At 41.8% G+C, this 288,358-nt stretch overlaps 2 protein-coding genes across 3 annotated transcripts; one reads left to right on the top strand and one right to left on the bottom strand.

Annotated features, from left to right (window-relative positions):
• Positions 1-47,683: 47,683 nt before the first annotated feature.
• On the bottom strand, positions 47,684-102,811 carry cerk (ceramide kinase). The gene is made up of 13 exons (XM_061714590.1): positions 102,537-102,811; positions 83,954-84,085; positions 81,051-81,173; positions 79,984-80,109; positions 79,277-79,343; positions 76,068-76,213; positions 67,800-67,874; positions 67,487-67,639; positions 65,429-65,534; positions 64,976-65,049; positions 57,187-57,392; positions 52,561-52,775; positions 47,684-48,225 (listed from the first exon to the last, which is right to left on the bottom strand). The coding sequence occupies exons 1-13, from the start codon at positions 102,673-102,675 to the stop codon at positions 48,162-48,164; spliced, it is 1,626 nt and encodes a 541-aa protein (XP_061570574.1). The 5' UTR covers positions 102,676-102,811; the 3' UTR covers positions 47,684-48,161.
• Positions 102,812-106,116: 3,305 nt separating this feature from the next.
• tbc1d22a (TBC1 domain family, member 22a) lies at positions 106,117-253,834 on the top strand. 2 transcript variants are annotated; one of them, XM_061714509.1, is made up of 14 exons: positions 106,117-106,312; positions 106,842-106,898; positions 114,565-114,748; positions 115,073-115,316; positions 118,791-118,973; positions 141,354-141,424; positions 153,383-153,511; positions 157,286-157,351; positions 161,779-161,893; positions 181,602-181,708; positions 200,157-200,232; positions 208,460-208,587; positions 228,393-228,488; positions 251,795-253,834. In XM_061714509.1, exons 1-14 carry the CDS (start codon positions 106,251-106,253, stop codon positions 251,921-251,923), a joined length of 1,647 nt encoding a protein of 548 aa, XP_061570493.1. In that variant the 5' UTR covers positions 106,117-106,250; the 3' UTR covers positions 251,924-253,834. The 2 variants fall into 2 exon arrangements, with proteins under 2 accessions (XP_061570493.1, XP_061570494.1); XM_061714510.1 differs by lacking the exon at positions 157,286-157,351 and adding an exon at positions 156,724-156,786.
• Positions 253,835-288,358: the final 34,524 nt, after the last annotated feature.

Genomic DNA, 288,358 nt, shown 5'->3' with positions numbered 1-288,358 from the left:
TATCATTTTATTTCATTTTATTTGTTATTTATGTTTTAATTGTGTCTTGCTGCTTTTAATGTTGATGTAAACCACTTTGCCTAACATTGGCTGCTTTAAATAGAGCTTAAACATCTTTGTTTTTAAATACCACAAAGACACAGTACAGCAGCTCATGTTTCAACAAATAAAATAATCTGAATGTGCATGCTTTTTATTGTTTTAATGTGTCTCATGGATGGCTGCCATGTGAAGTGTTTACGTGAGTCACTTGCCAGGCAGCTGCAGACGCCTCACCCCGCCACGGTCTCCACGGTCTCCACGCTCGGCCTCATCATACGCTGGTTTCTGGGTCTAGCCATTTGGCCCCCGTCCTGTCCCTGGATACTGGAGCATGTTAGTGACAATTGCCACAGGAGTGGAAAGGGGACATCGGATGCACCTGCTCAATGGCGCACATACTATTACACACACCACAGCCCTCTTCAGAGAGTTTTTTTAGTGTGTGTGTGTGTTTGATGGTTTTGCAGTCACGCGTGGTGCATCTCAGGATCACTGAGACTTGACTGCTGGGCCCCCAACCAACTGGCTACCCATATGGATAGAGAGAGAGTTGCAGCCCCACACTCATCAACTCTCCTTCCTCTATTCCCCGTTACCTCAACCCCTTTCACCACACTCCCCTTCTGCCCCGGCCTCCCTTCTTGCCACAGCACTCCTGCTGACTGGCTCATTCTTTTTTTAATGAATTGCCGGGCTTCACCTGCAACGGAGTGGAAATTCCCCCCTCGTCGTCCCCCGTGTGTCGCACTGGCTTTTCTCCTGGATGGAGATTCAGAGGGACGGCCAGGAGCGCGATGCATGGAAATTGTTTAAAACATTTTCAAAAGCTGTTGGACGTCTTTGATCGAGGCTGCAATGCCCACTTCCAGATATTTTGTACAATGTGCCGCCTATTCGGAGTCAAAATATCCCATTGTTGATCGACAAAAACACTATGATTGCTTGTCTGACAGGCGATATGATTGAGGCATCTAATAGCTCCAAAGCAACACTGTAATCTTACTTAATACTTATATTGGCAAAAACCTCCAAAGTTGTGTTTACCACCATCGTTCTAGAGAAACTCTCACCTCTGCCAAAGAGGACAAACGATGCCACAAAGTGACTAGAGGTCATATCCTGACACAAACTATTACCCGACTGAATCTCTGAATCTGAACTGAATCTTATTTTATATTTCAAAGATGTTTTATTTTTCCCTTTTCTGTCCACTGAGAAGTTACAACATATCAATTACATCGTAATTATATTGGTTGATAAAAAGCTGACGCGCATCCTTCAAAGAGCTTAATATCACCTAATTGTTGACATCTCCTTGGTATGTTTTAAACACTGAAACTCTCATTTTAACCACTGTGATTTTTAACATCAGAACTGATCTCTTTTTTTGAATTGCTTATCTGTGATTGATTACGGCATAAGTCCTAACGTTTCCAATTTTCATCCTGTTTGTGGACTGCTTGGCGCCACAGATCCATCCTACTATCCTTCTGTCAAATAAACAAAAATGCAAAACAATAATTTCTTCATTATTTGATGACCAAAACTACCCTGCTTGGGTTTCCTTCTTACCCCACGACAGATTGATTTTAAAGCACTTGTTTTCATCCACATGGGGATGTGCTCCCAAGGGGTAGGTTTTTTCTACAGGGTATTACCTGCTGTTATCATCGGAGTGTCTGCTATCTGTGTTTATGAAATAATATTATGAATTAAAGCTGCAAGCAGCGATGAACGGGCCCTCGCGCGTGCAATTTTCATCAATAAAGGTCAAGGACTCAAAACTAAGTCCGATGAAACCACCCATGACTCTTTATGTCAAACCATTCAAAAGTTATTGCAGAAAAGAGGAACTATCAAATATTGACCAATCAGAAGAAGAGGCGGGGATAATTTGCACCAATTAAGGTGAAAGACTCAAAACCGAGTCCGATGACACCACCCACGAGTCTTTATGTCAAAACATTCAAAAGTTATGGCAGAAAGTAGGAACTATCAAATATGGACCAATCAGATGAAGGGGGGCGCGCTTTTTGGCGTCTATCGTCGCCACAGTAACGCTTTTGACTGAGAAAAGTAATGCGCATCGTCGCAGGATGGAGACGCACATTTTGATGTATAACACACCTGGGTGCACCTTACGGTTCGGGCGAAGAAGCGGCCGAAGGAATGGCATAAATTGCGGCAAAATTACGCGATTAATTCAAAATGACCGACTTCCTGTTCGGTTTCGGCCATGGCGCCAAGAGACTTTTCTTTAAGTTGCAACATGATACAGGTGTGTAGCGATTTTCGTGCATGTACGTCAAACCGTATTATGGGGCTATAGGCACAAAGTTTTCTAGGGGGCGCTGTTGAGCCATTAGGCCACGGCCATTAATGCAAACCATTAAATATCAAATTTTTTGCCAGGCCTGGCTTGCATGCAAAATTTGGTGACTTTTGGGACACGTTTATGGGGGCAAAAAGGCCCTCATTTCGTCAGAAGAAAAGCGAGGAAAATAAAAACGAGGAAAATAAAAACGAGAACTCCTACAGATACAATAGGGCCTTCGCACTGTCAGTGCTCGGGCCCTAATTAATGTCCGCCCATTAGTTCCAATAATATGCAATAAGTTGATATAGAAAAAAGTTTGATTTCTCGGGTTTTCTTGAGTTGTAGTTTGATAAAAAATGTGTCACTGTGAGCCAGCTCGCCAGCATTGGCATTGACATCTACATAAAAAGAAAGGTTGCTGATCTCTCCTCTTGTGCTGCACAGTCGTGTTTACAGCTATCCACAATTAGCACTTTGATCCGTAGCATTTTTTTCCTCCCGCTATGCTGGGGTTTTCTCCCAAACACAGGCTCACTCAACAGGCACATGAGTTAGTTTATTTCACTCTTTTGGAAAAGAACAACAGTCGTCACTGAGAAACACATTTTCTGTGGGTTGCAGGTCTTTCTTTCTCGTGTCCCAGCAGGCTGCTGCATCAATAGAAAAAGAAACTAATTAGAGATCTGCTCCAGCTGTGTTAAATTAGTTTCTCCTGGCACTGCTCGCTGAACCACTAGCCCACAATTCCTCATTCAGCCGTGACCACTATGACTGCAACAAACAAGAAAAAGTAAGTGATCCCCTTGGCATGAGCTGGTTTTCTGGATTAATGTTATATTAAATGTAATTTGACCTTCTATGTTAAGATAACAGATAAACTAGTGCTTTACCAGGTTACATACAAACAACTGTAATTTCTTCTTTATTTATTAAACACATCCATTAAACAATGACAGTTCTAGTTGTTGTATATGTGTAATGTTTAGGAGCAAAATAAAGACGCTAAAATACTGAGACTAGAGTACTAGGATTGTCTGCTTTGACTTCACCTATTTCTTGGATCATTTCTCAAACCAGCGTTCCATTTGTAAAAGAAAGATCAAAGAAATGATGGAGAAAATTCCAACTTTGATTCATTTAGAGAAGAAAGTTCTGTATTTGGTTTTCACAAAGCAGCAGAGCAACAACCAGACTGGCATCAACAAAAGACATTCATGATGGTTTGCTGAGGAGGAGGATTTCTGGGGAATAACTGTAGTCAGTTTTGCTGTAAAAATGTAATGATCTAAGGTGTTATTAGCAATTCTTCCACATCTTGGTTGTTTGATTAATTGTGCTTGGATGTTCCTGTAGAAGTCTTTGGATAAAGTCCACCTCAATTCATTCTTTATCGATGGAATTGCCTGTAAATGAAAGGGATACGAGACGGCTAGAGATCATTTTTGTGAAGTGGATGGGTAACGCTGTCCGGGCAACTTCAGTACAAGCAACACTTTGAACATTTTTTATATATCTGATAAAGTCAAATGATGCCTGCATTTGTTGTCTACAAACAGAAAGGATTAAAACATCATTTTCTTACCTCAACTATTAGACCCCCATAGGATGACCTCACAATTGCATGGATATAAATCTGTGAACCTACAATGCTTGTAAAGTTCACAAACTCCATTTAAAATCTCTAATAGGACAAATGCCAGTATTTAGGTCATATCTAAGCAGAAAAATAGGAAATTCATCATGTTTTATAACCTTTCAAGCACCGCTGGGGAACCTGGTGTTAGACCAAATAATATAGAACAATTAAAAAACACTTTCCTCCTCATCTTTCACTCCTACTGATTTCTCTGCCCTCTTTATAACAAAAATAACATTTAGCATGAGTCCCTCAGCAGTGCCTGCTTCATACTTCACCATCACATCACCCCGAACCTATTCCCAGGCTACACTCAGACGGCTTTGGCACAATGCTATTACTGAGGCCAGCCCATAGGAAATAGACTGAGAGGAGAGCTTATTGATTGTCTCTGTGTGAGAGCTGGTTGATTTTCTCTCTCACCTGTATCACCTCTCTCTGTTGCACTCCCTCTTCATGTCAGCTGCTTTACCTCTTCTGTCTCTCCCCTGCATTAAAATCCAAGGTGAAGAACCCACAGTCATCCACAAATACAACGCAGCTGCAGGGGTTCGTCTCTTCAAGTCCACACATTTAATCTCCCTGTGTATAGAACCACTGCAGAACAAAACCCAATAACGGTTATCGTTATTAGATTTGATCCAAAATGCGAGGATGCATTCGTGTGTAGAAGGACGCAAAGCTTGAAAGAGTGAGGGAGGAAAATCGAAGCCATCAGGCCACGAGGACATTTTACTGCATAGTGCACTTGCTGCACCTTTTTTTTTTTCCTTTTAAAGAGAAGCTTTTTGACTTAAACTGTGTAAACAGAGTTAATTTATTATCTGCCCTTTTAGTATCTGATTCTAGTTCAGCGCTTAGCAACACACTGCAGTTTGATTTACAAGAGGCCATTTAATATTCATGCATACCTCGGAGACATCAGACTCAGTCCCGGGACACAGCTGAAGATGTATCATCTCCGCAATCGCTTCCTGTTTTTTTCAACGTCAAAAATAAACCTCTTTGACCTTAGTCTGAAACTGCTGTCTTTCGTTGCTCGGCGTCACTTTTTCATTGTCATTCTGTATTAGGCAACACTTTTCTCTGCCTTTTAGCCTCCTTGTGTTTCCATCCCGAGTGGATTCAGAGCCTCTCAGTCATAAATACAGTATAGCATGGCTGATAAGGGTGAGATGGAGGGGGCTCTTCTACATCTCCTGCAAGCATTCTGCCATATGCCCTGACTTTTAATGACCTGCCATCTCCCTTAGGGGGATGGAGACGGAGAGATTAGAAACGGAGAACATCCAATATTTCTGGATGTCAACAAAACTAAATAACAAAGTCCTTGAAGAGCCTCAAAACGAATGTATGTCAACATTAACAAACGCTGCTGTGAATGCAAGATTTCGATGGAAAGTGTGTCTGTTAGTCTACAAGGGGAGATATGATATTTCTTCATTTGTATGTGTCTTGGAACCGTGTATTTCCGTATCCTTTTGTAGATTTATCGCTATATTGGGCTCCCTGTGGCATGTATGTAAGCTTCTCCCTGATATGTATAGGTCTCAAAGGTGAAGCATGCTCGAGATTGGCTGGTGGCTTGCAGGACAAATCCCACATCGCTTGTTTGCACATGCACAAGACGTAACCTTTTCCATGACGGATCTTTATCCACCCTCACAACCAGAGATGCACGGAGCGGGAGAGCGTGTAAACGCGAATACACTCGTAGGACATGGGGAGGTGATGCTCTCCCGTTAGCTGTGCGTGTGCAGATATCTGCATGTTTGTGTGGACGTTGGACCCCGGGTCTTGTGTGGTTCGTGTCCCTGTGTAAATGCTGTCCGGCCATGCAGAGGAGCCGAAGTGAATGATTGCCTTGTTTCTGCAGAGGACAAGAAGTAGCGGCTGGCTCTCTTAATGGAACTCTCCAGCTGTCAGATTTCAAATTGTTGGTCCTTTTTTTTTTTCTCCCCCCACCAGTGATAAGAGCCGAGCTCAGAGTCGGCCTCAGGCTACCTGAAGGAGTGCAATCGACACAGTACAGTGTACAAACACCACAACACTCTTAATTATACTATACAATGCAAAGTTGTCAGTAACCAAGATAACGGCAGAGAAACAAATTGTCTTGCAACTTTACACTACCTACGTCTGAGGTAAAGCAAATGCAGCACGATGTGGAGATGGGTAGAGATAAATCTGGAAATGGGGTTATGGTTTGACTTCATTTAAATTATGAAAATGTGCTTTTCTTTGGCCCTCAATCTGACAAGCTGTCATCCTATCTGCACATCAGAATTCCTCTCTTACTGTCTACTGCAGGTATGAGAGACACTCATAAACAACCCCATTAAGCCAAAGCTGCACTCTTAAAACTTCCTTTTTAAAAAATAAAAATAAAATCTGGTCTTTGTCATCTTTTTTTTTAATGAGAAGGGAACATGGTTGGATGTTTACGTCAAACATCTAGAACACAATATAACACGCCAGTATGATATTGCTCCTGCAGATGAATTACTTGCTGCAGATTAAGTGGCTTAAAAGCAAAGAACAGCCATTGTGTGATGTTCTTCCTGGACACTGCAGGAGTACGTTTGCATCTTATCTGCTCTTTTAGATTAGATTCTAAGTTACTGCTATCACACTTGTAATAATTAAGCAACCCATCAGAGTTACTGATCTCAATGACACTTCTTAGTCCATCCCATCAGAGGCGTGGGAGACATACGAGGGAAGGAGTGGAGAGATGTTTTGGGAAAATCTGCGTAACCGTGCATGCAGTGCACTGTAAAGTATACTTCCCACCAGTGCTGCGGTTGTTGTTAGCAGGTAGTGCACCAGTGGAAGTTAAGCCACGGCATAATTAAAGGCAAGTCATGTGACCTCGTTTCTGCTCCAGCTAGTTTCTTTCTGAGCATCACGTAACAAAACTGGAAAAGTAAGAACACCTGAGTCTAAAACTTTCATATTTCCTTCAAGTGATTTGAAGTCAATATTCAAACAATATCAGTTTTATCTCTGTGATTGTGTAGGCTCGTTAGAACACCGAGTTCTTATTGAACCTCCAGTTTAAAATCCAGAGATTTCTGTCTATCTTGTCAAAAGTTTATTTCTAAAAACAGTTGAGGTGGAAACGGTCCCTTTCCCTGATACCTTTTGTTCTTAGAAAAAGTTTTAAACCACTGAGATGAGTTTTAACTCCATCTTTACAGTTCACGAGTGGGACTTGTCTCCACGGCAACCAAGACAACAGAGACATTATATGTCTCAAACATGCTTTTCACTTTCTGGTATGGCCCTGGTGATTATCTAGAGGAGCTGCATAAAACCTTAGGAAATCACGCAGTAGTTGTTCTCTAAGCGTGCACTCAGACATGTTCTCAGAAGGTTTTGATGTGCTCACCGTTGCTGACATCTCATACGATCATCTTTGCATTCACACTGACTGAGCTCCCTTTATTCCCCTTTCTTCTGAGTGAGCGCCGTGGAATGATGAGAATGACAGACACTTAGACGAGGGCAGCAGATGACTTTTTGATTGTGTGTGTGGAGCAGGAAGGCGTCGGCCGAGATGGATATTTGATTGGCTAATGCGTCAAGGTGGGTTTCAACGAAGGGCACCCCGTTCTGGCCCCGCTCCCTCCTCCTCCTCTCCCTCTGCCTCTCGTTTCCTCTCAGCCTTGACTGAACGAGACCACCCATTGGGGACGTCCCTGATCAATGCAGTCATTATCTGTGCTGCACACACTCTCGCAGTCGCGGGGGACAAATGAGGGAGAGATGTGCTATGACTAGGTCAGAGCGGTGGCAAATGTAAATGTGTCCGGTGAAATATGCTGGCGACTGTCGCACCATTAGCCAGGCTGCGGAGCGAGCCGACTCTCTGGCCTCAGGTACAATAACAAATTCTCACTGCTCTTTTTTTTTTTTTTCCCCTCTCTGTGTCCTCTCCCTATGCTGCTTTCTTTACTTCTCTCTTTTTACTTGCTTCTGATACAAAGCCATAATAATCTCCACCAACAGATACTTGCGTGCACCTGTACGCATGCACCGCGCTACCCTGTTTGTTTGTCACACATCTGGGTTTCCGTATCTGTTCCCGCCTGCCGGTGTCTATGTGAAGCCGCTGCAAACTCAGTCCCAGTGGACCAGCAGCGATCTGAGTGGAACAGTGTAATGATTCCCGTCTGTTAGCTCTGCGCCACCTGTACGTGCGGCAGTGTTTGCCGACACAACATGTTTGTTTGCTGTTTGTAATGGCTTCACCCCACGGCAGTTCACTGCGAGCAGGGAGTGAGAAGACAGGGGGGTGGTGGAGAAAAAGAAGCGGTATGTTGCAGTGGAGGAGGAAGACACAAATTAAAAAAGCATGAGAAGTTTAAAAATGGAAAAGGAGCAGTGAGATGTGCAGTGGGGATCCTGATGGGGGCACTGGAGGACCTGCTGTGGTTTAGTTCCCCCAGACCGCTTTGCTGCTGGAAGCAACGTTAGTTGCCAACAAGTCCCATCCTGTGTTTGCAAGTATTGAATGAATACGTTCACAGGAAATACAAATGAAATCTGATACATATTTCGTTATACTGTCTGGAGGTAGTTGTGCTTGAATGTGGAGCAAAGAACAAATATTGGTACAGTATTTGACCACATGCAGGATAAAAAAGGGTGAAATTCTGCAGGTTAAAGATTGTCTGTGATTATCGTGACAATCAAAACGTGACAATCAAAGAAAATGTCTCCCATGTAAATGAAAGCTAATAGACACCAGCTGTGGGCTTGTTACTCAAAAAAAAAAAAAAACCCTCATTAGTCACCCCCCCCCCCCCCCCCCCCCCCCCTTAAATACTTGAATCTAAAAGGTTACTGCCTTCTATGAAGCACATCTGTGGAGAGGTGGGAGACAAGGACAAAAATGATCATCACATTCATTTGAGAAGACATCCACCCGTGACCGTAACTGGTCATCTGAGGGTGCAGATGAGCCGACGTCTTCCTCCTCACAGTCGGAACAAGCTGCAACCTCCTGCTTTGAAAAATGACTCTAATGAGGACGTGTCACTGGAGTCGCTGCTGCAGCTGCGGGTGGACACTGAGATGGGGCCAGCGGGCATTGGTGCAGCTCTGGGAGCGTTTATTCAACATGCCGAAAGTTGTTTGACACTTCCACGCAGAGATCGAGGTACCAAGATGCTACAGATCCCGTCTCATAGTGATATCCTGAAGGTACAATCCAGTCGTGGCCAGACGCTTCAAGAAGTATTTGTTTTCACAAAGTCTGCTGCTTCAGTGTTTTTAGATCTTTCTGTCAAATGTTACTATGGTATATCGATGTACAATTACAAGCATGCTGTCTGCTGTCATAGGGCAACATCCTGACTGATGGCAGCTTATTCTTGCAAAATGTATGCTTGGAGTTTGTCCGAATTTGTGGGTTTTTGATTGGGATTACGGTCTGGGGGAATTTCCTGGCCATTGACTCAACATTTCAATGTTTTTTTTTCACCCAAGCCACTTAGTTATCCCTTTTGTTTTACAGCAAGGGGCTCCATCATGATGGAAAAGCTATTGTTCATGACCAAACGGTTCTTGGATGGTTGGGAGATGTTCCTCTCATAGGATGTTTTGGTACCAGTCTTTATCCATGGCTGGGTTCATAGTCCAGTCCCCAGGAGGAGAAGAAGCCCCACACACGAATGGTGTCTGGATGCTTTACTGTTGGCGTGACACAGTACTGATAGTACCGCTCACCTTTTCTGCTCTGGGCAAGCTTTCTTTCAGGGTGCCTCAAAAAATCAGAAAGGGGATTCATCAGAGAAAATGACATTACTCCGGTGCTCGACAGTCCAATCCCTGTACGTTTTGCAAAATATCAGTTGGTCCCTGATGGTTTTCCTGGAGAGAAAAGGCTTTGTTGCTGCTCTTCTTGACACCAGGCCATCCTCCAGAAGTCTTCGCCTCGCTGCCAGCAGTTGAATCAACTTTAGGAGACGGTCCTGGCACTTGCTGAACTTTCTGGGGCGCCCTGAAGCCTTCTTCAATACAGTTGAACCTCTCTCCTTGGCAGTCCTGACAATACGATAAATGTTTGATTATTGCAATCATACCAGCAGCAACATCCTTTCCTGTGAAGCCTTTTTTGTGCAAAAGCAATGATGATTGTGGGCATTTCCTTGCAGGTGGCCATGGTCAACCGAGGAAGAACAATGATTTCAAGCATCATCCTCCATTTAAAGCTTCCACTCTGTTATTCGAACTAAATCAGCATGACATATTGATTTCCAGTCTTGTCCTCGTCAACACTCTCACCCGTGTTAACGAGAGAACCACTGAAATGATGCTGGCTGGTCCTTTTGTGGCTGAAATGCAGTGGAAATGGGTTATTTTGGGATTATGTTCATTTTCATGCCAAATAGGGACTTTGCAATTCATCTGATCACTCTTCATAACATTCTGGAGTAAATGCAAATTACTGTCATAGCAACGGAGGGAGCAGACTTTGTGAAAATGAATATTAGTGTCAGTCTAAAAACTTTTGGTCATGGCTGCAGTCCCTCCACAGTGTGTGCTTCCATGTTGGGCTGAAGACGGCCCCTCACTGGCTGCGTCACCATTAAAAATATAAATTTATATAGTCTCCCCGTCTCCCTAGTCCCTGTCGCTACTGGCTTTAGAGGAGCTACAGCGGCTTCAGAGGGGAGATGACGGCCTCCCTCAGCTGATGGAGGCTCCCCCAGGTTGCAGCAGGATTCGCCAAGTAGCGTGCGCGCTAAGTTGAGTGACAAAGTTTGTAATGCAACAGGTTTAGTCAGTTTCTGCCTCCAACTACTGACACAGCAGATTTTTTCCTCTTCTTCTGCTGTCTTCAGCTTGCTCGCCACTTGGCCAGGCATTCTGAGTGTGGGCCTGATGCTGCTGTCTCACGGCCCACTGGGTCGCCACTTAGCGTCGTAATAACTGACTGAATTCATCCTTTGCATGGAATTTGCATGTAAAAGAAATGTAACAGATTTGAAATTAAGTATTACACCCTTCACACAGCAAGGCGTGGTGGGATAAAAGGAGGCGGAACAATCTGACTCTGTGAAAGGGGCTCTTGATTCTGATGTTTCAGTAGAAACATCTGGATCATCAAATCCATACTTCAGAAACCTCTGGATGACATCACTTAAAGGTTCACTAAATTCTCTTCAAACAATCTACAGGTCCGCATCAACAGGCTTGTACACTCTAAACAGCTTTTCAAAGTTTGACCCTTTATCGTGGTCGTTTGTTGTGGTGAAAACTCGACTAATGTACTGAACCTCCATCTGAAGACGGTTAGCAGTCCAGATTAGCAGGTCTAGAGACGGGCCATGGGTGTACACTGCCTCCAATAAATTGTTCCCATCGCACGCATCCCATTCGTTATCAATGGAAAGCAAGGAGGTGTGTTTATCGCCTATGCAAGGGATCTTGGGAAGGCAGGGCGTCCAGGCAGCGTGTCAAAAAAGTTGAGTATTACTCAACTTTATGCAAATGATGGTATTTGCAGCTGTATGCAGCGTGAGGGCATTGACCAATCACAGTTCACACCACTCTCTGTGCCATATATTTTTCTTTAGCTGTGTGGTTGAATTAATTTTTTTAAATTATCCATCACGTCAAAATATTGACTGATTTGTAAGTACAGGGGGAGTGATGTGATTGCACCACGGCAGCTATGAGGCCTTATTTCTGGATAGAGCTTTGGTACTCTCATTTTTTCCATATTTGATTTTACATTTATTCATCCATCCAAGCAGATCTGAGCTAAATTCTTATCTTAGACTTAAGATAACCTCCATGAAGTCCACAATGTCAAAGTAGCAACACACTGCTAGTACCATGGGATTGCTCTAAGATGCACACATCCCTTATAAGTGACTGCTTAAACGTAGCTCGCCACATTTCTCTCCAGGTTTTTAAGTTCTGCTGTGTTTCGTATTATAATTTACAACTTGGCGGTGATTCTCCAACCTTGGCCGGACCTGCAGATGTTTTTCACTGGCCCTCTGACCTCTTCTTAACCTGATAGACTGCAGCGGTGGCAGGTCACCCACTAAGCCAAGATAATACTGTTAGGGGATGAAGAGCCGGCAAAATTGCAGCTGCTGCTATAGGTGCACAGCTTGAGACTCAGAACACGGCGTCTGTTACTGCACTCATGAAGTTGTCAGTGTGCTTCCAAGACGGTACTCACTTAATGGCAACCCAGCAAGCACTAGCTTTGAACAAAGTTGAATTCCAGCTGTGTAAAAGTGAATAAATATGCCTTTTTCTTTCCTAGGCTGCTTCCGTCACTTTATGCAGGTACAATCAAATGAATTCTCCCCATCACCCCCCCGCTGTGGCATTTCCCACTTACAATTTGGAATATAGCCACTTTGAACTCTTAAAAGACACTCTTTTTGTGTTTCGACGCGTTACGTGACTTCTGGAACTAGTTTGGCTCAAGCGTACTTTTGATGTGACCCAGCATTTGCTGGATTAATGATCAATCTTTGTTCGAGGCCAATAATTTACAAATCCTTATGAGGTCTGAGCTTTGTTGTAACTTGGAAATAAGTCAATTTAAAATGCAATATTTTTTCTAGCATCAGCTTCAGCACATCGGCATTTGTTTGTCCATTACTGAATACTTCTTTGCAAAGTGTTGGACTACCGTCCATATGATTATGAATTCATGACATATGTGAGTGGGTGAACATTTCTCTTGGACCAGTAAACCTAAAGACCTAAACTTTCATGATCCCTGCCTCATGGTGAGTTTACGACACCTCCAGCGTGGTCTGGAGAACGGAAAGACCCCATGGACACCAGGATTTGCATATGTGACCCTCTTGGTGATAAGGCACCACACTTTGATTGGACAAGGACCCCAAGCTGCAGGAAGGGGTATCAACTTCCTGTATGCAGCTATAAAAGAGGAGACCCCCCTCTCTCCACTCTCTTCTCTCTTTTCTGCTTCTTCCTTCTCACCCACAGGTCTCTGTAACACCAGGGAGCCAGCCAAGGGCCGGCTTTCTCCTTCGTGAACGAAGGAGCGTCCGTTTTGCAGCGCTGCACGAGCGACCCACGCAGTTCCGAGCCCAGAAAGCCGAACTAGGGACCCTGCATTGCCTCGACGTGAACGCGACGCCGATCCGAAGTTGAAGGAAGCCAAGTGCTGTTCCCAGCTGCCATCCCCTCATCTGCAGCAAGGACACAGGAGGGAGTGATAACCGCTTTATCAGGATCCCCTGCTGAGCGTAAACACCCAGCTGTTCCCCGAGGAACGCTGACCGACCACCCCTTTTTTCCTTCAACTGCAAAGATTCACGTGAGAGGCTGTTTTTGGTGTCTGGGCAGAGAAAACTTTAAGAGTTAGTTTACCCTTGTGAGCTGGACTGCTGATCCCGTCATAGTTGTGTTTATTAACTTAAGTGTTTTTGTTTATCTTCTTATTGGTCTACTGCTGCATCCACATTGCTGGATCGTTATGACATGCTTCTCGACAACCGAAAACAAGGCCCTTCTAAATTTCCCGGTTGAATGACCAGAGCGCACGTGTGAAGTTTAGTTTCACCGTGGGGCATTTCTGGGTGGGAAAGAGCAGAAGGTCTTGGGTTTCTGGTAGTGAGAAATTATTTAAAAGTGTCTATTATTTTACTTTTCTTCTGCATCTCTCCCTCTCTTCCTCTCGTACTAACCCCCCCCCCCCACACACACACACACACAGACGCTCCCCTCGGTCGTAAATTCCCGAGCCATTCTGAGATCACACACACACACACACACACACACACACATGCAGACACGCACACACACACACACACGCACACGCACACACACACTAGTCACACCCCACACGGATGACTGGAACTTTTGCATTGTATAATTTCTGTCCCTGTTTACGTAGTGTGCCATCAGAATTATTTGGGGTGTTGCGTTTATCATCTTTTGACACCCGTATGTAAATAAATTCTGATTGATTTCTGAGTGGTTTCTGTTGTTTCATGCAGTCTGGTCACAATTGATTTGTTTGACAGAGCCTAGTGCTCGAATCTCACCCTTCAATTACTGTATTAGGCATGAACCTTAATTTCTGAGACTGATATTCTGCTGTAAAAGTTATCATTTCCCTGCTTAAGGAACAGGGTGGTGCCCCGAGGATTTTATTTATCATATTGGTCATTCAATTTGATAAATAGTCGACTTTATTAATTATTAATAATTCTTGAATAAAATTATTAATAACCCTTCGATAACTGGACAGCCAAGCTAACTGAGTTGCACAACATAAATGGTGCCCCGTGTGAGGCTCTAATAACGACATTGTGACTGAATTTGTATGAAATAACAGAATATTAATTTTGATCGGGAAAGAAAATATTTTTATTTTTCTTCCCCTCTCATTATCTGATTCCTACGGTTATTTTAAAACCTGTTAATGGCAACCTCGCTTCACTAAGGGTTGGTCGCTTTAAGTTCTTTAGGTTTATTAACTTGAACTTTTATTTTTATCATTACTTTTATTAATCTGTTTGATTAATTTTCCTCTGCAACCTTACTTCACTGAAGCTAATGCTACTGCTTCACTGAAGTTAATGGTTGGCTTTGTGTCAAGTTCTTTAAATTCTATTAATAGAACTTTGTCGGGATTACCCCATGTGAGTTATTCTTTCAGATTAATTTCTATCGTGTTTGCTAAATTGAATCTTTAATTTGGGTGGCATTTCAATTTTAATCCACTTTATTGATTCTCTTTTGTTTTTTTTTTTGTGCTTCCAAGGTTATCTCAATTCTGTTTATGATAACCAAGACCCCAACTGCTTTGAGGCACATATCAGAGTTGGATCAGTCTCTCATGCTTCATTTATTGTCTCATTCCTCCTAATCTGGGTGATAACGTGAATCTACTTCATTACTGAGTGTTAATCTCTTGGCAGAGAGTTCGCAAGCGAAACACTGGTGTCCGGTTCGTGAACTGCGTGTGGTGTACAAGGCAGGAAACTCATCGCATTTGGACGCAGAGCCAGCAGAGGTGACCAGAGGTTGACTAGAAGGACCATCAGGCAAGTTCCGTTTGAATAGGAAGCTTTTCGCCAGGTACCCTACAGTCCCGGGTCCCCTGGCCAGACGCGCGATGACTAGCCCAGGTAACCATGAAGGGGGGGCCGAGGCTTCCCCCAGCGTCACTTTTACCGACACTCAAGAAGTAATTGCACGTGTTATGGAAATACCCAGAGATGAGCTGAGCATAATAAATGACTATGACCTCCAGACCTGCGAAGGGAGGATAGCAGAGCTCACTAGCTTCGCCAAGAAACCGTATAAAAAAGCCTGTGTAGCCAACGTCCTGGGTAAACTGACGTTGCTATGGCAACGTAAGGCAGAACTCCAGGCTTGGGAAAACAAACACAGGTGGCGACAAAAATACGAGGGGGAAGTGTTGGCGCACTGCGAGGCGCAGGAAGAGATTGAACGCTTGAAAAGCCTGTTAAGAAAGGCTCAAGCACGAATCCGAGAAACTAGTCGATGCGCCTCAGAGGAGGTGAATAACGTCCATAATTATGAACGTAACGCTGGTGATAGGATACAGGAATGATCTCTTTAATTAAAAGTTCTTCCAGAGAAGCATTCTTCTCCGATGTGCTTAGTTGCAAAACCCAGCTCCAGTCACATAAGTTCAGCCACGTGGAGGAACGCCATGAAAAGTCATGGCTGCTCCGTGAGCAAGCACTTAGCCTCCGGGAGAAGGCATTAAGCCTCAATGAGCAGTCGCTTAGTCTCCGCCAGCAGTCGCTGGACCTCCGTGAGCGGTCACTGGACTCCTGTAACGGGTCCACTCGAAGCTCCGAGAAAATGGAGCCGCACTGGGTTGAAAACAAGCATGTGAACCGCGAGCCAAGGCTCGAATCAGAAATTAAAGTAGATCAACTCTCCAGTGTCCCGATCATTAACAATTTGCAGCAGTGTGATGAAAGGCGTGACCAATCTCACACTGACCCACGGCCAGCAGGGGGCCAGAGAAAGGATCCAGCAGTTAACCTGCTTATCCCGTCTGAGCCCAGGGGGACAGCCAGTAGCCCAAACGCTACTGACACCGTTCCAGACCTTATCACCTGGGACGAAATGAAAGTGCAGCCACCGAGGTGCAAAATGAGGAAAGGGGGGTCAGACTTAAAGCGTGCCCCCCCGTTCACCCTCAGGCCCACTGCTCCGCGTGTTCAAGATGAGGTGCTGAACCCGAAATGCGGCCAGCCTCATAATCTGAAGGCCGTAAATCCAAAATTCCGGGAACCTTTCCCTGATGGACAAAAACTTGTGTCAGGTGGGTTAAACCCCCACTTTGACCTACCTGTTCCACAACAGACAAGAACTAATTATTCTTCTCGGCACGGGGACCGGTTGTATCAGGAACGTTCTGGTGGACCAGACGACCCTGACCCGCCACATAGACAAGGCTTGCGTCTCCGTGACCTTGAGTCCCTGGCCAGTGACATAGAACACTTTGACCCGGATGATCCAGGGTCAAATATTGAGAATTATCTCGATGAGGTTCAGGATTGCCTCCGAGATTTACCTCATGCATCCTCTAGCGAGAAGGTAAAACTTCTTTGGAAAACCACAGCCAGGAGCGTTCGTGTTTTCATAAGATCCCTTCCAGCTAAAACCAGAGACTGCTATGAAGCACTCCGTCAGGCTTTGCTAGAGGAGTATTTTTCTGAAACCGACTGGGCTTCAGCTACTCTGGCTGCTTCCTCAATTAAGCACCAGGAGTCAGAAACCCCCAAAGATTATTACTGGCGTCTGAGAGCTGCGTTTTTCCAGGGACGCAACACTCCCGGTTTGGAGAATGATCGTCATTTTAAGTCTCTATTCCTACATAACCTCCATGAAAGCGTGCGATGTAAGGTAACTCTTTACTGCAGCGGGAGGCGAGATCTCAAAATGCGAGAAATCCGCGGGTACGCTGAGCTGGCGTGGGAAACACAGAGACGTCCCACGGTAGATTCTGAGAACGGTCCACAGAGTGACCGAGAGGTGTTCCACCCCGGTGCTGACGCCAGGGCGCCGCCCAAGAGACGGCGCAGACGTCGTGGATCAGCAGGCCGGGGGGGTGCCATATACACCCTGTTGGCCAGAGCACTGAACGAGCTGCATGACTCGTCTGCAGCTGACTGACAACTTCTGACCCAGAAGCGCAAATCCCCCACCCCTGAAAAAGGGGGGGGCAGGGACCTTGGAGTGTTAGGGAAGTAAAACTCAGACCTACACTCACAATTTTATTTCATTTGTTCTGTTTTTGTTTTTCCGGGTCTAGCAATTAATCACAGAATGACTAAATTGTTAGGGAACAATACTTTCTTCTTCCGTTACCCGAGGTCGGTTCTGTTACAGGACGGACCCCCTCCGATCCGTTTCCTTCCTCAGCACCGCTCTGCCAAGGGATTAACACGTAGTGAACACCCGCTGGGTCCGGTCTGCTTTTGGCAGTTACGTATCGAGGGTCCGTAACCTAACTAACCTCCCTTCTTTTTATCTTTATCTACCTCATTCTGCTAGTAATGACACTGAACTGCATAATCGAATCCCTTATCGTTTCTATATGTTTTATGTTTTATGTTTATTGTTATGTTTTATACCCTAGTCTCGTATAGCATAGCGTATTTCCGTCTGCCCAGACGCGCCTCACCTCTGCCCAGACAAAGCCTCAAGCGCTATGCTAACCTCTGAACTTTTAAGTACTGTGCCCCTCTGCCAACCAGGACTGCATCACATGGACTGTTGCACCGTTGGTAGATTTGACAACCAGACCCTGCATTCCCGCCGTCAAATCTAAGGGGGGATGTTGGACTACCGTCCATATGATTATGAATTCATGACATATGTGAGTGGGTGAACATTTCTCTTGGACCAGTAAACCTAAAGACCTAAACTTTCATGATCCCTGCCTCATGGTGAGTTTACGACACCTCCAGCGTGGTCTGGAGAACGGAAAGACCCCATGGACACCAGGATTTGCATATGTGACCCTCTTGGTGATAAGGCACCACACTTTGATTGGACAAGGACCCCAAGCTGCAGGAAGGGGTATCAACTTCCTGTATGCAGCTATAAAAGAGGAGACCCCCCTCTCTCCACTCTCTTCTCTCTTTTCTGCTTCTTCCTTCTCACCCACAGGTCTCTGTAACACCAGGGAGCCAGCCAAGGGCCGGCTTTCTCCTTCGTGAACGAAGGAGCGTCCGTTTTGCAGCGCTGCACGAGCGACCCACGCAGTTCCGAGCCCAGAAAGCCGAACTAGGGACCCTGCATTGCCTCGACCAGAACGCGACGCCGATCCGAAGTTGAAGGAAGCCAAGTGCTGTGCCCAGCTGCCATCCCCTCATCTGCAGCAAGGACACAGGAGGGAGTGATAACCGCTTTATCAGGATCCCCTGCTGAGCGTAAACACCCAGCTGTTCCCCGAGGAACGCTGACCGACCACCCCTTTTTTCCTTCAACTGCAAAGATTCACGTGAGAGGCTGTTTTTGGTGTCTGGGCAGAGAAAACTTTAAGAGTTAGTTTACGCTGTGAGCTGGACTGCTGATCCCGTCATAGTTGTGTTTATTAACTTAAGTGTTTTTGTTTATCTTCTTATTGGTCTACTGCTGCATCCACATTGCTGGATCGTTATGACATGCTTCTCGACAACCGAAAACAAGGCCCTTCTAAATTTCCCGGTTGAATGACCAGAGCGCACGTGTGAAGTTTAGTTTCACCGTGGGGCATTTCTGGGTGGGAAAGAGCAGAAGGTCTTGGGTTTCTGGTAGTGAGAAATTATTTAAAAGTGTCTATTATTTTACTTTTCTTCTGCATCTCTCCCTCTCTTCCTCTCGTACTAACCCCCCCCCCCACACACACACACACACACAGACGCTCCCCTCGGTCGTAAATTCCCGAGCCATTCTGAGATCACACACACACACACACACACACACACACACACATGCAGACACGCACACACACACACACACGCACACGCACACACACACTAGTCACACCCCACACGGATGACTGGAACTTTTGCATTGTATAATTTCTGTCCCTGTTTACGTAGTGTGCCATCAGAATTATTTGGGGTGTTGCGTTTATCATCTTTTGACACCCGTATGTAAATAAATTCTGATTGATTTCTGAGTGGTTTCTGTTGTTTCATGCAGTCTGGTCACAATTGATTTGTTTGACAGAGCCTAGTGCTCGAATCTCACCCTTCAATTACTGTATTAGGCATGAACCTTAATTTCTGAGACTGATATTCTGCTGTAAAAGTTATCATTTCCCTGCTTAAGGAACAGGGTGGTGCCCCGAGGATTTTATTTATCATATTGGTCATTCAATTTGATAAATAGTCGACTTTATTAATTATTAATAATTCTTGAATAAAATTATTAATAACCCTTCGATAACTGGACAGCCAAGCTAACTGAGTTGCACAACAAAAGCAATATCTTTAATCATTTATTTGCATCATGGTGATATAAAAGTATTGTAGATCAGTCTGGGATGACAGTTATTTCCCTCCATTTGGCTTACATTGACGCTCCTGGACTGACTGCACAAACCGACATGATTCTCATGAGATTTAAAGGATCGTGAACACAAGAAGATCCATCTTGTCAGGGTTGTAACTATCAATTTGGGGCTGAGATGCTAAACTTAGGAAAAATCAATACCCGACTGTGGTCGCTAATGTATCATGTTTCCGTGTGGTACCATTTGTGACTGGTTAAAGTTTCATTGTGAGTCAAATAGCTGTTTCATCCAGTCACTAAGTATTTCATGAGTACGTCATTTTTCCAAGTTATTCTGATGGAAGAACTCCAACAAGGTTCTTTGAAACAAACCATGTGCACAATCATGTCTGAAAACCCACCCAATTTCAGAATTTATGTATGTATGTATGTATGTATTTTTAGCCTTTTGGCTAAAAAGTCTTTTCCACAAACACAGTGACGCATTATATTATATTATATTATACCTTTTTATATATATAATATATATATATATATATATATATATATATATGTGTGTTTGTGGAAAAGACTTTTTAGCCACAAGGCATTCTGAAATTTAAATAACTAGAGAAAACAGACGGAAAAAACCTACAAGAATCAGACTTCTGCACACAAGTGTTGCTGCAACAGCTGATGAGAGGGTGTCAGAAGAGGTGGGTTGTCCTCTGCTCATGCCAACAAACCACAAATAAAGTTCTTTCCACTTGTTACACAAGAAAGTCAGGTGTTTTTGGAGGTTAGATGCTGCTTTGATACAGCCCTTCAACATAAATGGATAGCAAGTCTGCTATGACAGTGGTGCTTATCAATGCGTTACATACTGTAGGCGACGTGCTGCCTGCCTGTCACTCTCCGGAGCGTTGTAGAGAAATGCAGGCATCATGGGGCGTATTAGGGGCTCGGGAGAAGCGCAGTCCCAAATACCATTTCAAGGGCTCTGGAGCTTGGCAGAAGATTACGACAAATATTCAAAGCTTCCTTTTCGGGGGTCGTGTGGGGAGGGAAAGAGTGCATCACACTGCACGAATGGTTACGCGTGTGACCAAACTAATGTGTGTGAGACTAACTAAGCAGTGTGCAAGAGAAGGAAGGAAAATAACTTCTATCGCAGTGAAAAAAAATGTTTTCTACGAATGAGTGTGATGAGGATGGAGCTTATTTGTCAACTTGTCACTAAACCGAAAGTGTAGCATCCAGCTGAGGTCTCAGACACGCTGTCATTCCTCGGCTTCATCGCTATGTTCCAACATTTTCCACATCCCTTGATGCTGACTATTGCACAGATGGCTGCTGTTCATGGAAGGCTCAGGGTCAGGTTATCAGAGTTGTGGGAACATTGATGCTCATTGCAGCTAAAATAAACTGAATCAACCAGTGAATAACAGCACTGCAGCTGACTGTTTGTGGAAGCTAAATACAACATACCGTATTTTCTGGACGATAAGCCGCTACTTTTTTCATAGGTTTTCAACCATGCGGCTTATACAAAGGTACGGCTATTCTGTGGATTTTTCTTCCACCACTCGGGGCGCTCTAACCGGAATTAGAATCAAAACTAAGACAAAATTAAAGCTGCAAGCAGCGATGAACGGGCCCTCGCACTCACGGCCACCGCCCCCATAAGCATATCAGAAATGACACCACCCACGACTTCCTATGTCAAACCATTCAATTCAATTCAATTCAATTTTATTTATATAGCGTCTAATACAACAGAGTTGTCTCTAGACGCTTTACAGAGACCCATACCCAGAACATGACCCCCGAGCAGATATTACATAAACAATGGCAGGTAAAAAACTCCCCTAGTGGGAGAAAAACCTTAAGCCAAACAGTGGCAAGGAAAAACTCCCCTTTAGGAGGGAAGAAACCTTGAGCAGGACCAGGCTCATCAGGGGGGACCCTCCTGCCGAGGGCCAGACTGGTGGGTCAGGGACGGCAACAGCACAGCAGGCAGGTGGAAGCAGCAACGGGATGACCGGGGGTGGGGACCGCAGGCCAGCACACAGCTCCCGAAGCTCCGGCCCAATCAGCAAGTCCCAGGTTGGGGTGCAGGGTCAGGAAAAGACTTGTGCTCCGTAATGCAAGCTACAAGCCACCCATGGCCACCTGCAGGACAAAAGAGAGAAAAGGGAGGAGAAGGGGGGGGCAGCAACGGGATGACCAGGGTTGGGGACCGCAGGCCAGCACACAGCTCCCGAAGCTCCGGCCCAATCAGCAAGTCCCAGGTTGGGGTGCAGGGTCAGGGAAAGACTTGTGCTCCGTAATGCAAGCTACAAGCCACCCACGACCACCTGCAGGTTCCGGTGTCCGGCAAAGGATGCTGCAACATGGACAAAAGAGAGAAAAGGGAGGAGAAGGGGGGGCCAGCACAAGAAACTACAGGAGCGACTCTGACACACTAAAGTTTACACTACCTAGAGATTTACCAACACCAGCTAGAGGTTTACTAAACACTAACTATAGGCTTTACTAAACAGAAAGGTTTTAAGTTTAGTTTTAAAGGTGGAGGTGGAGTCAGCCTCCTTAACCCAGATTGGAAGTTGGTTCCAAAGTAATGGTGCCTGATAGCAGAACGCCCGCCCTCCAAATCTACATTTAGATACTCTAGGAACTACGAGTAAACCTGCACTCTGAGAACGGAGAGCTCTGACAGGAACATAAGGCACTATCAGGTCTTGCAAATAATGCGGAGCTAAGCCGTTTTGGGCTTTATACGCAAGTAATAAAATTTTAAATTGGATTCTGAATTTTACGGGTAGCCAATGGAGCGACGCTAACACTGGAGAGACGTGGTCTCTCCTGCTAATTCCTGTCAGTACTCGTGCTGCTGCATTTTGGATCAGCTGGAGCCTATTCAGCAAATTACTTGGACATCCTGCTAACAACACATTACAGTAATCTAGTCTAGAAGATACAAACGCATGAACTAGTTTTTCTGCATCACTCTGTGAGAGGATTTTCCTAATCTTTGCAATATTACGGAGATGGAAAAAGGCTATTTTACAAACCTGATTGACATATGGTTTAAACGACAAATCCTGATCGAAAATAACACCAAGATTTCTCACAGTTGCACTGGAAGCCATCGCAACACCATCTAATCCCTTCCTAAGATGCTCTGGACCAAGAATGATAACCTCTGTTTTATCTGAATTTAGAAGCAGGAAATTTCTGGACATCCAGTCCTTGATGTCCCTAAGACATGCCTGAAGTTTAACTAACGGTTCTGTTTCATCCGGCTTCATAGACAAATAGAGCTGCGTATCATCAGCATAACAATGAAAGTGTATGCCGTGATTCTGGATTATACTTCCCAACGGCTGCATGTATAAACTGAACAAGATTGGCCCTAGCACTGAACCCTGCGGAACACCATAACAGACCCTTGACTGTTCTGAAGAAACCTCATGTACATGAACAAACTGGAACCTGTCGGATAGATATGATTTAAACCAACATAGAGCTGTCCCTTTAATCCCAACAACATGCTCTAACCTGTGCAGTAAAATGCCATGATCTATAGTGTCAAAAGCAGCACTGAGGTCCAGTAGAACCAGTATGGACACTAATCCCTTATCTGAGGCCATAAGGAGGTCATTCGTGACTCGAACAAGTGCTGTCTCTGTGCTATGATGCATTCTGAACCCTGACTGAAAGACTTCAAACAGATCATTTCTATACAAATAGTCACATAACTGGCTTGAAACTGCCTTTTCCAGAATTTTAGACACAAATGGAAGGTTGGAAATTGGTCTATAATTAGCTAAGGTGTCTGGGTCAAGAGAAGGTTTTTTAAGTAAAGGTTTAATTACTGCGACTTTGAAAACCTGTGGTACATATCCTAAACTTAGGGATAGGTTAATTTGGTCCAGTATTGTCGTACCAATAAGAGAAAAAACATGTTTGAATAGACGAGTCGGGATGGGGTCTAACATACATGTGGTTGACTTAGCTCTATTAACGAGTGAAGTCAGCTCAGGGAGGTCTATAGGATCAAAACAGTCTAGAGACAAGTCAGAGCCTAGGGAAGTCGCTAAAGCTGAAGAAACACCTACAACCGGCTGGTTGATTTCTTCTCTAATTCTCGCGATTTTACTGTTGAAGAAGCCCATAAAGTCCTCACTACTGAGAGCTGCAGGAATGCACGGCTCAACAGAGTTGTGACTCTTTGTCAGCCTGGCTACAGTGCTGAACAGAAAACGTGGGTTACTTTTGTTATCCTCTATCAGCGTTGAATAATAAGCTGTTCTGGCTTTGCGAATGGCTTTTTTATATACTATTAGAATATCTTTCCATTCACGATGAGAGTCTACAGACCTACAAGAGTACCACTTCCTTTCCATTTTACGCACGTTTTGTTTCAACATGCGGATATCTGAATTGTACCAGGGAGTTAAGCTCCTGTGGCTAGAAACCCTCCTTTTCAAAGGAGCAACTTCATCTAAAGCTGAATGCAACAAATCAGCAGTGTTACTAGCAAGGAAATCAACATCTGCAGAGGTAGAACCCAGGTCACTGGCCTCGACTACATCACTATTTCGCACTGTCGTAAGATAAGCAATGGCCTCCCTAAATTTAACAATAACTTCATCAGACAAACATCTGCTAAAATAATACCTCCTATTTTGCACTTCAACATCAACAAAATTAAATTCAAACGTTATTAAGTAATGGTCGGATAAAAGGGAGTTTACAGGTGACACCAACAGACCATCAGTTTCAACACCGTAGGTGAGAACGAGATCGAGAGTATGATTAAAACAGTGCGTCGGTTTATCCACTTTTTGTGAGATACCCATTGATTCTAGAAGAGAATCGAAGGCTAATTTAAGATTATCGCTTTCAACATCCATATGAATGTTAAAATCACCCACTATGATGAATTTATCTGTGCTGATCAATAATCAAGAAAGGAAATCTGAAAATTCAGACAAAAACTCCAGATACGCACCAGCAGGGGGCCGGTACACTACCACTAACACAACTGGCTTCTCTGATTTCCGGCTCGGAAATTTCAGACCAAGCATGAGGCTTTCAAATGTATTATAGTTGCACTTGGGTTCAATTTTTGTTTGGAGACCGGAGTTATAAATTGCTGCGACTCCTCCGCCTCGGCCCGTGCTTCTAGGAATGTGATGATTAAAGTAGCCGGGCGGAGTTGATTCATTCAAACTAACATACTCTTCCTCCTGTAACCATGTTTCTGTTAAGCAGAAAATATCACTCCTGCTCTCTGTAATTATATCATTTACTAACAGAGACTTAGAGCTTAATGATCGTATATTTAGTAGTCCGCATCTAATTTTTCGGTCTGTAATTGGTACCAAATGTGCATTGGTTTTAATTTTTACAAGGTTATCTTGGTTAACGCCTCTATAACGCTGCACCTGGTGAACTTTTGGAGGGCGGGGAACTGCAACCACTTCTATTTTGCTAGGCACCTGGCCAGAGTCGCCAATATCATGTAATCCTACAGTTTTAGAGTCGCTAATTACATAATGCAATCCTACAGTTTTGTTGGCAGGCGTTGGTCCTTGAGAAGCAACAGATGTGTCGCTGAGCCCTTTAAGACTACCCTTCCTCCGAACCGTCACCCAGCTGCCCTGCCTGGCCGGCTGCCGGGGAGCTGCAGGGGAGCGGTTACGCTCAGCTGCTACGGGCCGGTCCGCAGAGGATTCTATCGGACTATGGTCTAGTTGGCCAAACCGGACCTCTAACTGACTAAGCCTCGCCTCCAGCCCTGTTAAACTACAGCTCTGCATCCTGGCCTGGACCCTGCATTGTCAGGGGGAGTGTCTAATAACATTGGCCAGATTTCTAGACATAAGAGCTGCACCATCCCGGGTGTTACCCAATCAGCCTCCCAATAATTCAAAAGTTATAGCAGAAAAAAGGGACAACCAATCAGAAGAAGGGGCGGGGCTAAGTCAGGCCAATGAAGGTCAAGGACTCCATACAGAATCTGATGACACCACCCACAACTTCCTATGTAAAACCATTCCAAAGTTATAGCAGAAAAAAGGGACAACCAATCAGAAGAAGGGGCTGGGCTAATTAAGGCCAACGAAGCTCAAAGACTCCATACAGAGTCCCATGACACCACCCACAACTTCCTATGTCAAACCATTCAAAAGTTATGGCAGAGAAAAGTATTCTAGGAGGCGCTGTTGAGCCGTTAGGCCACGCCCATTAATGCAAACCATGAAATATCAAATTTATCGCCAAGTCTGTCTTGCATGCCAAATTTGGTGACTTTTGGAGAACTATCAAATATGGACCAATCAGATTTCAAAATGGCTGACTTCCTGTTCGGTTTCGGCCATGGCTCCAAGAGACTTTTCTTTAAGTTGTGCCATGATACAGGTGTGTAGCGATTTTCGTGCATGTACGTCAAACCGTATTGTAGGGCTTGAGGCACAAAGTTTTCCGGGGGGCGCTGTTGAGCCATTTTGCCACGCCCATTAATGCAAACCATGAAAGATCAAATTTATCGCCAGGCCTGGCTTGCGTGCCAATTTTGGTGCCTTTTGGGAAACTATCAAATATGGACCAATCAGATGAAGGGGAGGCGTGCTTTTTGGCGTCTAGCGTCGCCACGGTAACACTTTTGAAAGAGAAAAGTAATGCGTGTAGTCGCAGGATAGAGACGCACATTTTGATGTATAACACATCTGGGTTCACGATACGGTTTGGGCCGTATTAATTCTCGAAGGAATGGCATATATTGCTCCAAAATTACGTGATTAATTCAGAATGTTCAAAATGGCCGACTTCCTGTACGGTTTCGGCCATGGCGCCAAGAGACTTTTCTTTAAGTTGCGACATGATACAGGTGTGTACCGATTTTCGTTCATGTACGTCACACCGTATTCTGGGGCTTGAGGCGCAAAGTTTTTTCGGTCTGAACCAACCAGATGAAGGGTGGGCGCGCTTTTTGGCGTATAGCGTCGCCACGGTAACGCTTTTGAAAGAGAAAAGTAATGCGTGTTGTCGCAGGATGAAGACGCACATTTTGATGTATAACACACTTGGGGGCACGTTATGGTTTGGGCCGTATTAACTGCCGAAGGAATGGCATAAATTGCGCCAAAGTGACACGATTAATTCAAAATGGCCGACTTCCTGTTCGGTTTCTCGACATGACGCCCAGAGACTTTTCTTTAAGTTGTCCCATGATACAGGTGTGTACCGATTTTCGTGCATGTACGACAAACCGCATTGTGGGGCTTGAGGCACAAAGTTTTCAAGGGGGCGCTGTTGAGCCCTTTTACCACGCCCATTAATGCAAACCCTTAAATATCAAATTTTTCGCCAGGCCTGACTTGCATGCAAAATTTGGTGACTTTTTGGGCACGTTTAGGGGGGCAAAAAGGCCTTCCTTTTGTCAGAACAATAAGAAGAAGAAGAAGAATTAAAGCTGCAAGCAGCGATGAACGGGCCCTCGCACTCACGGCCACCGCCCCCAATAAGCATATTAGAAATGACACCACCCACGACTTCCTATGTCAAACCATTCCGAAGTTATAGCAGAAAAAAGGGACAACCAATCAGAAGAAGGGGCGGGGCTAATTCAGGCCAACGAAGCTTAAGGACTCATTACAGAGTCCCATGACACCACCCACAACTTCCTATGTCAAACCATTAAAAAGTTATAGCAGAAAAAAGGGACAACCAATCAGAAGAAGGGGCGGGGCTAATTCAGGCCAATGAAGTTCAAGGACTCCATAAAGAATCTGATGACACCACCCACGACTCTCTATGTCAAACCATTCCAAAGTTATAGCAGAAAATCGGGACAACCAATCAGAAGAAGGGGCGGGGCTAATTAAGGCCAACAAAGCTTAAGGACTCATTACAGAATCCCATGACACCACCCACAACTTCCTATGTCAAACCATTCAAAAGTTATGGCAGAGAAAAGTATTCTAGGGGGCGCTGTTGAGCCGTTAGGCCACGCCCATTAATGCAAACCATGAAATATCAAATTTATCGCCAAGTCTGTCTTGCATGCAAAATTTGGTGACTTTTGGAGAACTATCAAATATGGACCAATCAGATTTCAAAATGGCCGACTTCCTGTTCGGTTTCGGCCATTGCTCCAAGAGACTTTACTTTAAGTTGTGCCATGATACAGGTGTGTAGCGATTTTAGTGCATGTACGTCAAACCGTATTGTGGGGCTTGAGGCACAAAGTTTTCCGGGGGGCGCTGTTGAGTCATTTTTCCACGCCCATTAATGCAAACCATGTAATATCAAATTTATCGCCAGGCCTGGCTCTCATGCCAAATTTGGTGACTTTTGGGGAACTATCAAATATGGACCAATCAGATGAAGGGGGGGTGCGCTTGTTGGCGTCTAGCGTCGCCACGGTAACACTTTTGAAAGAGAAAAGTAATGCGTGTAGTCGCAGGATGGAGACGCACATTTTGATGTATAACACATCTGGGTTCACGATGCGGTTCGGGCCGTATTATTTCTCGAAGGAATGGCATATATTGCTCCAAAATTATGCGATTAATTCAGAATGTTCAAAATGGCCGACTTCCTGTTCGGTTTCGGCCAAGGCGCCAAGAGACTTTTCTTTAAGTTGCGACATGATACAGGTGTGTACCGATTTTCGTACATGTACGTCAAACCGTATTATGGGGCTTGAGGCGCAAAGTTTTTTCTGTCTGAACCAATCAGATGAAGGGTGGGCGCGCTTTTTGGCGTCTAGCGTCGCCACGGTAACGCTTTTGAAAGAGAAAAGTAATGCGTGGAGTCGGAGGATGGAGACGCACATTTTGATGTATAACACACCTGGGTGCACCTTACGGCTCGGGCCGTATTAACTGCCGAAGGAATGGCATAAATTTCGCCAAAATGACACGACTAATTCAAAATGGCCGACTTCCTGTTCGGTTTCGGGCATGACGCCAAGAGACTTTTCTTTAAGTTGGGCCATGATACAGGTGTGTACCGATTTTCGTGCATGTACGTCAAATCGTATCGTGGGGCTTGAGGCACAAAATTTTCAAGGGGGCGCTGTTGAGCCATTTTGCCACGCCCATGAATGCAAACCATTAAATATCAAATTTTTCGCCAGGCCTGGCTGGCGTGCAAAATTTGGTGACTTTTTGGGCATGTTTAGGGGGGCAAAAAGGCCTTCCTTTTGTCAGAACAATAAGAAGAAGAAGAATAATTCCTGCAAATACAATAGGGCCTTCGCACTGCAAGTGCTCGGGCCCTAATTAAAGCTGCAAGCAGCGATGAACGGGCCCTCGCACTCACGGCCACCGCCCCCCATAAGCATATCAGAAATGACACCACCCACGACTCTCTATGTCAAACCATTCAAAAGTTATGGCAGAAAAAAGGGACAACCAATCAGAAGAAGGGGCGGGGCTAATTCAGGCCAATGAAGGTCAAGGACTCCATACAGAATCTGATGCCACCACCCACGACTCTCTATGTCAAACCATTCCAAAGTTATAGCAGAAAATCGGGACAGCCAATCAGAAGAAGGGGCGGGGCTAATTAAGGCCAACGAAGCTTAAGAACTCATTACAGAGTCCCATGATACCACCCACGTCTTCCTATGTCAAACCATTAAAAAGTTATAGCAGAAAAAAGGGACAACCAATCAGAATAAGGGGCGGGGCTAATTCACGCCAATGAAGGTCAAGGACTCCATAAAGAATCTGATGACACCAGCCACCACTCTCTATGTCAAACCATTCCAAAGTTATAGCAGAAAATCGGGACAACCAATCAGAAGAAGGGGCGGGGCTAATTAAGGCCAACGAAGCTCAAGGACTCCATACAGAGTCCCATGACACCACCCACAACTTCCTATGTCAAACCATTCAAAAGTTATGGCAGAGAAGAGTATTCTAGGGGGCGCTGTTGAGCCGTTAGGCCACGCCCATTAATGCAAACCATGAAATATCAAATTTATCGCCAAGTCTGTCTTGCATGTAAAATTTGGTGACTTTTGGAGAACTATTAAATATGGACCAATCAGATTTCAAAATGGCCGACTTCCTGTTCGGTTTCGGCCATGGCTCCAAGAGACTTTTCTTTAAGTTGTGCCATGATACAGGTGTGTAGCGATTTTCGTGCATGTACATCAAACCGTATTGTGGGGCTTGAGGCACAAAGTTTTCCGGGGGGCGCTGTTGAGCCATTTTGCCACGCCCATTAATGCAAACCATGAAATATCAAATTTATCACCAGGCCTGGCTTGCGTGCCAAATTTGGTGCCTTTTGGGGAACTATCAAATATGGACCAATCAGATGAAGGGGGGGTGCGCTTGTTGGCGTCTAGCATCGCCACGGTAACACTTTTGAAAGAGAAAAGTAATGCGTGTAGTCGCAGGATGGAGACGCACATTTTGATGTATAACACATCTGGGTCCACGATACGGTTCGGGCCGTATTAATTCTCGAAGGAATGGCATAAATTGCTCCAAAATTACGCGATTAATTCAGAATGTTCAAAATGGCCGACTTCCTGTTCGGTTTCGGCCACGGTGCCAAGAGACTTTTCTTTAAGTTGTGTACTGATACAGGTGTGTACCGATTTTCGTTCATGTACGTCAAACCGTATTATGGGGCTTGAGGCGCAAAGTTTTTTCTGTCTGAACCAATCAGATGAAGGGTGGGCACGCTTTTTGGTGTCTAGCGTCGCCACGGTAACGCTTTTGAAAGAGAAAAGTAATGCGTGGTGTCGGAGGACGGAGACGCACATTTTGATGTATAACACACTTGGGGGCACGTTACGGTTCGGGCCGTATTAACTGCCGAAGGAAGGCATAAATTTCGCCAAAATGACACGATTAATTCAAAATGGCCGACTTCCTGTTCGGTTTCTCGACATGACGCCCAGAGACTTTTCTTTAAGTTGCGCCATGATACAGGTCTGTACCGATTTTCGTGCATGTACGACAAACCGCATTGTGGGGCTTGAGGCACAAAGTTTTCAAGGGGGCGCTGTTGAGCCATTTTGCCACGCCCATTAATGCAAACCATTAAATATCAAATTTTTCGCCAGGCCTGACTTGCATGCAAAATTTGGTGACTTTTTGGGCACGTTTAGGGGGGCAAAAAGGCCTTCCTTTTGTCAGAACAATAAGAAGAAGAAGAAGAAGAAGAAGAAGAAGAAGAAGAATTAAAGCTGCAAGCAGCGATGAACGGGCCCTCGCACTCACGGCCACCGCCCCCCATAAGCATATCAGAAATGACACCACCCACGACTTCCTATGTCAAACCATTCAAAAGTTATAGCAGAAAAAAGGGACAACCAATCAGAAGAAGGGGCGGGGCTAATTAAGGCCAACGAAGCTCAAGGACTCCATACAGAATCTGATGACACCACCCACGACTCTCTATGTCAAACCATTCAAAAGTTATAGCAGAAAATCGGGACAACCAATCAGAAGAAGGGGCGGGGCTAATTAAGGCCAACGAAGCTCAAAGACTCCATACAGAGTCCCATGACACCACCCACAACTTCCTATGTCAAACCATTCAAAAGTTATGGCAGAGAAAAGTATTCTAGGGGGCGCTGTTGAGCCGTTAGGCCACGCCCATTAATGCAAACCATGAAATATCTAATTTATCGCCAAGTCTGTCTTGCATGCCAAATTTGGTGACTTTTGGAGAACTATCAAATATGGACCAATCAGATTTCAAAATGGCCGACTTCCTGTTCGGTTTCGGCCATGGCTCCAAGAGACTTTTCTTTAAGTTGTGCCATGATACAGGTGTGTAGCGATTTTCGTGCATGTACGTCAAACCGTATTGTAGGGCTTGAGGCACAAAGTTTTCCGGGGGGCGCTGTTGAGCCATTTTCCCACGCCCATTAATGCAAACCATGAAATATCAAATTTATCGCCAGGCCTGGCTTGCGTGCCAATTTTGGTGCCTTTTGGGGAACTATCAAATATGGACCAATCAGATGAAGGGGGGGCGTGCTTTTTGGCGTCTAGCGTCGCCACGGTAACACTTTTGAAAGAGAAAAGTAATGCGTGTAGTCGCAGGATGGAGACGCACATTTTGATGTATAACACATCTGGGTTCACGATACGGTTCGGGCCGTATTAATTCTCGAAGGAATGGCATATATTGCTCCAAAATTACGTGATTAATTCAGAATGTTCAAAATGGCCGACTTCCTGTACGGTTTCGGCCATGGCGCCAAGAGACTTTTCTTTTAGTTAAGACATGATACAGGAGTGTACCGATTTTCGTTCATGTACGTCACACCGTATTCTGGGGCTTGAGGCGCAAAGTTTTTTCGGTCTGAACCAACCAGATGAAGGGTGGGCACGCTTTTTGGCGTCTAGCGTCGCCACGGTAACGCTTTTGAAAGAGAAAAGTAATGCGTGTTGTCGCAGGATGAAGACGCACATTTTGATGTATAACACACTTGGGGGCACGTTATGGTTTGGGCCGTATTAACTGCCGAAGGAATGGCATAAATTGCGCCAAAGTGACACGATTAATTCAAAATGGCCGACTTCCTGTTCGGTTTCTCGACATGACGCCCAGAGACTTTTCTTTAAGTTGTCCCATGATACAGGTGTGTACCGATTTTCGTGCATGTACGACAAACCGCATTGTGGGGCTTGAGGCACAAAGTTTTCAAGGGGGCGCTGTTGAGCCATTTTACCACGCCCATTAATGCAAACCCTTAAATATCAAATTTTTCGCCAGGCCTGACTTGCATGCAAAATTTGGTGACTTTTTGGGCACGTTTAGGGGGGCAAAAAGGCCTTCCTTTTGTCAGAACAATAAGAAGAAGAAGAATAATTCCTGCAATTACAATAGGGCCTTCGCACTGCAAGTGCTCGGGCCCTAATAATTCCTGCAATTACAATAGGGCCTTCGCACTGCAAGTGCTCGGGCCCTAATAATTCCTGCAATTACAATAGGGCCTTCGCACTGCAAGTGCTCGGGCCCTAATAAATGCAAAGAAGAATACACTACGTCTTCTTTAGCAGATAGAAGTAGGTAGAAACAGATTTCAAACAGATAAATAGATAAATAAATACCGGTTATCTTCTCTTGGTTCTGTCCCGTTTTAATCAGCAAAGTTGCTGCCGTGTTAAAAGACACTGTTAGGAAAGTATCTATTTAGGTACATGCATGTACATCATTTACAGTTCAAAATGGTTCTGTACATGTAGTAAATATCTAATCTAACAACATAAATATCTGCGGCTTGCATATCTTTTTTTTTTTTTTAAATAGAGCGGATGCGGCTTGTATGCAGGTTATAGTCCAGAAAATACGGTAAATATATGAATATTAAGATACCTAAATTGAAAAACAGATGTACTGTACACTTTGGGAACAAATACCCACATATTCAAGTATTCGGGTCCAGCTCTACTTGTAAGAGATCATGGCTCGGACAGTGTGCTGTTGAAGCAGTATTTCAGGATGTGTTCTTGGCTGTGTAGCTACAGTTTGATTGATTGATGCTCACGCTGAAACCTGAAAAGCTGAACTGCTCAACTTCTAACAGAAGGGTTTGTATTGCTTCTACACCAATGCAGCACACCCACAATTCAGTGTGGCAGTTCTTGACCATCACCCCACGCAAAGTCAATAGACGTCGATGCTGTTGATGCTACCAGGGTGACCGCTGCAGGAGGAGGAAAAGCTGCTGGGTCGGCCAGTCCATGTCCTACAATCAGTCATGATTTAGGTTTAGATTGTTTTTTCAGTGGCTTGAAAAATATTCAGGTTCAATTTTCAATTCAATTTTATTTATATAGCGTCTATTACACCAGAAGTTGTCTCTAGGCGCTTTCCAGAGACCAGAACATGACCCCCGAGCAATTAATACATAAACATAACATAAACAGTGGCAGGTAAAAAACTCCCCTAGTTGGAGAAAACCTTAAGGTGAGAAAAGTGGCAAGAAAAACTCCCCTTTAGGAGGGAAGAAACCAGGACCAGGACCTGGATCATGAGGGGGGAACCTCCTGCCGGAGGCCAGCTGGTAGTTGCTCTTAACCATTTACCATAAAAAAATAGATCTTTTCATGACCTTTCTGCAATTTTTAGGAATACTTTAAAACATACATGAATTAAGAAATGGCATCTTTATTTCAATGTCACAAATAGATCTGTTTTAAAATCCTGGATAATCACATTACAGAATGCATTCCCTTCCATGAAGCCCGCCCTCTCTTTTCAGTTTTGGCAGAGCAGGACAGAGATGGTTGGATGCATAGTAAAGTAGGAAGCCCCCATAGTCCTCTCCCTGGGGGTAAATCAGAAGGTCTCAGTATCTGTTCTCACCCCCAGCACATCTTTGCACCAACATATTGGCCAGTTTTTCTCTGAGACGCCACTGAGATAAGATATCTACCCCCGGGGAGATGGCTGTATGCACGCTCACATACAGAAACACACACTCAGACACTCACACTCATTCACCAATGTCAGTGGAAGCCCTCGTAGAGAGTGATAGTTTTTGTTTGTCCATGTCCTGCTGCGTTCTCCCCTGGAGCAGAGCTGGCACCGGAGCACCGCGCCTCAATCATCCAGAGTCATAAACAGAAAACTGTGGCGTCAAGCGGATAAGGAAAAAGGAGGATGGTTGGAGGAGGGAGAGGCGTAGACACAGGAGAAAATGACTTAAACAAAATAGCCCTCGGGGGTTTGGAGGCTTGGGTCGCCGGGGCGATTGGAGGCGGCAGAGAGGAGGTATCAGGAAGAATTTTCTGGAGGACAGAGTGCCTCACAGCAGCAGCCGCTTCAGTCACACTGGCTGAGGTGCATTAATATTGGATCGAGCTGGACCTTTTCTCCAAACAAACTGAGACAGCAAGAAGGAAAACATCATCCAGTGCTGCAAGAAGGCAAACTACACAAACCATGCCATATTCACAGGACGGTAAAATGGAGGGCAATAATGGTGCATGGTATAAAGACTTACAGTTTAAACATCACATGTAAACCATGCAAATGGAAATGTCTCACAAGCTGTGAGATTCCTCCTCCTGCCCTTGTGCTAAACATCGATAAACACTGCCACTTACAAATTTGCCATCCATTATGGCGTAAAAACTGAGTCAAAACAGCATCAAGCCTGACATACACCTGCTTATCGTGTGTTTAGCGAGAAAAAGTTAGATTTAATCTCCCTTGTAGGTGCCTTCATCAGCAAGGGACAGCCCTGCGTCAGACACGCCCACCATCAAGCATTGCCTTAACCCTGAACACTTGGAGCACCGCAGTGCATTTCACAAGTCCAAGAAGCGATGATCTTTCTACTCCATTACAGACAAAACAAAACTCCAGAACCAGACTTGTACATCGTTATTACACATTGCAAAAACAGCCCCATATAAAAAGCCAAACATCCCATAAATCTGTTCAAAATTGTCCTGTTTTGCCAATGGGGTAAGAAAACCTTTCTTGACTCTCGATTCTTAAAACTAGCAAAATTGTATAAAATAGTCTTAATTTTCTTGAAGCAAGGCTTTTTCTTTCTTTAACTTTCTTAGAAATTACTTTTTGCAGCACATCAGACAATGAAGGCTGCTAGAGTGGTTCATTTTAGAAGTCAAAAAGCATGTTTCACGTGTCAACACCAGTCCTTTTTAAGAGGGTAATTACCCATAAGACTCTCACAGTAATCTTCATGAACAAATACATATTTTTTTGTCCGTTTATGTCAACTCGTAATCTCACAAATTCACTTGAACAGACAGTAGTGGGAAGAGCTTGGCCTCTAGAACGCTGCCAGTGAGACCCGCGGTCGGACCGGAGTGTCAGGAGCAGTGGAAAGTTCAAACTCAGTTTGCGATTTCTTTTAGCTTTGGTGTTAGCAAATTCTCATCACCATTTAGATAGCTTTCTTAATTTAAGAATAATCTTCTAATAGCACTTTATATAATGTCAAATCTCCTGATGAGGAAATCTGACGAGTGACTCCTTCAGGTTCTTCAATTCATCACCCGGTTTGCCTTATTTTTGAAGCACCTCACATTCTCACACAAGACAAAACAGTTGCAGAGGCCTTCTGGTTAATGGAGTCATTTAGAGGAGAGTGGTGGGTTGTGCATGGTACTTCTCAGCTAGCACGCTGAGGCCTGCAGGAGAGGACGAGACAGCGAGTAACATTAAAGGGTGTAATTACTTCAAGCACCATTAGGAATGCAATAACGTCTTGTGCTTAGCAGAAAAGCCGGGTCCAACACGCTCACATGAATGTGTTTGTGCGTCCTGCTTTGTGTGTGCCCACGCAAACAGGTCCCATTCAAGTGATTAGCGAGTAATGAGTAGATTGTTCCGACAACAGACTCCCTGTTTGCTAACAATGCACCAGCTGAGGTAATGACTTGTCACTACAAAGCACTCTGCACTACCCTAGACGGAGGCCGAAGTGCCACTTTGGCTTCAGCAGGAGGCCAACACTTTGCTTCATGATCCAACTTTACAGTGAGAATAGTGTTTGGAGTCTGTAGGAAAGTTACTTTTGTAACTAAACGTAAATATTGATATATATGGCATTATTGACTTTTAATAGTAATCTGAGTTAATTTCAGTTCAATTCAATTTTGTATAGCATCACCAATTTAGGGCTGTCCTCATTCATTGTCTGCAATAAAGGAAAATGTTCGCAATGTCTGGTCATTAAAGTCCAAATATTGCACAGGAAGTCAGTGAACACAACTCATTGCACTGCAGGCAAAACATTGGCACCCCTGGTGCATATTAGACTGAGCCTTCTCAGAAATGAATGCATGGTGGGTTAAATTATAAATCGCAGCGTTGCTTTGTGAAGATTATTACAATTTGAAAGCATAAAAGGACGCTGGGTACCGCCTTGCTAATTGTTGCATTAATGCTGATTCAAGTGCTTCTTGCTGTGAGTGGTGGATTGAATTCAAAATTAACATATTCAGGGGGAGATGGATTGGGGTATAACGAATATAATCCTGGGTAATTATTTGTTTTTGAGATTTTTTTCCTCATAGCTGAAAAACTTGTTAGAAAAATTGGCAGAAATTATACATTGACGACAAAGGCTTCAACTCAAGTTAATACAAATAAATCATGGGCTTTTATAGAAGCCTATAAAAAATATATATTAAACTCTTCATCATTATTATTTTGTTCTGTTATTGATTTCTAGAGCGGATCTAAAATCTGTCTCCAGGATGGAATGGGATGAATAATAAATGCAGGCAAAAGCCCAGCCTACAGCTAACCCTGAAATGTTGGCCTTCATCATAGAAATGCGTTTTTATTGGATGGGAGAATTTGTAGGACTTGGTCAGCATCCTTAGAATAGATATAGCTGCTCAGATAAAGATGGTTGACAGTAGTTTTGTGATGGATGAACTTGAAATGTGGCATTGTAGATGTAAGAGTAGGGCTACGCACCAGTGGAGAGAAACACATTTCTTTCAGTGACTCAATGTTAACTATCTCATAGCGACTATATATGCATGTACTTAGGAAATTAGGTACTATGGATACGTTTTATGCAGCACCCAGGTGATTAGAGGACTTTGCACCTTCTGGGAGAACTATTGTTACAGGACTAAGATGTTTGGTGGATTGGTTTTTGTGCAGAGGTATTGTGTAAAAAATTACTGCTACCACCATCTTGCATTTCTCCTGGCAGTTTCATCAAATTTTTCCACAGATGGACTACTGGACACATCTCTGCAACACTGATCTCAGTGAAACTAAATCTGTGGCCTACTAGACGCATGTTTATAACCGGCTTTATAACTTTCTTGCTAACTCTAACTTGCTTTGAAGCTCTTTTGTAATGATCCTTCATTTATGCATCATTCTTTAGCATCAATTACCTCCTGGTTAACTACAAAGCTAACTACAAAATAAAGCATAATGAGTCTGGAACATGCCCACCTTATTTCAGTCACTGTTGGATATTTTAGCCTAGTTGACTTAACCTGTGCTGATGCTAATTAATATTACATCAAATCAAATTCTTATTAAATCTGTTTGAAAAGAAATCGTTATTTCATGTGATAAGCGGTTAAAACAAGTGCGCTTCCTGAGCTGAAATGAGGACTGGCAGAGCTCCACTGGGACCTGTGGTCATTTTTGTAGCTAAATCAGAAATGGCCGCTCATTTAGCTGAGTCAGTTAGCACAAGCTGCCTGCCCTTAGCTAAGCTTCCTCCTAGACGTGTCCGGACCAGCCCACAGGCAGTCACAACAGTCTTGTAGTAAAATTAACAACACAACAACGTGTATTCGTTAGAATATGAAAGACTATGCTGTGTTAGGTATTTATTCACAAATTAAAAGCTATGCTCAGAAGTGCTAAGAATCTAAAATGACCACAGCTAACCATTGGCTGTGCCATCTGCTAAATCAAAGATCTACACCACAAATTACAAACAAAGTTTTTTTTGTTTGTTTTATATTATATTATCTGGTGTGGTACAGAAAAAAGAAAAAACTCCCTTCTCTGTAAAGTTATCTTGTCGGCTTCAACCCACAAGTTGTAATGTTGGTTGAAGATGGCGCCAATGTGTTCAGCCTGCCGTCTCTCGCTGTCAACGCTGTTTGTGTTTGTGCCGTTTTTGTCTATAATCACTAATGTCAGTTCACTGCTTGCGTATGACTGCCAAATACTGTTGGATCCTCGCCCCACTGCCAGGAATTTGGTGAAAATCGACTACGATCGTGGTGCTGATGCAACGTGTCAGCCGATCGGCTGCTGCTGACAGTCCCTAAAACAAGGCTGGAGCTCAGAGGTGACAGAGCATTTGCCGCTGCTGCTCCCAAGCTTTGCAGCAAGGTACCCTTGACTGTTAGACAGGCCTCCTCTCTCCCTGTTTTTAAATCTCTTTTCAAAACACACTTTCATTCCTCGGCTTTTAACACACTGTGATCTTATCTTGTATGGCACCTTAAAATGCAGTTGCTGTGAACATTATTTTCTTAACTTACTTTTGTCTTAATATATAGCCCTTTGGCTACTCCTATGGTTTTTTAAAAACGTGCTATACAAAAGAATTAATTGATTGAATGATTGGTGAATGAGTTCCTAGGTGATCATTGTCCACAGAGGAGCAAATGACTCAAAACTTCAGGATGACCCACACAACTTTAAAGGGGACCTATTATGAAAAACACGTTTTTTCTTGTTTTAACATATATAAAGTGGTCTCCCCTCACCCTGCCAGCACAGGGGAGACAAAATACCCTGAATTTCTGCAAGCTCTCTGACCCCCGCCTTACAGAGTCCCCCAGTGTCACGTGGTTTTTTTTGAGCCGATTAAAATCTGCTCCCGTCGTTACGTAACGACAGGAGCAGATTTCCATAGGTTCAGCCTCCGCTGCTGAAACCACGCCCACAACCAGCTCTCTCCGCTGCTGGAGCGGTCCTTTCATTGAGCCAGTCGGACGCGGCGCCGTGGCGGAGCGGATCCGGGTTAAATCATCCAGGTTCCCGGGTGGTTTGGGAGCTGGGTCCTCGGGGGTCTGTCCCAGGCTGGACCAGCTTCACCCTCCGAGATTTTCAGGCAAATCTGTCGGTTTGATCACCGCTAACGGGCGATGCGCCGCGGATGCGCTCCGGAGCCGATCTGTGCGCCGGGCGCCCGTCGCGCAGCATCCGCCGGGCAGATCCGGCTGAAATTCCGCTGGTCGGTCCCCGGGAGTCCCTGCTACCAGTCCAGGCCGGTTCCTGCGGTCCCGGTCGGTCGGAACCGGTCAGATTCCCCCGTTAAAGCCGCGGTGATGCGCGCTGCTCCAGCAGCACTGCTCCCGGTGTGGCAGCGTTCAGCATCCGCCGGGTAGATCCGGCTTAAATAGTGCATAAATGTTATTTATATACAACTCATATTTTATTTTTTTAACAATAAAGTTTCCATTTGTGAAAATTCAGTGTTGTGATCATTTACAGGCTCGGGCTGCTCTGGCAGAGCGAGGTTTATGCTCCTCCCCTCCTACACGTCATTCAGGGAGCCAATCAGCACAGAGCCTCATTATCATACCCCCCCCTTCCCTAAAAATGAGGCGCAGAAAAAGAGGTTAGAAGCGGTAAAACTAGGGACAGGGCCCACAGGCTGGATTTATGATTTATGTAGAAAAAACAAGCTTTAGATTGTTTTTAAGACATTCAAGGCCTGTTTAAAATATACATTAAATGCCATAATAGGTCACCTTTAAACTCTTGTCTTAAGTTTTCCAATATACTGCTTGTTTGAATCCCCAGAAAATTTTCCAATATACTGCTTGTTTGAATCCCCAGAAAATAACACTTCACAGTAGTAGAAAAACATTTTCACCTACACATTTTTATAAAATACTGCATTAGCGCATTTCCTTTTCACAATTCTTCTTTGCTTAATTTCAAGTGGAATGGATACACACCTATAGAGATGTCAATTGCCTCAAACCTACCAAAAAAGCTTAAAATTTGTAAAATGACTCTAGAAATTCAAAATATCTATAACAAGGCTTAAAAAGTACCCAAAACAACAACAATTTTGATTTGATATAATCAAATTATAGAAACTGAAAATCGATGAGTCAGCAACAAAAGATGCAAAATGACTGTGGCGTGACGTCCCACACCACCACTATAGTAATTTAAACCATACTCATTTCATTTAATTTTTGTCCTCAACGTGTCCTCCACATCCACCTCCTCCTGCTGATCTGATTCCCCTTCTTCCTAATGCCTCTCTTGTGTTATGACCCTTCATGCCAAAGGGGTTCCACCCTTTTGATAAAAGCCCTGCCTGGCCTGGTTGTGAAAGTTAACTTGACTTCCAGTGTACTGAGCCTTTTCAATTAGCTTTATTTGGACTGATAATCTGTGATCCGGCCCCCCTCTGCAAGAAAAACACCAACATTTTTAAGTGCACAGTCAATATGCACTACCATAACCTGCAACATTATAAAATGTTGCTCATGTGGTCAGAAGTTTTTTTTTAAACTGTAGGGATGTAAGGAATAAAGCATAAATGTTATGAGGCGAATTACAACTCAATTTTCAACAACTTCCTAGCTGTTACGTTACTTCAGCATTCCTCTCTGTGGTACCGTAGTGGTGGAGTTGATCTTGAGTGTAATTTCTGTCCAAACTACATCAGTATGAAAGCTGTAAGTCAGATCTCAAAGGATACACAGAAGGATACAGAGAAGGATGGACTGCAGTGTGTCTCACCTAAAAACAGCTCTTATAAAACAAAATATAAAAAGGTTTCTGAAAAAATGGTTGAAAATGGAGCCATGGGACTGACTGTCTGTTGTCGTTTAATCGAAGGAGGCTACAGATATGTCATCAAGACCAAAGGGAATTATGTTACATAGTAAAATAAGAGCATCGTACTGCATGTGTCCTCTAAAGCCTGCTGTCCAGTACATCAGCACATTGAATCGTGTCTGGAGAGCTGTGTGGGTGAGAGATAAGAGGCCAGTAGAGAGTCCTGACTGAGAATATGGACTCATTGATCGAAATATCTCACAGGGACCCAGGGAGATCAATGCAGAAAGAGGTGGACAGCAGTCCTGCCGCTGCTGTATCATTGCCCACGTGATCTATGAACTCTGTTTCCAGATGTTGTCTCTCTCTCACTCACACCACTTTCACACCAGCTACCTAATCAGCCTCAGTCTCACACACAGGAACCTCTTTGTTTGGCTCCTGTTAGCCGAACCTGTTTTGGAAACACTAATTTCCCAGAATTGGCTCCTTCACTTCTTGATGTCGTACAACAACCCTGTTAAGGCAGGCATGTCTGCCACTGCAGCACCCTTTTTTCTAATCTCACCTCTCTTTCCCCCTGCAATGTCAGTGGCCAGGATGTGGCACCTGTGTGTGTGTGTGAATGAGAAACAGGACAAAGGTAACAGTAAACAATACTGGTGTTGTTGGCCTACTTCAAGGGTATTCCCATGATCACTGGTCATGATTAGGTCCAGGTTTATAGATTCAATGGTGAAGGTTTAGGGGCAGGGAATGCTGTGGGACGATGGGAATTCCCCAGTACGATACTGAGGAAAACAGGCGTGGATGTGTTAAGCCGAGGACACACCAACCCGACGTCGCCCGCTGTTGGCCGACTGCTGTGTCGCCTCGCGTCGCCTGTGTCGGGCTCAAAAAGAGGCACTAGACACACCGCAAAGACGACACCCAACGGCCAACTAGCACGTACGTTCTGCGCATGCGTGAGAGGTAATTCCCCTCCATACCAGCAGGCAGCGGTAGTCTGTATTCACTCAAAAACAAGGGAAAACCGGAAGCTCTGTGAAGCCGTAAACAAAACAAATAGAAAGAATAAAGAATTGGCACTGGCGTTGTCAGCCCTCGGCCTTCAGCTTGTGTCATTCGCCGTTTGTTTGCTTTCGTCACTTCCGTTTATCTTGTCGTGCACTGAACAGCCAATCACAGAGTGAGCTGTTTGACCGATGTCGAATCGGCTGAAAAGCTGCCGACGGGCGGCCGACCTGTGGCGACGTGCGGGACACACCGGGGAAATTAGGCCAACAGACGCGCACCGACGCTCATCGACGGCCCGACGGCCGACAGTCGGCTTGGTGTGTCAGGGCCTTTAAAGTGAGAGTCTGCGAATGTGAGTATGAAGAGTATGCCGCAGTGCTATCATCTCTTTTCAGTGTACCATTTTTGGGGGGAGGGGTAAATGCTCTGAATTAAGGACACCCGACTGTCGTTTGTGTGTTTGCACGCGTATGAAAGATGGCGTTGGTGCTGCTGTTTTGGTTTGGACTCCCCCCGTGTCTCAGTTGGATGTGGAAATGAGATGGTGCCTCACCGTGGGCCTCCGACATCCAGATGGAGAATAAATCAATAAGGAGAAGTAAAGCAGGAAAATGAATGGAGAGGCTGACGGGAAAAGGGAAAACAATTTGGTTGCCACTGTGGAAGGGAGAGGCCAGAGAATCCCACTTGTCTTTGTGCCATACTGCTGCTCATATTGATGTAATATAGGCAGCACCACTTTGTGAACTGTCAGTCTCGCAGACGCATCGCACATCGCTTAATATCTGCTTAGAAGTGCTGACAGGCATCTTTAAACAGCAGTGATCGTGAGTTGACTTAAGTCTTGATGGATGAAGGGATGCAAACTGAGGCCACTAGGGACTTCATGTTTCTCACATAAAAGTACAACAAAAAGTACATGACATCTGTGAAAATGTAAAACTTTAAAACCCAATTATTTCTTTTTTAATCATAATTTCATCAGGTTTTATGACCAGCTTGGAGGCGGAGGGGGATGTCCCTCCAGATAACCCTCCCAAAGATTGTATTTCTGTCCCGTCTCTATTCTCTGATGTATTCTATTATATAACGAATTATTTTCAGAAATCTTCCGTCAGACTAATCAGCAGGACTGAATCTGTTTAATGACTCCATAATGACTTGTGGGGAAAGATTCAGGGACATACATCTCATGACAGTAGTTGATATTTCTTGAATAGGAGTCTGCGAAGGCCAGAGAAGATTTTGAGCCAAAAATAAAAATAGGATAAAATGAAAATCTGGCTTAATGTGCCGGAACAGTCATCTTTTATATAAATTGTGTGGGTGGACACAGTCTGTCAATGTGGCCTGGAAACTTTGGACCGTCACTTCCTTTTCAATCACTCACATGGATGAGAAAAACATAGCAGGTGCTGCCTTTAATTATGACTTTTAATCTATTTTTGGCTGGAATTACACATCCAGCACAACCCACCGTTAGAACATTGCAATTTGTGGAGTTATTATGTATCACTATGGTTACAAGTGGATGATGAGGTACCAGATATCCATCACCATCTCATTACAGTGCCAGACAGTAAACAGAAAATGGAGCCAGAGTGTGCAGACTTAGTACAGCACGAAGCACAGTTGTGTTTGAGAGGAGGCCGTGACATCACTTGTTCTTTAAAGAAAGATTTCTCTCATTTCAGAGCCAATTAAATCACTCCCCCAGAAACGTAGGCAAGAACAAGTGAGGCTGAAAAAGTCAGAAAACCTTGACCTTTGTGTGTGTGGAGGTGTGAATGTCTGAGAGGAAGAGAAAGGCAGAGAAGAAAATATCCCTGCTGCCAGATGCCCAATGAAGATCAATCAGAGGAAAAAAACATTTATGTAGAAATGTCATTTAATGTACCCTTGGTTCACAGCTTACCGAGAGCGTATTCACTGTTCACATAAGAAGTGTAAGCAGATGAATGTCAATGTATAGCTTCGTTGAATGCTTTAGTGGGTTCCAGGGTCTTTGGTTCTTCAGATTTTTATTCCACACAATCATCTATAATCACACACGCAGTGATGGGAACCTAAAGCAGGTAACTCTAGCTGTGATCGACACAGGTTACTGGGAGAAACTCGTAAAAGGTGATTTTCTGTTACCCAGGCACTTGCTTGGGGAGTAAATTGGGACCCCGTTTACACATAGCCGGGTATTTACAAAAACGGATATTTCCCCCTCTACGTTTTGAAAAATTCCATCGTTTACACGAGATCGTTTTCAAAATCTCTTTGTTTACACGAACCCACATAAATATGCTGTTAAGGTTGCTATGAGCAGCCAAACCTGCAGGGGGCAGTGTAACGAGAAGAATAAAGTCATGCTAGCCAATCAGAGTCCTGGAAAAAAACGTCAACAAATGACACGTGTGAAGCCTGAATAATATGGTTCTGCGTTAAATCGACGGCGTAGCCTACGTACGGTGCGCGTCGCCGCGTACGCTATGCCGTAGGCTCTGCGTTGGTGTAACGCGGAACCATAAATCAGCCTGGACTGCCAGTTACTTCCAAGACGGAACGAGAGTCTTTCGTTTGGAGTGACAGAGAAGTGGAGTTACTTTTAAGTGTGACTTTAGAATATAAAACAGGTAAAATACAAGAAAATATTGATGGTGGCCAAACAAATTGTAAACACAGGTCGCACACATGATGCTGGTGACGTTTCTGTTGCATAATGTGACGTTCTGAAGCCCAAATCTCCGTTTTCCTCTGTTTAGACGCAAACGTGAAAACGGAGTTTTTGAAAATCTCCACTTTGGCCGGAGTTTTCAGAAATGATCGTTTTTGGTGGACTTTGAGCTCCGTTTTCGTGTAAACGCATGAAAACGCCTCCGTTTTTGCTCCGTGTAAACGGGGCTCAATCTGCAACCTATAACTCTTTTGATTTGATCTTAAATTGTGGTTTTATTATTATTATTATTAATTATTATTATTATTATCATCATTAACAACAACAGTAATGGATTAGATTTAGATTTTAGTGGCTTCATTTTTTGAATACTTGCGGTGCAGCATTTTTTGTAACTTTGACCAGAAATCAAGGTTATTTTCAGATTGCAGCCGAAATCCTATTTTTAGGCTTCTTCAATCAGACTGTGAGCTCTCTGACAAACAGCTCATATTGCAGCTGATCAGCTGTCATTCACATGTCCTTGCTGACGGTACCCGATCCACATGGTTGCCGCGGTGGCCTCCACACACAGATCTGATGTAAACATACCAAAGTGGTGGGCTGTGAACTGCCTCGTATGGTTATGGTGAAGATTTTCTTCAAGTTACAGGGAACCAGCAAGGATGGGGGAGGGTTCCAGTGTAACGCTGCTTTATTTCAGCACATATCCACGGACTGTAACTGGTTCACATCTACCATGTAAAAAACCAGGGGTCAAAACAGAACAAAGGTCGTTTTCATGCTCTGATCTGGTCACCCTTTACACTTGTGTTGCATTGCAATTAATGCGACCCCCCCCCCCCCTCTATTTAAAATCCTATTCAAGTGATCAGACTGTTTAAATTGAGGTGCATCTGGGAACATTTCAGGGAAAATTGTGTTCCATTTTCTTTTTATTAGTTGTTCAGACAGTCGAATCTATCTCAATACCATCCACATACTGTAGCACATCTGCCAGTGAAGAGTTTTACTTCATTAAATTTGCTACCTGAGCCGAATTATGAGTCCTTTGGTCGTACATCCATCATACAGTGTAGGAGTCACTTTGGCTCAGTGTTACATAATTATCGATTCTATAAGTGTTAAAATAAGACCACAAAAAATGGACACAGACACACTTTGTGTTGAATTTAACACTCTCAGCGTTAATCTAACACCAGTGATTTTGCTAGAATCGGATTTAACTGACTGCTTACATGGACCACAATAATCAGATTGTTGACCTCTATCTAATTAAGACCATATTTCAATTAAGGTGTTTACATGCCTTCGTAATGTGACTATGAGGGGAAACTCCACCTGCCTTAATGTGATAATTACTTACTGCGATCATGAGCTCCGTTCGATTAAGCTTGCTGTTTACAGAACTAATTTCCTCATCAGAGTGTTGTCTAACCCTGACTATAATCGGAGTACTGTCGTAAGTGTAAACGTAGTCACTGCAAACGTAAACTAAGGACCTGGAATTGGAAAATCTTCTGACTTCATTGAGAAGGATTTCAACATTTATTGCAGCTTGGTTGTGCAAAAGCTTCAAAAAATCTAAATGATAAGTTCAATATTTTCTTAGATAAAAGTTTACGTCCTTCAAAATTCAATTGGACTTTTTACATTTTATTCTTTTATATCCTGGTTTTGTGTCCAACTCACGCTGTGCAAGAACATCACATTGAGAGCCGAAGGTCAACTACTGACAACCGGAGTTTATAATGAGCGGGGTAGAGGATTCAAAGAGAACTTCAGGCTTTTATGTCCTGAAAAAGTCAAGGGTTGGTGTGTATATGAAGGTGTGTGAGATAGAAAGATACCAAATAACAGAACATACACACAGAGATACTGAATTTTCATGCAAAGCTACCGTTGCAGTTGGTTGAAATTTATTGGCTCGTCACATTTCATTTCACTTTTCACATATACGGCCACACTTCTCTTAAAATCAAACATGCAGTCCAATCACTGTCGAAGTAGCATAAAATAACCACTGATTGTTTCTTCTCTGATAACTTTGCTCCCGTGACATCAAGACCAGCTTGACCTACAACTTTAAAGAGCTAAATGAGGCTAATTTCAGAGCAGAGGGACAGATTATCTCTAATAACATTAACAAAGCAGAATCGTGGCTAATTCCCAGGTGGCGTTTAAACCGTGTGAAGTTTCTCCAACCAGAGAGGAGCAGAGCTCGGAGCCACAGGTGCAGCACAGCAGTGCTGAGATGCTCCGGATCACTTAGCAACCACTTTGCCTTATCACCCAGCAGCCACCAGGGTCCAGTTAGTGTATTAGCAGGGCATTCAGCTCTTTTCATTAGCGCCCCTGGCTCATATCTGCATTCACCTGGGTCACATGTTTTTATCTTTTTTTTCTTACAAATAAGGTCGGATTGCTTCCATGTGTATGTGCCTCTTTTTTTCTTTTAAATAAAAAAATACTTTTCAGTCTATCGGTGCGCTTCACATAGATTTTGCCTCGTCTCTCTTACAAAGCTGTTTTTCCGCTGGACGGTACAGAAAGAAATCTTTTTTATGTTTTCCTTTATTGTTGCGTGAAAACCTTCTGGAATCTCTGGGAATAAATTCAGCTTTGTTCGGGCCGTTGGAAGTCCTCTCTAACTGAATATCTTCATTCCACAAAAGGGTGACATAAAACATTGCTGTGTAGCATTTCGTATCTTATTTGCTTCCAGCTGCTGGATGCAACTTTGCCAAATGGTCTAAATGTGGCTCAATTCATGCAAACTTTCCTTTGCGACATTAGTCTGGTCTCCTCCCACCCCCAGCAAGTTCGACCGCTGCAAAATGCATCAAACAAATTGCAACGGAGACGGGGTGGGGTCCATGTGATTAGTCATTATATATATGTAACATATACTTTATTTTGTTGTTATATCTGAGCTACATACAGAAAGGTAACAAAAGGAAACTCAAATAAATGACCTATACTGCCACCTAGTGGTTGGTAGTCTAATTACAGAGTGACAACAAACTAACGCAGAAGTATAAAATGCCAGCAACAGCATAGGCACCATGTGTATCTGCTACGCAGGAGTATGAATCAGGCTTATGAGCCATGACTCAAAGCAACAAAGATTGTAGCAGAATTGCTAATAAAACCTCTGATAAAGAAGAGGGAGGAAGCCCTGTGGATGACCCAGGACATGCTGGAGAGATGATATCTATTGGCTGTCCTGGGAACGCTGCGGTGTTCCCCCGGAAGAGAAGGACGCCTGGGCCTCTCCGACCTCAGATCAGCTGAAGTTCATGGATGGATGGAGGATTGAGAAGTCTTTCCTTCAAAACTGATGCCAGTTACTCAGCAGCATTCCTCGGTTCTGCTGAGTGGTTTTATGCCTACGAAATGCCATCCAGAGGCAGTTTCGTCTGCATCCACTGGTGCTGGACCCTGGAAATTAAATTCCAGAAGAACCAGACTAATTGTTTGTGTTGAACAGGAAAACATTTAGGACGGCCGGTCGGGCGAGTCCAAACAGTGCTAAAAGGGATTGTTGACCTTTGAGATCCTCAATAAGTTGAAATGATGTGCTGTAACGTTCCTTTGGAGAGGATTAGCTGCAGGCTTTTGGGATTTAAACTGATGGAATGCGTGTTTTTCTTTCCAAGTTCCAGTCGGTTTTCGTGCCCGGCTTCCTCTCCACTGACACGGAGCTCAACTCGAGGACCCGCAATACACGAGGGCCCTCAAACACACTGCTGCTGCTCCTCGATGCCGCGGGCGAACAGCCTGATTAACTGGCACTGGACACTGGAGAGAGAGAGAGCACACACACACACATAATGCATCATTTAGCCTGAATAACAAACCATAAAGTTAATGGTTATACTCATTTCAGTGAGAATTTACTGTCCATGTAGCAGATGTAAAAGCAGTGAAACGGCCCCTCAGTGGGCAGACTTGACACTCAGACTTGAGGGGCTTTGTGGTCTCTAACGTACAAAGACCTTTTAAAAGCCACTTATACGGCAACGGATGTTTTAATGTATAAGCACAGAAGAAGATGCATTTATCAGCTACAATCGTTGGGGCACTGTATCTTATATTGCCACGGTTACATTTATCTTCTAAATGACACCTGCATTTCTACCTGCAGTCTTTAGAAAACAGTTATTATAATAAAGAGATGAAATAAAGAGACAAAGAGTTCAATAAGCCAAAAGGGACTTGCGCTTGATTTAAACTTTTGTCCCTGTCGTGCTTTTGAATTTCACTCCTTCCAAAAGGTGTAACTCTCACCTCTTTCCCTCTTTTTATTCGTACTTTCTGTTTCGCTTGGGCTATTACCATTAATTATCCCAACTGCACGCTGCTCGGCTCACTCCAGGAACGATTAGCGGCGAGGAAGAGGCAATAAACGGACGGACCTCTGCTTTAATTAAAGGGGAGTAGCCTTTTAACACGGGGAGGACCGTTAAATTAGCAACATTACAGCGCCATGCATCATTGGCGAAGCACAATGGAGCGTGAAATAAATGATGCGTCGGGCGGCGCGGCGTGAGCTGTGCGGAGATCCGATCTGTTGTAGGGGAAAGCCGAAGTGCGGACGGGATAATGGACGGAGTAATGAGAGGGTTAATTCTATCGAGCTGCTGAGATTGTGCAGCGGGGGACGGTGAAGGAGTCTCCTGACGAGAGACTATTGGACACTTGCAGAGCTAATGATGGGGCTGCTCTTCCTGCGTGGAGCCATACGGGGGGACCTCTTCATTACCAGGTAGCTCCTATCATAAAGGTACCGTATTTTCTGGACTATAAGCCGCTACTTTTTTCCTAGGTTTTGAACCATGCGGCTTATACAAAGGTGCGGCTATTCTGTGGATTTTTCTTCCACTGCTAGGGGGAGTGCTAACCGGAATCAGAATAAAAACTAAGAAAAAATAAATGCAAAGAAGAATACGCTACTTCTTCTTTAGCAGATAGAAGTAGGTAGAAGCAGATTTCAAACAGATAAATAGATAAATAAATACCGGTTATTTTCTCTTGGTTCTGTCCCGTTTTAATCAGCAAAGTTGCTGCCGTGTTAAAAGACACTGTTAGGAAAGATCTATTTAGGTACAAACATGTACATCATTTACACTTCAAAATCGTTCTGTACATGTAGTAAATATCTAATCTAACAACATAAATATCTGCGACTTGCATATCTTTTTTATTAAATAAAAGTGGGTGCGGCTTATATACAGGTGCGGCTTGTATATCTTTTTTTAATTATTTTTTTAAAAATAGAGCGGGTGCGGCTTATATACAGGTGCGGCTTATAGTCCAGAAAATACGGTAGTTATCCCTCTCTCTCTACTAACAACTTACATACTAACCAAAGTAAAAACGTCCAAATTTGGCTTTAGGCCTTAAAATCTGTGTAAAGTAGTTGCACGTTAGTGAGATGCATGATCCAATTCATACCAATCGAGCATCATTTTTAAATTTCATGCAGATTTCATGAAGAAAAGGCTAGTTAAGGAGCCCAGCAGATCTTGGGTTTGGTGCAATCCCACATCCTGAGCAAACACTGACGTTATAAAATGATATCTAACACGGTAAATATGCCACGTAGCTTCACATCGAGTATTCACATCCGGCTTTACGTCAAGTAGGCGTAAATCTGAAAAAGATAACTCTGATCCCTTTGTTGAATTTGCAAGGAGTCATGAGATTGTGAACTTTTCGTAAGAGCTTAAAAGTCCTGCCCCGCTGGAGTCGGAGCCTCACGCAGGATCTGGCTCTACTCTGGTGGGTCCTCTTTGTAAAAAGAGCCACATCAATCGGGAGCGCTGTGAGAATATTTCCCCATGTAAAAATGAAACAGATCAACTGATCGCGAGGGATAAAGGGATTAGTTATGTTAATGTTGCCTCGTGTCTGGGTTTCACACCTGCGTCGTATTAGTCAGCACGCTCCCCAGTTTAAACTGTGTGTTGGCTCTCCTTGTTTTCTGGAAGATTAGTTAGAGTCGTTCTCCTCGTCCAGCCCACGTTCAGCTCTTTGGGATTCAGATTTGGTTAGTTATTTTATTTTCTTTGTCTACAGCAGCTCGTTTCCTGCTGCTGACATCACTTGGATTTCTCATCTGAGGGGTTTTAAGATCACGGGTCTCTTGGACTGATCTGATAGCTGTGTCCTTGAGGAGTAGGAACAGGAACGAGAGATTATTGTTCATTATTTCACCATCTAAAGCCATAAAAGCTGGATTGGTTGTTGATTCTAAACTGACTAAAATCACAATATATAAAATTAAAGCTGCAAGCAGCGATGAACGGGCCCTCGCACTCATGGCCACTGTCACCCATAAGCATATCAGAAATGACACCACCCACGACTCTCTATGTCAAACCATTCAAAAGCTATGGCAGAGAAAAGTTTTCTAGGGGGCGCTGTTGAGCCATGTTGCCACGCCCATTAATGCAAACCATGAAATATCCAATTTATCACCAGGCCTGGCTTGCGTGCAAAATTTGGTGACTTTTGGGGAACTATCAAATATGGACCAATCAGATGAAGGGGGGGGCGCTTTTTGGCGTCTATCATCGTCACGGTAACGCTTTTGAAAGAGAAAAGTAATGCGCGTCGTCGCAGGATGGAGACACACATTTTGATGTATAACACACCTGGGTGCACATTACGGTTCGGGCTCTGAAGCGGCTGAAGAAATGACGACGATTAATTCAAAATGTTAAAAATGGCCGACTTCCTGTTCGGTTTCGGCCATGGCGCCAAGAGACTTTCCTTTAAGTTGCGACATGATACAGGTGTGTACCGATTTTCGTGCATGTACGTCAAACCGTATTATGGGGCTTGAGGCACAAAGTTTTTTCCATCTGAACCAATCAGATGAAGGGTGGGTGCGCTTTTTGGTGTCTAGCGTCGCCACGGTAACGCTTTTGAAAGAGAAAAGTAATGCGCGTTGTCGCAGGATGCGGACTCACATTTTGATGTATAACACACCTGGGTGCACGTTACGGTTCGGACACGTTTAGGGAGGCAAAAAGGCCTTCCTTTCGTCAGAAGAAAGAAAGAATTAAAAGCAGACCACATTCTGGGTCAAGACACGGTGGTGGCGGTGTTATGGTAGGGGCATCCATGGCTGCCAGAGAACCGATCCCACTGGTGTTTATTGATGATTTGACTACTGGCAGGAGTAGAGAGGTGAATTCTGAGGTCTACAGCGCCATAGTTCCCCCTCACGTTCAGTGGGAAAGCTGGGAAAGCATCTCAAGACGTTCATGTTCATCAATAGGCCGCCGCTCGGCCTCAACACGACAGAGGATGATTTTCAGTCACTGAATAACAAACTGAGGGCAGAGAGACCCTGAGCACCCCCAGGGAGTTATATCTACAATCACGTCAACGCTCCCTGAAATTGCACTTTACTTGAGATATCTGTAATTCCTAACGTCATTCGGATTCATTTTCTGAGGAACATAAATGTTTGACCAGAATTTCATGACAATTAGATGTTTCAAAGTAAAACAGAGGACTAAAAAAAACAAAAAAAGTCCAAGTTCTCGCATGGGGATAACAAATGCCTGCAGCAGGCGTCGTGGCAGTCAGCTGGGTTGTTCTTCAGCAGCCTGTGAATACGGAGCTGTCAGGCTCACAGATAATAATCTGTTTCCACCCAGACTGTGAGACAGGGAACATTTAGGGTGATTTAAGCAAAGATCACAGCTTAATACCCAAAAGGACAGTCTTTACTGCAAATATCTGACTGTAGCGATGTAAGAAGATTGAGATGTCAAAGTATCTCAATGCTTCTTCCATTACATTGATTCTGGTGTATTACACACTCCCGTTCAAAGCCATTTGCCAGTCCTCATCTGCGCTGAGAGTGATTCAGCTTGTCTCCATCGCCACGAAAAGTCTTTCTTTTGTAAGATGGTGCATAAAAGTGAAACATGCTTCTCTTTAGCAGCCAAACTATCTCGGTTTGGAAGTAGTTACAAGTTTGTCACTTTCTTTGTATTTCCATGTGACTTTTATTGTCTGTAGTTGAGCAACTTCCGCCCTGAGTGTCAAGCGAAATCATTTGGATTATGTTTCAGGAAGGAGGCACTAGTCGCATTGGGATTCCCCGCTCTTACGTACCTGACCTGGATGGCGGCGTGATGCAAGATCTCGCCGTCGCAGTTCCAGCTGCTGTGGCCGTCGCCGTGGTTGCAGGGTGTCGGGGCGGAGCATATGGGGGCGAAGCGGGTTTTCTCCGGACGCTCGCTCAGGTCCTCCAACGAAGACGGGCGGGGCCGCAACGGCTGGAAATGAAACTTCCTCACGCGGTGGACTTCCACGAAGGAGTGATCGAACTGGGGAAAGAAGGCGGGGATTGGTGAGAAACGGATGAAAGAAGAGGAGAGATGGCTGCTGAGCCTCATCGTGACGTAAAGAGGACAACATGCACAGCTTTATTCTCACTTTATAAGAGTTAAATAAATAAAGACTACCGTATTTTCCGCACTATAAGGCACACCTAAAAGCCTTTAATTTTCTCAAAAACCGGCAGTGCGCCTTATAATTCAGTGCGCCTTATATGTGATAATTACAGTAATTTCTGTTACTGTAGTCAGGGGGATTGTGGGTAATGTAGTTGGTGTCGCCAAAGTAATGGCGCTAAAAACGTCAGGAATCGTCACAGACGTTCAAGACAACAGCAGCGACGCTGACTCGCATAATGGAGACTTTGACGAGACGGAGCAAAGCTGGTTTTTATTTTGTTAATAAAGTTTGACATACGGTACTTTTCTTCTTATTTTTTTTTTTGCATTTGCTGTAGGATTTTGTAGCATTTCCTGTAGCGCAGCTCCATCAGGTAGATACGTAACTCAACCCCAGCCACTATAGTACGGTATTTTACCATATATTTAGTGCGCCTTATAAAACGTTTTTAAATACGTCATTCACTGAAGGTGCGCCTTATAATGCAGAAAATACGGTAAATTTCAACACCAAATCCACGTTCTCCTATCTGGATTCTCAACTTTGTCCCAGCAGCACAAACGTTTTTTTTATCTTTAGTGACCTTCCCATGGAAGCAGAATGAGTTTAAAGTCACCTGCTGTTTTATAAAACGTATTTCATTGTGAAAATAATGATTAAAAACATCTCAACCAGAAACTAGAGGAGGGGAGCCAGGGAGAGGTGAGATGGCACGAGGGTGAATAAAAGCTGTGTTAACCACAGAGAGGAGAAAGGGCCATGACAAGAAATTATTTTGTCAACCCCCTGTTTCATCTCCGAGTGAGAGGTTCGGCTCTGTCCACTGCACTATTTTCTTCAACTTCACAGGGTGCTGCTTTCTCTCTCTCCTCCGTTGTTCTTTGCCCACCTCTCCCTCCCTCTCTTTCTTCCCCGGCTCCCCTTCTTGTCCTCTCTCGCCCTGAAAATGGAGTGACAGCCATTTATTTCACATCAGGCCCACTTTATGACTGGAGCCACTTTGCATTCATGCTGGACGCTCTGCCTAAAAGGCTTTCTGACAAGGCCATGAATACGCTTAGTGGCTTCTCACTCCTTGTCTCTCTCTGCTTGGTTGAGCTGAGATGCTGATATTAACCCAGCTTTGATACAAAGTCCCGCTCCTCTTACTCACACTAGCACTTATGGACCTTTCGGCGATCCTGGCGCCGAGACAAAGACCCCCTGAAGCCGAGGACGGCCACTGACGGTGTAAGCGCCGCAATCTTTCAACATCGGTTCATAAAACGGGTTAATGAGAAATGTAATTTATCTGACAGAGAGCGGCCAAATGAAACGTAAACTATACTAACCTGCATGGGTTAACTTGGGGATGAAAAAAAGAAAACTCCAATTTAGATGCATGTTGTGTATATTGTTTACAAAACACAAAGGATCCCCACATTTGCATTGATCAAACTACGTCCAATAAAACTTGTACAGTTGGATTTTTTAACCCTTTAATGCCTGACGTATGAGGTAATACACAAATTGCATAGTTGAAGTGTTTATTATAAAATTAAGTCAAAAACGCCTCCAATTTTGTCTTAAACAACTTTTAAATAGTAATTTTTCATATTATTATAAATACTTTGGGTAATGTTTATGTATTTCTTTTATTTTCTTTTTTTGTTTAGCCTTAAACTTCTTTTTCCTTTTAAGACTATTGGGGTCGTACAAAGGTCGCCGAAATGTGTGACTCAAATGTGATACATCTGGCTTTATTGGGTTGAAAATGTAAAACATCCTGCTGGATGGTGTCAGAACTACAACAAGCAGAGCTCGAGGTCAAAGAGGGACGTGACCGAGGTCCCACGTTCTCCAGACGGAGAGTGAATGTCTCTTGTTTGTCTCAGTTTAAAGAAAACTTCATCAAAGAGGAGACAGGAAAATGTCCGCCCGTTGTGTATTTGAGGCCGGTGTCATGGGGACAACAGTCTGAGCAGTGACCCCCAGATGTCTCTTCCGAGGTCTCATTCTGACGGGACATGTCCAAAACAATTGGCTGATCTGATGAAACGTAAAATTAGAAAACTAGTAATCTCTCCAGAGGACAGGAGTCTGGAATCAATCTTGATCCGAGAAGTACATTTGAAGCCATCGTGAGCGAAAGCAAAAGAATAGATGTGAAAGTGGAAGGAGTAAAGGCTTATCTGCTTCTGGAGCTGTAGACTCGGTGTGTGGAAGAGATGTCAAAACAAATACTGGGATTATACGTTACTCAAGAAGCCAGTAGACTGAAATTATTACTATACAGTAATCCCTCGCTATAACGCGGTTCACCTTTCACGGTCTCGCTGCTTCACGGATTTGCATTGTGCATTATGTTCTGCATTCTGATTGGCTAAACAGTCTCCCCACTTCTTCACTTCCTGTGTGTCAATAACGTTGGTCGCTATAGCTTGAGTTATGGTTCTGCGTCAAAACGTGCCTACGGCGTGTGGTACGTTGACCACGTTGACCACACGCCGTCAGTGACGGCGTCACTGACGTGCACCTCCCAAAAATTGTAACTACGCGTCGAGGCGACGCAGACCGAGAGGGCTGTGATTGGTTTGCTTGGTAGCAATGCATTTCCGGTTTCCGGTTTGAAGCAGTCGTGAACTTTCAGCGCTCTTTTCTTCGTGTATGTGTGATTTTTTTTGTTTTGTTTTTTTGCACAATAGTTGTCCTTATCCCTTTGATTCACTGTGACCGGAAAAAGTCGGATAAACCATTCAGGAAAAGATTGCGAATTAGCGGTCACGGGGGGTACTGCACCGCGGCGAAATGGAGTGACGGCGAAGTCCGAAGGGTTCACGACGGCGTCACGGTGACGGCGTGTGCTCTGCATTGGTTTGACGCAGAACCTTAATTCAGGCTTTAGCAACAATGCTGAGAATGGCCAATGAACTTTTTCATTTTCTCCCGTTCAAATCCAATTACTCGGGTCGCGGTGGGGCGGGGCTGTTCTCCGCAATTTGAAGCCGTGTATAATATTTGTTAAAAAAAAATAAAGGTCACCACTTCACAGATTTCACCTATCACGGTTTGTTTTTTGAACGTAAGCCCCGCAAAAAACGAGGGATTACTGTACTGAAATTGCAAAAAATATGTACCTAACATTCCCAGAGAGTTCCACCGGTACAGGACATACCAGACCTATTGCAAGGGGGCGAGGACGGCCTTCGTGCTCTGAATGAGTAGCGTCCAAGAGCCTCTGCTCGACACAGCCGAGACGGCTGCTGAGTTGCTAACGACACTTTGGATCAACAGGTTTTTACTGTAATTCTGACGGCAGCCATTCACCAGCATACCTACTCCACTCCTCCAGGAGGAAGCTGCATCAATCACGCAGAACAGTGTGCTCATCAGCTGACGTTTCATGTAATCGTTACATCGTGGACGGTGTGGCGTAAAGCGTAAGTACGGGAGTATAAAGCCCTTTTATTAATGACTTTGTTTTAAATTTGTCTGAAACTGACAAATGTCAGCAGGTGAAAGCACCCTAAGATATAATAACCACAAGCGCGGAGCATGACACACTGGGGAAGTGCTCGTACGTCATCCGAAGCCTCCCTGAAGCAGCAGCAGCAGGACGAGGAAAAGTCAATCAGTTCCCCGTAACGGCGAGAGCCTCAGCAATTTTTTAAATCGAGTTTCTTTGGCCTAAAATACTTTAAAGGTGATATCTTAATCTAATGGAAAGCTAAAGTGGAAAGGATGTCGTTGCCTCTCCCCCCTGGATGTCGGTGTGAAGACACAAGCACAGCGTGCACCTCTGCAGCTTTACAAAGGCAACTGGATGACGCTTCCTGGGGCAATAATTACTAATCGCCAGACTGTCCCCGGTGGTACCTGCGCTGTCTGGTGAGGTCATTAGTCTGGCCGTGTTCCTGCGTGGCGTATCCCTGATGTAGCGATTACCGGCGCCTCTCCCGATCAGGACGGAGGTTATTTATGATACGTGGGAAGGCACAAGGGCTGAGGTGTTTGAACTGAAGTGAACCATGGGAAGGAAATTGAGCTGAGTCAGGAAAGGCAGGTGCCAGCACAGCAGGAGAGGAAACTCTGCCTCCTGCTTCCTCGTTCGGGAGCTCTGAAGTCACTCAACGATGAACGCCACATTTGGCAGAGAAGTGAGCGAGGGGAATAGTTTTAAAAGCAAAAAAGTTTTTTTTTGTTTCGCTTTTTTCAGCCGTTGAATAAAAACATGACTCATACACAATGATTTTAAGAGCATTAAGGGAAAAAAAACCCAGAAATGAAAGCGTGCGCCCCTACCTGGTCCTGCTTGTTGGTGTGTCGGAGCAGGTGTCTGAGGAAGTCCAGACGGGAACACTGTTTGACCAGGATGAGGTCGGTGGTGCCGTCGGCGAGGTGGGCGGAGGGCGACAGGCCTTTGGGGCTCCGCGGACACGCACAGCTCATGCTGGCCGCGTTGATGGCGAGGAACTTGCCTCGGATCACGTTCCAGCCGCCGCCGCGATCTGAAACACAGGAGTACGGCCACACTTGCATATCAATACAGCCGACAGATTCAGCCCTCAGGTGTCTTTCCCTGTTCACACCTGAAATCATCTTTTGGAGAATGCCGACGCTCATGAGCATCATGAGCACGTGTAGCAGGCGTTATTAAAGTCTGCATAATGTCACTGGCCCTTTCTGCAGGCCAGTCTCTGCAGAAATGAAGCCTCCAAATGCCTTGAAACTACAGAAATACCCAAGATGCATCATTCAAAAGTATACGGAAATCAGTTTTGCTTAAACAAATCCGGAATCCCAAGATGTCTGCAAAGATGATGGTGTTTATCTGGCTAATTCTGCACTTAAAGGCCATTGTTCATTAAAAGAACGTCATTGTTCACAGAGCAGTGCATCAAAGCCAGATTGGAGGTTGGGAACATTTGGGAGATACTTTTGGAAGTCCTGTCCTGGTGGAAGTCAGGTGAAGGAAAGACAAAGCCTTCAGTACCATGTTAGTGCTCTAAGACCGTGCAGTTTGAAAGGTTTAACAATTTGCTGTAAAGAATTGGGCCAAGATTCCTCCAGGGACTCGTCCCAACTTAGTCAGGAACAGCCACGAGAGACGACTCCTTGTCAGTCACAAAGGCTACCCCGCTGGTTATTAATTATCAACGCGCCAATAATTTTGGCCTCCTTGTTTCAGTTGGACAACAGGTTTTCAGTAATTAAGGAGAAAATAATAACTCTGCCTCAACTGCCCGTCAAAGTGGCTTTAGCTTAATGATCGACTCTAATAAACTTTTAAAGCTTTTTACATTATTTAGATTAATCTGTGAGCAAAAAAAAAAAAAAAAAAAATCAAAAGAAACGATTGAGGTATTGAAATTTTAAAATCGTGTTTAAATTTACATCAAATAGTCCGTCTCCCTTTTGAATACATTTATCAGTGTGGGGTTTTTAGTTATTTTTTAGGAGCACTAGTATTGGAAATTATATTTCATCTACATTCAGACCAAAACAAATTCAGATCAAATACCATCCATCCGTCCATCTTTCCCTCCATCCATCCCTTCATCCATCCATCCATCCATCCGTCCGTCCATCCATCCATCCATCCATCCATCCATCTTTCCATCCGTCCTTCCCTCCCTCCATCCATCCATCCATCCATCTGTACGTCCGTCCATCCATCCATCCTTCCGTCCATCCATCCATCCATCCATCCATCTGTAAATCTGTCCGTCCGTCCATCCATCCCTTCATCTTTACATCATCCATCCATCCATCCTTCCGTCCATCCATCCATCCATCTGTACATCTGTCCGTCTGTCCATCCATCCATCCTTCCGTCCATCAGTCCTTCCATCCATCCATCCATCCATCCATCCATCCATCTTTCCATCCATCCATCCTTCCCTCCATCCATCCTTCCCTCCATCCATCCATCCATCCATCCATCCATCCTTCCATCCATCCATCCATCCATCCATCTTTCCATCCGTCCTTCCCTCCCTCCATCCATCCATCCATCCATCCATCCATCCATCCATCCATCCATCCATCCATCCATCCATCCATCCATCCATCCATCCATCCATCCATCCATCCATCCATCCATCCCTCAGCTGGAGTCAGTTCTGGGGGAGGGGCTTGTTGCCTAGCGCCTGGTGGCCAGGCCTGCACCCATGGGCCCCTGCTGGGCTCAGCATGATTAAGCAGCACGGGTCCGGCCTGCTGTGAGCTGACCACCGGTAGGAGTGGGTATGTTGGTCAGAGATACGGCAGCAGCCAGAGGCGTAGGCCTCGGCGAGCTGATCTTCGGCTTCAGAAACTGGCAAATTAAACCTTACCTTCAAAACTGTTTAAAAACATCATTTCACTTTCCTTTTTGAAATTTTCAGCCGAATTGACTTTTACCTGCACCGGCTGATGCAATTCTCCGTGTTCTGCAAGTCTCAGGCTGCTCAGGCGTACGTACGTGCCGGGGATAAGATATAAGTACATGATTCCTCATTACTGTTCAGCTGTGTGTTGGGCTCGTCCACAAGTGTCCGTGTGCAGCTGAAACAAATAATCAGCGCGCCAGCAGGGCGGCGGTTCTGAAATGATGCTGTGTATCTTTGCAAGTGCTTTATGAATCCTGGGGTTAGCGCCCAAGCTCGTCACACAACAGCAGTCACGCTGATGAAGGTCCATTAAGATCCAGATGTCTTTGCAGCAATTCTCCGAGCGGCTTCGCCCTCGTGATTGAGCAGAGGTAGAATGTTTCACGCTGACACTTAAGCACTGTCTTCTGTTGCAAAAAACAATCATACTTGATCAAAGAGGATTTTTCAGAGAAGCCCTACAGATGCAGATGTGGACATGTTGGTGCCTTTTCTTAAATATTTAAATTGATTTATGAATAATTACCCTACAACCTTCTGTGAAATAAACTGAAACTAATGTTTTTTCCAGTATTTATTTTTATGTCAGGTGATTTGAGACTGAGGAAGAGCTTCCAGCAGAGTTAGTTTGACTCCATTATGCCTCGATAGTCCTAAGATTAGGTTGTACTGTAAGCAGATTCAAGTCAAAGTCACACTTTTCTTTCAAAAAATTTAGTGAACATAGAGCTGATGTGGATGTCTCGTGTAGGGCTGTGCGATTAATCGATTTTAAATCGTAATCGCGATTATGTAATTAGAACGATGTTAAAACGTGAAACTCGTAAAATCGATTTTTCATTTTTTTTTTTTTACCTTGTCTGCACACATATTAATGATTGATACCATATTAATGATTGATGGAAATACCTCTCAATACCTGCGACAAGTGCCCCATCGGAGAGGCTCTTTAGTGTAGGAGGGGGCGTTGTAACATGCCACCGAGCATCCCTCAAGCCAGATGCCGTAGACCGGCTCGTGTTCCTTGCAAAAAACTTGCAAATGTGAATAGCAAATGTAATGACTGCCATTACACACCTCTACCTCCTTCATGGGTTGCATTATTATTTAGCATGCAAAGACCCAGTTTAGTTTAATTAGAAAATGTCTTGTTTTATTTAATTGGAAATATAACTTACTGTATGTTTGCAAGTGCTGATTTGCTGATTTTTTTTTTCAGAGATAAAACTTTATATTTTATTATATTTTTTAAAACTTTTTTTCAACTTATTTTACAGAGCTTTGCACTTTATTCATTCATTTTTGGTTTAATAAGAGCAAAGTTTGCACTTAAAGCCCAATGGGGCAAATGTTCAATAAAAAAACTGCATATTTGAAATCATTTCTTTGCCTTTTGTCGAGAAAATCAAGATTTTATTTTTGGGCAAAATCGAACAGCCCTAGTCTCGTGTATGGATGTCTTCGTCTACCGTGCACACTATCCTTCTGGTCAACTTTGCCTTGTATTTCCTCTTGCAGCATCATCCCGGGAGGCTGGCTACAGTCCTGCAAGCTTCATAGTCACATGAACATAAACCTTGGAGATGCTCTTGCAGCTGTTACCTTTAACGTGCCTGTCTATAACTTGCTTTCTGAGCTCCTTAGACAACTCTCTCACTTGTCATATTAATAATAATCTTGTTATACCCGGGAGCCCCCAGTACAGGGGGCAAATGTCATTTAAGAACATAAGCCTGAGATTGAGCCGGGCGTAAAGGGTTGGGAGGTTAAAGGCAGGGTAAGCAGTCAGAAAGCTAACGGGAGAGTTTATTAAGGGGGCGTGTTTTCTCACAGATCTCCATGAGACATGGCTGAAATGCAGTGATTTATGCGTCTCGGCCTCAGTAAAGCTGCATTGGTGCCCAAAGGTGTCAAAAGTATTCACATTCATTTCTCAGGTAGAAGTATAGATACTAGAGTTTAAAAATACTCCTGTAGAAGTTGAAGTATCATCTCAAGTTTTTTACTCGAATAAAAGTATAAAAGTACTGGTTTCAAAGCTACTTAAAGTATAAAAGTAAAAGTAATGTAAGGGGGAAAAAGCCATTAAGGACAAGAGCCATTGAAAATGAATGAATCTTAGTATAATGCAAATATATTAAAGAACCATATATGTGTACTATTGAGCATTAACATGTGTTTCAGAGAGCAGGAGATATGATGACTAGTTGACTATAAGTATTGTAATGGTGCAAAAAGTCAAACTTCATGTTCATGTTATCATTTATCCTAACCTTTATTGGAATGTACATCCAAGTTTAGTTGCAGGAATCTGAGGGAACGGATGTAAGAACAAAACTGGACAAGAACATCTGAAACAACCACAACCAAATTCACTCTATCCGGATGGAGCAATTTAACTGGATAGTTTTTTTTAAAGGCCGAAATGAAATAGAGTAACAAGGCTGTTTTTAAAATGTAAGGAGTAAAAAGTACAGATAATTGCGTGAAAATGTAAGGAGTAAAAGTAAAAAGTCGTCTGAAAAATAATTACTCCAGTGAAGTATAGATAACCAAAATGTCTACTTAAGTAAGGTAATGAAGTATTTGTACTTGGTTACTTGACACCTCTGATGGTACCAAAGAAATGTGTCTATGTCTATAGGAGACTGAGTGAGCTTGCTATAATTAAAGGCACACGTGGCCGCCACATCTCCAGCGACAGATGTGCTAGCTGCGCATCGCGTCCTCGCCTCGCTGTTCCTGGAAGACCAGCGTCTGTTTACATCACCACGGCCAATCAAAGACAGTGCCGCCACCCACGGGACTGCCACTACCACTCACCAGGGGGATAGTCGGGGGAGTAAGGAACAAAAAAAGTGATCACAGGCGTCCAAACGAGCACCCGCCTGTATTCTGAGCACCTCAGAGGGAGAACGATGTGATCTCAGCCAGCGAGACGAGGCGCTACCTTTCCACCTCAATTTACAAGAGATGACAATGCGAGCCAGTGTGATAACAAGCCCGCCGAGGCTACATAAACGCAACAATATCCTAATTGGGAAGCAGTGATTAAAGTTACACTAAAAAAAAAACAGAAAAGAAAACCCCAAAACAAAACAACTAGAAACGACACCACCAACTGTGGACCGTCGGCTCTGCATTGCTAATGCTTCCAAATGAGTATTCGCCTTCGCCAAAGACACTCATTTGCAGAGAGAGAAAGAGAGAGGGAGCGTCTTGCCTCATTGATTCAGCAGTTGTCTACGATTTCCCTCAGCAGAGAAGAAGACACACAAACACAAAACAAACGGCGGCGATGGCATGAGGCAAACCCCTAACCAGAGTCGGCACAGCTGAGTTTTTTCCTGATTAGTCAGAGTCTGTCTCACACAAACACACACATACACGCACACGCAGACACACACAGGTTACGCTCGTTTTGTTTTTCATAGACACAAATAAAACAGACAAAAGCACTGCAGGAACCCAGAGTCCCTGAAAGCAAGGCGAAGATAGAAAATCTGAGATTTACCATCAGGACATTAATTAAAGAAGTAGAAAAAACAAACACACACACCCACACAACGGCTCAAAGTACACACAGAAAATGCTCCAGCGCACAGCCGAGCAGGAGGCAGTACGTCATGTGCCACCGGGGGCTCGTGCTGCAGTGTCTGCGGCCTGAGAGGACTGCAGATAATAAAGCGTGCGTGCAGCGGGTCTGAGGGAGCGGGAGCTGGTGGTTTTCCAGCCGCAGGGCAAGGGAGCGGACGGACTCCCATCTCCACGGGGGACAAGCGGGCTCGTCAAGCGGGGGCTGGGTGCTGGAGATTTGGGGACAAATATCGATGGGCAAAGAAGGCTCCGGCGGGCGGCAACAGAGATCAGCGCCGTGTCACTAAAATCAGATTATAGATCCTCATCAATACTTCATCAAGGATCTCATCTAGAACGCTACCTTGCTGTGGGAGCAAAATAACAGAGATAATTTTGACAAGAAGATGGTGGTGTTATTAATTTTGTCTAGCTCAGGTGCTTAATCTTCGTCTCAAAAAAGTAAACCCAGCCAAATTTATTGTTTTTTGCCTCTATTCTCAAATTAAACTCTTTAAAAATACACATTTCTTCAAATTTCTGAATCGTTGCAGTGGGTTCAGAATAAAAACATGAGGATGAAGATGAGGTTGACGAATGAGAAATGTCCTTTTCCTTGTTTCTAAAGGGGCACAAAGACATGTTTACTAGTTTTTGGTCCCTCCATCATCCTCCTGCAGGCGTTTTATGATACATGATTCACCCCTGGATCCCGTGAGGAGCCAAAGTGCCACGTTTGTCTCTCCCCCCGCGGATTTGCTCTGATCTCAGCATGATCTCACCCGCAGACTGTATAAGAAGAACTGGACAAAGCTCCGCGTGTGACATCAGCATGGCTTTACTGAAGAGTCAGTTTGAAGCCTCCAGCTCATGCTGGTTAATCGAAACATGGGCCAAAGGGTAGAAACAGAGGTGTCAAAAGTATTCACATTCATTACTCAGGTAGAAGTATAGATACTAGAGTTTAAAAATACTCCTGTAGAAGTTGAAGTATCAACTCAAGTTTTTTACTCAAGTAAAAGTATAAAAGTACTGGTTTCAAAACTACTTAAAGTATAAAAGTAAAAGTAATGTAAGGGGGGATAAAGCCATTAAGGACAAAAGCCATTGAAAATGAATGCATCTTAGTATAATGCAAATATATTAAAGAACCATATATGTGTACTATTGAGCATTAACATGCGTTTCAGAGAGCAGAAGATATGATGACTAGTTGCCTATAAGTATTGTAATGGTGCAAAAAGTCAAACTTCAGAGGCTTGTTATCATTTATCCTAACCTTTATTGGAATGTACATCCAAGTTTAGTTGCAGGAATCTGAGGGCAACGGATGTAAGAACAAAACTGGACAAGAACATCTGAAACAATAACTACCAAATTCACTCTATCCAGATGGAGCAATTTAACTGGATAGTTTTTTTTAAAGGCCGAAATGAAATAGAGTAACGAGGCTGTTTTTAAAATCTAAGGAGTAAAAAGTAAAAAGTCGTCTGAAAAATAATTACTCCAGTGAAGTATAGATAACCAAAATTTCTACTTAAGTAAGGTAACAAAGTATTTGTACTTCGTTACTTGACACCTCTGGGTAGAAATAGAAAGAGTTACCACAGGTCGGCTACTCTGGCTTGGCTTAGCTCATGCTAATGTATGACGCTAATTAAAGTTATCTTAATATCAATCTGACTGATTGTGTTCATCCATCCAGACGTCACAATCACAACACCTGAAGTGAGCTGAGACATGGCCTAGTGGAGCGTAAGATAATTTTATCTGATGCGGTGCATATAAATGTATCCTGTACCGTAGCCGATCCTTCTATCAATTATCTACGCCAACTCATTCCTAATCACGGCCACGGTGTCTGCTGGAAACTGGAGCATCCGCTGCCCTCGCTCAGTCGCTCCTTGATCATTTACGAGATGTCAACCGTAGCCTTGTGACCTTGTTTCATCTCTTTTGATGTGTGATGTAATGTTGTTAAGCCATACATGACCAGGACTTGGGTCCGAGGTTGCTTTGGGTTGTTTTTTCCGGAGACAACGCTTCCTAAAACCAATCCAGAATTCTTTGACGTTTAAAAAAAACAAACTCCTTTTGTGGTGCGTTAAGTAGGTACAGCTTAAATAATAAATCCAAACTCTTACCTTTAATCTCCTTCTTTTCTGAAGTTTCACTGGACTTGTCCTTCGATGAGCGCTTGTGTTGACAGAGGCGGCACCTGAAATACCGGCAAGACTTTGAATTACAGTCAAATTATCAGCGTGTCGGATGTTCAAGACTCTTACAAGCTCACTAGAAAGGAAAACTTTAAATCGATCTTAACTGAGCAGAATATGGTTTTTAGCTTTTAACATAACAGCAGAGCTTAAAAGCTCTTTTAGCACACGTTAATATCACATTTGATGGTAAAATAAGTAGTAAAATCATAGAAAAATGCTCTTCAGTTCCTAACACGGCTTTGATCATGTGTGCCTCTAAGTCAAAGGCTTTTTAGGAACAAAGTGGTCTTTGAGTCAGCAATAACTTAGCGTCCTTGCAACATAAAGTATGCCATTGATGCTCTGCTAAGCTAAGACATTGTAAAAGGCTTGGTTTACCCTGATCGGCACTGCAGCTTGTCCCTCGGGTGGCCCACGCCGTCCTCGGCGGGGAGGAAAGAGACGGTGCCTTCGTAGCGGTTGTGAAGGAGGAACGTCTTCGCCCCTGCACCGAACAAGAGCAATCACGTACACGTTTGAGTTTATTTACTTAATATGCCAAAAGGAAAAAGAAGTGCAAAGGTCACATCTGCATAACTAATTGATGAGACCAGCAGTCTGGTGTGTTTGTCAGCAGATTAAGAAGCTTAATATAAACGCAAACAGTGGCTAATGCAGCTCCAGTTTGAAATCAGTGACACATTTCAACCCAATTCCTTCTCGTGTTTATTTTTAATACAATGCAATTACCAACGATAACTACAATCATAACCTCGTTTTTTTATTAGATGACCCATTAAAGCATCAAAACATCTGCTTTGCTAAAGTGGACGATAACGTCCGAGTTCTACCTCTTAAAGAAGTTCTGTGTTTTAAAGCAAATATTTGAACTTTCAGGTGTGATTGCAAGTGAAATGCTGTAAAATGATCCCCCGCTTTAATATCCCTCTAACATGAATAAATAATACTTTCTGTCCAAAAAGATGAAGGATGAAGATATTTGTTTAAAAAATGTGTTCAGGTTATCATTGATCGATACTCACTCTAAGTTTAGTAATATGCTGATTTATGTAGCACATTTCTGAACATATGTCACAAGTAGCTCCATAAAATCACCAGATGAAACTATTACTAAATAAGGTAATCACAATCAGGAAACTCCATCAGTCCCTTGACGGGCAATTTCTTTGCAGCAGCTCAGTCGGGTAAAAACACCTCAGTTCACACGTACCCGCAGTGCGAATGCCACTCAAGAACAAAAGTAGAAATGTGGGGTATAAATCAGGAGAGTTGAGTGCAATAGAAATAATAAAATTAAGAGCACAAATCAATAAATCGCTGCGATGCTCGAGAATTACCAGTTAATATAGCTCAAAATGATCACAGAGGGGATAAGTGTCCTGGAATACCGATTAGTTTTTGTTTTGGCCATCTGGTAACGTCGACCTGAAGGTCTTGGAGTAAAATTAGAAGATGAAATGTGCTTCTGATTCAAACATATCGCTTCCTGATGACCTGACTCTCCCAGAGCGACACCAGGTCTCTGCTGAACACCAACGACAAGACGACTGAATTAAACCAAAACACACAATAATATATCATAAAATGTTAGGCCAGTCTTTGTGGCAAATGATAAAAAACTCGGTTCCAAGTGAAAGTGTGTTTTAGGGCGAAAGTGATAGACTGCTGAACTTGTCCAAAGTTTAGGGGTCTTGACTGAAAAAAGGCTCTTTGACCTCTGCTTTTCAGCCCGGTCAGCAAACATTAGTCTTCTGCCTCGGGACCGGAGTCTACGCTCAGGCGCAGAGGTCAGGTAAATAACGAGGTGAGAGGCCACGACCCGTTTGAGAAGTCTACTGTAGGAAATCAATGAAGAACTGGAAATCGGCTGTAAAACACGCTGGGAGTGGATGCGAGGAGGCCCAGGCAGGTGAGATGCTCCCACGTCTCCGGGTTCCTGCTGGAGTCTGGCAGCTTAGTTATTCGGTTGTTCGGTGAGGATGAGTAAGAAATTCCACAACTATCTTTGTTACTATCAAACCAAACGCAGATGTTCTTCACACAACCCTTCATGTTAAAATAAACAACAATAGAGGTTGTCTGTGACTGATTGTTTCCTGCTGCTGAGCAGGTCCCAGTTTAATTTAGTCTGATTTAATATCTTGCATCCAGGGATCGGCGCCTTTCCTTTTAAACGCATCATGACTGCCGGTATTTATGGCAAACCCAGTTGGGAGATAAATGGTGGTGGTGAAGCTGCTGCTCTCAACACAGGATTTCAACAACCTGAGGCTGTTTATAAGATTTATATTTTTAATCCTCCAAAGTCTGGACCCCGAGTCGGACCATCGAGTTGCAGAACCGACCGCCCCGGTTAAAACACATAAAGACAAAAAGGAAATGAGAGGTCGGTATCCATTTCAGGGCAATGAGTCCTGACAATGGCGGCTCACGTACCTGAGAGGTCGTACCTGGCCGGACCGAGCCATCGTTTTCTCTCACTGTCTGCCAGTACATCTCCATAGAAACCGTATCCAAGCAGTGAGACGGAGTATCTGAGAAAGATGTCATCGTGGTGAACTGAAGACACGTCCATTGGCTGGGAATCACCTGTGAGGACAGTTTAAAAAAACTTGTGTACGCAAAAAGACGAAGATCACACTAAAAGCTGTCATTATAATCGCTCAACACTGATACGATCAGACCAGAGCACTGGGATGAAGAACAAGCGAGGGAAGCTTTCCTTGGCGTTCCAGTGACTTCCACTCACCCACAATGATGTGCAGAGCAGAAGTAACCGGATCATTCGTTCCCACTGTGGCAAAGCAGATACAATCAGTTGACCCTGTATGAACAGAAACACATGAAGGGATGGTTAGGCACAGGTACGCCGGTGCCGGCGTGATAAATGGGACAAAGTGGACGGCACATTTTCCGCCCCACAGTGTGCTTTAGACAGCACAGGGTGCAGGAAGTGGTGCTGAAAACATTCTGCAAGATGGGCCATAAAGCAGTGATGATACTTTAAGGAGACATTAACCGTTTTTATTTCCAAGTTGATGCAGTTTCCTGAGGCGTTAATGATATATCAGCGGAGATCCTTTAGTCAGAATAACAGTGATACAATAGAAGGGAAGGAAGCTTTTCTTTTGTTGTACAAAATGGAGAAGCTGAATGACACTTCTCTAATCTGGGACTGTGATGTCACCCTGTCCTGGAAATGTGCACAGCTACTGAATAACGCATCTCAAGAACCAACCCAAACAAAGCATCCCAGCTGAACATCTGAGCTTCCTTAATATTTGAATTTTTTTTTTAAAGTCATTTGAATAACCAAATATATTGCTTTTCTAACTTTACATAAGGCAAAGCTAGACTGATGAGGTTCCAAAATAGTCACATGGAGTTGGAAATTAGTGAGAAATGACTGTACTTTCCAAAATAAACAGATTTTTAAATATATTTCAGGAGAACATTTCCATGAATTCTAAGATATTCAGAGACTTTTTAACTTTTGGCACTGAGCATGATAAATATATCAACACCACTTATGAAACTTAGATTGAAAAAAGGTTTTTGAAAACAGTTTTACCGAAAAATACACCACACAGATAAAACTGTATCCAGCACAGTGGTACTTTGAGCTAAAAGCTAACATCGAATATTAGTCTCATGCATAAAAATTAAAGCTATATTTCTCTCTTTTCTTTTTTACTTTGGAGAAGTGGGGTTATGTGAAGTACAACCGGGTATTTACTGTCATAGCTGGAGTAGATAGCGGGTGCGGCGCTCTCGGTTTGGAGAATCAAGGAAGAGATTTGTGTCAGAACTGTCAGAACACAAAAGTTAGTCGCCGTATAGAAATCTACTTTATCGCGTTCATTTGAACCGCTGTAATATTTTGGAAGATTGTGTTGTTTTAGAGTGAGAATTAGCTCCTCTACGACCCTCATTCTGAGTAGCCGCTTAGCCTAGCTTCCCTTCAGACTGCATGCATGAATCTTCAAACTGAGAGCGCAGTCACCGCTGTCAACTACAAACACCAAGTACTTTACTCAGCCCCCCCTTTAAAAGCCTCTCTATGAAGCAATATCTCAGCCTATCACAAAAAACTTCAGGTGTAAGACACAACCAAGTGCACAGTACCGGGACAAAGTGGTAATAAAAGACATGTCAGAACCGTCCCCACTCGTTTACACAGCCTTGACCCTTATTTTTGTTTGGTCAACGCAGCAGATATAGTGTAGATGCATGCTTGAAAATGTGTGTTGCTTTTTGGCGACATGCGGTGTCTGAATCGACATGTATCGGAGAGCATCTTAACAATAAAACATCTTTATCATCTTCATGAAACGCAGCACCCATTAGTAAGAGGTTACTAAACTGTTTAGCATAGGATTTCGTTAGAGACTGGTTAAGTAGCTTTATGAAGCATGAAAAATGGCCCCTACCTTTATTTGCGATTGGCAGAAAGACTCACGTGTCCGTGTCAGGGCCACCAAAGCTGCTATTGCAAAATGCTTTTTGATGTGCGATTTATGTGAATGACATTTTTATTCAAAACGGTGAAAGTCGCCAAAAGCAACGCGAGTCTGCAGGCAGGATATGCCCCCATAGGGCTTTAAATCATATAAATCATACAGCTTGCAGTCACTGAATCAAACATAAATCCCTCTGCAGAGTAAAGTATTCCTGAGTCAGATTTGAGGCCATCTGTCTGGTAGCTAAATCTGGGTCACGCAACAGGACCGTGATGCAATAACACCTGACAAATGTATAACACTCAGTGTGACGGAAAAAGTTACAGTGCCTCTGTCAAAGTCTAGACTTTAACCTGCTTGGAATGCGAGCTGAGAGCTGCACATAAACGACTGCCTGCAAAACTCAATAAACTGGAGCAATGTGATGTGAGACTACTAAGGCCATGTAGATAATGATTCATTCATAATTTTGCTCCTGGAGGTGGCTCCACAAGCTAATGAGTTATGGAGTGCACTTAAGTTGATCACACACCACTTTCTGCAGTTTGGCTCAGTTGTTTTATTAAATATTAACAATGTGATGGGTCATGTGTTTTCCTTTACCTGAGGATGCTTTATTTCTCTTTTTCTTTTTAAACTCCTCACATTACACGACTGTCTCAGAAAATTAGAATATTGTGATAAAGTCCTTTATTTTCTGTAATGCAAAAATTTAATACATTCTGGATTCATTACAAATCAACTGAAATATTGCAAGCCTTTTATTATTTTAATATTGCTGATCATGGCTTACAGCTTAAGAAAACTTAAATATCCTATGTCAAAAGATTTGAGAATATTCTTGGAATCTTAATCTTAAACTGTAAGCCATAATCAGCAATATTAAATTAATAAAAGGCTTGCAGTATTTCAGTTGATTTGTAATGAATCCAGAATGTATGACATTTTAGTTTTTTTAATTGCATTACCGAAAATAAAGACATTTATCACAATATTCTAATTTTCTGAGACAGTCCTGTACATTTCCTGTAAATGCTGCTCAGGTATGTTGCAGCCCCCGGTGCATCAGCACTTGTTTGGCCCTTTGACCCATTTGGATAACAGCCGTTCACATTTTGACACCGTTTTCACCCCAGATGCCGTAGACAGAGAGTGAATCGGAAACTTGATATTATCCGCTCTGTAAATCTACGATTACGGCCACAAGACTGTTTTTAAAATGAAGAATCTCCGGTGAAAGATTCTCCAGATCTGAATGTAAAACACCTCAACTTTAATGCGCGTGTAATCGGAGGAGACTGCTGCCAGACTCCAGATGAAGATGATGCAACCGATATTGTCGTTTTGAGTTTATCTATCGCTCGTAAATGAAATCAGTCATAAGAGGTCAGAATTAAGTGTCTTTCAAAGCTGCAACCAAGAAAGGCAAATGTAGCTGAATGATTCTATTAGGCAGAAGCGAGGAGACGTTACAGTCATAAAGTTAACTAATCGGATGGCTCCCGGCTCTGGGCTATCATCAGCTCTACTTCAGCCAACAAATGAAGGATAAGAGGCATCGCCTGCCTTGTGAGAAATGTTGGGTTTGATATTAAATCTTTCAACTTGAGAGGTAATAAGGCTCTATCTCTCTTTCTGCGCCCCCGTGGTGTAATTTCAGACCTATCTGCCCAACTTTGATCATCTTCAAGTGGTAATGTGGAGCTACTGCCACTGATAAAAGACAGGGAGAGTGAGCGGGAGGGGAGAGCGGAGAGAGGAATCTATGCGATGTTTTGAGCCGGCTCACAGAAGCGTGACAGGCGAGATCAGGCCTGTCATTCAGCGGCGGACACACTGATGAGTATGAAGATGAGCTCCGTCTCTCGCCTTCCCTGACTTTCTATGAATATCACTTATCTGGCCTTTGCTTCCTTTCCTCTAAGCTTCATAATCACATCTGAACACTTTGCAATTGCTCCTGACAGCCCTACAGGGCCCGCGTTTTCTTTTTTCTTTCTTTCTTTTTTTTTTTGCCGAGGCTAAAAACGGTGACATTATGCAACCGTTTGATTCCTCTGAAGCCGCTCGGTACGAGCCAGCTCACTTTGAACGGATGTAACTGGTGCACAGAGATGTTCACTGATGTTCAGCCCTCAGATGCTCTATGTTTTATTCCCCTTAAGTTACTCAAGCACAGTAGCCTGCTGGCATATTCAGAGGAAAGAACTGTCACAGGGCATATCCTCAGCAGAGGCGCTCCAGATTTTCATCTGCAATTCCCCGAGAACGGTTTTGCCAGTCAGATCATCTTGTCCATTCGATCGTCTTTATCACTGGGACAACAATGGACTCCCAATGCTTTTTAGCTCTGCCCCCTAAAAAGATATTTTCTGCTCTTTGAATCCTCGGCGCATGAATGAATTCATGGCGGCACTGGCGACGGCGTCTTCCAGCGGCAGCATTAAACCCCTTTGAACCAGACGGCAGATCTTTGATCAACATGCAACATGATCTATTCTGAGTGTGTTGGGATTTGCTGACATTCCTTCCCAGATTCCAAGAGCTAAAACAATGCAGCGACTACGTGTCCAAGTCTGAAACAAGGCCACTAATGAGCTCTTGCTTCTTTTTTTTTTTTTAAAGCCTGGCTCAGCGGATTGTGGCAGATTACCACATCATTAGATGAGTGGCGGCGACATTGATTCTTTTATTGATCATTTTATGAATCACGCTCACATGGCAGAAGCAGAGATTTGCACATAAACAAAACCTTCAACCCGCGTTTTTCTGCATCTAAGCCACACTGTGTTTTGCAGCGAGACTTTTTGTCACCAGTGATTAAACGCTACACTTTTCAACTGTCTCACAATAAAGTTCAATTAGTGTGCTAAAGACTCACTGAACAGTATTTATCAAAGCAAATAAAGGGCCATAAATTCATGGACAACAAATTACATATAAAGGAGATCTATAATAAAATGATTCGAGCAAAGCTGGCAGCTAAAAACCTGAGAGGCAATCAGATGTATAATCAGCTCCTACAGACCTATAGACTTTAAAAAAAACTGACCAGGAAAGAGTTTCATGGAAGTGTCAATATTACCTTCGCTGGATTATTTTCATGTAATAAATATCTTGAAGTGTTTTCTCCTTTGCATCAGTTTTTTTCTTTTAACACAAGCATAGCAACAGTAAGTCATTACTTCAAACATGTTCAAATGTCCTAAGCAGTTGGTGGCCACATGTTTCTGCTGGAGAACAAAAAGATGATGAAAACAGGAAGAAAAACATGTGCTGTTAAAAATACCAATGAAGCCGGTAGCTTCTGTTTTAAGAGAAAAAAAGTGGTTCTTTATATTGCTGTATTCATCACCTTTGAAAATCAATCAGTTCAGACCTCGCATTAACATGCGTCCTGAAAATTCCAATCACAAGTCAACTTGTGTACCCAGATGCATCTTGGGTGATCGGATCTGCCCTTCCCGCTCTGTATGCAAATAAGCAAGCACGTCATTTTTGCTTGCCAACAACAAATGTGTTACTTTTAATCTTGCAAATGCAGTTCCTTCATGTAACTAAGCATAGTTCACGCATAGTTCAGCCCCGCCCCATCCGTATTCAACCAAGAAGATATACAATACAAATCATGGTGTGTACAGTACAAGCATAAAGAAGAAAAAGGTTTGAGAAGGAGAATGAGGTTGTTTGCTCGCAGAATTAAATGAGTCGTTGTTTAAGCTAATGACTTTAGATTATGAGATATCCCTCGCTGACTTTCCACTCAGACGATGACGAGAATGTGGACACCAGTGTCCCAGAGCAGCTTCAATCCTGAGTGATCAGATCTGCATCGGAATCTGCATTAGACCTTGCATTAGTTATGACCGGATTTCCTAGCATGCATTTCAATACAAGGTCTGAGCGGGGTCTTTGATGAATTGGCGTCCGCAGAGACGCACGTTCCAAACAGTCCACAAGGTTGATGACATCATACAAATCTAGCCTTTTAGCCCTTTTTCAAGTAAATATGCTTTCGCATAAGGACTACACAAGAGTTAGCCAGATTGTTTGGACTGCGACCACCTCATTTTTGGGGTCTTGACCTGGTTGTGTTGCTCTGCAAAACCACAGGAAGTGGAGAGCTAATTCATGTTCATTTTGAATGGATTAAACCTTTCAGGTGCGCAAATGCTCTCAGTCTTTGCAAAACTGACACATTTACCCGAATTTAGATCACGAAGAAGTTTCTCACTGCATTTTTCTCTCCACCCTCTCTGAGTGCTTTGTCTTTAAGCCAACTGCTCTGACGTGAACATACCACATACTAAAACTGAATTAAACTGAACAAGTACGCACATTAGTTTGGCTTAACATAAACTACAGCACAAACATTTATCGTTATGTACAAAATGAAATAAAAATTGCAGCCACGTCAAAAAGAAGGATCACTAGATTTACTTTTTTAAATGTGCGACCTGAGTCATTATCAGAGAAGTACAGTTTTAGTCCAGTTTGGTACAAAAAGTGTCAAACTCAATATTTCGAGACATTATGTACTATACAGGTGAGAATGCAAATGTCTGTATCCAGAAAAATGACAAAATCGGAGGCCAAGCTTGGGTACAATGGGCTGGGGATGTTTCTTGATAGGAAGACAGAGGAAAATACTTTTAAAGAGGACTGATTTAACACAGCAACACCTACAAAAATGTCTAATTAAATTTAGAAACTTCTATCAATATGCGATGCAGCTTCAGTCTTCAAAGATACTCAGAGAATTGCACAATATGGTTGTGAATTACAATTTCACAGAAAGGCTATGTGAGAACTAAGGTTTTTGAGTTATTTCATGAATAGATACAAAGAGCAATCAAAAAGCCACCTCTGAGAGGAACATCTCTGAGAGAAGGTTGGCCAAGGCCGCTTTAAAGAGGAAGCAATCTGATATGATCAAAACAAATCAAACCACTTCCAAACCTGCTTTTAACTCATAAAATCCTTGAAATAAAATAGCACTACTCATGGAAAAAAAACCAAAACAGTGAAAAACCCATTTATAACAAATCTTTCAGCCCTGTGGCCTTGATGTCTCGCTGACAGCAAGTACATAACTGCACTAATAAAATTTTAATAAAAAAAATGTTTTGGTTATACAAGTGCACACAGAAATCATGTTAATAGCTTATAAAAGCCACTAAGAAGGTCACATTTCATTCGCTGCTAATATCTTAAGTTTAGAGGAACCCCATACTGGTATTCATGCATTGTAATTCTTTCTCGGAGAAAATTATAGACATTTCAAAATGTCACCGGCATATTTCCTTTTATGATACTTGGAATGATCGTGCAGGCCTCCTGCAGCACAATCCTCCTTTAACTGTTGCCATAGAAACACTCTGTAACTAAGAAATCTGGGATTGACGAGTCTGAAGTTCTTCAGTTCTGGTGGACTTTATGGTTTTTGTTAAATATATCCTGCAAGAAGTCACTGGCGGCTGTTATTTCTGAGATATATACATACATACACACACACACTATATAGCAAAAACCCCCCATGAGGACGTATAGAGCTGCCGTAATGACCAAATCACAATACTTTGCCGTTGAGTGGGGACGGTCCGGCACGTGTTGTAATACCATTTAGTTCCACCAGAGGTGCACTTCATACTGAACTCTATTTTGATATGTTGCCCTGTGCTCAGGGAACAAGCTCGTACAAAGAGCAGCTTTGACAAATGTAAAGAGGTGTCTGGCAAGTTTTTCTTGTATCAGTGAATGTAAAGGCAACGTTGTAGAAAGTACGTCTCAGTGCCTTTTCTTGGAGAATATTCTTCTAAAGTTTATTCACAGATGTCAAGAAAAATACTCTGAACTATAAAATAAGGACATAACTTGGAGATGGTATTTTTCCTCTGATGCATTTGTAGCTGTGATGCATGTGTTAGTATAATAAAGTGGGATTTCTGATAAACCCACCACATACCAAAGCTACTAAAGTTCCATTATAAACATATAATTATTATTGGTGTCATACTTTGGTAAAAGCAGCCAAGGGAGATACAGGGAATGCAACATAGCGTGTAGTTGGTGGGGATAAAGCTGAGGGAAGTTGGATAATTTCCCTCCGATCTGGGTTTGTGGTTTCACAGCGCCCAATAAATCTGAGGAGCTCCATGGACTTTTCAGATTAGGACAAATGTGCATCATGCTTGGATATTTGAGTTGGTTGACACTCCACAATTATATGCCCTCAAACACAGAAGTACTGTTGTTCATAAAATAACATAAAATTAAAGTTGGTAACAAGCAACTGATCTAAACCCTGCTAGCTGTGCCCTTTTCAGTTACCCATCATTCACGTGTGGCGCTGACTCGGGCTCATCCCTCTGAAACTATTCATCTTCTCCCTAAATGCATTTTTACAATATGCTTTCCTAAATGTCAAGATTTAAATCTCTATAAAGCTCTTAACGAAATTAGAGTGTTTCACAAATACCATTAAATCATCAATGACCAAACACTTCTTTCAAGGTCGCCTACAAACGCTGGAAACGTGTGCGTGTGACGTCACTGACCTGCGGGAATGATCCCTATGCGTACGGAGCACGGTACCAACTCTGCGTCCGACTGGTTCTGGTCCACATGGTGGTCGGTTTGGGTCCTGGTAACCAACCCGTGCAGGATCTCACTGAACATCCCATCTCCGCCCACACACACCACCCTGGAGAGGTAAAGGGAATCAGCAACGGACCTTGTAATACGATCAATTTAGTTACATGTTCGCGCGTTTGCAGCAAAAACACGTAATCATGAAAGAAACAACTACATAGCAAAAACACTTTGAGAATAATGAGACGGAGCAGCTGTGAAAACCTACAATAAATAAGAATATCACACTGCCACCGAGCATTATGGCTTCTTGGGTCTAACTCAGAACCAACGTAAATGTATCTATAAATTATGAACTGCAGAGTAAAAGCATAATGGGCTCTAATGGTGTTTCTGGTGCTACAGATGTCTGATAAATAGGAGTTGAAACGACACGCACCAGGGGAAAGAAAAGCCTCTCGTGTTTGTTTTCTCACCCTTGATTTCTCACTTTTCTCATATGGTTTGAGCTGAAAACACAGCCTTGATTTATGTAGGTAATTTGCAGAGTCTGATGTATTCTCGTTATTGTAAGTGATGCTGAAGAGTAAAGGGAGCTGGAAGTGATACAGTCCCCACCTCCCGACTGAAGCTCCGAATATTTCTTGTACTCTCCCATCAAAGATTCGGGCCAGCTCTAAAGGTCTTTCAGAAATCAGATGAAGGCGTGCTCTGCTTCACAAGCTTTCATGATAGAATCTGGCTGTCTCTTCCTGCCAATTCGTGAATGTTTTGTAAAATATTCCACATGTAAATTTAGCAGCAAGACCTTCGCTTTGAGGCTTTTTCTTGTTTTCGTTCGCGTAAAGGATTGAAATTGCGTGTGATTTAAATCACAATATTCTGAGTTTGCTTTTCTGAAGGCTTCCAATTCAAATTTTGTTGGGGCTTTAAAATCTTGTCTCTTGCGGAGAAAACCTTTCTTTAAGTTTAAACATAAAAAGGAGTCCTGTCGTGAGAACAATGTGATGTTGGGCTCAGTTGCAGAAGAATTACTGAAATGTGTGTTTTATGATGCTCCGTTTATATTGAACAAAGGCTAGCAAAGCCGTTCACCCGTGAGCCACTTTTTGCTCCCTAACCACTAAATGATTACAGAACTCATAAGAAATGCAGGTAAGTGGCATTTCTTATTTTCTTCTTTGACATGGAGAATAAGTCTAGTTCCTCTGGAGTCAGCTTTGATTTGAAGGGGGACAGCACCAATGGATGCTAAGAAAGTGCCTTTCGATAGCCATACAACCAATCAGAGGAACACAGCATGTGTCGTTAGCGCAGCGACAACCAGGTTAGCATCAGCGAAAGAGACCCAGTGACATACAGTGGAGCTGGAAGGCCGTTTTCGCAACAAAAACTTCTGGGATGTTATGAGCAATTCAGCTGCACTATTTAAACACTCCAGTATGAGTAAATCAAATGGCTTTTTTAGATTAAACCCCATTTGGATCTCTGGATGATGAGTGCATGTTCAAAACACGCTGGTCGGTGTAAATCAAGGCGTGTTATTGCCTCTCCGGTGCCTGAAGCCCGGTTGAGGGGAGGGAAGACGACTCGGAGGTCTTTTAGAGGTACCATGTAACTTGACGGCCCGCTTTCTGTTTTCCATGGCAGATTATGATTCTGTAATATGTCGATTTATGACGTCCACGGATGAGGAGCCCGCAGACATCCTCTCCTTGTTACCTACAAATCCCTCCCACGACCCGCCACCCCATGTCAGTTCTGTCTACAATACCCCTAACGCGCGATTAAAAGTACCCTTGGAGGCGAGTTATTGGAGGGGCCAGCTCAACACGCCACCCCGTGTCAGTTAAATAAAAAAAGCAAAAGCGCTGTAAGATAGAGAATGGGCTGAATGAACAAGCCTGGGGTGTCGACTGGTTCTGCTAGCCTGTAATGTTAATTAATTTTACATTAGCAGACATCTTCATTTCAAGCTTCGCTAACAAAACGACAGCACTGAAATGAAGATTAGCAGCTCGGCTGGGGCCCCTGGCACTCCACCTGCTGCGTCACCTGTAGGACGTCAGCAGACAACGCAAGCTTACTCCCATTAGGAAGAATCCTGATATTCTCCTCTCTGGCTCTGGCTCTTGCAGGCCTGATTGACTACAATGGTTTTGACCGCACTAGTGGCAGGAGAAAGGACCACGGGTCCCAGCAGGGCTCTGCTAGTCTGCTAGAATGACTGTAAAATTATATGATTAGCATTATAGGTTGGCATAATCTAAATCAGCCAAGCTAAATGGCTAGCTGCAGCGAAGAGAACGTTGGCTTATTCTGGCAAACTTTCTGGTCTATTTGTTGAAAAATGGCATTGTTCAGTATGAGGTAAAAGGAGAGGGAATTGTAGCGACATGCAGCGCCACTGGAAGTCACATGGCTCCAGTTTATGCAGAACTTTCCCTGATACATTCCCTAAAGCTAACCACTTGAGAGTGAAGATCACATGGTTCCAGTTTAGACTGCAGGTCAGTGGAGCTCCATCCTCTACACACTCTGCAGCCAGGTACGCTTGGGAAAAAGAGGAGCCAAAACCACTTCATAAGGGTGATGTCAGAGGGGGTTTGGCCACTTCTTCTTATACCGTCTATGTTTTCAACCAAAAACAAGCAGTTCCAAGATAAACTTTTTTTTTTAAGTTTTAATTTTGCCTGCAATGTGCTGGGAAAGGCTCCAGCAGATCCCCGCGACCCTGCATAGTATTAAACCAGTTTAAAAGATGGATGGATGGATAGAACTAACGTGTGCTGTAAAGGAACATTAACTTTGAAATGTTCCTTTACACTCTAAACTAGCACTGGAAACCACTTTGGTGGAAAAGGCTTTTAATAGTAAATGTTCTACACCTATAATGCACATTTCTAACGGTTTTGGGTTCTATAAAGTGTTTTTCATGTATTCCTCAGTCTCACAATCACCCAAACATTGTTATCCATGTAGAATAAGTACATATTGCTTTGTTTCAACTATCATACTCTGAACATATCTTGGTATAGAACACGGGTCACTGCTGGCCTGCTGAGCTATCCCCAATTTTTAGTCTTTTAAATGAAAAAACGGGAGTAAACCAAACATCACAGTGAAAACCCAGTTTGAAAGCTGAAAGTAGCAGCTGCCTCTCTGAAGTACTCACCCGTCATATTCGTCCAGCTCGGCCTCTGCTTTCAAGTGGTCTCTGGCATGATTGGCGCGCTCTGTAACTGTGGAAACCAATTAAATGCTGAGCATTAGCACGAATGAAATGAAAAGGAATGTGCAAACTAAGTGGGTTATTTGTGACTTGATTGATAAGACTGACATTATATTACAGGCTTTTTGAAATAAAGGTGATGGACAGGCACTACACTTCTGAAACATTTCTTTGGAACCTACAGTACTGATTAATGATTAATGGAAGATAAATGTTAAGGAAAAGCAAGGGCGCAGGTAGAAGTGGTTTAGTTCAGACATTACACGTATATGAACCTTGAGATCAAAACAAAAAGCACTACATGTACACAGTAAATGCGTTTACTGGGCATATACAGTAATGTACAGTAATATGAATAGTCACTACAGGAAGTTCAGAGTGAATTACTCTGATGGAGCATCAGCACTCCAGACTTCATGTAGCTGCAGCAAACACTTATTGAATAACAGATTTGGTCGTATACACAAGCTTATCAAGTCTACCAGCCTCCATTAGGGCGGGGGCTTGATTAATGGGACGATAGACAAAATGATATCCTCTCGAGCCTCTTCAGTCCCTGCGAGATGCCACAGTGGCAGCAGATGGATACGGTGGCCTTCGAGACCCATTCCTTATGTAAATGCTCTGGAAAGCTACTAATAGAGACCCACCGATCACATTGGTGAAGATGCCGGCTCGTCGGAACATGGGAGCCACCTTCTGCTCGTAAATGTGCTTCCCGCGCTGCTTTCCCCCGTATGGATTGATGTACACCAGCAGGCTCTTCGGCCGGTTGGCTGCAGAGTGAAAGACCGTCATTAGATGTGTGCGGTGTTTGACTTTTCGTCTTTAAAGAGCAATACACCTGACAAGTTTGATTCAGTTTTTATTAACAAGCATTCTATTTAAAAATGTGAATTACTAGTCCCCCAAAACACAGCGCTTGAAAAAGTAAACGTGTCCAACGAGGGAGGGAAGGGAGTAAAGCAGCTCAAGGGTACTGCAGCACGAGGAGATAAACCTACAAAAGTGCTGCCATACGATGCGAAGTGGCTGGTTTTGATCTGCGGTGGAAAACTGTGGAGATACAGCACAAGCTCAGACTGAAAATGGTCAAAAGGGATTAAGTGTTGAACGAGCGCAAAGAAGAATAAGTTGGATGTATCAGTGGATGATGTTGAGGTGCACCGTGGAGGTACCTAACACTATTAAAGACATGCAGACTTCATCTTAACAATAAATGCAGTTCATTTTCTCCAATCTATTGATCCCGTCTACCAGAATGGGGCCAAGAGGAACATTTCAAATGGCTTAAACCCTCTTGACATTCTTTTCTCTACATGTTTAAGACGCTAATTCCTGCAGAAGCAAACCATGTGATCTACTTGCAAGCATTTTACCTTTAGAGTGTTGCACTCACTTTGTGCCAAATTGCTCCATAAGTTTAATGTTTAACTTTTTAATGTCTGTGAAAACCGTGAGTGGGACACACACAAATCCGCGGACTACTAAGCACTGAGTCAGAAACTCGTCCGCTGATGAGAAAACGGGAACTACTGTAGACACTTTTTACAGATCTGCGTAAACACACACTGGCATGTGGGAACCCTTTTGCCAAAGAACTGAGCAGATGATGTCATTTACGATTCATAGCCCATTAAATCATTTTGTCTGAACTGCAAGAGCACGTATAAGTATAGAAGTACATCTGACAGAGAACGTCGCTAGAAGTACTGACTGAGTAATGACAGCTGCTCATTTGTAACGTGGATCCAGCGCTGGCAGAGTCCCTGGTCTGCACAGTGAAAGGTGACGTCGCTGCACCTCCACTGGTGTTGGCTCGTCCTCCTCACGTAGGAAACTGCAAAAAAAAGAAAACATAAAGATGAATAAATCAGAGGCTTCCCTCTTCTGATCTGATCTAAAACTACCTTTTATATACATGTTGTGACCCCCACGTTAGTAAATATTTCTACCTTTTTTTGTCCATTCCTACTATTTTTCAAAGCCTACGCTCAAGGTTTCTTGGCTTTGTCACGGATCAGTATTATTACTAATTATCCTCACACTGAACCCTTGTTTTATGCTGACCAGCTCAGTCTGATACGTGAACAAGCAGGAAATGAAGACACGAGGGAAATGCGGAGGAAGTCGTTATGTCAAAAAGGTTTTTACAAAAAAAGATGTAAAGATACATAATATCCCACTATGAACATTACTGAAATATTAACCTTAAAGAGCAGGGAAAAAAATCTCTCTATGTGTGCGTTTTGACTTTAAAAAGCTTAGTGAGTGATTCTGCCGTCATATGATCAGACTAAGCATTTTCTTTTTATGAGAGAAAAGTTAACTTTGAAGGGAGAGCTTGAATCTAAATCACTTAGAGCAGCTCGAGCTGCACTGAGGTCGGCGGGGAGGAATTCAGGTCTGCTGTAAAGTCATCTCCTGATGGGTTACATAATCAGATGACGGCGCAGGCCTTTGAAGCTCTCACAGACCGTGGCAACGCAGTCGTGTCAGGCTCCACGCACCCTAATGCTGCTAAAGGTTCACATTAGTGGGCTAATTTTCAACATCTGCGATAAATAATGTAAATCCGATCAAGCTCGGATATAATCTGATGGCTCCACGTCAAGCATTAGCCCTAAAGTCACCAGCACGTTGCCATCTAAGCGCCAGCCAGCTAAGCCACGACAGACTTGTCTTGTTAATGCATATCTGCGACTGCAGAGGGGTCCGTAGTTGGATAAATAAAGACGTACACTGATACAAATATTGTGCCTGATCTACTTAAAAAAAATAAGTCAACTTTTTGCATGAGATTATTATGTAGATCAAGAAAGACTAGTCTTTGAACAAACTACTTAATTTTTTGTATGTAAATAATACATTTTGCAAGTACAGTCAACTTAATTGTGTTAAGTTTACTTTATTTAGTTTATGTACTTTATGTAGTTTATACAAAGACTAGTCTTTCATGATCTACATAATCATGCAAAAAAGTTGCCTTCATTTTTTTAAAGTAGAAAAAGCAAGATATTTTTTACTGTGCTGTTCCACTTAAACAAATAAAGCATGTTTCATCTAAACGTTGGTCAATCTGCCCAATAGATTAAAATTGTTAAAGGAAAGGTAAATACAACAGGATCATTGCTTGTTGTTTGTGTGTAAATGAAAAGATTGCCTGGGATTACAGAAATACTGCTTTTTAAGGAAAAAATGCAGATTAAGTTAAAAACTAGATGTATTCATGTAAAGCAACAAACTTCATTTATCAATTGTTAATATCACAGATTTAAATATGTTATATTTACATGTGCTTAGATTTATTTTTTTCAGTGTAGCTGTACTGTGATACTAGGTGGCATTTGAACAAATGTTTATCTTAAAAGGGCAGTTTAGCCATTTAAAAATCTTAGCAAATGCATACGCGGACCCGGAACTGAATGTTTAAACTTGACCTGAGGAGTAGGGCTGGGGATCGATTCAAATGTCAAGAATCGATTCGATTCCGATTCTTAAGATTCAGAATCGATTATCAAGATTTGATTTGATCCCGAACAATGCTGTAAAAAACAAAAATGTGTGGAATACCTTTTGAAAAGTTGATTCGATTCTGATATTGATTTGGGTTAGTGTTATTAAAACAGTTTTTTGAGCTGTTTAGTTATGCATTATTATGACTATATGGCTGTAAGGACCAATCAGCTCCCAGAATGCTGATAAAACTGCTTTCAGAAACATCATGTGGGGCAGAATTACCAAACAGATCCAGGGCAGCAAACAGAGTCGTATGAAATCGGTTTTATTTTTTCCCACATTCTGTTTTAATTTTTTTTCCATGTTGGTCTATTTCGGTTTTTAATTTTTGAGAATTTGGTTTTTAGTATTTTATGCAAATGTAACCCCAAGACAGTATATAAAGTAATGAAATATAGACAATGTATGCAATTATAACTGAAAACTTTAATGTTTTCATACCTTTAAACATATTTAAAGGCAGGAACATGGCACCAGTTATTCTCCTGTCCAACAAAACATTACTTTCAGGGCATAACCAAAATAATACCAAAAGTTGTAATGTAATGATGAAAAAAAAAAAAAAAAAAGAGACATACCAATCGATTTTTAGGAATTAATATGAGAATCGATTTAGAATTGAAAAATGTATTTTTTCAACACAGGCCTACTGAGGAGAATTAAAGTTACCTTCCTGCAGGGGCGTCGTTTGCTGCATGTGGATATGTATTCTGACAGATTCCAGTCTTTTATAATTTGCGTCCAACAGAACAATCATCTCACCTCCCAGGAGACCTTGGTCGTCCACTTGGCTTCAAACACCGATGGATGGTGTGATCTGACACTGATAAACCCTATTGTGATCTGACACTGATAAACCCTGACCTTGATGTTGTGGAAGCTGTCCTGGGCCCTTTGGTTACAAATCATATTATCCGTCTCTTTTCATTTAAATATGAGAGGTCATCATGACTGATTGCTCATATAGGGTAATAGATTGAGGCATGCTCAAGGATCATCTAATGGATTAAGAATCGCTCAGTCTTAGTCTGGAAAACTTGTGGGACCCAAGCAGCATGTTGCATAGGGCCCTCACACAGTAAGAAATCATCATTTTTGTACCTGTAAAAGCATGTGGATATTGCGGGGAGCTGTGCTTTGTCTTTTTCTGATGCCTCCTGGACTTGGTGTCATCTTCATCTTCCGTCTTGTGGACAGCCACTATCTCACACACCTGAACAGCCTGGCTGCGTGCTGGAAGCAAAAGAAATGAATAATTAGCCAAATGCGAGTGACAGTGACGTATTTTCCCAGAAAATTGGCACGCGTCCTGGAAATCACAAACACCTTGTTAAAGAAGTTAAAAATTAAAGGGCAATCCAGCACTTTGTGCCAAGTGAATAACATGTGTCGTACAACCGAGCCCACACTGAGTAATCGTGGAACATTTCCCTACTAACAATGCATCAGATCACTTTGTTGGTTTTATGTCTGACAGCTTTCATCGTTTGTTGCTTTTGGTTTCATTGCCTTCATTTAATACACTTCCAGATGTGGCAAGCAGCTGTTTTTGGTGAAAACGCTCTGATTAATGAGTGAATGCTTCTGCCCAGCAGCTGATGAATGAAGAAGGGATTCCTCTCGGGAGCCGACGGTGACCAGGACGGTCCAGAAGTTCCACAGAATGCTAATGTCGGTCCGCTCCGAGTCTCTACGGTGCATAGATCGTATATACATATGTGGGTATCCACCACTTCCTGAAAAGTAAGACGACAGGTGCCCCAATGGGCAAAACCACTGGGAATTTACTGGAAATTAATGAGAAAGAAAAGCCAAAAGTCAAAAGGCGCCTTATCCTAAATTCCCTTTTTTTTAAAAGCTGACACAGTTTCCTGAGGTCTTAATGAAAGTGTGGCACTCTTTGGCCAAAACACCTGATGCATGTTTCTTTCTTGTCTTGGTATTTCATGGGTCGAGTCAGCCAGTTGACTTGGTTCCCCTCCTTTCTTCTGCAAAGTGTTTGTGTTTCTTTTCAAATAAATGTTACAGATTTGCCGAACGCACTTCTTAGATACAGCAAATGAAGGATGGTATAAATTTGGGTGGATGAAAAGGAGGAGGGTTAATCTTTCTCTAATTAGGGCCTGTCATAGTACTGTACCTCACATACATGTTTTGGATCTTGATGGGCCTGAAATAATGTTGCATGTACCCTGTAGGTCTTGATGGTCAATTCCAGTTTAATGCTGCTATTCAATATTTTTTATTTTATTTCGTTCTTTTAAGAGTTGTTTACATCACTTACATATAAATGAGGCCTGAAATTGAAACTGAATATCTATTTGATCTGTGCTGCATAGCAGAAAAAGAAATCAGAGCACATTTGCACTTGAACACTCCAGTGTAAATGCAGCCAACATAATGGGGTTGTGTTTTTATCAGGTTAGTTATCAATTTATTTTTAATCAGGGACCCAAAACTATGCTCTCAATCCCAAATTAAATGTTTCTGTTTATGACAACATCCATAAAATGATGTCATTTTTGCTACGATGGGCTAACAACCTGTCTGGAGCGCCACTTACTTACTGACAGATGAATTAGGCTCCAGCAGGCCTAATATATACATATATAAGAATATATGAATTCATGAATGGCCCTTTTTATTTTATTTTAGATTTTGACACTAGTAAATGTAAAGCAATGCCCTCAACCCACCAGTCTTCAACCCTAAATGTACTCTATACAAGAAAGTATTACAAGTATTAAAACTTAAGAGGGTAACAGCCAAATGCTGACACGCAATATCTGCCATCCGAACCCCGACTAGGAGACTTCAAAGATGCTATTTTCTGTGTGCAGAGTCAACGCTAACATGCTAATCAATTCACTGTGCCGTGTGTTTTACTTCAGTGTTCCATTTTAAACTAAAGCTCGGTATATTCAGCTGGTGAGGTCCTGTGCGCTAAAGTGAGCAGAGAGCAGCCGTCTGGGGTTCCTTTCACACAAAGTGAACTGAATGGAAATAACAAGGTCAGATCCCAGAAGACCTTGTGAGTGTTTATAGATAATGCATCTTTTTGTTCATATTTCCCACAGGAACAGGATTCAGCCCGCTTGTTTAAAAAGACTGGGGTGGAAAGAATGCACGGTATCTGAATGGTCTGAGCGTTGACGGGATTTGCTGGGCACGGTGCGACCTGGTACCTCGAGCTCGTGACTGTGAGCACTATGCTGCTGACTTTAAGAGCTTCTACATGACATTAAGCAGGTTAAATCAGTCATTATTTATTGTCTGGAAAGACAGTATATGGTTGGGGGAGGGGTTAGAAACATTACATTTATTTAAGATTTGTGGGAAGGATACAAAGAGCATGAGAAACTCAGATCATCATGACAAATCTTCAAGTGCAGTTCAACCTGGGAAAAGTTCATTCTACCCGCTGTTACAGTAAATAGAACACATTTATATTTAAATCCAGAAATGTTGATAATCCAGGTACAATAAATAGCTACAAACAGAATTAATTCAAAAGTGAACTTTTGCACATCCTGCACAGGCCTCCGCGTTTCTCCTGCACATTTATTCAGCTGATACAGGGAAATGGATGGGAGGGAGCCACGGCATATTATTTCTCTCCTGGGAGTGCGAGAGAATAGGTTTTCATTTCTTTCTCAAATAAAGATGATGGGCCGAGCAAGCATGAATAACTTTATGGCCATCAATATTCATATTTTGATACTTATAGGCATGTAAGGCAACGACTCCATTTCACCAATAAAGTATAAGGAGTTTCCAACTCCAGCACTGAAAAAATATCATCAAGAGCTACACCTACTTAATGTTTGTGTTGCATTAAAATACATAATGAATTAGAAAATCCACTTTTACTAGTGCGTTGTGCTCATAAGGAGGCTTAATCGCTCTCCTTTGCATTAATTCTTCACTGCTGACTTCAGTTTCTTATAGAAGGATTTAGAGACACCCGTGGACTTTTTAAGGAGTTTATAACTTCCCAGATCATCATGACATCAAACTTCCATTTAACTTCTTTTAAAGTAGCAAACAAGTCGACCCCAGACTTCAAAGTATAGAGCTTTCCTGATGCTCCTGAGGCTATTACTATTCTTTTGCATAAACTATTAATTCCCACTCCTGTCCACGATGGCTGTGAATTTTGTACAACGTACTCCAGCCATCTTTATCGTTTTCCTATGTAGCATCCATGTTAGCTAAAATAACAAATATCAGACCACCTTAGACCTTTCCACTGTAATGTCAGTGTGCCTTTGTTGAAAAATGGCTCACATGGAGCAAAGAGCTTTAGGAGCACATGTTGTGAGTATCTGATAAGGAAATTGAGGAAGTTTATTGGGTGTCCAGTTGGTTTCAGTATATGCGTGTGCATCAGGTTGTGGCAAGTAGAGATAGCGGAGACTCATCTACAGTACTTTTGCCGTTGTTTTCTCTTGTGCAGCTTGCTACACTGATAGTAACATGTATCACTGAGATTTATTGACAAAACCGACAGGCCGCATGCAGGACGATGTTCGAACCTGTCAAAAATGCCCAGCAAGCATAGACAGATAAATCAAAGCAGATTAGCTTTGGTGAAAAGCTGCATTTTGATAGCGACAACAACATGAAATCGAGATTTTAACAGTTGAAGGTTTGAGATAACGCATCACAAAATTCTGCATTTGCTGTTTAAACTTCTGGCACTACCAAGCTGTGCTGGAGAACTGGGTGGATATTGTCGAAATAAGTTTATTTGCATCAAATTTAAAATTATGAAAAATGCACCACGCCTTCTAGACTATTAAGCAAATGGTGTCCGGAGTGTTTCTCTGGAAAACTTGTTCAAAGTTAGTCCAAACAACAATATCCAGTGTGTTGGTTAAGGAGCAGGAAATAATAGCCGATGTTCCCGCTTTCTAACACTGCTCCAATAACCCTGCCACACACACACTCAGAGAGGCATAAACACATAATCCCCTCACCACACACACACACACACACACACACACACACACACAAAACTGAGACCCACACACAAACTCCCTACTTTTTAGCTCAGTGCAGTCCCTAAGCTTCACGTTAAGCCGTCTGCCATACAAGGCAGATCCTCTCTGTACTGCGCTGACATACTTTTCTTTGTGCTTGAAAAGAATCTTGGCACTGGCGGTGAGCCAGTGAGTGCCGCTGATTCACACCACAGGCCTCAGTGCGTCGCAGTGAGCCCAAGCGGTCCGCTATCTGCAAAAAGTCAGCTTTACAGGAACTGAAGGAAAAGGTTATATTTTGGAAGGCCTCGAACTTGTTCGGCCTATGGAGGAGCATTTGAATGCTTGTTTTGGTGCTGAAAAAGCAGCGCGGACGCTTGAGAACTCAGATAAGGCCGACTGGTATCATTAAGGATAACATGAGGTCTAGCTTGCATTTCCGCAATTATTTCAGAGTAATTACACAGCTCTACATCCTGGGCAACACTTATTGCTTCCCTAGTTTGACTTTAGGGCTGCAGCTAACAACTATGAATCCCACTATGCTGCTTATGTAAGTCATTTCCACAGTCATCCCTTTTAATAATTGTGCTGCCTTTGGTCCTTTTTAAAACGTTAAGCATGCTATTGTTTATTCGCTGCTAAAGAAGTCTAATTTGGACCCTGCATCTTTAATTAACTACAATCCAATCTCCAAACAGTCTTTTTCTTCAAAGCTTCTAGATTCTAGAAAGTCTTCTGTGCACAGTTTATATATATACAGTATATATATATAAAATGTATATAATAAACAGGATTTTTAAGTTTCAATCATCCATTCATCTGCTAAACAGATTTTTACAGCGATGTTGGAAACAATGTTTACAGTGACAATAAAAGGATTCTATTCTATTCAGAGTACTTCACAGCACAGAGGCACCACTTGTCCCAGTGACTAATAACCTACTGCAGGATGAAGACATAGAAGATTTGAATTCATTTAGATTGAAGTTCTGCCTTCAATATGGTAGTTTAAAATCTTGAGTTGGACTATAGAGTTCAGATCCGTGTTTACAATATTCATATCTCTTTAATAGAAAGTTTGACAGTACTCAGTACATCTTTATGTTCCAAACCAGCTCCAGCAGCCCAGAGTTATCACATCAAGGCCCACACCTTTGGCTACTGCCCAAAATGTATTACACCTGACCCATATAGCCCCCACTGCAGGTGGTAAGCCTACATGAAGGAAAATGTATGTGGCTTGTTCAGGCTGAGCCCAGCAGGATTCCATTGGGCAAAGATCACCAAACACTTGCGACGAGCCCTTCCCCAGGTCCGGGTATTCCTTGTCCAGGTGAGGGATCCTAAGCTCTTGCCTTTTCAGTATCTATACGAGTCAATCAGATTGCCCTTGCTCTGGCCTATCTCCCATGCCCAGGTTGGCTTGGGAGATTGGGGCAACTGCCACAGACAACATTGCTCCTGAGATCACTGGGGCATGCCTACCCCTCCGTCATGATTCAAGAATGGTAATTGGTACCTTGGGGTCATGTTCGCGAGTTGGGAAAGAATGGACTGGAAATCAACTGACAGATCGGTGCAGCCTCTGCAGGAATGCAGATTCTGCATTTTGTTCAGCCTATTGTTACGAAGCGAGACCTGAGCGAAAAGGCAAGATACCGTGTTGCTACCCTGACCAATAGTCTGAGTAGTAAACAAAACAAGGGGTTTGAAAATACATGCATCTGAAATGAATCATCTCTACAGGATGTTTAGAAGAGTGAAAGAAGCCAAAAGAGGTGGTTAAAATCTGTTTAAGATGCCTCTTAGAAGCCTCTGTGGTGAGATGTTTAGGGCCTGTCCAGCTGGAAGAAGGCAAACATGGAGACACTGGTGAGAATTACTCCAATTGTGGATAAGGGTATTTCATAAAATAAATGAGATCATGGCTAATGCTGAGCATCCTCTTCACAATACAGTAATTCACCAGCAGAATGTCTTTAGTCAGAGGCTTTTTCTTTTAAAACTGCTACAACACAGACCACCACAGAAGATCCTTCCTGCCCACAACAATACGCCTCTACAATAAACCTCTGAAGAGACTTAAATCATTAAATAATCACAACCACAACAATGAATTTCCTTCAGGGATTAATAAAGCATGTTTGAATTGAATTTTTAAATGTAATTGCCCAGGGAATGCCTTGTTATCCCAGAAGAGCTGGAGGAAGTAGCATTTGAGTGGAAGGTCTGAGCTTCTCTGCTTAGGGCTGCTCCCCCGATGACCCAAACCCCTTATAAGTGGAGGTTAATGGATGGGTGGAGAGTAATTAAGCTCAGCTTGGTGGTGGTGTACCCTCTGTTGTTATCGATTTAGATGCTGCCTCTTTGCTGGCTTATTCAAGACCATAGTGTACATTGCCATCGCTAGGAAAATGACAAAAAAAATGGAAAAAACCCAAAAGCCTCCCAAATATGTGTGATCTGCAAAATTCTTTCACTCCTGTTGCTTCTAAACTTGGCAAGTCATCTTGTTTTTAATATCTTAAATGGAGACTTCTAAAATGTTGTATGGTTTAATGTATTCACACTACCATAAATTACTGTACGCAGTTTTAGTCAGGGCTCCCTTTATCATCTCATTTGGTTCCAAATGCTTCATCAAGACTAATTATCAAGACTAAAAAGCACACGCTCATCCCCCCATGCTTGCCTCCCTGCACTGACAACCTGTTAGATTTTCTTAAAAGGCCTTTAAAATCTTATTGCTCGCCTTCAAAGCCTTAAACAGCTTTAAAAAGATCTAAAGACTTACTGACTGATCCCTTTCATAGTGCCCACAGGTAGTGCCTCGCTAACAATTCCCAAGTCACAGTTTACGACAAAATGAGACTAAATCTTTTTCATACAAACCCTCTAACTCTCACCTCATGAACAGAGGCCCACTGTTCCTCAAATCACTTCCTCAAACCTTTCTCTGCAGCACTGCTTTATATATTTATGAGGCATTTAAAAATGGTCGCAGTCTTCTGAACATCCATCTAACTAAACTCATTATCATTTCCTGTAAAACACTCTGTAAGGCTGTTAGGGAAAGTGTTACACTAATTGTATTAATAGTATCACTATTTTGACAAGCTGTGCACAGAGATCACCAGGGATATGCATATAAAATAAAATATATTTGATCTCATATGAGTCAAAATCCCTTTTTGTCACCTCTTAAATGGAGAGTGCAAACATCAATCCTAAGATAGGAGATTCAAAGTTCCTCAATTAAACAAATGAGCCTGAGGAAGGCTTTTATAAATTACTAAAGGTAATGTCAAATGAAATTGTGTGTGTGTACAGTTAACTGTTTGGTTACTGTAATTGCTTTTATGAGCTAACTGGGGTAAATGTTAATGATGTTTGGAGATTATTGCACATGGTGAATTGAGTGTATTGAAACACTGCTTTTCTACTTTGATGACTCAAAAAAGCTTTTACTCTACAAGCCTAACCACACTCAACCTTCAAACACATTCATACAGACTTTTTAAAGAGTCTAAGCAGTTTTTTTTGCATTGCATAGAATCACACAACAATGAACGCATCAGAGGAAAAGTGTGGATCAGCATCTCTCCCAAGGACGCGCTGACATATGAAAGAGGTGTTGACATTTTTGACGAAACAGACGACAGGTTCTGCAAGATTAATTTCAGTGCTAACGCTTCAACGCTAACGGTAATGGTCCTGCGTCTGCTTTACATTTGTGTTTCTTGCAGCTTTGCAAACAAACCCATCGCCTAGTTGCAGTGTGTTATCAAAGCACAGTCTAGCACGCTGTGTGCAGTTCTCTCACTGTATGCTCGTGCTGTCTTTTAGTTTTTTTCTGGCAACATTATAAAAATGAAATAAAAAAGGGCTAAAAATAATAATATAAATTGCCCCGTGCATCTATTTCTATTATGTTTTCTTTGCTCTATATATTACTGTTTATTCTTCTAGTGATGCAACCGGTTGTTATTGTCATTTTTACATTTCAAACTAAATGGAATTCAATTAATGTTCTACCTAAGTGCTGCATCTTCTCAGGGAGTAACAAGCTCTCAGTCCTTAGGAGAATTGCTGGCAAGCCCATTTGTATTGGTTAGTAAATGTAAGGATATAGTAGCATTCATGGTAGCATGTGCATTCATAGTATATTTACTACTGTACCAGAACTGCTGCTTGAAGTAGGTTCGTATCTTTAGCCTTTTTGTACGTATTGTTTTCTGCAGTCACATCAAACACTACCTTTGGCCTGAGTAGTCTCTGCCATATTTAAAAAAAACAAATAAATGGAGCCGATATTATTCCCCTGTGATCCATCACATGAAGTAGATCATGTTTAAGACACGTTAAAATGAATGTGTCATAAACAGCAACATTAGACTCAGGATCTACAGACTGACTTTTATTTGTCTAAGGCCTGCTAACTGGCCATTAAATGTTCCAATCTGTGGTGTGATCGCTTAACGTGGGTCAATTCAGCACATTTTACAATAAAACTGGGCCTGCTGTCTGAGGCTGAACTGCAAACAGAGGACATGGATAGATTTGCCAATAAAATCTCCAGTGAAGTGTTTTCTGTCAGGTTGGTGTATGTACGTGTGACCTCTCGAGCTAGACTCTTGTACAGTAAAACATGACTCACGGTTTATTGTTGGTCTTTATGTTTGCATGAAAGCACAAAGCTGTAGGATCAATCTCAAAACAGGCAGACCCTGCAGAAGAGGAAGCTCCACTCTACAGCCAAGTCACATCAAGTTTATTTCATATAGTACATTTTTGACAACCTCTGTTGACGAAAGTGCTTTACAGGCTGATAAATCAAAAATAAGTCCCCAAATCTACAATAAAGTATGCAAATATATCTAATAAAGCCAAAAACTAGCAGCAATGAAAAGAGGTATAAAAACTTGGCTTAAAAAGGATGTCTTGTAGCGGATCTTTGCAGCATTTTTCACCAAAACATCTCACAAACATGTTATCAACACTGCAGGAAACTGTGTCACGTTCTATATAAAGGCCCATTAAACAGCCTGGGTAGCTCTTTCCTATTTTCTGAGATTTGTTTGACTTCGTTCAAACTGTGTCCATGTGTCTTTTTGTATCTCCACTTATCTGTGAAACCTTGAATCTTATCCATAGTGTTTTTAAAACATCTTTTTTTAAATATTCATTGGCATTTCTCCATCTGTGTAAACTCCTTTGAATTAAATAGTACAAATTTTACTTCATTATAGGGAGTTTAATTTAATTTAGATCAAATCTTTTGAAGCAGAAATGGAGTCCAGACTTTGGCTTCATGTATGCTACATGTAGGTTGATCCAGCTGAATGTTTACAACACAGGAATGTGTAAAAGGATGAGGATACAAATACTGTATCTGCTTTTAGTTCGGTCTTCTTCCCATGAGAGGCTTAAATTAGCTGCCTTGGGAATTAGGTCAAGCTCAACGAGACAATCTCATGAAACGAGTACAAGCGGACACGTTTACAATGGCTTACTAACACCGCTGTGATCTGGAGCTCTGGAGCTCACGTTCAGGGAAAGGCTTTGTTTTGCTTTGCCCTGAGTGTGAATATAATCTCCGGCTCTGGCAAATTCAGAGCCTTTCCCAAAACATCCGAGCCCTCCGGGCTCAGGGAGCCACTGGTTTCCACCGACACCATGTGAGATGGATTAACATCTGCACTGTAATGAGCTCTGTAACGTAAGAGGAGGATCAGCTCGCGGAGTTTTGCTTCCAGTACAAATGTAGGAAGCTGTGGTGTATCAGCAGCTGTGTACCAAGAGACCCGGTGGGTCATTCCCAAGCGCCTTGGGTCCACGGATCCTTGAGCAAGACGCTGAACCCCACTGAACCCCCAGCCCTGTTGGGCCAATGGATGTAGGGGTGTATAAATGGGTGAATTGTGCTGTAAAAGGGCTTAGAGGTGGCCACAACACTGGAAAAGCCCTGTTTGAATGCAATCTATTCACATCGGTTTCTCACTGTTCACAGGCTCTTATCCATTTGTACAGAAAGTGATGCCTGATGCCTGACCCTACCTACTGTAACTAAGTGGGATCTTTCTTTCTTTTATTACTCTTTTATACCAATCCAGGAACAAATCATTAAATATAAAGGCCACTCAAGTGACCTTTCTTCTGCTTTGAAGACTATAAAGTCAGCATTCATTCATCTGAGAGTATAAAGATCTTTATATTAACATAATGGAGCGTAAGAGGTCAGTTAGATTCATCTGTTTTGGTAGAAATACTATCTGTCCTGTAATTCGAGAGCTATGAAGAAGAGCTTTGACACACAAGTTCAGTAAAAGTCGACCAGAAATGAACTCGTTGGTGGACAAAAGGTTCATATCTGAATACGTCACGATGCAGATTTATTACCAAACCATAAAGCGCACCAACACTTCAGCCAGTAAAGTATTATTTTCTCGAAACTTCACTTATCAGACGCAAGTACAAAGGAAATAGATTTCAGTGTCTTCACTCACCCACCTTATATTAAGAAACCAATCAAGAATTTGAGGCCATTAAAGAAATGCACAAATGCTGCAGTTGTGCCTCCTTAGATATCTGGAAAGGCATTATTAAGGCCGAGGCATTTAGTGGGACTTTAGAGAGACATATATTAGCATAAAGATGGTGTCTTATATCAGGAGGTCAGTGGTTATTTTAGGAGGATAATCCCAGACCTCATTCTGTGTGACTAATAACAGTGATCTTGAGCAAGAGTGGCCACCGTTTTAACATCGACCGTATAAAAAGGACTGGACAAAGCAGCCTGTGATGTCTCCCACTGTGGTCCTGAGGGCTGCTTTCATCTCTTCGTCTCCCTGCACAGTGCTGTATTGTAAGGGACGGACACTGCAGAACCCACGTAATCCAACAATGGGCAAATGGGTGTTACAAGCAGGTCTGGAAGCTTTTTAGATTACTTACTACTGTTAAATCTCATCAAATCATCTGTTCAAACATTTTCATTTCTGATGTCGGTTCCAAACAACATCTAAAACGATTGCAGTAAAAGCTGATCTGAGGACTAGTGAAGTTCCACTGGGATCTGCAGGTTTACCAGCCGGTAGCAACCGGTAGCCAAATGTGGCCGAGCCATATCAGCTACCTGTTGGCTTCTGGTCCGGTCGGTCAACTTGTAAGAGCCTGAAATGACCTGATGCAAAGGTTGCTCAACTGGAAGACCCAGCTCCTTCAAGAGGTAGCAGGCGAGCTAAAGGTGGAAAATGCTGGTCAGCTCTGGCTCGCTCAAGCAGGAGTGAGAACTGCTGCTTCAGGCTGTTTCGCTAAGCTTCACCTTCAAACCCTTGCAGGCCAACCCAAAACAGGTCGCAGTGATCTCTTATTACAGTCAACTGCACAACAACCCATCGTATTTTTTTTAAAGGAGACTGACTAGTCTCTGTTAGGTATTTATTCACAGTTCAGAAATCAACTTCACTGAAGCTGCTACGAAGCTAAAATGAGAGGAGCTGATTCACAGCTAGGGTCTCCAACTCCCTGAAAAATAAATAAGGGACACCTCATCTGCAGGGCCGGCCAACCCAATTGCCTTCACCCTTCCTGGCGTGGTGAATATTTTTAGCTTTTGTGAGTGAAACGACTTTTTAACTATTTGACTCGAACCTGAATTGAACTACATGCATGTTTCTGAATGCCATGAACACATGGAAAACAAATAATTATCCAGCAATACACTTTAATAGAAAATAACAAAATTAACTGAATAAAATAAGTATCTTTCTTACACGGAAACCTGTCCTGCTTAACTTAAAACTGTATACATTAATATAAAACAATAGATAGAAAGCAGAACATCCATCCTGTAATACTGCACATATTTAGTGCAATAACAGAAATTTGCAGGCTGCGAATCACAGCTTGTAAATCCAAAGACGACATTGCTAATTATGCACACATTTGTGGCTCTATATAATGTTAGCAGATGTGGTACATATAAATTCACACCTGTGTAGTTGTCAAGGACGTAAAAGCTAGTTATAGGGATCCAACGCCTTTTTTGAACCAGCTTGTAAGTATGTTTATTTCTGTTGCAAAGTTGGCGAATTTAATATGCCGGTCGATGGATATTGACTCTAGGAACCACTAGCTCCTAGTGAGTCAAGCAAGGAACTGCAACTTTCTTCATTTCCTGGCTTGCCCCTGACTAGCAAGCCACATGTTGCCTTTGGGCTTTTTTCCAATAAAGATTCATCAAATCTCAGACAGAAACATTCATGCCACGTATGCCACACCTTCTCAATATTAAACACTGGCCGGTGAGCTGCATTACGCACCGAAATGAAAACCCTGAGGACATCCTTTTTTGCAAGTCAAAGTTTCTACTGTCAGTGTTTGGAAATTACATTCCCATAGCAACACATCATTACAGCATGTGGTGAACTACTGCGGTAACCACAACAGCGCACACAGAGCTGGACCTGGAACTCCAACAACTCAGTCAGCTGATGTCACACAGAAGTGAAACCTGAATATTTGGGGGTTTTGGATGTTGCAGAGACAAAGCAGAACCTTTCTGATGAATCGTGGGGTCCATTTGTCACTACCGTTTGACATTTCCTAATAAAAATGCAGTTAGGTAATAAAACAATGGGCAGATTAATCAAAAATGATTTTAAAAAATGGAGACGGCTACACAGCAGCTCCCTTTTGGACTCTCAACCTCTCTCAAAAGGTCAGCTCTGAGAAGACTTCTTGCTGTGGGTGAAAGGTAGAAATTTCGTGTTTAAATCCACCAAAGTTGAACAAACCACACCGTTTGTGTCCGTACAAGCACACAAGTTCAAAGTAATTTAATCCTGCTCATTTTGCTTTCCCTGAAACAGGGCGGCATCCCATCGGACAAGATTCCACCGCTGATGCGGCGCTTACACAGCGCTTCACATCAGTGTAAGATCTGCATTCCTCATCACACCCTCGGGGCTTGAACTGACCCAACGGCGGACACTCTGTCATCAGCTCAAAGGCCAAACAAAGTGACGTGCAAGACAGATTTACGTCAGCTGCGACCGCTTCGATCTTAATGTGTCATGTCTCATGAAGTCCTCTGCTGGCTCCGGACACTTTGTGTTTATGTTTGTGCGAACATTATCTCTGAGAACACAGCGCCCAGCTCCTTCTGACAGCAACAAGCTGTCATCCTCATATTCTGCTTTTGTTCTCTGCACACCTCCCTGTACGCAGTGGATCCGTTTGTAATTCCTTTACTGTTACTGCGGTTTTGGCTCTGACATGCTGTTGCGAGACAAGCTGCCGAAAGCTTAAGGAAAAGCTTGGGTTTGTTACTTTTTCTCACAGTGTTTTTTTAGTGTCAATCTCGTTCTGTTTTAAAGTACTGAACATTATGCTTATTAAATGACATTTAACGTGAGTGCAATGCATGAGAGAAGATTTAACTGAGGGTGAGAGACTGATAAAACGTTGTTGCTTTTAAAAAGCCTGTCTCTGCTGTGTATTAAAATTGCAGGATTACATTTCAAACCACAAAACATACCAGCATGCAGGTGTAATTAACTTGAGGGGTCCTGTTCTTATTACCCAAGACCCAGGTAAATAATCGCAATCAATGCACCAAAAGGTCCCGTAATGCAGTCAGTGATGCAGCATAAAACCTGCAGAGTTTACCCAATCTCCAGCTGTCGTTTCCTGGCAGTGTTCATTTCTCCGTAGCTCTTTCCCTCCCTTTGCAGCTGTCTCTCAGCACACAGACAGGCCTGTGCATTGAGCACCGGCTTTAGATTACAAAGCACAGATCTGCCTGGGTACACATGGCAGTGAGCTGTCAAACAAGACATGTGGATTTCTCCCAGGCACAATGGTGTTTGTTGAGCCAATACTTAGGCAAACAGATGGGGAAAAGAGAACAACCAAGGTGGAAGGTATAGCAGGAGGGCGGCGGGGAACAGCCACAAAACCGCTATATTCACGTTGCCAAGAGTTCCAGTGTGTATAGTTGTCCATTTAAATCCTACTGTAGTACTGGTTTACTTTTCTATGTAAACTTACAGTGACAGTGTTGTGCAGCCTGCTCAGATCTCTGGGCCGGTAATAAAGCAGCTGACTACTGAGCATTCATCTAAATTAAGTGGAGTGCAATGACTTTTTTATTTTCAATTTACAGGTATAGACACACATTAAAACATAGGCCTATGTGCTTTTCAGTTTCACATATGTTACTATGAGTATCAACTTCACCCCCCCCCCATCGAGTGTGTAGGCTACTAGTAAAAAAAAGGAAACGTAGCTAACTAGCATAGCTTCATGTAGTGAAAAGTGAGGCATTTGATTTCCATTTCTCTCTTGTGCAGGTTGAAACTGCAACTTAACTAACATTCATCAAGTAAAACTACATTAAAATACTATAGCATCCGCTATACAGAGCTAGCAGCTTGGTTTAGCGTGCTAAAATGCTAAAACTCTTCTAGAGTGAGCTAATATGCTTAAAAATGCATGCAAACGATGTAAACCATTAAAACGTAAAAAGTAACATTAACATGTTACTGTTGACATAGATAATAGTAAACTATTAGCCCGGCTGTGCCTTGGTACTGGTTTTAGACATTTTGTAGACCAGTTCTCACAAAATGATTTGGCTTTGTATGTTTTAAACTTTCCAAATGTAGGTTTTAATACAAGCATGAAGTAAAGTCAGTAATGATGATGTCTTGAGGCTGATTTTACACTGACTGCCAGCCAAACAACGCACTGATTTTAAAATTTTAGGACCGATGTTTAGAGATTTTAATGGCCAATTGCCACAAAGTGTATATGTGACCTTTGAACCCTTTATTCCCCAGCTCGCACACTTTGGTCCTCAGGTCAGAACTTTTTATCAGTCTCAAGAATTCGTTATGAAACTAGAGGAGATCATGTATTTGACTTCCTTTGTACCTTCATAAGTGTTGTTTTCTGAAAAAAAAAAAAAAAAACTGTTAAAGACACTTTTATTCTAGGTGGCTTTTAGTTTCACTCCATTTTTTTTCTTTTTTAAATAAAAAAATAATATAAATATTAAGCTTTTAGTTGACTGGGCAACTTGACTTTTTTATTTTAACTGACCACTTTGTGATTTTTTTCTGCAAATAAAAGCACCATAGAAATGATTGATTGGCTGATATCCTATTTCTTCCTATTTTTAAGTATTTTTTTTACTATTTACTCTCCCTGATTTATATTGCTGATGCTTGTCAAGTATAAGGGAAAGTGATATAAGCGCTAAGAGCATCTGAGGACACACTGCTCACTCAACGTAATGATTCAAAGCTCTTGAAAGCACATTTATTCTAGTTTGTTTGTTTCTCCATGCTGCTTGGGCATCAGACAAGGTGCTTTGGGTATTACACGTATACAGGATCAATCTCAGTAACTGGCTTTTGTTTGCTTACTTTAGTCTTCACAGCAAACCGCTGTCATTCCTGGCTAGAATTCCCTGCATATTCCTGTTGACACGTCTAAACGACTGATGCTCTTGTCTGGCCAAGTCGGCCTAAGATATCAAGCGGGTGACATCCACTTAAGGTGCACAAACCAAAATACGGAGGCAAGACTGATGCATGTCATCCCTTGCAGTGTTTTGACACGTGCGTGTCAGTTAGATGCAACTATAGCTATTGCCAGATATAAAAATAATAACAATTAAAATTATGTCTGTCAAAGTGAAGTCAGGCTGCATGATATTCTCATATGATTATTTTTTTCTATTTTTTGTTGCTGTAGCAACGGCCTGGATTTTTCTGGCTATGGAATAGCCACGCTTTTCCATATTTCTCTGACATCTAATCAATGTTAAGACATTTACAGAAGCTACATAATTATAACGTTCATATGCTTTAATCTAAACAAGAATGAGGACATAATAGGAGCTTAAAGTGGACGTATTGTTTGTCTAGTGATTGTGAATCATCACGTGAAGAGAAGACGTGCGAGTCCACAGCTTTAAAGCTGAGGTAAACACAGACACACAAAGAGAAAGTGGAATGTTTGTGAAGTTAACATGGAAAACATGAAGTGCAGAGACAAAAGGACATCTTGCTACGGAGAGTACCCAAGCGTCAGAGGCTTTCCTGTTGCGAGCAGTTAGAGTAAATAAACTTGACTACTCGTGTTAATCAAAATCTGCTTAAAGACCAGAACAAAGAGATTTGTATTATTAGCCATTAAACCTTAAGTTCAGTTCTCAGTGATTGATGTGACAATATTTCTCTCTGTTTTTTTTGTTTTTCTTTTAAACAGTGATAAAACTGTCTACATCGTTTTATTGGCAAAGCGTCCTTATCTGCGTCCTAACTCCTCCGTAAACTGACCCACTCTTGTCACAGTGATCACTGGGGGGGATTTGATGAAGCCACACTGAAGACTTAATGGAATATAGGGAAGTCTCTGTGGCAGGTTATTATCGGGCACTTGATACCACTTTGGGGAAGGTCAATGGGCAGCTTTAAACTGAAGTGTGGCGTGCCAGCTGTAATCACTCTCCCAGATATGGCAGCGTAATTGCACGCCAGGGAACCCATCTAGGTGAACAAACATTAGTCTCGAGGGGCTATAAGAACATCTGGATTAAATAAGAGTTGGTAAATGCAAACTATGGAAGTATTTGGATGGATATTTTACACCCACAATAAAAATTAAGAGACCATTAAACCAGTGGATACTGGGATTTTAGCTCCGTCTCACTTCAAACTGGTACACAGTACTGGCTCAACTTTTATAGCTTCACGCTTCGAGTTAACCGAGCTCCCCATTTCTCTCCAAATCCTCCAAAGTGTTGTCTACTTAAAAATAAAGGGTTTAAAATATCTTTGTGAGGCAATCCATGAGAGCTTTTGCAATTCTCACCTCATAGGGTCCCCCATTACCCGGACAAACTATAACCACTAAAGAGGGTATAAGACAACCAACCTGGGTACAGAATTGTTAATGACACCTTTGATCAACAGGTTTTTACTGTAAAACATAACAACAGTGACTGACAGCATTTTGGACATCTTGTTGATCCTAGTCTGGTTGGGTTGTGAAAGTTGTCCAGGAAGTGAGTCCAATAGTTTCTGGAAACAACTTTTCTTCAGGTATATTTCACCAGGACTGTAAGAGCTACACTATGCTTCTTAAAAACAGTCAAATATTCATTTAAAATTAAACTCAAACTGATATTTTGACATAAAGAGAAAAACCTTCTGAGCGTTCCTGTATGTTTTTTCTTGTGATCAAATGTTTTTATTTATCATTCATGTTTTTCTTATTATCAACGGTGGCATCCACAATGATGTTAAACAAACATTAACACATATTCTCACCCCCTTCCAAACCCACCCCTTGGACCTAAGCATTCAATGACAACAATTGATAATAAAGAAAAACATAATAATATCAAAAACTGGACAAGGATAGCTGCAACAAGGTAGTCTATAACAATTTTAAATACATCTTTCAAGTTTGGCCTTAATTTTATCTGCTGCCATATACCAAAATAAAATATTTTGATGTTTTGAATTATGGATTGGGGCTGTAGATATTTCCAGATAGATAATGTCAAGAAAAGTCAGATACCAATGGGAGATGTTAAGCGTGTGTGGTGGTTTCCATCTTACTGCTATTATCTTTTTTTGCTGCTGTTAGGCCAGCAAGCAAAATTCGTTTTTGACATATACATTACACAAATGTAGGCATATTTTGTATTGCTTCGTAAAGCTGGCTTTATGTAATATATACTATTTTTCTCCTTTTCTATTATCAAATGAGCACAGGAAGAAACAAGACTGTCATAACTGGGTTCAGAAATGGATCAAAGTAACACTGTGATTGTTGATAAATTATTTAAAATAAGTGATTGAGGGTTTATTTGAATATTCTGTACTGTTATCGAGGATAATGCAGTTGCAACCTGTTGCCAGAAATATGCAACAGGTTGGCATTCCCAGACCATATGCATGAGGGTTCCTGTGTATAGTTTTAGGTGCAATACCGCAATTGACCACCAGGAAATGAAATATAAGCAAAACTCACTTTGCAGCCTAAAAAAAAGACCTTGTGACATTGCATTGTACTAATCAGATATAAATGATGTCTATGTAAAATTCTGATAATATAGATGTTTAGAGGTAAGGTTTAAAACTAGCACAATGTACTATTGGCTGTTGTCAGAATAAAGTGGATAAAGTTTATGGAAGTGGAAGAAATCATTACTCAACTTTGTTTGAGTCATCTTTTAAAACTTTAGTTCAATATTATGCTTTTTTGTGTTATTTTGGGATTCCTTCCTTCCGTTTGGGCAGAAAAACACAACTCAAGCATCTTTTTGTTTCTGAAAGAGCTCACTTGTGGATCTTTTCAAAGTGTTTACTGAAGAAGGAATCCCATTTCCCATTGTAATAATGGGTTAATTAATAACCTCCTACCTGAGGAGCATATTAAACAACAGTCATCCCTGCGTGATGCTTATAGGAAGGACAGGCTTGTAATTACACGCGCCTGGAAACGTCTCCTGCTCTTGAGTTAAAACACAGACTCCTCCGCAGGAAAACATGACCTGTCCTAACCCGCAACATGTGTCTGTTCCTGATAACAACAAGTGCGTTGACGAGACAGCTGCTAGACGCTTGTTTGTTTTCTCTCTCCTTTTTGTTTGCAGTGCTCTTGTGTGTTTGACTTACCTGCTTCAGAAATGCCAGAGCCTCGTTTTCTCTTCGCCTGAGTTTCTTCCCACGAAAAAACATTACGATTGATTCCAACTTCTACCTCTCTGTGCTTCAGAAAAAGCGTCGACGTTAGTAAACTAGGTTGATTCTCCATGTCGCCGCTCAGAGATGTCACTGGTTTTGCTCTTCAAATCCTGTCATTCAAACTTTGGTAGGGAGTAATGAACTCATGAGGAGAGCGAGCCTCGCTCGCCCCGGTGTTTTCTCTTCGGGAGGTTTGGCCGGTGCAGTCAGCTGGAAGGGGATTATCACCAAGATCGCTTAGGAGGAAGATGACTGACTCGGTTTTGTTTTTAAACTGAACTATTCCCTTCTACAGTCTCTTAGCAGCAACGTCAGTGGAAGTACCTGTATATGACATTTGATCAAATATATTGCTAGCTTTTGTAATCAAAGACTGTCTTTCTATTTAAAGATTAATACAATGTTTGTTTACCCGTGAATTCTATTAATTTACAGGTTTAGCTGTTAATTTAAAATTAACTATAAAAGTAATTGTGATAAAGGTAATGACTTGAATAAAACTAGTGAGTCTGTTAATTGTCCGGTTTCTGGATGTGTATGTGAGGGTTAAATGTAGGTTTAGTGATGCCAATCATATGTAGTTTATTCACAACGCATTCATTAACAAAGTTAACTAGTAAAGTACTGGAAATTAAATAAAAACAAAATTTCAACTGAAATAAGTTTAGATAAGAGAGATACAATCTAAATATTTTGTTATAATACAAAACCACAGACATGTTATTCAAGCTTTGCCACCTTAAAAGAAGGCATAACTTTTACAGTCAACGCAAATCTAAACAGAGTGGGAGCTCATGGCCTTTTATTTTGCATGTCTCTATCCAGCGGAACAGACACAGAATCATAGATGTTGAACCCCCCACTGGCCCCCACTCCCGAATATTCTGTTTATTCTCATCAGGTTGAGGGTAGAAATAGCATATATTGGCTATTTTTGAAATAGTTAGTTCAAAATGATGTAAACACCAATACACCAACGGCTATTCTAGCACTTCTAGTAATAATAATGATAATCAATATACAATAAAGATATATTGATAATCATTATCATCATCATATTCTTGGCCTACCTCATTATAACAACTCCATGAGATTTTTTTCATTTCTTTTGTATTCTTTCCTTTTCTTTTCAATTTTCAGGCACATATTGTTAGGATGTGATGACATCTCGTACCATATACAGAACTTTGGGAATTCTGCTCCCACAACTACGAGCTGTATGACAATAGGCATGTATAAGGACATTTATGGAAGGCATAGAGACGCTTCCTCTTTAGGCAAGGCAAGGCAAGACAAGTTTATTTGTAAGACACAATTCAACACAAGGTAATTCAAAGTGCTTTACATCAACATTAAAAGCAGCAAGACACAATTAAAGTAGACAAATACATAACAAATAAATGAAATAAAATTATAAGAAAAAAAGGTAAAAATAATAAAAAGCACAAGTAAGGGCAGTAGAGTCCAGCAGGTAAGTATTTAATTTAAGAGTACGCTCCAGTAAACAGTAATGTTTTTAGGCCTGATTTGAAGGAGCTGACAGTTGGAGCAGACCTCAGGTCTACAGGAAGTTTGTTCCACCGGTGAGGAGCAGAATAACTGAACGCTGCCTCACCTTGCTTGGTTCTGGTTCTGGAACCACAACAAACCAGATCCAGATGAACCTCAGGGGTCTGGGAGCTTCATAGGAACTAACAGATCAAGTATGTATTTTGGTCCAAGATCATTCAGTGCTTTGTAGACCAAGAGTAAGATTTTAAACTCTATCCTCTGACTCACTGGAAACCAGTGTAGAGATTTCATGACCGGTATTCTGCCAATCTTTGCTACCTGCCGAGAAATGCTACTTTGTGGTTCTGCGCATGCGCACAGTCAATTTTCAAAGTTTGCATCATTTCTTGCACAATGTAAAATGGATAATATGGGATGTTGAGTATTTGATCCTTCAAAATACACTTACCCATGACATGAATGCATTACACTTTTTGAACATTATACGATAAAGAGAAAAAAAAAACAATTCTATGGCTTTATTTGATATTCATTCAGTCATTCGCCTTTATTTAACCAGGCAGGTCATTAATAACACATTCTTATTTACAATGACGGCCTGGCAAGAGACAAGGACCATTTGGGGGGGAAAGGAAGTGGTTTAGGGAGTAAAACACAGTAAAAGTATAGCTCTACAAAGGTAGAAAACCATTAGGTAGCATTTTTTGGGAAAGCAGCAAAAATTGGCAGAACACCAGTGTAATATGGTCCAGTTTCCTGGTGTTTGTAAGGACAAGGACTTTAGATGACATAGTTCAACTACAGCAGATGTGTCAAAAGTATTCACATTCATTACTCAGGTAGAAGTATAGATACTAGAGTTTAAAAATACTCCTGTAGAAATTGAAGTATCAACTCAAGTTTTTTACTCAAGTAAAAGTATAAAAGTACTGGTTTCAAAACTACTTAAAGTATAAAAGTAAAAGTAATGTAAGGGGGAAAAAAGCCATTAAGGACAAAAGCCATTGAAAATGAATGCATCTTAGTATAATGCAAATATATTAAAGAACCATACTGTATATGTGTACTATTGAGCATTAACATGTGTTTCAGAGAGCAGGAGATATGATGACTAGTTGCCTATAAGTATTGTAATGGTGCAAAAAGTCAAACTTCAGAGGCATGTTATCATTTATCCTAACCTTTATTGGAATATACATCCAAGTTTAGTTGCAGGAATCTGAGGGCAACGGATGTAAGAACAAAACTGAACAAAACATCTGTGCCACAACCACAACCAAATTCACTCTATCCGGATGGAGCAATTTAACTGGATAGTTTTTATTTAAAGGCCGAAATGAAATAGAGTAACAAGGCTGTTTTTAAAATGTAAGGAGTAAAAAGTACAGATAATTGTGTTAAAATGTAAGGAGTAAAAGTAAAAAGTCGTCTGAAAAATAATTACTCCAGTGAAGTATAGATAACCAAAATTTCTACTTAAGTAAGGTAACGAAGTATTTGTACTTCGTTACTTGACACCTCTGATTTCATGACAGGTGTAATATGGTCCAGTTTCCTGGTGTTTGTAAGGACAAGGACTTTAGATGACATGGTTCAACTACAGGTTGATTTACATTTATGAAAAGTCTAAAATAAGCCTGTTTTCACTTGAAAAGTAAAAATGACATTTTAATATAAGTTGGTGAATAGATGCTTGAAGTTAGTTTTAATCGATCATGTATATAAATTTTGTTAATGCTAATTTCTTATCAAATGAAACCTTACTAACTAAAACACAAAACAGCACTATAGTGGTAAACTGCCAGCGAGGCACTTTCCCCCTGCTGTGGTCCTGATGCTGGTGGTCTCCGGTGATTGACAGCCTCTTGTTTCTGTCAACAGAGCAGAATACAGCGGGGCGTGACGTCACCAGCCCACCGGGCCGATCTCACTTGTGATTGGTTCCCGGGGAGGAAGCGTCTCCTCAGCCAATCACAGCCGCGCTTACTCGCCGCCCAGGCAGTATCAACATGGCAGCGCTCTGAGTTTCTGTGGAGGGGGTCTGGTGTAAATAAAGACGAATTAAACACCCCACACAGCGCGACAGCGTCAGGGCGTTTGAGATAGGGGTGCGTCGGACCGTTGGGGGGGAAAATGTCGAGTGACGGCAACAGAAAACAGTTCTGGAAACGAAACGCAGAGAAGGTTCCCGGCAGGTGAGTGACGTGTTCCCTGTTGCTGCTAGCTCGGTGTTAGCTCCCTTCAGCTCACGCTGCTCAGCCTCAACCTCTACCTCTGCTGCTGTTGGTACTCCCTTATATTACTGCACAAACTCTGCAATGATCGACCCTCGTAACGGACCAGGGACTGTGCTACACTTGGCTGCTGTTAGCAGCGCTGCTAACTGCGGCTAAAGGCTGATTTATGGTTCTGCGTTATACCGACGCAAAGGCTACGGCGTACGGTGTGCGTCGCCGCGTACCTTACGCCGTTGATTCAACGCAGAACCATAAATCAGCCTTAACAGTTAAACAATCCTCTCAGTCCATCAGAGTTTGAACTGATGCCACAACAACCTGATATAACCACAATGTCTACACTCATTTCACTAATCAATACCCCCTCCTGTCACCACGGGTCATCCCTGCAGTTTGAGCCGGTGTTGTTTTGAATCAGGAGAGGTTAACGTGGCTAAGCCACAGATGGATCCATTCATTTCTGTTCTCTCTCTCTCTTCATCCTCAGCATCCAGCACGTGTACGGAGCGCAGCATCCGCCCTTCGACCCGCTGCTTCATGCCAAGTAAGTCCCCTTCCCTTCCCGGCTGGAGGGAGATGGGCCGTGACACCTGTTGGAGTAGTCTGGTTCAGTTGTCAAACTTTGGCTTTTCTTTTGTGGATGTTGATCAACTTGTATTTGCAGCATTGCTGAAGCTTGTTAGTGCCCCCTCAGTTTTTCACTCAAAATACTTACACCGGTGTAGAATTATCAGTCATCCAGGTCAGTGTAACTCAGACAGGATTGAAAGAAGACAAATTCTTTTGCTTTTGTTGTTGAAGATGTTTCACCGCCTATCCCGGAAGAACTTATGAAATCTTTAGGATGGATGGAAGTAGAAATGTAAATCTACTGTGTTTCAAGCTTTTGAGAATCAAAATACTTGTTGACATTTAAATGTCACATGTTTTGTGTGAATCGTGACTGAAAACAGATCCCTTTTTTGTAGAAGAGCCTTACTTATTATTGATCAAATGCCATCAAAAATAAACTTATTTTTGAAAACTGCCACTGTAATTCCAAAGTATGTAAAATGGAAATATAATAAAATGCAGTGACTTTGATATCTCATTCATTCATTTAAATTACATCAATTGGACAAAATATATCAGATGCTGAAAATAGACACTTTTTACCATTTAATAAAAAATAAATAAAGTTAAAAAACAAAACGCCCTTTGTGTTTGATATCACCTAGATGTCTCTATAAAGGTTGGGTCATAGGCCAAACAATGCTGGTACAGAAAGAAAAGGCTGATGGTACATCGAGCTAGTGTTTAGGTATAATGGCAACAGGTTGGAGACATAAGGACAGACTTTTAGAGAGCAGTTTCTCAGATGTTAAAATGGGCAGAGGTTCGCCAATCTGACCAAAACTGTCTACAAATTGTGAAACAAATCCAGAATAATATAACTCAACATAGAGTTAGACTTTGAATAAATCATCATCTACAAAACATATCAATACATTTGGGGAATCTGGAGAAACCTCTCTGCGCATCGGACAAGGCCAAAAACTGTCTTTCCAGCAACTAATCTCCTAAATTTTCAGACAAATAGACTGATGTTGAAAGATTTTTTCTTGTTTCAGATACTGATTCCTTAACTTGGGTTTCAGCTCATACTAAATCCTAATCCAACACCTGTACATTTCCTTTTGTATAGAATCCTTGCTCTCTTGTTTTGAGACATTTTTGACTCTATTGGATCCCGTATTTTAACTTTGATGAATACGTCCCTCGGATCACATGTTGTTCCAGCTGTTTTTAAACATGCTGTTTCCAGCCTCATTTAAAAATAGAAAAACCATTCAGTTCCCTCCATTTGTTGGCCCATTTCTTAACTCTCGCCTTTATTTAAAGTCTCAGAGAGTTGTTTTTAACTGATTACAAACTTTTTAAAAGAAATCTGATATTCATGACAAATTTTAGTCTGGGTTTAAGTCTCATCACTGTGGTTTAAGTCTTTAATGATCTTTTAGCCGCTGATCCAGGAAACTCTGCTGTGTTGGTGCTTTTAGATGTGACTGCTGCTTTTGATGCTGTCAATAATTACCTTTTCTTTCATGTCTGGAGCAGTGTGTGGCCCATGATAAGCTGCGTAGATGAAGCTGGTTGGACTTGAACTTACTGGATCTAAATGAAAAAAAGAGAAATTGTTGTATTTGGTTGTTCAGATCAGGTGGGAGACTTGGATGTGATTTTAAACTTGACAGACGGTTGTTAAAACTCGTGACTGTCAGCCAAAGTGAAGCTATTTGTAGCTTATGACAGTTTTGAAAGAGTAGTACACGCTTTTTAACCACATTTATGGATTTGATAGATTTTGAGATTTTATTGACCATTTTTAAGGTTTTAAATGGGCTGGCACCGTCATATTTTGTGTGAATTTCTTTGTCCTTGCCCGCCCCCCCCCCCCCCCCCCGTCAGAACGCTGAGATCATCTAATCAGATGGTTCCTGCAGTTTCTGGATGTATATTCAGAAACAAAGGTGACCAGGCCTCTGGGCTAGCTGGCTCTACTTTCTGGTACAACTTACCATTACAAATAACAGCTTAAATTGTTGCTACATTTAAATCGCTGCTGAAATCCCATTTATCCTCGCTGGTGTTGGACTGGGGTTGAGCTTTACACATCTATCATTATATATTATCTTTAGTTGTGGTTTTTCCTCTGTTTGCTAGATGTTTATTGTTTTATTTTTACATGCAATCTATGTTGGTCAACAGTGGTTGTTTTTAATGTGCTAAATACATAAATCTGACCGTAAAACTCAAAATCTTGTCTTGCATGACATGTATTCGGTCACAGTCGGTACTGTTTTCTGGAGAGCAGATATATTTCCAACTTCCAACCGTGTTCACAGTAAAATCCAACACATTCTACAATTTACAGGAGCTGGTCATCCAGAACCATTCATACTATTTGACCCATTATTCCCGTGGCTTTTTCATTCTTTTTGTGACATTTCTCTAATGTCTGGACCACAAACTTTGCTGCTGTGGTTCCTCTGTTTTCCTCTTTGACTTAAACTTCTCGTTCCCATTCTACTCATGGCTTCTTACATACTTTATAAGGTTGCTGTTGTTACATTTAGCAACATTTGCACCTCCTCTGGGAAACAGAGCCTTGCATAATGAGCATTCCAGTGTAAAAATAATGCCGTATTGCCAAGATAAAGTTAATGCTTGATTTGTGGGCTGCTGGGTGGCACGGTGGTTAAAGCAAGCAGCCCATGTATCGAGGCTACAGTCCTCCTGCAGCGGTCGCAAGTTCGAGTTCCGGCCTGCGCCGCTTTGCTTCGCTTCATGTTGTCCCCATTTTATCTCTATACCACCTTCCTGTCTACACTTTAAATAAAAGGCCACTAGAGCCAGAACACCTTAAAAATTTTTTTTTTTCCACCAGCTGACTCAAAACAGGAAGTTGAAAGGCAGTGCTGTTTAACCTTCTGCTCTGGCTCTTAGAGTAATGCAGAATATTTTGGTTTTTGTTTGTGAAACTTACGCAGCATTGGAAGGTACGGACATTTTTTTGCTGCCATCAAATTCAATATTTTCTCATGATGGTATAGTTCCTCACTCTCAACTTTTAATCTATTTTGTATCTCTTATTGTAAATAAAATTAGTTTTTTTTGTTTACAATTTTCAAATCATTCCATTCTGGCTTTATTTATATTTTACACTGTCACTTTTAGTTTTTTGCATTGCAGTTCAAAACACTTTTGTCTGCATCACCCATTGGTATATAAGTGGTTGGTCTTCCTGCTTCCTCTTCCCAACTGACTTCATCATAATATCCATTAGAGCATGTTTCTATTTTCCCCCCAAAGCTAATTATGTAACTAAACGTACCTGAATAGCTGTACTATTTATAGCTGCATATTCGTCAAGAATGTGGAAGGGTTTGTTTGTCCTTTTGACATCAGATAAATGCACGGACTGTGACGTCATCGGCTGGGATGTGACCGTAACGCTGGCGCGTTGGAATGTGTAAAACGTCACGGTTATGGAAAATAAGTCTGGTTTGTTTGGTCAACAGTAGGGATGTTAATAATTAATCGATTTTCGATTAATTGCCGTTATGAAATTACCCGATTAAAATTAACGATTACAATTAATCTTTTTTTTTTTTTTTAATTTTTTTTTTTTTTTTTTTTTTTTTTTTTTATCCCGGTTTTGTCCCCATTTTATCACCCAGTGCTCCTACCTAACAGTCCTGTGCATTGCCATCCTCTACCAACCCTGGGAGGGCCCTGCACTGAGCTCAGGTCTCCTCCTTAACCTGAGGAGTGAGCAGGCCGCATCTTTTCACCAGACAGGGTGGGGTTTCTCCGGCCGGACGTAGCGCGTGGAAGGATCACGTTATTCCGGCCGGATCCTCCCCACCCCATCTGGCGCCCCGGTTGGCCAGAGGGGGCATGTATAGCCCAGGACTGTGTGCATGTTTTTGTGAGGGTAGCTCCCATTAGCTACCCAGGGGAACACGGGGAGAACATACAAAGTCCACACAGAAAGAGAACTAACAGAACTAACACGCACTTCAGCGCCCACAGCGTCCCCGGTGGGAATCGAACCCAGGACCTTCTTGGCTCTGCGTTGTTGTAACGCGGAACCATAAATCAGCCTTCACCCGGTACATACATAGGTTTCTCTAAACATCTGTCCCCGCTACAGTTTTAACTAAAAGAAAATGTGCTCCAATACAGCAGGTCTCATCATTTTATTTTGAACACTGCCAAAACTCTAACTTAAAATGTAACTAGAACTTAAAATTTGCTTGACACAAATGACACTATTATGGCTGCTGCTACTACTAATAGCCTTGAAGTGCACTTTATATTATATTCCTTGTGGTACAAAAATGTCTTTTTGTTACTTTTGTATCAAATAAATATTTGATTAAGGAATACATTAAAATGTCCTTTGTATTTTATATAAGCAAAAAAAATTATGTTTGTATCTTAGATGGGGGAAAAACGCCGCTTATCAACTAATCGTTGATCGATCGATAAGGTTATCAACTATCAATTAATGAAATAATCGATAATTTGCATCCCTAGTCAACAGCTTTACTCCCGTTGTTGTGTTGTGTTGGAAGAAGTTGATCAGAAGGTCTGATTTAAAGATGGTTATCAGTGGCACACAGTTAAAGAAAAAAACCCTTTTGTCTTCTTTCTTTTTCTTTTCATTACATTTCAAAAGCTCAAGATCACATCCCGTGCAAACAGAACCTGCTCGAGGGCCAAATAAGAAAGTCGGAAGGATAATGTTTTTTTTAAAAATACATTGTTTTCATACCTTTTAGACTTTTGTATTTGGGCTATAAATGTTTCAAAAGGAGGGAACAAATTAAGACTGAATTCTTTATTGATTAAAAACCTGAATGAATGAGTGCTGGACCTAATATATAGGGGAAAACAAGGTAAAATGTTATCTGTATGGTCTCCTTTAGATTCACACACCCGTGAACAAATACTATTAGAGGAAAAAAAAACATCCTATTCCTCAGTAATGATCCTCTATCCCTTTTTTAACTAGATTTCCACAGAGGGTTAGATTTAATTTGCTTTTCTTATTAGTCAGGGTGTCAGTTCAGATGTGGCTGCAACTTATGAAGGAATCAAGTTCATGTCAACATGTTTGTGTGGTTCATCATGTTAATCCGTGTCGTTGTTGGAAATCAGACCACTTTCTTTTGTTTTTCTTTTTTCCTCTACCCTCAATCTCCATCCCCTCCACCCACCTGCCTTTCCCTTATTGCATGATAAAACAGGAAAAGGTAAGTTTTTGTTTGTTTGTTTTGTCACCTTTTCTTGTTTTAAGTGAATAAAACTCTGTTCTGCTTTTACATTTCAAATGTCTGATTCAGTGTTGAAAAGCTGCTCTTTAAGTGTTTCAGTTGGCATGATTGAAAAGATGAAGAAGTAAAATGTGAAATGAATCCATCCCTGAATGTTTATTCGACAAATATAAAACTGTAATTGTTTCATATGTTATAACTCGGGCACTTTCTACTCAGCTGATCTGAGAAACTATGTCATGACTTTTAAAACACAACAAGAGCTATTGTTCCTCTTGTGTAGATTGTCACTTGATGGCAGCGTTTGTCCAGAGGTGTTAAAAACCAAGTCGGATCTCAGAGAAAACCATTCACCTGCTGGGCATAAAGGCAAATAAATCCAGAGTTACAGTAAAGTTTCTGCAGGAAAGCTCCACCAACACAGGAGGCTGCTCGGTTTCCTTCATCACACCGCACTGAAGCATGAACGGGTCTACAGGGAAGAGTCATCGGGGGTAAACCTCATTCCGCGAGTTCAGATTGAACTCGCAGAATGAGGTTTGAAGGAGAAAGCACTGTGTGAACTTTTCAGCGTGTGTTGGAAACATTCAGGCTCTTGCGGCAGCTTAGATCCCGGTGTTTGAGGCACGACGTCCCGCGCTCGGGAAGAAGAAGGGATTCCACTGCATGTCGGCAGATTGCTGATGCAGATGTGTCACAGTCACTGAGGGAAGTGAAACAGAAAAGGATGACGTATTACCACAGGAAGCTGATCTGAATGCTCTCCTCCACATGCACAATGAGCTCTGGGAAACAACAGGGAAACTTCCTGAAACCAGTAGAGTTGTTGTGATACTGATGCCAGTACCAGAAATACTCAACGATCTTGCTGAAAACAAGGGTATCCATAAGTATTTTTGTCGGTACACCATCTTTAAATCTCTACATTTTCTTTGTTGCTTTTAGTGCCAGCACAATTAATTGTGCAATGCTTCCTTATAAATGACTCCAGTTTGGGGTCACTAGGTGAGTTGTTAGATGGACCTAGCGACCTCGCATTAGCATTGTGTTGACAGTTATTGTACAGGCTAATTATCCTAGTTTGGACATTCCCACCAGGAAAGCTGCAACACTCATTATCTTGCAAGACTATGGTCTCCAGAGGTGGCGAGAATCTTGCTAAAACAATAACAAGCCAGCTTATTCAGCATCTGAGGAGCCATCGCATAAAAAAAGCAAATCAAAGGGAAAGAAGGACGAAATGCAGAAATTAGAGGAATTCTCTAAAGAAAGGAAGAAACCAGGGCAGTGATGGAGAAACCTGCAGAACTCATGGTCCGACATGACATTTCATGTCTTCTCCAGGAAGCCAGCCAACTTTATGACAGACATTTAGACCAACAACGTGTACAAAAATCTAAATGTAAAGACCTTCTCATTTTACGTATCGAGGCTGAACTTTAAATTGAATCCCTGGATTTCTTTATTTAATCTACATTCTTTATTTGCTGTTAATTAAGAAAATAACGGTTTAATTTGTTATTCTTAAAAAAGAAAAATGAAAGTGACATTGGTATTGGTATTGGATCAGTACTCGGTAAATAACCAAAGCCCAGGTATCAGAATGGGGGAAAAAAAATGGTATGGGAACATTTGTAGATGCAGAGAACAGACCTGGAGTTACCTGCAAAGAAGAGCAGATCCAGGTTCTGTTGAAGGGACGGGTAGTGACCAGAACTTTCATTCGTATCGCCTATAAATGTTTATATCTCCAGTCCTCTGATTTTAAGTCAGTGGAAAAAAGTGAGGGTATTTGTATTTTAGAATGCCTCAATTTTAAAGCCACGCTATGAAGCATTCCTACTTCTGCCCAGATGGGGGCAGCATATCCCAGGAAAGAACGCGTCCTCACTCATTAAAGGGCTGCAGCAGTGTGCTTTATATTGTGTCAGAACATTTATTTTGTGTGTATATTTACTTAGTCATTTCATTGATTTAAGAAATATATATATATATATATATATATATATATATATATATATATATATAGACACAACGTAATACTGGTTGCGGCTAATTTTTGTTTAAAAAAAATAATTAAAGCCAGGTGTGTTTGACGTTTTGCATAAACTAAAAGTAAAATTTTTTCTTTGAAGTATTATTGCATAAAAATGTTATAAATTGCAGAATATGAAGTTGTCATTTAATGAACTGTGAAATCCTGCAGTTTCTTTTCCCTTCTCTGATCAGTGTTTCATGTGTTCACCGCTCACCTTTTCCCCCCTAGTTGTAAATGTGTTTTGTATTCTTTACTCTCGATATCCTGTCCCTTTTTCCCTGCCTAATTTTCCTTCTTTGCCCCCTCACGAAACGTTTCTTTTAACATCACAATGTTTCTCTGTCCTGCAGTTTAATAAAAGCAGGCAACAAGCCTCCTCCGACCACTCCAGGCAAGCCCAAGAAAGCAACTACCTTCCAGGAGTTCGAGAGCATCACAAGTGACGCCTGGGATGTCGGGGACGACGACGACGAGCTGCTGGCCATGGCCGCACAGAACCTCAACATCGAAGTCGTCATGGAGACGGCAAATAAGGTAAAGAGATGTAGTGGCTTCCCTTCAGATAGTTCAGCTTATATATATATATATATATATATATATATATATATATATATATATATATGTGTGTGTATGTTATTTTATTATTGTCTGTGAATGTTTATGGATGGATCACACTTAATTTTTATGACCAAAAGTGCTCTTTTAATTGCAAGGCCAGCATTTGTCACCTCTAAGAATCCTCGAGGACACAACGTTGAGGACGTGCGCAGACATTACCCGTGTTTTACAAGGAGTCTGTTATGTTCCACGCTGAAGTCTGAGTGGTGTCCTCCCTTTGCTTTTCTGTGACCTGAACAGGTGATTGAAAATCACAGCAAACAGCAGGAGCGACAGAGGCAGGATGACACAGCAGAGCCCGATCAAAGAGAAGAGGGCACGCAGGAGGAGGTGGTGGAGGAAGAGGTGGAAGATGAGGACGATGAGGAGGAGTACCAGGGGGATGCAGTCAGCCCAGATGCGTCGTTGGCCTCTCAGAGCAGCCCGTACTCCGATGCCCGGCTCGTCAAGTCCCACAGCGAAGCTCCGATCGGGTCACCGAGAGGTTAGTAAACATCAGCGCGAACAGAGTTCAGGAAGAAGCTTTGGCTCTCTCCTGCATACAGAAAAACCATCGTTCAAACACTTGAATAATGAGAGGGGTAAATCAAAGCCTCCGTTATCAACATATTCTATTGTTTTTGCAGTTTTAAACAGTTGAACTATACAGCTGTCAGCGTTTCATCACACTCAGCCCATACGCTCCAGCAGAACAGCACAGGTGCAGTACAGCGGAGGGCGGCAGATGCTGCGTTTTATGCTCCGCACCGGCAACATATTCTCAGATTACTTCAGTCAATCTTCTTCACAGCTCATGAACCAGGGTCCTCCTGCTTTATATCGTTTAGCTTATTATTGAGTGACTCTGCTGGTTTAGCGTGAACACATTGTTATCAAGTGGGGAACATTTATTCTAAAATGTATGTGTAGTAAAATCATGAAAATACGTGAATGAAATAACAAGTGTAGGGATGTTTTCAACCTTTTTTTCCTAAGAGGATCGGTTACCTCTCTTCCTGCCGTCTCTACTTTATTATTTAATCATCAAATCCAACAGTAAACCTTCCTCCTATCTTCGGATATAAAACTGCTCCCCTCTATCTTTTTGAAAGCAGGATGGTGCTACGATATTGCCAGCATCAGTTGCAGATGTTGATGTTTTACCCTGTAAACATGGAGGCTACCTGTTGTTCTGCCTGGCAGGTGATTGGCCTGTCTGCTTGGCTGTCTCTTATTCTGACTGCTGCTGTTTGTAGACACAGAGAGCACCGGCAGACCATTACCTCCAGGCTATTCCTCTTGTATCCTCACAGAAGAGACAATGCACAGGGTCGCATGCAGTTTCATCAAGATAATACAAGCCTTCTCTTCAGTATTCCTCCCTCTCACTGTTACTTTCTGAGTCCCTCGTGCTGCAGGCTCAGAGAAGTAAGACCTTTGTAATTGTAATGGCCAAAATGAACACGATGGACAACAAGATGAAAAAGATGTGAATGTGAGTGAGATGTTCTGTTGCTTCTGGGGTTGCAAAGGGGCGGGAGCTTTTCAGACAGAAGTCAACTGTGGGGCTTTTGGAATATTCCAGCATCGAGTCGAACCATAAGGCTCACCTTTAGGCCTATTTTAAAACCCTCTTCAATTATAAGGTGCACGGAATAAACGGTAAGATACCGTACTATAGTGGCTGGGGTTGAGTTACATATCTACCTGATGGAGCTGCGCTACAGCAAATGCTACAGCAAATGCAAAAAAAAAAACAAGAATAGTACTGTAAGTCAAACTTTATTAACAAAATAAAAACCAGCTTTCTGAAAACTGTTCACTCCCAAAACAAATGCGGAGAGGAACTTTTCCAGTTCATTCCCCATCCCTGAATCCCTCGAAATCTTCTTCCGTGTCGAAATGGAACAGCTGGGCGAGTTCGGCTTCTAATGGTCTCGTCACAATCGCCACAGCGTCGCTGTGATGATTCTTGGCGGCTTTAGCGCCGTTACTTTTGGCGACACCAACTACAGTACCCACAATCCCCCTGACTAGAGTAACGGAAATTACTGTAATGGTCATATATAAGGCACACTGCCGTTTTTTGAGAAAATTAAAGGCGCAAATTAGGTGCGCATCACAAATGTAGATCAGAGAAATTGACAAATGATCATAATATTCTGGAATGTTTAAAGGGGACCTATTATGAAAAACACGTTTTTTCTTGCTTTAACATATATAAAGTGGTCTCTCCTCAGCCTGCCAACTCAGAGAAGGAAGAAAGCAACCAAATTCTGCAGTGTCTGTACAGCCGCCCAGATGAGCCGTCCAGTGTGATGTGGATCTACGAGCCGTTCAGATTCTGCTCCCGTCGTTGCGTAACAACGGGAGCGATTAACATCGGTTGGCCTCCGATGCGTGAAACCACGCCCACAACTAACTCCGCCGGCCAGAGCTTCCGCCATTTTTTCGTAGCGGTGTATGGCGTCATTCAGGCAGCCAATCAGCACAGAGCCTCATTTTCATAGCCCCGCCCACTCAGAATCCCACATAGATAATAAGGTTAGAGAATGGGAAGATAAAGACATGGTTTAGAGGCTGAATTTCTAATTTATTTAGCAAAAACAATCAAAAGCTTGTTTTTAAGACATTCAAGGCCTGTTTAAAATAGGTATTAGAGGCCATAATAGGTCCCCTTTAAAGTAAATAAGAATTAGAATAGAGACAGTCTAGATGAATAGTTTAGTCATATTAGCCACTCTGAATAATGTTTTTGTATGAAAACATGAAAGTGTGAGAACCAGCAAGAAACAGCATGACGCTAATGAACTCACAAAGTGCAACCTTCACTCCCCTCACGCATGTGGTCCCTCTCCGTTTGTCCTGATCAGTGCAGAGCACTCTGACTAACGAGCGAAAACGACGGTCTTCCTTCCACTTGGCTTTTTTATTACCTGTTTAACAGGTAGCTTATTAAATGGACTACATAAGAGCTTATTGTTAAAGTGACACAAAAGGTTCCACTACAGGCGTGCCGCTCGCTCGCTCGCTTTAATAATAGTTTTTAATTTCTGGAAGTGCAAGTTAAGCACTTGGGAACAGATTTAGAGCCTTTTATTTGTCCCTGTAAAAGTTGAAAAAGATATTAAAACGGGCGTCCGGCCAGTCGTCTTAATTGCTGTTGAGTGTTTGTGTAATTCTTCTGGCAGTAGATGTTTTGCGGTTTTGCTCAAACACTATGAATTGTTGGCAAGTTGAATGTTGTTGAACGTCCCAGGATCGTTGTTTCCATTTTCAGTCAATTATGCTTCGTGGGACTCTTTCTGGAACTTTTAGCACATCTGGGGGAACATGTGGTGCAGAGAAGGCTGAATTAATGGGTTTGTCTCCTTCTTTTAGGGCTTTAATGGTTGAAAAGATGCTCCTATATTTGAAGGCTTGTTTCAAAACAAGCAGTTAAAATGAAAACAGTTGTTATCAGATCGGTAGATTCATGTCTGTGAAGCGTATTCGTGATGTTGCACTTGAAAGATGATGCTCACATGGACATGCGACATGTGAGAGTTAAAGGAGCTTGAGGCCGGATGGTGGCAAGATTTATGAAAAAAATCCGTATACATTTCAAGTTTTCTTGTAATAATGTCAGATGAAGCGTTCCAAACCCAAAAGAATGAGCCCTCTAGTGTATCTCTCCTTTGCCTTGAACAGGCTGTGTGCTGCAAAATGTGCTGCAATTCGGTCCCGAATTTCCCGCGCTGGGCTGCGGATGTGACGTCACATGACGCTGCATGCACGTTCTCCCCGTTCTCCCGTGCCGGCTTCACTGTTGGCTGCAGTACCCCCAACGGCCGTCGTGGTGAAGGGTGGCGCTAGAGAGTCTCATTTCTTAAAAGGAGCCTCAAGATCCTTTAACAGATCTTGTCAGACTGTGTGAGTTTAACAATGTTTGCGTTTGTCGTGTGGTTGTTAATGCGACCTCTTTGTCTTACTCCACCAGAAGCAGCAGGTGAAGGCACAGCCCTCCACAGACAGCGGTCTCTACCCCACCGGCCGCCCCTCATCCCGCTCGTGGCCCGCATGGCCGACCAGAACACATCCGGCACCCCGGCCATGACCGAGAGGGAAGCGTCCCGTCTGGACAAGTTCAAACAGTTGCTGGCGGGGCCCAACACGGATCTGGGTAAGAGACGCTCCGTTTTCCTAGTTGCTGTCCTCTGTTGTTGTTGCGTCAGTGTTGCTGCGACTCGCTGCTCTACGTCTTACTTTTTCCTCTCCAAGCTTTTTCACGTCTTTGTTTCCGTGCTCTTTGTTGCTTCCCACCCATCTGCCAGCTGTGCCGTGCTGTTAACGATGCCGAGATGGGGAAAGTCATCCCGCCATCTGGACATGCAGATTACACCAGGGAAAAAACAAAAAAAACACCAGCAACCACAAAAGCAAATGACAGGCCTTTGTTCTAACCAAACGACAGGCCTTTATTGTTTATCCAACCCCAGAGAGTTTGCTACCCTTGTAGCTACAAAACCAGACCACAGCTGACTTTGTCTCCTTTGAAACTGACTTTTTGAAACTGCTGCACAGCGACCTGTTGCATTCATGTCTTTCTTTTGAGTACAAAAACTAAAGTAATGTAGTCATCAGACGAGCCGCCCGAGGGCGCGCACTGATTTCTGAGATCAAGCCGAGGACGACTTATAACGGCAGACACGGAGCTGAAGAGTTCTCTTTTAAAGCCTAATACGAGCCGTACCTCAAAGATTACCGTATTTTCTGGACTATAAGCCGCTACTTTTTTCCTAAGTTTTGAACCATGCGGCTTATACAAAGGTGCGGCTATTCTGTGGATTTTTCTTCCACCACTAGGGGGAGTGCTAACCGGAATTAGAATTAAAAACTAAGACAAAATAAATGCAAAGAAGAATAGGCTACTGCTTCTTTAGCAGATAGAAGTAGAAGCAGATTTCAAACAGATAAATAGATGAATAAATACCGGTTATTTTCTCTTGGTTCTGTCCCGTTTTAATCAGCAAAGTTGCTGCCGTGTTAAAAGGATCTATTTAGGTACAAACATGTACATCATTTACAGTTCAAAATCCTTCTGTACATGTAGTAAATGTCTAATCTAACAACATAAATATCTGCGGCTTGCATATCTTTTGTTTTTAAATAGAGCGGATGCGGCTTATATACAGGTGCGGCTTGTATATCTTTTTTTAATTGTTTTTTTAAAAATAGAGCGGATGCGGCTTATATACAGGTGCGGCTTATAGTCCAGAAAATACGGTATATGTAACAACAGAAATGAAATCATCCAGTGTAGTAGATAAACATTTACATTAATTACATTTACACAGACTTGCTGTGATATAATGAACATTTCCTCTTCATGTATTTATAAGAGCTTTAAATGTAAATGCATTTGTCCTAAAAGGCTTTTATTGTGAAGGAACCGTTTTTCAATTAGAGGCTGGTTAAAAAAACGAATGTATGAGAAATTGATCTCCATCACAAATGAGACATTTGCCTTCGACTAACCCCAATCAATCCAAAAGTTTATGTTGTGAAGTTCTCTCAGTAACATTTTGTAGGAACCAAAATGCCACTGGATCATAAACTTGATAATTGGGTTTTCTGGAAGGTTTTCTTATGAAATATTCAAAAAGCAGCTCGACTCATTTCGACTTTTAGTGATAATTCATGGTTCAAGAATCTCACTGCCGATATATCAAGCGATTTCATGTTTTCTCCCCCCCCCCCCATACAAGCCCATCACATAAACATTGTGATATTGATGTTGGCATTGAATTTGGCTCTCATGGAAAGTGATCAATATAAGTACTGAACAAAGCATTTTATAATGGCGAGAGGACCATGTTGATGTTTTCAGGTGCAGCAGGAGAGTAATTGAGAAAGAAGTAAGATGTATGAGATCTTGTGCTAGAAACCGTTAACGATTTTTCCTTCAGATTAAGGTTCAATTAAAGCAAAACTAAATGCATGAAACACCTCAAAGTTTTCTCCCGCAAGAATTGACTTAAAATGTTCCTTGAATGTTTTCTTCCTACTCCATTTTTATAGTTTAGAAGTCCTTGTAAAATTAGCTGAAATTTGCACAAAAGACCTCAGTAATTAGCATCAAGAAAATAAAAATACACTTTTAACCGTATCTTTGCCACTGCATAGAAGAGTGTGGTCATAACTGAGAAATATTGGCTTGCTTCTTTGTTTCTTCCCAGAAATGTGCGAGGTTATTGACAGTTCACAAATAATTCATGTATATCAATTAAGGGAAAACACAAATATTCAATCAATATCCGTTCAAATGAAAAATTAAATGTTGTTTTGTGAGATGACAGCAATGAAAACAATTAGAGATGTGGCAAATACAATACGATCTAGTCGGAGCTCAGATTTTCATAAATGTCTCACTGGATGATTTAGATTTTAGCCGACTAAATTTCTCTGAAAAGTTTGATCAGTTTGTTGCGCCAACATATCAGGTGTCACAGTGCTGTACATATAGTATATTTACTAACAAAAAAACAAGTTTTCTGAGTCCTGCTTGTACTTGGACCCTCTATCGTCAAAACCTGCAGCATTAATATGTTCAGTGTGAGTGAAAAGCTGTTTGTTTGTGTTACTTGCACTCCTTTACAGCATTACTTTCCACTTGTAGATGTCTGTAAGACGCATGCAATTAGCAGCAATAATTAAGATTCTTGAGTGTAAACACTGAAGAGCGGTTTCCTGGACGTCGACGTTAGCCACCAGCGGTGGCGGCCGGTTCGAGGAAAGCGTATCTCGAACGTCGGCAGAGTGTCTATTGACGTCGGCCCCCATTAGGGCCTGCCAGGCGTCACATGCCGACTGTCTAAATTTAGTTTAGCCCCTGCGCCATGATTAGATAGCCCAGAACAGGCGAGGCACGCTGCCGGGTGCTGGCAGCATGAAAGATGAACTTCATTCACGGGACATAATTAAGTGAAGGATTGGAGGAGGAGGAGGAGGAGGAGGAGGAGGAGGAGGAGGGGCTGCTGAGAGGTGATAGGAGAGGGGAGAAGGATGGGGCAGATAAGATGAGATGAAACTTTAATGATCCCCGTGGGGAAATTGGGTCATTGTAGCACTAAAGAATGGGGCACAGACTAGAATTTAAAATGTTAGAATTTATGTAGAAATTTTAACCTTCTCTTTTTTCTCTCTTCCGGTGATCCGACATTTTTCCAACCCTTATACTGTTTTAGAGAGGTCATCATTCCTTCTGGCTGTTTGTGTGACACATTGACACTCTTAAAAATGCATACACATTTACCAGCAGACGCTGTCGGCAGGGATGCCCCCCCCCTTGAGTAAACGGGAATCTTGACCGAGTGTCCTTGAGCTCAGAGGACGCGGACCGGGATGATCCATTAGCCGGTTCCTCTCCTGAATGGTGTAATTAATTGCACAGACAGCCAAGTTTTTGGGCCAAGCCCCTTCTTCCCCCAGCTGCTCGTCTCCAGAGTCCACATGTGTTTGTCTGCGTGTGACGCCGTTGGTCATTGTGAGGCTGTCGGCGTGACGACCCAGCGCTCCCCGTCCTTAATGCGTGTCTGCAGCCTTGTTCGTCCGTGCGATCTCCTCTGCATTCAGAACCTTAACAGGCCTGTCAATTTCCCCCGTCTCTTGTCTCCCCGGCTCTGTCCTGCTGTCTCTCCATTGAGCCTTGCGACAGGTTGTGACAGGAGTCTGTTTAGCATGTAAGGTCATTTAGAAAGTGATGACCTGTGCATGTGTGAGAGGAGGGTGATTGATGTCGGGTTGATCTCCGATAATTATTCCTGTCCTGAGGCGAGTGTGTCTGCTGAGCACACCTGAACATGTCACCCACTGTAAGCTCAGGAAGTTGGAAGATTTACAACCCCAGGCGGGAAAGCTGAGGAAAAGCCAAAGAAATACATGTTTAGAAATAAAAATTAGAAGACGTGTGGGCTTCTTGGAGGTAGAAAACTACTGGATTACTCTTCATCTTTATCTGTGGACCCAGCTTTCAGACTGTTATCTCAAAGATGTACTTACGATAGTGTTTTGGAAGTGGAAATAAAACAGATATGATGGTCAGTTATGAGGGTGGACCCAGCTGGCTTCCTCATCAAATGTAATGATCTGTTAGTATTTCATATTATCAGCTAAATCCACTCTAGTAAAAACTAGCAGCCCATTAATTCAGTCGAGAGCCATTTCTTTAAATTGTCGGCATAATGACACACAGGTGATCTCCTCTTTATCTGCATTCACGAGAATCCCACAAAGAAGCGTTTTTTCCTCCCCGTCGTGTGCTTTCACAAAGTATTACAGCATTCTGTAATCTGAAGATGGCTCATTTCCTTGACTATGTCCGCATCCATCAACAGGTCCCTCATGTCTCTGGTTGCTGACGGTGTTTTATCTAGTTTGTGCTGAATAAATGTTGTTTGCTGAGTTCTGCTGTCGTTGCCGAGTCTTGCTGTGTTTCTGCTGCCGTAGGAGAGAGATGCTGAGTCAGCCTCGGCAGGTGCTGGCTCCACCAGGTGGTCTTTATTTGTTATGCTTGGCTACTTTAGCTCGATCGCCCCTTGGTTAGGCATTTTGGCAAGGCGTTGTAACAAAGGGGCGATTTTGTTGCCATCCCAATGATGAACTTAGTGATTTCACCCTCTGTGCCGGAGTTTGCAGCCGTCCCTGCGACCGCTGTTATACATTATGCTTCTGTTACTGCTCTCAAGGTAGAACCAAATGTCAAGAGTGCTGTTTCCTCTGAGCGTGTCACACAGCACGGTGAGGCGGCGTAAAGGTGCTGCAGAGCCGGAATGTGAATGGAGCCTAAATGGCAGTTCTTTGGATGGTGGACAACTTTTGAGTCATTGATGGAAAGGCTTGTGGGAATACTAATTCTTCAGTCCCGGCCTTAAAGGGCATCTGTTCTGAGGACGTGTTGTGATGCTGTTTCTGCTTTTACGTAGCATTTCGCTTGATTTAAAAGTGCGATAACATGACTCTTTCCAGCATCCCACGATCAGATGCTGCAGTATGTAGTTTTTGTTGTCGTCAGAATGTCGTGTACCAATTTAAAAGTCATTTATTTGTTGTCGAACTCCGTTTTTTAGGAGCGGATCATTGTTCTTGTGACAACTATAGTGGCCCTTGCATTATGGGATGGAGAATACAAGGTAGACTGGTCAGATCCATACTGGGGATTTTTTCTGAGGTAGTACACCCTTCTAATTTTCACATACTGCAGATCTAGTTTGGATACTGTTTTATTTATTTGTAGTAAAATTAGTGAAAACAGATCGGCAGTGGGTGTGAATATTAATACATCTTTTGTTTTTTAAAGTGTATGCTGCACAGAAATATTATCCAAGATTAAAAACTCCTGTTTAAAGCCTTATTTTCCACTTACCTTGCCTCATTAAACTCAATTGTGTTGTTAGTAGATTTTGTTTTTGCATTAATGAGATAATAATACAGTAACTTTAAAATCACTGTCAACATTTTTCTAAACTCTAGACTGTTTTTTGTCTCTTGGATCCTGCTCTGCTTCACGCCGACAATCCAGAGATGTGGATGTTCAGTTTATCGGTGATCCAAAACTGAGCACAGGTGTGTGAGAGGGCACCGTCGTCTGACAGCCTGTCTGGAGCGCACTCCGCCTTCTGCTCGATTGCAGCGCTGATACGCCTCCGCTACCCCAGAACAGCATAAAATAGGCAGAGAAATAAATGGAAGTTTACTCGTATCATGTCACCATCGCTTTTAAAATTGTTTGCGGTCTGGGAACAGTTTGCCAAAGGCACTTTTAGTCCTCACAGTTTCTGAAAGTTTTTGTCCAGACAGGGCCGTTGGCTTTTTATTGGTGATCAATAACAGCATGACAGTCCAGTTGTTTACAGCGAGGGGCCAACAACTTGCTAGATGTGATACTGTAGAGTCTGACATGTTTCCTGGAGTTAATCAGCTGCCTTCACCCCGTGTGTGTTGGATACTCGCTGTAAGCCACTTGCTCTGTGACAGGCTTTGAGGCAGATTTTACAGACTTTGCGCATATGTTTTCTTCTTTTAATAGATTTCAAGTCCAGTAGCTGGCGTCTGACATCAAGCACTTGTGGCTGGAAGCCAGAAACACTGCTGTTGCTATGGCAATGGTCCATTCCCCACTTTTTTTTTTGGCAGTTATATCCTTGCTCTCGTTTTCACTTTGGCCTTATCATCTCTTCTCCCTTCTCCTTTTGTTTTTAACTTTCTCCGTCCTTTATTATGAGACGGAGTCCGCCTCACACACATACACACACACTCACAAACGCACGCTGAACATCTGTGTCCCATCATCGCCGTGGATTACCTTCAAGATCATAAAGATGATGATTAAACTGTTCGCATGCAAAAGCACAAACATGAAGTCAACTTCCCTGCCTGTCAGTGTGTCTCTGCCCTCTGTTGGGGGTGCTGCAGCTCTTCGTTACCGCTGCAGCGCCACGCTGCACTCCTCCTCAACTACCAACGCTGTCATTGCTGCAGTCCTGGTACCAAGGCCTTCTGCTTCTTTCTGCAGAGCTACAATCTGCAATCCTGTTACACAGCAGCCAGCATATGACAGGCTTACCATCAGCGCCAGCTGCGAAGTTATTAGATGCCATCAAAGTGTGAAGTTCTCGATGTAATTCAATTGAACTGTGTGCTAATGGCTCGCCTTAAAGCACTGTCCATGTGTGATCAATTCTGTGCTCTGTGACTGGTGGAAAAATCGCAAAATACGGGCTTCCCTGGGAGACAGTGGGCCAACGGAGGAGTCTCTCGATGGGGCAAATGCTCTGTAGTAGCTTTCTTTGGAGGCACTTCATTTTTAGAAAGTGAAAAACTGGAAGAATGGTCCTTCATCAGTCCCTTTTTTGCTTTTAATCACATTCTTTGTTTTCCCATGAAGCTAGATTTGTCATTATTCAGTCAAAAAAAATCTAAATTTTTTTTTACATTCAAACACTTTTATTATTTGATTGAAAATACTTTTTTTATTTGAAGTTTATTATTGAAAATATTTTTTTATTGATTTTATTGAATAATAAAGACACAAATCTACCTTCATATGTTCCTTACATGCTAATGATCTAACCACCTTGGTTGGTCTCCCACGTCAATATCCGCCAAGACTGTCTGGCTCATTAGATCACGTTCCACCATGTGCTCTTTCATGAAAATGTTTCTTTTTTCTTCTTCTAAATATCAGACTCACTGAACATATCTCTGCACTTTTGCTCTGCTCAACTGTGTGAACTTTTGCTTTATGACTCGGGGCCTGTTTCAATTTTAGTTCTGTAATTTTTTCCTAAAGATGCATTATTTATACACCTAACATAGCAGTTAAACGTAGCCAAAGAGATGGATTCCTCAACTGTTTTACAACATAAACAGTGTTCATTTATGCACGATTAATAACGCAGCCTTGTTTGACAGGTTTTTTCTTTTCCGTTAAGGCTAACACCACATTTAATAATTCCCTATAATATCCTTTTTATATACTGCTGCAGATTTATTAAGCAATCAGGGAAGCCGTCCCAGCGCTGGGTAATGTGACGCTTATGGACAGAGCAGATGTAAAAAGGCAGTTGTATCAATTGCCAGCCCTAACTTAATGTATTACCATAAAAAGAGACTCGAAACCAATATGTGACAAGGAAGAAGGACAACTGTTATTACTGATGACAGCCAACAATTTATGTATCGCTGAAAGAAAAAAGACAAGAATCCTTTAGGGCTGCTCAGACTCGGACTCAGAGTTGCTTTAGTGATTCTTAGGAGTTTGTGGTTCTTTCACACCTACAAGCTGTTTGTTTTCCTGCCCCGTGTGGATTGTTAAAACAAAAACAACTGGACCAAGACCTTCAAGAAAAGAGGATTTCAGTTTAAATCAACTGGTGAAATCTGGTTCATGGTTAGAGAGCAAATAGAAGCAAAACAGGACCAAACGGGAATAATTTGATCATTTGGGACTCTTTGATCGAGACAGAGACTTGTTATTATTTCGTTGGGATTACCGGTGAGATAAATCATATAGTTTATGGTTCTATAGCTCAAACTCAAGTATTTTGTGACATTTGTCAAATACAAGTGATATGATAAATTATTAGGAGGCCAACTTATCTGCACAAGTTTGTTGCATCGTACAAAAAGCAGTACACTCATATTCTATAAAAATGTCTTCCGTTTCTGCCGTCAGCATATCTTTATGGCAATGTTCTTGCGTGTTTGAAGTGATAAGTTTAGACGCATTTGGATTTTTGTTTTTGTTAAAAATGGCAAAACAAAGATGAAAATGTCACAAATTATAAAGCTGACAAGGGGTTTGAACCAGAACAATCGGACACAGGTATGAAATCAACCTTGAGTCAAAGTTACACTGATACTAAATGAAGAGACTCCGCCCATATATCATTAAAAGTTACAGACTGATAGTAAACTAGTAGACTTGTCCCATATATCATTAAAGACTAATGGTCCAACCAGCCAGTGCAAATGAAGGTTTCAGGCAAGGTGACAATTAATAGTTGTGGTTCATACTGACTAGCGGCTTTTTGTACTTACTACGTTGTCTGTAAAAACGTTTTATAGACACAAGTAAAGGAAAACCCCTGGGCTCAGATTTTCTTATGCCTGCTTAATCTTATTTAGGGTCACAGGGATCTGCTGAAACCCACTGAAACACCCTGGACAGCTTATCAAATTATCATCCACAGAAATTTACAACATGTTTAATCTATATTAGTGTTGATTGCCGCATGGTGACATGCATGTACTCTGCTGGTCCTGTTGGATTCCCTCCCCATCACTCACTGACCTGTTACAGATAGGAGCGCAGGAAGCAGCAGCATGATTGGATTTAAATCTACAGACACGGAAACAACAAACTCAAGGATGTAAGGGGAGAGTACGATGAACGATGTGTACGGCATTTGGAGCTCTAAACCTGAACATACACATTCTGGGAACACATTAATTGCCACTAGGTGGTACTGATGTGGTATATCTTCTTTAAAACTTGAAAAAAATGAGTTTCAGAATCTAAATGTTCCCCTCCATGTGCTGTGACTGGTTCCCGTGGCTGTACCGCCACAGACGGTGATCTCTAAGCATTATTAATGCAGACTTCCACAACGACATTCGAACCATGCAAATGGATTATTGGTTGAATCTGCAGTGACATCGTTTAACTCATAAATGAGTTGTTTTATACAGGAAATAAAATGTGGAAAACTCATCTTACAAGTTGTCACTTTTGGAAAGAACTACATTTTTCTTTTGGAAAGAACTACATTTTTCCTTCTGAAATTTATTCTGGAAAAAAAACCCAACACCGGGTCAGTAAATCAGTGAGCTTTACTTTTACTTTTTACTTATAAAACAAAAACACAACCACAGACCCTTTTGGTCGCTCGCTGGCACAGTCACAACTGTACTCTGGTGTGTGCTCGGTGTCCTCCTGCACATATCTGGGCCATCCATCAGGCATCCTGAGCAGGAATAATCCAGGGAGGGAGGGTTTCTTTCAGTTTTTTTTCTTTTTTTTTTTTAAAAAACAGGAGTCCCATTAGTTTACGAGCTGTCTGCTCCCCGGCGCTATCACTTTGTCCTTTCGATGAGTCGGAGCGTTCAGGACTCCCACAAAGCATTCAAGGTTTATGGGAGGAGAGCTTAACTTTTTAATACGGACCATAATAAAGGTGTCTGCCCCGATCGAGTTGTCATGTCGGACACTGGTGGCCAAAATGGCTTCAACTGACGCAAGAGAGGTGCCGCCGACGAGCTAGAGCCACAGTAACTTCAAAACCTTAAGAGAGAGAAACAGGACAGAAACTGCAGTTAATGTTTTATTACAAGAAACATTAATTGGCACAAAAAATATGACTTTCTAAGTTTCTTCTCCCAAATCTGAAAGATTTGTATTCTACCTGGTGATGTATCGTTTGTCTAAGAGCCGATTCTTGTCTGTTTTGCTGTGGATCAGGAACGAGGGGGGATTTTATTTTGACTGACACATCATGCGGATAAGCACATGTGATGATGGGCTAAGATCATACCATATTTGGAAGAAGAAAGGGGTCAGACACTGAAGCCAGCGAGGTCGGTGGTACAGCCCAGGTTCACACTCACCCTCAGCCGGATCCAAGTGCAGGCGTTGCAGTGAAAACGTTAAGCAATGAGCGAAAACTGGAAATGAAGCAGCATCTGGCTGCATTTCCGTGATAGAGACTGTCAACTGAAAATATTCTGTCATCAGGAGTCGACATTAAACTGCACAGACATCTAAAAACCGCCCGCTGGTCCGTGCAGCTGGAGGAGAGGGGGGGGGGGGGTTCCATCCCCTGACCCTGGAAAAGTGTTTTGCTTTGGCCTTTATTTGATTTGTTTGCTGCTGTTGCTGTTTTTTTCATGATCAGTTGCTTATTTAAAAGTTTGATTAAAAGGTTCAACAACATTTACAAAAAAGTAATTTAAAAGGGGAAAAGAGCAAAAATTAGTTTTTTTGTGAAAGTGGTGAATAAAGGAAAATATCCTAAAATGAAAAGCTCTGGGTTTTACTCAATAAAGAGCCGTTTGGGAGTCGTAAGAGCCGGCTCTCTGCAGGGAGCCGAGCCACAAGAGGCAAGAGCTGGACTCTCCATCAGTAATTCTCACGTAAAAGTTATGTTTGCAAACTAAAAGTTGCATTTTCAAAACTAAAGGGTCGGTTTTTCTGCCTTTCCACAAAACTAAAACCGGCCACGCCCACGCTGAGGTCTATGGAGCTAGAACAATCTCATAATTCACAAATGCACATGCCGAACCACAAATGCACAGGACAAAATTCACAAATGCACAGACTGATTCACAAATGCACAGAACAATTCACACAAAGGAAGACATCTGATTGGTTGCAGATCCTTCCGTGTTAAAACAAAACGTATTTGTGGATCGAGTCACGTCAGGGGAGTCTCAAAAGTCACACTCAAATCCAGCGCAGCTCACAGACAAAAAAACTTTTTAAAATCAGGTTATATTTGTGTGTGCATCAAAAATACATTTGTGTATCTTGTCCTACGCACATGTGAATTGTTCTGTGCATTTGTGAATTCTTATTCTTTCTTAATTGTATTTTCAGTTTTTCCCTTTTTACATTTAATAACAAAAAATAAATCCATCCTGTACCTGTTTAATTGTTTCCCTTATCCTCTTTCCCCAAAAAAGTCATTTTTTTCTGATGGGACACTGCAACAGAGACCAAATAAAACATAAAAAACATTTTTTTGTATTTAACTTGCAGTGAAACATAATTTAACTGCTCTCTAGCTTTGCTGTCATTCTGTGTCTTTTACTGAAAACCTTTTCCTCCTAATTGAATATTAAAAAAACAAAATGAACGTTGCAGTAGTATGGCATGCACTTCCTGATTCTGGACTTCTGACTGCATTTCTAATCCCAGACAGCAAAACAAACGTTATTCCCTACAGTTAAGCTTCAGCTTGTAATTATTTAATAGCGAGTAAAAGATGGAATCAAGCATCTGTCGCATCGTTGAGGGTTTTATGCGACTTGTAAACGCCTACCTGCCACCTGCGCCTTCTGAGGAAGCTTCTGCTGCACAGCACAAGGCTTTCGCAGGTGTGTGAGAGTGTGTGTGTGAGTGTGTGTGTGATATGCTCATGCGTGAACGCGGCCGTTGTTGCGTACAGTGTGGTGGTTTTGCCCCAGTGGCTGCGCTCCGTCTGAATGATGCTTGAATAGTGCATGGCTCCGGCCTGCCAACCGCCTTCGCTCATGCTCCCATCAGCCCCCTTTTCAGCCAGCACTGACTGACAGCACTTTCTCACCGGCTCGGGTTCTTCTCTCCGGCCTTCACAGAACCGTGGACTGACTGACAGGCGGGCAGACAGGCGGACGCTCCGACATGCACATTTATGGCCACACAAATACGCGACCTTTCCCTTAGTTACTACACTACGTTCTGTCATATTGAGTGGTTTCATATAGTAAAAGCTTTTACTAAGCCATTAAAGCTCCTCGAGCTGCAGAATTTTGGTAATTTATGTCGTTTACCAACGCAACAATGATTCTCATCGTACTTGACCGTATGCTTGACTTCTGTGCATAATTAAACCGCAATTCTTAATAGCGCTCTTAGTGGATTCTTACATGCAACCCTAATTTGTGGCCCCTTCACTTTTTTTCCTAACATTTAACATTTCTTTCTTTGTTTAATTTAATACATTATATTCTCTTTTCACATTTAAAAAACGTCTGTGAACACGTGCCAGCTCTGCAGTGTCTCCAAGTGTAGAAATCCTGTTTATGACACAGCGAAATAAGCTTAAAATGTTAACTAAATGGCTCTACATACTTAAAACAATGTCTTCGTTTTATCCACATCAACAAATGCTGAGGAAAGTTCAATAAGTCCCGCTTGTTTTTGCACAACCAGTTCATCATATGATCAGGATTTAGTTTAAAAAACAAAATGACATTTTTGAACTTCCCTCTTGCCTCGTCACCGTTAAACTGCGGCTGCTTACGCATGTTTGAGCGCCGCCAGGCCGTGCGCTGAGATAGCCTTTTTTTTTTGAAATTCTTTTCTTTTTCTAGTCTACTTATATTGCTCATATGCCTGTTTGGTTTTGACTGAGGTCGTTTTCATCGCCGCAGGAGCAGAATCTGGACGCCCAACCTTTGAAAACTTGCTCTGTAGTCAAGTGTTAAAGAAGTGGTCCTGTGACCCACATGGAAGTGGTTCAAATCCCCATGTAGGCTCAGAGAATCTGGGGCAGGGATGCGAATAAGCCAGCGTCTCCCTCTTTGAGCTGCTGCAGTTTAGGTGGCCTTTATCGAGGCGTCCGGCTCCATCTGCTTCACCGGAGCCGCTGTCGGCAAAGGTACCGATCCGACTGCACCGGGAGACTCCACGTTGCGTTCATACGGGGGTGACCTTTCCCTCTCCTTGTAGCTACTCTCAGAGCTCTGCTATGTATTACACTTGGCTATCTCGGCTGGTTAACTATAATTTTCATGGAGCACAAGCATGAATGGTCACATTTTGCCCTGTGAATGTTCCTGGAGTCGCTGCGGGTTCATTCGGTTGGAGGGTCCCACACCAGAACAGCTGCTGTGGGTGTTCAACAGAAGGTTTGTGGAGTCTTAATCACCCCCCTGGTGGTCCCAGACTTAGACAGAGTGGACCTCCTATAAGTTAAGGCACATAATGGTCACAAAGAAAAAAAAAAAACAACCAAAAAACCCCAACAACTAGCAGCTGTTGCCCTTGAATTGCTGTTGTAGGTTCTTTTTTTTTTTAATGTCGGTGAGGAATATAGCTTTCTCAGCAGCCTGGTAACCCTAAGGTCTGCCAGCATGACAAACACCCACAATACCGATGGTACAAATTCCCCCGAAAAATATATACAACAATGTGGTTCTTTATTCACCCCCACTGGGAAATTTGGTTGTTTCTTCCCCCCACTTGCTCTTCTCTATATGTGTTTTGATATAATTGCTTGTGGGTTGAAGTGATTGTAAATTGAGTCTTCGCCTTAATGAGTTCCCTCGCCTGGTTTCTGTAGAGACGTGTTAAGAACAACGTCTTCATAGTTTCAATTAGAAGCTTTAGTTTTATTTTTTTCTCACGACATATTAGTATGATTAAAGCGGAGTGACAAATGTGTCGGCTGAAACGGGCTTGTTTGCATTGTTAACTTCGGTCCACAGAACCTGACAGGAGCGGCTCGTCCCCCGTCACCTCTGGGACAGTTTCGGATCCCTTTTTTTTTTTTTCTAATTTTGTGCCCACATTGTGACAAGTGCCCACTGAGCAAAAACAACAGATTAATTTTCGAAATGTCACGAAATGCCTTTAATTTATTCCAGCGGAGCGAGGGCTTGGCTGTCTCATTTGTAATGTGCAAGGGATTGCCCCAGAGAGTTAGATATGTTTTCTGAGAGATGAGCAAGCCTCACACTAATGAAACGACATCTGCAATTTAGCCTGTACGTCAGCTATGCTCATGTCACCCGTTTCTGTCCCCGGCCACTCTGGGAAATAGAGTGTTATTCTACAGAAATTGGAGATGAGTAGGACTGCATTTAGGAAATAGGAGTGTGGGCATATTTCCTAAGAGAGTGTATTTGCATCAGAATAATGCATCACCTCAGAGTCTCTCACAGATGGAGAGCAGATTCTATATTATATTTCCTTATGCAGATTGCCTCAAAGAAACATTTTAAACCCAGGACTAATTAAAGTGCATAAAACTGGACAGAGCTGATTAAAGATTCATCCGACTCGGATCCATCCTTGTCTCTTCTGTCCCAATGTGGCTCGTTGGTACTCTGGCTGTCGGGTTGCGGGTTAACAGGCTATGCACAAAGTGTTGACCAGGAGGGATGTAGCTTCTTTTGTAAATCGCTGCAGCATCAAGATGTGCAGACTGTTGGCTATACCGTGTGTCCCCTCATACCTTTTCTCTTCACCCCTTATGGTGAGATTAATGCCAGGCAGGTGAAATGTAACGTAGTTTAATTAAGCCCCAGCCACCAAGATTCATGGACTCATTTCTTTGTCTGACAGTGCAAATTAAGGTTCAAAGGGTGCAAGGGAAGAAGAGAGACATCCTTGACTAACTGTTAAGAGCATAATAAATGTGGGAGTACACGTAGGATAAGAGTTTCACTTTGCTGCATGCAGACACGGACAAATTTGTTGGTACCCTCAGAGCTCATTGAAACTGTGCTTCGTTCCTGCCAAACAGTGACTTAAGTAAAAAGCAATTATTGCATATATTTGATGGTGTAAACCCATTTTTCAATTTCAATGATAATTTAGAGTGGCTTGGATAGATGTGCTAGTACCCCCGGAATAAAACAGTTTTGTTCTTCATTTCACATCCAATAAGGCCACGTTTACACAGAGCCGGGTATTTATAAAAACTCATATTTCCCCCTTTACGTTTTGAAAAATACCATCATTTACACAAACCCGCATAAATATGCTGTTAAGGTGCTATGAGCAGCCAAACCTACAGGGGGCAGCGTAACAAGAATCACAAAGTCATGCTAACCAATCAGAATCCTGGAAAAAAACGTCAACAAATGACACGAGGAACTTCCAGTTACTTCCAAGACGGAACGAGAGTATTTCGTTAGGAGTGACAGAGAAGTGGAGTTACTTTTAAGTGTGACGTTAGAATATAAAACAGGTAAAATACAAGAAAATATTGACAGTGGCCAAACAAATTGTAAACACAGGTCGCACTCATGACGCTGGTGACGTTTCTGACGCATAATGTGATGTTCTGAAGCCTAAATATGTATTTATGTATTTCTCTCTGTTTACAAGCAAACGTGAAAACGGATTTTTTGCAAATCTCCACTTTGGCCGGAGTTTTCAGAAATTGTTGTTTTTGGTGACTTTGAGCTTCGTTTTCGTGTAAACGAGCAGCCAAAATGCATGAAAACACCACCGTTTTTGCTACGTGTAAACAGGGCCTGAGACTCTAATACCACTTCAGATGAAGTACTAAAAAATAATATATTTAATAATATATTTATTTATTTATATTATGACATCACTTCCTCATCAGTCATCATCACGCTATTAAGCTTACAAAGCTATCAGCAGTTTGTACTCACCTGTACTCTCCGGACCCGAAGACAAGAGTCGCAATCAGTACGTTTACATGCACTAACAGAACGTGGAATTGTTGCCTTAATCCGACCGATATCGATTTTTAAAACCCAATTATACACCTGAGCCGGGCTGTAGTCGCACCAAACTGAAGCTCTTGAGATCGAGCTGTTAGTGCCAGATAATGCGTCCTAATCCGAGTTATTCCGGCATGTATACCAACCCAGTAGCCGAGCTACTGACTGCTCCAGGACTCCCCCTTCCCGGAGGTAATGCCGCCGCGAAAGCCATAATATAAACACAGTAGGAGAAGAAGAAGACGAACAACAAAGAAGGAATTGGAAGAACGGCAACGCAAAAGTGCCTCACACACCTCACTCATAATAATCAATTGTCTCGCCCATGTATACTTGGATTTCTCAGAAACACTAGTTTTATCCTTAGCTAGAGTGTTGGCAATAGATTGATTAGATGTGCAAGTACCCGCACTCAGTGGCAATCTCTAATTTCACCACTGCAACATATGATGGGCTGATGGAGCGATTGGCAACGGCTAACTCTGACATGAGGTGGGCACGTTTTAAGTTGGCCCCATTTACAACACGGCGCCCAGTATTACCAGAAAAAAGAGACGTGAAAACTGCTCTTCAAAAAACATTTGGCGTGATGTTCCGGTTTATCTGTGCCTGGTGGATTTTATGCGCGGAATGTAGTCGGTAATAAAGTGAGGCCGACCTGCCGGTCACCTGTTGGTCAGTCAAGCTGAAAATCGGCAAATTCTGGTCCGTGGTCAGACAATGGCTGCATTTCTACTCTAAAGATTCAAAACCTCTCTAAACCTTCCATCGCACAGCAGGTAAACCAGTCTCGCGTCACATGAAATGGTGAGATGTCTCAAATGGATTTCTAGAGACTTTCATGTTTTTGCTACATAAATCCAGAAAGATATACAAACTAGTGTTATGTTTTGTTAGATGGGGATAATTACAGTTATAATTAATTTACACTTGTGTAATCTCACATGTGCTACTTTTTATTTTGATACTAAATGTTTCCAAGCAGACTTTGTAGTTGCTGTGTAATTTAATCAGGTGTGTCCCTTATTAGCAGGAATGTTAAATAAAGGTCTCGTTAGCGAGATGTCAATCTTATTGAACATCTACGATGAGGAAACTGCCGTGTTGTTGTTAGGTGTTATGAATACGTTCAGGTAGACTATCTCAACACTACGGTAGCAGCTTCCACCCTCTGCCTGAAAGGATTACTACTACTACTACTACTGGCATTTAGCAGACACTTTTATCCAGAGCAACTTACATCTGGTGCCGACTAGGTATAGGGATTCTCAGCAGGGGCGTTTGACTTTCTGGGTTCGTCTTATTTGTGCAGCATTAGCATCCAAGCTCATCACGCTACATATGTTTTACTGCAGTCAGCCTGCAGTGAAAACCTTCTGCTGTTGTTTTAAGGTACTTTACAGGCAACCTTCAAAACAAGATAGTGGCATTTCAAGATGTTTAATCCATAGATTATGCAGTTCCTTATAATTTAATGACTTTATGAATGTTTGAAAATGATTCCTATTCTTGACAGGCAGCGGCAGCCTCTTAACTGTCACTTTCACAGGTCGCCTCGAACACATTTGACCAGATTTTAAAAGTGTAAACAGAAAAGCAAGAAAAGATTTCTTTTCTCGCTCTTTTCAGTGACTCAAAAAAAGAAAGTGTGAAATCCAGGTCCCATACAGCCCGTGTATGGAAGTAAAATCTAATTTTACTTAAAGCGGAGCAGTTTTCAGAGTGGCTCAGAATGAATAAATAGACTCAGGTTAGAGTTGAACAGTACAGCCTGTACATGGAAGTGAGAGGCAAAAGCTTTTTGTCAAGGAACAGTTTTTCTCGTGTTCGCCTCCCGTATCGATGTATAGCCTCCACTCTTTGATACGACGCCTCTGAATTGCTGCAGACTCGAGGAGCAGACGGGGGGCAAGCAAAGAGGCGCGCCTAGAATCCATGGAAAACAGCTCCGCAGCTATTATAGTCTGTGTCATGTCTGAGAGTTACTTTGAAAAAAAAAAGAAATCTGTGTTTTTTAAAATGTGACTTGCTGCTGTGCTGGTAGCCTTGGGGTAATCGAAATCTTCCCACACTGTGGAGCTCTGACTTCTCTGAGCCAACAGAGGCACACTGTGCACTAGATCACTGTATTGAATTTCTATATAATTAAAGTCACCAGGGACAAGGTAAGCGAGAAATTTTAAGTGGAAGATGCACAGGAACTATACTGAATAAATAGGTATTCTCATCAGTTGTACAAGCTTTAATGCGTTGCACTCAATTTAGCCTATGGGCTTACGCTATTGCTATTTCCTATTCCGCTATCCGTCACTGGCTCTACATTGCTTTTGCCTTGAAGAACAGGCAAGGCAGAGTCATTTGGCAGCACTAATCAATAATGTTCACTTTGTGCAAAAGGCTTCCAGACAGTGCCTTGAATAAGAGTTGAGGAGGAATTTGGCTTATTCATTAGATAAATTTGTTCCTTTTTTTTTTTTTTTTTTTTTTGTTTTTCACTGTGAAAGGTATGTTAAGCCAGAGTCATTTCATTTGCAGGAAAATCAATTTCCTCTCTTCCTTCACTCTTGAAATGCAGACAAACAGTAGCAGAGCAATTACAAGCGAAGAGATTTCTACTGCGTTTTTATGTTCGTCTCTGTTTGGCTGTGGCAACTTGTCTTGTTGAATGCTAATGGGGTTTGTAGAGTTGCAGGGAAGGGGCAGAGGGAGACCTCTCTGTGAATAATGGATGAGTCGATGTTGGTGAGAACTCATCCAGGAACCTTCTGCTCTGAAGAAATACTGCTGAAATTCATATAATCATAAATCTTCAATATCCTAAACTCCCTGATCCTGATGGAGGTGGTCCTTCAGCGTTTTTACTTCCCTCTAGGGGTCGTTGGGAGTGTGTGTTTGTGAAGCGTACAATAAGTCACTCAAAATTAAAGTGAGCATGCTTTCAGAAATGATGCCACTGATGGTTGTACATGAAAAGTCCTAAAAAAAAAAATATTGTGATCAATGCTTAACTGCCTGTCAGGCTGAGATCAGGGCTAACCACTCCATGACATCGTCTTCCTTGTATTAACCTTGTATTGATGTGGATAGCTCTTTGTAATAAAGTCAGAGGTTGGGTTCACCTCGGAGTGAATGTAGACTGGAGTTTATCAGACTCAAAACATCACAGAATTGTTTTGAACTTGTGCTTTTGTGTCTAAAGGGAGAAGAATGCCAAACTTTCAGATCCAGACTGGATTTGATGAGAAATGTCAGTGAAACAATCGGACTAACTTTTATCGGACCAACGACATAAAACCTAAAGGACTTCTATAGAAGTTGACTGAGTATCAGTGATGCAGCGCAGTCGTGTCGTGTTAGGAACTGTTGCCTCACGGCAGGTACTTTCCTCGGTGGTCGTTTCTGTGATGGACTTGCTGCTTGTCCAAGGGGAACACCTCCTTTTGCAGGTGAATAACCCCAAACCTCCCCTGAGTTAAAGTTACAGTAATTTAACTTAACTCATATTGCTTTTCGACCAACTTGAAGCTGCTGCTGTGTAGGTGATGGAACCACTCCAGAACTGGTTCTCTTTAATTAGCTTTTAAGAACTGGTTTGTGTTTGCATACACACAGAGTCTTTACAGCCCATGCCATGGCATCATCACCTCTCAACCAGCCTCCCTTTGCAGCACTCTGTGAACTCCAGTGGTCTACAGAAATTCAAAGGACACAAATAACTGTTTTCATTCATAACCAGAATGTCAATATTCCCAGTCTGCCTTATTAAAAGTTGTTGTAATTGAGGTTTAAGGACCATCATTGCTGTGCCGACCGGCATTTCCAAATGTTGATGGGTATTTGTGAACGCTGCTAAAAAAGAAGGGATTAATACCTGCTGTTTTGAGCTGGATCTATAAATGCCAGCAGGCGATATTAGAAAATCCAAAACTGTTTAATAATGATGATGTGAATACTGCTATTAAATTCAGTTTAAACAGCTATTGTGAATGCTGCTTTATGTAGCGCAGCAGATAACATTCATAAACACCGACCGGCATTTCCAAATGCTGACTGGTATTTATGAACGCGGCTGCAAACAAGATTTATAGCTGCTATTTTAAGCAGGATCCATAAACACCCGCAGTGTTCATTAATGACGATGCAAATACTGTTTTTTCTAAATTCAGATTTTGTTGTCACCTTTGTGAGAGAAGCTTCTTTGGCCCCGCGGACAGCGTTCAGTAACACTGCACTTCCAGATGTCAACTGGATTTTATGAATCTAGTTCTCACATCGACCCCTGCGGGGGGGGGGGTCTTGGGCCAGCGGGGCAGTAGTTTTCCTGTGTGGCCGTTGGCTGAAAAGCATAAAACTGGTTGTAAGTTTGACGCACTCCCTCTGAACGAGCAGTGGAACGGCTCTGGTGGACGAGGCCCAATAGTGCCGTAAAGTGATACACAGATTAGATTAGATTTTCCTTTATTTCTCCCTCAATGGGAAATTCGCGATGTCACATGAGACGACTCCAAAGTAGGCCTGTGCGAGTTTCAGGGTCTGAGTTACAGCTTCAACCCTTCCATTTGTTTCCTTTGTTATAGAATACATAAAAATGTATTTGATATAGTCAGATTTGTTCTTTCTGAAGATGCAGGGCCGATGGGACACTGGGAGGGAGACATTCGGGGGTGTTTGGTTCTCGTGCATTTATCTTTATCGAGGAAAAACTGCCCAATTTATTGTGATATTGATTTGAGGTTATATCGCCCATCCCTACTCCAAAGTTTTTTTTTGGGTGGTTTTTGCCAACACTATTGATGAGAGACCTCCAGAGCTAGAAAAAGAGAACTCTTCCAAAAAATAATCAAATATTGCCTCAAATGTTAAATGTTAAGATGTCAGTTTGAATTTCATTAAAAAAAGACAGACAATAATTTAAGGCAGACAGATTAGATAAAGGTTTAACTATAAAAGAAAAACAGTGCCAGTGTATATTAGGATATTATTAGGCTATAAGGAAATCTGTTCCAAAGCATGGTGTAGGGGAAATCATGGTTTGGAGCCTCCTTGCTAACCTTTTTGTGTGGACACCAAATTCAATTCTTTAGTGCAGCAAGGAACTCAACCCACCAATTGACGCTAAGCCATGAACTTGAGAGGACTGTTTAAAGGAGCTTGAGGCTCCTTTTAAGAAATGAGACTCTCTAGCGCCACCCTTCACCACGACGGCCATTGGGGGTACTGCAGCCAACAGTGAAGCCGGCACGGGAGAACGGGGAGAACGCACATGCAGCGTCATGTGACGTCACATCCGCAGCCCAGCGCGGGAAATTCGGGACCGAATTGCAGCACATTTTGCAGCACACAGCCTGTTCAAGGCAAAGGAGAGATACGCTAGAGGGCTCATTCTTTTGGGTTTGGAACGCTTCATCTGACATTATTACTAGAAAACTTAAAATGTATACAGATTTTTTTCATAAATCTTGCCACAATCCGGCCTCAAGCTCCTTTTAATATAATAAACCCCAAAATATTACTAATTAATACTATTAATACTAAAAAGTGGTCCATAATTCCTTTCCATGGTTTTTGGTGTCTCAAAAATGTAAACAGGAAATATTTGATGAACATTCTTGGCTATTCCTGCGTAACGACTGCAGAAATCCTGCCTGTTCCAGAAGAAGATGCTCAAACCTTTTTCTCGCAGCTGTGCTGTTTCGTGACAAGGTTAAATCTGAATCCTGACCACAAATCATTTCCTCGGGCTCTGCCGCTGATAGAATCCCGGCGGCGTTCATTAACCTAATGTCTTTTTGTGCTGAGAAACTTGATCCGTAGTGTTTTTACGTTGAGCTCCCTGACAACAGGGTCAAAAACAAAACACAAAATGCTAACAAACAAAAAATCAAGTTCATTGGAGTCACTCCCACATGTCCCCACACTCCCTCACCTAATACTGCCATTGTGCGGATGTAGGAGACGGAGCATATGGACTGGCTAACACCTTGCAATAAGCCGTATTTCCAGGGTCTTCATGGGTCCAAAGGGGATTACTCTCTGCCAATTTAAAAGTTCAATTTGCGCTTCTCCGTCAGATTCATTTTACATTATAGCCTGCAGGCTCTCCCTCCTTAGCCTTGGGAAAATGTAGTTATTAATCCACTTCTATCATATATTTCCAGTGTTTGAATAGATAGGCAGCGAGGATATGGATGGATGGTTCGTTGGTGGCTGATTGACAATACTTGACAGAGATGGTCCTGCACTGGGGAAGAAGGAATGCCAGGACTCCTTTGAAGTCAAATCACAAATTCTCAGCAACACAATCTGTAATATAGTCGCAATGCAATGCAACGATTGAGGAGTTTGATTTCTGTAAGCATAATAACCATTCTCTGCCACCGAGTTGAAACGTGTTATTTTTACTTTTAGATTCATTACGGTGTGATAATACTTCACTAAAAGAAGCTGAGAATGAGAGCTTAAACAAGCAGAACTTATTGATGCTTAGTATTCAGCTGGAGGCTTTTTTCATAAACTGGTCGTGCCACATAAACCCAGTAAAACATGAGCCAACACACTGGTCCTCACTTTAATTATTTGCAGCTTGGATTTTTGTGATGCTCTTTGTTCACAATCTTTAACCATCACAGAGAGCTGCGGCTCTAAAGTCTGGCTACCTGCTTTACTCAGAATTGTTTGTAGATTGCTTTATAATTTAGTCATTAGTATTGGTTGTCTTCAGGCGGCAGGTTTTTAACACATGGGGTCCCTCAGGAAAACAGCTGTATAAAAAGATCCTCTAATGAATCTAACATGGACTGTTGTTTTTGGTTTTGTTTTGCAGAAGAGCTACGGAAACTCAGCTGGTCCGGAATCCCACGGCAGGTTCGGCCAATCGCCTGGAAGCTTCTTTCTGTAAGTTTATGACTAAAGTCACACACATTGGACATGCAGTATATCGTCAGAAGGAGAAGCGTTGAAACAAACTCTTAAATGAAGGAAAAAACACACACACACACACACACACACACACACACACACACACACACACACACACACACACACACACACACACACACACACACACACACACACACACACACACGTCTCTCAAACATGCCGACATAAAGCATTTAATCCCAGATACACACAAAGTTGCTGTCACGCCCTTTCTCTCTCCCCCCTCCCTTTTTTGATTTATGAAGACTAGTAACAGTTTGTGTCTGTTTTTTCTTTCTTTTCCCTTCTCTCTTTTTTTTTTTTTAACTTCAATCGAGAAAATTAATTGTAAGGCACAAATAATTTATTCATGAGACACACGGTGTGTTTACTCATTAAGCCATTGTTGTGTTGTACAGCTCTTAGTCTGCAGAGAGAAGACTGGCTTTTGCAACGCCACGACTCCCCCATTAATTACAACACAATAGCTAATGTGCTGCAGAAAAGATGTCATTAAAGGTGTGTGTGTTTGTATGTGTGTGTGCGTTGTCTTTTGGTAGCGGGAGATTACCAACTTTATTTCTTAAGGGTTCATTTGTTTTGTAACCTGAAGTAAAGGCTCATAACATGATATAAAGTCATATAATACTACATGTTGGTCACAGGGGACGGAGGGCCATTGTAGCGCTTTAGATGACCGTTTGTGTGTACTGCATGTGTATTCATGAACTTATGTGGAGGTTTAATGTTCCATAGATAACACCTCATTAATGCTTTTGTTCATGTGTGCATCTTGGCTTATTTGTTTTTTGCACCAATGAACTGTGTGCATGTTTTGATGGGCTATGTGCTGGAAAAGGTAAATTAACTGCATTCATATAAAATCATGCAGAAGATGGTGCTCCCTTTTTGCTCAATGTCCCATAAGTTATTTAACAAAAATGAAGCCATATAGGGAAATAAAAAGTCTTGTAGCAGCAGCCCCATAACTCACAAGCTTGTAAGCCAGCTTTAGCATCATTGCATCATGTTTCCTTTGTGACTCCATCAGTTTCTCATCATCGTCAGAATTTTGACTCCCTCTTTTGTACAGTATTGCTTCAGTTCTGTTTGTTAAGCATTTACTTATTAATAGCACTCCAAAGGTTCAGCTAAAGCTTAGGAATTGGGGTAAAGGTCTGGACTTTGGTTAGACTATTCTAAAAAACCAATAATAAGGAACATGACCTGTTGAATTGTCCAGTGTAGCTTGCAGGGTTTGACATGTAGCTCTTTCTTTTTTTTTTTTTGCTGTCTGAGAATTTAAATGCTCAGACAGCATTTAAATTCTCAGCCTTTAAATGCTTGCTGGAGCGTCCACTCCTGAGAAGACTTCCAGCTGTCTTGACTGCCCTTAATTTATGAATAATCTTTCTCACTGTAGAAAGTTTTGGTCAACACGGTTTTTAAATTTCTTCAGATTGATCTGCAACAGCAATTGCTTCTCAAAGACAAATGCTTACATCGTTCCCTCCTTGCATTGCGTTAACACACTAAAATGCCAAAACACCTTTTTTAGAGATCTGCACCTCATGTGATGATCAATACATCTAGGATTGATGATTAGCTGCAACTTCTAACCTCTTAAAACCCACGTAAACAGTAAGGGGATACTTCATATTGCCCAAATCTTTTTTTTCTTCTTCCTGACTTCTTTTTTGTAAACTTAATAACAGTATGGGAAACATGTAAGATGTTGATCTCATCTCTTTTACAATACACAAACAAATGCACAGTTTTTATGGGGTTTGGCTTCCTGCCCAAGTGAACCAGGGATGCGAGACATCCCACTGTGACCTTTTGATTGGTGGATGACCGCGTCATCTCCTTATCTACCGCCGACCCACATATACATTACATACACACACAGACGCACACTCGCATCAACATATGCCTGACTTTACAGGACGTATGTGTTAAGTGAACGCCGCAGTGAACTTTGTGCTTGCAAAGCACAGCTGCCCTGTGGTCTTTATAAATGATGGTCGGACCGCCTCTGCTTTCCTGCAGAGAGAAAGATGGAGCGAGCAAAGATCGAAGCTGGCGTGCAATGTAAAGAAAAAGGAGGGGGAAAAAATTCAGATAACATAAAGAAATTACCACAGATGAAAAGGGTTCAGGAAACAAGAAAAAAAAATCAATAATTAAGCAGGAAACAAAAGAAAATAACACTGTTGTTCCAGACAAAGTACAATAATGATCCCTCCTCCACAAGTTCTTGTGCGTGTGTTGATCAGCATTTTGCCTACAGGGAATAGTACCACAGCTGTAAAAGAAAAGTGTAATTACAATTTGGCTAATTGGCACCATTAGTATAGTAAATTAGGAACTTCTTGTTAGATTGCAGTGTTGGAATATGTAACCTCCCTTGCTTTGCTTTGATATTGACAAAAACTTTAACAAGATATGACTCTAATAATCTTCTCTCTGCTCTGATATGCAGTGTGGGTCCTTATTTTGTGATTCTGACAAAGCAAACGGTGTTATGTACAAATTACAGCAGCCTGTACTCAAGTTTTAATGTACTTTAATAGTTAAGTTTCCCCTGCTGTGTGAAGACCTGCTATAGATTAGAACATAACCGATATTGGATTCTCGGTGCCGGAGGAAGGGCAAGTGTGGACTTTCCAAGAGAGAATGAGATCAGTAAATGTGGTGTTGATGATTCTGAGCCTCTGACCGTCTAGGCAGACAGTGGAGACAGTGATGAGTTATTTGTACAAAACAGAGCTATGACACAACCGTTAAATTACTCCAGGTATAATGTTCCTGCATTGTGTTCTGAAAAATAGGAGCAAAAATTGTGAACACATTGAACAGTTTGAACTTTTGGGTAAGACGCTCATATTTGCCATCTGGTATATGTATGAAGGTGGCCTGAAAAATGATAAAAGAACATCATCAATAGTCGAAAATAAGGTAGTAGGAGATTGTGCAAAACATCAATGATTTATATATAATACTATGCAAAGATTTGGAGTGCAAGAGGGTTTTTACCTGTGAAATGCTGGATGGGAGGAATGGTTTTCATAAGTGTCATTCTTTTTTTCTTATTTACTTATATTCAAATAGTGCAAGAAAAACACGAGAGAACAGATTGATACCACACAAAGGATCAGGAAGCAATTAAAGTGTGTCCTTCAAGGTAGCAGGGCAGAGTCAGTCTGTCATGGAGGAGACGGGATGGATTGTCCGAGATGCAGAGTGATTTCTTCAGTGACCTCCTGTCCCTCTCTGACTAAACATCTCCGGGTTCTGTCCAATTATTTCCCCAGCTTTATGAATGAGTTTTATTGATCCTTGTTGCATCTCTGAAGCTCATGCTGATCCCCCAGCAGACCACAGCACAGTAGAGGGCACTCGCCACAACAGACTGGTTAAAAGATCTCCAGCATCTTATTTCACACTTTGGAGAATCAGAACTTGAGCTTTTCCTGTCTCGTAGACGGCGTCCGTGTTTGTCAGCCGGCACTATCTGTTGGTAAGACTTGCAACTAAACATTTTTAGCACTCAACATTAGGGGTGTGCGATTAATCGATTTTAAATCTAAATCGGATTTATTAATCACAATCGATGTTAAAAAAAGGAAATCGGAAAATCGATTTTCCTTTTTTTCAGCTTTGCATTACAGACAGAGCTCATCTAGTCATCTTTGTTTGGTCAAGAAAATTGTAAATGTTGTCACTTTACTAAACTCAAGGAGGATTTACAGTATCTTTCAATTGCACTTCATTCCCAATAGGGACATTTGTTTGCTATTTTTCTTTAAAAATAAAGATACAATATTTTAAACAATTTATTCCATTGTCTTTTGTAGTTTTACCAAAAAAATCGAAATCGAAAATTGGGTTTTCAGAGAAAAAAATCGGGATTTTATTTTTGTCCAAAATCGCCCAGCCCTACTCAACATCTTTATTCTCCTTATCCATGATGTTGGCGGACTTGGTCAAGGATTTCGTTTTCTGTAGAAAAAAGCCTCCATTTCCTTTAGTTTGGTAACATTTAGAGATAGGGGATTCCTATAATGTAGAACCACTCTTTGAAGTTTGAAAGCAATAATAAGCTAAAGCTTTTGTTTGTTCTTTGTAAATAAATCAGATTTATTCTGCTTGGTTTCGTTGGACTTTCGTTCACAAGTTTTTTTTCTGGCAGTTGTCCACCCAAATAAGCGTCCGTCCGTCCGTCCGTCCGTCCGTCCGTCCGTCCGTCCGTCCGTCCGTCCGTCCGTCCGTCCGTCCGTCCGTCCGTCCGTCCGTCCGTCCGTCCGTCCGTCCGTCCGTCCGTCCGTCCATCCATCCATCCATCCATTACCCACCACTAATTTGGGTTCAGGTTGTATAGGCTGCACCGTAAGCAGAGACCTCTCCAAAGCCACTTTCTCCAGCAGGATCCCAAGGTGCTACCCGGGCAGCTGATATATGTAATCTCTCCAGTGTTTCCTGGATCCGTCCTAAGATCTTCTAATTGGATCCCCTTGGAGATACCTGAACCACTTCTAGATGTAGATGAGGCTCTATTCTGGTTCCTTCTGGACGGCTGAACTTCAGGCCTTATCTCTGAGGGAGAGTCCAGTCACCACCCTGTGAGAAAAGTGATTTCTGCTCCTGAGATGAGAGCGTGTATGTAGGATGACAGTCCTACATACACAAATTGACAGTCCAAATCAAGAAGTTGAATGTCCTTCAGCCAGATGTGGGTCACCAGAGTCCCACCCCAGAGCCAGTCAGTTTCTGACGGCTGGGCTTTAGGCCGTGGGGTTTGGTTAGGCTCATGAGGGCTTACCCTGTGCAAGCGAAGTGTTAAGGGTTGGGTGTTATGTGATACGCCTTGCTGTTCTGACCTTCGGCTGTCATATTTCCAATGTTTAGGGGATGTACTGAATGTGCCAATCGAAGTTTCACATCAGAAGTTGTTTCAGCTCCACCTCCCTGCTTTTTGATGGATTTCCACATCTCCAAGCCTGGTGCGGCTGAAATTATCCCGGGGTTTAATCCGGGGTTCGGATGGAAGTGAAAAGTGGGAACAGTGTCAAAAGCACTCATATCTTCTCAAGTGTCATAACACTTGACTGCGTCCTCTGTCCAGCCCGCGGTATGATCCACAGGAGAGAGAGATTGGAGGGATCAAGCTAGAAAAACCTATTCTCTTTCAAGCATGCTCATACATACACAAGCACTCAGACTCCCAGCCCACGCTGTATTCCATATACGGCACCTAATAAAACTTCACTCCAGTGGTGTCCCTTGTGCCCTTCTGCTGCGCACTAGCATGCACCAACTTATTTGATTTTCTTTTATTTTCCCTTTCAGCAGGCATGCTTGAGCAACGCTCCTCTCCTTTACTTGACAAAGACGTGAAACATGCCCCCCCCACTCACCCCCCCGCTGTGGTCAGAGCTCAGTAATTCTCCCCCCGTTAAAACACCTTGCATTTCTTGCCACATCTCCACAGTCGTCCATAACTGTCTCTCCTGTTATTAGCCAACGTGGAAATGGAAAAAAAAAAAAAAAGCAGGTAAACACAATCTTGAAAGCAGGCAGGAAGTGAGTTATCAGTCTGATAGCGTCGTCTTCCTCCATTTACTATGTAAAGCAGGTTCTGCAGGTCGCCCACGGCCTCCGAAACAAACCCAGTTAAACTTGCTATTATTCTAGAAATAATACAGTTTTATTTCATTTGTTTAAAGAGCACTTGGTGTCCGAGCCTGAAGGAAAAAGGGTGGTGAAAGAAGGGAAAAAAAAAAGAAATTAAATGGTTTTTCTGCTTTGTGAGAGAATGTCAGCCTGTGGCAAATTATACATTTGCTAATGGAGTGTGGCTGTTAAATGTGAGGTGGTGGGAGAGGAGAAACTAACTGGCTGTGGAAATATTGATTAGGCTAAAGAGCTACATGGAATGTATCAGGGAGCAGCGGAGACAGATTCCCCAGATTATTAACGTCGTTTGTTACCTTGCAACAGTGGACATAATTACATCACACGCAAAAAGGGAACGAAACATGTTTTCATTTTAATTTAATTTAGCTTCTTGACTAACTGTTCATTTGCTTCGTCTTAACGGCCACTCTGGAGGTCTGGTAATATCACAGGATATAAAAAAGTGTAAACAGATTCATGGCCAGGAAATGAATAATTTTATTCCTGTATACTGGTGTTATAATTGAGAGACAACATGTTGTTGGCACTGGGAGGATTTAGCTATTAAAGAAATAAAATGCAGTAAAGTTTGCTGCTGAACTTCTGGATTATGTAAGTAAGTAAGTGAAAGGAGGCAGTTTATATATACACTGTGTATATTTTAAACTAACTAAGCATATTTGAAGAATACACCAAGATCAGCTTTTAATCACTTAAGAGCACTGGGTTGCTAAATCTTTGAGTGTTTGTCAGAATGACAACTGAATATGGTGGAATGGACACAGGATCTGTGAAGTTGTGAAACCCCAGCGAGAAAGATTTGATAGCTGTAATTTTCACTCGGAAGCTTTGAATAAATGTATGAAATTGATTCTCCTGTGGCGCCGCTAAGATCCTCCAATCCTGCATCAAATCTCCCAAGATTTCTTTTCTTTAAAAAATGGAGACGAAGAGACAGTTAAGCAAAGTAAGTCCTTGCTTTCTTTTTAAGTTCAGCTTCTGTTTCGGTCACACTGGCACAGTTTCCAGCCTGCTTCCAGAGTAATGTGTTCCAAAGAAGAAACCAATTTAGTTAGAAGACAAAACAAAAGCCTCACAATTTCATTTAAATTCCCCAAATGGATTCCCCAAGCAAATTTAGCATGTGTTTTTAAAGAGTGTACTGAAGTGGAGCATCCTTAAGAGCGAGAACAGATTGATGCAGGGGAGAATAAAGAGATGAGGTTGGATGTACGACTGATTAACAGCAGCAGAAAGAAGCACTTCGCTGCCACGTTGTGCACCGCTGACAGGAGCTGTCATGCGTTCACCCTTAGTCGTCCATCTCCGTCTTATTTAAGATCTCGACTCACCCTTTTTACGCATTAAAAAAAGAAAATAAGCATAAGTACCCTTTCTGCTCCCTGGAAGGACACAGAATGTTCTTTCTACATCGCTTCCCTTCTATTACGTTGTCCTATGATGTATTTCATTTAGCCTGAAAAGGCACGGCCATGTTAAGTGGAGGCTCTAGAGATCTTCGACATGATTGTACATTAAGATGGTTTTAATTTCTAACTCGAAGTAGAAGTTCTGAGAGTTAAATCAGGGTTAAAGTTCTTTACTTGTGTGTGTGTGTTGCTGCTGCTGCTGTCCTGTTGAGCAGTAATGCATCTGCAGTGGAACTGACCTCCGCTAAGCTGTCCATTAACCTTCAACACACCCACCCACACACACACACACGCGCACACACACACACACACACACACACTCGTCATTCACTCATTTGGCAGACAGCACACCCAACTGGCGCCCACTGCGTTGTAGTGGGACCATAGTGTTTAGCGTTTCTGTGCACTCCCGAGTGTTGTGCATGTTTACACATGGAGCTGTTTCGGCGCGGGACGTGTGGACATGTTGGCAGAAAACCACTCGCGGCCCGTGTTCAGCCTGATTCCTGCGAGCGCAAATGTGGCTGTCTGGAAGCGTGGCAGCGCTGAGTGAGAGGCGGGAGGATGAGATGGGACGTGTGGGCGAGTGGGGAACCTACCCTCTTGATAGTGTTGTTTTTGTTGCTAAGACACTATTTACACTGCCTTTTTAAGGGTTTAGGACACCTTTGGTAGCTCCGGGTCAGACCTGCACACTGTCCAGGAGGAATGTTTGACTGTTTCTCTTTGCAGGACCTCTTCAGATGCATCAATAAGGTCATTCCAGAACATTTCTGGAGAGTTAAATTGTAGAGTCAGTCTGAGTCAACTAAACAGCAGATTTCTGTTTTCTTTTTTTAAGCCATTTTATATTTTTATGCTTGGGAATATTGTCCCTCTGCATCACCCAACTTTTACTAAACATAAGCTGGTGGGAAGATGGGTGATCCAGGCCCCAAGGCCCAGACCATGATGCTCCCTGTACTACGTTTCACCACTGAGATGATGTTTTTATGTCGGGAAGCTCTGCACTTTTGCACCGTACACAGTACAGTGTTGCAGGTTGCTGATCAGCTCTTTGAAAAAACTTCAGGCACAGACCACTGTCTGTTTTGGAGAGCAGGATTTTGTAGTCACCTTAACCGAGCACCCACCTCTAGGAAACGTGGCTGTAGCACCCAAACTGTCAACGTCTATAGACATTTATTTGTCGATTGGGGCATTGAGTGAAGATCAGAACACAGTTTTAGGTTGAAAACAAGTAAATTTACATACTTTTTCTTTCATCTTTGGCAAAAAAAAGGTTCCAAAATTTGGATTTTTTGATTTTAACACGTCATTTATATTTGTGTGTGTGCGCGCGTGTGTGTGTGTGTGCGTGTGCGTGCGTGCGTGCGTGCGTGTGTGCGTGTGCGTGTGCGTGTACGTGCGTGTGTGTAAGGGTGCTTTGATGTTTGTCTCAGTGATAGCTGGGGACCAGTCCACAGCGGACGCTACATATCACCTGATCATAGCTGCATGACTGGAAAAACAAACAAACATTGTGTGAAACAAATAATCCTCTTAACTCCCTAGACCCCTCTTGGGATTGAGTCTGGTTTAACCCCTAAACCCCTCAAATAAAAAAAAAAACCTTCAAAACAAACAGAAACACAGGCATAAAAAGAAAACAATAAAATAGATTTTATTTTTATATTGCTATTGACTTCCTTCTTCACGGTTGCCAAGAACGGTTACTGTGCATTTCTTTTTGCTTGGTAGCCAGAAAATGTTGGAAGTCTGTTTTCAGAAGCAATAAAAACACAAAATGCACCAAGATGGTGCGCACGTTGAGTGAAGTTTAGCTTGTTAAGGCCTAATAGACTCTGTTAAGTGTAATCACGATTCCACAAAAGCCGGCCCAAGTAGCAGTTTCTAAGAAGCTTCTGAACATTGAATGTGTTTTCTAAAAAATGCATGGCTTTAATTAAGAGTAATGAAAATTCTGTGCAAGAGAAAGACTGACTAATGAGTAGAGCATCTGTTTGCAGAAGTTTGAGCAGTGGTCTAAATGAGTGTGAAGCAGCGCTCAACGGACACCCAATGTGTTTTATTTACTCTTCCTTCCCGTCATTCATTCACATTATAAGTACTTTGCTTCTAATTGCGAACAAAAATTGAGTCGGAGTTTAGAAAACATTGTTCAGAGGATCTGTTATAAAGTTGCATAGGAAATACTTGGCAAAAAAGCTTCAGGGGGAGAAAAAGCAAGGAAAGCGCTCCTAAAAGAAGACCTGTGCAACCTGAAATATTTTATCAGAGGGAGGCATTTTCTGTCCCGCTGAAGTTTGAACGCAGCGTTGAAAATGTTGACTCTGTGAAAGCTTTAAAACTCCTGGTCCCGGCCTCGCTTTGAATAGACATTTTATCTTTTTGTACAGTTTGGATTTGGCTTTCTCCCCGTTGCATAAGCCCGGCTGCAGAGCAAGAATACACTCTTTCTCCAAAGTATATTCACATATTCTGTCTGAAAAAGTCGCTCTTTCACACACAAAGGTGTCCTTAACAAGAAAGAAAGAGTTTTATTTTTTGCAGGCTCTGTTGGTGAAGTTTGGTCTGCAGCTAAAAAGAAATTCAAAGCAAAGATTTAAAACGAGGTTCAAAATAAAGACTCATTAAATACTATTTACAGAAATAAATAATGGACACGCATCGTCAAAAACGGCACTTTAAAGACCGTCTTACTGTTTATCTGCTGAACCGAGTTAATGAGGCGATGTGGAAGACGCACGCATGTTTTTGTGCGTTCTTTTATTTTTGCCCCTCGGCCTCAAACCGCCAGAGAGTAAATATTCATAGCACGCTAAAGATGCCGTCAAATCTATAACATTAATTTAAGAAGATAATTTAAGATAATAATTCTAAGTCACATGTTCATGTACATTAAATTATATAAATGAGTTGTTTATGTTGCAATTATGTGTGTTTTTTAACGGAAACATAAACATAATCGTTATGTAACGAAGCATTATGAATGAGCTGTTTGTGTTTTGAAGCGTGTACTTTAAAAAAAGAAGATATGAAGCATGATTAGGGATTAAGTCGGTATATGTCACTTTTCCTGCCTCAACTTAACCTCAATCGGTTGTACCAAAGCAGAGATGCGTTGCCATGGAGATTTATTCTGTGCAGCTCGCAAACCAGCAGCATCCTGCTGCTCCATCTGTTCCGCCCTCTGTCACTCCGTCAGAAATAAACGTAGCTGACAGCCGTCCATCATCTTCTTTGTCTACATTCATTCACTCCAATGAACCTGTTTCAATATTTTACAGAGAAATTGTAACTTGGCGTTTACGATCACTGCCATATACTGCCCATAAAGACTGGAAGTATAAAGGTGAAAGACTTTATCAAGCCTGATATTTGTTTGCTGTCAGATATTTGATCAATCCCCTACGTGTATTCCTTTAGCTGTTGACATGATTAGAAATAGCTGAGTTTGCAGTGATTTCAGATTTGATGAGGGCGACGGGCATTCAAATATTGAGATGAAATTGATGCTTCAGTATCGAAATGGCAAATACAGTTTTGATGGCTTTTGAATTTGAACTACTGAACTATTTGAACAAGTTAATAATGGATTGAAATCGGGTTTCTGATGCAAATATGGTAAATACAGGATTTCTATATATCAGGTCATATTCCTCCATAGCAGGCGTGTGATGCATTAGTCTGTTACACATTTACAAAACAGGTCATCAGTTCCAAATAGAGGAATAAAAAAAAGTCAAAGCTTCATTACTTTTATGAAGATTTACTTTAAAAATCTTAATTCCTTCTATACTTCTTGATTAAAAATGTTTTCAGCGGCTAACAGCTGTGAGTTATGAACATAATGATGTCGCTGCTGATGAGGGGAAACTCGTAGTCTTTATAGCGGATGATATGTGCTGATTGATACTTTTTTATTATTTATTTGTGCAAGCAGCATGCTTTTATGTTCAATTTAAAGATTAATGAAGCTATTTGCAATGTATGTGTTGCCGTCATCTGCATGAAATCAAAAGGCATCTTTCTTTTCCATGCTCAAAGTTTTATATCTAGGATACCTCTATCTCTTTAAAATGAAAGTCAAAAGTAGATAAATTATGTATATTGCCATCACCCACAGTAAGGAGAGATGATGCGGATAGGTTCTTCAAGTGCAGCCTGTTCATTAAGCTTTTAAACTGGCAGTTTGTTAATAGAAGCTGCTTTGCATTTTTAGTGTCTTTGATGTTTGACCTTTTCGTAAATTTTCCGTTTATAATCGGGTGCTCTCTTGGTGAAACATGAGCGACACACGTTGTCTCCGTTTCTGCATTAGTGCATCTCTGACCGAGCTCTAGGTCTGGTGATGAAAGCTGCGAATGCTGACGGTCCAGGACTAGTTGCACCCGGCTTTACGTATTCAACGCCAAAATCTCCAGACACAGAGACAGTTTCTTCCCCCAAACTGTTGCTCTGATGAACTCTCAACATTCATAGAGTCTCAGAGTAATAAACACTGTGCAATAATAATAATAACCACAACCATATGCTGTAACAATGCACCTTTCAATAACCATGTCTAACTCACACTGCGGCAAACAAATTGTATATATGTTAATAAGAGCTGTCATTTGTCTATTTTCTGTACAGTGAGCAAAAATAACAGAGTCAAATTCCCTGTCTTGTTTGACCTGACTTGGCCAAATAAACATGATTCTGAGTCTAATCATCCCGGCTAGGTGTTGGTGCAGCAGAATTAGCCGAGGACGGACTCCGAAGGATGTGTCGAGCCCCGCTTTGCTCAGACTCTTTCGTTAACTCTGTTTTCTCCCTCCTTCAGGGTTACCTGCCAGCCAACGCAGAGAGACGGGAAAGCGTTCTACAGAGGAAGAGACAAGAATATTTCGGCTTCATCCAGCAATACTACGACTCCCGCAACGACGAGCACCATCAGGACACATACAGACAGGTGAGAGCTCCCACACGAGGCCCGGCGCAGGTTCACACCCGCATCGGCTCTGTAGACGGGCGCCTTTTCCAACATTTGTCGACGTTTCTGAACTTGAATGACAGAATGAAGAATGGACCACAAAGGGCTCCATGTACAATTACAAGAACAACCTCCTGTTACAAATGTATTACCTCTGAACAAATCCAGCACATGTATAGTAGAAGTGTGTGTGTTTGCGAGAAGTTTGTGTTTTGACAGAATTGTTGTCCAATCTGGAACAACTTATTTGTCAGAAAGGAGCTTTGAATGTTTCTTTGTCATCGTGTTCTTTCCTCTTTCTTCCTCATACAGTACACTCTCGGTCTCTGTGTGCGTCTGCATGTGACAGGAGGTGTGTGTGTGGTCAGTCTCTGTTTAAAACCGGCTTCAAAGAGCTGCTTAGATGAACAGTTTTTCCTCTGCTTTGAAAATCTCCCCGTCTCTCCCTCCCTCTGTTCATGTGTCAGTCTTTCTGCCCCGGCGCCCTCTTTCATTTTAACACTAAACTACTTCCCATTTATTTCCAAGCTGATAAGAAACATCAAAGCAGGCTGTCGATGGCAGAATACACACATTCCTAATATTCTGTCCAATTTCCTATTGACTTCATCCCTCACTTCGCCAGGACGCGAGCACACTTTGTTTTGATGGTTGTTTGGACGCGGCTTCAAAACCTTCTCCTCTGCCAAACTCTGCTTGTTGTGGATTGAGCTGTGATTTCCTATTTCATTGTTTTTTCCCCCGTGTGCCTGATCATCTGTTAGTGTATTTGCACTCAATTTTTTTCTCCCCATAAAATCATGTTTTGGATTTTATTGCTGTTTTTATTTCTCTCCGTTTTGAATTTGTTGTCTTGTCCATTTTAATCGTAGTAGCTGTATTTACATTTGTATGACTTACTGTATCCGTCTGTTCATACGGGGAGGTCAGTCATCTATACTGAACATCCACTTGTCTCTGTAGTTTATCATCTTTTCTGTATCCCCATATGTCTTTTTTATATTTATTTATGTTGCTGGTAATTTGCCCAAACAGCTTGTGTGTGTTTGCGTACATATGGATGAAGGAAACCGTGGAAGCCCCAGTTGTTCTGCCAGATTTTTGAACTAGTGCTGTAGTTTTTGCTGTTGTCTTTGGCAAAAGCTGCCTTTTTTTTAAGGGCGGCAGTGATATTAAAGACAGAGTTTTGCTGTGTAAAACAGTTTAATTATATCTGCTGCTGAACTGGTAATTAATATCTTTTGACTGATGGCTGAGGAAGCTTTACAGACACTTCCTGTCCTAAAGTCAAATTCTTGTGGGTTTGAAGGGTTCACCAAAACATCACAGATATTGGTACATTCCAAAGGTTTGGGACAGATTTGCTGTTGCGTAATGCTTAGCAAATGATCTGTGTTGGTGTTTTAAAGAAATTACATCGACTAACAAGACGCAGCATCACGTCATGATCTGGAAGCTGCAGACACAGGGGTCTTTGCAATGTTGCATTTGCAGACACCCATGTGTTGCAAAATTGTGCAAAAGAAATGTAACGAGCCAATGCAGACTGAGGCTTTGAGCTTGAAAGTCGCTTCGCCATTATTTACTTCAGGAAATGTCTAAAATGTTACACAATAAACGAGGCTAAACGACTTTCTGATTCAGCAGCACTGTAGTTTTACAATATTCATCCAAGATTGTATTCGTCAAAGTATACCTGATCATTCTGTTTGTCTAATCCATCCAATCCAATCTGTCATTATATCATATACTCTGTAATAACCACCCAAACTACCACTCTTCCTCTTAATCAAAAAATGATTAAATGAGCTTGACAGTTAGGTGAAACCGAGCAACAACATTTCAACTCACAGGTTGAAGCCAACATGGAAGAAAAGTTGCCACCCTGCGATGGTGGCTGGCTCCAAAAGGGGGTTAACCTCCAGCTTTGCATTGGAAATAAACATGATTGGGTCTTTGATTCCCAGCCTCTGAGCCGTGAATGTAGCAACACACCACCGTGACCAGCTTTGGGTTGGCCTGGAAGTGTCTGAGGACGAGGCTTAGCTCAGCAGCAGGCGCCTTGCGCTAACTGTTCCTCAGCTCAATGCAGAAGTCACCTCTGATGTTGCATCGTGAAACGTATGAAATGAAAGTGCAAATGTTGCCATCAGCTCCTCCGATGTGGGGTGGTTTAGGAAGCCTAGGCAGATCACTTCAGCATCTTTCCAGCTAAAATTTGCTGGTCTCAGCATTGCAGTCAATAAGCCTGCAACATCCCATCAGCCCCATGTCTCGCTTTAGACGGTTGGTCTGATCATCATCATGATCTATGTCCGCTGGAGACGGGGAAGGAGAGGCGGGTTCCGGCCCCTTCACAGGTCATGAGCAGTCTTCACCCCGAGATCTTTTAGGGCCAATTCAGCCAGTTACAGTTGACCCAGAGATGAAGAACGCCCAGTTGGGGCTGGCTGGTACCTGGTAGAGAATCTACAGTGTGATCTTCTTGCTCTCACTTGACATTAGTTACCCAACAATGACTCATCATTTACCGTAATAGTTTCATACTTTTAAGCTCTTTATAGTTCAAGCTTAAATAATGTGGATATCTATTGGAGCTAATCTCATGCGGTACACATACTCCTAGCATGCTATCTTGACATATTCAATGATAAGGTTTAAATTCATACATTCTAATCAATTAACTGTCATAAAGTGAGACTAAAATATCACTTCTTTGCTTATCTTAACACGGTGTACTCTCTTTTGGAGCCCCTGGTGGTCATTAGAGGAACTGCAACACAAGCTGGTACCCATTTTTCTAAACTGAGGGTTGACCCTGTTGGGTTTCAGTGTGACAGGTTTTCAGCTATTGTGTATATATATATATATATATATATATATATATATATATATAGTGTTTACATTTGGAAGTGTTTTTCTGAAAGGGAAGTATTAGTGATCGCTGTTCGGGATGTTGCACCTCTCCTTACGCACTTGTAACTAAACTGTTTTGTTTTTATTATAATGTTGTGTCCAAGTATTGATGCATGTATCTAACTATTTTGAATAGATTTGCTTTTCAGAACGTCAGAGGAGATCTCACAGCTGATACATCAGCCTGCATGTACTACATGTACATTGTGAGCGTGAGTGAGCGTGTGATTGTGGGCGTGAGCGTCTAACTGCTTTCTTCTCCATGTCGCTGTCAGATCCAAATAGACATTCCTAGGATGAGCCCCGAGTCTTTGGTGCTGCAGCCAAAGGTGACAGAGGTAAGGTGTTTCGGAGCGGCCGGGGCCGCGGTTACAGCTCAGCAGGGGTGCTGTCAGTAACGAGCAACGCACGCTTGCAGACTGTCCGGACTCTCACAGCTGGCTCGGCTCCAGCCGCCGCCCTGCATCCGTCTGGCTCCCTTCCCACGAATCTCTCCGCCTGTTGTACTGCGCATCTGCCGGGAGAACAGGCTCTGAAATGCTGCAAAACGTGGTCTCACGCAAGGCAGAAGCCCGCACATTAGTTTCCCACCACAGATGTTGTCGCAGAGACATTTCATTATACATCATCACATCCCCAGACCACAGCTGCTGTCCATTTCAGAGCTCCGCGTCCCCCGCCCGCCTCCAATCAGGGACACCGATCCACTAACTGTTGCTGCCGCTCTGTTTCTGTCACCGTCTGTGATGGCCAGATCCGTGCTAACATGCCTGTTGCTTCCGTGTCTCTTTTTTTTTTTTTCTCTCTCTCCCTCTCTCTCCCTTTCTCTCTCTGCAGATTCACATTGATATACCGAGAACTAATCCTCTAATTCCTCTCTTTCAACAAGCTTCTGTCCAAGAGGTGAGACCCCTGCAGGAGCACACACACCATCTCACTCGGCAGGGTTTTCCCTCGCGCTTTTAGGCAGATTCAGTGTTGTCATCCGTTGTTAGTTGTTTATTTGTGTCAGCATTTGTAAAAAAAAAAAAAAAACAAAAGAGAAAGAAATAAAGAGAAAGAAAAAGCCTGGAAAATGAATTTGAGACTTAAAGTTTGGCTCCAGACGAGATTGTATTCTTTGTCTCATCTGCCTAAGCTTCATAAAGGGAAAACTCTTGTTTGGCATGCTGCACGATCTGGCATGGGCGCCGATACACGAATAAAGAGCACACACGTGCAAGGAGTTGATAACTCCTCCAGTCACGCATGACATCAGGAGCCTCTAAACTTTCACTCCGCATGGCTGGCCCTCTCATATCTCTTTGTTCTGCTTTGTTTGTGCTTCTGAATAAAACATTTCCTGTTACAGTTGGGCGCTGCCTGGTAGCGAGATGTTAGTAGTAATTAGTTTAAAACCCTTTTTCAGAATTAAGTTTGAGAAAAGTGGAACATCAGCGGCACTTAGGGCACGTTAAGAAAGCGTTTCGGCCCGGAGCGCAGTAGTTGAATCCTCAACCATGGATGTAAATTAAATGTAAACACGGCCACCTCTGATGGAGATACCGGAGGATGTTTGTGAGGAGTTGGCTCAGCAGGTCAGGGGGACTGTCGGCCAAGCGTCCCAGCACAACTCAAAGCAGAAATTAACCCGATTCCCTTCATTTATATTAGGTTAAACCTATGTTATTATCACAGGTCTTACGGGAGGGGCTGACAAGCGGAGAACAGAAAACACTAATGGCGGGAATGGAAAAAAAAAAACTGTAGTAATGAGGTGGAGGGAAAAGAGTCTGAGGCTCCAGGCTGCTCAGATGTTCATGAGTGTAAAGCAAGAGAAAAAGGGAAACGAGGAGACGTTGTTGCTTTCAATCACATGCATAAGCACATCCGTTGGTATAACTGTTGCCCCAGGCGGTGCCCTCTCTGCCCCGTGCAGGTTACACTCTGCTCTGTGATCAGGGAGGTGACACCACGACGAAGGCCTCGCACCTTTTCTGCACCGCAAACACTCGCACATAATTAGTACTTTTCTCCGAAAATACATGTTTCTCTCCTACACGTCGGCTCCGTCTCACAAGAGCACTCTGAAATATTCGCACAGCATGCTCCTCAAATTTTTTAAATTCTGTTTTAATTCTTTTTTTTTGTTAAAATCTGCACCCACTGTTTCTTTCCACATAATTCTAGATGCTGCAGTCCAACCTGAAAATCACTTGTGCTTTAATTAATTCACCTCTTTACTGCTGCATTACTTTGTTTTTAATTCTTTTATTAGCTATTTTGAAGTTGGAGCTCATGTTTTTTTTTGACTGTGCTTATATTTGAACTTTTTTTGCTTTTCTTTTTAGTCGTTTTAGTTTTAACTTGATCTTAAGGGTCATTTTTCTCGGTCAGAATCTCAGTTTGATGTGACATCAGTCAAATTTACAGTTCAGTCTGAGGAAAAACACTAAATTTGACTTCCAAGCATCTGTTTTGGTCCTTTTCGCAAACATCACCACGAATAGATCTGCCGGGGTGGGACTCTTTGCCCACATAACAAAAAAAAAACAACAAACAAACAAGTGCTTGTGCGTACTTTACACGGAGCAGCTTTATTTGTAGTTGTAAATGTGAAATATGCATGTCAGCTTTCAAGGCTGCATGACAAGAAAGGCCCATTACCATCTCGGATTGCCGGCGCCTCTCCCCCGTTTGATGGATGCGGCTTTGATGAGGAAAGAGGAGGTGTGAGGCTCGGAGGCAGGAGACGCCCGAGAGAGAAACATCTCGCCCATCTCTCCTACTGACGGACATTACCATGGCAATGTTGTATTCCGTAAAACAATGAGCTATGAGGTTATTTAGAAAAGTGACAGAGCCATAACATATCTCCCCCCAGAAAAAAACCAACAAAAGAGCTGGATGGGTGCGGCGCATCAGGACGCGACGTGTTGTGTTGTTTTTTTTTTTTTTCCTTTCTGGTAACGGAGGCTGAGCACTTTCACTCTGGAAAAACAAGCTTGCACATCAAACCTCGTTTAATTCACCAGGGCTGACAGCATTAAAAAGCAACTCATAACAAAGATGGAAGTGTTTGCCTTGCCAAACAAAAAAAAGGAATATTGAGAAATTGGGAAAGAGAGGGAAACGGAAGTGCAGACCACTGAAGAAAATCAGACATAGATGAGGAGAGAAGAGTTCAAAGTCTGCCTTTTTTTTAATGAACAAAACTTTTATGACTGAGGGGATGAGGAAGATCCTCGTCATTTCTGCCACTTTTTTCAGCAGATTTTAAGTTTGTTCTGTATTAACTGGAAAACATGACATTTTATTGACATTTTAGTCACTTAGTTAAATGCCAGAGTATTGTAATCAAACCAACTCCAGCTTTCAGAGCTCTGGCAGCACAGAGACGGACGTTTTCCTTCTCAGGCCACGTTTACACAGAGCCGGGTATTTACAAAAATGGATATTTCCCCCTTTACATTTTGAAAAATACCATCATTTACACGAACCCGCATAAATATGCTGTTAAGGTGCTATGAGCAGCCAGACCTACAGGGGGGCAGTGTAACGAGAAGATAAAGTCATGCTAGCCAATCAGAATCCTGGAAAAAAATGTCAACAAATGACACGAGGAACTTCCAGTTACTTTCAAGATGGAACGAGAGTCTTTCGTTTGAAGTGACAGAGAAGTGGAGTTACTTTTAAGTGTGACTTTAGAATATAAAACAGGTAAAATAGAAGAAAATATTGACGGTGGCCAAACAAATTGTAAACACAAGTCGCACACATGACGCTGCACTGTAGAAACTCAAAATCTTACCAGGAATATTTGTCTTATTTCTAGTTAAAATGTCTAATTTTTAGTCAAAAAATCTCATTACACTTAAAACAAGATTCATCACCAGATAAATAACTTATTTGACAATTTCCTGTTTCAAGTAAATTTTCACTTTTTTCCAGTGATGACTCTTGTTTTAAGTGTAATGAGATTATTTTTGACTAAAAATGAAACATTTTAACTAGAAATAAGACAAATATTCTTGTTAAGATTTAGAGTTTTTGCAGTGTGGTGACGTTTCTGTGGCATAATGTGACGTTCTGAAGCCTAAATGTCCGTTTCCCTCCGTTTACAAGCAAACGTGAAGACGGAGTTTTCATAAATGATCGTTTTTGGTGACTTTGAGCTTCGTTTTCCTGTAAACGAACGGCCAAAACGCATGAAAACGCCACCGTTTTTGCTACGTGTAAACGGGGCCTCAGACCGTGTAAACATGCCCTAACGGCTGTGATTCCGCTTCCCGCTCTTTCCACGCCGGACTCCCTTACTAAAGCGTTTATAATCTGTACCTGCAAGTCATGTCAGTGTTTCCACCCCCCCTGAGAACGGCGTCTCAGGCGTGGTGGCATGCAGCAGAGAACGTGTGCGAATGAGACGCAGCATGGCGTGTTGCAGCTGCCGGCCTCACTGAGATGCTGCCACAGCAGCTGTGAAATTCATAATGAAATGAAAGTTTTCCCATCTCGCCTTTTTCTTTAATTACTTGCGCTGCGGCGAGTACAAAGGCGCGCTGACCGCACTGGTGCCCACGACACGTACAGATGTCCCATTTCAGACCAGCGCAGCTTCCAAACACAAGTTATTACTGATTTCATAATGAGTGGTTATGTTATGTAATTTGGGTTCTTCTTGGTCCGCTGGGCCTTCAGAGTTCCAGGGGAAACGCTGCGTTCTCATGTATAAACATATTTGAACATAAAAGCATGAGACTGACTGTTGAAGATGCAGTGGGATGAAAAAACGTGATCCCCTTCGAATGAATAGGTTTTCTGCATCGTTTTGCCACAAAATGTGACTTGTTCCCTTCAATAACATGCAAAAACAATGTCTTTGGCTGATAACACGCAATTAAAACGTCTTTATTGAGACATTAAAGATGCATTGACGGAAAAAGAAAGGGAAGAGAAAGACTTTGAGGTGAGCTAATTGGAATCAGAATTTTTCACATCTGGAGTCCAGTTTGTGAACGCGAAACGATGTACTTACCTGTGTTGTTTAATCAGATGACAATCAGGCCATATTTTATCACAAGTTAATGCAGACAAAGTAGCAAAGGGTTCAGATACTTTTTCTCTCGGCCGTCTCCATGAAGGCGCAGGGTTTACGTCGACATTAGAACATCGTGAAAGTTGATTATCTAAACCTTTTAATACCCCAAAAAAACCAAATCAGAGATTTATTTCTTTTCAGTTTGATTCAAATTGAGGAGCTTTTCCTCGTTGGTAGTTTTGTGGAAGTTCACTGCTTTGGTTGCGTCTGCGACCCGTTGTCCTGAAACCAGGTTTGTGTTTGTGTGTGTAAGATTTTTGAGCGGATCCTGTTCATCTGGGCCATCCGCCACCCGGCCAGCGGCTACGTGCAGGGCATCAACGACCTGGTCACGCCCTTCTTCGTGGTCTTCGTCTTCGAGTACATCGGTGAGTGAAGCCCCTCTCCTTCCCTCCACCCTCTTTGATCTCGCTTTTTAAACTTCCTGACTTTCATCGCCTTATGTATTTAAAGTGAGGGTCTGTCATTTCATTGGCAATTCCTTTATTATGTGGAGAGCAGTACCTTTAGTAGCTGGGTTCACTCGCTTAATCGCCGCGAAAAGCTGCAGGAAACCACCCCGGGGACACTTTTTCACAACCCCGGCCAACGAGCTGCTCCTATTATTCTGTGGCCTCTTTTCAGGATCCCTTTCATATCTGCTCTGCTTGAATTTAGACAAACACTTCAGTTTTGTTTCTCTTTAAATGAGCTTTTTAGCTCTATTTGTGGAGGCATTTTCTGATTAACACATGTGTGTGTGTGTGTGTGTGTGTGTGTGTGTGTGTGTGTGTGTGTGTGTGTGTGTGTGTGTGTTTGCATCCCTCTGTTCTCTCCCTCCTGCTGTTCACGTTCATACAACTGTGTCACATTTGCCAAGATGAATGTTTTATTTTACTTTCACACTTAAATAGTGTGACAGAATAAACACACTCCTTCAAAGCGCAGACAGACTGCGCACAGTCGGAAGAGCGACCGCGGTTGTCAACGTAGCAGCAGTTTCAGTTTCTTTTCACTGTAATTGTTTGGACTACTTAAAAAAAAAAAAAAAAAAAAAAAGAAACACTGTGACCTGCTAAAAATATTTGTTTTTGTAATCTTCTAATTTGTTTTGAATTAATTTTTCCCCCTCAGTTCACAGGAAAAGCAGGAACATATGTTTTCACAAAATTTAGGATGCAAGCATTGGAGCGTCGTGTTTACAAAGGGCCTATTTATATTAATTAGGAGGAAAAAAAATCCCTTTTCTTGCCTTTTGTACACGTTGCGATAGAAACAGGACAAAAACAAAGTCATACTTCTGTAATCCAGGAGAAAACGTTACATTTACTGATGCTGCAACCTGTAAGTTGGGTGATTTATGTCATAAAAGAAATGAAGTGTCTGGAAAAACAAAGTTCCTTTTGTTGTTGTTTATCATCAACTCTGCGAGATCAAACCCAGAAAACGTGCACAGAGAGACGCCGCAGTCCTGCTGGCTCTCTGCACTACTGCGTGCTTCCGATGTAAAGCTAGCCTCCTTATGTATTCTGCACGTGTCCACAGTCTGTTTAATTTCCTTATGTTCTGTTTTGGCCCATCAGGCTTTCTTTAGAGCGGAAATAAAGTGAGATCCTCAAAGCTCTGAGGAGCGACTCGCACGCTCCGGAGCCGCTGTGATCACACGGATACAATTAGGACACACAAGTTAAGTTGGGAAGCGCCAACACAGTTGGACTCCTGTGCTGCTTTAGATTACTTTTAGTGTGTAGAAGTTGACTCGGTGCTAATGAGTGTTACTTTGAGGCTTTTTTTCCTACTTTTCTTTCAAGTTCTAATGGCGAGCGTCGAGTTGAGCCCAGCACAACTGCAGCACAACTGCAGCACAACTGCAGCACAACTGCAGCACAACTGCAGCACAACTGCAGCACAACTGCAGCACAACTCCCAACACGTCCCTATACCTCTGTACCTCTGTATGGGTCGTGTTTACCGGGCGGGTCTGACAGATTGGGTTGCTCTAAAACTCCAGCTTTTAAACTTTGGCTTGGATTAAAACTTCTGTCCAAGAGATATCCAACTTAAAGGGGACCTATTATGGCATCTAGTCCCTATTTTAAACAGGCCTTGAATGTCTTAAAAACAAGCTTTTGATTGTAACCTCATTATCTATGCAGGATTCTGAGTGGGCGGGGCTATGATAATGAAGCTCTGTGCTGATTGGCTGCCTGAATGACGCGATACACCGCTACGAAAAAATGACGTAAGCTCCGGCCAGTGGAGTTAGTTGTGGGCGTGGTTTCACGCATCGGAGGCCAACCTATCGCGGCCGTCATTACGTGACGACGGGCGCAGAATCTGAACGGCTCGTAGATCCACATCACACTGGATGGATCATCCAGGCGGCTGTACAGACACTGCAGAATTTGGTTGCTTTCCTCCTTCTCTGAGTTGACAGACTACTTTATATATGTTAAAGCAAGAAAAAATGTGTTTTTCATAATAGGTCCCCTTTAACTCAACTCAATCTTTATTTATATAGCACAGTTTAAAACAACCAAGGTTGACCAAAGTGCTGTACAGTTTAAAAACAGCTAGAAAAAGGCATATATCACAAAGATCAAATAAATAGAATACAATGAAATCAAAAATACAAGTAAAATAAGTAAAAATTTGAATATGTTTGAAATAAAATTTTGCCAAGATGCAAGCAATATTCTACAAATATAAATCAACAAGTATCAGTGAGAAAGTAAGTTTGCGTTTTTGCATGAAAATGATGGTAAAACAATGATGTTGTTCTTTTTTTTAAACTTTTGTTTATAAGCTTGGTTAATTCATTTTGCCTCTGTTTTCATCCCAAACTGCATCTGCATTTGATTTTCCTCTCTCTTTACTTTCTCTGACTCTCGTCAGATGTTCAAAGCTTCACCTCGTGCGCTCTCGCCGTGTTCCTGCTCTCGCTGATGAGCCTTGAATAACACAGCCAACAAACGTTCAAACATGCTGGGCTGGCGTCGTACGCCGCGGGTTGATGCGCCCGCGTCTTCTGATGTAGACGTATAGCCGGAGCGCCTTTCGAGATGAGTCTAATTCGGCTTCTCTGTGGATCGCTACAAAGTGCCAGAGATGCTCTTTTGTGCTGCCGTGCGCCTCTACAGTCTCCGTCGTCATTTCTTCTATTATTTTCTCCTCTAATGCTTGATTTCCTCTCTTCTACGTCTTCTGCATGTCAGCCTGCGATGACCTGTTTTTTTCTTATTTCTATTCTTGATTGGATATCTAACTAAAATGAAAAAGAACATTTGTTAAAGGGCTCGACCTGGAAACATGTTATTGCCTTTAAATGTGGTCCCCCGTGACGAAGACTGTGTACTTGAACACTGCAACAAGAAAAAAATATGTTTTTTCAGTCTTTAATCAGACCCAAAGGATGTGTAATATATAGGATTCTTCTTTGGCCTCGGTAGCATCATTTTTGCACTTAAGTGGAAATATCTTCTAGATTAATTGCATATATTTCCACCGAAGTCCGACTTGATATGCACACAAAAGAAAAAACACACCACATGGCCTCTACTTCATGTAGTACTTCAGTCATGTGTGTTGAACACACAACCTCTCACATCAGCTAAAATTATATAAAGCTACATGTTCATGTATGACAAGTGGCATGTATTTTTTCTGAGTGACAGCTACATTGCAGTCTATGGTGTGAAACGGTTGGCTGTCATCACTTTAGATCAAATCAAATCAAACTTTATTTATAAAGCACCTTTCATACATAAAATGCAACACAAAGTGCTTTACATAAGCACTTTGTAGCACCCTCCGTGGACCATAGCGCTAAAAGACCGGCTGTCTCCTCCACAGACCACTGCTGCTTTGCTGTATCCATATAAATACTAGTGATGCACCTATTGTTCGTTAACCGAAATTGTTTGGCCGAAAATGGCAAAAAAACACTTTCGGTGTTCGGTGGAATAAGTGGGGAAAAAAAAAGAACAATTAATAACGCCGTTGTAAAATAAGGAAATAGACTGGCCGCTCCGTCCCATAACGTTGCGCACTACATAAATCGTTGGCCAACCAAAAACTAACCCCATAAGAATTTTACCTAATAGACTGGCCACTCCCGTAATAAATTGTTGGCCAACCAAAAACTAACCCCATAAGAATTTTACCTAATAGACTGGCCGCTCCTGTAATAAATTGTTGGCCAACCAAAAACTAACCCCATAAGAATTTTACCTAACATTCACCAGGAGGTGGAACCAAAACAACGTAATGCTGGGAAATTAAAAAAATTTCATTTTTTTATGTTCAATAAATATTTTCTACCTTGTAATTTTGTAAAAGATCTTTTTCTTTGAAAAGCATGCCTAAATCAAATTTATTTGATTTATGCAATGGTGAAAAAATTGGCAAAATAAATGAAAAACTGCTGAAGAACCATGTTCGGTATTCGGCCAAGTGTTTATTATTATTTTCGGTTTCGGTTTCGGCCACAAATTTTCATTTCGGTGCATCACTAATAAATACGTTGCTTATTGGAAAACGTGGTTGTTTTGCAGTCTTGCTATTGCTGTTGGTCTTACAAACTCCGCCCCTCTCCGCTTACGTGACCGGTTCTTTTCCTCTAGCCAGCAAAGAGTTGGTGCTACCTTGGAACCGTTTTTTCTGGCCCGGAGCCAGTTCTTTGTCAGTGGAAACAGAAAGCCGGTTCCAAACTCAGCTCTGGCCCAGAACCAGCTCTGGAACCGGTTTGGTGGAAAAGGTGTATATATGCCCTGATTTAATTGTAAAGCTTGTCTGTATTTTTGTTGGATTCTGTTCGTCTTTTCTCGTAATGCGTTGACTTCTTCTCGTGGTTGCATAACAGCCCTGGACTGACAAGACAGTATCCATTTACCGTTTCATGGTTCAAATACTCGACTCCTTTACTACTAGTCCTGTCTTTCTTCTGGCCGCCAACTCTCGTTAACACCAGGCTGTTAATCCACAATGAAAATACCCAATTAGTAGATTAGCGACGCGGTGGGAGAGAGGTTTTGGTGCAGCCGCCGGGGCCGTTAAACAGTTTAGCGAACGTACCTCCCGTCCAAGGATAAACTTTGATGCTTTCCAGCTGTGAGCCATTAGCCGGCGAGGCCAGAACGAACAGGTTTGAGTTTTAATGTGGAGAGGATGTTGGCGGATCGGTAATCTGCGTGGCGCCGTCCGTGTACGGATCGCCTGTGAAGAATGATGAGAGCACGGAAGCGGCTTACAGAGGCCCGGGGAAGGCGGGAGGTGAAGAGTTTGACAACCAGGAGTGAAAACCGGAGGGGAGACAAAGTAGCAGATGATACCAGTGGGTGGAAAGCTTTTTGGCTAAATCGAGAGGAGGAAATAGAGGAGGGGATGGTACACGGCAAATGACAGGGAGCAACAGACAATAGACTTTAAAGAGGGGGAGAGGGAGGGGAGACGTAGAAAGTTGCCCTCGTGTTGTGAAGAAGCAGCCGAGCCAGGCTCGTCGTAGCAGGCAGAAAAAAGGGGAGCAGCAGCTTCTGTTGCTGGGGTTTCATAAAATATTCAGCCATTAGCTCTGTTCGGAGTGTCGTTCGACAGTTTATGAAGGCACCGCCTCTTATGTGCTGAACGTTTGCTCGGCTGAGAGCCTCACAAATGAGTCATGGCTGGAAGAGTCGCAGTTTGTCTCATTTATGTCGTGTCAGCTGGAGGTGCCGTGGCTCAAAAGTATATTTTCATATTCTCTGGGTTGTTTTCTTCCCCCCTCTTTCAAGCACGGAAGAAATGGAGTTCTGATATAGAGATCATCCGAAAGTAAAACTGACAATCGAATAGAACGGTTTAATAATTGCTCGAGGAAAATTGCTGCCGTAATTTGTATTTAAATTTGAGAAAAAGCATCACCCAACATTGCTTTTGTCATTGTTTCATTGTTTCCATTTGCAGCTTATTGCAAATGCTCATCTGACCGGCAGTGAATTGCCATAGGAGAAATTAACGATGAACGAAGTGGAGCCATCCCCGTTGGTTTTTCAAGTAATAGAAAAGCATCTGTTGTTTGATTTATTTCCCTCTCAAAGCCTTAACTTAATTGTAGTCTACAAAAGAGCCTTTCTTTCAAAGATGGAAGTGCTCGCCGTTGTTTCGAGATGGACTTTGGACCGTTTTGTTGATTCACGATGTCATCCTCGTGGAGCCTGGATAAGAAGCAGGGAGGATGAGAGCAGACCTGGAACAGTCCAGGTTGAGTGTTTTCACTGTGAAAGAAGACACTTACCTGCAAATGGAAATGTGGAGGAATAATAAGGTTTGCAGCAAACTGAAGAGGAAGCGAAGGCGTCTAACAAGAAAGAGTAATTCTTCAAATTAAAAAAAACATGTCTGTTAAAGAAATGTAGGGGGGTTGAAGGAGCAACAAGGCTGACTGATGGTTCTGATTCAATAGGAGATGGTGTGTGTGTGTGTGTGTGTGTGTGTGTGTGTGTGTGTGTGTGTGTGTGTGTGTGTGTGTGTGTGTGTGTGTGTGTGTGTGTGTGTGTGTGTGTGTGTGTGTGTGTGTGTGTGTGTGTGTGTGTGTGTGTGTGTGTGTGTGTGTGTGTGTGTGTGTGTGTGTGTCTCTAACCAGCCTTTTAAACACACACAATCTCTTCTGATCCCTAGACTCCCGCTTTTTCTCAAGAAGCTACTTCAAGCTTTCACGAACGCAGTGAACTATGTGGCTTTTATTTCACAATATGCTTCTAATCACTTTCTAATGCAGAGCAACTGGTATCTACCGGGGGCACATTTGTGAATTATACAAGCGGCTTTTAGTCAGCTTTTAAAAGGTAAGGCCTTTATGCCACCTACTTTTTTTTCCTTCCCTCGACATTTGGTAACGTTTTAAGTTCCTCTCAGCAGAACAGGCATAACGCAGCACAGACTGTTGAGCAAAGTTCTGCATGAAATTTGAGATTGAGGAATGAGTCTGCAGGGTATTTACATTTATAAATAGGCAATATCTGTAGGAAAGTATGTGTAACTTTAAGCACCTAATGCATGCCACATGGGGTGTTGAAGAAGTTGCGTACATCATCAGATAAAGAGTGCATTAGTACAGTGTCTCAGAACACAGAGAGCGCTCTGCTGGAGGTCTTTTAAATGGTAATATGCGACTCATCACACATGTGCAGGTACATAGTCAGGTTGGATCTGTGTAGGTGCAGCGTTGCAAATAGGCCAGCTAGGTGGAGCACCCAGGGACAAAGCTGGGAAGATGGAAACGTACTGTCTGTCAGCTGCGCTGAAATGCCTGCAGGGGTGAAGCGCCACATGCAAACACAGGACACAGACGAGTGCAAGCTGGCACAGACTAGACTAAAGGTGCTATTTCATGTGAGGAGGAAAGCGCTGTCCCAACGTCCCGACGGATTTCGTGAGGGAAAAGGGAGAAGAAAAACACGTATCTACTTTTCTTCAGTCAAACTTGTCCTCCCCCCCTTGTTTGTGTACAACATGACGAGTTTCTCCAGTTTTAATGATTTGGTCTTTTTTTAAAACTTATGTCAACCGAGCTTTCTGTCAGAGGAGGGTGACAAAACAGTACCCTCCTTTTTATTATTTATTTCTTCTCAACTCTGCAGATAAGCTAGCTGCAGCCTGACCACACACTATGAGCGGTACATGTACCTCATTTTACACGTAAATATAGTTATCCCTTGTAATTTCTGAAATCGAATTACTCGTTTTACCTCAAATTAGAAAAATCAGGATGAAAACGCAGTTATTTGGGTTTTTATCTGTCAGAGGAGGTTGACAAAACAGTACCCTCCTTTTTATTATTTATTTCTTCTCAACTCTGCAGATAAGCTAGCTGCAGCCTGACCACACACTATGAGTGGTACATGTACCTCATTTTACACGTAAATACAGTTATCCCTTGTAATTTCTGAAATCGAATTACTCGTTTTACCTCAAATTAGAAAAATCAGGATGAAAACGCAGTTATTTGGGTTTTTATCACGTCGTTGACAGCATTTATTTGCGTTTATTCATCAGCATCACTGTAAGAAACCTTTGCAGTTCATTAATTAATAGAAATACACACATTCTGCTTTCCAGATGACATCTTTTTGATGAATCTGCAAACTTTGTAGTCAGTGATGAGGAAGGAGAAGGTGCTGGACTGGCCTGCCGCCAGTGACAACAAGTCAATTCAGCTCAAACCACTGCAAAGCTGCACTATCCCAGCTCTTTTTGGGGTGCGTTGCAAGCTTGAAACAGAAAAATGGGTAAATCTTTACACATTAATTGAAGTTGAGAAGACAGAACATGGAATATCTTGGGTCCATAGATAAAACTCAAAGGTCATGTTGATGATAGTGAATATCATAAACATATCTCAAGCCTGTGTTGTCTTTAGAAATAAAAAGTCCTGCATCCAAATTCTTATCCTATCTAATTGCGGCTTGTGCATTGCATCCCTTTATGGCCTCTGTTTCTGACTCATAGGTAACATTCTAACTTTTAAAGATGATAATTAGGAAGTATCTGGATCTGATAATGGGTTTTACTTCGACTTTAATCGACTGGTCACATTAATCCAGGCTTCACTTGGCGGCTAAAACCCAGGTGGACGGCGTTCGTTTCAAGAAATCTGCATCTGTAGCTTTAATTATGGGATTACACGTGGAAGGAATCATTTTAACTGGTGCCAATCTGAGATGGTAAGGTCTTCCTAATGCCACTTCACATTTATTTCTACATTTAAAAGAAAAAAAACAACAACATCCTTTTCTCTCCTCCTGCTTATCCATCCATCCATTTGGCTGTTTGTCAATAGATCGAGCATTCCGTTTGAGTGGATCTTGGCCAATAGTGGTTTCCCAATATCTATATTTTTCCTCCCCATGGTCTGTCCACCGTTGGTCGAGTCTTCTATTCTAAGCCGCTCGCTGATTAACGTCTGTTATTAGCTCTAATGAGCTGCTTAGTGATTGCCCAAGCAAAGCTGCTGACATCCTGCAGGAACACTGTCTATTCTGCTTTGTTTCTTATCTGCTTTTGCTTTTTCTAATTCTTCAGCTTTAATCATTGGCTGGGATTATTGACTTAGTGTAGCCATTATTTTCCCCCAGACAGTTTGAGATTTGTTCTTCAATTTTCTTTGACTGCATCTCCCTTTGTCTCTCCGTTGGCTTGAGGGTTGCCCCCGGTATCCACTCTATTTGGTTTAAAAGACAATCACCGTGTTTCTGCGGTAAGAAATAGCATCGGACTGGCAGAAATTGAATCAGGCGTGGTGTTGTGACCCTCGGTTTCTATCTCCAACAATATCTCTCTCTTTTTTTCTTTTCTTTTTTCCTTTTCTTTTTTCATTCCCCTGAAATATGTTGTTTGACATTTGATGGTTGCCACTTTACATTTGCTTTCTGCCTTTGTCGCTTTAACGTGGTGACAGAGTAAAAGTGGAAAACAGTCTTTTCTGTGTGTCACCTGCATCAGCTTTTCTGCTCGCACCCTCACACACTTCACACATGATAAGACCTCTCCCATAGATGAACATTTTTCTCTCCAGCTCTATGTAATCATGAATTTTTAGTATGTTATTTTCTATATGCAAATTTACCTTTAGGACAAACCGTAGCTGTCATTATATTCAGTCCATCACAGGGCCCCATTTTATTTTCTTTTTTCATTATTTCACATTTTTCTTAATGACATCGTAAGATTAAATAGTCGCAGCAATGTCTGAAAGCCATGTGTATAAATAAGGAGTTATGAACAATCCAATTCCAAAATTAAAAAAATTTAAAAAAAGGTTCATTATTGTAGTCAAAACAGAATAAAGTAATTTCAAATCTCATAACTATATTTTTTCACAACAGAACACAGAAAACTAAATGTTTCAAGTGAAATAAATATTGTATTTTGCTATTTCATGAAAAGTATTATCTTATTTTGAATTTGATAACAAGCGAGGCGCTTCAGAAACAATGGGACTTGTTTGTTGCATTCTGTTTTTAATTTCAGATGTTGTAATTTAAGACGGTAAAGGTTTTTTTATTCTTCAAAGACAAATATATAAATCAATGTAACATCAACACATTCAGAACATGTTGTTTTCAATCTATTATAGTTTTAAAAAATTATTTAAGAATGTCTTATTAAAGATATGTGAAGAAGTCTTTTGAATAAAAATACTTTGTACTTTTTGCTGAATTCTAAGTCGTAAATATGAGGAGTTTTTTTTTAATAATAAATGTAAGAATACAATTTATTCTACACCACCCTTGCTTCCAATGTTAATTAATTTAATGTCTGTATTATATCCCGGGTAACGCTTCATTTTATTTTATCGTGCCTGCAGGATTGACTTTATTTCCTCTTTAGTTGCACAAACATTAAATACATCATTGAAGTAGGATAACATTTCAACTCGGAGGCTTTTTTTTGATTGAGTTTTGTGTAGATTTTCTTTTCACGTGGCCAACAACGGGGCAGAAAGGTGATGAGTGTTGAGCAGGTAGTGTTTATCAGCGTGATGTGAGTGGAGTCTGCTCTCAAATGAGAATAACCCTCATCAGCTCATGTCACAGTGTCTTACAAAATACGGATCATTGTATTTGGGACGAAACGTTTTATCTGACAGTGCGGAAATGGCCAGCGCAGTCACACGAAGGCTGTTTGTTCCCTGACGTTTACAGTTTAAGGCTGAAAATCAATAGCTATGCTTTCATCTGCATCCAGGCTGATTTTATTATCTCGCTGTTACCGGCGAATCTCTCATTTCTCCAGATAAAAAGCAATAGAACTCCTAAATGATCCAGAGAAATAGTTCTGTCAAAAAATGATTTATCGCCTGTGAATAATCGCAGGGGTTATTGAATATTTTTAGATTAGCTTAATTACTTGACTATAAAAAGCCATAAATTGAACTTCTCTTCACCGAGAAGCTCCAGATCTTCCCCGGGACTCTTATTTCTTGTGTCAGCCATGTGATTAGGAAGAGGGCGGGGTAAGAAATAGTTTTATCACTCTGTCAGCAGCGTGATGCGCTCCGCTTGACCTGATGAAATTGGAGGCAGTTGAGACGCTCATCTTGCCACGCGGCTGCACTGTTGTGTCGCGTTGCCGTGCGTCTACTCTCGACAACACAACCGTGTTTTCATGAGCCCTGAAACTGATTTCCGGTGTGTCCGGTGTGTTCCCTCTCATGTTGGCCACCTGCGTGGATTTAATCTGTCTGGTGCTGTTAATGACACCTGCTCATTACCGTTTACCTCATGTTCTGTCTCTATACCTATTAAATACACTTAATGGACTCATCTTTTACTTTCAACTCGGGAAACTTGTTTGAGCCAAATTATGTCATGCAGTTTAGTCAGGCAGAGTGATTTTGTCTTGACAAAGAGGATAATTTTGCTTTTTTTTAAAAAATAATTTGGAGAAGGAATAAAACAGATAACTTGTGACAGTTTTCACTCTAGCTGTTGCTCACATGAATCTTAAAAACTTCTTCAGTCCAAAAACAATCCAACTACGATGCGTAACTGCTGATTCATATCATGCACATAGCCGAGGACGTTATTATGTGTAAGCTGAAATAAATACTTGAAAGGCCAGTTGTCAGCAGTCTGTTTAATAGATGATGTTTAAGCACTAAATGATCCAGTTTGGGATAAAAGCACCTGATCACAAAAGTCTGAGCCACTTCTCCACCGAGCACATCTGGATGTGACCAGCATCACTTGTAGAATGTAGATTATGTAAGAAAAGAAACCCCACACTGAAACCAAAGCATACATCGAAAATCTATATATATTAGCCATATTATGTAATTATTGAGTAATAGAATTCCAGTTTTAGACTTGGAGCTTTTTTTGGCTTCTTATCACTGAACAAACACATCTGGGTGGTGGTATTTATGTGAGACTGTTTGTCGTCCCAACTATTTTGGTTGTCCAGTTATTTCCGCCATTTAGACTGTACAATTGGCTGTCTTTGGGTCATCTCAGTGACAAACTTCCACATTGAAGACATGTTTTCCAGACAATACATCATCATTTAAGACTATGAAAGACTGAAAGGTGATGTCACTTGGAAGGGTCCTCGTTGTTGTCATCTGTTTCCTTTTGAATGGGGTTGAATGCGAGCATTGCAAATCTTTGCTTCACCGTTGCAGCGTTGCTTTCGTCTAAAGTTGGAGAATTTAGAGGCATCAGTAAGTCAAATTTCAGCTGTGCAGCTCGTGACCTCATATATGTGGGCGGCTCTGTTTCAGAGCAGGCGGTAGACTTGAGAGGAGCAGGTTTAATTTTTTTTATTGTATGACAAAGGTAGATCAGAAACAACCTCCAGCCTTGCGGCTTGTTGCCACGTGAACCCTCCAAGATGGTATCAGAGCCATAATGGCGGTAAAATGAGTGCTGTGTGATTTGGCAATGCAGAAGGGAGTAACTGGGGAACCAACTCAGTGCAGAGGATCAAATCACGGTGCCAAGGGAACAGTGAGAGACAGCGCTCGAGCTACAGTGTGCTAAGCTCACAGTAGCTCTAAATGGCTAGAACCTTTTAATAATTCATTTTTACTGTAATTTATTCAACACTGTGTCTTAACCAGCACCAACTAAATTAACTAAATAAAGCAGCCAGTGTCCAGGGACGTGGGGAAGTCACTGACTGTGAACAGAAAGAGGAGGAAACAGACAGCTGTAGACGGCCAAAAACATAAGGATTTATGAAAGTACACATTGTGAAAGGATGGAATCGCTGTGAACGCACAACTGGAGCGTGTAGACGAACTGATGACTGATGATGAAATGATCCTCTTAAGATCATTTAAAATATTTTCCAGTTATAATTTCCAATCGGAGTAAAAGAGAAAATGGTGGAAATGGTTAAAAAAATGGTGCATTTTAACTAGAACGTACTGTATCTTCTGTTAGATGCAGTCTGGACACCATGTAACCCAATAATAATAATTAATTTTCAAGTGTTTGTTGACCTGAATACAAAATGATTCATACAATACTCTTGACCAGAACATATTGGGCCACTATGTAAAAACAAAAACTTTAAAAATACCAAAGAGACCAAAAAAGAAAGAACATATTTAGATCTACCAGGATTCATCCTGATGCTGCAGCTGTGTTTTATTTATTTATTTATTTTTAATTTATTATAATTCCACAACAACAAACGAGTCCCAGTCATGGTTGAATCCCTCTGCCATTGCCATGGTTACACAGTTGTTAAATGCGTTGCTGCACACTTGTTGAGCTGCATTTTCACACACATCTGAGCCGTACAAACGTCCCACAGGCTCGCCTGAGCATCGGTCGCGGTCTCTGAAGGCATCATATAATGCACAGGAGTTATTAAAAAAAACACTTAGAGCTCATCTTACCTAAAGGCAAGTGCTTCATTATGCTTCTGAACATAAGCTGACATGTTATTAATAGCTATCATTTATTTAAAGTCAATAAGTTACATTATTTTACCAACAGCTTTGGGGCACGCAGGCTGATATATGCAGGCTCTGCTTATAGGGCAGATAGAGGGAGATGAGTGGATTGAAAGATTGATTTTGTAGGCTTTTTTTGTTTTTGCCTGAAGTGTTGATCTTGAGGCAGAAGGTCAGTGGTTTTATTGAGTTACATCTAAAAGCACTGCATTTTGATGAAAGACCTCCAAACAAAGACACCTGATCATTTCTCCTGTACAACCCCAGACCAGAAAAAGTTGGGGTATTAGGTAAAATGAGGGGGGAGACACTGCTGATTCTTAGATTTACTTCACTTTTTCCATCATGGCCGATGTTATGAACCTAAGATATTGATTTTTTTCGTCTCATCAGCTTCATTTAATAAATTAATATACCCCGTTTTTTGTATTTTAGGCCTGCATTACTTTCCAAATGGTAATCTTTGCTAGTTTGGTCGTGGAAAGTGTGAGTCTAAAGAGTTAAAGGAGAAGATCCAACAGGTGATGTCTGCAGGTGTTTGCAAGGAGGATTTGAAGAGAAAATAAAGTCTGAGGATCCTCCTTTTAGCAAGAGTTGAATGAGAAAGTAATTGAAATGCTTAAAAGCAGTTTGTCCATAGATGATGAGAAGAGACTTTCTACGGTGCATAATGTTATTAAACAGATCAAGACGTCTGGGGGAATTTTGTTTGCGTAAATGTCAAGGATGCGGTCCTAAGCCTGGATCTTCAGTTTTTCTGAGGGTACTGCATCGAGATCTGTCATTCATTAGTAGCCTTTGTGAGAAACTGTTTGTGATCGCTATGATAGACCCTTACTTTCACATATTCCATCTAAAACTTGTTAAAAAGCCTTATATAAACTTGTCTAGAGGTAGTATCGATGTGTCTGGTCTCAAAGGTATCTGGTACGGATCCAAACACAGAGAAATGAGCTGCTTATGCTCCACTATCAGCAACAAGTTCAAAAGCCTGGAGATGGTATCAGGTTGCATCAGCGCCTTTGGTTGTGGAAGGTCATTTAACACTTACGAGTGACTGAGATTTTAAGCAACACATGCTGCCTTAAGGATGACATAATTACAAAGAAACTTCTTTTTTCTGTCTTCATAAGACAATTGAAGGAGTGCATCCTGGAACCTTGCAAAGGTATGGCTGAGGAAGACGAGGGTCTGGGAACTGGACTGAACTGGCTGCAGTACCGACCTGTTTCCTCTGGAGGCATTTGAAATTAAAAATGCAAAAAGACCCTGCACTGTTGTGCACCTTAAGTGCTTTGTGCAAAAATGACATAAAATAACTAAAATATTTGATCACTTGTTGTTTACGATACTAGAATACATCAAAGTGTTTAGATAAGGAATGACGATATTGCCAAGTGGTTTAAACTTTACTGACATAACTTAGAAATCGTTGTATAGTGACAAGAAATATAGAGTATCATGGGAATATATTAGTAAGACATTTTTAAATTGCATTACTGCATCGCATTAATCCATTAGTTTCATTCCAGTTTTTCTGATTTGACATTAAAAGTTTTAAAAAAGGCCTAAAACTAGGTTTAATTTAAAAAAAGAAAATGAAAACAATTATGCCTCCAGCACCTTCAGCTTTCAGTTTTTTTTTCTTCTTCTCAGCTTGTTTGACACGTCATCACGATTTGGATCTCTCTGCACTCCCCCCCCTCCTCTCTCTTTTTATTTTTTCTTCTTTTTCGTGCCAGTGACATAGAGTCTGCCATGTTGACTCCCCAGTTAATTATCCAACAGTATTGATGTCACCTTTCTGGAAAATGTTAACTTCTCATTAATGTGGAAGCGGTGTTACACGCTAATTGTGCCGCTGAGAGGAAATCGCATATTTCTGTGCTGCAGCCTGAGAGAGACACAGCAGATGTAGGGAGGTTTTTTTTCTTTCTTTTTTTCTCTAAGTGTTAAGTCTTTGACGGTGTCATTTGGGAGGGAAAAGTGGAATGTGATATGTTTCAACACCTGTAGCGCGAGTCGTTAGATTAATTAGATTTAACCAAATCCAGCGCCTTAAATTATAAGTAATGACTGCTTTGCTGCACCGGAAATCGTGTTAAACCCTATTCAATGCTATGTCTTTTTGGCAACTCGGGTTTGCTTGTAATTAATTGGAACTAACAGAAGGTTGTCAAACTGGCGTTTTTTTTTTAATAACCAGTTACGCGGTGAATTCACACACTCGCAGTCAGCACACACGCTTTATGATTACATCAGGCTAAACTAGCTCGTTCATCATCTTGCATCACATTATCTCGTGGCCCATCGTTGTAAGAGGGCAGATGGCAGCACTGGCGCGAGTGTGCTGTGTGTATCCAGGCACACGCACGTGTCTGCGCCCACGCTCCGTCTCGGGAGGCGTAACCCGGCTCCGCGTGCCAAGCTGTGCCAAGCGCTCACAGCTGGCGGTGGCCAAAGCAGTTGGTCTCTCTGGACAAGTTTGCCCCCTGCGCCAGGACAAACAGGAAATGATCCCCGGGCCCTGGCAGGAAGCGGGCTCTGCCTCCGACAGGAAGAGAGTCGAGGAAAAGTGAGCATGGAGACACGAGGTACCAACAGAAGAGATGACAAATGACAGCGATGTGGAGAGAACAAAGGGAGAGAGAAGATCACAGCAGTGATGTTGAGGGATAAACGTTGACTGGAGTCAGAATAAACATTATATCAAACACATAACGCAAGTATCAGCTAAAGTAGATCCTAACTATTAAACAGCCGCTGCTCTGCGATGAGCTTTGTTTGTGTGTAAATGCTCCTCGGCTGAGCTCGTCCTTTTCTGCCAGTTCCATCACAAAATGCCAGTTCCATCAGAGTCCGCCGCGTGCATCTTTGTGATTCGGCCGAATCGAACAAGTTCTCATCTCCCACCAAAGTAAATGTCAGAACCTGCTCCCTCAACATTAGCACTTTCCTTCTGAGTAACCCCAGAGTGTTATTTGGCAGAAGGCTCATAACTCAAGCTGCCGAGACGACCATTCATCCATGTGAAGCTCATTGAAGCTTGAACCGCTGGGAAAAAAAAAAATAAAAAATTCCCCCCCGGTTATCATTTGTGAAGTATTTCCTCTGAGACTCGGATCATGTCCCAGAGACGTATTGTCAGCCGGTCCTTACTTTTAGAGACGAAACTTCAGAAGTAATCACCAGGAGAATTTCTTGAAGGAAGTTTCTCTCCGACTTGGAAACCAATTAGCTATTTTTTTCTTTGATGAGAGGTCAGCTGTGGCTTAATGGTCCCTTTTTTTTTTTTCCGTGTGTGTTTTCCTGTCAAGCCTCCAAAACACACTGCTGTCAGTGTGAAGGTGGATGAAAAGAGGCAGCTGCAGGTTGGGAAATAGTCCAAAACACAAACAAAAAGACTGGACAGAAAGAGCAGCCTCGGCTACCTGACCATGACAATGACCAGTGACCCGAGTGTTCAAGCATTCAACCATGCAAATTTGGATATTGCCGTCCTCCCGGCGCTCGCAGGGGGCAGTGTCGCCGTGCAGGCCAGCCCTTCTGTCCAGAGCCAGTCCACTCCTCTTTGTCGTCGTGATGAACTGTGTCTAATTCCAGTTGGAGCGCCGGACACTTAGGAGCCATCTCTTCTTATCTGCGCCCGAGTCGAGGCCCGTGTTTGGAACTGGGCCAGACAGCGAGGCCGTCGGCTCGACAAAGACTGATTCGAGACTCCGGGATCGTCAGGGTCTCCCAAAACGCCGGAGCCGTGGCACTCTCGCCGCTCTGTTAATCAGCAATGACACCGCGCGGATTGCCAGCGAGTCCGTTCGCAATTAATCTCTTCAGCTGCAGATTTAATGGCGTCACCGGAGCTCGGGGCCGCCGCATCCCGCAGAGAGGCCCGTATTCATGTAACGTCATTGTCCTCTGCGTCGCCGCAGAGGAGCTGCTAAATTGAATACTGAGTCTAAATTGGTCATATGGCGGCTGCTTTTGTTTCTCTACTGTTACAGCAGCTGCTCCGACACCACATTTACATTTAGAAGATTGTCATTGACTTCACCTGTGGCCTCAATTTAAACTGAGGAGGAATTTTGTGAGTTTTTCATCCATCAGCTGTCTCTCGCCTGGTAAATTTATTTTGTTTTAGATGAACTCTTCCTCTCAGTGCTGACACATTCCACATATTGTATTAAAAAATGTTGTCGGATGTGTGAACAGGATTCAAATGTTTCTGCTCCCGTTTCTCTGCTTTTTGCGTTCTGCGCTGGGATGAAGGATCTCTTTGAAATGAGGAGCGGTCACCTTTGGCTCCTGGTTCGGTCCGTCCACACGGGACGATGATGAGACGCCACGTGCCCCGCGCACGCACATACGTGCACGTGAGCGGGCGCGCAGCCTCGCCGCTCGCCGCACCGCGGTCCGGGCCCACCGCCAGCTCCCTGTCCATCTCTCTGTCTGTCTGACTGAGCATGCTCATTACAGCCTTGACAGCATTCCACTGGTGTTGCCAAGGAGACCAAGCAGAGCTGTCAGAACCTACATGTGTGCACAAGAGCTCACCTAAACACATAACACTGCTTTTTTCTTTTTTTTTTTTTCTTTCAGTTAAAACTGCATGACTACGCATACATACAGTACTCTCACTCACACACACAGTTTGCCTTTGCTCTTTCTTTCTCTGGCGTCTGCTCTTTTCTTTTTCCCTCCCTCGCTCTCTCTCTTTCTCTCTCCAGATCATTGTTAATCAGCCTCGTCCCATCTTCCCTCCACTGGCTGTCATTGGCTTGTCAGACGCCCGTCAGAGCCCCTGCGGTCCGTCACACACTGCTGCCGTTAATGACAACTGATGACACCCGTCGCCGAAGTCACCCGCTGGAGATGACTGAGGACTCGGCGCGCTCGCAGCTTTGAAAATGTTTCTTTTGTTCAGCCTGCAGGATATGTTTAAACCTAAATTTGCTTTATTATTTCCAGACTATTTATCTTTTGTCTCGGGTGGCGTGTCTCACCTCCGTCTCACCAGACTGCCTCTGTACTTATTTTTATTTCAGCGTGGCATAAACAGTCAAATTAACTCCATGAAATCAACAAATTATACAACACCAGAGTGTTAAATTATAGATATGTTGGAATGCATTCATTTTTTTTCGACTTGTAGTTTCAGATGGAAGAAAAAAAACAACTTAATAATAATTTCCTTTGTTAGATACATTGAAAATACACGTTATCCTTTTGTACACAAACTCACTGACATTTTCTAAATGTTGAAGAATCCGTAAAACGGATTGAACTATTGTTTTTAAAGAGATGAATGAGGATGATCTTCAGGTGCTCGATACGTCCGCTATTTACTGTCCTCCCACATGCTCGGCTGCCAAACCGTTTTCATTGATCGATCTGCCCTTTTTTTCCTCCTGTGTGGCGTCGGTCCTTCTCTCCATGCACTTCTTTTGTAAACCGCCACCTTACCTTTTCACATGCTGTCACTCTCCACATTTAATTCAGCCTCCTGCAGCACCTCTCTCTGTCTTGGCTATATTGTCAGCTGATGACAAGGGCAGTGGGTTTTTTTTTTTTTCTGACCACAAGATTCAGTTTGACCGCGATCCACGTTGAGACATTTTATTACCTGTCTTCCCTACAGATGATGCAATTTACTACCCGCTGCCGAGGTCGGTAAAGGGAGCACGATGTGAAGCTGGGTGGAGTTAAAGCTGGATCATTTTACCCTGGTATGGGTCTGTGATGTCACAGTACCCTGCATGAATGATGGACTTTCACAGATAACTGAGCTATATAGAGGTTTCTGAGTTGGTCATAAGCACAAAATGTTAACATCATCATCATTATTATAATTACTATTTTTCATTATTGGTCCCCTTTAATAGTTTTATGTATCTGCTTCCTTTTGCAATCATTACATATGCCGCATTAAGGTCAGGTGCATTCTTTTCTTGAGACATTTTCCCTAGATAAATATGTCTTTCATTCAAACTGGAAAAGTATAATTTAGTTAATTTCAGCTCAGTGGTTGTATGTTTTCAGTGCCAGAATGACCAATTCCCAAAAACTGTTACATGTGAGTCAGTCACCATAAAAGTCCAGGTCCCGTATCACATGCAAGTACCTCTTACCGAGTCCTTTACCTGGGTTTTAATTTGGAAGCACCATAATAGTTTCCTATGTGAGGAGGTGTTAAAAAAGTTAGGAAAGCTTCCATGGGTTTGATTTCCTTTCTCAGATCTGGATGCCAACATTTCCTCTGGCTCATTAACTCTTGTTCAACTAGCCTGGCTGGTGTTGCTGTTTTGAGGTTGGAAACATTAGTCAGGGTGAAAATCGACACTGTGGATCCCCATGTCAGGTGTAACAGCAAGAACATTCATTTCTGCAGAGCAGATTTTACACAGCGCAAGCTGTCTAGTTCAAGCCAGCCCAGATTTCCACATTGTCCTCGTCTTGGAATCGGAAAAAGTCCTGCATCTCCGCATACGCCCGAGCCGTTGCTCAGTCAGATGCCTTGAGCTCCTCTCCATCCGTCTTTATTCTTTCTCTTTCTCGAACTTTCTCCCGAGTATTCTTACACCTTTCCCGTCCAGTTCCGCTCACATGCACAACAAATTCTTCACTCTATCTTCTTTTTTTCTTTCTCATTTTCTCTTCTCCAGAGGAGGAAGTGGAAAACTTTGACGTGTCCAGTCTGCAGGAAGAGGCTCTGAGGAGCATCGAGGCTGACAGCTTCTGGTGCATGAGCAAGCTGCTGGACGGCATCCAGGTAAGCATGTGTTCCTGTTAGGAACAGAAACTGTCAGAGAAAACCAACCTCTATATTTGTTATGACTTTGAAGCCAACGTTTTAATGCACTCGCACTTTGCAAATCCCGATTATAAAACATTTATTAAACACGGAGTGAATAATTACGGCCAGATGCCGCAATGCCACTTCACGGCCCACCTGCCCAACAAAAAGTCATCACATGAATTTAACTACGCAAATATGTATGAGCAGAGTGTAATTAAAACGTTTTAGATTGAAACAGGTTGTTAAATCCCCAGCAGCGCAGGGAGAAGCTTCTAATACCAACAAGGGTTTTGGGACGTTACTCTGTTTCTACATTAAGTAGAGAAAAACCAAAAAACTGAGAGGACTGCAGAAACCACTGGAAGTCGGTTAATGCATTATTAAAACTAAGGATTGTGGTGAATTTTGAGGAAAAGTGTGGTTGAGGGGGATCTTGAATGATTGTGATCAGACACTACTGAAAGCTGGGTAAAATTTAAATGAATAAAATCAACGGTAGAGTTCACGGCAGTGAAAAAAGAATGAGAGCAGTGCAAAGATAATCCAAGATACTGGACTAAACAGCTGTGTAACCAAAGGTAAATTATTTACCAGTGGGGGTAATTAAAATAAAATAAATAAATAAAAAAAAAAAGTTTCATATTCATTTTTTCAAGTGTCAAGTTTGGAGTTTTAAAAGACTGGAGTAATTTTATTATGTAAATGTAGTAGTAGTATTATGTTGACCTGCGGTGGCAGTATCATGATATGTGCTTGCTTCAGATGGTCCAGTCCCTCTAGATACGAGGCTTATATTCTTAAACCTAGTCAACACTGTCTTATTTTAAACATAAAAGTGGTATAAGAAACATTGTTTTGGCCAGAATTCTTAAAACTAATAAATAGTCTAAATAGGCCTTTTTAATTCAGCAACCTAATGTACCAAGAATGATTAGGTAATCTGATTACTTGTATATAGTGATGGGTTTCTCCATCCGTATTTCTTCCTTAATGACATGAACTTATTTCAAGAGGATGATGGGAAGGTTCATCAGACTCAAGACTGTGACCTCAACCGCTTTCAAGAATCTGAGCAAGAAAATAATGAATGATCCAAATAATGAATACGACTTTAGACAAAAGTATATGTTACCTATTGTAACAAGTGAATGTGTGCTGTGATGAAAGCTAAATATGATCAGTTATCAAACAGTTATCAAACATTTAGAGCTTTGATTTGGATGGATAACGCACAACGTTGGATATTAGGGAGGAAAAGAGCGTCATGATATCACCTGATCATCCAAAATGCAGCTTTGAGGAGGCACCAGTCGCCCTTTATCAGTCTCTTTTGTGTATTTTCACAAGCAATAGAGCACCAGTATAATAACTTAATTACACTACATCCCCGGTTTTATGCCTGAACTGGCTTCCAAGCATGAAATTCATCATCGGCTGGTGTGTGTGTGTGTGTTTGCATCAGAAGATCACTTGCTTTCACGGTGTTGTGTTGACAATGCTCTAATGGTCCTGGCTGTTATGAAGCCAGATGGAGCTCTTGTGTTAGCATTATGTATGCAACAGCTTTTCTGTCCGGGCTTCAGAAATGTGATTGTCTTGCATATCCCAGAGCAGAGAGAGAGAGAAAGAGAGGGAGAGAGAGCAGGTAATTGCATACAGACCACGGCACAAGGCTTCATTTTGTTTCATTACTTCATCTCAAAGCCTTTTGGCCACCAGCTCTCTTAATCGACCTGGCTCTCAGCGGTCACGGTCGAGCCATCTGGCGGTAGATGGAACCGTGTTGCTGTTACCTAGCACCCTCCGTTCTGCTTCTCTTCCGATATTTCATTTTAACAAACTTCTAGCTGATATTCAGAATGCCGGGAAAAGGTCTTTTAAGCGTTGATTAAACATTACGAATGGCCGTGGCGAGCGTTTAAGTCTGAACCGAAAGTACCGGGTGAATCCTGTTCGTTGATGTTGATGTGATAGATGCGTTAAATTCCTGCACCGAAGATGAACTTAATTTCTCCCAGCCTGATGCTGACGGTAATTAATAATACAGAGCATGTGTTGTGCATAATATGTGAACATCCATAAATAACTATCAGTTGGTGGACTATTCATTCAGGAAATTAATAGACGCCGTGCCTTGTTGCTCCTGAGAGAGCAAGGCAGCGCGAGAGGAGCAAAAAGGAAGTAAGAGAAAAGAATGGAGTGTGTGTGTGGCTGTCCCGTGCTTTTGTTTGTTTGTGACCTTGGCTCCAAACTAATTATGTGCAATGCACCAGGGAGGCCGCGCCCCCCCCCCCCTCAAATGCTTTCTGAACAATCTGACGGCGGCTGGGTGCCTCAGCTCTGTAATTAGTAGGTGATCCTTGCACTGACCCAGTCCACATCCCTCCCACTTCCAGTATACACTATTACACTAAATTGAGGGCAGAAGGGTGGGGGGTCCGGGGGGTTGGCGGGAGGCAGAGCCTGTCTGTCCAATTACACATGCCCACTGCCTTTTAAACACCTCGTATGGCCAGTATTTCCTGACAAAGTGGCGCCACAATGTTGTCGCCTGGTTTCGGTGAGCCGCCGTAACGCTGTGGTGTTTAATTATATCTGGAACAAAGATTTCAATGCAGTATTTGATGTTTTGGAAATTGAATTGACCTGTTTTTCTTTGTTTCTTAACTCCTAAAAATTGCCCATCATCTCTCGCCTTCCTTGCAGGGCTCCCTTTTTCTCTGAAAGAGTGAACATTTAAGCCGTTAGTTAACGTAACCTGCACTCTTAATAAGCCGCTGCTTTAATTGACAGAGCCGCCGCTCGCTGCTCCTCGCATCAGGCCGCACTGAAAGATCCAAACAATTCAAATGTCTGTGTTGACAAATCCCGAACACACAAGCTGGACAATTTATTCAGCGAGGGACATGACTCTTCATGTTTGTCCTCCCAGTGCCAGAGCGGTGTCCAGGGACCACCTGGATGCACCTTTTTTTTACATGTTGACTCAGACTCCGCATCCTCACACACAAACACACAGCGCTGTTGCGGACAGTGAGAGACGGCTCCCCGGGGAAATGGATGGAGATGGGCTTTTTTTCTCGGCCGGCGGGGCCTTTTTCGGTTAAAAGAGGGGGGACACTTCTGTGTCTGTGTGTCTGTTTTTAGAATAACATCCACGCAATAATGGTGCAAAGGCCTCTAAAGGCCATTTGGACATCAAACAGGCAAACATTATCAAAAAACATGGCTCTACTCACGTGGAAGGGGTCACTTTAGTCATGGCCAAATGGGCCACTTTTTATTATGTTCAAGTCATGTGACTCATCAGACTGGTTAAAGCATAACCTCCAAGCTGATGCATCACGAATCTGAATCATCGTTATTACCCCCTCCAGCTCCACTTAAAAATGGAAATGCTGAATCTATATTGCTCATTTAAAAGACAGAAAAAAAAGGATGACTAAAAGAAGTAAATGGAGTCTGGACAGATCATGGCTTGTGCTCATTTGAGACGCAGCTTGGTTGAGTTGACCCCCACGCTGCCCCCGGTTACTCCAGCAGCCAATTAGCCCTGTGCTATGCTAAATTGGACGGCACCTCTGGCTAACTTTACTAATTTAACTTGTTAAAATGGTTCCTATGACTGAAATTGTCATCGCTGCCTAACAGCGTGTTGTTGGTTTTAAACATGTCTTGTTAATCCCAGACTATAATGTATTATGAATGCCCGCTATGAAAACAGTCACTCAAAGCCTCAATAATTGAATCTGTGCTACATTTTGCAAAAGTCCCGTCTCCCGACTGCCGCACGCTCCGCATAGACGCCATTTTCCTCCCGTGCACAGGCAGGGAGCTTTTGTCTGGAGCTGCCGTACCCAGAGAGGGAAATGAAGTCAAACAGTTTAAAAAGTCCATTATTCCGCCAGCAGCCCCCCGAGGGCTCTCCGTTTTTAAAGCCAGCAGATGAAAACCGGCCTTGATGTTAATTCTGCAGATATTCCTTTTACAAGCGGGCACTTGAATGTGTTTTTTCACCCCAGGACCGGACCGGAAAAGTGCAATTTCACCATGGGATCTGAACTTATTATATTTCATCATAAGTCTGGACAAATGGGGTCCAAAGGAAGAAAGGAAATGTTTTATTTGAGTCGGAATGCAATATATCCTGATTCTTGCTCTGATGTAGATTAGTATTAACTATTTATTAGAAAAATAATTGTCTTGATGAGCAGTGGAAATGTTTTCAGTGCTCTGTGTAGTGCTGCCACTAACAACTAATCTTCTAACGACTAATTTTTGGACTACATTTTTCAAATAGAAGACTAATCTATATCAAACAATTGCCATTTAATCATTTTAAACACAATTTAATGATCTGTACATACGTGCATTTCGTTTTTACATGGGGGTAGCCTAGATAACATCCAAAGACGGTCATCGTACTTCACCAGATTCATTTTAAATAATCTCAAACTGGCATGACGTTTAAATAATAATCATACTTATATTGTCCTTCGCTGTTTGGAAGCATCTTCAGTGTGCATCCTTTTCAGGTGCTTGTCAGGTGCTCATGCATCGGCCTTGTGGTCCGGTGATTACCTAACGAAGTCTTAGTGTTCAAATCACTCTATCACCAGCTTTTTCTACAAGTTGCCATACTCGATTCATTTATTTTGTATTAAAACTAGAGGATGCTCAGAACAGTACAGTGAAAGGAGCTCAATACAGGGGAGGGAAGAAAGAGGGTAGTAACGTAACCAGCAGGGTGAGCACAGCAAAACTAGTGGTGTAAAGTGGGATTACATGAACGCAGATGAGCTGTTTGAGATTGGAGACCAAAAATAAATGAATGGTGGTCAACGCATCGTCGATTATGTTGACTAATCGCAGCAGCTCTTACTGGTTGTTCTATTATTAGGAAGACTGCAACATCTTCGTCATGATGTTGTTATGAGTATGTTGCTTTTCTGTGCTGAGGTGTTTTTTGCACCTTGACACTGTGTATTTATACACAGTGTGAAGATGCCTTTTTTTTCCCTCCTCCATCCCAGTGTCATCCTCTTTTGGAAAAATGGTGCCTTATAACAACTATGGTGCCAACCGTGTTAACCAAAGTCAAATTCCCTGTTTGATATGTTAAAACGTTGTCATTAAAGCTGATTCTGATTCTGATATGTGACAATCTGGGATTCCTGATTCATCATCCAGTTGATTTCCTCTTTGATGAACAGAACGGTCAGGTTCCTCTGAATTCAGATTTTTCCAACCGACAGTCTCACAGGTTCCCAGAGGAAACAGTCCAGTAAGGATACAGCCAATCAGAGAAACGAGACGTGTGAACAGTGACGCCTGTATGAGTGATGAAATAGACCCGGCCCCCATCCTGTAGGGATTGGTTCGGTTAGTTCTGTACCAGTGGAAATGGTATGGCTTGGGAACCAGAACCATTTCACGAGAGACATTTTTTTGCAAAGTGAATGTTTATGGATCCTGGCACACTAGGTGAATAAACTCACAGTGCTGACTACTTGATTTAAGTTGCATTAATTATATATGCAAAAAAAAAAACAATAACAAAAACCCTTTCCCCGAGGGACACCTCTCAAATTCTTAAATATACCAACAAGTGGCACAAACGCTACAATCTTTTCCAACAGCTGTAGCATTTTTTTTACTCCTGCCCAAAAAAGAAGAAAAGTTTGGCATGTGTTTTCTTTGATCCTCCAGGTTAAAGCGAGCAAAAACATTTTCCAGGTAATTAACCATGTGTCATCTTATAATGTGACAGAAATGATGTAGTTGGTTAGCTTGGCTTCTCCCTGGATGCCCACAAAGTTTGAAAGCAATTACCTGTTTGCCCACAACAGGTGTGAGATCATACTATGATCAATAAGGGCAGAGAACATGGAGAATGATGTGCTGTGATACTTGGTTGTGTCTCATCTTTTTTCCCTCCTCTGCATTGCTCATTTATCCAACAGTCCCACAAAGCTTCCTTTCTGCTGCTAGATATTTTTTGTTTGTTTGTCTTTAATGCAACCCAGCATCTGCCGCATTTCTGATCGAAACCATTTTAATTTATTCTCTTCTCTTCTGCCAGACCACTTTTCACAATTCATCAAACGTTTAGCTTTTTTTGTGTGGAAAACACAGCATTACTTGTTTTTTGGGGGTCTGGGACATACTAAACGCCTGCATTTGCTGCTGCGTTCAATCTAAACTCTTACACTGTACTCTTACCTACAAACCTGTATCAAGACATCTAACATGCATAACAGATGAAAGTTTCCTCTCTTGCTGTGGTACGTCTGCCGCGGCTCACGGTCCTCCTTTTAGAGCGGGAGCCAATCGGACTTAGCCTGCGCATTGTCAAGGCAACCATCTGTTCCCACGGCGGCAACCAGAGATGGGGTTTCCCTAGAGTGGGAACAGGGGTCCGAGGGACAGCGTCTAGCAGACGGTAGACTGACCAAACCAGACGCCATGTCCTGTTCCCGCTTTCCCAAGAGCCCCTAGCTGTCACCTTGGGCTGTCAGTCAATCCACCACACACACACACACACACACACACACACACACACACACACACACACACACACTCACACTCACACTCACACTCACACACACTCACGTATGCACTCACAGGAAGAGTGATCAGCCAGCTGTTATGTGTGTCTGTCTGATTCTAATTGTACTGTTTTTTTTAATTTCATCGTTCAACCTGTGCAGTATTCTTCTCAACAACTTAGTCTCAATCTTCACACATCCCTCTGTCTCAGCTTTTTTCCTAAATATTGCTTAAACAAAGCGCTGTCATGTTTGCTTAGTTGGTAACTGGTCGACATAAAGGTCAGTGGAGGTGGAGGAGGGAACAGGAGCACCGGAGGAAAAGATGTCAGACAATCAGGCACCAGAAAAATGGATAGAAACATCTACGTTCTTCAAATGACTATAAGAAAATCTTGTTTCCCCGCTTTATATGATGTAGGTTCTTCTAAAACGTCTCCAACCTGCTGAGACGGACTCCAAGACCTCAGAACGTATCCTATAATTCAGGAGTTTGAACGAACAAGTCTCTCCCAAGTTTTGCAACGTTATCATTATTCACTTAGACCCGATGTTGAGTCATCTGTGTACAGTTCATGCGGTGTATAACGGAGAGATTTTCAGTGGCCAATTTAAAGCAGGAACTGGTGACAGATTCCCTTTCATATTGAAGGTATCAAGCTCAGTGCTCTCCTGGTGAAATTATGCAAGGGCTTAGATAACAGATGGTGCATTTACGTTCACTGGAGTTGCCAGGTTAGTGCCTGCTTTCTGAAATGACCTAATTTCTTAAATGTCTCATATATGAGAAACACAGGTTAGATAATTAGAGGAACCTGGTTTCTCCAGCTAGAAAGGGCAGATTTCCTTGGCCACCCATACGCTTTACATATTTTAATAGGCTGTCTGGTCTCCTCTCTCTCGGGTAGACTTACTGTACTTAAGGCCTTTACACCCTATATAGGAACAGTTATTCATTTAAAGTATGAACATGAAAAGAATGACTTCTTCTTCTCACTAATAACATGCTAATCTAAATCCCATCTTCTTATCTGTAACCCCCTCCGGTGTAGATTTGTTTGTTTGTTTGTTTTGCCCCAGACAAACAGGCGCCCATGCTTGGTTCTTGAATAAGCTTCACCGCTCATCGGCTTCAGTATAAGCCCGTTAGAAGATCAGTTATGAGACGTGCTTCCTTAAGATATATATGAACTGACATGACATCGTCCAGAAATCGCATAGCCTACCTTTAAGGATCAGTACGAAGTGCGTCTTAGGCCACATTTACACATAGCCGGGTATTTACAAAAACGGATATTTCCCCCTCTAGGTTTTGAAAAATAACATCATTAACACGAACCTGCATAAATACGCTGTTAAGGTGCTATGAGCAGCCAAACCTACAGGCGGCAGTGTAACAAGAAGCATAAAGTCATGCTAGCCAATCAGAATCCTGGAAAAACATGTCAACAAATGACACGAGTAACTTCAGTTACTTCCAAGACGGAACGAGAGTCTTTCCTTTGGAGTGACAGAGCAGTGGAGTTACTTTTAAGTGTGACGTTAGAATATAAAACAAGTAAAATACAAGAAAATATTGACGGTGGCCAAACAAATTGTAAACACAGGTCGCACACATGATGCTGGTGACGTTTCTGTCGCATAATGTGACGTTCTGAAGCCTACACTGCAAAAACTCAAAATTTTACCAGGAATATTTGTCTTATTTCTAGTTAAAATGTCTAATTTTTTGTCAGAAAATCATACTTAACTTACACTTAAAAAGAGTCATCACAAGAAAAATAACTTATTTGACAATTTTCAAGTTGAAATAAGTAGAAAAATCTGCCAGTGGGACAAGATTTATCTTATTACAAGCAAAAAAATCTTGTTCCACTGGCAGATTTTTCTACTTATTTTAAGTGAAAATCTACTTGAAACAGGTGGAAATTGTTGTTTTTTTCCAGTGATGAGTCTTGTTTTCAGTGTAATGAGATTTTTTGACTAAAAATGAGACATTTTAACTAGAAATAAGACTAATATTCTTGTTAAGATGTTGAGTTTTTGCAGTGTAAATGTCCGTTTCCCTCCCTTTACAAGCAAACGTGAAAACGGAGTTTTTGCAAATCCCCGGAGTTTTCAGAAAAGATCGTTTTTGGTGACTTTGAGCTTCGTTTTCGTGTAAACGAATGGCCAAAACGCACGAAAAAAACCACAGTTACCACAGTTTTTGCTACGTGTTAACGGGGCCGTAGCCTCATCCATGTACTCGTCAATGAAAGGGCATTGAGTCTTTGGCTTCCTGGGAACAAGAAGACTGTGCTGCACATGACGGGAGAGATGGAAGTGTTTATTCTGTATCACTGAAAAATAGATGACTTAAAGCACTTATCCCCCATGGTGTCACTGCTCATTAATTATCTCTTCCATGTGATTTGTAGACTTGAGAAGTGATTGATAAGTCTATACTGAGGTGTATACAGCCTTTTAAATTAAATACATTTCTCTGACCTTTTGTAAGCGCTTAATAGGAAAAAATAATAAAGATCTTGGATTTATGAGGGAAAATGTAGCTGTATAGTAACTTAAAGATGGAAGACATTGAGATTCCGCAAATGAATCATTATCTAATTGAATCTTGAGGCCAGCAAAGATTCCCACCTCTAACAGATGATTGCCCCGTCCTTCAGCCTTCTCTGCATCATTGTGTCCATTATTGTCCAGGCTTTATCTTGACCTGTCATCTCTTTATTTCTCGCTCTCCTCTGTCCTCGCGTGTCTTTCTCTCTCACACATTCACATCCACTTGCAGTTTTGTTGTGTCAGTCGTGTCCAACCTGCTGATAGACATCCGGTCCCACAAAAGGAGGCAATCTCAGTCCAGTGTGGAGCCATTGTTGTCTCTAATAGAATGGACTGAGAGGTGAAGAGGATCTATTGATTCTAGCGACTGAGAGAGAGGAGAAGGGGATAAAGAGAGGGAACAAAGAAGGAGAGAACGGGGGGCTTTTTGACGCAGAACGAAGAACACAGACTTTGTAAGATCTGCGTCCACAAAGCAGTTCGACTTACATGCTGGGTCAGTGGATGGACAGATGGTGGGACAAGGGCAGAATGTATGAATAATAAACAGAGCGAGAGTTGATTTCGTCCTGTTGCCTCAGCTGATCAAAGATCCAACATGTTGGATTTGGCAATGAGAAGAGGCAAGTGGAAGAATGAGCGTAAAACGGGAAAATGCAACCAAACTATCAAACGAGTGGATGAGGAGGATGATGCAACAGTCTGATGGAAAACAGGTGAAGGCAGGAAGGAAGCAATGAGAGGAAGCTATGAAGGCTCGAAACGAACAAACCGAAATCTTATCACAATGATGGATTCAGGCAAAGAGTGAAAAACAGCAGGAACCAATTCCTTAAGAGGAGGCTTGTATTGAGCCGTAACAGTGCGCGGTCATGGTGTCGATTCGTTAAAAGTCTACCAAGCTCCACCAGCTTTCGCACCCGAGCAGTAACTCAATGTTGCTGACTTTGTGGTCTGTGATTTGTGATTCAGTTCCCCACACACTTGTCTCTTCAACCCATGCAGTTGTGGCGTCTCGTGCAAACTCCATGGACTCCACGTTATTGTGTGTTGCACGTCCTTTATTTTTGATGGTAAATCTGGCGATATTTAGAGGAAATAAATAATTTTCAAGACGTCATTCAAATGTGTTAGCTTGGAAGGAATTGGTCATTTCAGAATGATTAAGGTGATTTGTTTTGGCTGCAACTAATTGTAACATAAAAAGGACTTCAGGAGTTCAATCTTAACGGTGGAGAAGCCTCGTTGGGCCCCTGACTGAAGGACTTCCTGATACGGACTTCATGATAAGGAGCGCTTGTGTAAAAGAGTTAACTCGTGACTGATTTGAAAGTACTTTGTGAAACTTAAATCAAGGTTATATATGTCAGAGTTGTGCATCACCTAATGTAAATTCTCTTCTTGGGAGGGAGCCTGTTTCTTGTCCTAAAGGTATTTGGGGGTAATTGTCTCCTCCAAGACCGAGGCCATGGTTCTCGACCGGAAAAGGGTGGCATGCCTTCTCCAGGTGGGTGGAGAAGTCCTGCCTCAGGTGGAGGAGTTCAAGTATCTCGGGATCTTGTTCACGAGTGAGGGAACGATGGAGCGGGAGATTGACAGACGGATCGGTGCAGCGTCCGCAGTTATGCGGTCGATGTACTGGACCGTCGTGGTAAAGAGGGAGCTGAGTCGAAAGGCGAAGCTCTCGATTTACCGGTCAATCTACGTACCTACCCTAACCTATGGTCATGAACTTTGGGTAGTGACCGAAAGGACAAGATCGCGGATACAAGCGGCCGAGATGAGTTTCCTCCGCAGGGTGGCTGGACGCTCCCTTAGAGATAGGGTGAGGAGTTCGGTCACCCGGGAGGAGCTCGGAGTCGAGCCGCTACTCCTCCACATTGAGAGGAGTCAGCTGAGGTGGCTTGGGCATCTGTACCGGATGCCTCCTGGACGCCTCCCTAGGGAGGTGTTCCAGGCATGTCCCACCGGGAGGAGACCCCGGGGAAGACCCAGGACACGCTGGAGAGACTATGTCTCTCGGCTGGCCTGGGAACGCCTCGGACTCCCCCCGGAAGAGCTGGAGGAAGTGTCTGGGGTGAGGGAAGTCTGGGCATCCCTGCTGAGGCTGCTGCCCCCGCGACCCGGTAACGGATAAAGCGGGAGAAGATGAGTGAGTGAGTGAGGGTAATTGTGAAGGATGCTGTTGACAGATGTAGCCTCATAGCAGAACTGTGGGTCCAGTATCTTGTCTTCCCACTGAGGGAGATGGTGGGAATGTCATACCAAATAAGGATGTGCGATCCCCCTCTCCCTGGTGAGGGGTGCACAGGTGGGGCCCACAGAAGCTCTGTGAGGACTCGTGTATTAGTAGATATTCAGTTCTCTCAGTCTGAACTTGTGCTGCTAGTCCAACACACTTTGTCAGTATATCAGATCTTATCAACATTTCCTGTAAATAAACTCAACTCATGTTTGAAAGAAAACACTACAATGAACTGCAGCAACAAACGTCGCAGATGTCTCTGGCAAACACAACGATATTGTCTTTACATCTTTGATTCTGTTTGTCCGCGGTACTATAAGCTATTTCACACAAGCGGTGCATCCAGGCATGCCCTCCCTCGATGTTTGCACAAAGGTGCACCACGCCTCTTTGGCTTTCCTAAAAAATGAATGGAATCCAAGCAGGGTGATGTTTTTATGCATATAGTGGACAAAGGCCGTCACAGATCACAGTCTGCATGTGAACTGTATAATTATTTCTGTAAAAACCCATGTTAATACATGTAGACGAAGGGATCCCTTCTTTGAATTTGTTTCTAACAACACAAACATTTAAAAACAAAGATATCATACTAAATTCTTGCTACACCAGTCGTAAGTGTCTGCTTTCAAATGAATGCTTATGTTCTTGCTCTTGAGGACGTGCACTGCCTGCCGATTATGACCATGGAAGGGGATTCTGCCCTCTATGACATTATAAAGATCTGATGTTAGAAAAAAACTCTGTAAACTCTTTGCACATATGAAAACTGGAACATATGTTGATCTCGTTTTGTTGAGCCTTTGGTCATATCTGAGATGGTAATTCAGGGAATGACACTAACATCACAAAAAAGGCCATTTATGCCCTCTTAAAGACAGATTCATCATTTAGATCAGTCATGGGAAATGTGAACTCTATCAGTTTCTCCTCTTTATTATGCAGCAGAGAAGTTGAATTGTGACATATGTTTTTGAATTGACTTGCTTCACTCAATCCATCCCACTATGAGACTGCAGCATCGCTTCCAAAGTGATGTACCTTGCAGCCCTGCAAACCTCTTTATTCATCCTCTGCTCTTTTTATACAATCAGAGTGTGGGTGCAAGGCCCAGTAAAAAGATGAGGTGCATCCTATATGGCAGGCCGGGGGGAAATCATGTCATGACCGTTTTAAGTCAAGAAAATGTGGACAAAGGCGAGGGGGAAAAAAAAGCAAGAAATGTAACAAGGTGATTTTGAAACAAACAGATGCAGATAAAGGATGCTGCTGAGGGATAGAGGAAGATAAAAGCAGTTGATTAAAGACAGCAGCTTCAATAATGCAAATGTAATTACTTGCACTGGCCCTCACACTTGCTTCTCCTAACTGCATTAACTCTGGAGTGGGAGAAGAAGAGACAGCGCGAGAGTTTCAGGGCAGTAAACGGAGGCAGCGGACGTAACAAAGTGGAATTAAAAGGTGTTTTAGATCGTGAGTGTGAGAAATAAAAGGAGGAACTAAGCATAGTAACAAAAAAGGAGGTGGGAGGAAAAAAACAAATAGACTCATAAACGTACTATTAGTTTTAAGTTGATTTTAAAAGCAGGCGCTGAAGTTACATGTCACCACGGCTACCGAGAGTTCATTATGTTGATGTTGTAATGGCAAATCGAAGATGAAAGATACCTCCTACGTACTCCGAGTGGGTAAGAAGAGAAGAGCGGCGAAAACAAAGACAAGTGACGAGGGGGAAAGTCTCGCCTGGATTAGAGGGGGGGGGGGGGTATCAACGAGACATGAGCTCCTTTCAGACGTGCCGACTCTGCATTCGTCTGGTGGCAACTGCACGTGTCTGAGTCTAAATGACACCCTCTCTGTAACGTCCTAGCGACATTGGTCCTAGTAACTCCCCTCTGCAGTTGTTTTTCATCAGCAGACGGCTCCACACACCAGCAGTGGCTCGATTTCTTATAAGATCAGCTGTTGAAAGCGATCGCTGAGATCGTCTTATTAGATAAGTAAATAATTGCCCTTCACTGTTTTGCCTGCCTGCTGTTGACAGCTGGGGAAGCTTCAGCAGACGCCCGTGACGCTGAATAGGACCCACGTTGCATCACGGATGAATTGATTTGTGGTTTTACCTGTTTTATTTCTTCTTTTTTTCCTCCTCTGGGCCTGAGTCAAATGAACGATAAAACTGCTGAAAAGTGTTAAAGCTGCACCCGAAGCATTTGATCTCTGTCTGACCAGATATTGGTATTTTCTTAAAGTGTACCCCAAGCACTGAGACCACCGCGGTAACTCTAGATATTCAGCTTTTCTTCTTTAGCGCAGGAAGTCAATATATTAAACCAAGGCTTTATTAACTTCAGGCTTTGTGGCGTCGCACAGCTAGGAAGAAGCTCAGCAGTGGCGGAATAGGACATACCAGGACTGGATTTTCTGAAGTGAAAAATGTAAGCTGTTGCAGTTAAAGCCCCAGCTCTTTCGGTAAAAACAAGCTACTGTATGTAGATCTGTTTTTTTTCTCTCCTTTCAGAATTTTCTGGGAGTTTAGTAACTTCGCACAATGCGGTTGGTCAGCGGCGACATGTTGAGCTTGTTCAGTTTGTTTAAGCTGAAATTGATTCTGAATCCACTACAAATTCCTATTTCTGACACCCGTAGCTTTCATCCATCACTGTGTTTAACCCTCTACACCATTTCTGGCACACAGTTATGAATTGAAATGTGAATATGACATGTTGCGAAAAAGCTGTGACTCTCCAAGGATTGTGACATGCCTCCCTCATCTTAATGTGTAATTTTGCACAAAAGCCAAATACTACGCGTGCACCATGGGACATGTCACTTCTACGGGCATGTGTGAACGAAGCCCAGAGGAAGATTAATGCGAAAGGACCGTCTGAATGACTAAATACAGTTGTGTTAACAGATTGATGAATCCATTAATGCTATGTATTTCATATCTGAAAAGAGCTGTAGTCCAATTTCTACAATTAAGTGCTTTGAAAGGAGGAGCTGCAGGAGATAATGCAGTGTCTGCCCTGCCAGCCGCTGATGGACACAATCAGCTCTGTTCTTCTGGGCCTGAAGGACAACTGGAACCATTTATTGCTAAATCACTTCTCATGCGCCTCTCCTTCGATTTCTCATCTCCTCTCTCTCCATCTCTTTCCTTCTCTCCATCTGCGTGCTGGTTTGCCACATCAGCTCTTTCGCGTCCACAGTGAAATGACCCCTCAAGGAAACGTCATCCTCTTGTTTGTGTGCACGGGTGTTCACGCGCCCGCAAAATGCTTACGTGCCGGTCTCGCACGGATTCTATTCTGCAAACTCAACTGACTGACGCTGCAAACTCCTGTGGTTATGATAAGGTTCAGTTATTATTTCCTGCCTGTTTCCCCCCCCCCCCCCCCCCCCCTGCGCTACATAAAAATCGTTTCATATTTTAGTTTAAACAAGACAAAAAAAGCCTTTTGCTGCCAGGAACAAATGTTGGTTTTGAAAAAAATCAATAAATAACAATCAGGTTTAGTTAAGATGATTTGCAGTATTCAGAGGCATCAAAAGATCAAAATTGCTGCTATTACTGAAGCATTGTGTTTTAAATCTGCTGCACCGCCTGCAGTCAGTGTCAGATTAGCACGGATAGCTATGCAGCCCGTGTTTCTAAGGTTTGACTTTCCAGAAGATGAAGGAGGCACTCTTTTCAGGCATATCTCTATTTACAGCACCTGGTTAAGTGGACGGAGTCAGCTACAGGCCAGTCCCTCCGTCCCTTTAGTCCATGAGACGTACCTCTTTTGAAACTGGTGTATGATTTTATTTTTTTGCTGCCCTCTTCCAAAGTGCAGCAAATGTGAGGTTGTATTGGGACAGAGATGAGAAGGCTGGATAATTCCATGCTGATCTGGTTCTGTGATGTCACGGTTCCCTGCAGATCTGAACAGCTCACTTAATGACATTTTCAATATCAGGCCTCTCCAGACCGAGTGATGGGGTTGTGTCATAGGCTGTTTCTGCTTGGTTCTGAGCTGGTACTGATATCAAACACCCAAGTATATTGCCTCAACGGTTGACGGTATGTTTTTTCTTAATATGTCCCTGTAGATGAAGTAGATGGAGAAGATAGAGGGGGGAGGCTCAAAGAACCTCTGTTGGCCATATGACTTTGGGCTTGGGCTCTACGGACTTTTCTGACGGTGTTGAAAATGATACGGAGTGACTACTACAGCTGTCTGAGGATTCCTCTTTATACGATTTAGCTCTGTCTTCATCTTGAGAACAGTTTGATCGTTAAAACATCTATGGGACAATCATCCAACATTAGACCTAAACCCTTTTAAGGCAAGAATAATCATTTTACCACAAAGTCTGAGAAATTCTACAATTTTGCCATAAAAACTGCAATAGTCAGACTTTATGAGCAGTAAACGGGATTTACCGTAAAAGGCGGCTTTTCTGTTTTACAAACATGTTTAAAAGAACATTAACGCTGATATCAGTTAAATTTAATGGATAATAAAAGAAAAATGGATAAATCTCACCAACGTTGCTCATGTAGCTAAAAAAAAAGCCGGGGGATCAAGAGTGGCTATCTTCCAGACATTTCCCCTCATGCACTCATCGGTGTGCACGATAGCGTGGCATAACAGAGAAAAACAGTAAACGCATGTGGATTCCTGTATGAATTTGTGTTTGCACTCATCCACAAAAGTAGAAAAGTGCTATTACTGATACTGTTGTTCACGACAAAAAAGGCACATTTCAGACGAAAGCATCCGGCGCTTACATGTTTTTCCCAAGGAGCTGAAAGATTGTTTCAGCTCTCTTTCTTGTCCTTTCCATTGAGTTCCAAGGTAAATGTGCAATTGGGCTAATTATGTCAGTCTTGACATAGTGGAAAGGTTTTCTTCACGCCAGATTGTGGACAGGCCCCTAAACAAACCAACGAGAACACCATCATAACTAATGTAAAGCAATGATGGATTGAGATTGTATTGCTGGAATTCACTACTTTGTCCTGACAGTTACTGATCTCTTTTCTTCAGACACGTCAAAGTGAACTTCAGCTGCCTTCACTAAAAATGTTCCATTTTTATTTTTACCTCAAAATGTAACCACTGTTGGAAAGGTTGGAGGTTTTATTTGGAGGTATGTTGGGAGTATATGGAGTTGGAGCTTTTATTGCTTTGATTCTTTTTATTCCCTCTCCTCTATTTCTCCTCTTTAATTCATGAACTGTTTTGACCACCGCAGCTCACAGAGGGCCTGGTGTCATTAATAATTTTTATATAAATGGAGTTTTTGCGCACGACTATTCCTGAAGTACTGCAACATTTCATAAAATATGGTGGATATTGACAGGGGATCATGCAGAGTTCAGTATCTCGCCCCAAAACTCTAGCATCTGGTTCCTGCAGTGTACATGGAGGGAGTCGAGGAAAGGACTCCTGGAAGCCACTCTATGTAGCAATACCACTTCTGACCTCATGGGGGCATGTGCATCTGCTGTTATGAGGAAAGAGACACTTACGATATTGATCTAATGAATGGGGCTGGTGCGCCGAAAAGAGGGAGTAAAGGAGGTGGAGTCCAGGGCCCCGTGATTGAGGGGGCCCTAAGGATGATGAAATGATAATACAGAAAAAATAATGAGACTAAGTTATTAACTAACATATAATCACAAATGTTTTATTTTCAATATCCTGGTAGCAATAACTTTTGTTTTGGAAACATCAACGCCTGTAGCCCCCCCTCTATTTAATTTAAAATGGTTCAGTCCGACTGGATCGGCCACAGGTAACGCACCAGTGGTTTGTCACTGACAGTATTCAGAGCTCAGTTCTTCCACGACTGTCAACTGTCATATTGTTCTTCTTTCACAAATATGGTAATGAGTGAAAAATACCATTAAAATGCATATTTGTATGTAAAATAGCATCTGTATTGGGGAACCCTGTAAAGATTCTTTTCATGGGGCCCAAAATCCCCAGCGGCGCCCCTAAATGTGGACAGTCCTGGATGTTTTTGTCCCACTAGAATTGTGCTTTGCTGTGTTTTATGCTGATGAATTAACCTTCCTCTGGTGCGCTGCCCCCATGTGGCCAGAAAGGTTGTTGTTACATTGAGTGGCTTTAAAAGAACTACAGCATGTTTTCTGAAAAGGATTCTCCAGTCAACATGCTCTTCACCCATTTTTACTAACTCTGTGCTTGACCGTTATGATTGCAGGTGTTGCAATAAATAAATAGATGAAGTGAAATAAAATAAAAATAAAAAATTGACCATTTGAGTTTAAGAACCTTTTCTTTTTCCGTATTTTATTCATATCTTATTTTTAGAATAGATTTAGGTATTCCGGAGGGTTGTCTGCAGAAGTGTAAAGCCTGCCTTGCTCAGTCAGAGCCATCAGTAGTAATACCGTATTAATCACCATCCTCTCACACCTGTTGAGGTGAGAACCCGTTTAAGGACTGTGTTCTCCGTTACCGAAGCTGCATTAACAATCAGCCCTTTGTTTCTTCTCCTTCATGTGAGTCTCACATGTTTCTGAGGTTGGCTCAGGCTTTGCGCGACGTGCAAACACCGTCCCTGGAAAACATTTGACATCCATAATGGCTGCCAACCCTCTGCGGAGGATGTATCTTCAAAGTGAACATGTGAAATTTCCAACCCTTAAGGTGCGTGATGAGAAAGACTGACCCTACGGACAAGTGTCTGCAAAACATCAACGTGCGAGAAACGATGTTGGCGATCTCCAAAATGGATCAATTTCACAGCTTGTTGAGCAAATTAGACATACATAATCCTGTAATACAATAAATACATGATTTCATTTGCCTTTTTTTTTTATCATCAGGTCCATCCACGTTCTCCTAACCAGCCAGATCCTTCATTTTAAAAGTTCTGAGTTGCTTGTCAGGATTTACAAATACTTTTTGCTTATTTCGTGTCTGATCTTTGTTCATGTTGGAAGCCGGCAAAAGGCTGGAAGCACCGAAACTTTAGACGAATCAAAGATTTAAATCTCACTGTTGCAGAGTCCATATTGAATCTGTTGGATGTTTCTCCTCCTCAGGACAACTATACGTTTGCTCAGCCGGGCATCCAGAGGAAAGTCAAGGCCCTGGAGGAGCTGGTCAGCAGGATTGATGGTGAGTCATCCGTCTTGCCTCCTTTCATCCATCGCTCCACTCATCTAAGCGGCTTCTGTTCATAGTGGCCCCATTTTGATATCCCACTGCTCCTCCGTGTTTTTCTTGTTCCTTTATTTCAGTCTTTGTTCTCACACAGTTGTTCAAAACCCCAAATACACATCAAAATATTTCTTCAAAATCAGCATCGTTTGAAGATTTGTCTTCTTTTTTTTTTTTTACAACTATCATGTCGGTATGGGCCGAGGTGTCACGGGAACGCTTTCATCATCTTGTTGAGTCTATGTTACAAAGCAATGAGGCAACTCTAAAGGCATAAATTCAGATTTTCATCAGCAAATCTTCATTTTATTCTGCTGCTCAATATCTTTTATCTTTTTTTTTTTTCTAGCATCCATACTTTGGCACCTTTAACGCGTGTTTTGCCTTTGTAACTGTCCGTGACGCGTCGTGCAAAACAAAGCTCTCATTAAAGCAAACGTTTGTATGACGGTCGTGTTCTCGGCTAACCTTGATACCCTCCCCTGTGATGACTCTGCTGTCACCCATATGGGAGCGAGAGGATGGGGAGGACTCACCCGCTGCATTCAAATAGATAGGGGGGCAGTGTGTGTGTGTGTGTGTGTGTGTGTTTCTGTGTGTCTTTGTGAGAGAGAGAATGTCAGCAAAAGTTAGGGAGTGCATGCGGCGCTGTCTGACACATATGCACTGTTGCCTGGAAATCTTTCAGACACGACCCGCGGGAGGTGTGTGTCCGCGTCGTTGTGTGTCCGCGTCGTTCTGAGCCGGCGTGTGTGTTAGAACAAAGCGGGTAGCGTCCGTGTGGACGGAGCAGAAACTTATCATCCAGGGAATTTGAGGAGTGTGGAGACGTGTCCCGATGAGGTTTGCGGTGTCACACTTTTTTACCCCGTTCATATCGAGGGGGATTAATGGGTTTTTCCCCACCACATGTGCTTGAAATTGAAAGATTTAAGAGAACTTGAAGAACTTAAGCTCAACACAGGGAAGGTGCTGTTTCTATCTATATTTAAATGATAATTTTGAAAAAAAAAAACAATGTCAAAGCATAAACTGAAAGAACCTGACGTATTTGAAAGGATCATTTCCATCAGTAGTCAGAGGTGTTTATAGACATCTTAAAACCAGATAAAGACAGCAATACAACATAAAACAAACAGGTATCATACAAGAATTCACTGTTGCATGATTCAGTTAAATGATAATCTCAGCATTATTTAGGAAAACGTAATTTAAATCTTGTGGTAAAAGCTGGTTGAAAACTTTGAAACCTTAATTTGGTCCAAAGCTGGTTCTGCTTCAAAACTTGTTCAACTTGCGAACCAGCTGAGAATCGGTTTGCTTTTCATAACTCATGCGCGAAGGGGAGCCACGTCATTACGTCGCTGCAAACGTCTGATACGTCTCTGCGTTTGCATTGGCGCGAAAGTTGGAGCAACAAAAAAAAGGAAAGTATTTGCTCTAATACGGACTTGGTCCGCGTAGCACCCTCCGTGGACCATATCACTAAAAGACCGGTTGTCTCCTCCACAGACCCATGATGCTTTGCTGTACCCATATTAGTTCGTCACTTGTTTGAAAATGTCGCCGTCTCCCAGTCTTGCTATTGCCGTTGGTCTTAATAACTGCGCCCCCCTCCGCTTACGTAAGCGGTTCTTTCCTCTAGTCCAGCAAAGAGTTGCTGCTACCTTGGAACCGTTTTTTCTGGCCTGGAGCCAGTTCTTTGTCAGTGGAAACAGAAAGCCGGTTCCAAACTCAGCACTGGCCCGGAACCAGAACCAGAACCGGTTTGGTGGAAAAGGGTTGTTTTGGATCATCGTCTTGCTGCAACACCCAAACTTCTGCTGCTTCACCTTCCTGCCTCCTGGAGGATAGTCAGGTAAAATTGGTAGTTCAGTCACCCTTCAATGTCAGCGTGTGGTCCAGATCCTGAGGCAGCAAAGCAGTCCCAAATCATGATGCTGCCCCCTCCATGCTTCACCATTTGGATGATGTTTCAATATATTTTTTTGCGTGGTGTTCTGACATGCACACCTTACCTATTCCATGACTTATACACGTCAGGCTCCCAAGCAGTGATATTTGCAAGGTCAGTGATGTCTTCAAGCCTCTAGCTGTTACTCGTGGGGTCTTTACCTCAAGGAAGACTCTGCATTGTTCCTTTGACGACGACTTGGCTGGGCAGCACGTCTAAGATCTGAAGCTCTTGCTGAAGTAATTCCACCAGTTTGTTGTTTGCTCCCTTTTATCTACCAGCACTGCGATTGTTCAGGATGAATGTTCAGTAAAGACGTGAGAAATTGATATTATTTGTGTGTTATCAGCTTGAGCACATGTGTAATTGTTATTGTGACTTGATGATCAGATCACATTGAACGGCAAATAAATATAGAAAACCGATAAATGCAGATGATTTCACGCATTTTCTTGGCTTTATATTCACTGAGTGGAAACGGTTTAGGAGCCGCTGCTTCGGAGCGTTATATGAATTAGTGTGCGAGCGGGGGAAAAGAAACAAATTCCTCCAATCTTATCTCCGTTCCACCACACCCCAGCAACGGATAGGAATGAAAAAATTGAGTCAACATTTTTTACCGTATCTTATCCCATAAGTGCCCTGTCATCATTGTTGAGGCAGAGACACATAAAACCTCGCAAGGTTGGCATTACCAGCTCTAATGACATCACAGATAGCACTTATCTCGTGTTACAGGATTGTTTTTCATTATGCTGTTGACATAGCATCTTTTCTGGAAACAATGGACCCTCGTCTCTTTGAAAATTACCTATCAGCGTTTATCAGATGCCGGGTTATCCAGAGTGGAGTGTATTTTGATGAAAGGTTGGTTTCCGTCTTCACACAGGAGGCAGATGACTTAGTGGACTGGTGGAAGTAAACCGATATTATTCATTCGCTCCTACTGCATATCCCAAGTGAAGGAATTAGATTTTAATGAAAATCTGTGTTCCAATTTGTTTTTGTTTGCTTTTGCTTTTTTATGTTAATATTTCCCGTGATTATTTTCTGAAACTCGATCCATAACATTTCCAGAACAGCTTGTATTTAATCCCGATGCTGATTAGTTTGTGATTTGGGTCTCTTATTTCAAATAAACAAACTGATTATGCTGCATCAGAGTGAGCTTAGTCAGGTAGGTAAAAAAAAAAAAACAAAGCATAAGCTCCAGGCGCGTTTGGAAATAAACGGGAATCTGCTAGCGTCACAGAAAGGGAGCCATAGATGACGGGGGTGACTTTGTCTTTGGTGTTGACCTCACATCACATTGTCATTGCGTTAACAGTTGCTAAATAGGTCAGATGGGATGTGATTGATCATTTCTCTCAGTACTGGACTTTGTCCAGTTTCTTGATTTTCTTTTTTCAACGTGGAACTGATTGAGAGCACATTTTATTTAGCAGATGCTTTTATCCAAAGTGGTTTAGTAAAAATAGATATAATCGTGTGCAATATGCACTTATGGATAATTAGTAAATGATCATTAAGGGCTACAGAAATATTGCACTATACGAGCCTCGAGTCCAACATGGACCCCAACATGCATTGCTGGCTGTTCAGATGAGAAATGGAGTTTAAACAATTGGGGGTGGGTTTGAGTCGTGATTTGTTTTGATTTTGTGGCTTGGAGGTGGGATTTAAAAAGATAAAGATGTTGTCTTCCTTTTATCTTTCACTTGGAAACATTTGGCCTTTTACATTAAAATGAGTCTGTTTTTTCCCCTCAGATGAGCCTCCATCTACATACAATAATAAACGGAAGTCCCACTAGTGTTACTTGACGCTTGCAAATGTGCCCCCTCAAAAGACAACAACCACTTTGTCAGCATGTAATGTTCCTCTGATCTCTTTATCTCTCTTTTATCTTAATCTTTGTATTTGTTGCATGCAAGTGCATTAGCACGAGTTCATCAACATGTAAATTGCCCAAAGCTGGATTTATCTATGCAAATGAGGAGGCGCGTAGGCAGCGTGCACGCTGAGCCTAAATCAGAATGAAAGACGGGTAGAGGGATTGTGATTATTAGAAGTTAGAAAGACTTAATTTTGTTTTCATGGGTTTGAGTAAAACCTTAAGACAGTTTGTTTTGGCAGAGGGGACGGAGGCAGTGACCATGTGTAAAATCTGCATGACAAGATCTGCACATATTATTTTTTGTTGCTCCAACAGAGTCTGTTTCTCTGGGTTTTCTTTTGAATCTCACTCGTTTCTTTAAAGATAAACACTAAGGGCAGGTCTGGTGCCTTGCATCTGAGGTCAGTTGCACCATGTTTTATTTTTTTTCCTCGTCCTGCAACGTCCTTCACGGTCTTTCGAGATCAATGTGTGCTCAGGAGGCAGGAGTTTTTCATGTTTTCTTATTTATTTGAGCAGATTCACAGATGTCTTGACTGCAGTCTTTTTAGTCAAGGTGTCAGAATTGTATGACTACAGTGGCAGTTTCTGGTTATCCAAAGAGAGGATTTCTGGTTATCAATGTTTTTAAACTAAAACTAAAACGGTTTTTGATATAACTCCATTTTGTCGTCTTTATGAAGCCGCAGACACACTTCCATATGGCGCTATGTTGTCATGTTTATTTACATCTTTCAGAACTTTCTGGAGTCTGATACGTCGCGCTCGAAGCTCGCTCAGTGGTGCCAGTATGGTTCTCAGATATAACTGCATCTCCGCCAATAATCTCCATAAATGTTACATGATGGTATTTTAAGCTTTCTGAGATGATCCCGGGGGCTCGGCCCTCTCCTGTCGACCCCGAAGAGCATCACAACTTAACCCCTCACTGACGTGTGTCGCCTCAAACCGCCCTCTGATAATTGAGCAAATGATTGGGACGTGATCTGTTGTTGTTCTTTTCCTGCTCTCTCCCTCCTTCTTCTTCTCCTCCTCCTTTATCTTCTTTTTTAATACTTTTATTTGTGAAACACTGGTCAATCCTGGTTGTTTTAAACATGCTCTACAAATAAAGGTTGATCAAATGATTGATTCTTCTCTTTTTCTTCTTCCTCTTCATATTCTTCTTCTCCTTGTTCTTTGACTTTTCCTTCTTTTCCTCTTCCTTCATCTTCTCCTCCTTATTCTTCTCCTCTTTTCCTCCTCCTAAATTCTCCTTCTTCTTGTTCTCCTCCTCCTCTTTCTCATCCTCCTAGTTTTCCTCCTCTCACTACTTGTACTCCTCATCTTCCTCCTCCTCCTTTTCCTTCCTCCTCCTCCTCCTCCTCCTCGTTGTTCTCTTCCTCCCTCTCCCTCCCTGCTCCTTCATCGTTCAAGGTTCAAGTAGGTTCCAGAGGTTTTATTATCATGTACGCAGCAGGGTTTTACCGAGCAGTGAAAAACTTAAATAATAATAATACTATGAGAAAAGAAAAATAGAAGAATAAACAGAAAGAAAAATATAACTAAAATGAATATAAATAAGACCATTTAGCAGAAGTAATGAACGGTATGTACAAAGTTGAAGGAATGCAGTAGCAATAATCGTCTCCTCCTTCCCCTTCTTCTTCTTCTTCTTCTTCTTCTTCTTCTTCTTCTTCTTCTTCTTCTTCTTCTTCTACTTTTTAAAAAACGTTTTGTTTATTTGTAGTTTGACATTCATATTAAATATACGGCGTGTGTGCTCATATATTAAAAGGACAGATAGAGTGGGAGTAAAAAAATTTACGTAGTAGGAAAAGATAAAAGAAAAAAAATAGTGCGGATCATAATTTCATGCTGTCTGAAGGTGAGCGGGGAGTCGGGCAGATCCGGCTCCTGCAGCAGAAGCAGCGGGTCTCTCAGTGGTCACTGTTGTCCAGCCGGTGACCTGGAGCCGCCCACGAGCCAAAGAGCACGGCCCGCTCAGGAGAGCCGAGCCAGCAGCGCGGCCTCGGCTCTCAGCTTCAGCTTCAGCCGGCAGGAGGACGACGCTCATCAGTCAATCAGTGTCTGAGCCTCACGTCACCCTCAACCTCCCTCAGCCTCGACAGTAACCCTACCCAGCATGCTCAGCACCGCGCCAGCTAGTCAGCAGCTCATGAGTAATAAGGCTTCAGCATTAGCACTTCATTTGATTATTTTTCCCTTTTTCCCGTAGTCAACTTTTTTTTTTGGTTTAATAATTGTGAATTCTTTCTCTTCTTCCTCTTCCGCGACGCCTCATGACAAATCACCCGTCAGCCCCCCCGCTGAGCCCCCCGCTCCCTCTCTGTGTTCGGTGAAGTCGCTAATATTAAGCCGAGCAAGTTCATTAGAGTAATTTTACATCGTCTGAGGTTGCCCCGCTCTCTTCGCCTCTCTTTGGCAGCTAGCTAAGATCTGTCACCATGAGGCATTCGCCGTTAATGAGCTCTCCTTGTTTATGCTTTTACAGCAGCATGTGATAATTAAACTGTAGAGAGGAGTGTGAAATAATAGCTTTGTGTTTACTTTGCGCCCCGCTCGTGTGCTGGAGTGTCGCTATAATTGTTCAAAAACGCACATGTGAGCAGATAGGTGCCATTCAGGTGCTTCCTTCGTGTGTGTGCTTGAAGCCGGAGATGTCTGGTGTCTGGTTAGAAGAATCAAGCGTAATGTTTCACCAATAAAAGGGTCATTAAAGCTGTATTGTGGAGTGTGTGTGTGTGTGTTCTTGTCAGTCAGCCCTGATTAAGAGCAGTGTGAGAGAAGAGGATGCTACACTTCCTCTCTAACCAGCTTTTCTCATAGATTGCCTCACAGTCCCGTAATTACAGCTCCATTAGATGTGTGCGAGACAGAAAATGGGTGTCATCCGTTTGATGACTATGAAACGGGGAGCCGCTGAATACCGAATGGTATTTTAAATCTTTTTGTTATGTAAAGAAGCATAAAGCAAATATTTATCAAGGACAGAAGAAGGAACAAAGGCAGTCGCTTTCGATGCCACAGCTGCATCTGCAGCTGACGTTTTCCTCCGCGACCGCTCTGCCGGCTCGCTGTGACGCTGACTTTTGAACCTCGCACCGAGACCACACTGAGGCTGTTTGAGACGGTGCGTGATCTCCGCAGGGTTCGTTTGGTCTGTATTTAGCTTCATTAGAAGTCATACGGAGCAAAATCTCATACTGTACTCATCTGATCAGTTAACATTTTGCTTTATTTGCTGCAGTGAACAGACTTCGGGCTTATTTTTGTTGATGCATTACACATTTTTACCATGATGTGGTTACCTACAGTGTAATGACAACACTTTTATGTTTGTCAAGTTATGTGAGCATTATTTACTAAAAAGGAAATAATTGTGCTTGTGATGATTAAAAAGGCTTTCCTTGCTAACGATAAGTGCGATTATTATTATCCCCGTTCTGGAGTAAAAGCACTGCCAGTATCACACAAAGCTCAAATCAAATACAGATGGTGAATCTTAAAGTGGCACAAAGCTAATAGTCGGGACGGGAGGCTGCAGAATAATCAAACATTTCTATTCCCATCCAAACACGGACACTAAGTCTCAACTTGTTGCCGACGAGTCCGAGGCGTCGTCGAGCATGAAAAGCTCAGGTGCGCGACTGTCATGTGTGGAAGTTATGAAATACAGGCTGGCTCCGTGAAACGCTGAAGCAATATGCTTTAGCTTTATGAGTTTTTTCTTTCTTTCAGGGATGTGAAGGGTTCATGTCACACAGACTATCTTTGAACGACGAGTAAGCCAAGTCCAATCTTTACCAGCTAAGACTGAAAAAGATATCCCATAATAACGTCTGTGCTTTGTTTACATCGCCGTACCCTCATCTCTGAACGCCACTGACCCACTTTGCATGCACTTGAGCTTTCTTTGAAGCGACATGCAATTTCTCCGGAGTGTTGGTTAACAGTACAATTACACTTCCATTTCCCATCATGCTTTGGTATGAAGCTTTTCTCAGACAACTTGGATAACTCTGTAATTACATTTCAATTATAACCAAATAGTGTGTGGGTGTGGGTGTGTGTGAGAGACGCACAGATGATAGCAGCTATTAATACTGAAGGGAGCTATGAAAGAACCTGTCCATCTCCTCTCTTGTTACTGTCACCACGGCGATACGTTTTTTTTTCTCCCCCCCCCATCATAGACATTTGTATTGTTATAATTTTCTTTTGTTTTTCCACCCAAATTGGAGGAATCTAAGGAATGTTAATCTATTTCTGAGTTTTTTTTTTCTTTTCAAGGATGTTTTATTAATTTTTTTTATTTAATTTTTTTGTCGCAGAGTCCGTGCACCGCCACATGCAGCACTACGAGGTCGAGTACCTGCAGTTCGCCTTCCGCTGGATGAACAACCTCCTGATGAGGGAGCTGCCACTGCGCTGCACGATCAGACTGTGGGACACCTATCAGGTACAAACACACACACACACACACACACACACACACACACACACACACAGCAATGCCGTCAGTACTGAACAATATCTGTTCATCTGTTCCGTCCATCTCCACGTTCGAGTTCAGAGACTGGGATATTTGTTAGTAATGATATCCAGGATTGCCTCAGAAGCAGCAGTGATGCAATATAAGATAGATCGTTTTTTTCTCTTTTAAAACGTGTTCAGAGCCTGCACAGCTCTCCCATGCAGATGTGGTCATACAGTCTGACTGGTCTGCTTTCCCGTTAACAAGGTCAAGCTTGTAGAACTTGATGATGAAAGAAAATGGGATCAGGAAGGCCTGGAGAAAATGAGGAATTATCCCAATGATGACCAGAAATGGACGAAGGACCAGTTGCATCATCAAACAGAGATGTCCGTGGCTCTTTTAACACATGGAGCAAATGCTTTAACTGATTTAACAGATGGTTTAGTTTCTTATTTTATGGCTGCTTTGCCCTTCTCTGTGTATGAGTGTCAAAGTAAAGCTTATTTCTGTCGAGCTAAGGCCCTTTTATACAGCAATGCATAAAAAGGAATTCCAGTGCCGTGCCCTTATTCTACTTTACCATCTTTTATACAATATATAAACATAACATTTTGATGGCATGTCATGCTCACAACCTGCCACGGGGGGATTTTAAAGACTTTAAAGAGCCATGAAGCAGGTAACCTCGAGAAATAAAGAACCTGCTTTCAAAAATATATTAAAAAAAACAGCAAATATCTGAGCAGAGGATGAAATCAAACGTAAGCTCAAGGAATCCTTTTTTAATGCCCCGCCAGTGGTACACTGCACCACACTTCTAGGTTTTAGATGTAATGAAGGAGTTTTCACATGAGTGGTGATCCAAAATATACAGTAGATGTGGGACCAGGAAGCAGGGACTTATTACAGTCCAGATGGATCTGGACCTCTTGATCTTACTGCCCCCCAACATTTACAGAGTTTAATGGGCAGCACCTACCGTTAGGCCCGGTTGTTAACCCTAGCTGGCATTGTCAATAACACTAATGTCTGCTATTGATTCTGGGGGGTGCGCGTACGGCGGTGGACGTGCACATACGCTGGCATGTGTGTCTGAGGCTTGAGCTGAGTACATATAATGGATTTTCCAGTTGATGCAGAGGTTGAGAGTGTAAGGCATGTGACCACATCGTAGTGTTTGATTAGGTGAGACGCGCTGACAGAAGAGCCAGAAGAGCTGAAACGGCCTTTAGTGTGGTCTTCCCCCGGAGCGACGCCACTATGAGGAATCTTCATAATCAAATATAAAGACATGCATATTTGAATTAAATTTACACATTTTAACAATTGACTAAATCACAAAACACGTTATGTTTATGTATTGATCTATTCTACGTCCATTTTTTACTTTGATTTACTTCTCTATGCTTCACTATTATTGTAGTTCTTTGCCTGTATTGTAATAAGGTGGCAGCTTCTAAATTAAATATCTTAAGTCTAGGCCTGTGTTGAAAAGATTGATTCTCCGATTTGAAATCGATTCTCATATTCATTCCTAAAAATCGATTCATATGTCTAAAGATCGATTTAAAAAAAAAAATAAATACATTTAAAAAAAAAAAATTCTTTCATCATTGCATTACACCTTTTGGTACTTTTTTGTTTATGCCCAAAAAAGGAATATTTTGTTGGACACGAGAATAACTGGTGCCATGTTTTTGCCTTTAAATATGTTTAAAGGAAGTTTTCAGTTATAATTGCATAAATTGTCTATATTTCTTTGCTTTATATACTGTCTTGGAGTTACATTTGCATAAATGTTTAAAACCAAATTCTCATAAATGAGGAAAAAATAAAAGCGATTTCTTTCGTCCTCTGTTTGCTGCCCTGGATCTGTTTGGTAATTCTGACCCACATGATGTTTCTGAAAGCAGTTCTATCAGCATTCTGGGAGCTGATTGGTCCCTTACAGCATCACTAGCTGCCAATACTTGCTGTTAAATCTCAATATAATACTAGTATTAATATGTTGCATAACTAGACAGTCATATACTGTATTCATGCAACAGCATCTGAATCTTAAGAATCGGAATCGAATCGATTCTTGATATTTGAATCGATCCCCAGCCCTACTTAAGTCTGAGTTATGCTTCTCTTTAGCTACATATAGGACCTACGTTGCTTGTGTCACTCTGTAAATACGCCCCCAAACACTAGGAGGCAGTGTCTTTTATGCAGCGAAGTAGCTCGAAGTGCCGAGCTTCCCTTTGTCTGCCTCCGTCGTGTAGCTCAGACGTCGCAATGGAGCCAAAGAAATACTTCACCTATGAGAAGGAGCGAAAGAAAATGTTGAGCGTCAGTCACATTCCACCGATCTTTCTATCCAGCTTGAAAATGATTAAGAGGAAGTAGTAGTAATACAACAGAGAAGAAGAAGAACAGTGCTAGAAAGCAGGCCAATCACATTCGTAGTGGTTGACCCAGTGCATCGCATTGTTTCCCTGCTGTGGCTTTAGGGCTGGACGATATGGACCAAAAGTCATATCTCGATATTTTCTAGCTGAATGGCGATACTCGATATATATCGATATTTTTTCTGTGCCATAATTGGGGTTTCCCCCAAAGCATTATAGCATAGCATCTCTGTTAGCTTCATTTTTTTCTGTGGCAAACCCTTAAAATAACAGTCAGTTGTAATACAATGCCTTGTGCCAAATGTCACACAGGTTCCTTTATTAACAGAGGTCTGCACAATATCAAAATGTATAAAACAAATGAAATAAAAATAAACTGCATATATAAAATAAAAATGCTTCTTGAATAAAATAAAACAAATATCCCTTTCCTGCATAACAATTAAATTAAAATACACTGTACAATTAATACAATGTAGACAGTAACAGGCAGACTTTTCCACTGAGGTTGACAGTTGTGCAAATAACAAAACATTTGTGCAAATCTCAAATAAAACATTCAAGTCAATTTGTCACAAAATAAGCTATATCAAAATCATATTTTTTTTTTTTTTTTTAATAAATCGATATAAACGATATTGTCTCGTACCATATCACGTTTGATAATATATCGATATATATTAAAATCTTGATATGTGGCCCAGCCCTATGTGGCATTCACATGATGTCAATTCAATGTTAAAGCTTAAACCAAGTTTACAAGGCAGAAACATCCACTTCTAATTATTTTTGGACATCAGCTGCCTCCCAAAACATTTCTGCTAATAGAAAACCCTCGCAGGCCGCTGCTGCAACTGAAAGTTTGGCCTAGCTAAAAAGGTTTCATGTGGAAAGTTGCAACCTGGGTAAAAGGAAAGGTGTGTTGTCTGTTGGATCGAAGCATAACCAAATATTTATGGGGGATTTTACCTCCTCATTGGTCCAAGTCGGTCCCCTGCTCATTTAGTCTACATTGGACGCTCTGTAGTTGTAATGCGTCAGTGTGTTGCTGTGGTTTTTTTGGTTTTATCTACTGCAAAGCGACTGAGTCTCTTCTTTCCAAGGGGCCTCGGTGTGCATGAAGGTTTGGATGACGGCGTACAGACGTCTTCAGGTGAATATCACTGATGGGGGTAAATGTGTTAGTTCAACCAAACCTGCCTTGGACTTACAAAGCGAGAAATGAAACCTGGATATATAATGTGTTCTGCTGCTGAAGATGTGAGTTCAGCCCCATCAAACCATAACTGAAATTTCTAAATAGCAAAGCAGCCACATTTAAGTCTTCATGAACTCCTCCTGAACTCAGAGCTCCATCACTTCAATGGCTTCTGGCAGGTTAAAGGCAGATAGGAGCCTGACTTGAATGAAAGAACTTTTAGGTTAGTTTAAGTTCAGGGCAGGTCCGCTTGCCCTTCTCATATAGGACTTTGATGTCAGCATATTACGAGTACGCCGCAATTTAAGTGGGCAGGTTTGTCTTGCTTCTGCTCTGTTTTCTTGGCGTCGGTTCTTGTGGCGGTCGAGTAGTTCCCCTCTTATTTCATTTTTGTAACTAATGGATCTACGTAGGAAAAGAGCTGCGCTGAGTGCTCGTATGAGGGCGATTATACAGCCACTCAGACCCACTCCCATAGAGTAACTGAACATAACATGTATGATCACCTTTTATTTGATAGGATGCTTGCTCGGTGTCCATAGCAACAATTAGATGTTTTTCATTGTGCGTCTGCTGTTAAGAGCGCAGCGTATAGTTGAGTACATTCGTCTGCATCAGCACCCACCTTGACGTTGCACAGTCACACAATCATGAAATTTATGATGCAGTTGCTTGTGAAGGATTTCCATCAGCGTAACGTTTGATGAGATGAATTTATTTCAAAATGTAATCAAATTCATATTCCATGTAGTCATTTTCCAACCTCGCCCCAGGTTTAGGGTGAAGGGTGAACGATGTGTCTGCCAGGCCTCTCATCCCTACTTCTAAAGGATATGACTGATTTGTGACAGATTTCTTCATTCAGTCCTTTTTTGAGATCAAATCCAACTATCCAGACTTCCATTTGAGGATAAAATGACTTTAATGAAGAATATAAAAGGAAAAGAGAGTATTAATTTCCTTACTTGCTTTCTTTCTTTCAAAGAAAATTACCTTTGAGGTGAAATCAAACGCTGCGTGCGTTTGACTGGAAGACTGGAAGACTGGAGTCCAGCTCCGTGTCTAAAAATGGCGCGAGGAATAAAAGATTAAACAGTGTCATTTCGTTGCCGTGACTTGACGACAATGCGGGTACACTTTGTACTTGTAATCCATCTGCTAAATATTTGATGCTTTACAATGCTGTTTGGATTGTAGCCCCGTCACATACAAGCCGGTGTCCGTGCAAACCTCGGCGCCACGTAGAAACACGGTCCCCCACCTCCGGTCCTAACCTGGCGGGGGAACTGGGTCACTCCCGCTCATGAAACTTTCAGGGCCGACAGCGAAGCACGAAGCTGTTCTTGTCTGTTCAGCTTTGCCCTTGCTTTGTTTCACCGGGCCGCTGTTCTTCACACGCCTCAGACATCCTTTCCTCCCCGCTTCCCCCCGACCACACACCCCTGCCATTACCGTTTTTGGCAGAAGATTTTAGTCTTGCATGCTCCGCGTACGTTGGTCGCTCAGTCCACCGAGACCAAAGGACGTTTGTTGTCGTGGCGAAAAAAGGTTTTTGTGCCTTTTTTGCAAATTCTCTTTATAAATAGCAAAGACCTTGCACTTTGCCACGGGGCCCCGGTGTGTGTTTGGTGGTGTGTTTCTGTATCTTCCAAGGGAGACTTTAACCTGAGTGTTGTAATGTCTCCGTGGAGGTTTTCTCTCTGCAGCGCGGCCATCTGTTCAGCCGTCTGATCCAACACGAGACCCGTTTCTGTCTCCTGTCATCTCTCTTTCCATCTACAGACTGCTCTCCACATTTCCTCTGTCTTTTCATCCGCTTTGCCCTTATTGTGCTCCGCGTTTCTGTTTCCACCGGTTTCACCTCGCCTCTCTATTCATCTTAAAAAGAGGCAGAGCGGAGGATGCAGGGAGGAGTGATTCAGAGGGAAGTACACACACAGGCCACTCTTCCTCGGCAGACAGACACACAGAGACTAAATTATCCCTGTTGCGTGGAGCATGAAATTAGCAAGAAGCTCAGTGTGGCAGCATTAGCCTTACTGTTAAAGGGATAGCGTGACATTTTCCGCTTCTGAAACATGGTCCTCTTTGATGTGGATGGCCGAATTTACCAACCAGGGAGCTGTGTAGCGGCTATGTTTAAAATCTGCGAGTAATGCATGATTAAATATACGGATTGCCTGTGGAAAGATGTGGTATTTCAGTCCAACATAAATCCAGAATATGATCCTAGATTAAGATTAGAAGCATTGACTGAATTGAATGAGAACACACATACCAGTAGTTGGACTTTTTTTCTTATGTTTCATACTGTGTTACTTAACTTGTTTATTTAAAGGGGACCTATTATGAAAAACAGGTTTTTTCTAGCTTTAACATATATAAAGTGGTCTCCCCTCAGCCTGCCAACTCAGAGAAGGAGGAAAGCAACCAAATTCTGCAGTGTCTGTACAGCCCCCCTGATGAGCCATCCAGTGTGATGTGGATCTACGAGCCAATAAGATTCTGCTCCCGTCGTTACGTAACGATTGGAGCGATGTGTGAAACCACGGCCACAACTAACTCTGCCGGCCGGATTTTTTCGACATTTTTTCATAGCGGCGTATCGCGTCATTCAGGCAGCCAATCAGCACAGTGTCTCATTATCATAGCCTCCCCGCCCACTCAGAATCCTGCATAGATAATGTGGTTAGAGAATGGGAAGATAAAGACATGGCTCAGAGGCTGAATTTCTAATTTATTTAGCAAAAACAATCAAAGGCTTGTTCTTAAGACATTCAAGGCCTGTTTAAAATAGGTATTAGATGCCATAATAGGTCCCCTTTAAACTGCTTTAGACGCAACTATAAAGCATCTATAGAGAGTCTGATTCTTTTGGCATTTTATTCCCCAAAAAAGAGAAAAAGATCTTCATGAGGCGCCTTTTTCTAAGTGTGTTTTGTGAGGCCAAGATTGGCATTTTTCTTTAAAGACTCTCGACCACTTGGACACAAATGTCCAGTTTGCATTTTTAAAGGTCGTCCACCATTCAGGGTTGGGATTTCTAAACATTATTGCGTCCACACCAACTGTTAGAGGAGTCCCAGCAACCTGAACATTCCCATTACAACTGCAACTTAATAACGGAGCCAGCTGGTTTAAGAGATGCAGGAGCTCAGCAAGATCCCCAAAAAATATTTTAAAAGTAGAACAAGTGAAGAAACAAATGAGAAGACGTTTCGATGCCAACTTTGAGGTGACGGGATAAATGCTGCACTCTTGTCAAAGAACTGCCAAGCAGCAAAAAAAGAACCATCATGCCACACTCGTGGAGATTAGTTACAAGAGAGGACTCTGGAGCCGTGGAAGGGGGTCATGTGGTCTGATGAGTCCAGATTGACCCTTTCCAGAGTGATGGGAGCATCAGGGCAGGGAGAAGGGCAGATAAAGTGATGATCTGGGGTTGCTGCAGTTGGTCAGGTCTAAGTTCAGCAACGTCAGCTGACCACGTTAATATACTGAGTGATCACTTTATTCCAGTAAGGGGTATATTGTTTTTCTTCTCTAATGGTGTGGGAATATTCCAGACCCAAACCCGAGAGAGAATCACCATCATCAATGGGAGATCTTTGCGAACCATTAATGTAACTCTGGTTGGAAGCTTATTGGGACGATGACACAGTTAATCAGTGCCGTAATCAAAGCTAAAGTGGTCCAACAAAATATTGGCCTGTGGAACTTTTTTTTGCAGGCATTTTACTTTGCCGTCACCAGCAATATTCAACCTCCACCTTACCTGCCGATCCACGGATGAGTGTTTCTTATTCTGTTGGAATCACCTGAATGTTCTGAAATTGGATAAACGGGTGCAGCAAGAAGAGTTTTCATCTTCCTCCGTTACCAAGGAGACAGTTTCTGCTCGTGTGATGGTGGTGGCACTTTCTTCCTGAAGTGCTCTGAGTGGAGAAACTGCACAACTTTGGAGGGGAAAAAAGAAAGTTAATTTGTTTTTGTCTTAATTGGTGTTTAATTACACTTGATTACTTTGTAGCCTCCGTTCTACTATGGAGGTCACATCTGCTGCCAGCACGTAATCAAGGACACCCACATAGATGCTAACCAACAAGACAATATTGAGGTGCAGATTGGTTTTTGGAGGTGGTTTGGTTGCATACGCTGATCTAAACATAAATTGTACACGCCACCGCAGTTTATGTATCACAAAACATATACTTCCTGTAAATTAGTTACAGACAGAAACGTTACACGTAAAGAGAGCAGCTAAGCGTTTCAAGTCTTTCTGTTGTTTTTGTAAGACACCATTTGAAGAGTTCAAAAACTTCAATTTGCTTCTTTCTTCAGCTCACACAAAGCTCTGCGTCCTCATAAATCAAATCAATTACTTCCTGCTTATATTGCATATTGTTGAAATGTCAGAATACAAGTTAATCTGAAATTAAATGTCCAAATATTTAACAGGCGGACAGGATCCTGCAAGATGATTAATGGAAAATAACATATTACCTGCTTCTCTGAACAAACTAGGGTTGTTTTTTTTTTTTTTATTATTCTATTATTTATTTATAGTGAATTCTCTTGGAGGAGTTTTGTTGTCAGTAAACGAAAAAGTATTAGAGAAGCACACTTTTCAATATAATCAACCTCCTTTCTTTGAATCTGTCTCCTTTAATATTTTCTAATGAAGAAAACACTTGAATGCACTATTTATCACATTGTGACATTTGTTCATAAGTTAAGAATTTCTCGCGCCATGGAGGGTCTGAAGGTTTTTGTGACCCTCCATGAATGTGAGGATGAAGGCCACGGCGTAACCGTCCCAGAGAGAGCTGGCTCTCTCCACGTCCCGCCTCACCGCTGCTGTCGCGGTAATGATGTGTCCCATGGTCACTCCCAACACGACCATGGTCCTCTGCAGACTAGACCCTGCTCTCACACACACAAATATCTTCTGTGTGCTTTTTACACCTTCACTGCCGTCGACCTGAATATTTCTCTCTCTTTTTTTTCTCTCTCTGTCAGCATGAAAGGAGGATTACAAGTTTTCACCAAGGTTGCAAGGTTGTCATGTTTCCAGTTTCTCTTCCCTCACACACAGGAACATGAGGCCTCTGCACTAGCTTACATACCAAGGACGCCTCACAGCTCCTATTCCACTCCTCCTTATTCAGATTCTGAATAACAGCAGCAAATAAAACAGCCTCAGAGAGCGCGAACAGAGACAATCTGTCTCCAAAATCAACTAAATCCACAGTTACATGAAAATGGGACTGTACAAGCTTTTTCTTCTTTTCCTCCTCTGATTAACTGTGGTGCTTGGTAATTATAATGTCGCCTGAAGCGAGAGGCTACACTGGAGGGGCAAATCATACACAGGGGTACAAACTTAGTTGACAATGACTTGATATGTATTTAACACAAGTTCTCTGAAAAAAAAACTCTTTTTAAATCCATTGCATCATGCCTTAAATCAGATTTTTCATTTTTACTTCATAAGACTTCATCATTTATAATCCAACATAGACATTTCTTGCCTTGTGGTGTTTAAATTCATCTTGCACGCTACTCCGGCTTGAAGCTGTGAATATAACAAAGAAATAATTGCACAGCTTGTGGCATTTAAGTATGAAAAGTACTTTTTTTCCCTTTTTTTTAAATCCCAGAACTGCCAGTCAGAAGCCTGCGCTTTATTATATTCTGTATGCAACTGTTACATCATAATAAATGTGCTCGTTTATCATTTTCCATCTCCTGCAGCACCGTCACCTTTTCACCTTGTCTACAGTCGACTCGTCAGAGCGCTGCGTTCGTCCCACACAAGGCCAGTTTGCTTTTTGAGGGATCAGAGCCGTCAGAGAGCCGACACAGCAGTTTAAAGATGCTGTGACATTGCAATACTTTCCCTTTTCGCCTCTGCTCACCCTCTTTGTCGCTAAAACCTCCCGTCACCACCGACACCTGACTCGGCGCAGCCCCATCCCTGTTCCCCACACGTTGATCAGCAGCACTTGTCAATCAGAGACTCGCTTGTGTCTCAGCCAATATGGCTGCCGGACGCAAGGAGGGAGGAGGACCAAGCATCACAATGGAGGAGGGACGACGAGGCGGGAGGGGGAGGAGGAGGGGGGTAGAGACACGCCTGACAGAGTCACCTTGACTCCCATGACAAAGTTTGTTTTGCAAATCATAATGATGAGGAAGCCCCGAGCAGTGGATGGATGGCTCTAGTCAGGCTCTGACCATCATTTACATCCCGATTATACGATGTGCGTGTAACATCTGGGGGACATTTTAGTATAATACAGAACCAGAAGAAATAGTTAGAAAATAATTCAGGCGGTTTGTTCTTTGAGAGCTTTAGTATTTATTCCTTATGCCTTTTTTTTGTGCCTTATGTGCACGTTTCAAATTCAAGAAGACTTTATTTATCCCCGAGGGGAAATTAATTGTTGCTGTAAACATTTAAGTCTGCTCAAAGAGTCATTGGAGAAGGTTATTGCTGAGCAGGAAGGATTTCCTGTAGCAACAGATCTGAAGAAGCCTCTGTTGCTGAATCACTGGGTTGTGAAGAGGACGCTCAGGGTTGTCCATGATGTTCTTCATTTTATGAAGTATCATCGTTCGCACAATCAGCTCAGGAGGGTCCAGAACAGTCCCGGAACAAAGCCAGCCTTATTTATCAACTTGTAAAGTTTCTTTGGGGCACTGGCTCTGATGCTGCTCCCCAACAGATGACTGCAGGTGTGACTTACAGGAGATATTCAGCATTTTGCTGCAAACTCTGCAGGACCCAAGCTTCCTTAAGAAGTAATGTCCGCTCTGTCCTTCCTTATAAACAGTATCAGTATTGTCTCTCCAGTCCAGTCTGGTGTCCAGGTGAACACTGAGGTATTTATACTGAGGATGGAAAAACTATTTGACTTAATCTTGGCAATTTTGAAGTCCACAATCATCTGGTGCCTTGTTCCTGTTCAGTCTGTCCACTTGCCCTTTGACATTAGAGCACATATAACCATGCCCCGCCCCCTCAATTACACATTTACACGTTATAATTCAATTCCTGACCCTTTGTAGAACATTTTAAATGGTTTTATGTTTGTCCAAGCAATGATTTTCAAATGATATTGCTTTGATTCCTCTCAAAATACAATAATGTGCTATTTGACTTAACCTTTAACCATCCCAAAGAAGCAAATAGCATCGAACTATGAGGCCAACCGCATTACCCAGTATCATTTTACTGTATTTTATTCATCTGTAGGGATCTAAATAAGAAGATTTAATGACTTCACTTTGAATTGCTAATATAATGACTCCAACATCTGATGTCTGTGTTGGTTTTGTCTGAAATTAGATTACAAAGTCAGACTTTGCAGAATCATTCCGGAAATGTTACCCCGACTGTGATTTTTCTTCCCCATGAAATGGCTCTAAAACAGTATGTTCTTGTGTGAGCTCAGCTACCTTCAGAAGAATATATTATCAATTCTAGTTCTTCTTGAAGTTCAACTTTAGATGGATTTATCTGGCTTGTTTTCTTCTTGAAATGTAACAGAATTATGTATGTCTGTGAATCAATTGAAAGGGTTTAAACTTTAGTTCAAAATAGGGACCCAACAAACGTGTCTATGTTTAAGAAAGAAAAAAAAACAACTAGAAACTAGAACTAGTATACTTTGAACCAAATACAGAAGATATCTCTGTTTAGTAGTCAGTTTTTTGAGCATTCTTTTCATTTACTTTGATTAATATTCATAACAATTTTTTTTTTCTTCTGTTATAACTTTTTTTAATATTGTGTTCCATTTAAAGTCATTTCAAAATAGCAATATGTATTTGGGGGAATTGGTGGTTTGGTATGTTTTAGGGCTCCAAGTTGACAAAATTTGATAATAATGCAGGGATTTTGAACCGTGGGACCTCAGAGCTGCATTTTAAATGCTTTTGCACACAAGTGATTGAACAATACTAAAGGAAAGTGAAGACTTTTTTCAGAAAGGTTGGTAACCTTTCCTTCTGCCGCTGGAGGCAATAGATTTCAAGTTAATTCTTGGCAGATCAGCAAGTCGAGATTACATGCCAGTAGAAGTTGTTTTTAATAAAGAGTAATCCCTCTGTACTCTGTGAAATGATGTTCAGTTTTATTAATGAGGAACGGAGCGAGTGACGGACGTTTGTTGGATGAGACTGAAGGAGGTGACGGAGTGAGAGAGCAGCGGGTGGATGGATAGAGAGAATTCAGGGTTCACCAACGCCCTCAACCGTGGACTCAGACACACAAACTCGGAGAAGAAAGGAAATTAAAACTTCACAAATCTTTGGGGACTGATAAACACGGTGCTCCGGCGTGCCACTCATATACCCGCTCATCTGTGCTGGAGGACGCGAGTGTGCGTTAGCGGGCTTTTGCTGTTTGGATTGGAGCGGCACGGCTAGACCAACAAGCCAATCACCTGCCAGTTTACAGCTCGCATCCCGCCACGCTTCGCTGTTCACAAACATCCCCCACCCCCTTTTATGCCCCCATTCCCCGTCTCTCTGCTTGTGTCTCACACACACGCAAACACACACTTATTTGGCAAATTGGAAAAAAATTGATCCAACTACTGTAAGTGGGAGGTGAAACAATAAGAAGCTGCAGATGCACACAGAGTTGACGGGAGTAAATGACGTAAACAGTGATATAATCAGACATGTTTCTCTGCATACCTGGGTCCCTGAGGTTAATGTGTTTGTTCCTTCCTCCCTGGAAAAAAATCAATTATAACAGAAAGACCATTTCTCTTCACTCTCCTAGAATTGTGCCTCAAGTGTTCGACATTACATAAATGAGCATTATCTTTAAATGTGCAAATCCACTTCCTCCCCTCAACAAGTTGAAGTTATACACATTAGACTCAACCATACCAAACCTTTACAACATCCTAAAGTTCTGAATGCAGCTTTTGCCTCCCTGCTAACCTGCTTATACCAACGACACTCCACCAGTATTAGATCCAATTACTGTATTTGTGTGAGTCGCTTTTCTTAACTAAATAATTCAAATGGTAGTAAAATTTTAGCATATTTGAATAAACCAGTGCTCTTCTACTATCAACATCAGAGAGCCCAGATACAGAATAATTTATGAAGTAGAGTCTTTAATAAGAGTGTGAGTGCATTTTCTCCACTCTGGTACATCTACATGTTGCACAGAGCACATAGTTTCACTGCTCCAATGCCACACTTTCCATTTGATAAATGTACAAAACAACCAGCTAATATCAGGTGTATTTTGTGGCAACACAATGCCATATTTTCTTAGATTTATTAAATGCTTTAAATGTAGTCATATCTGATTTGTACTTAATTTTTTCCACATAAATAACCTGAAATGTCTCAATCTCTTGTTGTTGGCAGCCTTGAGATGAAAGGGTTTGAGAGGCAGCAGTCAAGGGTTTAGAACTGACATGTTATAAAACACGGGGAGAGAAAATTCACAGATTGCTGCCATTCTCATGAACAAAAGCAATGTGGTTTGCTCCACAGCTTTATTGAGACTCTGTCCAGAGGAGAGGGGGCTTCACAGGTTTACTCGTATGCCTCTGTTTCTGCAACTGCAGAGGCTACACACACTCACCCTTCCATATTACCTCTTTTCTTTATTTAGTTTTTCTTGTATTCTCTGGTATCTCCTCTCCTTTTTTGCATCAACTGTCCCTCAAACCTAGGCTTTCAGCTAAACGTTGATTAAGACCACTCAAACAAAAAGGAAACATATTTGTTCCTCTTTGCTTCTCTCTCAGGACTCCACCCTGCCTTGCAGCACAGCCTACTCTTTGCCCATGCATCACCTCCAGTTCATTTTCCTGGCCAGTCCATATCCACAGGGAGAACGTCCCATCTACTGTATATTGTACTTTCAAAAGAAACACCAGATGTAATCTTCTCAAGGACCTAGCCTGCCTCACCACTGATTGGTTATTTCTATATTCCTGCCATAGCTCCTGCTAGACACCCAACAGAACGACCAGTTAAACATTTCTGTACAGGCTTTCACAATCTCATCAGTATAAACACCCTGTCCCTAAATGACTTGCTACCAGCTCCCAAGACAATCAAAATTAGACTCTTATTGAGCATAAATCATATTTATTCCTACAAATATCTGCCTTCTCTTCCAATAAATATGTCGCTTTAAAGAATCCTGGATATAACTACTTTCAAAAGGCTCATAATAACTGTAGAAGAGGTCGAGTCACAGCTGTAGCTAATTCAAGGTTTGCATTGAATGAGTGTTTCTTAAATGTGCAAGCAAGAAGAGAGAATACAAATAATTTGAAAGCTTTGCCTATTTCACCTACACTGAAAGACACACAATATTTCTGTTTTCACCCTCATGGCCCTTACAGCCCATTTTTTGGAGTTCAGTTGGTGAAAAAATCATAACCTGAATCACACGTTTGATCTCATCTTGATTCGAAACAGGATCAAGATTCCCTCAGAAATGAAATAAGTCACTTGTCAATACAATTTGAAATTTTTATCAGCTATGCGGAATCTTCTTTTTCTTTCTTTCTTCCCCACTGCCAATGTATATCTGATGATGCTGTGGTAGTTCTCCCCGACACTAGTGGACCATTTAGTTTGCAGTTTTGCTAACTTAACATTCCACTCTTGATCCTGTTACTCTAAGATAAAGTTGTTTTGTTTTGGGGTTTTTTAAAGTAGAAGAAAGAAAGCTGGTGGGGAAATAATGTTCCCAAGGATGTGAAAAAATCTTTTTAACCTCAAAAGACAAGTATTTTTCTAAGATAAGAGAGTATTTTTCCACCTTTTCATGTTCCTTCCTCTTGATGTCACTTGGCATTGTACATCTTTGACTGGTGCTTTCTTGTGGAATTTGTTAACCACAGTGTCCGGTTAGTTAGCCGCCACTAGTTTAATAGCCTTGATTTACAAGTCCCACGGGATATTTCATTCTCCACCACCGTTGGCGCTATCTCCCATCTTGACTTTGGGACTTCCAACCCATACTCTGTACAGATCTTCCTGTTCCATGTCTTCCTCACCTCCCTGCATCTTAAAAACCCAATGGGTTCTTTGCACAGACTGCAGCTGGAGTCTCATCTGGTTAGATTCCAGCTACACAGTAGTACAAGAAGTCAAGGTTAAGGCATCAGAGTAACAATAACTGTAATAGATAATGCCAATACAAAATACACAGTGTGGAGATGCCTTTTTTTCTCTCCTCCATCCCAGTGTCATCCTTCCTCCTAGAAATGGCGTCCGTAGAAACAAATGGTGCCAACGGTGTTAACCAGAGTCAAGTTCTCTTCTCTGACTATGTCTGACTTGGCAATAAAGTTTTATTCTGATTCTGATTCAAAAGTTAAATAAATTAAATGCCATCCCGACCTTGATGTCTGCAAGACAATCGTGTAACCTCGATAACTGACTAGTTTCCGAAGTTTTCATTAACACAGTTTGGTGTCATCATAACAATAGCAATACATGCCATCTTGCTTGATGATTTTCTCAAAAAGAGGCATGTATTGAGTAAGCATAATTGGTCCCAGTCTAGAGCTCTGTGGAACACCATGGATAACACATTATTCTAGTTGTGCAAATGTGTATGTACCAAATTACTACGCAATCAAAGTAACTATTACTTAGAATAATAGTCCAAAGTAATATCTTTTTTGAATTTTGTGTCCCGATATTTTGTAATACATTGTTTTGTCATCGATTATTGAATGAAGCAGTAAAATCTAAATAGAAAAGCAAAGAAAAAACAGAGGAGATTAATGTCATTTTTCCACAAATATGTTGTTTTAAGGTATGGTATAAGGTATTTAACTCAACTGACTATAGATGTTAGTACATCATGTTAGAACATTTTATTCCTAGTTTTATTCCTAGTTAACAACTCAGATATGTGCTAAACGGAGTGCATTAGAGTACTATTAAAGTCTTCTTGACCAGTCAGTGTTTTTATAAAACAATCTGAATTTGGTAACTCGTATACACATTTGTCCACTACTCTCTTGGTTTATACAGTATTTTCTTTTACCTGTGCAGTGAAAGTCTGTTTACTCAAACGCATCAGGAGTGATGGGGGATTCAGTGTCTTACCCAAGGACACTTGAGTATGTGGACCGTGGAGCGCAGGAATTGAACCACTAATCTTGTCACAAGTATAAAAAAAAAAAAAATCAAATCATCGCGACTAAGCACTGAGACCATGCATTGTTTAACAGCACCATGGCTTTTTGTCAACCTGGCCACAGTGCTGCAAAGAAATTGGGGTTTATTCCTCTTTTTCTTATTTCCCTTTGTCACAAATGAATAGGATGCTGTTGTAGTCTTGTGCAAATAAATATTATAAATTATAGCCGTATCTGCGGGGTACCTGATTACTGGCAGAGCATATGTGCTGATGGATTGGACTTTGTTCTTCCTATTAAGCTGGCTCTTCAGCTGAACATGTATATGAATATGTGTGTGCATATATATTAAATATGTGGTTTGTATTCAGAAAAACCCACATACTGAGATGTGTCTTGGCTTTAAATGGGCATGAACTCTTAAGCGACTCACATTCAATGGAGCTGTAATTATCCTCTCTCTGATGGCACCCCGGAATAAAATTAATAGAACAGGGAACATCTCATCCTTTGTCTTTTCTTCCTTCCAACTCTCCCCGCTCATGGCAGAGTCATAAAAAACAGTAAGCTAGCAAATGTGACGATGGTTGAAATAAAAGTCAGTGCAAAGGGAGGAGGATTTTCCTGTCTTTGTCCTCATCACCCTGGTAATGTATATGTCTGGGTTGTCACAGAAAAGTGAGTTATATTTTGCTTTTTCAGCTCATTCCCATTTTTTTGTATATCTGCATGGGTTGGTGAGGACATAATGCAAGAAAGCTTGAAACATGATGATAAGCCTGTGCTCATTAAGCTTTACTTAAAAAGCTTCCATGTGTTCCTAACAGTGAAATGTGGTGAGTGGCTGCAGGTGTTTGAGCTATACTGGGATCCTTCAATTACTTCATTAAGCTCTGTTTTTCAAGTTTTAGCTGAAAATATGGCACTTATACCCATTCAGTACACCATGCCTGTGTACCTATTAGGGTTGCACGGTATACCGGTACCAGTATAGTACCGCGGTACTAGAGTTTTGAAAACGGTACTATACCAGCATTTAAAAACAAACGGTACTTTTATATATTTTTTCTATGCAAACGAATTGGTAAATTGGAGCCTGTCTCTTTAAGCACGGCAAGGTCAGCGAGTGTGACGTAGTTGCAGAAGCAGAGCCGCCTCCCCCTCCCACTCGCATGCGGAGGAGAGAGAAACGAGAAGTCGCGTGTTATTAGACAGACAAAGCGGGTTGAAATAAAATTGAAATAAAAAGAGATGGCAGCTGCAGAAAAGCCCGTACTTTTGGACAAAATGGGGGCCCGAAGTACGGTGTGGAAATATTTCGGGTTCAAACCGAGCGATAAGGGCGAACCACTGAACCAGACGCACCGCAGTGCAAGCGCTGTGTCGCGTGTCTTGCAAAAGGAGGCAACACTTCAAACTTGTCCAAACATTTAAAGGACAACCACGCGGACTTGTTCCACGACTTCAGTCAAGAACGACAGCTGATAACTTTGTTCACCAGTTCACTGCACTGTCATGTCAATGAAAGAGGCACAGAGCCTCTCCCAGCCCGTAGTAAACCTACAGCAGCCTATACAGAGAGTTAAAACATGTCCATGGTTAATAAATGCAATTTTTAAAATATAAAAAAAATAAAATTACATTCTTAAAATATTTAAATAAATTCCACAGACTAGAATATAACTTTAATATATTTTTTATATTTTAATATTATTTAATGTTTCATATATATTATAAACCATTAAGGCAATGAATTATATTAATTAATATTATATATTAAAACACACTTTTGTAAAATATTCCATTAGCCTACAATATCTAATCCTATCCTAGAGGACTGTCTCAGAAAATTAGAATATTGTGATAAAGTTCTTTATTTTCTGTAATGCAATTAAAAAAACAAAAATGTCATACATTCTGGATTCATTACAAATCAACTGAAATATTACAAGCCTTTTATTATTTTAATATTGCTGATTATGGTTTACAGTTTAAGATTAAGATTCCCAGAATATTCAAATTTTTTGAGATAGGATATTTGAGTTTTCTTAAGCTGTAAGTCATGATCAGCAATATTAAAATAATAAAAGGCTTGCAATATTTCAGTTGATTTGTAATGAATCCAGAATGTATGACATTTTTGTTTTTGTAATTGCATTACAGAAAATCACAATATTCAAATTTTCTGAGACAGTCCTGTAGATAATAGAATGATCCTCAATTTATTTTTCTAGTTATGCCCATTTAATGTTTCATGTGGCCTATAGTTTCAAAACACAAACCTTTTGAACAATGAGAACAAGTAAAATAAAGCAATGGAATTCAAATTAAAATGACCATAATTAAAATACTGTACCCCCTCCCTCCCCCAATTACAGAAGTCCAGTGCTCCTGGCTCAGAGAGGGTGACACCACCCACTCAGAAGCAGGAGTTTTTGCTGCTACAGTATTTTATTTAACATCGTGACTTTAATTTGAATGGCATTGCTTTATTTTACTTGTTCACACTGTTCTAAAGGTTTGAACATTTTAATATCCCATGCCAATTATTTATTTTATTTATTGTTGTTATTGTTCCCAAAGTCTGCTTTAAAATAAAGGAAAATATTGACATTGAGAGAGTTCCACCTTTTTACAAAAAGTATCGAAAAGTATCGAAAAGTATCGAAATACATATTGGTATCGGTATCGAAACAGAAATTTGGTATCGTGACAACCCTAGTACCTATGTCAGTCCTGCTCTAAATTAGTTGTTTCATTATGTGGGAATTAGAGTACATGGAAATGCTCCTGCTGCTCACATCCATTTCTAGGAAAGGGCTGTTTTTGTTGGGCTTTTTTGTTTTGTTCTGGGGTGTTTTCTGGTATGGTTACCGGGTAGTTTAATATGTAGTTGGTACAGTGTCAGATAATGCACACTGTTTTAGATACAAATGAACACTAACACTTTGATACAACACAACCCATCACTTTGTAATATGTAATTCGGCGACACATTGAAATGTGCAGGTACTGTGACATCACAGACCCAAATTATCCAGCCTCTTCGTCTTTATCCCGTCCCACCTTCACGTCTTACTGTATTTGCTGTATTTCTGAGGTAGATAATGCAAAGCTGTGTGTGGAGTGGAGTTGAGATGCTTATTCAAGCTCCTGCTTGAATAGATGTGCAACAGCATAATTGAAACATGAGCTGTTGTTCTGTATCTCTGTGATATATTGAGCAAAGCATGCTGGACCACAGGATATTATAAACTTTTGAAAAATAATGTTATTTAAGACACTGCATTGCCATTCCTTTAGAATTGTTATCCGTATGCATCACAAGGGAATGCTATCCAAGTTTAGGTTGTACAAAAGCTTAAAACTTAAAAAAACACTGCTACAGTATTCACTACAGAGCTGTGTTGGTTTCTTTAATGTTTTCAGATCGGCCGTCCGCATCAAGAATTTTACACGGCTCTCCAGTCTGTGGTCATGCAGTTTAAGTCAATGGTTGTGCACCATGTCAACACTGATTCTCTATTTGTGAGTGAGGACATTAACATACAAAATAAAAGCACTGAATTTGGCCTTGTGTTCCTCAGATATCAGCACAATAGGCCACTTCTGCAAAGGCAAAGGCCTTAGTGTGATTAGTCATACGGGCGACCTGTTATCCAGTGGTCCTATAGTGTTTCCTCAACACCGTTTTGTCTTGTTGTTGCTGGAAAACAGTGCAATCGCCGGTCAGAGTTGTGTTTTTGATGAGATTAAAAAGAACTAGGACAGGGTGTCCCGGTAGGCTTTGCTGGGGTCACAGGTGAGGTAAAGCTGTGATACCACAGCCTTCCAGAAATCCTGACGGTGTAGTTTAAGCATTTCTCAGTGGACTGAAAATATTAATCATTAATGTAGCCCCTAGCCCTGCTTTTATAATCAACAAAGACATGGAAATCACTGCACAATACGACTCCTTTCAGCTTCCATTTGAGCAGTACAGCAGAGCTGTGGCTGTTGCATTGTTTGTTTCAAGGCTGTGAAATGTGAAACTTTTAATTTCTCTCTCACCAGGCTGAACCGGAGGGCTTCTCTCATTTCCACCTCTACGTGTGTGCGGCTTTCCTGGTGAGGTGGAGGAAAGAGATACTGGAGGAGAGGGATTTTCAGGTAAATGTATACACAACACTCAGGGGTGCTGTAAAACTTTGTAGTTCTACTTAGAATCAGGGCACTAGCAACGAGGATGCACTCACACCGTGCAGATTGGGACATACATAAATATCCCCTGCATGCTTTTACACCCACTTGGCACTGTGATATAGTGCACGTAGCTTTATATCTATGCAGATTAATCTTCTGTATGTGTAATACATTCCAGCAGACTATAGTTGTTCATGCTCTACATCCCTCTCCACTACCTTTTTAGTCATTAAATGTGCAGTTCAAAAGTTGTCATGAGTGCATTAGCCGATGACAGATGCCAGAAGGTGACTTTGGTTGCCAGCTCACTGATGGGACCTGCCTTCTTAAATGTTGCGACACAATCTAATATCACATACAAACACACTCCTCGACTGCTCTTCTGTTCTCTATTTTTCTTTGACTTTTAACCTTTAACTTTGCTCTCTCCTTTTCTCTTTTTGACATTTCGACTCCACTTTCTATTTTCATCCCACATCTCGTCTCTTAGCTTTCTTTGTTGCACGTTTGAAGCCCCTCGCATCTGTTGACTGCTCAGTAATACAAAAAAAATCAGGAGCAGAATAAGGAATTAAACGTGAAAGAACATATATATATATATATATATATATATATATATATATATATATATATATATATATATATATATATATATATATATATATGAATGAACGAAGCTCATGGGGTTGCACCAGCATCTGTGCTCAAACGATCCATGAGGTAAAATATGTCTCCAAGCTTCACAAAGAACAATAAAGTGTTACAATTGGACAGAGGGAAACTTTGATTTGTTTATGCGCAGCTGAATGGTCTCTTTGGAAGTGAGCTCCTCTTGTTTCCCCATCTAAAGCCTAAATGCTGTTTTTTCATGCAACATAAAGCCTCCTTTGAGCTTATTTAGACAGTGGTGGTTGTTGGCCCTTGTTTCCCCTTTACTCTGCTTTTTATTTATACACTATCAGGAAAGCACACAAATACACCCGGCGAAACAAATTTAAGAAGAATTTTCTCCTAATTCCCTGTAGTTCTACTTACTGCCTGGCTCACTATACAGACTACTAAGTGGTGCGCCAAGGGCAAACAATCCATCCTCATAAAGATGAGACGGAAAAGATGAGCCGAAGAAGGAGGAGAGGATCAGGTTGGCAATGGGAGTGAGAGCAGATTAAACTTCAGAGCAATGGAAAGGGAAAGAAAAGTCTCTATATGTATGGCAAACACCCCGCACCATGTTATTCCAACGATACAATGACATCTACAGTAGCGTTAGGAAATGATCAATTAAGGCTGACTGAATTGGATTAGAGTTCTAACATTATGGTGGCTTTAAAAGCAATAACCACCTTAAAAAATGGACTCAACAAACAGAATGGTGTTTATCTCTGGTTTCCATGGAACTGAAAGCAGAGCTTTCTCTTGGAGGTTGATATCTTCATTTAGAGGATGGATATGTGAAGTCAAGGAGGATTTCTATGTAATGAGGTCCAGAGATTCTGTGTAAAAGAAATATTTTAATAGATGCAGCTCAAATTAATCAGCTTTCAGTCTGAATGAAGAGTTTGAAATTTCACTGGCCTCTGCATTTCCTGTTGTTAGCAAGGCTGATATTACAATAAAACATAAATAGTACATATACACACACACACACACACACACACACAGTGGAGTTTTCTGTAGTCTCCTTCATTGATGACAGGAGTGAAAACAAACAAATTGTCCAAATAAGAAAGGATTTTTGTCTTTAATTTCGATTGACAGGATGAAAATCCTCAACCCTCTGTATCTAAATTCATGAAGAGATCTCTTGAATGGGAATTTTGACACCTGATATAAACTCCAGACTCATTTGTCTTGAAGTAACAAGGGAATGGACCTCAATAACCATTTCATTTCTTTTCAGTCAACTTTCTTGACTTTTTAGCCCATGAAAATTGAGGATCTTCATTGCTAAATGATGAATGTCATATTTTTCTGAAACCTGAAAGCCGGCACTTTGATCACATTGATTGTTTTATTTCAAATCAGTTATGGTGGTATAAGACAAAATTCCTCTGGACCTGACCGAAATAAATGTTAGAAGATTTTACACGTATCGCTGCTAAGTTACAGTTCAAAGGCTTGAAATTCAGACATCAAGACGCGGGAGCCTGAAGACGTGACATCAGTTTACTCATCTCCAACAGATCTGACTCTCATATTCCTCTTTTCTCTGGGAGGATTGGTGTTTAGAAATATTGAGTTCTGATTATTCTCTGTGGCTGCTGTAGAACCGCTCGGCTAACCTTTCCGTTGCGAGCGTGTCCGTTCTATCAATTCCATGTGCTATTGAATAATTTTTTATCATTTTGAAGACAAAGCAGACAAACTGAGAGCGGCCAGAACACATTCATTCATTTCTAAAGTCGTTTTACATGTCAAGCTATAATGGAAAAAAAATATAGTCATTTAAAAAAAATCTGGTCCTCGTCCGCTTTAAGAGTTAGGAGAAGTGATCAGCACATCGTGTCATTTATGTGATTAAAAAATAATCCATAACACAGATGCGTGGGTGATAAAACTAAATGATTTAGTAGCTTGTTGGTCCACTTTCAGCCATTGGAAAGTTGTTTTCTACATGACCTTATCAGTCTCTGACATTGCCAGGGAGGAATTTTGGCCAACTCTTCTTTACAACATTTACTTAATTTATTGCGGTCTCCGGGTACTCTTTTACTCTTTAAGGCCACTACGCAGCATCTCTATCAGGCTGAGGTCTGAGCTTTGAAAAGGTCATTGAAATACCTTAAATATTTTCTTTTTTATAGCTCACAGGAAGGACCTTTCCCCAGTGCCGTATATTTAGTCGTGTTTTCAAACGTTTCCTTCTTTGTCGTCTCTTTACAATTCAGCGAGGAAGGTGGAACTTCACAGTCGGGGTGAGAATCAACATATGTGGTAAAAGTTTACACTTTTAACTAATCATGGGTTTCTCTTTCATCAAAGCAACCGGTCATATAAGGACAAAAAACGCGCACAAAGCTCATACTTGCTCATAAGACGCAGCCGAATGTCATCCCCGCCTCAGTGTTCAACAAATCTATGCGTCTCTGGCTTCCCCGTATGTCCGAGTCCGATGTGTTTACTTAGTGGAGGACACATGACCTCATGGCGTGTCTGTGTCCTCGGTTTAAATACCGTATGTTTGTCCTTTAGATCAGATGCTTTTGTATTGGCAGATTGTAGTTAAAGCGGAAACTACGCTCATTTCAAACACAAGTTACTCTTTGCAAGAAAAGGGGGGAAGTAAGGACTTCTCCTCCGAGCTTCAGTGCTTTAATTCTGGGAGATTTCTGCCTCTGATCCATTGAGCCTCAGACTTTAAACGTGGTCCTGTTGAACAAACCTCATGTCTACACGCTTTATCCAGCAGCCCCCACAGCAGCATTCCTCTCCCAGGATTCCTTCTGTTACTAATTTCATATTATTCTGTTTCAGCCACTCTCCGCAGGGTCATCCTTTATTTTCTCGCAGTCTCTTTATTTCCTTCATTCTTTTCACTGTCAATCTCTCTATTACATAAGTTTTCCTTTTCTTCCCTGTCTGTTCCTCAGCAGCGCATCAATACATTGGTCCCGGCTGAAATGTTTCAGTAATTATTTGATAAATATTTGAGAATGCTGTTAGCAAACACTAAGCATGCTCAGTGTAACTCACTGTGTCTGGAATGTGTTTGTGCAATTAAGCTTCTTATCTATTTGCTTTTGTACATTCATGTGATTCTCATGCTGGAAACCCCTGGAAACCTCTCTGACATGGTGATGAAAGTCCTCTTTTTCTGCACATGTACACGGAAAAAGTTGACTCTAGTAGAACATTTGTAGTAGGGCTGGGCGATATGGACCAAAAGTCATATCTCGATATTTTCTAGCTGAATGGCGATACTCGATATATATCGATATTTTTTCTGTGCCATAATTGGGGTTTCCCCCAAAGCATTATAGCATAGCATCTCTGTTAGCTTCATTTTTTTCTGAGGCAAACCCTTAAGAAAACAGTCAGTTTTAATACAAAACCTTGTGCCAAATGTCACACAGGTACCTTTATTAACAGAGGTCTGCACAATATCAAAATGTATAAAACAAATGAAATAAAAATAAAGTGCCTGCATATATAGAATAAAAATGCTTCTTGAATTAAATAAAACAAATATCCCTTTCCTGCATAACAATTAAATTAAAATACACTGTGCAATTAATACAATGTAGACAGTAACAGGCAGACTTTTCCACTGAGGTTGACAGTTGTGCAAATAACAAAACATTTGTGCAAATCTCAAATAAAACATTCAAGTCAATTTGTCCCAAAATAAGCTATATCAAAATCATAAAAAAAAAAGATTTTATTTATTTTTTAATCGATATAAACGATATTGTCTCGTACCATATCGCGTTTGAAAATATATCAATATATATTAAAATCTCGATATATCGCCCAGCCCTAATTTGTAGGTAGTATTAGAATCTAATTGCTGGTAGGATATTGTTTTTCTGTTGTTTCACTAATATAGGCAACAAATGTGAAACACTTGTGCTCCTCAGCAGTTAGGTGACGTTCCAACGTTAATGCAACTATCCAACAATCAGGTCTTCCTGCATATTTCATACAAATTTAAGGAGGCTATATAGTAACGAGGCATAATCTGAAAGCAAAATTGTTGTCATTACAAAAGGGATATTAAAAGTGCTAAAATATTTAGCTAAAAATGTTTACATTTGTAGCTTTATCTCCTTATAGAGATAGAGGTTAAATCACGTTTATGATGCCAAAATTTATGACTGAAACTGATCCAATGCAGGCAGAAGACTACAACATAGGGCATTTTGGGTAAACAGAACCTAAACAAACGCCTGTGTAGTGCGAAGGCTGGGAGAAATATGTCATGGTCAGACGTGGAGTGAGATTGACGTAAAAGCTCTTGCAGAAGTGTAGTCAGATGAGAATATATCCCGCTGGTTAGCACTCGCAACGAACTAACGATGACGTTTACAAACTCACTAGTGGAAAAGTGGCGCTACCTTAAAGGAGCATGAGGCAGGATTGAGGCAGGATTTATGAAAAAAAATTCGTATATGTTTTAAGTTTTCTCGTAATAATGTCAGATGAAGCGTTCCAAACCAAAAAGAATGAGTCCTCTAGCGTATCTCTCCGTTGCCTTGAACAGGCTGTGTGCTGCAAAATGTGCTGCAATTGTGACCAGAATTTCCCGCGCTGTCCTGCGGATGTGACGTCACATGGCGCTGCATGTGCGTTCTCCCCGTTCTCCCGTGCCGGCTTCACTGTTGGCTGCAGTACCCCCAACGGCCGTCGTGGCGAAGGGTGGCGCTAGAGAGTCTCATTTCTTAAGAGGAGCCTCATGGTGGATTAACTACAAGGTGGATGGAGTTTCTTCAGGATTGTTTGTCTTGGCTCCTCCGTCAGTAATTCTTGATGCAGCACCACCATAGGCAAGGAGGGGAATGTGTTAGTCAGAAAGTTTGTTTCGTTTGACACAAGTGTGTGAAAGCAAATTTGGAGCAGCTGAAGGTTACAACACTGGAACCGAGAGCCCAATCGTACCGATTCTACCTTTAGGTGTGAAAACAGCCTTGGTTGCCTTCGCCATGATGTCCCTGTTGCTCTGTGAGCTAGTTTCATCGTTGATGTGCAAGATACTGCTGTAAAGCGAAGGGAAGTTAAAGCAAGAGACGACCAACAGAGGTGTTTTTTTACCCACAGGAACAGAAAAGCGTGGGCGCTAAATGAAGCTCCCTCGATATGATCACATTTTCTCTTAAATTAAATTCATATTCAGTGTCCTTTGTTGCAATTTAAATATCTCGTCTAAAGCAGTACAGTATGTAAGGCAACTGAATTTGTATAGCACAACTCGAAGTGCTTCACAAAGACATTAAAATGAAAGAGCGGTTCATAAAAGAACATAAGAATGAGAGTTTTTAGTTTAACTGTAAAAGTGTCCAGTGTTGAAGCACATTTAATATCCGTCTGTGTGACAACATATAACTAAACACATTTTCACCCTGTGTGGTTCTTACTCACGGTCCAGCGGCTGACGGCCTCCTGGGGAGTTCACAGCCCTGCTCGGTCTAAGTTCTACAGAAATGTATTTGGGCTCCAAAACCTTTATTGATTTGTGCTGTATTTTCAGTTTAGAGAAAGATATTAGGATGCTTGTTATTTGACGGATCTTAGTGAAAGTATGCAATCCAACCACGAGTGAAAGTTTTGGCCAATTACACAGCTTAACGGTGCTGTTTAATTCAGAAACATGTATGCACATAAGCTGCACCCTTCCAGCAGTACAATAAAGGCTTCTCCCCATTTTCAATCAATCTGCTTATTATTACACTGATTTCTAATTTCCTCCTGGCCCAGAGGGAAATGTGTGGTTTCTAGTTAGTACAGTACAACATTTTAGTACAGTACAACATTACAACAGTTTGTGGTTTCACAGCTGTAAATTATTGTTTTGATCGATTAGAGCTTTGGTGAGTCGGCAACTTCCATACCCCTGACATACATTGGTAAAACTTGTTAACTCAAAAGGTTGCATAGCTTGTAAAAGCTGTTACGGGTATTTGATTTAAAAGTTGACAGGATTCGAAAATCGCAAATGTGAAACAAGTTTTCTTTTCTTTTTTTTTTTTTTTTCAAACTGCACAAAGCTTTTTTAGATTTGCTCAGTCACTGCAGGATTGTCACTCACTGCAGAATTTAAAAAAAAGAGCTAATTGACTTTAATAAAAAAGTGGAACACAAGGAGCAGCCGTGTATGAAAAACTGCTGGTGAGTTACATTCTTTTGGTCCTAAGAGGGAGTACGAATGATTGATTCAGTTTAATAGTTTTAATTAAAAAATGCATTCAGCAAGTAATTTAAAAAGGATAATTCATGAATTCTTATCAAACGTAGTGACAAGAGTTACAGTGACTCTCCCCCTTCTGGTCGCCGGGGCTGGATTGGTTAATGTGAAAAAATGAAAAAGTCGTGCGGTACTCCCCAAGCAATCTGCCTTTCCCCGTTCCACCTCAGCTAGCACACTTCTGCTAACCACCAGCCTGCGCTGCATGGATAAGTTCATATGGAAACACACTTTTATGCATTTTCTCTGTAATTCAAAGCAACATGCTCATGGATGCAAGAACACAAACAGGCACATAAAACGTTCTTTCTCCTGCTGTGCAGGGGGTTTTCAACATTAATGACTTCTCTGCTGCATATACTGACTTTAAATCACACGTGAGTACACAATTATCGGACTTGTGGGGAGCTGTTATGCTGGCATTGCTTTGCTCTGCTGTTTTTAGAAGTCAGTGCCACCAACATGCTACTAAAGGACTCCATCTATATACCTATGAAGAAAAAAAAAATCTTTAAATGGGTTGGAATAAAAAGCGTGTTGTTCCTTTTAATAGATTTTTAAAACTGAGTATCAGCTTGAGATTCATATGGATGAGGGTTCATTTCACTAATGTCTACTCATAAATTACATGCAATTGTGGTTGTGTACTCCATGTCCGTATGTCTAATGTGTATTTAACAAGTCATTGATTCTTTTAATGCTGAATCAAGACACTATCATTCATAAAGCACATGACCACACTGTGAGCATTGCTAAATAGTGTCCACAATCATGACAATCCCCATAAAGGGCTTTCAGACTGACTATTTCTTTCCAGAACTGTTGAAATTAGTACTTCTCTTATTCGGTCCGTGCCGTAGAGATCCATTTGTCGCATCTTTTTCACGTCTTGCCATCTCTAATCTCTAAGGGTGCAATCTATGACATGACTGAACGGCATAGTTAAGCAGTGATTGCTTGAACACCTGAATACAGCACCAGCTTTTTGCAAAAAAAAGAATGCCCCAAAAAACTTCACTCTTGACATTAGGCTAAAGAAAGGACACTTTATTGAGACTTTTTCTGAAGGTAGAGATAACAAACTTAATTGCAGGGAAGGTGTGGAAGAAGTAAATACAAACAGAATGCAATATGCTAAGGAGTACATTAGGAACAAAAACAGCATAAATGAAAGCAGTTTTGAGTTCAATGGCTTCAGATTGTAATACCTACCTGTTTTGTCATGTATAGTGAAGTACTGATCCAGTTCTGTGGAAGCAGAGCCCTCGTTTTGCATCTCTTAACAATATTGTGCACAACATCTTATCTTTGGAAAGCCCCCTCCATCTCCCTCATACAGGTGTACAGGTGTTCCTTTTTAGTACCACTTACTTTTACAGCTTTCTGTTGCCTATTTCCCACATTTTTTTAGAAGTGTTACCGTCTTCAAATTCAAAATGAGTCAAGATATTTCAGAAAAGAAAAATATGGCTTTTTGAGATTTGCAAACCATTGCATTTTTTTTTCTTTTTTTTAATAAATTTTACATGGCATCCCAACTTTTTGGGGGAAATATATTTTCCATCATACACCAAGCTGTCAGTTTCATGTTTCTGTCTTCAAACAAGAGAAAGGGCCTCTTGAAGGGTCAATTGTTTGTCCTTTAAGGAGCTCCTTAACTTATTATCCCCAGTGGGTTTCTTGTACCTATTTTTAGCTTCTGCAAGCTATGTTCACTATCACTGAAGTGTGGTGATTGGTTCAGCTATTAAGTTTAACAGTACATTGGTGTAGACCTTGGTGTAATGTTGGCCGCGGAAATAAATACTCCTGACTGTCAAAAAGTTATGTGATGAAACGGCTGCAATTTAGATTTGTATTGCATTCGTACAAGTGCCTATTATGTGGCTTCAGGGCTCCTGGAACTGCTGCTAAAAGTGCTTATTATAACCTCAATGTCAGAGCGAGCGCGTACGTGACTACATGGCCATTAGCTCTGTGTAAGTGACTACAGATTGTATTTATTTATTTATTTGAAGAAGGCATGGAGGAGAGCGGAAGCGACGGAATAAAAGTCAGAAGTGGGGGAGTGAAAGAGGGAGAGGAAAAGTTTGTTCTCCCTTTAATTAATGGTGTGTGAAAAACTGCAGACCTTTGTAAATGTCAGTGGCTATCTTGAGATCAGTTTAGTGTGGAGATTGTCTTGGGTCAGGCAGTGAAAGAAAGGAGGGAACTCCAAAGGAACTAAAGTTTTCCAGAAATGTCAGCACCATCTCCATCACTGCAGCACGCATTTGTTTTCAGTCATTCTTGACAGAGGAAATTATAGGCGTCTGTTGAAATCATACAAATGTATCAATTATATAAGTCAAAAGACGGCAGGAGAAGCACAGTTTGGTTTTGTGTTTGGCTGTGAAGACTAGATGTAAAAAGAAAAATGTCATAGCAACGTGTGGCGATAGATGTAATTAACATTTTCCACATGGTGTCAGTAGTGAAATACCAGTCTGCTCATATTATGCATGTGATAAAAATGTCCTAGTGTGAACATGAACGTCAGCGTGCCTACAGATAGATCTATTTCTGTTATTAAGTCGGCTGTAGAAACATTACTATTGGTACAGATTGAAACTACCTTGATCATTGCCGATTAATTTATCATCTTTTCTAACCATTGACTCAGTGCTCTGGATTTTTTTAATTACTTGCTTTTAATGCACCCCCAAGTCATTGTTTTACTGGATAACACACATAGATCCCTTTCAGAAGTTTATTTCTGGAAGACTAATGCTCCAAATCCATTCAGGCTAATTATGAAAACAAAGTGCCTCCCCGTCAAGACGCCAGGACAAATGCTCAGAAAATAAGAGCTCTTAGGATTTAATCTGGACATCTGGTCACTCTAGATGTTCTGCTCTGCCAACAACAACGAGTTTTTGAACAATGTTGTCCAAAGAACCCTCTCCTGTCGGGAACAACAGCAGTGCTTTCTTTGCTGACAACAAAATGAGTTGTTGTTTGAGTAATTTAGTTTGCTGATTCATTTTGTGATAGAAATTGTTCCTTCTGGCATCATACACAAACCTGTTCCCCCTCATAACGGCTCCCCCACACACGAGCAATGACAGGTCCCCATTAAGATCACCAGCCTGCAATTTTCCTTAAATATGCCGTTCCCTTCTTTGATTAATTCCATCCTTTCCCCCCATTTATCATGAGAAGACTTCCTCATTTTCCCACCCAGAACTTTCTTTCTAAACTTTGGTGGTATCAAGCCCACACTCAGGGGCCTGCAGTTTCCTGTGATGGATGGCGCTGCGGTCAAAGATGTTAAAGCGACGCGAGGCCACCCCTAGCAAACAACTCTTAATAATCACCACGGTGATTGAGTACGGCACCCAATATGCCGCAGAAATCTATTTGTACCAAAACAAAAAGAGAGGAGAAGAAAAAAATGAAAGGAAAAACAGAGGACTTAATGTGTTGGAAGTAATTACGCAACCTTCCACCTCATCGTTCCCTTTATTCAGTGATATCATTCTCTCATTGCTCTTCTTCCTCCTACATCCTCTCCATCTCTGACAACTGAAGTTCACTTTCGGGCTAACTTGTGTGGGCTTGAACACCGAGCTTTTGTGCTGAACGGTTCTGATGACCAAAGCTGCTTGGAAAGTGAGAAGTGATCAGTCATGGATTTGGGAGGCATGCTGTGTATCCGCGAGCTTTTATAAGCGTGCGCATAGGTGGAAATGTGTATTAGCTTTATAATCTGAGTTGTGACCTGATGATGAATCGGTAAAAGCATCAATTCACCAGCTGCCCCCCGAAAGGATGACTGGAGTGGGATGATTAGCTTGATGTGTGAGCGCCATTACTATTCTCTACGGATGAGATTCATTCTCAGGAGGGATGAAAATAAACCATAAAAAACACAGAGGTAGTCAGTTGTATGGATTGTTTTCTCCCTAAAGTAACAGAACAAGTTGCTTTGTCATCCCACAAGCCAAGCAAACGTCTTCCCCTGACGACAAAGCCCCCACCCCAACTCAGTTAAAACACAAAAAATCCCAAGTAGACATTAATATCAACTCACTCACACAGAATAAATAGACTGGAGCATAAAAGACAGGAGGAACTGTGAGGAACGAGCTGGGTCATGAGCTGAGAAATAACTTTTGAATTCAAATATAAGCTGTCAGGGCAATTCAGCCTCTGCAATTGTTTCAATGAATCTTGATTTTATGATTAAAGGGGACATTAACCTTTCTGAACTTTGTGATGGTTAGGGTTGAACTATTTTTCTTTTTATTGAATGTATTGTGTTAAAGTTCGGAGGGCCTCCGCTAGTTACGTTGCATTTTGAGGAGACTCTTATTCCCAGATCTGCAGCAGTTATCAGCTCAATCTTAGATATGGAGCAAAGATATTTTCTGATGGATTCATACAGTTATGCACTTTTAAAATGGTACAAGGGGAAAAAAAAGCTGGCAGATTTTAGGATGGTGCGGTGGATGGTAAAGGAGGCGAATGGTCAAATATTGACTGCTTGTGAACTTTAAAGATGCAGGCGCTGAAAACTGAAACTAGTCAACCGGGGTGTGAAATCGCAGTTAATGGTTCAATACACTGACGAAGCACAACTTTAAGTACCTATACTTCTTTGGATTACTTTTTTCCAAAAGTATGAATATGTCAGCTGATTTCCAATGACTGAGCATGAGCTTTTTGGGAGGGGGAACATATTTATACAGTATAAATATATACATATATAATTTTTCAGATAGCAGAATAAACATTTTATTTGATTTCCATTTTACTTGTTAAAAGCATTCAACGTGTCTTTTTATAAGGTCAGGAATTGGAAATGATCACCTCAACACCTCTACCCACGCCTGCGGTTTTATATGAGCTGAAAGCTTTCAACCAATTTGGCAACCATTGTTGCATGCTTTCATCTTATTCCTACTCCCACTGTTTTTAAACTGCTCTTCCACAAGCATGTCTTTGTTTGTTTTTATAAAAGATATTTAATTAATTTGATAGTTTTCAACAGTATTTGACAGATGCGGATCGGTTGCACTGCAAACGTGTTAGAAATATGAACGCAAATGTCAAAAAATGTAGTTAATAAGGAACGTCGATTTTCTGGGCTAAAACGTATTGGACCACATGACTGTGTGATTGATAAGAGGAACAGTCTTTTAAGGTGTAGGTAGGTGAGATGAAGGTATAGAGGGTCTGCATTGACGCCACTTTCCCACTGGACCACGCCCCCTACTGAGTGGCAAAACATCAGCAAAAATGGCTGCAACTACTAGGGGAAACTGTGGAGAAGACGGGATAACAGCTGATTATCAGCTTAAATTAAAGGCAGTTGGACTTGACAGTGACCCGTACAGTTACCCGAAGAACCAGTGGTCCATGGACATTAATATTTGGCCACGAAACGAGTTTCCTGATATTTATATGTACTTAATTTCTACGCCGGGGAAATACACGAAGCAAAGCTTGAAGGCAGACAAAAGTCTTGACGCTTGTCCTACTTAAAGGCAGGATTTGTTGGCGAAATAAAGTGATGAGGGCACCGAACTTTATGATTTGACCGTTTATCGTTAGCTACCCAAAAATCCAACATTACGTGATACAAAATGGGAACCGCAAATCCACATTTCGATGCCTGGAATCCAGTTGTTTCTGCAAACTGCAGCGATCCATTTGTCTCTTTTAAAGGAGCTTGAGGCCGGATTGTGGCAACATTTATGAAAAAAATCTGTATACATTTTAAGTTTTCTAGTAATAATGTCAGATGAAGCGTTCCAAACCCAAAAGAATGAGCCCTCTAGTGTATCTCTCCTTTGCCTTGAACAGGCTGTGTGCTGCAAAATGTGCTGCAATTCGGTCCCGAATTTCCCGCGCTGGGCTGCGAATGTGACGTCACATGGCGCTGCATGCACGTTCTCCCCGTTCTCCCGTGCCGGCTTCACTGTTGGCTGCAGTACCACCAACGGCCGTCGTGGTGAAGGGTGGCGCTAGAGAGTCTCATTTCTTAAAAGGAGCCTCAAACTCCTTTAAGCTTATTTTTCGGCAGTCTGTAAAACGATAACTCCGATTTCTTGCTAAATCTATGAGTACAGTCGATCGCACAACAGCTCTTTCCCATCTTAGATGTTTTCCAGTGTTCAAACTGAAAGTTTACGCTGTCAGTCTTTCTGCCACTCAGTGGGCGTAACCCATCTGTGACGCCATGCGCATTCCCTCTATAGAACGACATGAATTTTGTAAGTAAACAATTAAAATGTTAACCTTCATGTCGATCAAAGCTTTTTAGCCATCAACCACTCTTAAAGGCAACTTGGCTGTGCCATTGTATGTGAGTATTTACCAACACTACTTGCTATAGAGCCTCACGCTGATATTAGCACCCGCTGTTTGCCAGCACGCCCATTTCATCTAATTATATGAACTATACCACGCTAATGGCCCCAACAGAGCGCCGCCTAGGCTTATTACAGCTCGGGGGTGATGCAAAACAACATTACCATTTTAAGCAACCTGGAGCATTTGTGCACTTTTGCTTATGTGCACATGTGCACGCCTACACATCTTCACATACTGTGGATGTGTTTGAAGGAACTCGGTGGTACATTGATGCAACATCAACACAGCAGTAACTGCAGACTGTTGGCATTTTTAGTCCACAATATTGCATGTCTGGTTGATATCTGCACATCGTCCCTCGGCCATTAATTTTTCTCCAGGTTGTTTCAGTTCTCTCTCTGCTGGAAACTGTAGTTGACACAGCAGAAAAGGTAGCGAGGCACCTCGCGCGACGTTGGGCACTTATTGTAAGCACTTCACTAAGCAACATGTCATTCTGCCAGCAAAAGTATTTCATCGACAGGAAAAACTGACTTTAATTGTCTGCTTTATCTGTGTCTGTATATATGAGTGGTTGTGTGAACGGGAGAGTTTGTTGCCTCTATTTCTAGCAGGGGATTAAGTCACTTTGTAATTAGTGTCGGAGGTAATATTTCTCTCAGCTCTTAGAACTAATGTTAATGAAATGCATACAAAACATTGTCCCATCCCTCTCGGTGCTCAGAAATACGACCCCGAACTCTCTGTCCTCCTGCATTGCTTCACCTCAGGTTATCAAGGGAATCCAAAGGGCTGCTATTAAACAGTCTAGCAGCAAACATGGCTGTTTTAGGATTGACTGCGTTAAATCAACTCACCCCTGACCAAAGCAGGTTAAAACAATAACTATAAACACAGATTGTAAATTTCACTTGACAGTAGGCCTTGGCCGTGTGCAGTCATTATGTTAGCCCATTCTATTTTTGAAGAAAGGAGCCTCAGGTTGACTTTATTGACGATCTGTTTTCCCCTCTGTATCAATAGCCATTAACCATGTTAAAGCGTGCCAAGCGAATAAGAGGGGGGGCTAATTACCTTTTCTTTTTCTTTTTCCTTAGTGCAGTGATTGAATCAGTGTGCTTTTGTGGTATAAATTGATCTTCATGCCAGCATAACCACAAACACCTACACATGCAGAACATAAATGCAGACATACATTCCTCTTTTGTGTCTTATCATCTCATTTACTGAGTCTTTCCAGTAACATATGCTGAAACAGGCCATGTGTACATGTCCGTGCACCCTCTGCTGCCTGCGCGTTTTCCCATAATGCCGGCACATATGCTCAGTGGCAGTAATGTGGACGTTTCTGCGTCGGCTGTTGCCACCTGTGTATGGTGGAGAGAGTTCGACATCCCCCCTCTGACAGCGAGATGTGTGCAATTAAACAGCATTAATGTCATTAGGCCAACAGAAGTGAGAGCCAGCAGATGGTTGGGATAGAATAATATGTTCTTCATAAAACTCAGTCTGCATGGGTGTGTACTTTTGCGGTGAAACATGTAGGAGTGCACTGGTGTGTATGTTTATTTGGCCCAAACGCCCAAGTCAGCATTTGATTGAACAGTGGTTGGTCCGTCCGTATCACTGCCTGATAGTTTATTCCTCGTGACACAAAACCATGAAAAATGTTATTACTATTTCCATTTCAGTAGAGTTCAAATGGGTGACAAGGAAAGTAGTACATAGGGGTTAATTGTAGAGCCTTGCGTTGAAAGCCACAACCAGGTGTTGGTATGAATTCAAACATTGATCACTCTATTGATCCAATTAAATTGAGTTAACTGAATTAAAGAAGTGGATGTACCAGAATTTTCTTCAGTTAAATGAAGACAAAAACGGAATAATAGTGTTTGGAGCCAAGGAAGAAAGATTCAACATCAGCACTAAATACCAATAGGCAAGCCAGAAATCTGGAAGTGTTTCTGGACTCAGACCTGAACTTTAACAGCCATATTGAGACAGTAGTGAAGTCAATCTGTTATCACCTAAAGAGAATATTGAGGATTAAGGACTGATGTCTCAGCACGACTTAGAAAACTTGCCGACACTTTTATCACTTTTATCCCTAGAGCCTCCATCAACCAGCTGTAGTTAGTCCAGAACGCTGCTGCCCGAGTCCCTCACTGAGACCAGGAGACCTGAGTCCTCACTGAGACCAGGAGACACAAGTCCAGGAGAGTGGACCATGTAACTCCAGTTCTTAGATCTCTTAACTGATTTCCTGTCCGTTGCAGAATAGATGTTAAAACTATGCTGTGGGTTAATAAATCTCTAAAAAGTGCCCAAACACATCTCTGATATCCTGCTCTATTATGAACCAATCAGAACCCTCAGGTCGTCAGCGTCTCGCCTACTTTCTGTACCCAGAGTTAGAACCAAACACGGAGAGGCAGCGTTCAGCTTTTATGCTCCTCACCTGTGGAACAAACTCCCAAAATGCATCAGTGGTGCTCAAACTCAGCTGCTTTAAATCAAGGTTGACAACCAGTTTATTCACTGCCGCATTTACTGATGCACTGTAACATTTATTTCTTGCCTTTCATCTGTTTTTTTTCTATTTAACTTAAGTCTGTGGGTCTTAAATTTTTTAGTCTGCTTTTAAATGCTTTTACTTTTTCAGGCACTTCTTTTCTTTGTTTTTATGTGAAGCCCTCTGAATTGTCTTGTACGCGGAATGTGATATACAAATCAACTTGCCGTGCCTTGATGTGCAGTCAAACCATAAACACCCATAGTTCTCCACCACTTCCATCTCTTCTACCAGGATGGAAACGATGTTCCTTAAATACACACTCATTTCCTTTGTTTCATTTATATTCAGTAGAGTTCTCTGAGAAATTAAGTATATCTGATTTTTTTGCAAGATAAGGACACTGAAAGGGGGATAAAAACTACTGAACTATGAAATTCTCAGATTTATGGTTGTTCTTTTAATTTGAAAAACCAGCCGTCCATTCATTGAATGTGTCCATTCACTTTCCCAGCTTGGGGATCGAAATCTCAAGTTCTCCAAATGCCATTGTCCCCACCGTTGCCTTCACTTTCCACACTTTCCTTTTCTCCTTTAAGCATGGTATTTTCCAAGCTTCTTGAGGTCCTTCCTCGTGACGTTGCTGCCGGGTGGGATTGCTACATGTAGCACTACTGCTTTCTTCTTCTTCACAATGTCCAACCGTTTACCCATCAACCAGTCTACCAGTCTGAATCTATGCTCGTTCCTTATCTGTCCCCTCTGAGTCCAGCTCTTTGCATTTAGACGTCCAACCCTGTACCAGGTTCAGATGTCCCTGTCCTCCCATAATTCTCAAACCTTTTCTTCTCTTTTTCCTTTTGCAAGCAAAGGATATTCAAGCCCCAATTTTTAAACACCTATTGTTTGCTTAATTAAAAAAAAAACGCACTGTAAATTAAATTCTTTTACATAGTTATTATTGTAAATTATGCACTTTTTTATCAGCTTATATGGGCTGTAATACCCCCTTTGTTCCTGTTGCTTTTGGCAGCATACTTTACTCCAGACTGTTTTTGGTTTGTTTTTTTTTACTTGTCAAAACCACAACTTGAGAAAATTTGGCAGAGTAATAATGTCAAAGGAAATAAATCTGTGGCCTGTTTTTCCTTTACTGCAGAAGGAAACAATCCAACTTTGTGAACGTTGCCACTATTGTTGTTTTTCTTAGCCTCGCTGTACTGCTAAATAAACTGTTACTCCCTGTGACATCATTCTCAGCTTAAAAGGTCCTAAGAGATATTCAGCGGGTCATCTGAGGGTCCAGTGTAACAGTAGCATTTTAATGCATTTCCATCAAGCATGTGCCCATTTTCACATGTGAAACAAAGCTCACAGCATGTGAAGCTGCTCCCGCTCACACGAAGCCTGTTATCTGTGAGCAAATGTGGTGGATTTCAAATGTCTGAGAGATGGCAAGTGATGAAAAGAGGGGAGCCGCTAGCACTCCTCCGCCGAATACAGATGAGAGGTGGCCAAGTTGAATTCTGATCAGTCTGCGTTCACTCGTACTTCCGCTCTCTCCCTACACCCCCCCCCCCAGAGAGTAAATATACTTCAGAGGCCGCATTCTTTCTAAACCGAGAAGGACGTCGTCTCATCAACCTTTCCAAGGCGAAGTTCAGTCCTTCTTCTCAAGAAGCAGCCATTATAGTTTAGTTTTTTACTTTTAGAATTAATAAGCAGCCAGATCTTCAAACAGGGAAATAAGATTCCTGCTTTATGTTTGGAAACACTGGGGGCTGAATTTGTTAGCATTTTTATCAGTGCTCCATCACAACCTGAGATTTTTGGTTAATTGCTCCAACAGGGTTTTAACTCGTTTCAAAGGCCTCAGGCGCTTAAAAAAATCAGTCAATAAAGTACTTACCAGTGGCTCTATTTGCTTATCCATAAAAACAAACTTCAAAATCTATTCTGTGTCAAAACTTATATTCAGCTGGGCTCGCGTAAGTTATTCAGAAAACAACGGGTGGAGCAAGGCTCGATGTGTGACGGCTCGGATGGCAGTTTTGAGTTTAATTAGTTGACGACAATATGTACTTTTCCACCCTCAAGTGCTTTTTGTTGAAAAGTCACCGGGGTTGTCTCAGTGGCTCATTAAAAACAAGCTCAGGAGGAACAATTATTGGCACCAAACAACTTTAGTTCAACATGTAGGAGGGCAAACTGATGCAGAGCGTTGCTTTTTTAAATGTCTGCTTGGTCGGCAGCGCGTGGACCATTTGGGGCGTCTTCAACTCGCTTATACAATAAGAGTTGAAACTAAAATTGAGTTTAAATATCTTCACCTGTATTGAGATACCTTTTGTAAAGCAGAAGACTCACCGGGGGTTAGACGAACGCAGACACCGCAATCCCAACGGGGTTTATCTTTCGATGTGATAATAAACACTGTGATTGGTTGTAAACCCTGTTGTCACGGCAATGATTTCAGCCTTGATGATGAAATCTCCTGGGACACCAATCGGCAGCATGCATGTACACCCGCACACTCCCACTCCGTCTCACTGCTAACCAGTCTCATTCCCCTTCGACAGAGAGGCATTAGCTGCTGAGATTGAACTTGTGGACGTGAGGCCGGCTGGTGTTGTTGTCTGCCTTTTTACTTACCCAGTAATGTACAGAAGAGGAATCTGGGGAAAGGATCAAGCTTCGCTGAATTGTGCTTGACAGTTTATTCTTTCTTTCCAGATTTTCCTTTTGTCTTTTTGTCTCGGCTGTTATTAAACCTCACGGACTGAGTTAAGAGCATCTGTGTCACAAGCGAAGGCAGACGGCAAGATCTCATCTGCTGCAGTGTCATTACAGCTGAATACAGTGAAACCCCAAAGCTTGAAGGGATCATGAATGCGTAATATTTTATCAAAAAGATGGACTTGTATGATTATATGGGGTTTTGGTTTGTGACTTTCAATTATAAACTCCTTTACGGCCTCCGATTACATTCGTGGTGTTTGGCATTTGCACATGGCATCAGTGAATGTACTCTACTGCATTTCCAGAATTAGATTAATAAAAAGCAACCAGGCCCGAGGTTCATGCATTTTAATTTAAAATGCTCTATTTCAAAACCTTTAATCAAACTAGGCTATGGCAATAATTGTGCTTGGTTTATTCTGTTCAAATGAAACGTGGTGCATATTTATTTACTTTCCTGTTTATTCATTTTACAGCTGTTGCACTTTTATTTCAAATATTCAATTTGAAAAGCTTACTGTTTTTTTTGCGACTTGTTCAGTTGAAGTATATTTCTTTGGAAGGCATTTAAAAGCAGAACAAAGGAAGTTTTGTCCTTTTTAGCGCAGTGGGTCGCCCCTATAGGTGCCAAGGTTAAATCATTTTAACAACATCGTACAAGATTCCTTCTTGTTTAGCTTCCTGCTTGGTCACGCTTTTGTTTTTTTACCTCTTTCATTACATTCTTGAATTTCTTGGTCACCTGTGCCGTGATTTGTCGACGTGTGACACAGTAACGGAAATTGCTACACAGTTATTGCACGAGACGACCAGGACGGAAGTCCGAAGCTACTGTGGCTGGATTGTGCTGATAGTGGGAACAGTGAGGCCGAGACGACACATCCTAAAAATGACTTAACAATCATTTAAATAGAACTGAAACTGATATTTAACATGAAATATTCCTGTGTGTTGCTTAAACTCGGTGAGTTTGGTAATGATTAGGCAGGCAGACAGGTAAAGCAAATCTATTTGTAAATCACATTTCATGGAGAAAGGTAAATCAAAGCGCTTTACAGGGGCATTTTGAAGAAAGGAACAGGGACTGCATAATTTGGAGCAAAGGAAGGGGAAGTTGATTCAAGCTCAGGACAGCATAATGACTGAAGGCCATTTTCATTTTCAAGACACCTTCTAGGTCCATATTAAGCAAACATGTCTGATAGGATTTGGCCCTGACCAGTCAGAGATCTATGAACTATTAGAAGAACCTTAAATTTAATTATTTTACTGGAAGTTAGTGTAAGGATTTAGTGAGTTTTGTCTCATCTAGCCATCTCCTTCATCACTGATATAAGTTGATAGGACTGTGGTCATTCGGTGAGACTTCTACATAGAGCTCGGTATCATCTGCATAACTAGGACATGAATCTTCACAGTGTCTTGGAGAGAATGGAGTATGATTGAAAAGGGGGTGTGGGGGTTGATGACTGTATGTCAAAGTGGTTCTATCAGATTAATAATAACTGAGGCTCACCATGTAGCCTCGGCCCTCTAAGCATGACTGAGTCGCATAATTTCTGTCCCTGACAGCTCGACCCGCTTTTCCAGTCTTTGTAAAAGCATGTCATGATCCAATGCTGCACTGAGATCTAATAGCACCAAGGACTGTAAGGATGTCATTCAAAATGTTTAAAAGAGCAGCTTCAGGTCGTTGATATGATCGGAAGCCTGATTGACAGTTGTCAAGGCAGTAAGAGCCCAGAGAGAATTAAGCTATTAACAATGTGCCAAAAGGCTAAACTAAACACTTAAAAAAAAAAAAACGTTGGACATGGACATTGTTCTCCCGGAAGCAAATAATGAGGTCATGTCTTGTTACGGCCGGTTGGTGTAGTTGTCTCCCAGTCAGAGGACCCCCCCCCCCAATTTGACAAGATTCTGTCAGGAAGGGTATGTGGCATAAAACATTCACCATGTCTGTGTGCGGGCTACAAAGCTTCACCGTGGCAACTTCTCCGTCAAGGACAGGACATAGTGAAAACATGCTTCCTGATGACGTGTGATGGCAGAGTGAATCTAACAAATTGTCTTATATTTAGTCCAATATTTTCAACTTTTTGATGACTTTCCTTCAATTGACAAGATCAGGAGGTATCTGAAGTGGTGGATACGTTACCCCGTTAACATTGGTAAATAAGGCATGCAGGACAAACTGTTTAATTGAAGAAAACGCAAACGTGATCAACAGCTAGATCCGTTAAATGTACAGAAAGACTGTCCTGCCCTTTTGTGATACGCAAATCTAACCTTTTTTTTTTTTGTCTGCACACATATTAATGGTTAATACCATGCTGGTAAAAACAAATCTAACCTTGAGTATGAGTTGGCTTAGCTGTACGTTGTGATAGCTCAAGCGGTCAAAGTAGCCAGACCACCACTTTCCTTGTCCTAAAGACAGAAAACAAATCTATATCTGCATGAACCCTTTTGTGGAACATTATCAATAGTTTTCCAGGTTTCTGGGGCAACGACCAGACGGCCTGTGACTGTTTTCAGGGAGTGGCAGAAGTTGCGACTCGTCTCTGATATATTTGCTGTCCTTTGTCCCTGATCTGTGACTGAGAGGGATTTCTTCTGCAATCGCCAAGCATTTTCTTCAGCTGTGGCATATGTAGGACAGTGAATCATCAGCCTCAGGTGAGGCAGGTGAGGCAGGAGGGGAAGCTCTCTGACAGCTCCACTTTGGAGGGAGAAGGAGATGGGTATCTGTAGAAGGAGAGCAGGGGCGACAACTGCAACATGGCCGATGGGACTGGTCTTCCTCCTTACTAACCCGTCTTTTGAACTTAAAGGGGAACTTTTATTAAAAAACACGTTTTCTCTGGCTTTAACATATATAAAGTGGTCTCCCCTCAGCCTCCCAACTCAGAGAAGGAAGAAAGCAACCAAATTCTGCAGTGTCTGTACAGCCGCCTGGATGAGCCATCCAGTGTGATGTGGATCTACGAGCCGTTCAGATTCTGCTCCCGTCGTTACGTAACGATGGAGCGATTTACATCGGTTGGCCTCCGATGCGTGAAACCACACCCACAACTAACTCACGCCGGCCAGAGCTTCCACCATTTTTTCGTAGCGGTGTTTCACGTCATTCAGGCAGCCAATCAGCACAGAGCCTCATTATCATAGCCCCGCCCACTCAGAATCCTGCATAGATAATGAGGTTAGAGAATGGGAAGATAAAGACATGGCTCAGAGGCTGAATTTCTAATTTATTTAGCAAAAACAATCAAAAGCTTGTTTTTAAGACATTCAAGGCCTGTTTAAAATAGGTATTAGATGCCATAATAGGTCCCCTTTAATAATAGCATCTCTGAGTTCGGCATTCTTGTAACTTTTACAGGTTTCATTCAGAGGATCGTACCTGCTTTGAATTGCAATTTCCTCCGTTAGTGGTGTCACTGGTGGTCTCTTATTTAAAGCCCAGGTTCAGGCTGGTGTTGATGATCTAGATGGCTGGTCTGGGTCATCAGGACAAATCTACATGTGATTGTCTCCCAGCTCCATGGCAGATGGCTCCACATTTTATTAATCCCTATTTCGAAGACCAATGTCTGTCCATTAGCATTTGAAGTCTCAGTAGCTGTAATTGAATCAATAAAGTGCTCGCTCTTCATTTATTTGCTGCAGTTTGGATTTTCTCTTCCAGTTCTGCAATTCACTCAGTTGTTTGCATTTAAAACGGCTCTGAGGAGTTGTGGCTGACTTAAGACGACTAAAGGTTAGTGGTAGAGGTTCAATCCGAGACCCAGTTACTGTGAGTGTAGCAGAGTAAACGGCCTCAGACCAGCCCTGCAGAGGAAGAATGAAGGCAAAAGCAGCCAAACATCTGCACTGTAGCACCAGAACCCACCAGGAAAGCCATGCACCCACAATAAACCCTCCCTGATCTCTCCTCTTTTCTTTTGTCATGGGACCATTCATCTGCTTTTTTTTCTTGAGGGAGCAGGAAGATAAGTGGGTCGCCTCTCCGTCAGCGAACCAAACTGCATCCACATGTTGTCCAGCCTTTCTAGGAGCAGTCATATCGCAACTGCCGAAACGTCTTTTCTTTTTCCTTTTCGATCATTTATTATTGTTAATGAGCTGTATCTCAATGTCAAGAACATGCATTTTTTATTATCGCCTTGTAATAATCAGATTATTCTGTCTGTAATGGTGATACTGCTGTACTACTAATTGTCACAGACAATTTTCCTGCTGGAGTGTAATTAAAAATCATTATGGATCTCCAACTTGAGTGATAACATGAAGTATTGTGATTTTTTTTTCTTTTCCCAGAACACATATCAATCTGAAATTGACATCAATTGTCTTTACAATCATCAGATTCCTGTCACATCAGAGTCAGATTGACGTAGCTCTTATTGTACTTAATTACTTTGAGGGAAACACTTCAGGAGCCAACTGGCTCTTTGTCATGCAAACAGGAATCGATGTGATTCCCACTCAAGTCTACGTTGCTGACTTTGAGTAGGTCTAACACCCTGCAGTTTGAACGTTCAGTCGTTCCAGCCAGCAGAGTGTCATTTTTAGTTTTCTTTCATGATGTCCTCCTGCAGCCTCTTCATATCGATCATCTGCAGATGTATCTGGTCTTCTTCCACCCAAAATCCTGTTTAGCGTCTTCACTTCTTTGCAGCTGGTCTGTTATTGTTTCTGCTGGTCTATCTCTCCGTTTTCCTTCTTGTAAATATTCTCTCCCTCCTTTTCTCTCTTTGACACCAGGGCCTGATGATCCTCCTACAGAACCTCCCCACGATGCACTGGGGTAACGAGGAAGTGAGCGTGCTGCTGGCCGAAGCCTACAGGTTGAAGTTTGCCTTCGCCGACGCGCCCAACCACTACAAGAGATGATGAGTGCGGCTTCCTTCGTCCTCCACCTGCTCCTCCCCGGTTCCTCCCTCCCTGTCCCTCTGCTGGATCTGCTGGACTGGCAGGCTTCTCCACGGAGGGAAACCCCCCCCCCTTTCCTCGACCTCCATGTCGCCCGTGTTTATGACGGGCTTTTCTGCTATTCAGAGATTTGAATCGGACAGTAACTGAGAGGATGTGCAGTGTAGCAATCTAACATGATGATGACGATGTGGATGATGTGGAGCCTTTTCTTAAATTATTTCTCTCTGATCAGCTCTGAAACGTGCGCTCTGCAGCCCCGCTGCAGAAGTAGACCGTTATTCTCCATGATTGCAGCTTTGTTTTTTTTGGACCTTGAGCCGCTTGTGTCGGTGCAGGACTACGAGATGTTCTCAGCACCGCCTCGGGTTCATCTCGCTCAGAAGGTTCTTTCCTGCTTTTTTTTTTAAAAGCTATCATGGCAATACTGTTTGGTTTTAGTTTTTTTGGTTTATTTTTTTATTTTTTTTCCCCAGTTTGTGAAGACTGAGGAACAAAATGCCTGAAGGGCACGTTGATGGGTTTTCATATGCGATGACTCTCTCTTGGTGGCTACACAACCTGAAGGAACACGACCTCTCCTGTTTGTGCTTCATGCCGGGAGGGACGCAGTTCGTTTGCTAGGACTTAACGGCAGGGGGGTTTTGTGGAAAAATTCCCTTCCATCCATCCTTAAAGCAGCACGTCCAACCAGTCTCCCTCTCATCCCATCCTGAGAGCAACAGCGCAGACGGTTGAAGGAAAGTCTCATGTGACATTAAAGAGGTTAAAAAGCCATCAAGAGTGAGAAACTTCCTTGCACCTGCGTATGAAGACCTGCGCGCTACATTAACATTAACTCCTGCTCTCTGTAGATGCTGTAGGACTACCTCAGAACACACTAACGTATTTTTGTGCCACATGCAGAGAGAAAATAACAAATGCTTTGTTGCAGTCCATCAGAACTTTCTACAAATGAGAAAGGAAAAAAAACAAACAAACATGCCTTTCAACTACCAGTTTTAAAGTTTTGCCTTATTTGATGAAGATGCAGAGCGGGCTTCTTTTAGTTTCCTCCCTCCACTTCCTCCCAGAGCTCAGTGATCACATGTCACACACATCCTCACAGCGCAGCAGTCACTTTGCGGGTCTGAGATTTGTTAAAGACAGGTGTTTCCATGTTGTTCCGCTGGTGGAACACGTCTGTCTGCACTCGAGACCCGAACGCCAAGGAAAACCAGTCCGATCAAGACGAGCAGCGATGCATCGGGGACCGAGCGCAGCATTAACAAGCGCGCCTTATTAAGCCGTGCAAATTGCCTTCCTTTGAAGCTGATTCTGCTCTGCAGAAACACACGAAGGCAGCAGCTTTGTTATGGATTCCAACATAAATTGGGTCTAACTTTTTAAATTCACTGACATGAGCTCAGTCTGTATGGATTCTCTTAATTAAATCATATGTAAGCAGCGCGGAGCTGCTGCAGATTTACTGTCTCTGCTCTCCTGCGTAACATCCTGCTTCCTGCAGCTCCGGTCATCAGGGACGTCGGACATGTTTTCATATCCATTCCCACGAGGAAACAGTTGTGTAAAAGGACCAGTAGCTGATACTTAAGGTGAAACGGAGCTTTACTCCTATGAATTTTAGTTATTTTCTCTCTTCTCAAAGTCAAACAGTGGCTGTCATTGAAATATTATTGACCAAATCCATGTTGAATCAAATTAGAAATCAGATCTAATTGGGTTCCCGTGATCAGAATCACTTTGGGACATCAGCCTCCTGACAAACCTCTACTCTTTTACTTTAGTGTTACGAAAGAAGCGTTATTTAATTTGCAAAGTACATTTTTAATTGCAGGGGTAACAGATTGCTCTATGAATTACAACTTGAAGAATTGATTTCAACACTCTGTTTTGTTTGGGCTGGACTCTGAGGCGGTTTAAAACTGGACAGCGTTACCGGCTCCTTAGAGACTCCTGACTTTAACTCTTTACCGCGCAGAGGTCGACACACACTGATCCATCCTCACAAACCTCCTCGCATCCCTTTTTTTTATTTTATTTTTACTCGCACACGTCAGCCGAAGTCGACGGCGCCACATTGGTGCGATGTTGCGAGGACGCGGCGGCGGTTGTATAATCAGGCATTCGCAGCATAACTCAAAGCAGTTAACATCCTCCGTCTCCTGTCGCAACCCAGCCAGGATCCATTATTGTCACCCAAGACGGCGAGCGTAGGTGTGTGAGGGGGGAGATGGAGGGAGAAGGTGGAGGGTGTTGTGTTTCTCTGTGTTTCAGGACTTTTTTTTTTTTTGCTTTGCTTTTTTTCCTCTGAGAGCTGTCAGTCTTTGATCACACCTTGCTTCTTTTTTTTTTAACAATGTGCACCAGTTTCACTATCCCCTCATCTCCGATGCTCCCTGACAAGGCAAAACTGCTCTAAACGTCTGCAGCCTTTCTTCATTCTCTGCCCCCTTTTTTTCTACGAGAAAATATTCTTTCACTCAGCATTTTAAAGCCTTGTCCTTTAGCTTTTATTTTTTTATACTTACATATGTTTACATTTCCAAGCCTGTTAAGTTGTGCCTGACTCTGAAGACACCATCCTGGTTGTGTTTTGTTTTTTTTTTCTTACCAAAAGCGAAAGTGAAAAGTTTTAGATTTCTACGAACGATGTTGGAATTTGCTATAAAATGATAAAAGATTTACTTTTTTTCTTTTTAAATCCATTTGGGCTTTATAAATTTCACCCGGGGCGAGTTGATTGGCCGCTAGACCCCGGGCCGCCCCGTCAGCAGACCTGTCCAGGTTAGACGCCGAGGCCGTGGTTGCCGTAGCGATGTGATGATGCTCAGCATCTGAAGAGTCTGGAGCGCTGAAACGTGGAGGACGGAGAGTTTATCTGCTAAACCATGAGCACATTAATTGGTCGTTGCGTTGATTCTGACGAACTGACCGAGGCCAGAGTTGGACGGAGCTCCATCAGCTTCTCCTGGAGAACTATTCCCAACTTCTCTCTTCAGCAGAGATGTATAGCGTAACCTCAGCCTCTCTCATACTAAATCTTAAAGCCCGGTTAATTTAAAATGCCCTTTTTAGAAGATTCTCGGCGCATAAATCATTTCCAGAAGATGATGCGGATCTCTTTAACTTGCTAGTGACAGCTGATAAATGTGCAGCTCTTCACTTCTTACACTTCAGTTGGAAATTAGAAGTTTCCTCGTCCGCTTTTGTGTGGAATCAGCGACAGAGTTGCTGCCATCACAAGCAGAACCGACGTTTATTATCCAAAGCCCTGCTTCTCACAGAGTTAAGATGCCTTAAAGATTCATTTTGATATGGATGCTGTTTGGAGAAACGGTGACAGCCACATCCACAACTGATGTCGGGGGTTTCGCCGTCGCCGCACGCGCTCCGTGAACGCGTGAGAGTTGTGGAGGAAGACGAGCTTTTGCCGTGGCGTTATATGATGTTATGTTCCCTTTAACAGCAATCGGTCGCCTACTCAGATGATTTATTAAACTGATGAAGGAGAAAAAACAGAAAACATGCCACTGTCTCCATGGTGATGGGTGACATCTGAGTGGGGGGCTCTCTACCTATTCCTGGGAGCATCTTTGAGGGGTTTCTTAAAATAACACTTCCAGATGATTTTATTTCTCTCCAGCTGACGTATGTTTCTGAAAAACAAATCCTCCCCCATGTATTTTTGCCTCGGAGTGCTGAGAAAGAAATCTAATAACGCTAGATTGCGTGGGTGACAGGAGTAGTGGCTCTTGACTTTAAAAATGTGTACAGAAGCAAAAATCTGTAAATAGAAAGTGTAAATAAATCCTATATATGACAGAAGTACTTTGGATGTTGCGTGTCGTTGTGTTTTCTAATCACAGACTCCAAAAGTGTTGTTTCCTCTCTGACGTCACGCCGTTTCACACCTCTGCAGAGGAGGTATCTGCACCCCCGTGAGCTCAGGATCCAGTTCCAGATGGCGGTAAAAACACTGAAATAATGAGCCAAATGTATTCAGAGCGACTTGCAGTTAATGCACCTCATGTATCTGTAGCTGTGTGTGTGTGTGGTGGAGGCTGATGTGCAGCGAGGTTTGCTTGTTTTCATGCACGGACCGTAACAGGTAAACACTTCCTGTCTGAGCTCTGAGGATGTTGCTGCAGCAGCTTCATTAAGGAGACTTTCTCTGCGCCTGTATCTGTGTGGTTTAAATAACGGAGGGGAAAAAACACGAGCAGGGCTGCATTTTCTGGCAGAAGTAGGTATGTACCTGTGTGCATGAGTGTGTGGGGGGCTCGTGCGGCGCCGGGCGAAGCCCCCCTTCCCCTCGCTCTCGTTAGGCTGACTGATGTTCACGCAGGCAGGCAATTACGGAGTGCCGGTCACCGAGGACGGCAGTCACTTTACGGGAAATTAAAAATACATTAAAACCAACAATGGTCGCAGGAAGGCGCCTGCCTGTGCACGAGCCGACGCGCTGACGGAGTGAAAGATGTTAGAGGCGCCAACAAAGCCCACCACATGCAATACCTGTCAAGTTTTGGATTTAAAAATACGGGACATTTTCCACCGCTGTCCCACCAGCCCGACTAAGGTCCAGTATTACATTTTAAGACAGATTTACGAGAACTCCAAAATAACTACCTGTCAAACATTTACAAACTACAATTATGTGTTCCTGATAGTTCTACCTTTGTTGACTGAAATGCTGTTGACATTCCTATGTATGTAATTCCTATAATAGACCCTAAATGAAAAACACAAAAGTGGATTTACATTTTCTTTTAAATTTGTCATTTTCACTCATGTGGCTCTCTGGTATTCACCAACTGATTATACAGCGCTGCTGCTGCTGACGGACATCGTTTCTTCCCCCGTGAGAGACACTAACATCGCAGTTACACATGTTTCAGAACGGGTAACTGTTCCCCATCCTGCTCCTCTTTAGGAAAGTACATTCGGTTTCCCATTTTTAGAAATCTTTACACGAAGTCTTCGCTTTTTTGGCAGAAATGCCTCCTCTCTCGTTACATCCATCTATCTGATTTATTGTTTTGAGTTTATTCCCGTTGTTGCCACTAACCTCGCGAGAACTGCCTTCCAGGCTACAGCAGGTGCAGTTCTCGCAAGGCCAGTGGAAAGTCGGCAGTTAACAAAATTAATAAAAATTATTATATTATAAAATGGGAAATTTACGGGAACATACTAATATGGGAGGACGGTGGGAAATAGGGGTAAAATACGGTAGTTTCCCGGCCAAAACGGGAGACTTGACAGGTATGCACATGGCCACAATCTGCTCCTCTTTCAGGGTGTGTTCATTCTGTCCACCTCACAGCAATATTCCCGTATCGGCTTTTGAACTCTTAATTCACAAGTTTCTGAACTAGTATTTCCAGCCCGGTTCATCAGGGAGTCCATGCGCGCCCCGGGCTGACTCACCTCTGCATGTTTATGTGATCCTAAACTCGTCTGGACTCAATCTCCAGGATCCGGTTTTTGAAGAGAGAGGATGTAAACTGCAACAGTATTACCGTCAAAACGGAGGATATCTGGCAGAGAGAGGACGCGGCAGACGTGATGTTAATCTATTTCCATTTAAAGTTTCCGCCGCGAGGATCAAATCTTTCAAGAAGCTGATGGAAATTTGCTGTTGCGATGCACACACCTCCCACTCTTGCATACAGCCTACTCTCTGATAACCTGCTGTGAATTTACAGTGAAATTCCCACATTGATCTTCCTTTAGTTCATTAAAGAGACGTTTCTTTCTCTCTTTATCTGCTTCAACACAACAATTCCCAAAAGTTGGATGATTGTCATAAAGCTTGATTTATAAACTGCTTGAATTTAACATGGGAAACTGCCTCCCGTTGGGAAGGAAAAGGAGAATCTGAAGGCTCAAATTATTGTTGCGTATCAAGCAGACAAAGTGATGACGGAGATTGTTGTAATTGGGGTTGACCGGCACTGGAAAGGTCTGTCGTCTTCAAAGGAGAAATAGTTTTGATTATGATCAAAGATCACTTAAACTTTTGGTGAAATTTAATCAGAGAAGTTCAACTGCAGAACTTCAGACGATGCTTGGTAGTATAAAAGAGAGAGATCTTGGAACCAAACACTTGTGTTGTCTTTAAAACACCCCAAAAAACAAAACAGGAGCTTCAATTTTTCTAAACTTGGATTAGACTTGGAGTAACGGAGGGTTGTCATGTGGAGTGATTGGCTCCAGATTTATCCTGCTCCAGAGTTGTGGGTTTATACTTCTCCATCAGCCTTGGTGTCACTGATCATCTTTCACTCCTACGTCGAAATGTCACGATGTGTCGCGAAGCAGTTCACAGCCAGAACCCGAGGAGGTGTCTAGTTTAGGGAGGATCTGCCATGAAACCGCGTGGAACTGCTCGCTTGAGTGTTTGTAGTGATGTTCGACAGTGGGGACTGAGGGAGAGACGACGTTGTTGGAGTCGGAGCGGATCGATGTGGAGCTGCAAATGCTGCATCACACCAAAGAGAAGTTGCGTGAGTAGTTATGATCGAGCCTAGAAGAAGTAACAAACAGGAAAAGTTCAGTTCAGCTGACCAATCTCAGCCCTTGTGGTCTGCGTTGCCCGACCAGCACCTGCAGAGGTTTCTGAGGCCTGTGGACCGGGGTCTTGCATCGCTGCAGAGGATCTGGTCGCAACGCCGTTGATTCCCCTGAGAAGCATGTGTTGGTTTAAGAAACCTGTTACCTGCCAACAGTACTCGAGTTGTAAAAAAAAATCAGGGGGGATGGTGGATTTTATCATATGGGGACAGATAATTTGTGCTGATTACAAATAATATAATATATTACAAAGAATAGCAGTGACCAAAACAGCTGCAGAAATACTGCAGGAATGACATAGCAGCAGTTAAATGCAGCCTTCTGTAAGCTTTAAATATCCACTGGGCTTACATCAAATACATCAAAACACAACAATAAAAACAGTTTTCTGAACTTATCAATATGATTCTGTCCTTTGCAGGGTAAGTAAAATGGATCACTGCAAAAACTCAAAATCTTAACAAGAATATTTGTCTTATTTCTAGTTAAAATGTCTCATTTTAGTAAAAAAAATCTCATTACACTTAAAACAAGACTCATCACTGGAAAAAAAAAAACTATTTTCATCTGTTTCAAGTAGATTTTCACTTAAAATACGTAGAAAAATCTGCCAGTGGAACAAGATTTTTTTGCTTGTAATGAGAAGATAAATCTTGTCCCACTGGCAGATTTTCCTACTTATTTCAAGTGAAAATTTACCTGAAACAGTTGAAAATTGTCACATTTTTCTGGTGATGACTCTAAATGTTGAAATAGCAGTAATACCACATTCATTGATGAAATGACATAAGGGATGGGAAGGGGGGATGGCAGTTTTACAGGGGGGATGATTTGGACTGTTTTTATTTCAGGGGGGATGCCATCCCCCCTCATCCCCCCTCATCCCCCTCAACTCCAGTACTGTCTGCCAAGCCTGCGGAGGAGGAGATCTGCTGTTGCCCCCGTTGGTCAGGGTTCAGAGTTCTCCCACCCGGGTCCTCAGCACCATCGCTCCAGCACGTGTTACATGTCCTGACAGGTCTGGCTCTAAATAATGGACCACTGACAGACCCTGACTCCACCTTGATGACAATCTGATGGGGATCATTTGAATCAGGGGTGTGTTTGAGCCAAGAAACACCAAGACCAGGGCTGGGTATCGATTCAAATGTCAAGAATCGATTCGATTCCGATTCTTAATATTCAGAATCGATTATCATGATTCGATTCGATATTGATTTGGCTTAGTGTTATTTAAAATGTTTTTTGAGCTGTTGCCTGCATTATGACTGTAAAATAACTAGTGAAATAATAATTTCACAATAATTATTGTGAAATAACTAAGAAATAAATAACTCAAACAGGCCTTTCAATATCCATTTAAAGTGCAAAAAAGAAAGAAATTGCAACAGTTCATGCAGTAAACAAATCATTTTAGCTTATCTAATTTATTCTGTCACCACGCACACATATTGCCATGAAGCACCTGGCATTTTTCAGAAGTGTCATGACAAACTGTGTGTCCGACTACTGGGATTAAAGTTCACCTGGCGAAAATTATGAAAAAAAAATAATCGATCTTTAGACATAAGAATCGATTTTTAGGAATTAATATGAGAATCGATTTAGAATCGGAAAATCGATTTTTTTCAACACAGGCCTAAACAAGACATGCAGGACCAGAAACCCCGAGGACCAGGGTTCAACACCACCCTTCTAACACATGATATCAGCTGAAAATAAGAATATTCTGAATAAATGTATTAGTTTTTTCCTCTCTGATGATATATTCTGCTATCACAGCACCAGGATTCATCACTCTCTTGTAGTCCGGAGAAGCTTAACTTCCTAGTTATTTCATGAATGAGGCCCAGAGCTTTAAAATGTGTTTAATTATACTTTTACTTCACAGTGGAAATCCTTAGAAAAAGGTTTTGTTTTTCCCAAAGCGTCTACCCTGGAGCGCGTGGATAAGCAGCTACATGACAGAACCAGCCTGCGTTGAAACACGGCAGACGGGACTATCACGGCCCTGTCCTCGCCGCCTGGCTGACGAACGTCGTCTCTGGAAAACGGCGTCAAGCAGCGCTCGTTCCGGGCATCAATCCGTTTACCGAGGCACTGACTGGAATGTTCACTAAATGTCCATCCTAGTGAACAATAAAGCCCAGGATGCAGGTTTTACGTCGGTTTGCTGGGGAAAAAAAGGGAATGTGGATTAATCAGCCACTGACACTTCGCTACTGAAAACACTCTGAACACACTTCCTCTGCTCCTGAGGCATGAAGTCATGTGTTATTACTCAGATTAAATTAGAAGTCTATTTAAAGAACGCACTTTACTTGAACTCTTCCTACAAAGAGCTGATCCGTCCCTTTATTCCTTAATTCGCATTTTCAAATCTCCGCCTTTGATGACTTGAATCAAAGAACCCTGACGTCCAATAAGGGGAACTTTTAACAGGTAAGAAACACGGTTTCACACAGGTTGTTAATATTTATTCCCGACTGAACACGACCACGGCGTGACTTGAATCTCCGGGTACTTTATGGCTGCTCGCTCATCGCGTTGACCTCAACCGGAGCCGGACGGAGCTCCCATCAGATCTACTACACATCTCCTCATCACTACGGAGCGCATCCCGGTGAGTAATTGACAGGCCTTTAGACAGGTGTCACTCTGAATGCGTCTCCTCGTCGGCCGTGTTCAGACAGGTATTAGCTCTGCATGAAAACACACAGCGCTGTCATTATTTTCAGTCAGAATGTATCACTTTGTTGTGACAACGAGGAAGTGCACACCTGCGTTTACAGTAAAGCCATTCTTGGCACCTCTCTGACTCAATTAGTTAAAATGTAAATGTGTTACTGATCAATGAGTGCACAGATCTGTTTCTCTATAGATAAAACTCTATCTCTATTTACATACATATATGCATGTAAACAGGTCAGGATGCACTTGCATCGATTACTAGCCTGATAATGCTCGACTGTTTATTTCTTACAGTTTTTCACAATTGTTTAAACACATTTATTGGAACATCAGACACAATGTGCACATCCTGAAACTCATGTTTCAGGTGGCTGAACCAATCCTGCTGAACTCCAAGCACATTTACTGCTCTAAACTCAAATTCCCATTCCATACCACACATTTCTCACAACACTACACACAATTCCCAATATCCTGCACACTCTTCCTGAATTCCCTCTCTTGCTGATCACACAGAACACACAGTCAGTCACATTTCTAAACTCCAAAGGCTGTTGTGCAATATGCAATCAGCAATTTGCCATTGAATTCATATTCATTGATGAAGCGGGGTTCAACCTTGTAAAAAGAAGGCGCCGAGGGAGGAATATCATTGGCCAGCGTGGCGTCACAGAGGTCCCTGGCCAACGTGGAGGGAACATAACAATGTGTGCTGCCATCAATTTGATTGATTTGATTTGATATGTTTATTTGGTCACGTTATAGAAGTCAGTAGTCAATACAAAGTTGTTTTTTTTGCATGTATATCAAACAAGGACCAAAAGGTGTAGACTGAAGCCAAAGCTTATTTTGTCTACCCTTTTACAGTAACACAATGTAACCACTATAGTGCAAGATTTGAAAAAAAAAAACAACTACATGAGAAGAAAAATATATATATATATATACATACACATATTGGACTCATATACAAACTGGACTCAATCACCACGGCGTCCTCCATCACCATGCCACCCTTGTCCCCTACAACACTGCACTTCTTCTAGCATTCCTACTCATACTGTAAAATATTACGTATTTGTTGTTACAGTAAAGAATTGTGTGTTGTTTTCTATTTGAGTAGCCTATACATATGAATACTATATGGTGATATATTACATCCAACAGCTGAAGGTGTAACACTGAACATAATGCGTGATTCTGAGGCATTCATATAGTGTTTTCCATTCATACTATAGAGTCTTCCATTCTGCACATCAGTGTTCAGTGAGTGCTTAGAAATGTCTACTCAAATGATGTACGTGTTTGGCATTTGAGAAGGAAATACCATTTAGTGAAGAGTTAACACTGTTTTGAGGGTAGAGTGTGCTTTTGCAAGAGAAGTGTAGGATTTAGCATTTTGTGTGTGAGTTTTGTCATTTGTATTTAGAGTTTTGAGAAAGTGAGGTAGTCTATCAGGAAATGTGTTTAAACAATTGTGAAAAACTGTAAAGGGGGGGCAGTTCTATATTTAAGTCTGGTTCCTCTGGATTCAACTTTGATTTCCAGCAGACATAAAGCCAAATGACAAATCAGGTGAATGCAGAATGTGACATAGCACAGGCAGAGCAAAAACCAGACTAGCATCACGATTTTGTCGTAAAAACACGTGGGTCCGAGGTGTTATCAGTTATTTTGCTTGAATAGTGGCACATGTACGAGTCGTCATATAAAACCAACCCCAATAGTGCAGCCCCATTTCACTTTTGTTAGGTACGTTCTGTACCGTTGGAAGTAGATATGATCTGGAGGCGTACAAGACACATTTCTCAGGAGAGCATTTCAGCAAAGTGAAATGAGGCTCCATATTATTCCCTTTCCTCAACAGTTGGTGCAATTTAATCTCTCTGGTAGTTTTTTTTTCTTTGTCAAAATACTCCAATAATACACTGGAACCTTTTCACCCATGTGTAACATTAGAGGGCAGGCTTCAGCATCCCATCACCACTCCAGAACCCTCTTCTGCGGCTGTTTTGAAATCGTTGTCGCCGTTTTCTGCAGAATGACGTCTTGCTGACTGGAGCTAAACTGGAACTGTGACGTCACAATACCCTAAAAGATCTGCTCACTGCTCACTGAAGGACACGTGTTGTGTTCAGTATTTTTAGCTGCGTTAGGGTTAAACGTAAAACACATATATATAAAACACACATATATATATATAGCCAATCAATTAACTCAGTTCCTCTAACAACACTCATTAAGTAGGTTTTTGGAACATTTGACATGTATTTTTCAAAGACACAAAATAATTTATTTTATGACTATGTTAAAAATTTGCTCTTTGACTTACTTAACTTGTACTTGTATGTACTTCCATCAAATTTATTTAGTGTAAACATATCTGACATATTTCAAGTGAACAATAAGAAATGTGCATTCTTGAAAATGAAATGATTCAGCAGCTTATTCAGTCTGGAATCTGGATGGGATAACTTAAATTTTTTTTTTTTTTTTTTTAATTAATCGATTCCAAATCGTCACGTGACGCATCGCGATGCATCGACACATCGATGAATTGCACCCACCTCTACTCTTTAGCATAGCTGGGAAAAATCATCAAATGTCCTCTTTAAAGGAGACACACATTTCAAAGATTTTTAAAAAAGAACAGAGCTATGGATGAGGGTGAAAGGAGACATGTCACAGCCTTTGCTGAAAAGTTCCTGAGGTCTTAATGAAAGGTTTCAGTAGGTTTTGTGGGAGATATCTCCATTTTCCTCTTTATGGTTATAGCCCATTTCATACCTTCTGGTTTTAGGGGGTGAAGTCAGTCCCGACCTGCTTGAAATCAGAGGAAGTGGGTTGGGATAAAGATGGGAAGGCTGGAGATGGAGATGGCTGCGGAGTGCCAAACACCGAAGGCTTGTTTTTCTCCCCCATTTATAACTTCTCTTTTAGAAATTGTAGTCATCCGTTATATTGAAAAACGACTCCTAACTGTCCGTCTTTCTGAAAGAGCGTTTTCCTCTCGCCTGCCCGGCGACAGTTACCGCCGCCGTCAGAGCCACTCTCATCCCCTCGGTGCTGCCGTGGCGGTTTTTCTGGGTGAGAGCAGAAAAATGAAAATTACAAGCCTGAATTAGTTCAAACATGTTCCATAAAAGCCTCAACCCTCACGCGTTGAGCTGAGTGACGTGTGTGTGAGTGTGCGCTGGCGTCGGTGTGTAAAGTGCATACATCCTCTGTCACAGTTGGACCGGCGAGCTGCTGTGTCAGCTGAAAGACGGCCGACCCCGCCAGCCTAATCCTGACTGACTCTGGCGAGATAAAGACGGAGCAGTTAGCGATGACACACTCAGGATATGTAATTAACTAGTGTGTACGTCTGTGTGTGTGTGTGTGTGTGTGTGTGTTTGTGTGTGTGTGTCCCTGCTAATACTATTCTTGCTTTTCATTTGGCGGCTTAACTAATCCAATCGTGCCAAATGGACACAAGATTCATTCCCACATTGATGAGAATATCCTCATTGACCTCTTCTGAATTAGTGTGAGGTTAAAACACTTAAGTGCAATTCATTTTCTTCAGCGTATTGCTGCATTAAAGACATCAACAGATTAATGCCACGTGTGGTCCGTGTGCTGCTCGTCAGCGCCGGGCCGCTGAGAGAGGCTCGGATCATCCTCGGTTTGACCGGTCTCGTCATGTCTGCTGTGAAGTGACACTTTACAGACTGCCATCCTGCATCACCTTTAACGTGCCAAACCCTCGCGCTCTGACAGCGTCCCGCCTGGCACGTTTCCACAGAGTGTGTGTGTTTGTGTGTGTAACAGAGGTTTTCAGTATAAAGTGCGCAGTTTTAAGGTGTATATAGTAAAAAATGCATGACTTTCTTTTTCCTTTTTTAATTTGCATGTTAAATCTCACATTTAAACTGCTATTAGCTACTCTTTTATAATCTAAATTAGCTCATTAGTGAGGCACGCGGAGAGGAGAGTGTGTGGGGCTGTCAGTGGTGAAATAAACCACCTGATTGTTCTGCTCAGACCAATGCCAGTGGAAATTGTAATACTGTACTTCCTTTTACTGTGAGTAATTCAATAAAGGCTAGTTGGGGTGTGTTGGCCACCTTCAAAGGTCAGGTTGGGCGAGGTTGATCCCAGTGATCAACCTCGCCCAACCACGTCGTGCAGACTGGTTTTCCATCCAAACAGAGGCTGGTCTTACACCGTGTCTTAACTGCATGCAATGCGAGTGAGCATCAGCGACAAAATCAATTCCATTGCTTTATTTTCTATTGGACTGTCCTAACTGGCCGCGAGCGACGCAGCGATGCAGCACTGTGCAGCGGCGCGCCGCTTTGAGCTGAACATTTGTCGGACGCCCTGCTTCTATTTCCTTCCTGTTGCTCGCGTTGAAAGCCGGTCGAAAGCGCTGTAGGAAACAGTCATGGATGAGGAACGGTTGATCCAGTTAGTTGAAATGAGAAGTTATCTCTATGATACCTCCTCATTTCACTACAAAAACCTCAATAAAGTGGCAGCTGCTGGAGGGAGATGGACAGGGAGCTGGAAGTTTCACAACTTATTATCTAAAGCTTGTGTCTTTTTCATTAACCTTAATGTGATAGCCAGTCTCTGCTTAGCGAGAGACTGACCAATGGGAGTCGCTCTCGCTTCGTCTCGCCCGTTGACCTCGCTGAGCTGCACGGATTCCAGCCAATCAGCGCGTCGCGAGGTGCTGCCACTTCAGGACCGCACGGGCGGGTACTAAAAGGCGAGTTTCAGCTGTCAATCAAAATAACGTGGGGGCCCATAACGCTTTCAGTGTGGACAGAGAGCGTCCAATGTAACGCAGTGCGACGCGATACTTGGACGCTCGCATTCAGTTAGGACCCGGTCTTAGGCCGAAGGATGAAGCAAATGGCCGGTATGTGCTGTGTCTCGTCGGTCAGGGAAGCAGCAGCTTGATAGCTGCTCTGTTTCGCACGTGCCCAGTGCGTCACGAAGGGTTTTCCTGCCCTGCGCTTCCCGGAAAAATCCTTAGACAGTCAGAAGCTTACAGGGTCTACACTCTGAGGGCGGCGAGCTCCGTTGGCTCAGACGGGAAGAAAAGGACACAGAGAATCCTCGATGTGAATGAAGCAGCTCTTGAAACAACAAATAACCTTCACCAGTGTGTGGTCGCTAAACCGTTGGTATTTTAGCTCTTTCATTGAGATTCAGAAAAAAAAAGTCCTAAAAAGTAATTATTTTGTATTGCCTAATGTATTTATTGCATTATTGTCCCGATGATACTTTAAACTCTAGACAGACTAGCTTTTTACTCTTTTTTTTTAACCAGTTCATGGAAGCATCTTGTTCAGTTGTTCCCACTGAGCAGAAAGCACACAAGGCTCCTGGAGCCAAGGCATCAAACCCAATGTATTTCCTCTGCCTGAAGTGCTATTTTGTATTTGTATACTGTAAGTATGAAGTACTGTTTTTGTACCCAGTATATCATCTCAGTAACCACAAAAATTCATTGAAGAAAAAAAATGTCCATCCCCAGCTGCATGACACTCAAGGGAGGATATTGTGGTAGCTCTTGAAAAAGGTGAGTATGTTCACCGTACGACTGTCACCAGCACATTACCAGCCTCCTGGTCCAGCATCTGTGGGAGGGAGTTATAACAAGTTCATCCAGTGACATGATGGCAAGTACCCTCCATGTAGTGCTTATAAAAACAATGTCAAACAAGTAGCAGAGATAAATACATCAATGATGATTTAAATCATAAGAATTGATGTTTGCTTATTCTGAAGGATGTGTTAAACAAAATTTAGCAGTAGACTGGAATTAAAAGATTCTTGAAAAGACATTAAAGAATTAAGGATAAAATCTAAAACAGAGATAAATGAATCAATTATTACTGATAGGCTTTTTTTTTTAAAACATGCTGCAAGTATACAGTAGAAATCAACCTGGAAACAACCATCCATTCAGCAGTCCTTCCTTTACGAACATTTATCACTTATATTTCAGTCAATGCTGAGGAAAGTTTCAGGAGTGAAGTGAGAAGAACCATGTAATTCTTTAGAATAGAATAGAATAGAAGACTTTATTGATCTCCCAGAGGACAAAATTCAATGGTGCAGCAGCCAAACACACACGCTCAATGGTTTATACAAAGAAATTAAAATAGAAATAACAAATAAATAGCTAAATAATTAAAAAAAGAGCAATATAAAATGTAGAAAAATGAGCAATGTACAAGAGAAAAAAAATAGTAAACACAAAAAAACGGATTAGAGAGAATAGCTTCACTGTCCTTACAAATATATTGTGCAAATACTCAAACTTTCCATCGTTCGACACAAACAGACGCTAAAAGCATTGATCTTTCATGCATCTTTTCCCTAATCCCTTTTTGATTTTTTTCCAAAATCTGCAGAAAATGGTCAAACCTTTCTACGAATACAAAGCAAATTCTGGAGCCACTCATCCATTTTCTCATTCCTGAAATGCAAAAATACACACATGCGATAACAGGTAAGAAATTGGGTTCCACTTCGATGGTTTCAGGATTTCACCTCTGCTTTTTAGATGTGATCCTCCGGAATCATCACTTTCTGAAGCCGTGGTTCTATGTTGAGCTACCTAAAGTGGAAAGGTTATAGTAGCTTGTTGAGTTGTTCATGAGTTAGGGAAGTACGGACTGAGAGACTACCAGGCAGATTGGTGTGTCGTCTGCAGGAGTATGGACTGTACCTGGCAACTCTTTGTTCCTAGCGTCGCTTATGGTCATGAACCGTGGGTGGTGACAGAACAAGATGGCAGATATAAGAGTTATCTTGGTAAGTGGCTGGACACTCAGACAGTGTCTGAAGTTCAGCAACCAGCTTAGGCGGTTCAGGCATCTGATAACTGGGGACCCGAGGCATCTTCATCACGGTCTAAACAAGCGTGACACGAATAGGCTAGTTGAAAATGCATTTAGTCCGGAAGTCGCATGACGTTACTCCACTCAAAGTGAATGGACAGTGATCCTGAGGATGCTTCCTGTACAAATGACCGAGGGGTAAGGATTTAGTTCCATAACCATCAAAAATAAAAACACACTACAGAGCAAATGGTTAATGCCCAGTCCTGCACGCCACCACAGCAGGCCAGAGGAGATATGCACAGTCCAAAACAACTAGCTGGCAGAACAGCAGAAACAGTTGAAAGCAGCCCAAACCCAGAAAAGACAGCACAACGTCCCTGTGCACTGGAGCTTTAGGCACTTCAGTGCTCGGCCTAAAAATAATAATGCACATTAAAGGTATAGTCTGTGATGTTGGAGAGCTAGCAAAATTTGAAAGTGGCACCTCCTCTAAGCCCCACCCCTTCCTCCCCCTCCGATCAGCGCTCCGTCCAAAGCCACGCCCCCACAAACTTTGGGGAACGCGCATTTGCAGGAGTCGAGTTTTCCAGGACATTTTGGACAGCACATTTTCAACAAAACTACCCCATGTCTCATTCACCTGTAAGCGAGGCTGGTTTTAGGGGGGGGGGCATGGGTGGGCTGTGCCCACCCAAACGTGCGTCCCCAATCAAAGTTATGGGGATCCTTTATTTTTTATAATGTTATTTTTTTATAAATATAAAAAAATATCATAGAATATCTGTACCGTTTCTGATTGGGTGGGCACTGCGCATCATTTTTAGACAACAATGAACGCATACCGCAAAAGTTGTGTCTCGGCGGAGGGACCCGACGTCCCAGCAAAATGAGCACAACAGAGAAGTTCAGAACAGCACACAGAGCACACACTGAAGGCTGATTTATGGTTCCGCGTTACACCAACGCAGAATGGTGCGCGTCGCCGCATACCATACGCCGTACCCTACGACGTACCCTATGCCGTACCCTACGGCGTAGGCTACGGCGTTCCCTACGCCGTAGGCTTAATCCTGTAAAAAGTTTTTACAGGATTAAAGCTGTCAGAGAGGTCAGATTTTTTCTTTCCTTTTTCTGAACACATTATTCACTGGCTACTCTCAGGATGGAAGGACCATTTCACCCAGTATGACAATAATTTGTTTTGAATACGATTACAGACTATACCTTTAAATCTGCATTTGAGTTACGTGAAAATAATGAAGATCTAAATGGCAGACAGCCTACCAGGAGAAGGAGCAGCTCCACAGGTCAGAATTCTGCAAAAGCGGCAGCCGATGACGACAGCGCAGCAACAATGCTGCAGAAACACACAGCAGGCGTAGCACCTGTAAACCAACCGAATTCCAGCCACTCAAATTGACCATGGCACTTACAATCGGATGAGCATGCAGCTCAAAAACACCCAGACAGCTGACACGCAGCAGGAGGAACAAAGATGCTCACCGTAGCACCAACCCACCTAACTATCAAGGCTCTGGTCAGCACCTGGTGGGGGAGGCTGGAACACCATCTCACCACAAATTCAATGAAATGACCTGGTCAGATAAAAGATGACTGTGCTGTTCCATGAACAAAAGATCGAGCTGCGCCGTTAATTTGTTTTTCCCTCAACCAGAGCTTTAAAAAAAGAATATAATAAAGATAAAACCAGGCTCTCCTTGAAATTCTTCTCTTTGGTAATGGCCAAATGAAGCTTCTTCAATCAGTCCCTTTTTACAGATGTATTTAGTTTAAAAGCTGTTAATATTTCAAGCTCCACCATTAAGTCTTGTTACGCACAATGAGCTTTAAAATTCCGAAATTGTTGAGTATGTGGTTTATTGTGTACCAGTGATTTAAGTGAAAATATGAATTTCAAGGAGACATATCATGATCTCTTCTCAATAACTGATGTCTTTGTGAAATATTTGAAACTTGCTTTGTTAAAAAATACCACAGAAAAACATAAAAAAAAGGCTCCTTTCTGAATCATGGGTTTAGTCCTGTGTTTAAATTGGCTGCTGTGGACCAAATGAGAGCTGCCCTCTCCTGAAATCCACTGTCACAGCTTTCCACTTCACACTTCCGAGGTACAGCAAATGCAGCGTGTTGTGAAGTACGGTAGAGATAAAAATGAGGAGGTGGAATAGTTTTACCCTCATCTGTTGTTATTAAAATAATTAAAAAGGAAGCTCTGACCTCAGGTCGTAACGATGCATCAGCAAAGTACAAGCATCAAAAAATAGCTGCCTCTTTTTTCAGTTCTTAGATTTGAATTGACAAAACTCCTATTTTTCACCAGCATTCCTGCTCCACTGCATGCCACTTTGGATGTCTGGCTGTCACTCTGCCACATATTTCGCATTGGTTGTAACCAGTGGCATCCAGTGGGATCTGTTAGTCCTGCTTCCTGGGAATCAGAGTCAAATCTAGAGTGTCAGAGTAATTGTTTGTCACAATAGGAGAAGCATCATGCTTGCTGGTCAGTCCAGGGCGCCTCTCCATAAGCTTTCCACCCATCAGACCTCTTAACAGTTTACTTTAGACTGATAAAGAAAAACTATCCCAAACAATATATCCTCTTGTAAATGCTGTCTTAAGTATTTTGTGATGGTTGGGAAGAGTTTCTTCTGACAGGAGGTTTTTTGGAAACTCCTGTTGCTGGTCAGGAATGAAAGGCGGAGCTACGATAAACAAAGCTTAGAAAGATGACCTGTTTTCAACAATGACAAGTCCAGAAAGCCGGCCTTACATGTTCAAGCCGGAATAGGACCGAAAAGGCGAAGATGGGTAACCAGAGGATCTATCAACAACTCCCTAAGCTCCCACGACAGTACTTTAAAGGGACGGAGGTTCAGATGGACCTCCCTATTGCAACACCTTGATTCTTTTTTTTTGTAGCCTCTTTGTAGTAGATTTGCTGGTGTGCTTGGATCATTCACCCATTGCGTAACTCAATTTCAGCCAAAATGTAGATTCTGGCCTGAGATTTTAATCAGGAATACTCTGGCATACAGAGGAGTTGGTGGTCAAGTCAGTGGCTCCAACCCACAACTGATCATGGTGGTTTGTTAGTATAATAAACAGCACAACATGGTATATTATCATTTAAATTAAATCTGTATTCAAGAGTTCACCAAAAATCTTAAAACACACAATGACTAAAGTGATGACAGGTACTGTTACCACCACAGACTGAAATGAAGCTAACACTCGTAAAAAGAATCTAAGTAAAGAAAAACAAAACCTATGCATACATTTGTAGTCTATGTGTGTTTTTTTTACTCTAAAATTGGAAATTTTCACATGGATGTCACTGGAGGTTGACTTACTTTTGGAGCCGGCCTCTAGTGATCTTTCAAGGAACTGCACGCGCTGTCTCTTTAGCAATAGTGACAGTTTAGCGAACAAGATGTAGCACCTTGTTTAAGACATAATAAGGATGGGATGATATTTTAGAAGAGGGTCTGCTTTCGTTTCCACCCGACTGTATTCATGACATGCCGATGTGAAATTTCATTAAGTGAGAACCTCTATTTCATATGGATGTTTCAGATATAACATAACTTGTAACAATACACTTCCATAATTGCTGCAATTTTGTTGGGAATTCGTTTGAGCCTCGGTCTGTTTATCGTCTTCACTGACTGAAAATTGACATTAATGCAAAGTTGGGTTTAAAGGTGACATTTACGTGCCAATAATGACATCTTGCGTGTTGGTTGTTGTGGCTCTCAATTATAGCTCTATTAAGGGTGATGTATCTACGCATCCCTTCCCACACGACCTTTGCAAGTCAAGACTGTGGTGCCTTTATGGTACTTTGTTTTTGATCGAGTATGGAGATGGAGTTGTATGAAGTACAGTACGCAAGGAGCATAAGTATTCAGCTGCCGACATGCCCTTCATGCACACTGGTATATGTCGGTCTGTGGACACTGAAAAAAGGCCGAAAAAAATCGACTCAAAGCAACCAGAGAGCACTCTTTGTGGAGTTAAGATGTTCCAACTCTGTAATGGAGAAGAAGTGTGAACATAATGGGGTGTGTTCTCTAAGGGATAACTGGAGGGCAAGTAAGGGAGGATTTAACTGTCTTTTTTTCGTTAAAGAAATCATCAGGTAAGAAGTCATTCAGATATATATACACCGCCTTTAAAGGCATGCAAGGTCACAATCCAAATGTGACTTCTACTAAGATCGTACCAGTAGCTCTGTTCAAATAACTTTATTCATAAGTAGTTTAACATTTTATGTGCCAATTTTCCCATGATAGCCTTATCCAGAAATGAAGGTCAGCTTATAATAGTTAAGTTTCAGTCCAACGTGTAGGAATGAGTGAAGCAGAAGGATGAAAAATAACTTGGATCTTTACAACATATGTATGTCAAAGTTAATTTATCTTTCTTTAATATATATTTTTTAATAATTAGGCAGTTATAATTAAAATTTTACAAGACTGTGAAAACTCTCTCACAAAAGTGCTATGGATGTATTTTTAATTTTGCGAGATCTCTATCATCAATTGTGGTTTCATGTACAGTAACTGTATAAAGTCTGCTATGCATAGTCCAATGTAATTACTCCCTTTTGGCTTTATAGGAACATAGCTGATTAAAAACAAAAAAAAAAAAATCATGAAATTATTGTAATTAACACTACTTTTTTCCTGTATTTTCGTTGTAGAAGAAAAACTGTCAAGTCAGTCATATTCAAACAAACCCTGAAATCAGAAATGGAAATTTATGATGGTTTATTGCATGACCTGAATCAGCTTTAAATAAATGATATACTGTTTGTTGATCCCAATATCAAGCCCTGATGGCCTTAACACAAGGGCAGCTGACCACAGACTGAAGATTATTATTGTATCATAGATGGATTAACTTGGGCCGCTTTGAACCGTTACCAAGAAAAGCCTGGGGACTGACAACAAGAAACCCCATGATTCAGTGCCAAGCTTCCTGGAAGCTTGCTGCTAGAAGATGTGAAGATCACATAGACGACGTACACCACACGCATCCCAGAGACGCTTGGCTCCAGTATGAATATCACAAGACATAAAAAGCAGTATCCCATGGAGAAGAAGATGAAAGCCAAGATCAAGGTAAAGCAGTGAAAAGTAACCCAGCTGTCAGGACAGCAGTAAGGTGTAATGAAGATAAATCTTCCTAAGAAATACACTACACTATTGATACCTGAGGCTCTGGAGACTGCCAAAAAGTCTCACAGCTCTAACTACACGCTTGAGAAGGAACGCTAAAGAGGCAGAAAGCAGGAGAATAAAAAGGATGTTCCCCACTGAACTGTTGAAAGTGTACTTTTAGTGGAAGGATAATAAGATGGGAATAACCCACAGAGGGCCGAGGCCAAACAATAACACAAAAGCAGAGTGGAGAAGAAGGCATCACATAAAGCAATGCACCCTGGATGTCAGCAGTCTCCCTGAACAAGAACAAGCCTCCATCACAGTAGCATCCAAGATAAAGTCTCAAGCACAAAAACTTGTACCTGACTTGATACACATAAGAAAGTAAAAACCCATCATCAACACTGAGTAGTAAGATGAGTAACCATCCACAGGGGTTAACCCAAGGTCCCTTGGTGAGTCGGAAGTCTTGATCATGAAGAATCGCTAGAGGAGGCAATTCCATCCAACTACCAGCCGACGACCTGCCTCCGCACAATGTGGAAGCAAGTCAGGCATCGCTACCAAGCATTTCAGGGATTTGATCTGCCAAATTCAGTGTGCGTGAGAGTCAGAGTTCATGAGTTGGGTCCATAAAGGACTTGGAAGCAACATCAGTGGAGGTAAACACCAGCCATTGATTTGGAGAGCAGTTGTTCAAGACCGGAAGATCACACTGATGAATCTGGCACCACCTGGATTGATTGAATGGGACAACTGAAGACAAGTCTAGCAGCCAATTCAAAGTTAATTGCACAAGTCACAAACATGTGAAGTACATACCCTGGTGAGGCTCTGCCCACACTGCTGTTCTGCATAGGTCTGAACCCCATCAGATCACTGGAAAGAGTGGTCACAAATACTGGCTCTGAAGGGAAACGATCATCAATTCACCTCCTCCAAATGGCTTCCACGAAGCTCTATGTAAAGACTGAGCAAGACATGAGTCAGGATGGTCACGAGTACCTTGGGGTTTCCCAACAGACACAACAAAGTACGTCTAAAGAGTAAGAAAGGTGTTATATACAAACGAGAATTTTTAGCTGTGGTGAAAAATGTCTTTGATATCTTTATTTTTGATCTTTTCTGTTCTTCTTTTTCTTCTTCTTCTTTCTGCTAGCTGCATTAACATCCACAGATTTCACCATGATGTCTTCCCTATTGAGATTTGCTGTTCGACTCCTCTACTGGATCAATGCTCTGTCCAATGTTCATCACCCTCCTATAAAATCCATTCATATTTGATGCTGCATTCTAAACTGTTTCGGCTTCGGTCATCGGACATGTATTTGTTTTTACTTCAGTAGTAACAATGGTGGGCATATAACAGCGATTTGTTTTTTCTTTTTCCACAAGATTTAAGCAGGACATGGAGTGGGTGTGGGCACACTGAAAGGCTGTGTTAATGGTGTGAAAACTGGCTCACTTTGCGCTCAACCTGCATGTGCTGGCAGAGAAACAGAGTGGACCAGTACTGCTGTTGTACTCCGGTGCCGATGCAGAAATCTCACATTGACTCCATGCATACCGTTGAATCAGGCTTTTCAGCAGTTTGGGCCTTGATCTAAATTGAGCCAGTGGTCTGTGCATCAGTAAAGTTACGTGACGTCTTTAATAGTAAAATCAGATTGTGATTAGTACAGGGCCATTTCTTTTTCACTTCTACTTTTTGTCAGATGAGTTTGAAGGCAGTGAGGGTGAATAATTACTTAATTATTTAACATTTCAGATTCATCAGGTTTGACATTGGCTTCACTGAGTTTTATATACTTCTCAGTGGCTCAGAAGAAATCGGCAGCAAGGTGGAGGATGTACAGTTTTTAAAAGCCTATATTAAAACACAGGCAATTCAAATGAGTAAAATTGTGTATTTAACACATCAACATGTCAAATCCTAATAGTGGTAAATGTGGGCAATAAATAATCAATTGAAAGGAAATGATAAATGCCCAGGAGTTGAATAAATAAGAAGCTTTATAGTAATGTTCCTCTAATGTTTTCAGTCATGGTCTGCAGTTAGGTGAATTTATTTCAAAGAATAGGCATGCTTTTCTTTTGGTTCAGGAAGGGGCCCCAGCCTGCCCGTGTCGGCGGCCGGGGCGGCTCTGTCTCTCCGGGCAGGCTGGCCTCTCGCCGGGTGGGGGTCGTTGGCCTGGGGGGTGGGGGCCTCCTGGCCGCATGTCCAGCCCGGACCGGGTGGCCGGGGGTTTTTGCCTGGCTGCCTCTTCCCGTGTCGTGGGGGCCCCGGCCGCGGGTCTCCTCGGCTGCCACTGGGGGGGGGGTCGGGCCTCGCTGGCAGTGGGTTTCCTCCCGCCCTCTTCTCGCCCTCTGTGGGGTTGCTGGTGGCATGGGTTCCGGGTACTTCCTTGTCGGCCTCTGGTATCGCGGGTGGCGGGGTGCCCCCCCCCTTCCCCACTATAGATACACTTCAGGTGGAGCTTTGATAAGATTATTACACACACACACACACACACACACACACACACACACACACACACACACACACACAGCCACACACACACACACAGCCACATAGATATATATATACACACACACACACACTCAAGTACACACACATATCCACACATATACATACACATAGCCACACAGATACACACACAGCCATATACACACACACACACACACATACATACACATAGCCACACACATACATACACACAGCCACATAGATATATGTATACATACATACATGCATGCATACAGTACATGCATACATGCATACAGTAGGTGCATGCATACATACATACATACATACATACATACATACATACATACATACATACATACATACATACATACATACATACACGCACGCACGCACGCACGCACATACATACACATAGCCATATATATATATATATATACACACACATAGCCACACATACAAACACACACACACACAGCCCCACAGACATATACATACACACACACACACATAACCACACAGACATATACATACACATACATATATACACACACACACACCCACAGCCACACAGACATATACATACACGCACGCACACACACACATAGACACACACATTGGCTTGTTCACCTGCATGCTTGTTCTGTAGTTGTTGGGGTTAGTTAGTCGTGGTAGACTAGCTCAGATTGTGATTGGATCTCGAGATTTGGGACGATTGCTGCTCGTGTTTTGGTCGGTTCCATGTCGGTTTCGTGTTTCGTTTGTGGTTTTTGTTGCAGATTTCCAGTGTTCGACATGTGTTCTTGCTTCCTGGTTTAGCAGCGGATGTCACCCCCCTCCTTTCCCCCCCAAAAAACAAAAAAAAAAAACACGGGGTTTGTATGTGTATATATATGTATGTGTATGCGTATATATATGTATATATATTAAATATAGTAACAATGCACATATATATGCTTTAGGTTTTTACCAGCATGGTATTAACCATTAATATGTGTGCAGACAAGGTAAAAAAAAAAAAGGAAGAGGCTGCGGTGTGAAAATAAATGATTTTTGATACTTTGTTGGGAGATAAAATGTGTGAGGCAGCTACTCGACTGCAACGTGGTGGCACTGCTGTGCTAATTGAAGTGATGCAATTTACTGTACCGCTCAAAAGCTTTCAAACATTTCTGATGCTAATCTGTTCTCCAAATAGTTATTAAAAGTCTGTTGTGTTCCTTCCTTTGCAATGCTGTTCCAACCCAATGATTACTAAATAACAAATGTTTGTAGTCTTGTCAGGCTAAAATTTCAGTTTTTTGCTGACACGCCTTTTAATGAGCCAGCAACTTTTAGGTCGTGGCGTTTATTTCTTGAGTTTTTTTGCTCCTACTATCAGAAGGCGCTTTTAGACTGGATCCCGCTTACATCGCTGGATGATGAACTCGTGTTTATCACGCGTTGGTAATGTAAAAGCAAAGTGTGTTAATTGTCAACTCGGGCCTGAAGGCAAGTCGGTAGGCGTTATCTGTGAAATATAACATAACCTGTGTGGGTTTGTAGAGTGACCTATAGTCCCTATATCAGCAGGATTTATATGCGTCAGACAGGTGTAGTTTTCAAAATGAGGATGTATGAACATTGGGATGAGATTTTTTGGACCTGGTTTTGCTTCTCGCAAAGCCCTGGTTTGTTATTTTTGTGTCTAGTTGTTCAAACAGTGGACCATCATACTTTGGGGTTCCGGACATACGCTGGCTTATGGCGTCCTCGGCTCTGATAAGCTCCCGGATTCAATTCAATTCAGTTTTATTTATATAACGTCTATTATAACAGAAGTTGTCTCTAGGTGATTTCCAGAGACCCAGAACATGACCCCACGAGCAATTATCACATAAACATAATGCATCTCCTCGTCCTCCCACTTACTCAACTTGCAAATATAGATACCTGTGACCTCCTGGTGCTGTTGTTACTCTCTTCAGCTGTTTCCTTATTTTATAAAATAATAATAAATAAATAAATACAATTTTAAAACTCCCCTGGTGGGTTGCACTCAGGTTACATGGTCAACAAACCCCTCCCACGACCCTGCGTTAGTTCTGTTTACATTAACCCTAACCTGCGGTTAAGACGACCCTCGGAGGCGAGTTATTTGCAGGCCAGATCCGCACGTTTAACGTGGGGTATTCGCCAATGTCTAAAAATGCCTACAGTGACTCCTGTCCCAGTTTTCTCTAGTGATGTATGTATTTTGATTCCTGGCTAGTGTTGTAACGCGTTCACTTGGTATGTAGAACACTTGGAAAAGCTGAAGAACATCTGTGATGTGGTTGTAGTCTCATCAAAAGTCACTGTGGAGCGGTTTAGAAACGTGCCAGAAGCAAGATAAACCCGTCAGTTAAAACAGGGCAGATTGAGCTGGCACAAGGTCGGGTACAAGAATGGCCTGGTGGATCTGGTCAATATTCGAAATAAAGACCTGGAGTGCGCTTCGACTGGTACATTAATATCACGTTAACCCACGGAGACCACAGGTTAACAATTCTGAGGTTCTCTGAAGAGGTTTCAGCCATGTATAAGCAGAAGTTGATTTTAGAATTTGAAAAGTACCTTTTATTTGACACCACTTATTCTTTTAATACATGTTCTAGCAGGAACTATGGTACACACACCTGTAAATGAACTGTTGATTGTTGAAACCATAGACTTGTAGTCTCACAAACCCCCCCGATAAGGCAGCGTTTGGAGGCGCTCCGGTTCTGAAATGATCCCAGCGGGACCATGGACTGTAATTACTGGGCCGAGGATCCATGATGTCACCCATAAGTTTTGTCAAGAACGGTTATAAAGCCTCTTTTCCTCACACTGTGTAGCGCCACCTTGAAAATGGTTGGAACGGACAGGCCCAGGAAGCTGACCGGAACACTTTCACTTTATGTCAAAGTTAGCTGCAGCATAGCCTATATTCTGTTTCAGATGTTGTTTTATCGGTAAAAAAAAAATAAAAAAATAAGAGTTAACTCCTGCATTAGACGACGCTAGGTTAGTAGAAACTGCTGATGGCTTTGCTAAGCTACGTAGCATGATAATGACTGATGAGGAAGTTATATTAGCTAGTTATTGGCTAATCAAAGCTGAATGCCACATTAAAGAAATGTATTCGTTTACAAAGTCACCCAATGTGGTACTTGAAAGTTGTCAATAATGCAAACGTAAACAACAGAGACCAAAACCATTTTGTTTTAACCAGGCAGTACATTTATTTACGTTTCCTCTCGGATAAGATCTGAGGTCGCCAGGCCAAGGAAGCAAATGTTAGCAAGTTAAACTGTTGACATACCTAACTTAGTACTTAGCAATTCTTAATCATTCAGTTTAAGGGCCAGCTATGTTCAAATGTGTCATAGATGTTCATGAAACTATCAAGAAGAAAAAATATTATTCCTTATTCTTAGTTTTAATGCACACAAAACTGAAATAACTTCAGAAAGACATAGTAATAGTATGGCAGGAATGTTGACTTTCTAATCTGTCGCTACATGTAAGCTGTGTTTCAGCTCAACAAATGATTGCCGTTGTCCTATAAAACCTGGTTCATGAACATTCCCAACTGTCTTTACTCCCTGTTTGAATAAGTTTAGACAGAAAGATAAACATAATGGCTTCAAATACAAACAAATATCCCTTCTTCTAGAGAAAAGCATCACCATAAACAGTTCCCAAACCACTGGTCAGATGTGCTTGAAACCATCCTCTGAAAAACATTACTTCTGAAGACTTGTGAGCTGATATGGAAAACAAAAAAAGCCCCCAAAAAGTCTGGTTTATGTAACACTAATTTCAGAAAATAGCTGGTAGCACCACTGTTTCTGTCCTTTTCTACTATTATTTTTTTTGTCACCCTACACTTTTACTCCTTTTCTCCAGCGCTGTACACTAAAACACCATCAGCATTAGGGAAAGGGACTCTGAAACGCGCTCCGTCTCTCGCTTGCGTGCTGTAACCAGGTACAGCTCCTACTGACCATTATCAAGGAACTATTTATGCAAGAAGCCAATGATGCATATATTGTTTCTGAGAAAAGAGGCTTATTTAACTCTGACAATGGAGCACTAATTCAAATGTGTACTTTTATGTTTCAGTAATGATGTATGCTTACTTGTAAATTGAAGAGAATGAAAGTTTTATAGACTGAATTGATTCGTTATTCAGGCGTAAAAGCCTCTTGTTTGAATACCATCATGTCTGGCTAATTGAAGATGACTAATGTGTTTTTCATGTTTCTTTTTGAGCTTCTCTGCTCGGAAGACCGTGTTTTTAAATAAGTCCATAATGGATTTTTTGTTTTCCCTTCTCCCTCTTTGTTTTACATACGGCTCCCACCTCGCTGTATCTGGAGTTGCTGGGCAGCGGCTGCTAGGGTTATGCAAGATAAACCTCTGTTGTAGATGACATCGGAGGAACCGAGGCACATGCGGGAACGCATGACGCACATGTGCCGGTGTCGGCATCTCTGTGCTGTAACTGGGCTCTTTCACAGAAAATAAGCTTGATAAAAAGCGGAGCTCGCTGAAAATATGGTCCAGTGACATTTAATTTAACACAAGAGGAGCTGTTAAATGATTTATCGGATGTAAACATACATTATGTTCTTTTAGGCTTGACAAAAGCAGAATATTTCCATCTGCAGGTTCAAAGTGTTTTCTGGATGTGCTTTTGTTCCTTCTCCATTTAGTCAAAAGACCCCAACATTTTATTTTATCATCAACAACCAAAAAAAAGCAAGTTCATATGATTTCTATTCAGCTTTTTTAGATGAAGAAAAAGTCATGACTGTGCACCAATCCTGTCATTTGTGTTGCTGATTTAATACAATCAAATATAAAAAGCCACCAGCAGCCAAGCTGACTGGTTTTGTATGTGCTCTCCGTCTGAGGAAATTCGGCTCTCAAGTGTGGGAGTGTGAAGCTTTTTTGCATTTCCAGAAGTCTCTTGTGATCACTCAGCGCCAGGTTAGTCTTCGGGCTGTGTGAGATTTATGAAATCAAGTGTGATTTATTGACTAACTTGAGGAGCTAAACTGTTATCTAGGAACAAAACCTGGTCTCTGTGTTCTGATGTGCACTTTATTACTTCTGCACAGTGCTACAGCCTCAAAAAGAAAAAAAAAGTCAAGATAATTTGGAAAATGTAAATTCCCTGTCATTCATCACTAGGTGATATAACAACACGGGCTGGGGATTGTTTTGGAAAGCCTGTGTTGAGCAATATAACACATAGCTACAGTCACAAAAGCCTCTTAAAATTTACGGTGCAAAAAAAAGGGGGTCGTTAGTCCAGAGGAAATGTTATTGTCTCTTGGCTCAGTGGCATCTTGGATGGACTGACAACACAGAGAAAATGTGTTACAGTCAGATAAAATCTCTCTTTTTTGGGGGGGAAGAAACAGGAGCTGTGTGTTCCAGGGCACAGATGAAAAGCAGCATCCAGACTCTCATCAGCAACAAAGTCCTAAAGCCAGTCTCTGCAACGGTATGGACTGCTGTCGGCTTAATTACACGTCTGTGTTCTGCGCATTCATGCGGAAATATTCAGCCATCCCAGCGTTATCTTTTTCCAGAGGTGCATTTTTCAACAAGATGATGCCAAACAATATTCTGCACACATTACAAAGGCCTGGTGGAGGCAGACGCAGGTAATAAGTACCACACTAATGTGCTTACAGTCCTGAGAAGCACCCGACACACAATGTGAAGAATTTCAACATGAAAAATGAGGCAGTCTTGTATTGTTCAACACCTTGATACACTTTTCCTGTAAAAATGAGTAAAAAAAACACCTGAAATATGTCGTTGCTTCATGCTTTCAATGCCTGCTTTTCTTTGTATTTTTGAATAAATGACATCATTAGAAAGTGGTAAAAGTTTGATAACAATACCCTTTGTTAATTTGGTCATAAGAGCTCTCTTGATTATGTAGATATCAATGTGGTGCTGAGAACGATGTCCATGACACTTACTGCTCTCTCTGAAGAAGATTCCCACCACAGCAGAGAAAACACAGGTGAGTCAATATCAATCTGCAAGGTCTACTTTAGTTTTAAATGAGTGTTTAGGATCTATGGTCCACGAACGAAGCAAGAAAACAGTTCTAGTACGAGAAGAGAGCAGCTGCCTCTCCAACGCCCACATTCCCAGTCTCATCACATTCAACAAGATAACACATTCGATAAAGCTATGACATGTTGCACATCACATTGTCCACATAGTAGCTGCTTCAAGGCGGTCGAAATTATGACTAAATCATCTGTATTGGGTTTTTATTGTTTTGTTTTTTTTCCCAATTCCAGCTCTTAAGTGAGTGATAGCTTTGCATAACATGTTGTATTGGCAGTTTGGAAAGAGAAATGAGAAGCTGCTTCTGCAGCGAGGAGGTTAGCCTCAGGTTAGATATTCAACACTTTGTCATTCAAGATCAGCATCAAAAAATACATTTGTTCTTCTACGAAAACTGAATGAAATATAAAAAATACCCTCAAATGTAATAAAAAGAGGTGTGTCCTATTCATCGCTTGTATTAAGCAGGTCAAATGTTTTGGGAAAAAAAACACTTCAAAGACATTTCATTAAAAAAAAGGGAAAAAAAGAGAAACTATGTTCACTATGTTCTGATTCTCTAAAACACACACACACTCATTCAAAGCTAGTGGCAACAGCACTTTGAACAAAAACACATTTGCTCCTGATGTGCCTTCTGAAAACACCACTGTCTCTTGATGAACTGCTTGTACGTTGTTTAAAATCATCCCTGAGTTATTCGTGTCTTGATTTTTCTTTTCTCGTAAGTCACTTCTAGCTCCACTTTGTATGAACATAGCCTAATTACAACTAGTTAAAGGGAATGTTTTTTTCTATTGTATTGTATTCATTGACTGTACAGTAGGGTTGCCACCTTTCAGAAATAGAAATAAGGGACACCCCGATTTCAGCAGCGCAGGCGCCATAAAAAAAAAGGGACATCCCCAAAACCTCTAAAATGCATAGAAATGTATTTATTTTATATGAAAAAACAAATCGCTTTGATTTAAAGTTTAAAGTGCTTTAATAGCATCGAACTTGCATGACTGTATAGACAGCCAACCGTACATGCAAATGAAATAGCCTCCTATGCTACGTTTGTCCACATCAGCCAGGATGTAGAATATACATACAGGTGAAGAATATGGTGTAAAAGTTAATTTATTTCAATAATTCCACTTAAAAGGTGAAACTAATACATGTATATTACATAGTCTCATTACAGGCAAAGCATGATATGTTAAGCCTTTATTTTTTATAATTTTGATGATTGAATTCTTTATTGATTTCATAATATATTAACATTTTTTGAGATTTTTTATTTGGGGTTTTCATAAACTGTGAGCCACAATCACCAAAATTATAACAAAGGCTTGAAATATCTCACTTTGCATGTAGTGGGAAATAATATATTTGTTACCATAAGTTGAATTTACTACGAATGAAGTTTTGCAATATATTCATATTTTCAGACCTTCACCTGTATATTATGACATCAATAAATAAGAGCATAATATGTGTCCATATTGGTTCAATACGGAACGCAACTTTTAATTCCCAATTAAGGCCGATTTATGGTTCCGCGTTACACCGACGCAGAGCCATAATTCAGGCTTTACGGAACAATTCCGTATTTCAAGGGACGGGTGGCAACCCTACAGTATATTACAACTAGTTAAAGTGAACACTAACTTCCTTTGATATTGAAATTATTGCAGGTAGTTAAAGTGAGGGCTACGTTTCGTGACTGCTTTTTAACATCCTATATTAGATAGCCAAACTGAGTGCTAATCCTGTCACTGCAGATAAAGTGACAAATATCCACCTCAGGAATTTTAGCAGGTATGCGTTTATTGCAAAATGTATTATTGCAAGTATAGATTGTGTAAATATAAGTCCTGATCACTTGTTTAAGATGTCACGTGTGAGTATCAAAGCTCTAGTATCATCAAATCTGTCTGAAAAACATTGAAGCGGGAAAGCTCCAGCCCCCCCCCCCACACCCACACCAAGGAAGATACACATTGATTGAAACAAAGCCGAAGGTTTATATGACACTGACAGTGCTCAACTATTTGCTATTTCCTAGGATGAAATGTCTCAGATGACTTGTGACCCTGAACGAATTGAAGTCATCCGTTGCTCAGGTTTGGTTTGGTGTTGGATGTTGATCGTCTCAGTTGTGAATTATCCAGCCTCACGTTGGTTCACGCATTGAAGCGTCGCATTTGGTACAAATATGTGTGAAGAGAGTCTGAATAATGTCTTGGTATTATTTTTAATTAAATTTAAAAGGAGTGTGTGAATTTTCACATTTTCTCCCCCCCCGCTAAGAGAATCACGTACCTATTATTGAAGCTGCTTAAGCTCCACTGTAAAAAATGTCTTTAATAGCATAACATATCCTTAATCTTTCCTCAGCAGAATACTTGCACTAAAGCTAAAAAAGGTAAAATTCGAGTTGCTTTTTGTTAAGAAAATATTGTATTCTCTTTTAAAAATAAAAAAACAGTTATCACCGGATAAAGACATTCACATCAAGGATTTTGCTGGAAAATCCAGTACTTGGTCAAATTATGCCCACAAATATTACTAAGGATGCTCATTTCTTCCTTCCTTCCTTCCTTTTTTTTTTTTTTTTTTTTTAAAGTTACACACCTTTTCATTGCCTTTTTTTTTAATGAGATGGAAGTTGACTGTTACTTTGAAGTGACCCACCAGAAGCCAAAAGCCTTTGATTAGATCTGGATATTTTGGCACTAATAATGAATCATCCCACAGGAGTTTTTATTCCAGTAGGAGAGAACTGTATAGTTGTTAAAGACGAATTGAGAGCTTTCTTTGTAGTGAAGCAGATTTTATGTAACATGAAATACTACAAATGGGGCAATAATGATTAACAGACAGACATGAGTTGACACTATAAAGAGTCAAATATACTCTATATACTATAACATCATTTAGAAGCGTACTTTGTCTCTTTTGTGCTCAACAGGGAATCCTATTAATGTTTCATGTTGAATTACATCACATTGCAATTCACATTTCAGTGTGCTCTGTAAATTTTGGATGATGGCGGGGGAATGAAGGTTGAAACAGGGAGGAGACTGCAGGAGGAAGCTGGGGAAATTTCACCACTCCGAGCAGCCCCCCCACCGAGTCCCTGTCTTTGTCGTTTCAAGCTCTGAACACTCAAACTAGAGAGAAGAGAGGTGACGTGAGACTGGGGGGAATAGAGGAGGAGGGCAGCCCAGGGAGACAGAAAGGGAGGGAGATGTTGGGAAAGGAGAGAGCAAAGGGTAGCAAACAACATTTCACAGAATGTTTTTAATGCAAGGGTGCAGCACTCAGCTCACCTGATTAAAACAATTCATACTGCCAAAATTAATTTCTAAGTGAGTAAAAACAACCCAAGCTTAAAGAAACTTAGAAGACTGTTTCAGACTATTTTACTTGTTTTTGGAATTCTAGTCAAGAACATTTTTCTTATGCCAAAAGTCAAAGATTTTTTCTTTAAAATAAGACAACTTTTAATACATTTATGGAATATAAGGCTTATTTCTACAAGGTCTGATTTTGCAGTGAGGCAGTTTTGCTCAGACTGGTGTGCACAAGGTTTTGAACACTTCATACCTATATATTCACTCTTTAATTTTAATCTCTCACTTAAAACTCCTTACTATTCATATTATTTTAGAATATGTCTCCTTAAAATGAAACAAAAACTACTTGATGCATTAAAAGGTACTTAGAAATAATTTCCAGTAGTATAATTTCTCAACTTAATTTTAAGATTAATTTTAAGTAAGATTTCCATAATATGAACCGTCTGTTGCTGAAAATATTCAGTTAATTTTTTAAATCTCCTAAATCTTCACATTCCACCTCCAATCCACTTGTTAAACCATGTAAAGCTGTAATTTAATATGCACAGGCATGTTTTTACTATTTTCTATAATGAATGTTCATTATTGGTGTAACCCGAATAAACAATTAAGAACCAAAGACATCACAAATTCATCTGAGCCTCAGCTTCCACTGTGCTGCAACAATACCAGTATGTTTTTTTTAACAATATAAACAGATCAGTACAACACCTTTCCTGCACTCAACCCAAGGATACGGGATAAGGACATTTTTATTTAGTTGGTTGCAATATGCAGTTTTTGTCTTTAGATGTCACTATTTCCTCATTGTCCTATTTTTTTTTTTTTTTTAACTGCCTCTCAATCCTGTGAGAATGCCAAATGGTCATGTATTTCAGTATTTTTCCCCTAAAAAGGAATAGCAATGCTGAATATTTGGACTTTTTAAATAACCCAGAGCATGTTCCTGGTTTAGCACCTCAGAAAGATGAAACTGGCCTAAAGAAACTCCAAGCAGCCGGAGCGGTCGCTCTCCAGCGCCTGCAGTGCTGCTGAGAGCAGCTTGGCTACAGTATGTGACACTATGCAGAGTACTTTCTTCAGAAGTATGACATTTACTTTTATTTGAGTTTCCTATCATCACATCGGCCTTTTAGTCACTTAACCTTTCCCCAAACTCCGGCTTTAATTGCACGAGTCTTCTCTCTGGCCGGACTTCAGAGCAATCGCAGTTGTCCTTACGTCTAACTGAGAAGGTTTTCAGTGTAGACAACGTAACAGCAGCTTGACCCTGTGTCTGCAGAGCGCTGCTCTGCTGCTCCAGTCCAGCCCCTCACCCCCCGCTACCACTTTTTCAGCTCCCCACCGAGCCTGTGACTCACCACTGAAATTGAAATTAGGTATTAAACTCTATTCCTGCCACAAAATCCACTTTCTAACGTAAATCCACCTTTCATGCTCTCTCTGTCTGTTGTGTTCTCCTGGCTGGTAGGACCCATGCTGAGCTAACGGCTTGTGCGTTTTCACATACACTGGAGTGTGCGCACAGATACCTGTGGTTTAATCTGTCCATTTGCTGTAAAAGAGGTACTGTCGAAAAAAAGAAAAGAAAAATATATGGAGGAAAGCAGAAAAAATATGCAAGAAATTATGGCAGCTCAAAGATGTGATAACAGTTACCATGGCAATCCTCGACCTGGCACTTACGGTTTAAGTTAATAATAATGGAGATTGGCAGTAACAAGCATGCAAGGTGCAGCTGTCAGTACGCAGAAGAAGTAGATGATGGATCCAAGTTTTCTGCTGCTATCTGACGTCGCAGGATGTTTCGACATCGTGTTTCTCTGTTTCAGTATTTCATCATGGTGACTCGAATGGAAAAACATTGTTCTGGCTTTCAGGTTACAAACACGGTTCTTTGTGTTTTAAAGACAGACTTCAGGGTAAGTGACTGTGAGTGCAGGAAAGTTTGGACCAAAAATATCATATAGGGAACAGCAAAGGTCTGCCTAACTGGACGGCTGTTGAGCAAATGAGCATGCTATTTTTAGTTTATTCGGAGCATGCAACAAAAAAAAACCCTGAATAAATAGAATAATAATTATAGTAAACAACAAAATAAATAAAAAAAGGAGCGGGAAGAAGTACAGACATATTAAATCCCACCTTTTCTCATAATCATAATATTAGAGAAGATGCTGCAGCTGTGGGCATTTCTTCAGCTTGAGCAACTTCTTTAGGCTCTGACTTGACTTTAGACTGTTTCGATCCTGTAAACCTCCCTGAGCTGACCTCAGTCGTCAATAGAGCTAAATCAACCCTGTGTATGTTAGACCACATCCCGACTCGACTACTCAAAAATGTTTTCTTATTGGGACGGCAATACTGGACCACATCAACTTATCCCTAAACTTAGGATATGTACCACAGGTTTTCAAAGTTGCAGTAATTAAACCTTTACTTAAAAAACGTTTTCTTGACCCAGACATTTTAGCTAATTATAGACCAATTTCCAACCTTCCATTTGTGTCTAAAATTCTGGGAAAGGTAGTTTCAAGCCAGTTACAGGTATGTGACCATTTGTATAGAAATGATCTGTTTGAAATTTTTCAGTCAGGGTTCAGAATGCATCATAGCACAGAGACAGCACTGGTTCGAGTCACAAATGACCTTCTTATGACCTCAGATAAGGGATTAGTGTCCATACTGGTTCTACTGGACCTCAGTGCTGCTTTTGACACTGTACATCAGCATCTTACTGCACAGGTTAGAGCATGTTGTTGGGATTAAAGGGACAGTTCTAGGTTGGTTTAAATCATATCTGACAGGTTCCAGTTTGTTCATGTACATGAGGTTTCTTCAGAACAGTCAAGGGTCTGTTATGGTGTTCCGCAGGGTTCAGTGCTAGGGCCAATCTTGTTCAGTTTATACATGCAGCCCTTGGGAAGTATAATCCAGAAACACGGCATACACTTTCATTGCTATGCTGATGATACGCAGCTTTATTTGTCTATGAAGCCGGATGAAACAGAACTGTTAGCTAAACTTCAGGAATGTCTTAGGGACATCAAGGGCTGGATTACACTGTTTACATCATGCCATCAGTTGATGTGTGCTTGTATCAGCTCCATCACTGCTACTTTAATGTCCAAACGCCTAGTAGCCTGTTGTCTCCAGCATCATCT

Source organism: Cololabis saira, chromosome 23 (genome assembly GCF_033807715.1).
Source record: "Cololabis saira isolate AMF1-May2022 chromosome 23, fColSai1.1, whole genome shotgun sequence".
NCBI classification, from domain to species: Eukaryota; Metazoa; Chordata; class Actinopteri; order Beloniformes; family Belonidae; genus Cololabis; species Cololabis saira.
The sequence above is the reverse complement of the archived record's forward strand: the minus strand, read 5'-3'. Positions and strand labels throughout refer to the sequence as shown.

Excerpts from the sequence above, each read along its gene's own strand:
- cerk (XM_061714590.1), bottom strand. The coding sequence starts at position 102,675 with ATGGAGAATCAACCTAGTTTACTAACGTCGACGCTTTTTCTGAAGCAC. Across the intron at positions 67,640-67,799 it reads TGCTCTGCACATCATTGTGG|GTGATTCCCAGCCAATGGAC; the intron begins GTGAGTGGAAGT and ends CTGTCCTCACAG. Across the intron at positions 65,535-67,486 it reads GGCCAGGTACGACCTCTCAG|GGGCGAAGACGTTCCTCCTT; the intron begins GTACGTGAGCCG and ends TGTTCGGTGCAG.
- tbc1d22a (XM_061714509.1), top strand. The coding sequence starts at position 106,251 with ATGTCGAGTGACGGCAACAGAAAACAGTTCTGGAAACGAAACGCAGAG. Across the intron at positions 157,352-161,778 it reads AACAAGCTTCTGTCCAAGAG|ATTTTTGAGCGGATCCTGTT; the intron begins GTGAGACCCCTG and ends TGTGTGTGTAAG. Across the intron at positions 181,709-200,156 it reads AGCTGCTGGACGGCATCCAG|GACAACTATACGTTTGCTCA; the intron begins GTAAGCATGTGT and ends TCTCCTCCTCAG.